Source organism: Channa argus, chromosome 9, assembly GCF_033026475.1.
Source record: "Channa argus isolate prfri chromosome 9, Channa argus male v1.0, whole genome shotgun sequence".
NCBI lineage: Eukaryota > Metazoa > Chordata > Actinopteri > Anabantiformes > Channidae > Channa > Channa argus.
Window position 1 is genome coordinate 17,383,774 of NC_090205.1, and position 288,358 is coordinate 17,672,131.

The 288,358-nt window shown below is 38.1% G+C and overlaps 10 protein-coding genes across 19 annotated transcripts; 5 read left to right on the plus strand and 5 right to left on the minus strand.

Moving 5' to 3' along the window:
* Positions 1–4,336: 4,336 nt before the first annotated feature.
* Positions 4,337–10,481, minus strand: LOC137132402 (desmin-like). Of its 2 annotated transcripts, XM_067514754.1 has the most exons (11): positions 9,791–10,481; positions 8,538–8,598; positions 8,250–8,345; positions 7,151–7,312; positions 6,941–7,066; positions 6,696–6,806; positions 6,415–6,524; positions 6,203–6,255; positions 5,641–5,732; positions 5,455–5,493; positions 4,337–5,054 (listed from the first exon to the last, which is right to left on the minus strand). In XM_067514754.1, the coding sequence occupies exons 1-11, from the start codon at positions 10,363–10,365 to the stop codon at positions 5,013–5,015; spliced, it is 1,467 nt and encodes a 488-aa protein (XP_067370855.1). In that variant the 5' UTR covers positions 10,366–10,481; the 3' UTR covers positions 4,337–5,012. The 2 variants fall into 2 exon arrangements, with proteins under 2 accessions (XP_067370855.1, XP_067370856.1); XM_067514755.1 differs by lacking the exon at positions 5,455–5,493 and having other exon boundaries at positions 9,791–10,476.
* A 4,907-nt stretch (positions 10,482–15,388) lies between these two features.
* On the plus strand, positions 15,389–33,090 carry ptprna (protein tyrosine phosphatase receptor type Na). 4 transcript variants are annotated; one of them, XM_067514751.1, is made up of 24 exons: positions 15,389–15,940; positions 18,333–18,383; positions 22,076–22,186; positions 23,927–24,044; positions 24,156–24,303; positions 24,498–24,693; positions 24,878–25,015; positions 25,186–25,311; positions 25,398–25,432; positions 25,522–25,787; positions 25,908–25,994; positions 26,121–26,200; positions 26,305–26,369; positions 27,593–27,847; positions 27,989–28,255; positions 28,405–28,552; positions 28,890–28,963; positions 29,054–29,131; positions 29,368–29,487; positions 29,905–30,071; positions 30,950–31,003; positions 31,113–31,177; positions 31,809–31,882; positions 32,040–33,090. In XM_067514751.1, the coding sequence occupies exons 1-24, from the start codon at positions 15,865–15,867 to the stop codon at positions 32,109–32,111; spliced, it is 2,871 nt and encodes a 956-aa protein (XP_067370852.1). In that variant the 5' UTR covers positions 15,389–15,864; the 3' UTR covers positions 32,112–33,090. The 4 variants fall into 4 exon arrangements, with proteins under 4 accessions (XP_067370852.1, XP_067370851.1, XP_067370854.1 ...); XM_067514750.1 differs by having other exon boundaries at positions 15,390–15,940; positions 25,186–25,320; XM_067514753.1 differs by having other exon boundaries at positions 15,390–15,940; positions 27,593–27,802.
* Positions 33,091–33,650: 560 nt separating this feature from the next.
* On the minus strand, positions 33,651–41,389 carry dnajb2 (DnaJ heat shock protein family (Hsp40) member B2). Of its 3 annotated transcripts, none has more exons than XR_010915113.1 (11): positions 40,915–41,389; positions 39,480–39,574; positions 38,993–39,102; positions 38,780–38,833; positions 38,482–38,598; positions 38,228–38,302; positions 37,673–37,805; positions 37,244–37,314; positions 34,876–35,900; positions 33,922–33,992; positions 33,651–33,742 (listed from the first exon to the last, which is right to left on the minus strand). XR_010915113.1 is itself a non-coding variant. In XM_067514759.1 (11 exons), the coding sequence occupies exons 2-10, from the start codon at positions 39,542–39,544 to the stop codon at positions 33,964–33,966; spliced, it is 945 nt and encodes a 314-aa protein (XP_067370860.1). In that variant the 5' UTR covers positions 39,545–39,574; positions 40,915–41,357; the 3' UTR covers positions 33,651–33,742; positions 33,922–33,963. The 3 variants fall into 3 exon arrangements, 2 of the variants coding, with proteins under 2 accessions (XP_067370860.1, XP_067370859.1); XM_067514759.1 differs by having other exon boundaries at positions 35,610–35,900; positions 40,915–41,357; XM_067514758.1 differs by lacking the exons at positions 33,651–33,742; positions 33,922–33,992 and having other exon boundaries at positions 34,353–35,900.
* A 918-nt stretch (positions 41,390–42,307) lies between these two features.
* Positions 42,308–45,799, minus strand: LOC137132403 (tubulin alpha chain). Its single transcript, XM_067514756.1, has 4 exons — positions 45,640–45,799; positions 44,098–44,320; positions 43,616–43,764; positions 42,308–43,411 (listed from the first exon to the last, which is right to left on the minus strand). Exons 1-4 carry the CDS (start codon positions 45,640–45,642, stop codon positions 42,434–42,436), a joined length of 1,353 nt encoding a protein of 450 aa, XP_067370857.1. The 5' UTR covers positions 45,643–45,799; the 3' UTR covers positions 42,308–42,433.
* Positions 45,800–46,303: 504 nt separating this feature from the next.
* LOC137132864 (tubulin alpha chain-like) lies at positions 46,304–51,739 on the minus strand. Its single transcript, XM_067515876.1, has 3 exons — positions 48,445–51,739; positions 47,929–48,077; positions 46,304–47,808 (listed from the first exon to the last, which is right to left on the minus strand). The coding sequence occupies exons 1-3, from the start codon at positions 48,722–48,724 to the stop codon at positions 46,837–46,839; spliced, it is 1,401 nt and encodes a 466-aa protein (XP_067371977.1). The 5' UTR covers positions 48,725–51,739; the 3' UTR covers positions 46,304–46,836.
* A 276-nt stretch (positions 51,740–52,015) lies between these two features.
* On the plus strand, positions 52,016–57,888 carry LOC137132865 (tubulin alpha chain). Its single transcript, XM_067515877.1, has 4 exons — positions 52,016–52,176; positions 55,835–56,057; positions 56,256–56,404; positions 56,682–57,888. The coding sequence occupies exons 1-4, from the start codon at positions 52,174–52,176 to the stop codon at positions 57,654–57,656; spliced, it is 1,350 nt and encodes a 449-aa protein (XP_067371978.1). The 5' UTR covers positions 52,016–52,173; the 3' UTR covers positions 57,657–57,888.
* Positions 57,889–59,294: 1,406 nt separating this feature from the next.
* pofut2 (protein O-fucosyltransferase 2) lies at positions 59,295–65,867 on the plus strand. The gene is made up of 9 exons (XM_067516975.1): positions 59,295–59,495; positions 59,997–60,250; positions 60,515–60,659; positions 61,315–61,425; positions 61,786–61,852; positions 62,016–62,141; positions 62,770–62,950; positions 63,265–63,388; positions 64,148–65,867. The coding sequence occupies exons 1-9, from the start codon at positions 59,332–59,334 to the stop codon at positions 64,299–64,301; spliced, it is 1,326 nt and encodes a 441-aa protein (XP_067373076.1). The 5' UTR covers positions 59,295–59,331; the 3' UTR covers positions 64,302–65,867.
* Positions 65,868–66,619: 752 nt separating this feature from the next.
* On the plus strand, positions 66,620–123,955 carry abca12 (ATP-binding cassette, sub-family A (ABC1), member 12). The gene is made up of 71 exons (XM_067515214.1): positions 66,620–66,894; positions 67,305–67,370; positions 67,558–67,651; positions 69,265–69,403; positions 70,658–70,785; positions 71,208–71,281; positions 71,894–72,064; positions 72,166–72,356; positions 72,680–72,798; positions 73,018–73,118; positions 73,863–74,006; positions 74,356–74,522; positions 75,013–75,146; positions 75,873–76,003; positions 76,474–76,635; positions 76,810–77,018; positions 77,293–77,426; positions 77,797–77,908; positions 78,378–80,993; positions 81,438–81,550; positions 81,769–81,836; positions 81,982–82,130; positions 82,340–82,470; positions 82,777–82,901; positions 84,470–84,637; positions 84,849–85,066; positions 85,991–88,570; positions 88,781–88,887; positions 90,017–90,123; positions 90,732–90,931; positions 91,330–91,409; positions 91,649–91,779; positions 92,454–92,624; positions 93,533–93,697; positions 94,357–94,549; positions 95,170–95,309; positions 95,722–95,841; positions 95,992–96,082; positions 96,461–96,640; positions 97,063–97,396; positions 98,109–98,223; positions 98,527–98,856; positions 99,298–99,367; positions 99,463–99,597; positions 100,098–100,259; positions 100,358–100,541; positions 101,161–101,379; positions 101,758–101,954; positions 103,503–103,660; positions 104,576–104,809; positions 104,999–105,140; positions 105,353–105,599; positions 106,957–107,046; positions 108,019–108,106; positions 108,247–108,374; positions 108,863–108,950; positions 109,314–109,422; positions 111,015–111,069; positions 112,766–112,943; positions 113,074–113,189; positions 114,985–115,147; positions 115,450–115,703; positions 116,035–116,239; positions 116,790–116,899; positions 117,617–117,767; positions 119,918–120,052; positions 120,663–120,766; positions 121,050–121,142; positions 121,348–121,453; positions 122,514–122,651; positions 123,103–123,955. The coding sequence occupies exons 2-71, from the start codon at positions 67,305–67,307 to the stop codon at positions 123,205–123,207; spliced, it is 15,072 nt and encodes a 5,023-aa protein (XP_067371315.1). The 5' UTR covers positions 66,620–66,894; the 3' UTR covers positions 123,208–123,955.
* Positions 123,956–124,103: 148 nt separating this feature from the next.
* On the plus strand, positions 124,104–146,231 carry bard1 (BRCA1 associated RING domain 1). Of its 2 annotated transcripts, XM_067515215.1 has the most exons (11): positions 124,104–124,853; positions 126,002–126,058; positions 126,593–126,741; positions 126,837–127,867; positions 128,740–128,820; positions 129,871–130,043; positions 134,775–134,901; positions 135,035–135,167; positions 137,367–137,459; positions 142,720–142,817; positions 145,554–146,231. In XM_067515215.1, the coding sequence occupies exons 1-11, from the start codon at positions 124,762–124,764 to the stop codon at positions 145,899–145,901; spliced, it is 2,382 nt and encodes a 793-aa protein (XP_067371316.1). In that variant the 5' UTR covers positions 124,104–124,761; the 3' UTR covers positions 145,902–146,231. The 2 variants fall into 2 exon arrangements, with proteins under 2 accessions (XP_067371316.1, XP_067371317.1); XM_067515216.1 differs by lacking the exon at positions 142,720–142,817 and having other exon boundaries at positions 145,554–145,742.
* On the minus strand, positions 126,952–171,226 carry vwc2l (von Willebrand factor C domain containing 2 like). 3 transcript variants are annotated; one of them, XR_010915137.1, is made up of 6 exons: positions 169,883–171,226; positions 168,578–169,073; positions 157,397–157,526; positions 143,926–144,064; positions 128,520–128,733; positions 126,952–127,089 (listed from the first exon to the last, which is right to left on the minus strand). XR_010915137.1 is itself a non-coding variant. In XM_067515220.1 (4 exons), the coding sequence occupies exons 2-4, from the start codon at positions 168,983–168,985 to the stop codon at positions 143,988–143,990; spliced, it is 615 nt and encodes a 204-aa protein (XP_067371321.1). In that variant the 5' UTR covers positions 168,986–169,073; positions 169,883–171,226; the 3' UTR covers positions 143,781–143,987. The 3 variants fall into 3 exon arrangements, 2 of the variants coding, with proteins under 2 accessions (XP_067371321.1, XP_067371318.1); XM_067515220.1 differs by lacking the exons at positions 126,952–127,089; positions 128,520–128,733 and having other exon boundaries at positions 143,781–144,064; XM_067515217.1 differs by lacking the exons at positions 126,952–127,089; positions 128,520–128,733; positions 143,926–144,064 and adding an exon at positions 148,613–152,721 and having other exon boundaries at positions 169,883–171,103.
* Positions 171,227–288,358: the final 117,132 nt, after the last annotated feature.

Below are 288,358 nucleotides of genomic sequence, written 5' to 3' on the forward strand. Positions count from 1 at the left end.
AAAAATATATGACAGTGAAAATGTTAAATATAGCCTGTTTGTGTGTATGAGTGGATTGTACCAAATAGTGGCCAAGGTCAGGGGGGATTAATGTTAATGTATGTAGAACATGCTGCCCTCCTCCCCTTTTTTTGATTTTGCCAATATACTGTTCTGGTTGAATATAGTTTGGGCGAATGATGAGAGAAGACAGGAAGGTTGACAATAAAGATAAACTCCTGCTATCCTGAATAGAAAAAGATGAAAGATTTGCAAATAGTGCCCTCTCATGTTTACTACTGGACCTTTTTGTTTTGTAGTCCTGTGCACGTTTTTGTAAATGCATTGTGTTTTACTTTTAAATTCTAATGTGCTAACATTGCTATTGATGTAGTGATTTTTGAGAGATGTGAGGAAGTTAGATCTGTATAGGGAGTATTTTCAGTACAGCATTTATAATGCTGATAATGATTGAGATACTGCAGTTCCCCACAAGAAACACCATCTGACTGAGAACAAAGTTACAGTACTGTTAAAATCCACAAATAACCCAAAATGTAAATGGATATCCCAAACCAAAAAAAAAAAAAAAACTGAAAACATGAAGTTCAACCTAACAAATTATAGCCATTTCAATTTTGCCTGTTTAAATACCGAGGTGGTGTTTGAACTAAGCAGGATTTGCAGGTCTTCGTGTGCCCATTACTGCATGAAAAACCTTGTGTAACTGTTTCCAATGTCTCAGTGTTTAGTGTATCACTGTTTTAATGTAACAAAATAACTCAGTTTTTCATTTTAATTTGTTGGTTCCCGGTGGTCACAAAACACTTTTCCACATTGACTGAATCAAGTAAGAAAAAATAAATAAAAGTAACGGTGAAGGAAAGTCACAAATGTGACATGCTTCAATTTTAGCAGTACATAGAAGCAAAAATCATTTTTGTCTGTTAACAACTTCAGTCCATAGTTTCATATACATTTATAGTACGACATTTGTGAATCGATTCATTCTCAGTGTTTGGTACAATTGCTGAGATGCTAAAGAGAGTCCAGACTTATTTTTCTCTTCTCTTCTATTCATACTAACCAAGTAAAGGGCTTTGTAAAGTCATTTTCCTCCTCTTGACACGTATCATGCTGTCACCTTCTGTTCTGATGGATCAGTGTTAACCAATTGTTTTGCGGTTGTGGCTGGTCAAGTGTTATTTTTTTATATCTGGTCCTCTTGTGGTTTTACTGTAGTACAAATGTGACATCATCGCCGTCCTTAACGTGGGAACAAATGTTTTCTGGCTTGTAATTTGTGAAAAAAAAGTTTTCTTTTGATTTCCTTCTTTTTAAATTACTATTATTTTCTGTGTTCGCCTATCCTTTCTGAATACATGTATGTTTGGAAAAAGGTTTAATTGTAGATATCAAACTGTAAATAGCTTTTTTTATTTGTTGAATTTTCATGTTTACACAACAAATGGAGTAGACTTGTTTTAAATTGTGTTACTACTGTATGTCCGGTGGTTTTGACTTGGCTGGGTGGTGGATGGCTCATTCTCGTTCTGTGGTTCAACATGTGATGCTGAAAGTCAACAAACTGAGCCTTGAATCTGATTATCTGCAATTAATAGTAATTCAGTCATCGTTAGACATTTTGAGAAGAAAAAGCAATTCATTTCCCCACCACTCTGTTTACATTTGTATGAATCACCTGGATTATTATTATTATTATTATTATTATTATTATTATTATTATTATTATTATTATTATTATTATTATTATTATTATTATTATTATATTATTATTATTGCGCATGACTTTATATGGACCTAAAATATGATAAACATTGTGATTCTACAATCTAATTGTCTTCTTGTCTCTACTATGCTGCACTGTCATTTGTTAAGAGAGGCATTTATGTACACAACTACAAAACATTGACACTAACACACACACACAGTTGCATTATATTCATAGTTCAGAAGAAAGCAAATATGGTTTGTTTGAAGTGTTAAGTAACACTACAACTAGGTAGATAGTACAGTAATATCTCATACAGTTAATTCCATGTGATGTTACAGCTGGCAGCTGAATTTGGTGGTGCTTTAAACTAGCTTGATCCAATGTTGAGAAAGAATTTTAAATTTGAATTGTACACATCATGTTGTAATTACAGGTGTCCCAACAACACTCTTGCTAGACTGACTACAAATAAAAGTACTTACATTTGAGTACCTGCTGAGTTCTGATACAAGTTCTAAACAAGTTCTAAACTGTTTCGCCTCATCAGTCCACTGCACAGTTAAGCTGATGAGAGACACTGGCAGACACTGTTGATCCAAATATTAGTGTGTACTCACCTGAACACTTTCAAAGGCTGGAGAGGTCATTCCTGGTCTTTGACAGTCTGGAAGGAGCATGTATCTGACGAGTGAATGTTCTAATCCGCAAATCAATACAACCAGGAGCACTGGGAGCAAAGCCGCTATGAATGAGGTTTGTAATTAGTTCCTTTTTGTGCATGTTATGGCTCTGTGCACATTTGCTTCTGGCCAAAAATATGTGTGGGAATGATTATGCCTAATGTAACTTATCTATTTTAAAAAAAGCCACAGCTTCAGAGTGCTCAGATCTCTACAGCTTGAACTTTATAACTTGCTCTGTGCAAATACACTCATTAAATTCAAGGCAGGCTGTTTTCCATATGATAGACATTTTCTTTTATGTCTCCCAAACTACATCTGTCCCAAAACGTAATACTCGTTTATTATGTTAAGCATTGACATGAGCTTGCTGTAAGATAACAAGGTTAGCTCACAGGTCCTGTGCAGTTTAACATCCTGATGGTCACAGAAAGGTTGACACCGTTACCTGTACAGATGTGACTGTTGAGCTACTCACAGAAGACACAAACTCTGAGACAGCTGGGATTAGAAATATAGGTGCACTGAAATGTTTCTAGGCTGTGATAAAATCTTTAATTTTCTGTCCTTTTTTTTTTTTATTTATTTACAATTTAGCAATTTGCAAGCTAAATGCTAGATAAATCCTACACACTGCACCTTTAACTTTCCATTTTATCAGTAATTTTCTGCCATTCTCTACAAAACTAGAAACTGCAGTACGGATATGGCAAAGTAGCTTGAGCTAATTCAACACAGACTCAATGTCAGTATTTACTCTCTTCCGGTAGAATATTCTTAAGTTTTTCAAATCCCCTGGAACTAAAATCAGTATCAGGATCAGTATGTGTACTCTCTTTTCTTATTCATACAATCTCAAGTGGGGCCACTTTTGTACTGGTGAGTTAAAAATAATACATAGCAAAACAAAGTATCTGCTTTTTCTTTCACTAATTCACAAATTCAGTGATGTGACCTGACAGTAGTTTTAGGCTATGTTTTCTTTGCAGCTTGGCAAAAAAAACAAAAAACAACTCCAGTTATATAACATCTAAATATTTAGGAGTATGTAAAATACGAATGTAATCAGAATTGTACACAAAAACGCATTATTTACATGTAAATGCCCTTGGTGTGTTTTTACTAGCTGAAAGAAGTGCAGCCACAGAGGTAAGGGGACTTCTTTCTAAGAAAATGGAACATAGGAACATGCTGTCTTTTTTATTAATCTATAATGGCTGCAATGCGGTTACTTTTTCCATCAAGTGCAAAGAAGCAGAGAAAAGTTCTGACCAACTTTGCTCCTTAAATTACTGTAATACTTTCCTTTTGTGCTTCTTCCATTGTTCTGCTTAATTATCTGTTGCTGAATCTTCCTCGTGTTTCTTTCCGTCTCTGAATAACCTTTTCATTAAATTTGTCACCTCCTGTTTTTCTTGTTTTCTCCCTGTACCTCCTAGTCCCACTCTCTTTCTAGCATGCTCATTTATCGTCTGTATATTCCTTTTTACCTCTCCTCCTCCACCCCCACTTTTCATCTCCGATGACATTTTCAGTCCACTGACTTCAGAAACAAACAGCGCAGACTGTAACTCTGGTTGCTGTGCTAATCTTCTTTCTGCTGGAAAGAAAGACTAGGACCAGCTCATTAACCAACCATTGTTCACATTTCCTTGCAACAAGTCCAGCCCTGTTACTGATAATTTAAATAAAACAACCTATTTTGTCGATAGAGAATTGTTACACTTGGCTGGAAAATCTGGCATTATTTTAGAAACCTAACATCAAATGATTAATGCAGTGGGTAAAATAGTTTCATCTGGAAGCGATGAAAGACTTGTATGCCGTCTGAGAAATACTAATGAATAGGGCTTACACAACGTAAGGGCTTTGAACAGACACAAAAATCAAATATGTGCTTCACTAACATAATCTAAAAAGAAACTGAGTCTCAAGTGACAAATGTTAATAAGTGACATCTTTATTTGAGCTTTTCTGTCACAGTGAAAAAGCATACCATGGTAACCCCTACTCATACAAACACCCAGCACATGCTACTGATCTCAAACCTTAAACATGACTGAGTTACTTTTCATGACTAGTTCAAACCTTAGACCATCACATCACTTTCCTTAATTCAGTTACATTAATAAATGTCCTCCTTAATGGTTCCATTCCTTGCACATTTGCACAGAGAGACTTGGAATATGTGCAGTGAAAATTACTGTTGAAATCATAATGAATCACGTTCATCAATGTATCTTGTACCTTGCAAATTCACCAATAGGTACAATAGTACAGAAAACCTTGGTTATTTGAAACTGTTCTTGCCTTTGAATACTTTCAAAATAGATTCAGACAGAAAGTAACACAAATAAAGAAATTTCTGGAATGCCCTTTATTTAATACTAGGCTAAAGGCAGTGTATTGTACCTCCATACTTCATCCATTCTGTTACAGTAAAACGATACTGGTTGCATTCACTTTGTGTTTGTGTTTCTCTTTAAATCAACAGAAATGATCAGCCTTCTGTATCCACAAATGGGCTCAGCTTATAAATATATTATAGTGGTGGAAGGAGAATAGACATGTTCGCACTCTTTTTATCATCCTTTTTATCTAATGTTGCCCTTTCTTGTTTACATGATGTCTTGCTGGTGCTGTGTGGACTCACTGACAACCTGAGGGAAACAAAGAGAGGTACTGTAAATTGTTCTAAAAGAAGTGAAAAAAACATTCATTAGCTATGGTAAGGTCAGACAATATGTGAGCATATTTCCTATCATCAGTGGTGCTGATGTTATTGATGCATCTATTTTACCTGCACTATTTATGTGCAGGGAAAGTGAAGTGCTGTGCAACAATATTAACTGAGAGTGAAGCTGTCTGTTCATTGAAGCAAGTGCAGAGTGGTTCAGCTTACTGAGCAAATGCAAACTACGAGATTTCAGATATTAGAGACCACAAATGTTGCCACAACTAAGCTTTCAACTCAGCGATAGTGATTAGTTTAACATCTGGTAGTCTGCTGAATCCCGTAGTGATATTAAGATATGGGTGAAATACTGGAACCAGACTTACACACTGGGCACTAGCGCCCTGGCTCATAGAATACTTCATCTGGACAAGAATATACAGCAACAAATCAAACCAACTCAGAAGGGGAATTGTTTAATCAATGTATTTCTCTATCTCTTTTCGGCCAAAATACTTTGGTGAAACAATTTTATAAAATATGTATGTGTGTGTGTTTGCGTGTGTTCAAACCTCTCCATCCCGGGTCTCGATGGTCTTGATGAGAACAGTCTTCTTGGAGTGAACCTCTGGTGAGCGCTGATGCTGGGACTCAGGGCTGGTCTCTGCAAGAACACATTGATACAGTTCCTTAAACAATTCATAGACTCATATGCCATGTTACAGTTAGTATATGTATGGGCATCAAACTGTCTTTGAAGTTAAAAATGTTCTAAAAGTCATAAATATATGTACATTGACTTTATTACTGCTCACTGCTGCTAATTAAGTGCAGAAAGTAATTGCATGTTTAGGCTGTTACCACATTTAAGTGAAGAGTAAAAGTTATTTGTTTTTTGATGTGTGGCTTGCTGACGATCATGTCTGTGAATCAAAGGCCATTGGGGTTTTAAACGTGTTATGTATCACCACACAGTGGACAGAATGTGACACTGCAGATAAGCAACATGTAATACCCTCAAAATAGCGCCCCCAATATGCGGCCTGTAAAGCTGTAATTGGTCTGTTTGTCCTTGCATTGACTCGTGGAATGAACAGTGTATTTATGCATGAAGGAAAGAACTGTTTCTCCTACCTCTAAATCCAATGGAGGAATAAGCAGACTGGACAGGTACATTGGTAGTGATCCTGTAAAAGGGGTGAAAACAAATTGCATCATTACAAGTCACTACTAAGATATAAATTATGTAAATAAATACAATTTACAAATCATTTGTTTCTAAGCTTTAGAGCAGACTTTTACTGTTTGACTTTGGTCACATTTAAATGCAAACAATACACACACACCTGCTTTCTTCTCCCTCCAGCAGCTTACGGTAGGTGGCAATTTCAATATCAAGGGCCATCTTCACATTGAGGAGGTCCTGGTACTCCCTCAGGTGGCGAGCCATATCATCCTGTACATCAGAACATAACATATTTTACTGTCTGTTCAAACAAACAAAATGTCACCAGACAAATTGAATTAAAACCTGTCATTTGAAAAATCCTGCTTCAGTTTAATCCTACTTTCTGAACTGCAGTAGATTCAACAAGAAAATAGTTCATAAAATCTCTAGAATAATTGCCTTCATTTTAGCGATGTCTTCCTCCAGGCGTGAAATAGTATCCTGGTAACCAGCAGCCTCGCGCCCCATGCGATCCTCCATATCTCTCATCTGACGCAGCAGAGATTCGTTCTACAGAGAAACAGAGGCATGAAGTTAGAACTGAAAGAAATTGGTCCAAAATTATGCTTATTAAGAAAATATTTAAACACTAAGTGTACTAAATTTGTTTGTGTACAATATAAGAGGTTGAGGCCAACACTCACGGTGCCCTTGAGTGAGTCGATCTCACAGGTGAAGGACTGGATCTGGTGTCTGTACTCCATGCTTTCTTGTTTGACCTGACGGAGTGCATCATTGTTCTTAGTCACCGCCTGGTTCAGATCAGATACCTGAGGAAAAGGAGGATGAGGTTTAGCTGTGCAACTGCTGAAAAAAACGGTCTGTATGTGTTTGCTTAAGTATAGTAGGTTTACCTTGGACTTGTACCAGTCTTCTGCCTCTGCAATGTTCTTGGCAGCGATGGCCTCATACTGAACACGGATGTCTCTCAGAGCAGCAGTCAGATCGGGTTTGGACATGTCCATCTGGATCTGGATCTGAGTGTCCTGCATCTGGCTCTGCAGCTCACGAATCTCCTGAACAGGGACAAGAGATTAGAGAAGATAAGATTCAAATATACTTTATATATGACAAGTTGCTTATAAAGCAGCAAATAATTCACTTAACAAAATAGCAAGCGAAATTCTCATTATTCTCATTCTTTGTATGAATCAATAATATTAAGAGAATCTAAACACGTCATTAATTCCTCTAAACTCTTAATGAAGGAGAAGAGGTTTAACATAAAATCAGCATAACATACAGTAAATAATTCCATTTATGTGTAAATTTTGAAAAATGTACAAAATTTCAAATGATATTTACCCTGTGGTTTACTGTGGCACCATTTGCTAAAATATTAGTTTAAATCAAAAATAGCACAAGGCTGATGTAGCACTTTCAAACTGGTAACCTTTACTCTTATTGAGCTGTCTTCTGGCATAACCAAAAGATTAAAATAGCCGTGCATCTGTTCAGATGCACACACACACACACACACACACACACACACAAGCACACACAAAACAGCTGACATGCTCTCTTCAACCAATCAGCAGTTGAACATTTCTGAGAGGTCAAAGTTGAGGCAGAGAGGACAAATTGACAGGAGGGGACCTGAAGTGTGCCGACATGTGTCTGAGTGCGTGGCTGAGTATGTCCTTTGATGTCTAGAAGAGGTGCACAGACATTTTTAGTGCACTTGCTTTTTGCTCTGCATATGTGCTAAATGTACAATTTCTCACAGTTTTGTAGACACAAGAAGAGATTAGATTGGAAAAATGAAAGAGAACATGTCAATTTGATGTTTGATTTGATATGATATGTGTTAAAATATGTTTTACAATGAGGTTGTGTAATACTTGATCTCTTGCAGGGCGTTTTGCCTACAGAGGCTCAGATCTGATATTACAGTGTGTATTCAATTACAGCTGTTGTCACTGACAGACAAAATTTAAAGTTACATCAACAAACCTCTTCATGGATCTTCTTGAGGAAAGCAATCTCCTCTTGCAGAGTCTCAATGCGTCTTTCCAGGTCCAGCCTGGCCAGTGTGGCACTGTCAACATCCTACATGCAAATACCAAACAGAAATTTAGAGGGGAGGAAGTGGTTGATGATAAATGAAATGGAAAATTGTGCTTGCGTAAGTAATGCAACCAAAGCAGATTTAGCCTAAAGGGAATTGCTACTTTTCTACTGGAGGAAATGTCTGAAAATTGAGATTTAAAGACTTTATTTTTATGGTAATAAAAGACGCACAGCTCTGAAAGCAGACAGGTTGTTCTCAGCTTCTTCTTTTTGATGAATCTCCTCCTGCAGCCTGAAGAGTGCAAGAGAAGAGGAAAAGAGCAAAAAGAAAGATAAAAGTTACAGCACAACTGTGTCTGAGAGCATACTTCCCCAGGGACCAATTACTACATAGATAAAGTAGTTAGCACCCGTTATTCCTACAGCCCTCTGCTCTCTGCTTTTTCTGACAGCCAGCAAATTTACAGAAATAGAACTGGGTAGACAGTGACACATCATAGTCTTTAAACTTTTACTTGCATCCATACTCATGCACACAATTATGCACTTGCTCTTTGAGGCCTAAAGCTGTGGTGCAGCTGCTGTCACATTGTCAGAGTCAAAGGGTAAAAGTGAAAAATGAACAGAGAACCAGGTGCTTTGGCAAGCTTGAGTCAGTGCTGCAGGCAACAATTTTAAAAGGGCTGATGAAGAAAAAGTAAAGGGCAAGCATGTGTGGAAATTGTGTGTGTGTGTGTGTGTGTGTGTGCGTGTGTGTCATATAGACATTTACATTTAAGTGATATTGCTCGCTGCTGCAGTGACAGAAAATCTAAATTCATAGAGCTGACCTAGTAGCTACAAATAGACCATCTGAGATACACCCACATCACAGCACTGTTGCTCTCTCTGTGTCTGACAAATACACACACACGCAAGCACACACACACACAACAGGCTTTGTGTGTTCATCTGTTCATTTTCATCTTTTCTTTCTGTCTGGCTGAAACTTGATCTGTCTCAGTTTTCCCAGTCTTGCGTTATTAAAAAGTTGTTGTACTGTGACACTACATTGACACAGTAAAGCAAAAAACCTACAAATCTGTCCTTTTCCATTTTGTTATCTCTCTTTTTCCAAAAAAGAAGTGACACCTATTGAAATCAGTAGATTGTCATGGGAGTCAGAAGCTGGTCCTTTTATCACTCTTCCAATGCCATAATTTGGAGAACTACCTTTAATGCTCAACTTGAGGCTTCTTACATTTTCTATTTTTCCTCACGTTCTCGTGATGTACAGTCCAGCTATGTTTTAGGCTTTCTAATTCTGACCAAGGAGGTCATGCTTCTAAAAACTATTCATAAAAGAACAGTGTGTCAGGAGAAGAAGCAGCTATTATCACCTGTTGCTTACTCCTGGTAGGGGATTGAGAAGCTGAGGGGCTACGCCATTACTTCACTGTTTGAAGCCAATTTTTCACCCTCTTTCATCATTCATCCCAACTTACCTCAGTTTAAGTTTCTGCAGGTCATCGGCCATGTTGTCTCTCTCCACTTCCACTCGTGCACGCTGGTTGGAGAGGGCCTCTATCTGCCTCCTCAGCTCTCTCATTTCCTCCTCGTACATCTCAGCCACACGCCCAGGCCCCTCACGGCCCTTCAGCTTCTCAATCTCCACGGTCAGTGCTGCATTCTGCTGCTCCAAGAAACGCACTTTCTCAATGTAGCTAGCAAAGCGGTCATTGAGGTGCTGAAGCTCTGCTTTCTCATTGGTCCTTGTGTTGAGGAAGTCCTGGTTCATGGCATCAGCCAGGTTGAAGTCGAGTTTCTCACCAGAGTAGGTGCGCACAGCTGAAGAGGAACCGAGCCCAGCTCCTCCAGCACCAACTCTGTAGCTGGAAAAGGAGGGAATGCCAGTGCTCTTGACCTCATAGACCCTGCTAGACATGTGGCCTGAAGCAGAGCCGCGGCCTCCTCCTAGAGAGGAGTAGAGGGAAGACATTGGGGTTGAACTAACACCAGAGCCAAAGGTGCGACGGTAGGAGGAAGAACTCTGTGCGGAGGAGGAGTATGACTTGCTCATGGCTGGTTGACTGTTTGGTTGGCTTGTGTCTTGATGGAGCTGCTCACGGTGCTGAGACCCAACTGTCCCACTGGGCCACTGGGAAAGAAACTAAGTAAAGAAATGCCAGGCAATGGCTATTTGTAGACTTATCACACCCACTCTTACCCCACCCACCAACTCTTCTCTTCTCTCACCCGAGTCTGTACTCACACTTATTCCTACTCCACCCCTTCACTGTGCCCCAACCCTTATTTTCCCGTTATTAAATTATGAAATCAGCATTTTCGTATCCAAGCCCTAACCCGAATAAAGTTCACTTTGGACATATTTACGAAGAGTTTTGCATGGGTTTTCCAATCCCCCCACAGCTTACTTTTATTAAATTGTGTTCAATCTTAGAATAACCATTAATAACGAAGCACTTTAAACTAAATTAAATTAATTTGTTTCAGTCATGTTTACTTTATTGGATAGCTTTTAAAGAAAAAGCCATGATCTTGGACCTTTTGTTTTACAACAAACATACTGTAATTACTTTCATAGCATTTTTGTGATCATTTTCCAAGTCTTTCCACAATATCTCATCCCCCTCTTCAGCAACATTTTCTCCAGTCCATTTGTCTTCACATGCCCCACTTGTGTTGTGCCAGTTGCCAGCCCACAATGCAGCTGTCGAAGGGGTCTGGTTTCAACTGCTGGAAAGGGCAGTGGCCTTGTCTGTATGTGCCTTTTTGGATGAATGTATGACTAACACAGTCAAGTCAGTCTGTCTACTCTGCATTAGTGTGCAGGAACTATAAGGTGGGAAGCTGTTGTAGAAACTTTATAGGTGTTGGTCATAAACACTGTCTATACTGGGCGGAAGAAGTGGATCACAATGTAGTTTATCTCACCATAAGTAACCTTGAAACGGCTTCACGTGTTTGAAACAGTTGTCAGATTGTTACTGTAATTCATTTTCCAGCCAGTAAGCTACGGTAACTGTGTTGTACAAGCACACACATTTTGATGTGTTAGGATTACTGTGGGATGTGTTAATGTTAGAACATTAAGAGTCTGACAACTTTCAAACATATTAAATTATTTTGTTGAATACTGTCCTGATGCTGCACAATAGAATTTGTGACACACAACTGTGGATTTACTTCTTAGTAGCTAAAGCGTTACAGTAGAGTTTTTCTTTTAACCTTGGTTACATAAGCAGCTGTCCAGTGTGACTGATAGAGCAGCTGCCAGGAAGGTCACACACTCCATTCTGTTGCAAGGGCTCCACACTGCATGCACTCACACCATGAGAGTGTATACCTCTCCATATATTTGTCATGCGTTATTTGGTTAAATTTAGCATTTGAATGTTTGGTAATGGTGAATATGTAATAACCTTCCCTGTACATTCATCATGTTGAGGAACAAAAATCGGTCACATGGGGTCTCACCTCCAACCCACGAGGTGCAAAAAGGCTGCACCCACTGTACCTGACTAATTAACCTTGTTTTGTAAAAATGGCCTCCCACTGAAGAACACCGTGTTGACCCTGATAGGAAATGGGAGACATATCATCGAGCTGCAGGTAAAACCAAGCCCAGACTCATGAAGCATCTGCCCTCAACCTTGTGTCGCGCATCTGTGTAAATGTGTTGATTGTAATGACGGTGATGATAAGGACTCTAAATACTGCTTAGCAAAGCCGCAGTATACGCCGGACATCCTAAACAAGTTACATATTTCAAAAGCTTTGCACCCCCACACGAATGGTTTCAATTACACTGACTAGTCAAAATTCCAGTCAGTCAGGTAAAGGTACAGGTATGCTGGGGATTACGCAAAACTCTGTGGATCAATACAAATGCACACATGGCAAGTTGTCCTGCCCTAACAGGTGCATAAGGAAAAAGAGTGTTCAATCAACTCTAGCTTTTAAATTAATTACGTAACAATGACATAACACAAAGTGTTTTTATACTTTTCCCCGCTTCTCCAGTCTCCTATTATCTGAACTAACAGGTATAAACCACATGATAATAAATGTAAAATTGCCCCCCCTAAAACCATATATAATCATCTGAAAAACTGACTGAAAAACTAAAAATATATGTATGATTGTCCGTGTGTGTGTGTGTGTGTGTGCTGTAGGGGTCACTGTGTGTGGTCCTTTGTGTATTTGCATTTGACAGTGCAGTGTCTGTGTCAGCTGCCTGTGGTGTCAGCTCTATTTTTAACATTCCCAAATGAACTCTGTTGTTCAGCCACTTTCCCAAAGGATCATGGGACTAAAGGCAGACCCAGACACCCTCCATAAAAGAATTTTATTATGATGCCACTTTTACCGATAGGACAAATATAACTGCTGACAATTAAACTGTAATATCAAATATAAAATGAAAATATTTGATGCAGTCAGGTACATGACACAAACAACTCTATAACGGATCATAGAAAAGCCATTGTAAAAGATATTGTCATGTTCCTTCCACAGCTGAGATTTGTTCAGTTTTCTTCACATTTCAACATTTCTCTTGAAACTCCTGCAGGATACATTTACTTTTCCCTGATATACATACTAAAGTTTATTATACAATAAACATATAATAGTTACATTTATTTATGCATATTTGTGTTTATATAGTCTAATAAACACCAACAGGCCCCTTTTAGGACTGTGACTTTGTTTGTTCTAACACCAAGGGCTCACATAACTGAGGAAACATGCATAAATAGATTTAGATTTCAAATTCTGAAGTCAACATTAATAATTATTATTAATAATTATTTCGCAACTCTTTTTGTCTGGGTTGTAAAAAGTGAGATGCTGTCACTCCATAAAAAAAAACATTTTATTCAGGCTTCATGGGTAAGTTTCTTTGAGTTATTCTGTACGACATCCCATCTTACTGCACTCACGTACCAGAAATGATGAGGTGAGCTCAATCGTAACAGAGGATGTTATGTGACCCCGTATGACAAGGATGTAAACCGCTGTCTAGTCATCCTGGAGTTTCCCCGTTGAAAACCACATCATCAGTGCAGCTCAGAAAAATCCGACACCTACCAGTTGCCTACCAACCCCCGACACAGAAGCAATACCTGACTCATAGCCAAGTAAAAAAGACATGCTTTAAATGGGATCCAGATCCCATGATGACTGGGAAAACCGTTATCACACTGACACATGCACGCGACACGTCTAGAATATCAGCAACGCATAGCAGCCAAACCCTACTCAGCTATGGCATGATTCTGTTTTTGCAAGAGGATGCAATGACACAGTATATAAATGTCAGCATTTATTTGACATGCTTTGCATTAGGAAATGCTAATCATCCAAATTATGTCACACACTATAAATCTGTGAGCCATTGCTTTGACTTGATTCATAAAAGTGAACGAAGTCTGAATATTTTCACATATTAACTAGATTTTAAAGCCCATTTAAAGCTGCCCCATCTCACAGTGAGATGTTTTTGTGATCATTCTTTGTGTACGAACATAGTTTGAACTCATTTTGAAATAATCTTTTCTTAATTCCTTCCCCATGTTCCATTTGTGGGGTATTCTTGGTAGTGTTTTTGTTTTGTGCTCGGCTTTTGCAATGCTTGGGCAGGCAAGAGCCAAGATGTGTGGGTGACATGATGAGAAAATGGCACGATAAGAAATGGTTTGAGGATCCTTTATAGAGAGGATCCTCTTAGATCTTTAAACTGCAACATGTGATTACAGCAATAATACAGCAGTGACAGTGAGTGAAAGTGGGTAAAAAACATGTTCAAATAAGACCTAAATTGTGTGTCTAAGTGTCCAGCTGGTTTCATCCTTCAGAAACATGAATGCATGTTACCCAGCAACCAACAAACATGCATACACACATGCCAATGAGTCGAGCCGCTGCAAAGAGCGACACAAGAACAAATAGATGAGAGTAAAGATGTGTGTGTGTGTGTCTGCACGCACGCGTGTGTGTGCGTGTGTGTGTTTGCATGCATCTTTTACAAGCAAACATGTTCCAGGTTTATTTTAGTTGTATCTTAGAAGAGTTGCGATATCAAAAGCCAACAGCAGCTCACTGTGCCTGAAATAGAGGACAGTGCACATCAAATCAAACCATGTGTTTTATGAGTCACTCTAGATTGAAAGGCCACTTCCTGTTTTATCACAGTCCAATTGCTCCAGACTCCTGTCAGTAAAATGAGCATAGTTGTGTAAAAGGACAATGCAAAATGTAATATTTAGTAAACTCTCAGAAGTGCAAGCAACGCTAATCCATGACATTATCAGCCATTCACTGCCTGCTGTTTATGGTATGACAAGAACAGGATCACTGTGTGAACGGCAAAGCCAAAGCCAAGAACTCATCCATGAGTGTGCAGCGCATTACTTAAAATAAAATGAACTAATGCAAAGGTTTCCCAGCAGAAACACCAGGTGATGTTTTTTTAATTGAAAGTTTCTTTTTTAATTTTATATCCAAACAATCAAAGCAGTTTCCATTATTTCTGTGTAACTATTTATATTTGACTCTGACAAATAGTAGAAAAAGCAGTCACCAGGCCATCTTCACACACCACATGCACTGATGAGCACAAGAGGGAGCAAGAGGACAATGAAACAAGATTTAAAAAAAATGAAATAAAGATGAGTGCATCCACATTTGCAAGGGTAGTGGGGGTACATCGTAAATAAAAATAGACAATGGAAATGATTTTGCTGATTAAATGTATATGTGGTCTTACCTGGGCTGAGTCGAGCTTAAGAGGCATGTGTGGGACCCGTTGTGATAACTTCTTTTCTCACCATCCCCTGCCTCTTTCCTTAAGACATAATGAGGGGGGAAAGCACAGCTCAAACTTATATAAAATGTCAAATTGTGTAACACCTTTTTGTTTTATCAGCAGGTACCACACCGTCAGTCTTTATGTTAGATACATCTGAAACAGGCTAAAGAGCATTTAAATACAATATACATTTAGAAACCTGTGTGTTCACTTAGAACATCGTAAATGCATAAAGAGGTGAGCGTTTAACTGATCTACCTGAGCACACCTGCCGTTTGATGCGTTCGAAATGTTGCACATCCACCTTTTGAAGGCACGTTTTTTAATATTGAATGCATGCCATTTATGGTGGGTTGGAAAACTCTCTACGTCAGACTTTCGTTCGTCTCTCTGTCTGTTTTGATGCTGACGCAGTTGCAGGTTGACTTCTTCTCTCTAACTCCCTCCTCCTTCAGACTGAACCTTATATCCGCAGTTGAGCTGTCGTGGGTCCATACTACGTCGCCTCTTTACAGCCAGCCCCTCCTCCTCCTCCCCATCCCCACGCCCCGCCTTTTTACTGCGAGGGATTAGTTTTTTTTTCTACATGTATTTATATTTTTCCGTCACATGGGCTTTTTGGGTTCTGTGTGACCTGCAGCCCGTTTGATCATTATGTGGATTTAAAGGAGGGAGAGGGCACCGAATACAGGGACTCCGCATCTTTCTCTCTGCATCTCCTCCGCTGCTGTGAGACTCCAGAGGATCATGCAACACCTCAAGCCATGGCGAGCTCTACTCCTTTTAACCGTACTGTGGCAGCCAGGAATCTCAGACAAATACGGTAAGATGATGGTACTGATGATGGCACAGCCCTTATCAGACTTCAATATTCCCACAGGTAGCCACATGGTGTGTTTAAGTAGCAAGACTTCATGGTGAGCTCATACTCCTGCCTGTCACTTTATCTCCTGTGGCATCGTCATTCTGTAATATTCCAAAACAAAATTTAGTCTTTATGTATTGCAATTGTCTAATCTCTCGAAAATTAACTGTATTGTAACAAATCATTTGCCACAATATGAGGGGAAATACAGAGCGGGGCAGTATTATATGATTAAACAGGCGGGGAGAAATGGATGCAAAGAGAGATAAGGAAGAGGACAGAGTCTAGTCAGTATTTTGTTTCTGTTTTTTGGTGGAGCTAAGGATCATTATCCATACTGTGTCTCCCCAAAACTCCTGCTTCCAAATTCGGTTGTTTGAAATAAGTGACTAAAGCGCAGATATCAAGTGCACACACAACAGGATGAAAGGGAAACAGCAAAAACAGCAGAAATCACTAGATGATATATGATACCAAAAACCTAACATACTGCTTTGCTAAGACTAAACACCATTGAAGGTTGCATACATTCAAACAAGTTGTTTTTTGCATTATTAAAACATGATGCCTTCATCGTTTAAACCTTGCATGTAACTCTCAGCAGTGTAACTGCAGTGACATTTGCTGCACTATTTCATATTGATTCTTTCCAAAAATAGAATGAATGAGTTTTCTTTTAGTAAATTGGTTCACCCAACTGGAATAAATTGTACTTTATACAATGACGCAACAAGTTGTTACATCCATATACTGAATATTTTAACAGAAAGATTTTCTCAATTGTGTAGGTGGAGATTTGTGATGTAGGGACTGAAATCAATGAGCAATTCAGTGTGAGGTTAAAAAAACGACAGATGTTATTCTCTCCTTCGGGTTTTCTCTAATGTAAACAAGCCAGCGTGATTTTGTTGAAAAAGATTAGTTGCCATTTTACATCTGCCTCTGTATGTAGTCATTTCATTGTAACATGTATAAAAGAGCTGGATCCTGTTGATTTTTCTAAAGCACTTTAAAGCAAACGAAGTGAGCATCAATTTTGCAATAAAAAAAGCAGTAGAGAACCTAAAAACTTACAATAACATAAAAGCCAACAATGCACAGTGCAAACCATTCTGCGAGAACCGACTCTTCAGCACCATGGAGAGAACCATTGTTTTCCCTTTTCCCTTTATCCATTATGGCCTCTTTGCTTTCCGTCTCTGTCTGGTCTTTCACACATGCATCCATCCATCTGTTCATCTAATCAGCTATCTATCCGTATGTCCAGCAGTCCATCCTCACACAAGCTTTAGAGGATGTAAACTACAGCACACCTTAATCTTTTATACATGAACTTATCTCACTTGCTATTTAGTAATTTTACTCTGAGGTTATAAAATATAAACTCTGCTCATGCTTTGCAAAATATGTGTAGCTGCCTCTTATACATTCACACCAACACATGTGCTTGTAATATTTGCATAAAATAAAACATACAACATAAAACTGAAATTAATTCAAGTGGCTTTGTGAGTTGGTTTTTGTTTTCACCTCCAAAGTATCAGCGGATTAGCACTGGCAGAGAGAGAGAGAGAGAGAGAGAGAGAGGAGTTTTGTCTAAATATTCTAAATACATCCTCTCAGACATAGACATGCAGATTTCCTAGCATGTTTTAGTGAATCTAATTTTTTTCATACACAAAGACACAAAAATCGTTTTTTCTTTGTGTAGTAAAATGGACAGAAACAAAGCGTTGGTGTGAGAGAGAAAAGCACACGGGCAGGCGGAGGTATCAGTGCTTATTCTGCTGTTACGTTCCTATCTGCTACCTGCCACCTGCTGCTTCCCACATTACCTCCAAGGTCTTACCCACCAATCTAATTTAAGCGGTTGTAGAACAGTTAAAAAACAAATGCGTAACACTGTAAAAGAACACTGTATCTGTATCTACTATTTAGTCACAAATCTGAAAAGCTCAGCAGGCAACAAATAACATTTGCTCCCGTAAATGTAATCAATATTTTACTGTAACAAAGTGTATACATCATAACTAAGTGCACTTTGTTGTATTATAGACTCTGTTTATTTGTGAGTCAAATCAACTAAAGGTTTTCACTAGTTCCTGACTTTGGTCTTATAAACACTATATAATAATAATAAACTTAAACTGATGAGAGAATTCTAGGTGGGTTTTAACAAAGCTTTGACAGGGTGAAGGACAGCATGACTAAGCCCTGGTTACTGTACGCTCACTTTGTTGTGTTCCCATTTCAGCCCTATAAAAGTGAGTTAAAGCAAGATGTTGCCATGGAAAATGCTGCAAAAGATTTTCAAGTACCTGTTAGCAATCTCTTTGTCTTTCTAATTCAGGTTGCCTGTTTGAGAGAAAATTGTGCACCAGGGAACAGTTCTGCTCTGATGGTGAGTACAACACACACAAACAAAGGTGATCCCTTTTCTGAACTTTAACAGACTGCTTTTTTAGTCTTTTACCTCTAAAGCATTTTAAATTATTAATCCTGCAGCTGGCTACACACACATACACACACACACACACACACACACACGCACACACACACACACACACGCACACACGTACACACACACGCACGCACACACAGTATACAGTATGTAAATAGAAGCATGAAGTAATAAAAACTGTGTATAAAAATACACAAACACCATTCAAGGTTTTTTCAATCTCCGTCACCTGCCCCTCTCACTTCCTAATCTCTATCTAAGCCCCTCCCGCACTCCGCTGTCTCCATGGCAACACTGACATCACCGTGAGGTCGACACCCCCACAGTTGTTGTGCTATTACAGTGATGAGTCACTGACACACACTTACGCACTTCTCCATGGAAATTGCGCTTACGCACACATGCAGCCATTGGACAGAATATAAAATGGATCAGCATACTTGCAGCTCGGGAGCAGACACAGAATCAGATTTATGCACACCTGGGTGTCTGAGCACAGAACACTGGAAAAAAAGATTTGTTGGAATGACCACTCAGGCAGTTTTAGTCTCATCGTAACATCTCCTCCAAAACCTTAAATTCGAAATAACAGACTGTGTTTGCTGGGCATCAACAAAAATGTCACCGTTTAGTTTTCAGGATAAAATATAGACAACATAGAAAATAACCACCACCGTCCCCATGGACACAATACACAGAACAAATGTGAGGAATACAAAGCTACTATGCTTAGTTTAAGTGAAGAGGACAAGGAGGTGTTCAGCTTACTCTGAGCCGTAAACAGCCACAGTAAAATCAACACAGAGCAATCAATCGCTCTTTATTGGCTGAAGCATCACCATCGCCCCCGAAATATTAATAATTTCTGCTTGTCTGCCTGAATCAGGGATTTTGCTGTACAGATATGTTTGACATTCTAGACAGCAAAGATGTTATGCTATGTTTTAATACTGTATCTGCCGAGGTATGTTAAAAAATATTAAGAAAAATGGGTAAAATGTATCCTGTTGTACCTCCCATGGATAATGTAAAATGTGCTTCATTGGCTGTCTTAGATTTTTCTTTCGCCTTGTGTACTAGTTTTTACTTAATTCTCTTCCAGGCAGTAGCTCGTTCATCTTACCCTAAGATATCAGGGGACACATCCACCCTGCACAAATCTCAGAGACAGAGGGGATCCTCTTTTGTTTCAGACCTGTTTGTGGAGCTATCTAGGGTCAATTATGCTTTACTTGTTTAACATCGAAATTTGTGGAACGCAGTGCTAGTGGCCCACATTTATGCATAGACCATAGTCCTTGTTACTCCCATCTTAGTTTTTCTCCATATTCAGAGTAACAGAAATAAATTGCATCAGACCACTATTTTAATACAGATTCTCTGTAAACATATGCTATGCATTATTTCCAGTCCCTACATGATGTGATTTTAAACACAAATACAATTATGTGTAGAATTTTAATGACCTACATAAGCTGTGGAACTTAATAGTGGTGCTTGTCATTACAGTAATTTATTTGTGACATTTAAATTTACAGTATATAATAATGCAATATAAGCCATATATGGTATTTCTTTATCATAATTTTTCAAATTCTAATGGCTTTATTGCCAAATTGACAACAGTGATTATGCTACTGTGTTCCTGAAAAAAAAAGTCTACACATCTACACAAACAACTCTATCTAGATAAAGCCACAGTGCAATCAAGCCATTGTCTTCTCTCCATTCTTCTTGCATTCCTGGCATCAGTTAGCTCACCACCAGGCACAACGGTGCAGTACACTGCCAGGATGTAATATCCTATGTCACATCATCACCATCCACTGTATTAATTTGATTAGAGGTGAATATGAATAGAAGGCATTCTGTGTCTGTTTGCTGTGAAGGGGAAGCAGCAGATCTTCAGTTAGTATTCTGTATCTTCTGTATCTCTTGATAGATTGTCACTTTGATAATATAATACATATGTTAAGATTGGGTAACCTGAAGGGAATAACTAACTACAGAATCAAAATGAGCTAAAACATTTATGTTTTCACTATTAATTACATTAGTTTGCAAAATGTTTCACTGTTTCCGATACAATCTTGGGCTATAAAAATCCATTCAATTGACTCTAATCTGCTGTGTATCATAATTCACCACCTCACTGTGGCAGGTTGGGTTGTGTGAGGTTTAGCTGTAGGGAAAGACTGGTGACTCATCAGTGCACCAGATCTTTAGTCCGTTCACATATCAGTCTAACAATATTTCTCTCTTGAAATTCATTAATCTTACTGTGATTTGGCATTTCAGGGTGATATCGCTGTAATGAAGACAGAAATGTCACATTCTCAGTGTCAAGCTCACTTGAGTAACCTGTAGTTTGCGGTGGATAGTGTCTATTTTCCTGAACCCTCTCTGTCTGAAGCAGAAGCAGGGACCTCAATGGACCAATTGTTTTCTAGTACGAACAGTATGTTCCACCCTGTTTATAGAAAAACATTAACTTTATTTATTATTTGTACACTTGTGTACTTCAATACATTGCAACAGGGCCCACGAGTATTTTAAGCTTAGCAAGATGCATCAGCTTGACTCGGGCTGAAGAGTGAAGGCATGAAATTGTGTGTTTGGTACATTTGCTTCATTGAATTACAACATGTCTTTTTACAAGTGTTCAAACATGGATTCATTTATGATCACGAAGGAGATCAGTTCACAAAAAACAATTGTTATTGCTTTAGCCACAAGGCTGCCTGAAGGTTGGCAGCTAATTCTGAAAGCAGTGGACACAGTGGCATCGTCTTGTCAGGTGTTTGACACGCAGTATAACGTGTGTAGGCTGTACTTTAAAGGAATGACTCACTGCTGTTTTCCCCTGTGGTACAGGTAATTGTTAGAATTATTATTATTAAAAAAAAGTCCTTGACAGTGACTGCACTGAACAATTTTTGACTCAGAAGCAGTGAAGATAAAGTAGTTTTGTTTGTTCACTCTATTTAAAAAAGGGCTGTTCTGTAAATGGTCAGCACTTATACAGTGGTTACATATTGGCACTCAAAGCGCTTTACACTGCTTTGCATTTGCACACACAATCACACACACCAATGGGGGAGCTGCTATGCAACTGCTCAATACTCACCGGAAGGAACTAAGTTGGGGATCAGTGTCTTCAGTGTCAAGGACAACATGTGACTGGAGGAGCCAGGGATCGAACCAACAACAGGATTGGTGGACGACCGTTCTACCTTCCTGCACCACAGTCATCCACGTACTGTACTGTATCTTGTTAGGGCCTTGTTCATTTCTCACTCTAGGAAACACAGGTGGTACTGTATAGATGGTATATGATATAATAACAATATTACATTTACATTTGGCAGACTAAATTGACTTGTGGGGTACAAAGTCATGCAAGTGCAAGATAGGACAGGGAGGAAAGTTTTTTTTCAATATTGTGTACAACCACACATGCCAGGATCCCAAAACTGCAACAAAAAAGGAATTCAGCCATCATTCATTTGATTGTTCATACCACTTCTCTTTCAGTGACATGTTGTTTAAATCCTGCTGAAATCTTGGACCAGGAATCACTTTAAAAGAGTCTCATTATCCAATCTAAATAAAGATCTTTGTGTTTTTTCCAGATGGGCTTTTTGGGCAGTGTCGTACCTCTAAGCAAGAACAGGTCCAGTACCAGGTGACAGTTCCTGTTCTGAAGAGGATGCAGGAGGTCCTCAAACAGCTCATGTTGCAAGGTGGGACAGAACATGAAAATTATCAATACCAATCAATCAGCTTAATTATGTGTTAAATATTTCATTACTTCTCAGTAGCTGTAATAGAAAAACACACTGTCCCAGGTTTGAACTATTTTGTATGTGTGTAATTATTATTTTATGTGAATTACAGTTAGTTGTTACTTGGATTCTATTTTCAGTCTAATTAAAATGAAAAGATCAATACAGACAGTGTTTCTTTAAACAGCGTGTTAACATCAACATGTTAACATGCTGATAATAATGTTAACCTGCTTAGCAAGGTTAAAGGTTTCCATGTTCAACATCTTAGCTTTGTTTGCTGCGTGCAAACATTTACCAGTTTATAAATGATGTAATTAATTATGTAATATATAAATGAATTAATTAATTATTATGGTATTCCTGACCACCCAGAGTCTGTCTCACATTCTGTCAACATTCTTTCTTTTTCAACTTTCAGCACTTTGTTCTCTGCTCTGCCTTAGTTCTCTTCATCTTCCTCACCAACAGAGTCATTGTACACACCACCATCCTGTGTTGTCTGGCTACACTCTCCCCTACCAATACTTTGCAGTCACTGATCTCTTTCAGATTACAACGTCCTCCTGAGTGCTTCTACCTCCTCTCTTATATGTCATTCTATGTTCCTGCCTCTTCTGGAAGAAAGTGTTCGCTACAGCCATTTTCATCCTCTTTGCAAAGTCTACCACCATCTGTCCTTCTGTGTTCCTGTCCTGAAGACTAAATCTGCCCATCACATTCTCATCACCTCTGTTCCCTTCACCTACATGTCCATTGAAATCTGCACCAATCACCACTCTCTCACCTCTGGGGAAGCTCTGCATCACTTCATCTTACTCACTCCAGAATTTCTCATTCTCTTCTAACTCACATCTTACCTGTGGGACATCACCACTAACAACATTAAACATCACCTCTTCAATTTCCAGCTTCAGACTCATCAACCTGTCTGATACTCTTTTCAACTCCAGAATATTCTTCACAAACTCCTCTTTCAAGATAACTCCTGCTTCATTTTATCTTCTTATCTGACCCATGGTAGAAGAACTTGAACCCTGCTCCTAATCTTTGAGGTGTGCTACCTTTCCACCTGCCTTCTCTCCATGATCTCAACAAATTCTCATTCCTTCCCTGTCATAGTCCCAATATTCAAAGTCCTTACTGTCAGTCCTACTCTCTTGGCTTTCCTCTTCTCTCTCTGCCTATGAACACACCTTCCTCCTCTCCTTCTTTGACCAACAGTAGCCCAATTTCCACCCTGTAGGTCAACAGCACCGGTGGCGGTCGTTGTTAACCCGGGCCCAGATCTATCCGGTATTGAAGTCAGATACGGTGTGGAAGTGATGATTCGCATGTTTAATTTGGCATGTGTTTTACATCTGATGCCCTTTCTCGCACGACCCTCTGCATTTATCCAGACTTGGGACTGGCCCAAGAAGACACTGGCTTGTGCCCCCTTGTGGTTGCATTGTGTTCTATAACCATGACTAATTTTAACAAAGTGCAGCTGGTGAGGGTGGAAATGTTATTATTTTTAGTCAATGATCTATTGGTAAACTAATACCTTATTTTCTTACATGCATTCTCAAACCAATGGATGCTTTATGAAAACAGAGACATTAATAACACTTAAGTACAATTTTTCGCCACACATTCACACTTTCAGTCTCTGCCTCTGTACCTATTTTAATTGCTCTGTGTTTTGTGTGTGTGCAGGGCTTTCATGGCAGGATGACATCACCCAATATATTTTATCAAAGGAGCTGAAGAGAGTTCCTCATACCACCCACCCCTCTAAGCCAAACTCCTCTTCCTCATCTTCACATTCATCTCAGTAAGGACCAGCTGTGGCCTTTAATTTGACTCCAAACACATCCCTTCATCCTTCTCTCTCTCTCTTTTCTCCAAATCAATTTTATCCTTGTCTCTGTTTCCTGGTTGCCAGGTCTAAACAGTATATCCCCCACCACCACAGTTCAAAGTCAGGGTCCACACCTCCTGGTGGTAACTATGTGGACTACATGATTGTTGAGCCACCTCAGTCACAGCTGCGCATGCAGACAGCATCCATGGACCCATACACATACCACCAGGTACTAAACAACCCCCCCGACAATACAATATATAAAAGCAGGTGTGTCTTTGACAAAACTGTCTTATTCACACATGTAGTTATAACAGACAAACTTTTTAACATTAAGTCCTAACCCATGCAACAATCACAGCTGACCACAGTATGTCATAGACTAGACGTCAAGTAACAATATAATATCTTTCCCAATCAAAGCACAGGTACCAAGATGAAGTAGAGAGGTCGCTCATAGGGGCAGGAGGAGGTTATGCTCGCCCATCTTCAAGATCTCAGCCCAACCAGAGAGAGCGAGACCGCGATAGGCAGCTGCTACAGGAAGCCTTGTCTCTCTACTTGGCATCTGCACAGCCCTCATATCGCCACAGAGGGGCCACTTCCATGGTTCCTGCAGGTAAAGCGTTTACGCGAACCCTATTTAGGAAAGAGGAAAACTTTGAATGATAGCACAAATTAAAATGTGTTAATGTCCTGCTGTTTTTCTGTAATTCTTATATTGTTTTAGTTTACTTTTGGTAACTGTTAGGTAAAATTACTACTAAATTCTTTTTACATTTTTTTTATTATGCCATGAGCAGTTCTGCCTTACTATGGGGATTTGGAACTGGAGATACCAGTGGATTATGTAGAAGACTACACCTTAGAGGAGAGGCTTGGTACTTCAAGCAGACAACAACCATTGCAAAACAAGAAGGTTCCTCAAGACATAAGCACTGGTAAGAAAAATGAACACAGGACATACTGTAATTACAGTAAATATTATTATAAATAATATGATTAAATATTTTAATGTAAAATACAACATCAGATTCACTATGTGTGTGCATACCAAGCTGGGGAATGTAGTTAATGCACAAATAGAGCTAATGGTGCTATAATGTGTTAGATGGCTTGCTCCAGAGGATGTCAGGAGTCTTGCAGAGATATGGAGTTGACCCTAGAGAGCTCAATCAAGAGCAGCTCTACAAGTTGGCCCTTATACTGCAGCTGCTGCAGGCCCACGACAAAACAGGTCCAGTTGGTGAGAATTGGAAAAATAAATGTAATTTCATTGTATTTTAGTATTTGTTAAAAACAGTGGTTTGTCTGTCAACACAGATCCAGTTGACAAAGACCTTATTACTCTTAAGGAGGTATGTCAGCACTTTTTGTTACTAGGTCCAAAATGTAATCATGCCATCATCATTTTACACTAACAAGTTTTCTACCATGCACCCCATAGATGCACCTGTTAAAAACAGACAGCCTGTCAAATAAGCCACAGAAACCTGCTCCTGTTCCTGGCCCCCCCGATCCCCCTCCTGCCCCCTCCTCTGCCTCAGTGTCATCGACACCTCCAGCAAAGAGCTCCAGTCATCCCCCCTCTGCCACACAGCCTCCACAAGCTGCTCCTGCTGAAGAAGGGCATGGCTTTAAAGAGCAGGAACCACCACTGATTGTGGGTACGGGGGCCAAGGAGGAGTATGGGTACATTGTTACTAACCAGAGGTCAGCACAACTTTTTTGTGTTAAGGCTGTCATGAAATAGCAAAAGGGGAAAACACAACATCCTGTATTAACTAAATAGCAGCAGATTAATAAGATGGTGATGATGTTCTGAATTCACAGTCCTTTGAGCCTGTATGATGGAGTGAAGCTGCTGGGAAGGCTGGCTGACAAGATCCACCTGACAACCAGCAGCTTCATTAACATCAGGTAACAACCCCATTGCAGTATGTGTGTGTCAGTATGTCAGAGAGTTGTGAATATTACAGTTTCACTCAAGACAATAAGTTCTCAAGCATGAAATGTGTCACTGTGTGTGTGTGCTTGTGTTTCTAGTGTGGTGGGTCCTGCTCTGACGTTCCGTATCCGCCAGAATGAACAAAACATGACGGCTGCAGAGGTGGCTGGTAAAGCCGGTAAAAAACCTAACACTCACTCACAGACAGGCTCACACACAGCACATGGAGTGAAGTAAAGTAATCATAACCAATATTAAAATAGTTTTTTTTTCACCCAAAAGATTCCGTAAAGACCTTCCTGGAGTCTGAGACAGGCCTGAAGATTGTACAGACTGGTGTGGGAGAGGTACTCGTTACATCTCCAAACACACAAACACACTCGCACAGCCTTTGAGGTAAATCTGTAGCCCCTCCAATGGGGCAGTTGTCAAGCCAGCAGAGATATTAATTGTTCCTCTGTACTCAATACCTGGTCATTCATTGTCCCTGACTTGGCAAATTACAGTATCAGACTTGCTGATATTAAATGTGACCCTGGACATTCTCATTTTTACCTCATAGTCACCACATACAGGCAGCTAACCCATTTAGTTGTTTTTGTTGGGGACCACAAATAACTTCTACACAAAGAAAATAAAATAACATTTGTGCCACAAAATATACAACAAGTTTAATAATCATCAAATGTTGATGAAGGGGCTCAGCTCTTTGTCTGAAAATCGATGCACGAGTCCCCTTATGCACTGTACTGGACAGGAAGTGGTGCAGCACAGTCAAAAGCTGTTTTTTATCCACCACTACCCATGTGGATATGCCACCTGGAGGGCAAGTGGACAGAACAAATCACCAAGGCGACACCTTGTAGCAACAAGCATTATATTTGTTACAATAGCATTTAACCCCAACCCCCCAACCCGAACTGCTGCTTTCAGATCCCAGGTGCTATGGCAACAGTAACAGGTGACATTAACCTTATTGTTCCCTCCTGTTCGCACAAACAGGCCTCTTACTTATCACCTGCATCTCAATTTGGTGTGAAATGGATTATTGACATAATGCAGGCGTAGAATGAATAATTGCTAAAAAGATAATATTCTAATTGTCCAGCCACTACGTTAATAGTGTGTGTGTGTTTGTGTGTGTGTGTGTGTGTGTGAGCATGAGCATCCTTTAGGATTAACAGGAGTGTGGTCATTTATTGTGTGTGTGTGTGTTCAACTGAAAAAACAGGAGTGTGCATTTGTTTACTGATCTCCACACAGCCTGTGCTGTCTCTTTAATGGGTTTCTGGTGAATTCCACCTTGACCTTCTGGACCTCCGTCTCTAAAACTCAGCTTCAGCTGCTCAGTGAGCACACCTTCCTGTCAAGTACACTTACAGAAACATGTTGGTCAAATGAAATGAGTGACCTTTGGTTTCCGTTGGTGAGGGCAAATTCCCCGAGGTGCCTTAACTTAGGCTGATTGTTCTCAGAAGGCGAGACAGCACTTTGATATCTAAAAATCTCTTTTCTTTGTGTTCTTTCACCATGCTGATCACTGCTCTTTATTATTTCTTTTGTACCCCAGAGGACAGATGCACGGGGTCTCCCTCAGGTAACCAGGGTTTCTCAGAGCTCCAGTGGGACGGTCATTACCCTTGTTTCCATGGCAGTCGTTGGAGGAGTTCTGGTTTTGGCCATGGCTGTAGCTTGTCTCAGGCACTATGCTCAGCAGGTGGCCAATGAAAAGCTTGGCCTGGGGCCAGAGGCAGGAACAGAAACACACTTTGACTACCAGGTTAAGCAACATAAAGGGAACAGTTGTTGCTACCATTCATCAATGGTCTGATATTTACTGTAGTAGGAAAAGTTGTCTCATTATTGTCTTGATGTTTCAATTTCAGTAATATCAATCTTGACGCTTAGTTGCATTTGTGTTTCATATTAATATTTTTTTCCCCCCATCTCCCTATTCTCCATTCAGGAGCTATGTCGGCAGCATATGGCATCCAAGTCTTTGCTGTGCCGCCAGGACTGTCTGGTCGGTGTCAGTGGAAACATGGCTGGCTCAGCCATAGGGACAGGTGCTGGCGGACGAAGGGGTACAGACACATCCCGCGTCAGCAGCGTTTCCTCCCAGTTCAGTGATGGTCCCCAGCACAGCCCATCCTCCACCCATAGCTCTACACCGTCATGGAGCGAAGAGCCAGCCCAGTCTAATATGGATATCTCTACTGGCCACATGATACTGGTGAGTGAGGTTACAATCAGAGTGGACAGAGGATATACAGTCCCTGGCATAGCAACATAGTTTGGTGCTGTACAATCCTAGAGAGTCTAATACAAATCCTTGTTCTTGTTGAGCAAACATTAATGATTTATGTGCCATCTTTCCCTCAGGCATATATGGAGGATCACCTGCGTAATAAGGACCGTCTTCAGAAGGAGTGGGAGGCCCTGTGCTCCTATCAGGCAGAACCTAGTTCAGTAGCTGTGGCTCAAGTCCCAAGCAACAAGGACAAAAACAGACATGGCGAATCTCTCCCCTGTTAGTTCATCAACGTGTCATGCTTTCTAAATCGGTGTCATGTTTTTCCCTCCTCAATATTAAAAATAATTTTAATGAAAGTGAAGAAATTGCAATTTGTTTTTAATTATATATACATTTTGACTTTTCTTACTTCAGTGTGTGGACATTCACTTTCCTTTCTCCTTAAATGGATTGTATGTCCTGCACCTGTACCAACCTGTGCACACACTTAATCTTGTTTTTTGCTATGAATTATCATTGAAACAGAATAATAATGTAAACAGAATTATTAATTTCTTCGTTAATGATTTAATTAACTGACTAATTCTTGATTAACACATACTTCTTCTTCCAGATGACCACTCCCGGGTGAAGCTGAAAACTGAAGCAAACCCCAGTAAACAAGATTACATCAATGCCAGCTTCATTGTAAGAATTCCTCAAACAATCCCAACATTGATTATAAAAATGCGACAGATTCAGGGAGAGCTCACCTCTATTTTTCTAACCGTCTAACAGTTTGATCATGACCCTCGCCAGCCAGCTTATATTGCTACACAGGGACCTCTGCCCCACACCGTTGCTGATTTCTGGCAGGTGAGTTCTTTCTTTGTATCTTTCTATCCCTGTCTTCCAGTTTACGGAGTGTGGTTTATGTTCAGTGATAAACAGAAATAATAGAGCAATGTGTGACCACTGAGATCATCTGCACAGTATCTACCTTGTTATTGCAAGCTGTCACAGATTTACTGTAATATGAGAATTGAATGCGTGTGCGTATGTTTGTGTCTGTGTCTAAACCTCTGGGGCTGCTTACTCTATCAAACACACAGATGGTGTGGGAGAATGGCTGCACTGTGATAGTAATGATGACAGCCCTAGTGGAAGATGGAGAGAAGCAGTGCGAACGATACTGGCCCGATGAAGGCTCATCACTCTACCACATCTACGAGGTTCGTTTCACCATTTAGTTTGCACATAGCACAGCACTACAGAACTATGGTTTTTTTTTTTAATTAACACATATTGTTATGGTGATGTTGGAAGTGCAACAGGCACAAATATCATTTAATGTCTTTGCAAATGAAAACTTGAATCACAGCTTAGATTGCTTCTATTTATGTGATTGAGGCTGGATTATCTTTGTTTTCATATCTTCCCTGTCATTCTGTGTATAATCACATCTGTGCATTACTTTACCATAAGAACTGACAATGGAAACCCATAGTACCAAAATCCCCCCTCAATGATTTTATGTCTCCCTCTAGTGACAAACTAAGGCAGCTTGCAGGTTTGTTGTTTGTAGTGTAATCTATAATCACAACATTGTGCTCATTTTTAATTACAAAAAAATGTATTGTGTTTATCAGGTGAACCTAGTATCAGAGCACATCTGGTGTAAAGACTTCCTGGTGCGTAGCTTTTACCTGAAGAATGTCCAAACGCAGGAGACCAGAACTTTGACGCAGTTTCACCTTCTGAGCTGGCCTGCTGATGGCATCCCCACCTCCACACGACCATTGCTTGACTTCCGCAGGTAAAAAACTACACAATCAGAACTATATGTGGGCTTAATATAATGAGATGCCAGAGAATTCTTTTTTATTTTTTTCAGTAACTAAATACAAAATGCATTAAACTGGAGGTCAGGATGCTGTAGGTTATAATGATACAGCATTGTCCAAAAACATGAGTTGGTTAAAATCCTCCAGATCACTTTCACTACATCCCTTCATGATTCCATCTTCCATGTCGTTCTGCGTGCCGTGTATAATCAAATAAGACATCCATGCTACTCTTTTTATGAATTCATCGCTCTCTCTCTCTCTTTCTCTCTCCCTCTCTCTCAGTGTGCAGGTTGATACTGTAGGTTTGTATTTTAACATCTCCCAGTGTCATTTTTGTGGTTTGCAGCTAGTACTCTGGCTCCAGTTGCATAGTCACAAAAATGAGCATTGGCAGGTGTGACTGGCTACTGCAAGAGGGACAGTGAATCTGTGGCTTCCTCTCCACCTATTCTTTCCTGTTTTGCCATCTCACCGTTCTTCATATTCTCATGCTGATTCCATTTCCACTGTCTTTAGTCTTTGTCTATTTCTGATATTTTTGTGTTCATCTGTCATTACCACATCTATCAATCCTTTACTACATGCTAACTACTGTAACTGCTGCCATCTGATTTTATTTAACAACAATGCACAACTACCTAAAGCTGCAGAAGAGACCTTAAATCATGTGTTGTATAATAGCATGACTACTGACTATAGGTTATGTTCATAAAATTTGTGATCATGGTCTGTTATAATACCAAAGTTTGTAATAATAGATAATAGATTTTAATAAAGATTATAATAAAGCTCTTTTCATCCTTTGCTCCCTTCTCTTTCTCTGCTGTCCCTTGCTCCTGATTTACAGGAAGGTGAATAAATGCTACAGAGGTCGATCCTGTCCAATCATTGTTCACTGCAGGTAAAAAAATATTCTGTGTATGACAGATTTCAACAAAACACCGTAATTTGCATGAATGTTAAAATTGGAGGTCAGACTTATCTAAAATGTTTCTCTGTAACTCTGACAGTGATGGCACTGGCAGGACTGGCACTTACATCCTCATTGACATGGTCCTGAACCGCATGGCGAAGGGTGAGTGACTCATCACATGCACGTACTGTCCATAGTCCTTTTGGCAAGTCCCCAGATTATACAAGATGAACTCCCCCCAAAAATAAATCTTATTAAGTACATAAAATATCCACGAACATATGATAAACTGGATGTAATGTAATGTAATATCTATAGGACGCCATCATTCAATTTTTTTTCATCATGATCCTGTAATGATTTGGGTATAGAGATTTAAAGGTTAGCAGCTTCCCAGCCTCTCTCAAAGGCTTCTTTGTTTATTAGTCTCAATATAATAGAGACAGAAAAGCAGTGAAAATCTCTTTAAAAATAATTTTGGTAACTGTTGCTGTTAACTGGTCATTTTGGATGTTATTGGTTTATTGACTTCTTTAAGGTTTGAGTGGATTTAGATTAAAAGTTCTTTTATTCTGAAGCTAAAATCTTCTTCTTCTTCTTCTTTCTGCTGTCCTTTTAGTGGTCACCACAGCAAATCCTCCTTTTCCATGTCCCTCTGCCTTCTGTGTCTTCTTCTGTCAAAGCAACCTTTCACATGTCCTGTTTTACAGCATCAATCTGCAGCTAAAATATTGGTCCTATAAAATCCCAGAAACTGGGGTAGTAATGCTTTAACTGTTCTTGTTGTTATTAGGGGTGAAGGAAATAGACATTGCGGCCACCCTGGAGCACATCAGAGACCAGAGGCCTGGTCTGGTTCGCACCAAGGTATCAAATTTCGCAAGCGCTTGGGTGTGCATTCAATAATTTAGCATATTTTTCCAATACTGTCTCCGGGGTGCATGTCTTTCTCTTCGTGTCCTGCTATACTTATATAACCGTCTTTCTATTATTTTTCTTGTCCCTTCTCTCTATTCCTGACAAGGACCAGTTTGAGTTTGCGCTGACAGCTGTAGCTGAGGAGGTCAATGCCATCTTGAAAGCCCTGCCACAGTGAGCTTGCAGGGGCTGATCACACACATTCAAAGGACTCCAATGAACACACTTGTGTGAATGAGTCATGTCTGTCTGGCCATCACTGTAAATAAGACTTTGCTCTTGGAGCAATTACTGCCCTTAATTCCAGCATGCAGTATTTTACCATCTACTCATCCTCTGGGTTTTTAAAACTTTTGGAACTTAGTTTTATGAAATTTGCATTAAATGATTTTCAGCAGGATGTAAATATGTGATTTTCTTTTTTTTTAACAGTTTTGGCATAAGTACGATCTCTGTCCTTGCTACAGAATTAAACAGGCCATGTGAATTAATAACATTAGCACTGCTTGTGAATTCTGATGAAATTTCCATATCAGAAAAAAAACAATTCTATATGATAAAATATGGAATTGTATCACTGTTCACCCATGTGATTGAATCTTTGCCACCTTAGCCCTTTTCCTGTACATGTTTACCTCAAATAACAATCAACACCCAAGGATGATTCACCACAAACCCACTGGGGCTCTACTGAACAATTACAGTTTTTTGGACTAATTGTAAAACAATATTAAACCCCTTCGGATATTTTCAAATATCAAGACATCCATCTTAGATACATTTTAAGTTTTCTATCAATTTAAAATTGGGTGTGGTGTTTTGTGTCAACCACAATACTGTATACTGCTGTCCAGTGTTAAGAGTTTTTATTTGTTAGGCTTGTCTTTGCCTTAACATGATTGTTTGTTTGAAGCAGTGGCCCTTTTGTAAGAGTTCTTGAACATTGACCAAAAATTACACATCATTTCTTTATATCTGCACACAAAGTAACTTTGTTTGGGTTCTCTGGGAGTCTTACTCAGTGTACGAACTTAATGTATATAATTCACCCTGATGATTGTGTTTATTTCATGTAGCAAACAGATAGAAAACATCTATAAAAACATATTTTTGACTTGACCTGAATAAATTTGTGATGTGACGCAGCAGAAAAAAAAGTCTTGGGTGCTTATTCTGACATTAGCTTCTTACAACATATGGTGTCACATAGTATTGTGGGTGTGCTGAAAGTAGCTTATTAAATGTTAATTTCTCTGAATTTTTGGATCTATTGATTTGAAATAGCCATAACAACATATCATATTTTATCAACAAGGTCAGGCTCCTGCATTACAGCATAAAACAAGTGGATTACAAATTGAGAGATTTTTTCTTTTCATTTTATTCTTCGTTGTTTAATTTAACCCTGTAGTTCCTTTTTTCAGAATGTAGACTAGTTGCACTTATCAGTGTAATACTCAGGAAATGCTTTATTTTCTCTGCTCTGTTTACAAAAAAACCTGTTTGTAGTTATAGAGCTAAAATCGTCTACCCTGTGTACAATAATTACACAGTTCACCTCCTTTTCCATTCCATAGTTATTTAAAAAAACTCTTGAACATAGTTGTTTAATGCAAGGATTAGAACTATTTCCTTCAGTGTTTCAAAATAGTTTCCAGTTCTGAACACACACACAGACACACACACATTCACACACACTCACTAGGGAATATACATATACATTACATATTTGCGTCTTTTATTGTTTGTTATTGAGCAATTAGGAGCCATGGTGGGCAGAAAGAGACACGTGCATCACGGGGAATTCACCTGTAAGAATAGATGTACAAGGAAATGTTACACTTATTTGATCATGCAAACAAGCATCACTTATGTAGAAAAGGCCTGTAAAAAAGATGGAATTTTCATCATCTGATCTACAGAGGGGGGAGGAGAAGGAATAAATGAACAACTTTCAGTGTGGCTCTGATTTACACTGTTTTTTTTACCTCAAGGCAGGGCAAGGGCACAGAGCAGCATGGCCAATCAGGTTAGCTTGTGAAGGCCTCGAAGTCTGAGTCTGAAATAGCAAGTAGGAAGTGTTAAGACAAAACCACAAGCTCCTACTTAAGTCTCAATAATGTTTTACTAGATATGGACAACACTCAAAAATCATAAGGAAATACAAGAAGACCGGAGGAAAGAACTTCAGGTACATAGGTGAACAAAAAAGAAACACGTTCATTTAGCTCACATACTAAGTGAAAATAAAAGTAAGCATACTAAATACGTTCTGTGTATTCCTTTTTATAATTATATGCATTCTTTGGAAATTAGTCATCTATATTATTATATTAGTATATAGTTCATATTTTTTCTTTTTTATAGTAATACTACTGGCAGTAGTACTCTTCAAACAAAACATATATCCCCAATCCGCAAACTTTGGCAAAGTCTTTATTTATTTCTTTTTAAACAAACTAAAGACATTATTAAAGAAAAAACAAGAAAAAAACTTTATTTTAATAGGTTGATTTTCACAGCCATGTTTAATTTTTGCCAGGGTAATGATAATTTTCCTTTATAAAGTCAAGCAAAAATGTACATGTATGAAATATAAAATAACAAGCCAAGCACTCATGAAAGACATGCCACAGCTAAACACAGTGTTGAGTGAGCTCTAGAAGGAGTATAAAAGCTAAACAGGAAAGGGAAACTGTCTTCAATGAATACTCATTAAGACAGATATCTTTGCAGAGTGGTAAAAATATATTTTTTTTACATATTGGAGACCCTTAAAAGTACTTTCAGTATTCAACATTCAGCATACAACAATTACATATGAACCAGTTATTAGTGTTACACTTTTAATGTATGGTGTGTGTGTATGTCTGTCTGTGTGTTGATTTTACTGATATTCACAAAGTGTTTGTATTAGCAAAGTGTGTGAGTGAGGGTTTTACCTAACAACATTAAAATCATCACAGAAAGTTCTAGACCCTCTAAGTTCTAATGCCTTCCTGTTGCCAAAGGAGAAAATCTAAAGGAGAAAATTTTTTGGGAGGATCTCAAACAATGAGAGGCACGCACACACACACACACACACACACACACACACACACACACACACACACACACACACACACACAGATTAACTGGTGTTGCCATCATTGACAAATTGCCTAATCTTAATCCCCCTCATTCAAACCCACATCCTAATACTGCACATGCCAAATTTAAATACATTCAAAAACAGGTGTAAACATTCGGTTTAAAGGTTTAGAGGTGGTGTCTTGTGATTAGTTGAGCCATTGCCTTAAATTAAGTCTGGCTATCATAATTATATTTCAGAGTCTGGCTGTAGGCAAAACACGGGATTAGCACAAAGAGTAAGGCATCTCAAATGCACCGCATTAGCAAACAACACACCCACACTTATTCTTTTTCACATTGCGATTACTATCTTTTACGGCAGGTTTGGGTTCTTCCCTACACTGTGTTGGAAGTGTAGTGTTAGCAGTTGTGGGGGAAACAGCGGAGCTTTGTTCCCTGGTTCCCTTTTCTCCCATAACAAAGTGCTCCTGATCTTTTTCCTCTACAATAACCTCAACATTAGCACCAACATTTAAATGTTTTGTATTAACAACCCCAGCTCCTCTGGCTTTGTCACTCATTGCTCTTCCCCTACCCCCAGCACCTGATATGCAGTCGGAAGCAGTCGTTCTCCGATTTGCTTCCATTTCTGACAGGCTGCATGCCAAAGCCATCTGTAGGTCCTCATCTTCTTCTTCATCCTCCCTCCCCCTTAAACTCTCATCGTAGTTGTAGAAGGGTGCCGAACTAAATGACCGATGTGTGGCTGCAGAATAAGGGCTGCGTCGGGACTCTGCAGGTAGTCTACTTTGGATTTGTGGCTGCTGAGGCGTTTGATGGGACTGTCCCTCTCGTCGGCTCAGCTCCAGAGCTAGAGCCATTTCGTCCTCCACACCTGGGAACAACACCAACAACTGATGTGTTTGCACACAAGCAGCTTTGAGTAACATACAGACTTGCATGCAGAAATACATGACTGAGGGAAGTGACAAGAGTTACAGTGCATCTAGAAAGTATTCCCAGCACTTACCTTTTTTACATTTATTATGTTACAGCCTTAGTTTAAAATTGAATAAATTTATTGCTTTCCTCAAAGTTCTACAAACATTACCCCATAATGACAACATGAAAGAAGTTTGTTTGAAATCTTTGCAAATTTATTAAAAGTAAAAAAAAAAAAAAAAAATCACATGTACATAAGTATTCACTGCCTTGGCTCAATACTTTGTTGATGGACCTTTAGCACCAATTACAGCCTCAAGGCTTTTTGAGTATGATGCTACAAGCTTAGCACCTATTTTTGGACACTTTCTCCTATTCTTCTTTGCAGAACCTCTCAAGCTCCATCAGGTTGGATTGGGAGCCTCTGTGCACAGCCATTTTCAGAAGTCTACAGAGATGTTCAACCGTAACATGTGGAAAAAGTTAAGCACTGGGAAAACTTTCTTGATGCACTGAGAGGTCTATAGGCAAATTTAACTTCTAAAATTGCACTTTCTAAAATCTGTGCCATTCTAACCTGTGAATGCTTCTAGTAATGATAACCTAATCTTTATTATTATTACTATTATTATTATTATGACTTTTGTCATCCGTATGTTTTTTGGCGCCTAACTACTTCGACATACTTTCAGCTAGAAACACAATTTCAACTTCAAATTGTTCCGCTTATAAACGACAATATTGCATATATATGGCTTTTTAAATATGTTTTATACTTTTCAAGATTTGTATATTTTTTTAAATTATTGCTTTGATTATGTCGTTGATTCCACCATCAATGACATCACATAATTGTGATGGGCTAACTGGCTTTGAAGTACCTAACCAGTATGTAAGGAAGCAACATTTGATTGATTTGATTTAGCTAAACAAGTCCAACTTTTTTCAGCTTTGCTTGAAAAATTCTTTTAGTCCTGAAGCATTCACACTGCATTTTCTTTGTTTTTTTTAATGCTTTTCCTAGTTTGAAAAACAAAATAACTGCTTGGCTTTACATTATTTGATAACCAAAATAGCAAGTAGTTCATGTCAGTTACTTTTGCAAGTGATAGCAATTAAGGTAAACTTTCCAATTCAAGAATTGGGTATTTTTATGTGCGACAGCACCTAAATATTTGAAACTACAAATTTTTTGTTGACAAAACAAGGTTGAAGTGAAGAAATAGCTAAATTTACATAAGACTAAAGTTTGTCTTTAAACTTATCAATATCACTTTTTAGTGTATGCAGGCTTACCGTTAATTAGGACACTCTTCAATACCCCGTCCTCCTCAATCTCTATTCTTTCCTGGCCATTCTCCTTTATCCTGTAAAGAACGCATATATACAGATAAATGTTAGCATGAAGATAAACTTAAATGCATACTTCTGTAAATATGAACAGAACAAGAGAGAAAATGAAATAGTGCACCACATTGTTAAACTTGATTTGTAGATTCAGGTTTACAATATAATTTAATATTTACATGCAAAATCCCTTCAAACCCTAGACAGATAATATACTGTAACTGGAAATATAAGGATTCATAACGATTGATTTAATCTCACTAAAGTGAGGTTTGTCACAACAAAATCATTTAAAAGCACTTGAAAAGTAAAGTCCACAATTAGCACAATTAGTTGGCTGTGCTATTTCATGTGTTCGATTTAAAATACTATACATACTTCTTGGTGGTGGTACGTTTGCCATTTATGATGCGGGTGGAGGTAGAAACTGATTTGAAGCTGCCCATCCCTCCAGCCATGCTGCCCATCCCATCCAGCCCACCCATGGAAGAGGTGAAGGAGGTAAATTCAACTAAAGAAGAATGCATGACCAGGGAAGCAGAGGAGAAAGCAAAACACAAGACACAGAATTACAGTACCCATGCAAAGAAACGCACAGAGAGAGGTAAGCAGAAATACACAGTGTCCCACTATGCTAAAAAGGAGAATACATTGAGAAAAGATAAAACATTAGTCATCTGGTAATTGAATTAGGAGGTATAGACTCAGTCCATAGTCAGAAAATTTACAGAATTCTCTCATATTTCATTAAAAATTTATTTCATCTGCTTCTATTTACTACTGTGGTTAGGCTGTGCACCTTGTCCTAATAAGTCCAAAACTTGACCACACTGTAATATGATGCAACTGTTGTGGCCACAGTATGTCATCATTTCCAGTTAGAGGACAATTTATTCTGGATGCAACATTTTTCAACAACAGTTGTATGTTTACCTCCAGTTGATGGAAAAGAGAAAAATCGACTGGGGCCAAGTCGCGAGGACGATCCTCCAAATGATGAGAAGTCATCTATGTAAGAGGAAGAGATCTGACTGATACATACATTTTTATGTGTATTAATTAATACAGTATTCATTTCATGCATTTCATTCTTACATAAATTTAACATTTTTAACTTCCTTTCCTGGAAAAATGCATTAAAATGTAACAAAGCGTCACATGTTATTTTTTTACTGTTTGTGACTTACCAAAGAAATTAGCGAAAGGATCCTGTCCACCAAAAAACTCTCTAAACACTTCATCTGGACTACGGAATGTGAATGTGAATCCTGGGAAGTCTGATGAGAAGTCTGAGCTCGATGTACCTGGAAAATAAAGGCGTCATGGTCAAGTGAGGAAAGAGTAAAGAATAAAAAGAGTAAGTGTTGATATATAACATTTAGGGAAAAACTGGAAGAGTGAGAGAATAAGAAAAACGAGTAAGCAGGAAAAGGTGAAATGAGGTAGGAGAAAAATACGGAGAACCAGCAGAAAGTTTTTATTTACCTGTGTGTCGCATTCTTTCATTTCCATATCTGTCATATGCATCACGTTTACTCGCTGTAGTAAAATGAAAAGGAGCACAATTTAACAAATGTAATCAAAGCTCACATAATTAATTAATACATCTCTTCAACATACAGAGATTAAATTAACTATAAAGTTATAAATCCATTTGAAAGTCTTAGGACTGAGGTTCTCTTTTCATTCACAACTTACTGTCAGACAGGACTTCATAGGCCTCAGCAACTTCTTTGAACTTTCTCTCTGCTTCCTCTTTGTTATCTGGATTTTTGTCAGGGTGCCATTTTAGGGCCAGTTTCCTGTACCTAAACATAAAACCCAAAAACAGACATGTATACAGTACCAGTGTTGGCTCATAGACAGTGATACAAGTAAACAAATATTTAAACAGGTATGTGACAAAACTATAGTCTCTTCAACAAATCGCCCAATGCATTTCTCTTTTGTGACATCTATGTTGTTCATACCGGTGGTTCTGAAGACTCTATTTATAAACTGGTTAGGTTATAACGCATAATGAGATAGTATATGTTGGGTAGTTTCTCTTTTGCAAATAGTTTTGAAATAATGTTCTTCTTTGAAACTAAAAAACAGTGAATCCTAAAGTAGCCTCCATTTTTAAGGCCATTTCACTAAATAACCTGGAAATTAAAGTGAAAGGACAGAAACTCAGGATACTCACGCCTTCTTGATGTCATCCTGAGAGGCTGTTTTGGATACTCCCAGGACATTATAGTAATCCACCATGTTGTCTGCTGTAACTTCTCACTAAAATGTCTAGAATGAAAATACAAAAAAACTTTGTTAAGAAATGCATATTGCCAGCTCTGGTTAGACACACATACAGTATGTCTTTGGACCTATGTATTCTCTAAAAATACACAAAAACTCATTATTTTCTGTATTTTTCGTGCAAACAAGTGGTCATATAAAGCAAGATTTAGATGAATACCTATAGCAGGCAATGTATATTGTAAAACATTTTTATTTTTTACTGCAATGTGTCATTTTCTTTTTTTTAAATTAAAGGCTCTATACTATATTAGCCCAAAGGAATATACAGGTAAAAGTTGATCTGCATCACTATCCTGTTACTTTTTGCTGCAATGATCAGGAAAATGTACTATATACTATATAATATTCTATATGTGCCTGCATATGCACGAAAGCTTCAACCTGGGGAGAGAGCCAAAACACTGCTATGGCAAATGTTGCTAGTGACAATGTGGCAATATCATCCTCTTTATCTTCTTAGATTTTACCTAATCCAACAAGCCTGCCGACATAATTTCATTCAAATCAACATTACAATTCACGTTTATGTTTGTTGCTAAAAAGAGTTGCAACATTTGAGTAATAATTAGCTCTAAGAAGCAGTTAATTTGCATCCCACCAGCAGTGACTAATGAATAGCTGACTGCCCTGTTTATTTAGACTACAATTAATAAGGTATTCAAATTAAAAATGTTTCAACCTGAATATGATACCCACTGTCTTGCAATATACATTTGTTTCATAAACTTTTTTGATAAATTTATGATTTTTTTAAAATTGAATTTACAATGTTTTTTTGACTAACAGTGATGCAGGCTGATTACTTTATACAGTTAATCTCCCGTTGGGATGAATAAAGTATCTATCTATCTCTACTTCTATGGCTAAAACAGGCTTTTAAAGTTACGGACGACTTCTTGGAGCATTAAACGAGAGATGTGCTCTTGAAATAGTACGACCGCTTTGTCTCAGGACAGCTCCATTATCACCATGCCAGTCCCATTAGTGGCCCAGAACAGTTTTAGGGATCAGGGGGACTTCCAAACTGAGATGAAATAACCCAAGCTAACTTTCTCTTTCCCCCGGGGAACCGCCATGCGCTCACACATGTATTATTACCACGTTATTTCTAGTGTTGTGGCATGTGACAACTGCTGCAGACCCGACAGCGGGCCGACACGAACCACGCTCACATACACTTTCCCGCACATTCAAGTTACGTTATTTGGTCTTTGGGTGACACAATATTTCCTATTATGGCAAAGTTGCACATGTAAAATAAACAGCATTAGCCCGGGGCTATTGCCCCGACTTGTCACGACTAACCAAAGAGCTGGACCTACCGTTTAAGCCTCTTGGCTGTTATTATGAGCAGCTGGCCGTCTGTCCGCCGAGTTGAGGCAGTAATGAGTTGGCTGTGCTGGCGGTGCCACAGGAATGTGCTCCCCTTCTTTTCCTTTCGTGACAGCCGCACCCCCTTCTCCGACAGCCTGCTTATTCGCCGACCTAACACAAGTATTTCCAAACAACAGAGAACTACTGCGTCGAGCCGTTCAGGCCGCTGCGGTCCAAGTCTGCGGGTCCCACCTGGACAACAGTGGGAGCACTTTTCAGCGCGAGCTGCGTCACCGTATCAGCTGAGAGAGAAAATAGAGCGTCTAGAACATGCCAGTGTCGGGAAACGTCACCGGAGCCGCCCTGCCTCCGTTTCTGCCTGTTGCTCTGCGATAATGTGCTTCACCTGCTAAACCAACCAGCTCTCACGCTACTTCACTTACCGCGTCTACATGGAGTTAAGTCACCAGGTTACAGTTCACTGACATCTGTCCTTACGTCCTTACACATAGAAACCAGATCGTCCTTGGATACTGGTAAACATTCGATTTCACTCCGGATCAGCAGAATGTTCAGTAGTCAATTAAGTCTTTGTTGTGGTCAGGAACGTTTTTAAGTACAATTCTGAGATCACTGGATTTAAGTATTTCTAACGTGTCATGTCATAATGCAAGACAAAGAAACTGGCGTAGAACTTTTACATGTGGAGAAACGATTAGTGTTTAGGGCTAGCGTCATTCTTTTCTTTTCTTAAAATATATGAATACTTCCTCCCCCACGGAGTATAGGTACTAGTTATACTGATTACCAATCCCCTGTGTGACTTGTGAAATGTGTCACAGATCAGCATATACATGACAAACAGCACCGTTCAGACCGTGGACTGAACCAATTCAAACTCCTGGCTACATTGTTCCCATCTGCTGGTGGAGAGCAGCGACTGCAGAGAAAGGTCTACTAAGCCTATTCATCAACATGGGTCACAAGGCAGTGAACTGGCAAAGGCAGTGAAACTAGAATTTCCGTTGTAAAAGAATGGGATTTGCAAGTAAACAAATCCAGCAAAACACAGCTGACAAATCTCTACAAAAAGCAAATGCAAGAAGTTTTTACACGTCAATTTTGATTGTAATAGTAGTGACTTTATTCTCCCTAACTAATTAGTGTACATCTGTAATATAATAAGTCATGTACTCTCACCATAATCTCTCATTATCTTTATGATTATTATCTGAAAGGCAATTTTTGAATTTTATGTAACAGTTACAGGGGAAGTTGGCTTATTAGTCCTTACAGTGTTATTATGCCATTTGACCATTGTTTTTGTAAATAAATACTGTAAAATACATATTCACACTGATCAGTCTGTGCTAGAAATATTTAGGAATTATCACAAGGCAATTTGAAAGGTTCATGAGAACTTTTTATTTATAATACTGACATATCACCGCAGCAGGTCATCAGAAATGTGCTGGGAATGTGTAACATTCATGATAACTCGTGGAATGTGTGATGATGTTTAACCCTTCAATACTCCTCTCCCTCTTCATCCTCCTCTCCAACGCTGTCAGTGCCAACTTCTTCATAATCCTTCTCCAGGGCAGCCATATCTTCTCTGGCCTCTGAAAACTCTCCCTCCTCCATGCCTTCTCCAACATACCAGTGGACAAAGGCTCTCTTGGCATACATGAGGTCAAACTTGTGGTCCAGACGTGCCCAGGCCTCAGCGATGGCTGTGGTGTTGCTCAGCATGCACACGGCCCTCTGCACCTTGGCCAGGTCTCCTCCAGGAACCACAGTTGGAGGCTGGTAGTTGATGCCCACCTTGAAGCCTGTGGGGCACCAGTCCACAAACTGGATGGTGCGTTTGGTCTTGATAGCTGCGATGGCAGAGTTGACATCTTTGGGCACCACATCACCACGATACAGCAAACAGCAGGCCATGTATTTACCATGACGAGGATCACACTTCACCATCTGATTGGCCGGCTCAAAGCAGGCGTTGGTGATGTCAGCAACCGACAGCTGCTCATGGTAGGCTTTCTCAGCAGAGATAACAGGGGCGTAGGTGGCCAGAGGGAAGTGGATACGAGGGTAGGGCACCAAGTTGGTCTGGAACTCTGTCAGGTCAACATTCAAGGCTCCATCAAAGCGAAGTGAGGCTGTGATTGATGACACAATCTGGCCAATGAGCCTGTTCAAGTTGGTGTAGGTCGGCCTCTCAATATCAAGGTTCCTGCGGCAGATGTCGTAGATGGCTTCATTGTCCACCATGAAGGCACAATCAGAGTGTTCCAGGGTGGTGTGGGTGGTCAGGATGGAGTTGTAAGGCTCCACCACTGCTGTGGAAACCTGGGGGGCTGGGTAGACCGCAAACTCAAGTTTTGATTTCTTTCCATAATCAACGGAGAGTCTCTCCATCAGCAGGGAGGTGAAACCAGAACCAGTGCCTCCACCAAAGGAGTGAAAGATTAGAAATCCCTGCAGGCCAGTGCACTGATCAGCCTGAAAGGATAAATTGCTTTGATTAATCATATTCCAACCACAAAAATATGAATCTCACATAAAACACAACTTATCAAAGTTTTCCAAATCTGCATTTCCTATATTTTTTTAAAGAAAAACACCTTGAGCTAAAAATCAATTTTTAAGAGCTTAAACTCCTATTAAATGCTAAACCCAACCTGCCAAATCCCAGAAAGCTCTCACCAGTTTACGAGTCCTGTCCAGAACCAGATCAATGATCTCTTTGCCAATGGTGTAGTGTCCACGGGCGTAGTTATTAGCAGCATCCTCTTTTCCTGTAATGAGCTGCTCAGGGTGGAACAGCTGCCGGTAGGTTCCTGTACGCACCTCATCTTTAAAAGTAACATATTGATTGGGATTAACGACTGGCCCTATATGAAGGATACACTCAATATTTTGTTTGCTCTTAAAAACGAAGAAGCATTTAAGCTGTAATAGTTGCTGGGAATATATAGGCTATTATCAATCACTAAATGACTAAATGGGTACTCAGTTTTACAATGTTGTACATGCAAGTTAAAGTCAAACATTTGAAATGGAAGTAAGAGTAGAAAATACATTGAAAAAATCAAAAATTCTCTCACATTTTTATGTTATGACTGTTTTTTTTTTTTATGTCATAACAGTTTTTGAATCATTTTAAATATATGTTTCTGATTACTGACCAATCACTGTTGGTTCCAGATCGACAAAAATTGCTCTGGGAACATGTTTTCCTGCCCCTGTTTCACTAAAGAAGGTGTTGAAGGAGTCATCCCCTCCTCCAATAGTCTTGTCAGAGGGCATCTGTCCATCTGGCTGGATCCCATGCTCCAAGCAGTACAGCTCCCAGCATGCATTGCCCATCTGGGCTCCAGCTTGGCCAACATGCATAGAAATACACTCACGCTGGAGAAAAGAAGACGGAGAGGTTGGTTAACAAAAGCTCTTGACTAATACCGTATGTAATCTGACATATATTTCATAACCAAATCAAGTGTTACTGTATTTGCTAGGGAATTACTAGCTGTCTGGTACTACCTGTTACCAGCAGATATTGCATACAAATAATTATCAGCACTGAACAGCCACTACGGAGAATCACACACTATAAGGAAACATGCATCCAAATGTATATGTTATTTACTTATTACTTTATGGTGCCCATGTTCTCCCATGCCTAATGACAATCTTTGTTGTGTTGTGTGATCTCAGATCCCAGAGGAAAAACCCTAATTGGCCACAAAACTCTGACTGCAGAGCACTGTAAGCCAAAGCAGTAATCAGCTGCTTAAAGAGCGAGTTTTTAAAACAGGGATAAGATGGTCCACAGGCTGCACTGTGGGTTGCTGCACTAGAATGCAGTAGAACTTGGTAGAAAATGTACCCAAGATAGTATGTAGATTTAAAAAGCACATTTCTATCCAATAGTTAGTTTTATGAGTTAAATAATAATGGGTACAGACAAAACAAGACAGTGTATGGCAGACAAAAAAGCCATTCCTCAAGAGGATGGGAAAAATGTGCCCCATTTCTGTATCCCCACCCTTTCCTCATTCCCTCCCCCTTTTGTTCCTCTCTCCTCCCCCATCCTGCCCAGCTGCATAGAGCTGTGTAACAGTCAGGGATGTCGCTCTCTCTTTTTCCTCTCTCCACATCTCCCTCATACTAAAAACGTAACAGCTGCAAAATGGCTGCCACCTAACTCATACTGCCTTGGTCAGACCACTCCTCTTTTGTCTGCCCTTTCTATCCATCCCCCCACTGCCACGATTACCCTGATCACTCCTTTCTACTCAACAAAAATGAATTTCTGCAAAAAACACATGATATGACTCCAATTATCTTTTTCCTTTTTGTTTCTTGATCTATAACTATCTGTGATAAATCAAGCAGTCAAACTTCTAAAGTTTGTGTTATCTGTTTCAGCAGTACAGAAATATCTTATCAAGTCTTGCAGTCATTTGTAACTATCACAGAGTACAATTTTCATTGAATTCACAGCCTGCCTCAACGCTTCAATACATAAACTTAGCTCAATACTACTGTCACCTAAAACAGTAAAGCTGCTTTTGTATCAGTGTAGAACCTTAAACTTTACGATAGAGGCTTTAGGATTATCAAAGAAGCCCAGCTGTGTAATCCGTTTAAGAAACAGAGAATAGAAGAGAGAACAATAGAATGGCTGGAAATTTCAATCCTGCGTCATCAGCCAAGCAGTTACTCACCATTTTGTCTGCTTGTCCTTCGACTGACGTTAAGGATTCAGACACAAGGCAGAAGTGGGGAGGAGAGGAAGAGCCAGGGTTTATATAGGCAAGGATGTGGAGGGGGCAGGCAGAAAACAGCCACAGCCAGCAGCTGCATAGCTCATTGGCAGGAGGGGACAGAAGTTTAAAAAAAAAAGAGGGAAGTCTCTAGTCCTTAACACTTTGTCTTACTATCCACTCAGCATTCATCTCCTTTGTCCTATAGTTTGAGATTATGTATGTAAATATAACCATCTGTCCAATGTAAGGGAATTTTTCATTTCTCTAACTATTTATATTAACAGGAATTGTTAACATAAAAGCATTTATTATGCAACAGAGATGCTTTGCCATACCCTGTGACCTAATAACACATGAGCCTAGCAAGTTCTTATATATATATATATATATATATATATATATATATATATATATATATATATATATATATATAGTCACACCAGTTTTCGAGTATATATATATATATATGTTTTAATGGTGGGAAAAGAAAACAACAAGCACTGAGCATTTTTACTAATAATGTGCTAAGATGACAGAGATGACACAGCATTGTGCATAGAAGAATGACATTAGCAAAAAACATACGACTGAAAAGGAGTCAAACACAAAGGAAACTTCCAAGAATGTTTAATGCGAGCTTTCTGCTTTTCATTGGTACATCTTTACCACAGCCCTCTCTGGATCACACAGCTGTGATTCACACACAGAGTAAATGGGATCCAATTGTGGCTGCAGGCCACTGTCCGAGCATGAGCTACACAAACAACACCAGTGAGTGACTTAGTTATTTTCTCCCTCTACTGTTCTCACAGGCACAGCTGAATGGTATAAAGAAGCTGACACAGGAGCCCTTTCATAACTTGCATTCCACATGGGAGAGGACAGTGGGGGGAGGTGCACAAAAGAGATAAGAGTTTGGTCAAAGTTTCTCAGTCAAATACTGTGAAAGAGATAATATTCTAGGACCATAACATAATATGCTGTCTTGGCCACATTGTTATTTATTTTTGTTGTTTTGTTTTGCTGCTATAAATGGAAACATTTTGTTGATTTATTCATACACCATACATGATCATTTGACTACATGCCCCATTTTAAAACATAAGGAGAAATATCAGTTTGATTTTGCTTAAGTGGAGCCCTCAAAATATTCTACTATTCTTCTCCTTCATCCTCCTCTCCCATGTTGTCAGTGCCAACTTCTTCATAATCCTTCTCCAGGGCAGCCATATCTTCTCTAGCCTCCGAGAACTCTCCCTCCTCCATGCCCTCTCCAACATACCAGTGGACAAAAGCTCTCTTGGCATACATAAGGTCAAACTTGTGGTCCAAACGTGCCCAGGCCTCAGCGATGGCTGTGGTGTTGCTCAGCATGCACACGGCCCTCTGCACCTTGGCCAGGTCTCCTCCAGGAACCACAGTTGGGGGCTGGTAGTTGATGCCCACCTTGAAGCCTGTGGGGCACCAGTCCACAAACTGGATGCTGCGTTTGGTCTTGATAGCTGCGATGGCCACATTGACATCTTTGGGCACCACATCACCACGATACAGCAAACAGCAGGCCATGTATTTACCATGACGAGGATCACACTTCACCATCTGATTGGCCGGCTCAAAGCAGGTGTTGGTGATGTCAGCTACTGACAGCTGCTCGTGGTAGGCTTTCTCAGCAGAGATAACAGGGGCGTAGGTGGCCAGAGGGAAGTGGATACGAGGGTAGGGCACCAAGTTGGTCTGGAACTCTGTCAGGTCAACATTCAGGGCTCCATCAAAGCGAAGCGAGGCTGTGATTGATGACACAATCTGGCCAATGAGCCTGTTCAAGTTGGTGTAGGTCGGCCTTTCAATATCAAGGTTCCTGCGGCAGATGTCGTAGATGGCTTCATTGTCCACCATGAAGGCACAGTCAGAGTGTTCCAGGGTGGTGTGGGTGGTCAGGATGGAGTTGTAAGGCTCCACCACTGCTGTGGAAACCTGGGGGGCTGGGTAGATGGCAAACTCAAGCTTAGACTTTTTGCCATAATCAACAGAAAGTCTCTCCATCAGCAGGGAGGTGAAACCGGAGCCAGTGCCTCCACCAAAGGAGTGAAAGATTAGAAATCCCTGCAGGCCAGTGCACTGATCAGCCTGAAAGGAAAATAGCTTTGATTAATTAAATGATTCAGGAATGTAAAGATAATTGTTATTTTGAGCAAAACAAATTGAATCTACTGCAAAGATGGACAAAGCACTGTCAGACAGTCACACCAGTTTTCGAGTCCTGTCCAAAACCAAATCGATTATCTCTTTGCCAATGGTGTAATGCCCACGGGCGTAATTATTGGCAGCGTCCTCCTTCCCTGTAATCAGCTGCTCGGGGTGGAACAGCTGCCGGTAGGTTCCTGTACGCACCTCATCTGGGAAATAAAACAATGGTAAATCATCAGATTTAATTCTACTCTTTAATTCTAAAGTTAAACTGTTTTAAACAACTTTATAATAAGCTGTGCTTATTGATGCATTGCTTGTGTTTTATTTTTATTTATTTGAAACTGGAGTGTGTATGTGTTTGTTAAAAATAACACATTGACAGTTGGGATAGGCTTCAGCCCCCTTGGGACCCTGAACAGCACAAGCTGTTACAGATAATGTATGGGTGGAGTTTATGTAACACTCCCAACCTAATATACAAATTTGATACAGTTACATATTTGTTTGTAATAAAACTACATAAATGAAACATGAACACATCCAACCCAATATATCATCAGATATGTAACTGACCAATAACAGTGGGTTCCAGGTCAATGAAGATGGCTCTTGGAACGTGCTTTCCTGCCCCTGTCTCACTGAAGAAGGTATTGAACGAGTCATCTCCTCCTCCGATAGTTTTGTCATTGGGCACCTGTCCATCTGGCTGGATCCCATGTTCCAGACAATACAACTCCCAGCAGGCATTTCCAATCTGAGCGCCAGCTTGGCCCACATGAATGGAGATACATTCACGCTGTAGGAAGCAAGCAGCGATCTTTAGTTGCAATATGAATATGGCTACTTTCCACATTTCTGCCAACAAGATATTAATTTAATTACGTCCAGTCCAGCTATCATTATATTCCAATAACATGTTTGTCATGGACTGAAGGAGATAAAAATACTTTGATCAAACAATCAACTTAATTTTGACCAATTAGAGTACATTTCATAGTGCTATGAAAATAGTTGTAGGGACTTAAGTTTCACACTAGAAAATCCTAACTTACCATATTTTTATCTTTCTTCTCCGATGTCCAGGTATCGATAAGAAGATGTAGTATTAAAGGGAGCAGTGTTACTCTGCTCTTATATACCTGCAGCTTGGGGTGAACAATGATTTGATCTGCATTGTAATTGGAGACCTTACTGATGAAACCAGGATAAGATCATCCACTTGAGAGATACAAACACAATGCAGAACGAGGTCACCACCCTGTTCATTGTGTAAGCCAAGAGTGTTTTGTACTGGTGTTTAGGCAAACCTCAAATTTCAGAAAGGAGAAGCATAACCACAGATGAGGGGAAAGTAACCTGGAATACTTTGGTCTAGTTTGCAACACTGGACATTATATTGTATCTTAATATAGGATAGCAAACTGTTTTGAAGTTGCTGTTTAGAAGCAACACATAATGAGCAGCACTGTCAAAAAAGAATACTGTTGTTTAAATATGTCATTGTCCAGAGCAGTAAACCCGACTCTGCAAAAAGAAATGTGAAATAAACAGAGATCTTTAAGAGGTGCTGCAGAAAATATTCTTAACAGGATTTCTGTGGATGTTAACATGCAAAATAAATAGAATGTTTGATTTTTTTTAATGTTCTCATAAGGAAAGGTCTAAAATATGGTCTTAATCCTAAACTTTGGATGAACAAAAAAACTGTTATTAAATTGTAATATATTGTTTGGCAAGCATTCCAGTTTCACACAAAGGAAGCATCAGTGTTAGGTTTTCACCCCCTTGGGAGAGCAGAGAAACTGAATACATGTGAATCACGTCCTTATGCCTGTCAGATGGGTTTCACAGAACACGCCAACCACAGAAACACCCTATAAATAATGTAAAAATGGTAAAAAATCGTGTTTAATCTCTAAAGTTATTTGAAGCTTGTAACATGTAAACTATAAAGCTGTATAGTTTACATGTTACAATTCAATTCAACGTCATTAATTTGGGTAGCAGTGGATACAATAGCTGACAGGCATAACCTAAACTGTTGATACAATACCATGGCTCAAAGGCAAAATGTCCAGCTCTGTGATATTTAAAACATGTCAAACAACGTTCAGCACTAGCAGGCATTTAAGCAACGCTGGAGTTCAAACCTTGACTTCTTCACTCAGATATGATGCTGTTCATGAGCCATATGTGGACTATATCAGTAATGTATTGGCTTTTATAACATTCAGAGTTCAATTCATTAAAAAAGCAAGGAATGACAATCAAAGGTGCAAACTACCATTAAACAGCACTAGGATAAACCTAACAAAGAGACACAGTGAGAGAAGTCTTGTGCTAACAGTGACACACTTCCACTAAAACAGACTTTATGCCTGTGGCAACCAGGAAGCGATAGTGATACCAGTGCCAACTGCATAAGGTCAATTTGTCTCCTCAGGCTGTGAGACTCAGCTGTAACAAATATGGTAAGTGAACTCAGTATCACATCCCTTTAACACCTCCCACAATGGTTTAGGAGTATACAATGCTATGTTTTATTTTTGGTATTTTTGGTTGCATGTCAGTATTTAAAACAAGGTGAGGGTGATTGTATAATGTCAGACATCATGTGTTACTTTCAAACAGTGAACAATACACAATATAACAAATGTGAGCACTTTTTAAATCACATCATATATAAGATCTCATGTTCTATAAGGTTTTGGTAGATCTCAGTGGCACATCAAAGGTGTTGCCTGATTCAAAAAGCCATGGCCCACTTCCATTGCTACTGAATATAGGTACTCACTGCCCCCAAATTATTATTGTTTTCAATAATGGGTCATATTAAGACTTGTGCTGGCAGGAAAAGAAAAGAAAGAAAGAAATTAAAAAAGAAAAAGGGAGAAAGAAAGAAGACACATGATTAAATTTACAAACTCATAACAATTATATATGATAATAAATGCAACTGATTAGGCACTTACAATCCCAGTTTACACAGAAAACAGGTTATTACAAAAACACTGTCGTGGTGATAAAAAAAGACTCAGTGACTCATACAGCATACTACGACCTCTAGCGGTCACAAAGTTACAATGACATAATATCCAGTGAAATGGCAGTTTATGTCCACCACACCCTTACATGAAACATACAGACATGTAAACTTAACAAAATGAAACGGACGGAATTTTATGCCCAGAAAAACACAGCTTGGTCCAACTCAGAGCACAATATGAACATTAAAACATACAGTAAAAAAGAAGCATCATGTTTTTTATAGGCATTCGACACTGATGCCTGTAAACAATATTTTTTTTTAAATAATTGTATTAATGCGTTTATTTGTAATGTGTAATCTTATGTATAGGACATACATAAAATAAATTAAAGGGTGACTTCACTTCTAACTTGCTGATTGATTACAAACTAAGCGCCAGCTTGCCCCACACGAATGGAGATATATTCACGCTGTTGGAAGCAAGCAACACTCTGGCTGTCATATATGCATCTGGCAAATTTCAACATTTCTGGCAACAAGATATTTGTTTAATTACTTAAATCCAGCTATCTTATTATATTCTATGATAGTGTGAGCCAAAAGAAAACATCATCTAAACTGACGGTTTCTTTAAAGTGAGGTCATGTGGAGGCATTTCTCAGCTAAAAGTAGAGAGATATTTTTATATAGGGAAGGAAGTCAAAAGGAAGTTTAATAGCATTTACTTACATCTACTACTCAGACTAGAACCAAAAGAAGAAAGTTTATAATCAGTGAAGACGTCTTTTAAATGAGGAAACAATAAAAATAAAAACCAGAATCAACTAGAATCCGCCATTTTTTCTATTACTGTTCCTGGTTACTATCGAATAACCTTCGTTCAGCAGAAAACCTTTCTGCAAAAGTGCTCACTTGAGTCATGGTTGACAAACACACCGGCCTTCAACACGTGGCTCAACTATCGCGCAGTTTCAGAAAGAGGTTTCTCCTCCTATGCGCCTTAAATCTACTGCGGCGTTTTGGTGCAGTGAAGACCAACCTCCTCTCCCCTCTAGAATTACAATAATACCACGGCTGCAGTATTTAGAAGCGCAGAGCAACGTGCGCGCTCACCGTGCGCGTTCCCATCCAACAGACAGGTGGGAGTGGCTTGCAGTGGAATATAGCGTGACCGAACCTCGCCCACCTGGCATTTGCTGACTCACTCGGACCACATTGAGGGCTGCTGTGAGAGGTTATACATAGACTATAAATAACCTAAATTCTAGTACAAGTCGTTTGTCTCGCAAAGGTCTTTCTACCAAGAAGCTACAATGGTAAGTAGAATGTTTGCTTCTGACAGAGTAGAAACGTTCTTTCCAAAGATTATCAGTTATTTGTCTTCCAACACAGATTTACTCTGCAATTCCGTTTATATAACCGAGGTTAATCAATATTCAGCGTTTAAATGCACGTTTAAAAAGGCTCAGTATAATGGCGCAATGCATGCAGCAACCCAGGAAATCTGTGTCAGAAATAGCTCTGACTCAGTGACTGGCAGTAAAGCTGAGCCGGCTGCTGACCTGGGTGAGCAGGTGGTGATGATCAGTCTACATTTTCAGCACATGAAGAGGGAACGTTATAAATAAAAACCTTTAGCACCATAGAAACTTGCAGCCAGTTATTTATTTGTTGTTTATTACCTTTTTGAGTTGCCCAATATGTTTTAGTTTAGATATAATAATATGTTTGTTTTCTCCTTCAGACACATAGGATAGAGACATGGAAATGGTACCTTTAATCCATGTCATGCAGTCATAAAAACAGCACAGATTGCATCATGCAGACTGCATCATTGCAGCTTTAACACACAGATTCTAAAGCCAAATTAAACTGAGATGACCTTTAGACTGTCTAAATGGAATAGCCTCTAGTGAATATGGATTTAAATGCCTTTCCTATTGAATTTGGTCAGTCTCATGTTTTAGCTTAAGAAGGTTCAACTAGCGCACACACACACACACCCTCTGTGCTCTGTTTGCACAGTGTAGTATAAACACAGCTTGTTAGCTTGCTGCATAGACCTCCCTACCACAGTGAACCCACCCTGATCAAATAGTCCTGATCCAGCTGTCCTAGTTCCTGCGTTGTTGAAGTGTAGAGCGTTTTTAAATTGATTAGTGGCCTTAAATAAAAGGGAAAGAAATTGGACCGTCTAACTGAAAATTATTACTGAATATTTTCCTTTTCTCGATGGTTATCTATTAATGTAGCATAGAGGGTTGCGTGGCCAATGCTAACATTGGCACACATTTAGAATACAGGCTTATCTTAGGAGCCTGAACGTAATGAAGGCCATTTTATGTATATTGTGCAGAATTGTGGTTCGAGACTTGTTTTCCCTGAACTAAAGGTGCCTGTTGCACAACTGAACCTTTATCTAAAGTTTCCATACTAATCGTGATAGGAGACTGTAGTTCAATAGACAGTTAGCAAGGGACTTATAATGTTGGGCGGTGGCCACAGAGGCAGACTGGAGTAGTGGCACAAAATGTTTTGAAAAACTGCAGTGTTAATCTTTGACCATGAATGCCCACATTGTATTTTATGGCATCCCATTTGTTGATGCTGGAGCAAAGATCGTTCATTGTGCCCGCATAAATCGCATATGATTCCTTTCAGAAATTTGAGAATTTTGTATTTTGTGGTTATCTCGTACTTAAATTTTGACAAATACTTTAGATAAGAGATTTGTCCTGATGGTGGCAAGGGGGAAAAAAAGGAGAGGTTAAAGGGTCCTCACAGCAGCCTTTGACTTTGACACATGAATGCTCACAGTAAATTAATTCAGGCCAATTTACATGTTGGACACAAAGTTGGGACTCTGATCTGTGGGCAGATTTTTTTTACCATTATTGAATCAACATCAACAGGCCAGGAATATCCAGACCCAATTTAAAGTCATTTAATCTTGTTCTAGGCTAAGGCCTGTGCAGAACTGACCAATATAAATTAAATAAAGAATAGGCCTAATGACAAAGTACACATGCAAACCACATTTACACACCATAAATAACTTTTTATTGGAAGCCAACACAGCCAGCACACAACCAACAAGGATTAAATGAGTATGGTCGGGATTCCATTAAATCATGATCCATCTCCATTTGTTATTAAGGTACATGGTTGTTTTCTGTTGAGTGAAGTTGGATTATTGAGGGATCTCTGTTTTAGTGTTTGTCACTTTTAGTCCTTAACAAAACTGGAATCTCAAGTTCATGTCAAGACTCACTCCAGCTCTCATTCCTAGTAATATACAGACACACCTCAACAGGGTGTGTGTACCATTCTTGTGTTTTTGAGTTGTGTCCGGAACAGATGTGTTGTAATAAAAAAACATCAACAGATTATTTCCATTTTAAAAATTGCATTATAGGCAAAGCTATTTTTTTAATGGAACAAATCTGTTACTACTTCAATGATTCAGTAGAAAACATTTCCAGCTAGCAGTGTTCACTTCCTTGGGGACTCACTTCGAATCAGCCTTTACTGCTAGGTGTCAGGTTAGCTGAAGGAAACTAAAATAGCTGCACATAGTTCTACTATCCTGGAAGCAGGACAGCCTGGAGAGGGCCACCTTTGCATCAGATATTGAAGCCATTTAAAAACTCTTGATGATCAGTACAGATTTAGTGAGACCTAACAGACTGAAAAGATATTAGTTCTTCTGAACATTTCCCCCTGCTGCCCCCCTCCATCCCCTAACAGCACCTCCCCTCTGATCCCTGAGTAAGGGAAAGTTGACAGAGGGAGGATAAAAATAACAGTCTGACAGGAATCATGGTGTAAATACACAGGTCAGAACCAATAATAAAACCACCAGGTGGACAGGTCAACATGGGCATTCTGATCAGTCACAGACAGCTGCAATGCACTGTGTTTCCTGACACCTGTGATTCACGGCCAGTATTATACCGCCTTCTCTGCTGACCACTGCCCAAAACAACATAAAAAAAACACCAGGTGACATTCATGTTGTGGGTGATGGGGTTTCTCCACTGTACATCATGACAGACTGGTATTTTCTATCATCACCCACCCTAACATTTACCAACTTTAATCTTCAGTGTTTCATTTCAGTGGTCAACATTGCCCTATGCAGTGGGATAAAAGGATGTAAAGTTAACTGTGCTCACTAGTTTAAAGGCATGAGCCACCCTACTTGTAGAATGAAAACATGTGTTTGCATTCTTTTCAATGGTTCCTGTCCATGTAAAATGAACAGTTTAAATATTATCCGTTAAAATATTGTGTTTTTTGGATATAAGAAAACCAAATCCTTGACAAATCACACTAATGCAAACATTACAAAACAATTAAGGTACTGTCATAAATCAAGCTTTCTCATTTGCCATGCTGTCAACAATGGTCCAGTACTACTACCTAATAATAATATAAAGCAATAGCTACTAAGCTTGTTCTTGAACTTCAGTTCTAGGGCAACTGTAGCTCATTTGGTAAGGAAGTCATTCACAGACTACATGGTCAGTGGTTTGTCTCCTGGCCCCTCCAGGCTGTGTCGAAATGTCCTTGGTCAAGATATCGAACCCCATTATGCTCCTGGTGGCTTAGATGAGCACTTTGCAGGGCAGCTGTGAATTGGTAAATGACAAGCAACATAGTAAAATGCCTTGAATAAGAGTGCTATATAAGCAAGCCCTTAAACATTAATTATTTTACCTTACAATATTTCTGCCTTTGCTTCCACGTGGTTGAGTTTCTATATTATCCATTTTTATTCCCACAACTTATGTATATTTGAATACAGTAAAAATTTTGCAATTCTTACCAAACTGCAGAGCAAAAGTTAACACCCCTTTTTAAATGAACAAATCTCTTATGTCACTGCAGAATAACAAACTTGTTTTCCTGCCTCTTTATATTTGTCGCCTTTTCCCTCCCCCTTATTCCTTCTTCTCTTTTTTTCTTTTTCAGCGTGAATGCATTTCTGTCCACGTAGGTCAGGCTGGTGTCCAGATGGGGAACACCTGTTGGGAGCTCTACTGTCTGGAGCATGGTATCCAGCCGGATGGCCAGATGCCCAGCAACAAGCCCATAGGAGGTCATGATGACTCCTTCACCACCTTCTTCAGTGACACTGGGGCTGGGAAGTATGTTCCCAGAGCAATTTTTGTTGACCTGGAGCCCACCGTCATTGGTCAGTAATGTTAAGGAATGTTTTTTTTTTTTTAATTAGCTGTCAGGAATGAGTATTTGTAGAAAGTGGTCATGCTTTCCTTTCCAAGATGCATGTTTCTCATCAATTGCCATTGCAATAAAAAGACAACTGAAAATTCAAATTAATTACTCTCATTGTCCTAAGAACTCAGAGACATCTTTTTTCTGTCAAATTTAGATGAGGTGCGGACAGGAAAGTACCGCCAGCTCTTTCACCCTGAGCAGATGATCTCCGGAAAGGAAGATGCAGCAAACAACTACGCTCGTGGACACTACACCATCGGCAAGGAGATCATTGACTCTGTGCTGGACAGGATCCGTAAACTGGTAAGCCAGAATCATTTAGTTCAAGCTTCCTTTGCTTTTAACTATGTTCCATACTTTTAACCCCTATTTTCATGGATACACATGGTGGGTTTGACTACAGAGTACTTCTTTTAAAACAAATATAGTCCTCTTACTTTAACAAAATATTATTGTACATGTTAGTGTAGGTAATTGCTGTCATTATTTAAGGAATTTGCACATGTATAAAAACTATTCAAAGCAATATTTTTCTGTCCTAGTGCCTAATGCACTTGTTTGAAATTGTCTGTAACTGTAGGCTGATCAGTGCACTGGTCTTCAAGGCTTCCTGGTTTTCCACTCCTTTGGTGGAGGCACTGGCTCAGGTTTCACCTCCCTACTCATGGAGAGACTCTCTGTTGACTTTGGCAAAAAGTCTAAGCTTGAGTTTGCCATCTACCCAGCCCCCCAGGTTTCCACAGCAGTGGTGGAGCCTTACAACTCTATCCTGACCACCCACACCACCCTGGAACACTCTGACTGTGCCTTCATGGTGGACAATGAAGCCATCTACGACATTTGCCGCAGGAACCTTGATATTGAACGTCCATCGTACACCAACCTGAACAGGCTCATCAGCCAGATTGTGTCATCAATCACAGCCTCGCTTCGCTTTGATGGAGCCTTGAATGTTGACCTGACAGAGTTCCAGACCAACTTGGTGCCCTACCCTCGTATCCACTTCCCTCTGGCCACCTACGCCCCTGTTATCTCTGCTGAGAGAGCCTATCATGAGCAGCTGTCAGTTGCTGAGATCACCAACTCCTGCTTTGAGCCGGCCAATCAGATGGTGAAGTGTGATCCTCGTCATGGTAAATACATGGCCTGCTGTTTGCTGTATCGTGGTGATGTGGTGCCCAAAGATGTCAATGTGGCCATCGCAGCTATCAAGACCAAACGCAGCATCCAGTTTGTGGACTGGTGCCCCACAGGCTTCAAGGTGGGCATCAACTACCAGCCCCCAACTGTGGTTCCTGGAGGAGACCTGGCCAAGGTGCAGAGGGCCGTGTGCATGCTGAGCAACACCACAGCCATCGCTGAGGCCTGGGCACGTTTGGACCACAAGTTTGACCTCATGTATGCCAAGAGAGCTTTTGTCCACTGGTATGTTGGAGAGGGCATGGAGGAGGGAGAGTTCTCGGAGGCCAGAGAAGATATGGCTGCCCTGGAGAAGGATTATGAAGAAGTGGGGATTGACTCCTTTGAAGGGGATGAAGAGGGAGAAGAATATTAGGACTTGTCATTTGCCAGTTGGTTGCACAAAAAAAATAATACAATAACTTATGAAACAAAACAAACAGAAACATGTGTTGTATGTTGGCTTTAAATTCAGAAATACGGTGGACCTAATTTTGTTTTTAAATTTAAAATCTATGTTCAACATAAAAATCTGAAGTTATTTCTGTTTTTATGCATTTAAGGTAGAAGTCTATGTTGTGGGTAAATAAACCTTATCCCAAAATATATTTAGTCTTTTTTTGTGTGTGTTTTTTTTTTTTTTGTTTTTTTTTGTTTTTCCAAAAGATGGATTTTTTTTTTCATCATAAAGCCCTAAGTTTGCAATACATGATTCCATGAACCCTATATCAAACCACAACCAACAAAATAAATAAGCCAAAATATAATGCCAAAATCATACCTCTTTGATCACTTACAAACACCTGAAAACTTAATTTAAAAAAAATACAGAGATATATATATATATATATATATATATAAAAATATAATTTTTTTTTTTTTTTTTTGATAGATATAGTGTTCCTTGTGTTGCTCTCTTCTATGTTTCGCTAGAATCTAGTCCTACGTAGTTCTACGTTCACACACGTAAACATGTGTTGGGTTGTTTTTGTGAGGCGTTTGCACAGCCCTGGGTTTCCTATTTTCAGAAGTAATTTTGTAGGACAGCCAGTAGAGGCCGGTCAAGTACAGCTTGTGGAACCCCTTTTACTACCGTAGCAGTTGAGACTTTTTATACGTACTCTAAAATTTGTCCTAATTGTCTTTAAACAATAATCAAATTGTACAATAAAACAAATCGTTCCTTCTGAAATTCTCTTTTTCACACTGGCCTTAAAGTGACCATTGAACTTTAGAGGTGAGGGGGAACACAAACCGTACTTGTTCAGTTGATGTACAGAGGTTAAGCTTCAGACATCCGAAAGAAAAAGAGTAGCATTACATATCCTAAAGCTTTCAGAGAATTTAACAATAATTTTTCTTTCTGAATGATCCCCGCTCTGCAGCCCAGCAAAAAACTCTAACATAATAGCCTACCAGTGTTTTTGTGTTTTGTTTTCGGCTTATCCCGTGAGTTCAGGGTCGCCACAGCGGATCATTGTACGCATGTTGATTTGGCACAGTTTTTACACCGGATGCCTTTCCTGACGCAACCCTACCCAGTTTCTACCGGGTTTGGACCGACACCACTGCACAGCTGGGGAGGGGAATGGGCTGTTGGGGATTCTGTGTCTTGCCCAGAGACTCTTAGAGCCGGGACCGGGGATCGAACCATAATTAAAAATTTAAAAAGGAATAGCATTAAAATAAATATAATTTGTGAATATAAATTTTAATTGTGTTGAACACAACACCAACTACTCATATTAGTATCAACTAACTTTTTATAGTTAGAGAGAGAGAAACCCATCAAACAAGTCTTTATTGTCTTAAAAATGGATTTAAGAACCTATTTCATAACTTTCAATTCTAATGCAAAATAAATTTAAATTTATGAATTAATTTTATAATGAAGCAGGCAGCGGAAGCAGATACATTGCAGTAATATGTACAGACAGAAAAAGTAAAAAAAAAAAAAAACTAAATGTTGCGTTGGATGCGTCGTACTTTGGTTGCTCGGCAACAGTACAGACGCTTTTTACTCTTCCGGACGTGCGTGGCGTAAAGGAAATATGGCGTACAGAGTCGTGCATGTACCAGCTACATTCATTGCTTTTGTTGTTTTGTTTTTGTCTTTTTTTGTCGCATTTGCGGAATGTGAAACGGCGAACGGTGAAAATGTGTTCAGTGCGAGTCAAACGTCTACTTTACAAATCGCTACCGCCAAAGATTTACGGTGAATTCATTGACATGCTAAATTATTGTTAGCGTTAGCTAGCCATGCTAACGCAAAATTGCACTTATTGTAGTCTTTAACTGTGGCAACGGTGTTTGTTTGTCAAGAAACGACAGCTTCAGGTTACACTCAGGTTGTTCTTTCAAGATTGAATTTCTGTTTGCGAAACATTACCGCTTGTGGGTTCTTGCTCACTTTTGAAGAGACCGAGGAGGCTCTATTCTGAAAGTTGTCAATGTAATATTTTTTGCTTTTAAGAACCACACTACCACTGTGAGTTTTGAAACTTAAATTACGATAAAGACGTCAAACTGCTCTTTTTCAGCTTTTGCTAAAGAGACAGGTTTTATACTTGATTTAGTAATGGGTCAGGGTTCCTTTGGTGTATTGAGAAGACAGCTAGCCTTTGCTCTTAGTTCATTTACCAAGGGGCAGCTGTTGCTTCTGTCCATCAAGAACTTTTTCAAATCTTAAGCTGTGGTGTTCTCTCTCTCATATCAGGTACCTTTTGTATGATGTGAACCCCCCAGAGGGTTTTAACTTGCGGAGAGATGTGTATATCCGCATGGCCTCCCTTGTCAAAACTCTGAGGACGAACGGGGATGACTGGGTCCTTGTGCTTCCACCATGGGGTCGCCTATATCACTGGCAAAGCCCCAACATCCACCAGATTCGCATTCCATGGGGAGAGTTCTTCAGTCTCACCAGCTTGCAGGCCAATGTGCCCGTAATTGAGTATGAGGAATTCATTGCTGGTGAGATTTTAACTTCCATGACCCAGAAAGGGGTAAAAGTTTCTCAAAATGTTTGGATTTATCTGACACGTAAAGTACATTATTTGTGTTTTATAAACCCACTGAATTGTTTTTAAGTTTATGTATGTTCTAATTTTTTATTCTAATTTATTCATATTTATTTTATTTAACCCAGTGACCACTTTTAAAATGACAAAAAAAGAGTGTATGTTAAAGCTAAAAACATTTAATCAGTGTGTGTTATTTATGCTTTTTTTGGTCTAGAGAATGGAGGCCCATTCATAGATCAGGTTCTAGTACTGCAAAACTACGCAGAGGGATGGACTGATGGTAAATGGGAGGAAAAGGTTGATGAGCGGCCATGCATTGAGAAGTTGATGTACTCCAAAGACAAGCAGGGCTACTATAGGTAACAGTCACTCCAATTTGCAAAGCCACAATTGTCTTTTAAAGCAAATATAAAAAGATAATTTTGTGTGTAGAGGTCAGTATGCTGAATTAGGTATACAGCATATTGTTTGACCAGAGACCAAGTCTTCATCCTATTTCACGTTAGAAGTCTATTTTGAAAATTGTTACCAATAGTTGCCATGTTTTTTTTTTCCACATGGGAATATTCTGGATTCAACATTTATTGAGAGTAAACCTGGTTGGCTAATACATCTATGGTTAATTTCTGTTGGGTGCTGATGTAGCACAACTAACCTTTTTTATATATTTAAGAATTTAGCCAAGACTTTTTAAAAATGTCCTAAGCATAGTACACATTGCTTCAATAGATTTTAATAGAGGAACTGTGTAGAGTTTTCTTCAAGTAAATCGTTTCTTAGCTCAAATAGAAGACGTGTTTTTTGTTAAGACTTCTGTTCTAAGTTGTTTCTGCAAAAAAGAGATTCATTAAACTTTAATGAGCTGTAAATATAGTTGAATAACTCAGTAGGCCTTCTTTAGACAGTGATGGATCACGTTCATATTTATTCTCTATCGACAATATCTACCCTTGCACATCACTTTCCTCTCCATTCATCATCTGCAGACACATTTATCTTGTTTGTGTTTTCAAGGGGCTGGTTTTGGGGCTATGAACAAACCAGAGCTCGAAATGTGACATGTATATCAGCCCAAGGCCATGCCTCCATTATGGCCCCAGTTCTTCAGAAAAACATCACAGTCACGTGAGTCTACAGAGCAACATGTTGACATAATATATAGTGCACATATTTTTTTTAACACACAGACACGGTGTCACCTGCCGGCACCTTGGTTATCAAACCATCCCTTTTTTAACTAGTGTTTTATTCAATGTGCTACACAATTCCACACATAAAACAACACTTACAATTTAATTGTATTGGCTAATATGGCTATTTTGAAAATATTTTTAGATTTAAGTGGCTTTTAATAAGGCTAAGAAAGAAAAGAATCTCAAACAAAGAAACAGACAAATCTTTGAGTTACCATTATCAAGTGTGCTAAAACTCAGTTTGTTCTCTTAGATCTTGATGAAATTTACAGGAATAAACTTGTGTTTCCAGATCTGTAATGCTTGACAGAGCAGAGACACTTCTCCATGATCACTATGCTGGGAAGGATTATTGGGATGTAAGTCTGTGAATAGCTAACATCATACGTATTATAAATGTTAGTGTCAGTTGTTTGTTTTAATATTAGGCTTTCTGTTTGCTTAGCAATAATCATGTTTTAAGCCTCAAGTTTAAAGCATGTGATTTTTGTCTGTAAATGTGGGAAAATTGTTTCTTTCTAGACCCGCCGCAGCATGGTTTTTGCCAAGCACCTGCGACTAATAGGGGATAACTTCAGAACAAAATATCTGAACTCTACAGATGACAGAGACCATACAATATACAATGAGGACTGGACTCGCATGAAAGTGAGTCACTGGTATCTGATTGTGGAATTATTCACATATCCAAACTAGATCATCACTGGATACACATCGTTGAAATACTATATGCCTCTTATATTGGAGCCATATTTGTGATTTTGTGCAGGATCTGTTTTTGCTGCTATGTGATAGACCTGTTGCTATGTAACATATCCTTTATGCAGAACACTAATTTAAACATATTATATTTTTTAATGTTGTTTTATATTTTATTAGTTCACTGTTTCTGGAGCCACTGAAACAAAACTGACAATAAATACAGTCAAAGTCTAATTATGTAGTTGTGGTGATGTAGATTATTCAGTAGTGCCCATGTGTTTCCATTTTGGTACTGTATTATATGGAGCGGCTCAGTGACCACTGGTCAGGTGGTGGTTGTACTGAGCAGCTTGCAGGTGTAAAAGTGTGTAACTGGGTGAATATGATCAGGGTATTCCTGCAAAAGAGAGGTGACTGGGTAAAACTTTCCTGAATGCAGTAAATGAATCTCAAAATAATAATTCCCACTTGTCAGCGAATGTACCTGCTGCTTATTGTTCCAATTTTTAGACTGACATTGAAGTCCCTTCATTCTGAAAACTAAATTTCAACAGTTGATTTATTTCCTCCTCAGGCTAAGCTGGGCTCAGCTAAAGGTGGTCCATATCTGGGAGTTCACATGCGCAGGAAGGACTTCATCTGGGGTCACAGAGAGGATGTACCAAGCCTTAAAGGCGCAGTTAAAAAAATGCGCAGCTTGATGAAGAAACACAAACTTGATAAAGTTTTTGTTGCAACTGATGCAGATGAAGAAGGTAATGATATGCCAACCCACTGAGACACTGTTTTTGCGTTTTCATCACCCAAGGGCATGTATAAATATACTGTAATTCATAGCACTGCCATCAGTGCTATGAATTACAGTACATTTGTAGATGCATTAGTGTTGGATTACACTGCTCTTTCTAAATATATTTAGCGATTGATAGTAAAAAAACAAACCAAAAAAAAAAACATTTACTGGCCTAAACTGTTTCAACCAATTTACATAATAAGGTCTGTAGTTCTGACAATTGTCAATACATATGAAATGCTTCTGTAATCCTGTGCAATTCATGTACTGTTGTAGAGCTGAAGGAGCTCAAAAAGTTGTTGCCAGATATGGTGCGGTTTGAACCATCCACGGAGGACCTGGAGCTCCTTAAAGATGGAGGCGTGGCTATCATTGACCAGTGGATATGTGCTCATGCAAGGTAAATTAGTTTTTAAGGTTTTGTCAGATAATTAGTCAGATAAGTAGATGATATTGTCGGCTATGCTAATGAAGTGTTTGTTAATTTGATTACCACTGCTATTTTTAGTAGCAGCTTTTCTTGCTTTTCTTTTCTTGCACAACAGGGTGTATACTAACCCGAGCCTGAAGGGATTTGCTGATACCCAAATGTCACTGTCAGGTTTTGATAAAAATGTAAAAATTAGCTCCAGGTTTAGCTGGGGTTTGTTCAGGCTCAAGCCATATTGTCATCTCTTAAACAGTTTGGCCATTTAAAAATATGACTACACTAAAAATCAAATAGAAAGCATGCACACTCAAACTGCCGGGTTTAATAGTCAGGGGAGACTGACGTTTCGACACATCGATCTTCCTCAGATTTATACTCCAATTTATACTCCAGACCAAATGCTTACAAGCGTAGACTGAACTGAGGAGCATGCTAAACACCAGCTAATCTTCAGAGTGTTAGCGTGTTGGCAGTAGCATTTAGCCCCACTAAGCTGCTGTCGACTCTTGGTGTTTTGCAATGATGTTTTGATAGGCTGCGTAGGATGTAAAAAATGTTGTTGCATTGTTTTTACTTAGGTACCTGCCCATGGAATATATTTCACATGAAAAACAAGAATGGTGGCTGGACATGCTACTTAGCAACGTGACTCATGCTCATATAACTTTCCATGGTTCATGCAAGTATGTTGCATCATATGTATTTACTGATTGATTAATTCATTTACAGATTCTTCATAGGAACATCGGTTTCCACTTTCTCTTTCCGAATCCACGAAGAGAGGGAGATCCTGGGTTTTGACCCCAAAACAACCTACAATCGTTTCTGTGGGGACGCTGAGAAAGAATGCGAACAACCAACACACTGGAAAATTGTTTACTGACGTTACCTCTGACTTTCCTGACACACACAAGTGCCAAAAAGCAGTGTTAAAAGCAACATTTATTTATATGGACTAGGAATATACTTAAGGAGTTTTGTTTCGGGTGTATTTTCATGATTTCTTAGTTGTGCAATCAGGTTTGGATTGATGACTGAACCTTATGCTCAAAAGGCCTAGACCTTGCTGCCAAACATGTATTACTGTGATACTCAACAGTTAAATCTGCGTATGTTTTTTAGGTTGTATGTTAAATGTGAATTTGTTGAAACAGCCGGGCATGTAAATTATTAATTTTTATTACTAACACCAGCACAGTTAGTGAGGAAACAATGTTGTATGGAAGTATTATGAATTCCAGTATTGACAGTAAACTGTATGGCTAAATTCTGTTCAGTGCTGATGTAGCACAATTAACTAAATTAATTGAGCTTAACTCAGCTCAATTATTTGTTATACTTTTAAGAATTTAGCTTAGGCTCCCCCCCCCTTTAATTATAAAGCAACATTTAAAATACCATGCGGATAGTACACACTGCTTCAAGACTTTTAGTAGAAAAAACCTGGGAAGTTAATTAATTTTTCTTAGATTAAAGTGCGAAAACTTTATAATTATCAGCTCATAATCTGTTGAAAAGAGAAACATTTCCTGTCAGCTACCTCCAAATTCAGCGTTTGTTTGGAGTAACTTTGTTACCCTGTTTCATTTGTTTATACACAACTAGTATTTTATTTTATTTTTTTGAGATTGCAGTACAGTATTAGAGATTTTTAAAGAAGTAGGATCTGTAACTGCACATGCACAAAACGTTCTTACTGCCTTTTCAATTCACAGACCATATGTTTACAGTATTAATTAATACAGTACTAATGATGCTACAAGTGAAAAGAATTGAAATGACAAAAGGGAGCCACTGTGTCTATGTAGATATCAATCTGCGATCTTACAACACCCCCTTGTTCCATTTCTGAAAATGCACACATTTTGATTAATGATTTCCTAATGATTATGTTTATTTAAGTGGGATTTTATGCTGTATATATGTTTTAAGGAGTGCCCACTCCATCACCAACACTTTTACAGACACATACTTGACATTCACATTTTTAACCAGATTAAAAAAACAGATTACGTTTTTAAAAAGTTGTGAAATATGTGATGCTTGTAAGATGGAGTCTTGGCTGAGTCTAATTCTTTTATCTTTTGAAACTTTGGCACACAGGATGATTTTCAGAGCCATTTCCTTAATTCAGTGCTTTTCTCAGTATCAGTCCCGTAAACGTGACACAATGACTCAATAGCAGTGGATATATTCATGATATCTAGATGCAAAAACCAGTATGACGGCATTGGTGGAATGCCTTTTAATCTTTCTCTCTAAACAATACGATAAGTATCACATGAAGCCTACTGTATGTGGTTTTTGACCCAACCCTGTGGCATCTTGCCCATTTTGCTCTTTTTATTGTGTTAATAGAACCGATCTACTGTACAATTACAGGCATTTAAAGGATTCCAGACGTGTTTGTGAAAGCTCATGCATTGAAATAAAAAATTCTGTAATTATGGTCTGAAATTGTTTTTCCAGAGTTTATTTTTATGCATTCACACAGTATAAATTGAGATACAAGTTTTCAGCTCCGGCCACAGCAGTCTGATATCACAAAAAAAGATTGTTTTCTCAGTCTCTTGCAAACTTAATGTTTTGCCTATAGTGCTTTTGTGTTAGGTGTAAGACGTGAGAGTATTATTTTAAAATAGTGTTCTTTATTCGTTTAAAAACTGATTGTTACACCCTGTTTCCCTTCTTGTTTTTCTTCGTCTGTGCCCTTGCAACATACTCATAAGGTGCGAAGCGTCTAGAGAATCCATTGCATTGTTTTTATTATTTCCCTGTGGAGACCTCTACTTGAACAACACCTTACAGCCTTGTGTGACTTAATACATGATGTTATCCTATCACCTGTTTTTTAACCTGAAATCTTAATCGCAGATTTATCTCCAGCTCCATTCATTGTTTTAGCCAAGTTATCAAGAAAATCACCCTGATATACTATAGCTGTATTTTTTAAACATAAATAAAAGCCACCAAAGTGTTTTAGAAGAATACATTTTCAAAAGTGTAAACTTGGGTGGTAAAGGATCCCATAACATAACACTAAAAGTGTTAAGGAATAAGTATAACTTACCTAAAATGTACCTAATGAGGCTTCCTTTTCTTTTACTTCATAACCTGTGTACCTGTCCTTGGCTTCCCACACGCTACACGCCCCTTTGCCCGCATTTACAGTCTCACACAGGTGGAGCTGCCCACATTAGCAGGAGACTAGGGACAGCTGAAGGTGCCTGTTGACTCTCCGTTTTGCAGTTACTGCGACATCTTTGCAGAGGACGGTTTCAGATTTATTTGATATTTTTAAACTTTCAGGTTATTTTTTATTTGTATTCTGCTGAGCGTGAATGTACACTTTTACAGCCACAGACGACTGATGGAGAGAGCTAGGATCCACCTAGCGACATGTCTTTCATAACAGAGCTGCGAGCTGTAGTCAGATAACAAATCTTTTGACCGGTGTAGAGGACAAACGTAGACAGGTAGGTCCGGTGGTCTGATACAACATGATTTACGTAGTGGGGCTGACGCTACTCATGGTTAAACTTTCAGTGACTTTCACCATATAATCCTCTGTCAGTCAAACTCCTGCTGTAGCTCATCATGTGCCACAATTAGTGTCGATGACAGCGAGTGAGACTAATTGCGATTAATCACTGATCCATCAGGTGGTTTTAATGTTGTGGCAGACAGAGGTCATTTCGTCACTGAGGGCTGTGATGCTCTGTGTGGGCTGACACCTGCCAATAATGGCCAGCATTTGAATTTACTGACCTCTGTCGATAACAACAATCAACTGTATGTTTAGGTTTCTATTCCTCTGATAACAATATGTCAGTGAACTGGTTGTTTTTAATTTAATGGGTCACTTTCTGTGTTGCCTCATCTACAGATGGCCTTCTTCCGACAGCTGCGGCTTCTTCTCTGGAAGAATGGACTGGCAGCCATCAGACAACCAGTGAGTGACTTTCACACCACAGACCAGTATTTGTTTTTGTGTTTGTATATTTGTACTTTATTTAACTAAGCAAAATAAAAGACAAAGTTGTAGGGTATATGATATATTACATATTAAATTGCTTATATACAGATACAGGTAGCTATATTTTTTAAATTTTAATTATTTTATTTACCTTGTGTTGCAGGTATGGTCCCTGACTCTGCTGGTCTGGCCTCTCATCATCTTTATCATCATTGCTGTGACCCGCCACCAGTTTCCCCCAATAGTGAAAGACGCATGTAAGTGTAAAGCTGCATAATAGTGCATTTTAGTAATATTAAATTATATATTCATCATAAAATCACAAATCCTTTCCATACTGAGGCTAGCTACTTGCAAAAGGTAAGGTGTGTTGCTGTAAATCTAAAATCCAAGGAAACCACAAGCAACCGCTTATAAGCTGTCCTTTTATTAGGACACGTTTACCACAAACAAAGGTAAAGCAAGAAACAAAAGAGGAAGAGCCAGTTTTGCCTCAACACAATGCTGGCCACTTAGGTTTGTATAGCATCTTAAGGGTAGCACCTTGGCACTTGGAAGAATTCCCATGTCACCATCAGAATAAACAAACGTTAATTTCAACTCAAACACTGATAGTTCCTCAGATTAAAGTCTATCCCTGCATAGTTTTATCCTTTGTCTGTTCTCCATTGTTCTGTTTAAACCCAGCACATTTTTAAAATGTGCAATAGGTGCAGATAAAGGTGCTTAGAGTTAAATAGAGGGAGGAGCAGAACTGGAAACCTGTTGGTTTGAAAAAACACTCTTACAGGCTTAACTTTGAGTTATTGTCAGATACCAGTAAATTCACTTCTCAACATCAGTAAAAATATATAAATAGGACGACAATACTGTACATTTTTTTTTGTTTGTTTTTTGTTTTTTTACTAATTATTCACCTCACTTTTTTTCACTACTTTTTGATGAATCTGGTTCAAGGGATGCTAAGACTTGTGTAATTTAATAACCCTTGTGTAACCTCATAGAAACTGCTCTGTGAGTCTGAACAATAGGACCTTCCCTCCCCTGTTATCTGCTTTTTGGTGAGTTGTCTGTAGATCCAGTGGAAAGGAGCACAGCTTTCGACCACACCTAAAACAGGCTACAAAACCTTTTTCAGTGTACGGGTATTAGCGGTGTGCCGAAAAACACTTTTGTGATGATGATAAAATTAAGCAGTTTTGTGTTAAGTAACATGATCCTACATGAATAAGGTGGTAGATACAGTTTCCCTTCAGCAACGTGTGTGTGATGAGAACAGATGGAGGTAAAACAGGGGGACCCTGTGGGATCACTGTGACATACCCATTTTTTCTCCAGAGTAGTGTTATATCTCATTAATGAAATACTTTACCTAAAAATTTTAACCCTAATCAACTATATATTGAATATAATCTCCCCCAGCCATCATCGCAAGCTTGGTCGTTCAGTCTCGTTACAGTGCCGTGACTGCCTGTTCTTCTTCTCTGCACATTTGTCTTCTTTGGAATTCAATTAATAGCTGTGATTGTTTAAATTGTTCTGTAACCTCTCCTAACCTGTTATGGGCTCTGCAGTCCTGCCGGGTAAGCAGATTCTAGGTTACTTGTTGGCCCACATGTATGTACTAAAGATGGTGAAGATGCCTTTAGCTTTAGCTAAAATATGCAACGTATTGCTGCCAGAGCTCAGACTTAAGATAGTACTCATTCATTGCATTTGATTAAAATTTGACTGTAATTGCATGTGTTTGATCTACAGTTTTTTATATAGTTGCACAGCTACTTATAGTCAAACTTTTTTTCCTTTAAAATGTTATATTCATGTGTTGTGAATCCTCACCACAGTAATCACATTGTCATGTCTCCTCCAGGTTATGTGAGTCCCCGAAACCTACCCAGCGCAGGGTTTTTCCCTTTCCTGCAGACCCTGATGTGCAACACAGACAGTACGTGTAGTAATGTGTCAAAACTGGTGGACCCAACTGAATCGAAGTCTTCTCAGAGTAAAAGGTATTCCTGTTCATCAAAATAGCCTTTGTACGCTTTTACACATGTGGAATTTAATTTCTTTCAGTATTATTGCATCAGTAGTGTCTTGTGAAACATCTACCTCTTAGATAAAATGTTTGCTTTTTTGTATTGGCCTAATGTCCACTTAATTAAAAAAACATTGCATTTAAGTTAGGCAGAAAACCCTTGAGCCACCAGGAGGGACTCTCCTCAGAGCTGAAGCATCACATAACATGATGAGTCAGTGTGTGAATGAAAACAACAGTTGTTCCGCAGGGGAAGGGAAGTCTCCCTAAACCTAAGCACCTACAGTTTTATGAGTTTTATGACTTCAACCATTTTTAAGTCATGAAGTGGGACAAAATCCATCTTTAAATATAGTTTCTTTCTCTTTTGTTACTAGTTAAAAGTTGAAAATCATAGTTGTCCTTTTTAAAAAAACTGTGCTAGCTTTGAAACGACTCATTTCCAATAAATGAAAGTTACGAAACTTTTATGACACGCACACACACACACACACACACACACACACACACACACACACACACACACACACACACACACACACACACACACGCACACCTTTAATATTGGCAACCTGTCTACTTTGTTGTAATTTGTGTCATAGCAACATGAGTTTTTTTCAAAACCTTTGTTACCTGTACTTTTATGTCCAATCAGAGGAAGGTAGCTAATAGAAAAACCTGTTTGTCTAACCTTTAACATGCTGATGGAAGAGTTTGTTTAAATCTCCTGCCCACTTCATTTTTGTCAAGCTTTTGTTAGCAGTCTATGGGTTTTTGCAAATCAAAGCCTCCTCCCCCTTTCTATTGGCTTCACCTGGTTTTCTCTTTACTCTGTGTGTTTGTTTTCATTGGTCTTACTGTACAAAATGAGTGGTGTTCTTTGAGTGTCCTGTCTTCATTGTAGATCTTTTTTATCTATAATTGTAGTAAATAGCAATTAAAGCATTTTGGCATTTTGGCAACTTACTGCTGTAGCACACACACAAATGCTCACATGCAACGTTGGCTATATACCTTTTTCAAACTGATGACATGTTCAAATTATACTATTCACTATATTCTATTACATTGGTACCTATTGAACTGAAATGAGCCAGTTTCCCTGAAACATGTTGGTTTTTCATAAAGAAGTATTTAACACCTTATCACTCAGGATGGATTGACTTCTTTTGTTTAAATCACATACATTGGGTCTTTTGGTCTTAAGCCTTTTGACTCTGTGTGACAGGTCGAGTCCCCAGGAGAATTCCCTGCTGGCAGACCTGATAAAAGGCAGAGATTTCTTCAACTTTTCCTTTGCCAGTGACTCCAGCGTTGACCCTGATCAACTGACGGTGTTCTTGAAAAACGTTTACAGTATGTTATCACCTTCACAGAGCTTTTTTTTTGTATTGTATTTGAGCTGACTGAGTTTAAGCTACAATGTTTTTATTCCAGTAGATTAAACATTAGAAAGCAAGTATAAAATGTAATAAATTATGAAGTGGTTAGTTTGACATTTTGGACATTATGAACATTTTTGCTGAGAGTTTGATAAGAAAATTTCAATCTGGAGCCAAGAGACAAATAGGTTAGCTAATAGATTTAGGTGGATTTTGTTGTCTTTTTACTTATTCTTTGAAAAACATTTCCTAAAAAAATTCAACTATTACGCTATGAACAACGATATATGGATTCTTTTGTCGCCAAAATCTGGGTTTGTGTTTCTCATAAATTATGAGGTGAATTTGATATTGGGTATTACCGTGACACCAACAATGTGTTCTTTGTGTTTTAAGGTTCACCTTTTCAAGAAAGGCTTAATAATGTCTCTCTTGGGAGTCCCAGTACAACTTTACTTCAGGAAGATCAGGTGCGTATTGTTAAACTACTGTATAATAGGTGAAGAAATGCTGAGAGTAAGGAAGAACCTGTTTTTTTAATCTTGTATCGCAGTAATAAACCCTTGTTTGGTTTTATGTATGGGTCATTGTTAAAAGTATATGAACCCTTTTTGTCTGATGTAAAAGGCTGTAGAAAGGCCTCAAAGGTTTACGTAGAACAAAAATGTCTCTTTATTCTTATTTCTCATGGGTGATATTATTGTATAGGACATTTATTGTCAGCTGCGACTATACTGACTTCATAATAATATTATAAATATATTTAAACTAAATAAATATTTCAAAGTCTTATACAATAAAGGTATAATATTTATTATTAACCATTTGTTAAAGTTAACATGTTAATGTAATATTCCTTAATACCAGTTTCCTTAATAACAATAAATAATTATATGGTAGATTATGAATCTAAATACGCTTGGTTCTTCTAATAATACAATATTAGAATTGTAATCATCATTCAAACATGAAACATTGTATACATTAATATTTTGCAATAAATACAGTATACTTTCTGTAAAATTCACTTACTGAATATAGTTATAATACGCTTAATCCATATATTTTATGTTCATTTCCAGGCGGCTTTGAACGATATGCTGCAGTCAGTGAACCTGGTGAAGAGGGCTGTATGCACCTTGACTCTGCCCATAATAAATGCTACCTCACCCAACCATCTCAGCTACGCTGTGGTCACTTTCTGCCACTCTAACAACACTGTGTTTGAAACTTCGCTCCTCACACTCAACCAGGTGTGTGTGTGCGTTTGTGTGTGTGTGTACACACCAACTCATGCTCTTACAATTTTTTAATTGACTCCAATGTCAAATGTTTGTTTGTGCTCGGTTGTCAGATCCTGACGGAGCTGATGTTGACAAAACCACATGAGATCATGATGGCAGCTGGGAAAACTTTGTTGATGTTTGAACAACTTCAAAATCAGACCTCGCTGTGGGAAAGCCTTCTCACAATTCCCCAGCTCTTCTCTTCCAGTTCTGACCAAGTGTTGAACAGCACGAAGGCACTTCTCACAGACCTACAGGGGTAATGTACTTTTATTGATAGAGCATGAACCCCCACGCTCTAAAGAGCGTTTCAGATTTTTTTTTTCTATAAATATGGTGCTAATTATGTAGACCTGAGATTACATAAAATATCTCTTAGGCCTATTCAGTGTAGAAATACTATATTACCATTGGGTTTAAACACTCAAAGTAATAATTTTTGCACAGAATATCCCTGACCTAAGAGTTTAGAGCGGCACCAAGGCAGTACACGTGTTTAATCATTGTTAGTTCTGCCGAGTGTTTTCTGGGGATTCTATATTGTTCTGATCATTACCTATTTTGCCCTTGTTCTCCCTCTAGCGTTATGCATGTCATCCAGAGCGATTTCCCTGCAGCTAATACCTTACTTTCCAACGTACATCCACTGCTTGTTGGAGCCATCAACACGATTCAATATGTTCAAAATTGGCCCGGCAAAGGTATAGACCATTATTCGTTTTTGTTTTCTTTTTCTTTTTAGATATGATGGTAAATGCTAATTACTTTTGGTTCCTTTAAATTCTGAGCCATGTTGAAGGCAAGAGATCCTGTTTTATGACAACTACAATGCCAACAAGACTAACCCTGTATATAAAAACACTGATAAAATGTTGTCAGTCAAGATTCTGTGCTAATACATATGGATTGTTTCTGTTTAGATGTGTCTATCCCCCTCGGAGAGATTGTCACATTACAGAATGACTCACTAAGTGATACAATGAAATGGGTTTTGCAAGAGGTACAGATACCACTGGACAAGGTATGTGTAATTATATGTCCACAGACTGTGTATTTTAAAAACAAACGATGCGGCATATGTTACTTTACTACGGGAAGGTGACAAGCAATATAGTGGTACCCATCTGAATTACTGTACATGTCTTTTCCTATCTATGTTTTACCCCCAGTGGAAATCCTTGTAGTTTTTCATGACCTATCATAAATTTGAAGATTAAGATCATAATGACAGCAGCTCTGTCTCCCATGTTGCCAAACTGGTTCCATTCAAATCTACTCTCAAGCAAAGAGAAAGTATAGAAGCATGTATTGTTAATTTAATCCTTAAAACACATTAATGATAAAAACACCATTGTCACTTTGTAATTTGAAGGCTTATGGGCTGGAACATTTCTCAGCCACCAACTAGATGAGAATTTGGAAAGTTACTGGTCATGACTGAGAAATGGAATTAAATATTTTTTTATGGTTTATATGAATCAGATTTAACATAAGCTATGGAGGTGCTTTTTGGTGGGTTTTTTTTTTTTAAATAATTTGACAGAGTCTGGTTTCCCCCATTTTAGTCTGTAATTAAGAGACACGTGAGGATGGTGGTGAAAAGAGAACAAACTCTATTTTCTAAAACATAATTTGAAGCAATACTCTTTTAGTACTGCTTTAGTGTTTTGCATGATAGTTATTGTATTTCCTTAATGAGGCACTACTTTAATATGAGTTTCAGCACAGTTCTATTATAAATACTGTAACCTCTTCTCTGTCTTAGGCCATCGGCCTGACACTGGACAAGAACATCGTACATTCCTACTTGTGTAACAACAGCAACTCGTTTCTGCTAACAGCAGCATGTAGCACAGGCACTGTAGAGATGCTTCTGGGTTGGATCAGCCCTGAAAAGGTGGCAAAGCAGGTAGGCTATGAAGATCTTTTATTATTACAGAGACAGTCACAGATGTCAGAAAAAACCCACATATGCGTAGGTGGATGGCATTTTTAAATGTAGTTTTGTTTTTGTTTCTAAATTACATTCCAGTTGCATCTCTACGAGTAATTAGATTAGGAATGAATTAATTTATTAGTCTGTAGCCACAAAAAAGGCGTTGCCCATAGTAGCAATCAACTGTAGCTTTTGGGTCACATCTTTGGAACAGAAAGCTAAGGGATAACCATTTGTTCCATTGTTTGTTTTTAATTGGGATGCATTTGTCTTATTTAAATTTTGTAACTATTCATCTCTTTTTGAATCATTTCATTTTTAGACTCTCCTGGCATGGAGCAAGAATGTTGCTTCCCATGATTTGTCCTTCATCAAAGGGATCGTGAATAGTTTCCCAGGAGCTTCATCCCCAGGAGAACAGACAGGTTCCCAAAATGCAAGGAGACGGCGTAGTGTAGACGTACAACCACAAAGCATTGAAGAGGAGCTGTAAGTGCAATATGATATCTTGTCTACATATTTTATACGTAGCAATGAGATTGTATATATACTCTATACATATGTATATTGGCAAATAGCTGAAAAGCAAATCTCTTAGAAGCTAATAACCAAATATCTAATTAAGCATCTGCCAAAGTTGGTCAAAGAAAATGCATTTTGTTGTATTATTTTAGTGTTCAAAGTGGGGGTGGACAGGGGTCAGCATGGGCATTCTAGTCTGTCTGCATCTATGAAGCTGTGATGCACTGTGTTCTGACACCTTGTTAGTCATGGTCAGCCCACAGTCATTGACAAGCAAGTTTTTTCATGCTGACTTCCTGTGCATAACAACAAAAATAAAATAACCACGTGGTATTAATGTTGTGGCTGATTGGTTGGAACACAAATCAGTAGAATATATCACCCCGATGTCTTGTGTTCACAGCAATATGAACAACTTGTATGTTAATTTGAGTCTCCTGGACTTATGCTTTGACAGATTTCTGGCTGTTGGTGAAGTAGTAATGGAGATTATAGAAATTGTCCCTGGGGTAAATCTATTCTTCCAGAACATCCTCAGAACTGGCTTCCAGACAATGAAATCAACGTCACTGGCCCTCAGCACTACAATGGGTAAGTCTTTTGTTTTAAAATATAATGCTGTCAGGATGCTGAATTACAAAATGCACCATATTTTACTTCATCAAACATCAAAAACATCAAACATACAAAAATCAAAAGAGCTTATCATTTCTCATCTGATGTCTACAAGCAAAGACATGATCTGTCAAGATAAAATTTGTTTCAATATTTAGATTAATTACATACAAACAAAATACATAAATTACATACTACAAACAGCAAACACATTCTGCTATTACAAATAAATAAACAAAATGAATATGTATGCGTTAATGTGCTCAAAGAATATATTTTATTCAGTAGATGAAGCATGACTTACTTGGGTCACCTACTGCTTCAGTCAGTATTATTATCTCGAGCACACGCTGTGTGCTGTGCAACCTAGAGGTGATGGAATCAGTTCACACCCTTTCCCGGGAGACTGATGTTGAATGTGAAAGGAAAGTAGGGCTAGAGGAGTTGCCGAGAAATGGACTCAGACACATACTCACAAACAAAGAGACACACACGCACACACACACACACACACACACACACACACACAGAGAGAGACAGAGACACACATTCAACTAAACACCTGCCATGTCCTTGACAACAGAAATGTACAGTAAGTTTGTTTTTAGTCTAAATCATATTTTTGTTTTATCACTGCATGTAACTGTAGTTGACTCGTCGGGCTTTGTCACTACTATATTTCCACTCCACATTTCTTTGCAGAAATCATGGTCAGTGCCCTGAAAGATGCAGATCAACTCCAACAAAAGTATCTAACATTGCTGACAAACCAGACTGAGGCAAGCATTTGGATCGATCGAGTCCTGGGCAGCGGGGTGGAATTGGCTTTGAAGGTGAATGACCATCCCAGTCCTCTTTATTAGTCCCTTATTTTCATAACCATGAAATTTTATTGTAATGTTTTCATGCAATTCAGTTTCAGGACATTGGTTTACAGGCTTTCTAGCTGTAAACCAATCTGGCAGGTGTCACAGTCCTCAGCAATGGTAGTAATGTGTAGACTGTAAATAAGACAAGTTAACAGAATCTTTAATATTAACTTTAATTTATTTCTACTTTTTGGTTGTAAAAAGAAATTATTTAACTCGTAACTGTCTTCACAGTGGACAATGAGGAATTAAACATTGTTTAAAGACAATACATAATTAAAGTCTTTTAAGAAAAATCACAATATGACATGAATAACTGATCCCCTGAAATCCTGTCCAGTCAAAATTTATATTAGTGCTAATCTACTGACAGCCATTTGAAATACCATGACTTTGAAATAACATCCCTATTTTGCCTGTGGATGTTATATTAGGTTCTGGTGTCTGGATCTTTACCATGTGAGGATATCCTGGGTCCATTTGAGTGGCTTTTGGACACTGAAAGCATAACAATTGAGGTGTGGCGATCAGTGATCTGCCAAAACAATTCTCTACTGCAAGTTCTACCAACGCAATGGCAGTCATTGATTCAGACGGTACAAGCTGTTTCATTCAAGTAACATATACATCTTAATGAAAAATGTTGCCTACAATTCACTTACTATGTGAAAAAACTTTTATTTAGTTTTGTTTACATTTCAGTCCATAATATTCAACTCAACTCAAATGTCAGGGTGTCCGTTATCTTATTTCACATCGTGTTTTCACAGACACAGGATTTGTACAGCACCCTCACAGGCAAAGCAGACTACAACGCAACACTTCCCATGATTCTCGCAGAGTGGCAAAAATTGTTCAATAGCAGTCTGCAGTTTCAAGTGCTTTTGGACAAAGTGACCACAGAACTTGATGGAGAATATTGGATGAACTGGATGCCAGACACCAGCACTCTTAATGTTACTGGGACTCTTGAACAAAGGTCTTGAGAATGTTGGTTATACTGTATAAATTACTTGTGCAGTTTTACTCACAGGGCCACTGTGCTCTGTGCAACTTTTTGTGGTGCAATGATAAATTAGATTTTCTAGATCCTCTAGAATACTGATATTGTTTTGTTCAGCAAATGAAAGATTTAATATTCACGCTAAACATTTTTCTAGTAAAGCCTCGTCATTTCTCAAGGCTGTGAAATTGACCATTTTATGTAGTTTAACGTGACCTCATTTTAATGTTTTGTTTTGCTTTGGTTGTAGTGTTTCCTTGTTTGTGGAAACGTTTGGAGGAAACATTGAGAAAAGTGAACTGTGGCCAGAAGTGGAGAACTATTTTCACATAGTTTACTGGATTTTGAACTACAGACCTGGTGTCACAACTCAACCAGCAAACTGTGAGTCTTTCCTCTACTCTACTCTAATTATGATTTAATAAGAGGCAATATATAAAAAGCTTGAATGCAACCTGTCTATTTTGTAGTTCATTTAATGAACTCTAAAATAAAAAATAAAAAACTCTTAAAAAAAAGTGAGTTTCCAGCAAACCATGACCAAAACCATAAATTGGTAAATTTCAGTTCTATGGGTGGTTTTATTCCTCATGTGGTGATGAGTAATGGGCCACTACAGTAAAGCTCAATAAAATACATGGTTTAAATAGCTGTAAATAATGTCCTATTATTCCTTACGTGGTGAAGCATTTACTCAACATGACTTTTTTTTTCATTTCATGAATGTATGTGTCATGTTTACCTTCACGTTTAGGTTCCGTGAACAACATCACCTTAGCCATTCGTTGTGATACTGGTTTGAATTGGCCGCAGTTTGTTCAAGCTATGACTCAGGCTCTGATGACACCAAACGAAGCTCTGGTGAAGTAAGTGATAAAGATTTTTAGTTTTAATGAGCGTCCCCCGTCCCCGCCGTCCTGTATGTGGGGATGATGTATGCACTGTGTATGGAGTTGAATTTTGTTCCCTCTATCAGCTTTTAACAGTTTATAGGATGTTGTTGTAAAGAGTTTGCTAGCACTAATTTGTCCCGTAGTAAACAAACAAACAAACAAAAAACCTATTAGAAGCTTCTAAACTAACAATTCCTTCGTTGTCTTGCTGTGATGCAAGATACTAGGAAAGTTGTAGCACATAAATAACCTCTGTAAAACCTGTTTCCAGCCTACATGCTAAGTATAGTTTGACTAGCTTACACTAAATAGACAGACATGAGTGTGCAATTCCTGTTCCTTAATAACATTAAATGAACTAAATGCTATTCGTTTTTTTGTTCAACATTTGTTTTTGTTTTTGTTTGTTTGTCTTTTTTCTCTTCCGTTCTTTTCTCTGTAGTTGTCTCGAGGGAACTGTGAATTTGCTGCAGCATATGTACGGTGACATCTGTAAGAATCTGACGGCATTATATTTGAAACAAGGAATCAAAGGTGGAGATGCACTCGCTGCCTACCTGATTAACCAGACAGCTAACTTGGACGGCCTTTTCCACAACGTCTCCGTCCTTCCCAACAGCAACATCTCTAACCCTAACTTTGTGCTTCCGCTACTCAGTAGCCTGCTACAGCACACAGGTCTGACACAGCTGCTTCCTCTGTTCCTAGGTGATGCCCCCATTAATGTTTCCACAGTGCTCGACATTGCCTTAAAGCTTGGCAAGATACACCAGCCAATTTTAACCTTCAACACAACAGACCCAACAATGCTTGAACTTGAGCAGCTGATAATGCAGGTGCTCTCCATGGAAGGTAACCTTACAATGCCTCTGTCCCACATCATGGCGTATAGTCTGCTAAACTATACAGAGTATTTCACCTCTAATGATGTGGCCCTTCTCAAAGAAGCCATCCAGTCTTTCACCAACCAGACCTTAGCAGGAACTACAGAGGCTATCCTCAGTGCTATAGAGCTACTGAAGAACGTTATGGATTCCACAACTCAAGACCCAGCTGACATCATTCTTCAGTATATACGCCAGCTTCAGGAATTGGTGATGTCTCTATTGAGACTGCAAAAAATCGAGCATGCCATGTTACCAAGTGGGCAACTGAACACAACACAAGTTAACCTGGTTGTCAAGGACATCATCAACTTCCTTAAGCCCGAGAGCCTTCAGAACCTTACTTTGGCTGGACCAGAGGCTGTCCAGAACTTTGTTTTCCAGGAATTTGTAGCACTCCTTCCACCTAGTTTTCAACAGGATGCTCCTGGCTTTCTTCAGAATTTCAAAGCCCTGGAATATCAAATGGCTCAATGTGCACGAGGCAATAATTGTTCAACTGGCATCTCAGAAATCTTCACATTCCTCAATCAAATAGTAGACATGATGGTATCAGACAACAGTAATATCACCATCACAATAGCTGCAAACAACTCTGTTCTGGATGGATTCGAATTTGAAGAAATTGCATCCACTGTCTTCTCACTCTTCCTGTGTCCACACAATGCTTCCAATGTGCAAAAATTCAATCAGGCTCTGCATTTTATCAAATTGATCATGGCCACACCAAATATTTCCATGTCTGACATCCAAAGGGCTCTGGAACAGTCAAACCTGACACTCGAGGAGCTGAATAACATTGCTGCACTAGTTGGAGCTGTCAATGTAGGGGACCTGTTAGATGAAATAATGGAGATTATCAGTGCTCTCCAGTGTTTAGAACCACAGCAGGACCCAAGGGTGACAGCTCAGTGTGTTGTAAAATTGGTAGATGGGATCAGCAGCATCATGATGCAAATACCAGATCTACGTAATGAGACGGCCATCATCTCCATCATTCCGGTAATCATCAGTAGAATTAAAGATGACATCGCTCATCCAAACAGCTCCAATCCAAACATGGTTTTCATAACCACCTTGTACAGCACCCTAGACAATATCAGGATGAACCTCCAGCAAAACCAGCTGTATACTCCAGAGATCATGAATGAAATCAAAATGGTGGAAGGTCTGATACAACTGTTTGGAAACAAGGAAGGATTTAATGAAAAGTTGAACACCACCTTGATGATGGACTCTGTGTATGCCCAGAAAATGTATCTGGACATTGTGGACTGGTACTTGAAAAGGCTAGAAAATATTACCAGCAACAGCTCAGTCACAGAGCTACTTCATCCATTTTTCTACCTCACACAAATGCAAGTGACATTACAGTTGGCACAAACAGATTTCTCTTCTTTTGTCAGGAGCCAGGTGGAGTTTTTGATAAACAACCTCCAGTACCCAATAGATGGTGCAGGGCTGAGACAAATTGGTGACACAGTTACTGAGATTCTCCAGCATCTATTTGACCTAGTCAATTTAAACTTAAAGGTTGACAATACCATCTCAGGATCTGAGTTCAACACAACCATTCTAAATGCCACTGAGCTCCAAATTAAGCAATACCTCGATCTCATACAGCAGTGGATGATACAACCGAATGTCTCGTTGGCCCTAACTAATTTGCTCCAATGGGGAAACTCCTCTACGAACACCTCCACCCATGTTAAAGAGATCCAACAATTGCTGCAGTCTTTGAATACATTTTTCAGTGAGGATCAGCTGGCCTACCTCTCTGTCATTGACAATATCACCCAGTCCCTAAGCAAGGCCCTAATGTTGGCACAGCAGCCACGTGGCCTACAGAGTGATGACTTCATAGCCGCCATCTTGGATGCAGTACAAAGTGTAATGCAGATCCTGCCTGAGGCAACAGATCCCCTGCCAGTCTCCACTCAGCAGGACATCCTGGACATTTTCGAAAATTCATTAGAACTCCTTGTGCAACCAGGCATGAGTTTTGCCTCTTCACATAACATTTCCCTCTTTATCCTCAAGACAGCTGAGAGTGTCATCGAACATACAGACATACCAGACATGTGCAAGGAATACCTCAAATATGTATTCGAAGTTGCAAGCACATTTTTTGAGAACATCTTCACAAATGGTGAACCGGACAGGTGGAATCAGATGTGAGTAATGCAGCTATTTTGTCTATATTGGTTTCGTTGGACCAATGGACACAAATGCTATTACTGTATGTTATATTTTGCTTTAAATAAAAAAACTAACTTTGAACAAATTTTTATTAACGATGAAATGCAACAAAGAAACAATATTTTAGTAATAATATTAATTATCATCTTACTTATAAAGTATTTGTAGTATAAAAAATTTATTTAAGAAGTCAGTCTCATAACTACATTAAAAAAAGCAGGTCCTTGAATTCCAGCCATCCTTAGAAACAACCCCTGGACCAGATGAATCCTTTAAACCAAACAAAAAGAGTGACTCCATGCAATTAAGTCATCTGCCAAACTGTTGATAACATTTTAAAAGACATAATGTGCTGAGACATGTTCAAATGTGCTGAGACATGTTCAAATGTGAAATGCTGATGTGTCTTGTTTCTGAAGGATTTTGAATGAGATGAAGACAGTCCAGAGTTTCCTGCCACCAAACAGCACGGCCCAGCCATACGTTTCTCTGCTCATTAACATCACTCACTTTATCTTGGAGTCTGGCCAAGGCAAGTTAACCTGTCAGTGTCACTGTAGGTGTACAGCATGTTGAATCCCGATGGAGTGTAGGCCGCATTTTGCGCTCCATTATTCAAGTGTTGATGCCAGACAGCGTAAGAGCTGTGGGTCAAAGTAAAACTATTTTTAAAGTTTCACATGGAGGACTTTGTATGTTTAACACTGTGGTTGAAACTTACTTTGTAAATAATGTTTCTTTTAATTTCAGGCAACACGAGTCTCTGGTCAATTTTTGAGAATGCATCAGTAGAAAATATGTCCTTAATCACTGACACGGTATGAGAAATTACTACTACTACTAATACTACTACTATTGTACAAGAAGCTGATCATTTTTGTTTATTTTATCCACTTTTAATTATGTAATTTAAATGAACCAGTGAGCAAAGTTTTTTTTTATTTCCCCCCTTTTTTCTGTTAGATTGACAAATCCCTGAACATACTTTGGCAACTTGCTATGGGAGGTTCGAGCTCACTAACAACTGCACTATCTCTGGAGAGCTTTGTTCATCTTGCTCCTGTCCTGGAGCAGGTGATGACAGGAAAGGCAGACCAAGACACATGGGACAGGTACATGTAATTGGCACTGGCAGTGAAAGCAGGACAAACATGTAATTAGTTGGCTCTGGTTAGATTGTTAATTTGAAATAACATGATTTTTCTATGTGTAATTGTGAGTACTTGTGTGTATTTATTTATTTATTTATTTCATAAAAGAGACTGCTGTTCAGTTACTTATGCAATTGTCCTAAATCCAAACACCCTGTGTTTCATCACAGCCTTGAAAAGATGCTAGAAACCCTACTGTCAACCCTTGAAGGAACAGAGCTATGGGACAATGTCTCATCTGTTATTCCACAGTTTCAAACCATCATAGGAAACCTGGTGAACGTTGTTGAAGCAGAGAATGGTGAGAACGCTACCAAAGAGCATGGCTGTGGTCTTACATTTGTGCAACCAGGATTAGGATAAACTCTTCAAACGATCACTTTTACATAATAATCCTATACCGTTTATGACATACAAGGCAAATTAAAAAACATGTATAACACTAGTCTTGGTAAGCACACCTTTTTATACCATGACATGCCTGAAACAATGTAGATTATATTTGGTTTATTTTACTAATTAAATGTAGTTGTTTTTTCCCTCCTGTAGGTATTCAAGTAAAGTAATTCATATGTTAGTCAGACCTTCTGTCTTTTTTCGTTCTCAGAGATGTTACTAAGTCTTCAGATGCCCTTGTTTACCCTGATGGGAGAAATTGCACAGTCCATAAACACCAGTCATTTTAACCTGTCGGAAGTCTCAGAAAGAATGCAGCTGGCCATCGAACGCACGGTACATATCTTGTCACTTTTTCCTCACGTTACAGGACATGTGTATGTGAGCGACTGAGAAGGATATGAAAGCTACTGTATCATTGCATGAATCGTCTTGCACGATTGCAATTAATCATACCCTTATTATCTTCCTGTCACAGCTCATTTATCAGTGCTTATCAAACATTTAACTGATGTAAGAGCAGGTTGAGGGCATTCCAGTCTTTGTTTCACCCATGTACATAAGTATGTGTAGGTTCATATTTACTTCAAAAGACTTTTGAAAGACAGCATCTTCATACCAGGATGGAAATCAGATGCACGTGTCAAACATTTGAGTGACATTATCAGAAAAAAGCTGTCAATAAGATGTTGGCTAGGATTAGTTACATAACATTTTTAATGCGCTACTCATAGATAAGAGAATGTGCATCAGTCAGTGCAATGCAAAAAAGAAAAAAACAAGACGGTATGTTAACAAGTGTTTTTGTAATGTTTTGATCTCTCCTACACAAAATTGAGCCATAACATTATGAGTAATTTGTGTTAAATTTCTATAAAATAAGATCATCACATCTGACAGTGTCAATGAAAACTATTACCTTTATAAATATGATTTACTGTAGTATTGTATTGAATCACATTTACTTGTATTCTTGTACATTGCTTGCACATTGTAATGGATAACTTTGATATGTGTAGTTTTTAAATGGGTAGCTGAACATTTAAAAAAATATTTCTTTCTTGCTGATAACTGATAGGCATCTATGAAAACATAGATAGCACTCTTATATCTGTACAGTAAATGTGAAGCTACAGATTCCACAGAAAACCCTTAGCTTGGTGTAACACAAATACTGGAAACATTGAAATGTACATTGTGTGTGCAAATGCAGAATTTGTGGGGTTTTACCTACAATTTTAGTTTGTAGGAAATGATAGTACCTGTGTGAGATGTCTGTACTTTTCTTTGTCATGCTGTCACTCAGAGGAACAAAGGGATTATTGTCATTTCGGTTATGCCACTGCCCTCTTTTCCTAGAAACTTTTTTATATTTCCCTTTTGGTCTTGCCTCCTGAAAAGAACATATTTATGGTGGCCGGTCTCTGTGTAATACAATGACATCTCACAAAACACATTTCACAATAAAAGAGAAAACATGGCAACATTTTACAAAACACAATTACATTTCAGATTATGGAAGATAGGAACAACACAGCTTGCCCCTTATTGGACAGTACCAAACCCTCAACATGGATCATTGGTTTGACATTATGTCTGTAATATTAGAATATATTTGAAACCTTCTCAGCTGATAACATATAAAAATTCAGTCCCATAATTGCAGGCCTAGAAGGGAATCCATCAAACCAATGAGTGTTTCTGAGGGATCTTGATGAACTGTCCAGTCAGGAGGAAACAATGTTTGCCCTATTTTCAATGCTGTTGTGTTTTGTAAAATGTCAGTGTTTTGTCAGTGTGTAATACTATTGTCTTTTCTGATATATCTTGCACTGATGTGCCACCGTACCATACAAAGCATGTTAAAAACAATAAGACATGTTTGTTGTTATTTTTCACTTTAGACTAATGGCACATTGGAGTGCAGTGAAGTTCTTGAGGAATGGGAGCCAGTAAGACAGGCAGCAGGGTTAACCAATGCCACTATGTCTATGTGGTGCAACATAAGCCTGCAGCCTGTTTTGAGGGCTTATGCTGCAGCTCAGACTGTTTATTCCCACCTGAACATCAATGTGAGTACATGCACGCTATATTAAACAAGAAATTGCAAAGAAACTAATTGGTTAGGAGCTTTTAAGATTGTAAATTTGTTTCATAGGACTATATATTAAAATTGTAACACTCAAGCCCGATTCATATGTTCACCACTTGATGGCAGTGTTGACACACAGAGAAAGCAGACAATTGCTAACAGTCCATCTATGCTGTATATTATCTCTGTAGCACATGGACATGGGACCAGTGACTGTGAAGGCCGCAGCTGTAAGGATTGTCAACACTTTACAGTCTCTCTACCAAGTCAGTGTTAACCAAACACTTGTGACAGAGATGCTAATCGGGGCTTTTGCAAACCAACTCTCTATGCTGGCAAACCAGTCTCTGAGTCCTGAGGCACAACTTTACTGGAAGAAACAGCTCCAGGACATGCAGTTGCAAAACAGGTGACTTTTTTTACAGCTACAGTCACATTATGTTACTGCTAGCAGAACATTTATAAACTTTATCTTTTGTTCGTGTTTTTTTACCCACCAACCAAGGCTTCAGTAGATCAGACAGATCAGGCTACACTGCAGTCATTAGAATATGAGGAAAGTGTGATGCAGTCATATCAAAATATAGTGCAGTCACAAAAAAAAAGCTGCATTCATCTGATCATTTTTTGGTAGTATTTCATTTAACTGTTGAACTGTTGTGTATTCTTTTATTATTTTCACTTGCATTTGAATGTAGAATCACAGACTCCTGTATATGAACTTATCACTCAATTTAATGTTAAGTTATCCATTATGCATCAGGCCAATTTAATTTAAGCATAATTACAGAGAGAATTGGAGTGATCATATTTGTATTCAACTTGACTAATTTATTGTGAGTCTGCCTGAAAATAGGCAGGCCCTTGCAGATAGTGGCTTAACCATGATTCAGCTAACCGAGACAACTTATTAAAATTGATTTTCCTTTATATGCCAGCTGCAATAATGAGTCAGGCATGCTGATAAAAATCACATCCTGCATATCACATGAAATCAGTCAGGTCTGACTACATGAATGGTCATTGTGGAAAACTCCAGTCTATTATCAAGGATGAGATGGGGAAACCTATGTGAACAAGTATAAAGGATTATGATAAAAGAAATATTACTCCTGGCCAAATCTGAGAAGCTCCATGGAATCATTCTATTGTAGAAATGAATAAAAATGGTTTGCATTTGCCTGACTGTGGTTAATAATTAGATTAGTTTTTAGTCTACTGCCCAGAGAATGGCTTTACAGTAGGCCTTACAAGCATCTCAGCTTTGTAATTCATATTAATATTTTCAAAATGAGACTCAATGAGACTGAATCTGTTATTCTCTCCTCTACAGCTTGTCTTCCATCAAAGAGCTCTCAGATGAATTGGTTAAAGAGGCACCATTCCTCCAGCCGTATATTAAAGCTATGGGGAATGCACTGCATTACACCCTAAACAACTACCATCTTGTTCAAGCCAACAGCTCACTCCAGGACCTCTTTGACAAGGTTGCAGTGATGTTAACCTCTGCAAACACCACCTTGGACAACATCTTTTCCATGATGTGGAAAAACCTGTCTGTTCTGAATGAGACATCTGTTACGGAAATGATTAGGCAAGCCGTGAAACTCCTGAGGGACCAGCACAAACTTGGGGATGAACCTATGGCTTACCAAGCCTTGGAACAACTTCTGACATACAATGAATCGAGTGCCGTTGTGCAAAAGGTGGCTGAGATTATTACATGGCTGATCTCCAATCACGTAAACATCACCTCAGACCAGATCTTCTCTATGATGGGGGGAAATTTTTCTGGACTCAATGAGACATCGTTTGCTGGTATGATGAGGGAAGCTGTCAAATTGCTGCAGGACCGGCAGATATTTGGTGATGAACCAATGACTTACCACATCTTGGAGCAGTTTCTGGCAAACAACAACACATGTTTGGTTTTGCAAAAGTTGGTCGAGATCAATGCCTGGATGGTCTCAACTCAAGGGAACATCACCTTAGACACCATCTATTCAATGTTGAGGGGAAACGTTTCTGGACTTAATAACACATCTATTACTGAAATGGTTAGGGATACAGTGAAACTCCTGAGTGACCTGCATAAATTTAAGGATGAACCTATGGTTTACCAAGCTTTGGAACAACTTCTGACATACAATGAATCGAGCGCCGTTGTGCAAAAGGTGGCTGAGATTACTACATGGCTGATCTCCAGTCACTTAAACATCACCTCAGACCAGATCTTCTCTATGATGGGGGGAAATTCTTCTGGACTCAATGAGACATCGTTTGCTGGTATGATGAGGGAAGCTGTCAAATTGCTGCAGGACCGGCATATATTTGGTGATGAACCAATGACTTACCACATCTTGGAGCAGTTTCTGGCAAACAACAACACATGCTTGGTTTTGAAAAAGTTGGCCGAGATCAATGCCTGGATGGTCTCAACTCAAGGGAACATCACCTTAGACACCATGTATTCAATGTTGAGGGGAAACCTTTCTGGACTTAATAACACATCTGATACTGAAATGGTTAGGGATACAGTGAAACTCCTGAGTGACTTGCATATATTTAAGGATGAACCTATGGTTTCCCAAGCCGTGGAGCAACTCCTGACATGCAATGACACAAAGTGTTTTGTGCAAAAGGTGGCTGACATTACTACATGGTTGATTTCCAATCAAATGAACATCACCTCAGACAACATCTATTCCATGTTGTGGGGAAATGTGTCTAGGGTTAATGAGACATCTTTTACTGACATGATGAGGGAAGCTGTCAAACTGCTGATTACCTTTCACATATTTGGGGATGAACCTATGGTTTACCAAGCCTTAGAGAAATTCCTGGCATCCAACGAAACAAGTTTGATTTTGCAGAAAGGGCTAGTGACGTCTGCATGGTTGACCACCATTGACACAAACATCACCCCAGATAACATAGTTTCCATAATGTGGGAAGATTTGTCTGGTTTGAATGAGACATCTTTTACTAAGAAAATGGGGGAGGCTGTCAAAATGATGAGTTATCTGCAGATATTTGGGAATAAACCTGAGGTTTACAGAGTCTTGGAGCAAGTCATGGCATCCAATGACACAGGCTTGACTGTGCAGACGGTGGCTGAAATTACTGCATGGTTTGTCTCCAATGATGCAAACATCACTTCAGACAACATTATTTCTATGATGTGGGAAAAACTGTCCAAACTCAATGAGACAGTGTTTACTGAAATGATGAGGGAAACTGTGAAACTGCTGAGTGACCTGCAGATTTTGGGGGATGAACCTATTATTTATCAAGGCTTGGAGGAATTTCTGGCATCCAGTAACACAAGCTCGATTGTGCAAAAGGTGGTCGACATTACTGCATGGTTGGACTCCACTGAAGCGGTGGGGCTAGATCTCCTGGCCCAGGTTCTGCCCAAGATATATGACATTGTCAATCCTCTCGTTTATGTTTCAACTCCGATGGGTATGGACATGCTAGTTGACATGGGGCTGTTTGAAGAACTGGTTGGAAACATAATTGCCTTAGTGAGGGAGCTGATAAGCACTGGCAGTCCTCTGCCACCTATAGTCCAACAACTGGGCAATATTCAACAAGAAATGACAGGTTTTAACTACACAGTGGTCCCTCATAGAAGCAGTTTACCATTGATGCTGATGAGTAACCCCATGAACGACTTTATGGACCTGTTCTACATCAACTACCCTGCCATGTTCAAAGCTATGTCTGTTCCTCCTTCGACCGAAGAAATTATGGAGACTGTCCACATGTTCATTGGCAATCCTGATCTGAGTGTTGTGGTGAAGGGAGTTTCGAATGACATGCCATGGGGCTTAAATGCCTCTCAGGAAGATGCCATTAATGCTGCCCTTGGAGTGCTTTCCTCCCTCACTCAACCAGATGCATTTCAGATGTAAGTGTCATTTACTTGGGTCAAATATTGCTTTATGAATCAGGAAACAAATCTATGAAAAGATCACGAAAACATGTTTGGCCTTTTCTTTATTGTAAATTCAGCATCTAAAAATTATTTCTTAATTTGCCTTATTGCCTAAATCGTCATTATGTTAACCTTGCCTTCCCGTTCCGGTTTCATAAACGGACCATGTTTATTCTTTCACAGACCACCACTGGATCTTCTGTCCAATGCTGCCAATATGCTTCCTGATGGCTTTCCATTCTCCTCAGTGCTCAGAAATATCACAAAAGCACTGGCCAATGAGTCTCAAGGTAACTACTGTTCGGATGCACCATTTCTGTGGCTCAGTCTGGACATTTACAGGCACCTTGCACAAAGGAGTATTTTATAATAAGAAGAGACCAATTATTAGTAACATAGAGAATCACAGAATGAATGGTTCTTTATCCTTTTAGTTTCTTCCAAGTAACTTTATCTACTGACTCCACAGTCTGGAATCTAATTGTTGCTTTAATGTAGAGCTCAATAGAGCTGCAGCTTGTGTTTTATACCAGCTGTGCCAGTATGCACATATTCTATAACCCGTCACACAGCTTGGGGATGTGCCACCCTTTTTTCTGACCTTCGTAGCTATTGCAAGAAGGAGGAAAGGCCATAAAGCATTTTGTTAATACTGTTGTTAATGTATACAAGATTGTAGTGCAGCATAATTTATTCTGGAGATATGAGGAATAAGACTTCACACCAGCTTAGCTTGAGCTCCCAAAGAGCCCTGGGCCATATGGCCCTTCTCCAGCAGAAAGCCACTCAGCACCTTTTTAAATCTCATTAGCAAAGTAGAATTCAATCACTTATCCTGTCCGCCCTCGCTAAACGTCTCCCCTTGCACTCACACAAGTGGACATCTATGACCTCCTTTTAATTGGCGTCTGTGCTTGTGTGATAATGTTTTTAGTGCATAGAATTACTTTGTAAGCATCCGTACCTTGACGTCTACACAACCTGCTCACACACAGAGAACTGTTGTAATTGCAAAGGCCTCTAGCTGTTGAGCACCCTGAGATTAAACATTACCATTGTCTAATTTTGGTTTAATTAAATATTCTGTCATCACATCTTGCTGCCAGAAGTTGCGCCTTTTCTCATGGCTTGTCAGATGTGTTTTAATGCACGACGGCATCTCGTACTGCTGGCCCTTCTGGCCCCATTGCTCCTGTACAGGGCTTCACTTTAAGCACATCATTTGCTGCCTGCTGCTTGATGACGCTGCCCTGTAATGGTGCGAGTTGTAATGAAGCCCAGTGGGATGTCATGTTATTCTGTCACCTTACAGACCTTACTGCCCTTGTTTCACTTTCCAATCCCATCTTCCTGTCTACTGTAACTCTAACAACCCCAACTCTTATTTTCTTTCTTCTTTCCTTTTACCTCCCTTTACAGAGATCCTGATCCTCCTGCAGAATACCATCCAAACAGCCACTGAGCTCCCCCAGATCAACCTGACAGACCCAGAATTCACAAATCAACTTAACCAACTGAGATCCCAGGTGTCTGCATTACCCTGCCACTTTCACTTATCCATCATGCTTTGAAATTAGAAAAAGTATTACTTCACAATGTCTGAAAGCACTGTTAGAAGTGTGTTGATTGGCAGATATTTAATTGTAAGTACTTATATTGTATGTAATTGTTGTAAAGCTGCAACATATATTAAATAATAGAAAGAACAACAAGACCAATTGGATTTTGGTTGCATTTGGAACAAAATTTTGACAGTGATGCTGATGTGTTTTTTGATTATTTGCCATAAGCCATGAGTTTGTGCCACTGCAGAGTATTCTGTGATTAGTTTTAAATGGAAATCCTGAAAGACAAAATGATCAAGAGTAAAACATTTGAGAAAAATCCAGCTTAATCAAATGCTTTAGAGATTCTCTGATGATTCTGTGGACAACCTAAAGCACAGTGAGACAAAAAATTTACAGGCTTTAATCATAACCCCAAAATCCCAAAACTAACTATCAAGTGTAATAATCCTCACACCACAGTGGGTGGTCAGAGTCTAAATAACTGTGCAATTTTGTTGCATGTATTATATACTTCTGAGACACATCCAGAAATTCCTAATTGTGCTTATGTGGATGATTTGTTGTAGATATGTGTCTTGGAGAATATGGAGTCTGTGCGTCTGCTGATGTGGTCCCTCTCTATGGAACCTGGTCAGCTGTGTTACACTTTTCTGCCCAGCCTGCAGGTCCTGGTTGAGGGTTTTTTGATGAACGTGACGTCTCTGAACGACGCCATCTTCCAGGCCATCTTCGGAGACCCTAGCACTTACACTTTCCAAGCGACCTGGTATGGAATTGTTTCAATCCTTAATTTTTTTTTCTTTCAAGGACTTTCACTATCATGTTGATCTTTAGTTCTCATTTCTTAGGAATAAATTGCTAAAGACTGGTCTGGGTCCTTGCACATTTTAAATCTTACCCCACAGGATTTTAATTGTTTTGGAGTCTGTAAAATCAAACCGGCATCACTTTGCTGTCATTTTGGGAGAGTGGGCAAAGTTTCCTTGTGTGGATTTAACTAGATATTTACCTTAGCTAGTCCAGCCTGCAGGATGCCTGGCAGCATTTTTGTTTTATTAAAATGAAGGCAAATGTTCTTCTAAAGAAATTGTATAATAGATGTATATTTTGTCTAATTGTGATGTGTGTGTGTGTCTTTGCCTGCATGTGCGTATGTGGCTACAGGACCTCTGTGTTGACTCAACAGTTGAACTTTAACATCAGCAGCATCTCAAATTCTCTCAACATTAGCATCAACTCTTCAGGTGAGTCATTTTCCTACATCAAAGCGGTTGCTGTATTTGAAACTATAATAAATACTACTTTATATTTCAATGTGAAATCTATGGGGTGCAACACAGCACAACAGTAAGGATTTTGCAATCCTTACTGTTGTTTGTTTTGTGTATGATCACATTTAATTGCTTCCATGAAGGTTGTATAAAGGTACTTTATACAGGTTGTGTATAAAGTAAAATAAATCAGAACATTGCTATTTTTTCAGGAGTGGTGACGATTGGTGAGTTGCTGAAGAATAAAACAGCATTTGTTCTGGATGTTCAGCAAAGAATGGGTTTTGATTCAGCTTTTCTCAACTTGCTGATGGAAAGCACTCTACCAAAGAACAATTCCGAGGTGAGTCAGGGGCCTCCTAAGTATCTATACACAAACTTTACACTACATATCCTGCATATTAAAAGAGTAGGGGGCCTTGTGCTTCAGTGGGGGAGAAAGCCGTGGCATCAAATCCCACCCTATCATGTGTGGCCCTGAATAGCCACCAAGGGCAACCTTGTTAAAAATGTGAGGGTTGTGGCAGGAAGGGCATTCGGCGTAAAATACTCATGCCAAATCAAAATGCGTAACGTTGTGGCGACTTCTGAAGGGACAAGCTGAATGCCACTGATCTTTGACCCTGCATATTAAAAGTGTGTAAGCAAACATTTAATCAGTGTTTTGACGAGTGGTAGAGCATTGGGTTTGGTTGCAGAAGACTGTGGGTAGTTGACCTATGTAACATTCAATGTTTTACTATTCAAAATGTTCATGTTTGATTTTCCACTATTCTTCTGCTCTGAGAGTTAAAACTGACCAGTCTCTAAACCTATTAGTTTTTTTTTTCCTAAATGGGGGAGAAATGAAACCCACCAGGTTCCAAACTGTCACCTTAAAAGCTCGTTTACTGCACTGAGATTAACTTCTTGTCTCAGTTGTATATAGCAGTATAAGAACATGGTTTATGTCTGTGATGTGTCCCTGTTGCCAGTATTAACTTTTTCCATTACTCTCTTAAATGCTTTTGTAAACAGATCCTCACCTGGTTTATCAACCTGCAGCACTGCAACCCTGCAGCACTTGTAAACAGGAAAGAGTCAGATGTGGTCATCTTTGAGACCTTCTGCTCTATGTCTATTGAACAGTGGTACACCTTCTCATTACTGATGGTTCAACATGTCAACATGAAAGAAGTCATCTACAATGTAAGGCTAAATTTAAACGGGCTCTTTTTTCAAAAGGAAAAATAACAGTTTGACTTTCTTTACTAGCTTTTTCTTCATTTTGTTAAAAATACTGGAGAACATGTGAATTTGATGATTGCACATTCTGCTGTAATGGCTATTTTTCTTTTTATTCTATTTTTCAGTCAAAAGCACTTTATGTTTGTTTGAGGAACATGTGAGTGAGGGAAAAAGGCTTTTCTAGCAGAAGATGTTTCACTAAACAAAGCTCTCTCTCTCACACACACACATTTAAATAACTGATGTTTTTTTCCATTTGATCTAAGAAAACAAACAATCAAATCTCAAACACAGCTTTCTTATTTGAAAATGAGACTCGCCAAGTTACAGCACTAGTTATCCAGATGGAGAAATTTTTTGAAAAAGGTATGAAAGTTATCCTGGGTAATACATTTCTATAATTTGTGGTTTATGTGATTCAGTTGAGACAAACAAATGCCTTTCTCATATTAAGGACTCCAAAGAAAATGAATTGCCTTTAGCTCTGTGCATCTTCTTGGCAGTGTTTTAAATATATGGTCCGCACTTTTACTGTTTAGTTAATGTTAACACTGTAATGAGGAGAGCTACTGACTTAGCAGGCAGTTTTATGCAAATAAAAACAATTAAAATGTTTAAACAAATAAAATTGGCCACTTAATTTGAAAATAAGTAAAAATAATTAAAACATTTTTGAAAGAGTACTTTGCTGCTGTAGTCCATAATACATATCCCACCTCATAAAAAGATCAAAATGATAAAGCATCACATCACAAAAGAATTACTATTTAGGAAACATGAAACATGTCAAAGCATTGTTGAATCTAAAGCATACAGAAAGAAAAAAACATGTCTAAAAACATGTTTAAACATTGCTCCCTTTCTTTCAGATGGTGTTGTCTGAAGAATTGCAGACCATGGTGGAATTTTTGCTTCAGATGGCAAAGAGTATAACAGAAATGATGAACAGGATTCTTCCTGCTATTGATCAACTGCAAAACTACTTGCTCAAAATCCAAGACCTCAGCGTGGTGACTGACAGTGAATTTCTACAAGTGTGTTCTCTTTACTACATTAACCGTTGCTTACCATCAGAGCATTCAGCTAGTGGCACTGTTTGCAATTTGCAGCAAGTTTTTTACAACAATTGGTCATGAAATGTGATCTGATCCCACTCACAAATATTAACAAACACAATATTACTGAAAAAACTGAAAACTGAAAAAAACAGTCATGATCTTCCATGTCTTTATGAAATGCACCCATTAAACAGGCAAAGTAATGGTGAAAAAAGTGATGGCAACACTAGGCTTCATCAGGCCACAGTTAGACATGTTGTGGAGACAATTTGGTACTGTGGCTACTCTCCACAGAAGGGCACAATGCAGAATGCATCTCTAGACTAAAAACTAAAGACTTGAAGGATTCATATGAGTGAATTAACATCTGTCTTCATGAGTCAACCACATGCAGGCATAGTTTTTATGGTAGGACACCATTAGCGGGTGGGTTCAATAAAGACTAAAATCGTGACTGTTTGTGTTTTATTAGCTTATTAGTTTTGTGTTTGTTGATATTACTTTTTCTTTCTGTAGCTGTATGTTCGTGTGATCTCAACTTACTACTACCCATTTCTCATTGATGTGACAAATGAATTAGTCTGACAAAAAACTAGATTATATTCTCTCATTATACTTTCTTCTTTTTCCCCCAGTTGACAAGAAGACGGAGATCTGTTTCTAGCCAAAATTCATTTGACACCCTCTCTCGAGCGATGTGCAGTAACGGTATTAAGGGTCTGTTTGGAATTTCCAAACTTCCCATGTCATCGGAATCAGATCCCTCCACTTCTGACACTCAACAGATGGATAAGCTCATTGCTAGATTCAACATTCCACAAAATGCCAGTATGTAGAGAAGAGGAGAGATTTGGGGCTTTTGGATTTTCTGTTTTAATTTTATTTATTTTTTTTAAATGCACGTGAGAGAGAAGCTTCTTCTTCTTGTCTTCTTAGCCTAATATGCAAAGTCGGCAGTAACAGCATCGAGTATCCTAATCCTCTGTTTGCCCTAAATTGAATTCTGATGTGTCACACCTTTGCCAACAAAAAGTCTTTTTGACTTTTGAATCTCAGAACAGAAATTCTGTTTGCTAGTTAGCTAGTTACTCCAAGCAAATCTGAAGTTACCAATGATGGTTAAATACTTTTAGCACCTTTCACCAACTTAATTAAGCTTCTATTTTCTATTATCTTACCATTACCAAGCAAAAAGGCCAAAAATGAACACGCTAATTGATCCTAAAGTCAGGCATTGTTAAAACTGTATCTTGTTTCCCTTATCAGTAATCAAATAGTGCCTTAAAAATAAATGAACTAAGTTCTGCAGACACTGTAGGAAAGTTGGAAAACATTATGTGATTTATGTGCTGTTGGTTTTCATATTTTGAGGTTTATCGACTGTAGGAAAATGTCAAAGAACATCTTAACTTAAAAAAATGATTCTCTTCTCCTTTTCCTTTGTGTAGCTCCCTTCTGTAAAAATATGTATCTGGACATGGTCAGTACCACAGGAGGAGCCATTGCCTGGGCTTTCCTTAAACCATTGCTGATGGGAAAAATCCTGTTCAGCCCTGACACACCCGTGACCAGGGCCATAATGGAGAAGGTAAACAGTACATAGTGTAAATTCAATTAAGAGGTACTTAATCTTACAGTTACAGGTAATACATTTTTAAATAGTTGTTTTCCATAATCCAAAAATGGTATTTTATTATCGGAATCCTCCAAAATCCCTCAGCTGATTTTTTTTTTTTAGCTTTTTACAAAATTCTTTTGTCACTGCTGTTACAAGCTTTTTTATCAGTAACAAATTTGAATTTCCGTGCACCCCCTACTCCCATTTATTAAGCAAAAAATACAAAGTTGCAGGCAGTATACACCCATCAGTATGCACAACTATCTTCTAGCTTAGTTCTATTTTGTGCAGGTTTGACTTTTAGTACACAAAAACAGATGATGAAATCTTGCTGATACACAACTATTTCACATGCTCCCATCCTTGTTCTGTCCTTTCTCAGGCCAATGACACCTTGCAGGAGTTTGCAAACCTGCGGAAGAACTCAGAAGACTGGATTCAAACCTCCAACTACATCATAAAATCTGCTGAAATACTTAGCTACACTTTGCCAATGCTGCAGGTAACTGTCTTCTGTGTATCTGATTATTATAGCTGGCTTGCTATAGTCTGAAAGTCTGAAGATAAACTTTGGAGTGGTCTTCAATGACTTCCAACAGCTGAATCTTGATGTTGTGCATCGTATCCTTCACTCTCTTTCCCCTCTCGTCAGAATTCCCTCGGCAATACCTTTGTGAAGAATTTCATTGAGACAGAGACAGACATCAATGTCGACGCAATGAAGGAGACGCTCAGCAGCTTCTGTGAGTGAGCATTTGAAGGTCTTACTTTTATAAACTGGAGATACCAGACTTACGTTTATATTCCTCCCTCACTTATTTGCCTTTGAAATATCCACGCTATCAGAACAGGGGTTGTGCAAACATAATACTCATTCCAACATGATTTTCTTAAGGTGTCTCTCCATGATATGATTATGCAGTCCTTTTTTTTCAAGGTCTGACTTTGACACACAGGTATTCAAATAGATAACCTCACCTAAGCTATGACACAGCAGGGCATGACATAAAAAAAGGCTCAACAAATGTTTTTTTTTATTTATTTATTTTTATTAACTACAATTAAAGCTGTTTACATGAAAGTACTTTAAAACTATTCATTTCTTTCTTTCGGTTTTAAAGCCAACATGACAGTGATGCTACAGCAGAACAGACACTTAATGGATCAGATCACCACCTTGTCCAATCTGATGGTAGAACTGTCTTCCTGTGTCACATTTGATCGTTACCGTGGCTACAACTCGGTCAATGAGCTCAACATTGTTGCTCAGGAACTTGCCAAAAAACGTGATCTCTTTGCAAGTGAGTAAATATTGGGTATATTGGACAAGCTTTATAAGATGGTTGCAACTATTTGAAAATTTGTATGGTATTCATTAATCTTCCTTTTTATAATGGGGGTTACCCATTAGGTTTCACAGTGTTACAAACACCCAGGTTAAATTGCTTTCTAGATTAGTGTGGGTTGTGGGTAAGATAACGTGAAGGCCAACAACTTTGAATGGATATTAAGAATACAATCAACTATTATACATAGAGTACCTATATACATAATATACTGTATAGTTGTTCTCCTAAACTGGTCTTTTCTTTCGGCAGTGAGTTAAGGACAATTTTGTAACAACATAAATGATACGCAGTGTAGGGGAAGATTTAGTCTGAGTTTTAAAGGTTTTATTTCAGTACGGACAGTATGTAGTGATATAGTGCAATCTGTCTTTAAGGTGTCATCTTCAAGTTTTCCCAAGATCAGGGCTCATCCACAAATCGACCTGCCAGGTCCCCTTCCACATCCTCCATGTCTTCCCTGCCTCCCAAAGTCAGCTACACCATCCGCATGCATATGGACAATGCCAGGCGCACCGACCGCATCCGGGACCCCCTTTTTGTAAAGGACAGCCACATCAACATCAAGAACAGTATGCGCTACGACAGGGGCTTCATCTTCATCCAGGAGACCATCGATCGGGCTATCATTGAGACCCAAGCTGGACAGAAAGTCACAGATCCGGCTGTCCAGATGCAGGCCTTCTCCTATCCATGCTATCTCCGGGATGAGTGAGTCACCTGCATAAATACATAGAAGCACACTAGCATACACACATGCACATGTAAGTGAGCACACACAGATGCAGTGTTATGCTTTCATATGAAAGTGTGTATAGAAACGTAAAGAGACAGTGTCTCTGACAGGATGGACATCTTTGTTTTGGAATAATGCATTCTCTCTCATTATTTCTTTGCCACTTGCAAATGATCCACTCATCTTTAGGCTATTTATTCAATCCAACATTGGTTTGGCATTAGCTTTTGCATCAATACACAACATTGTGTTCACAAAATCATGCTTGAAGGTAATGCCTGTGTTTGTGCTTGTCCCCAAGTGTGGATTCCTAAGAGAGTCCAGCAGTCTGCTGTATTTGGCTGGCTGCATTCTGACCAACTATAAGATACTTAAATGATAGCTTTGAATTATGGAAGTGTGATATTAAAATTCTCAAGCACTAATTATCTGTGTATCAGGCTACAGCTATTATTAGGTCAAATACAAAAAAAATAAAACAGAGAGGTGTGATAAAAATACAAGGATCAGAACAAGGCTGTCAAATCTCCAAACCTTTCATCACTATTACTCTTCTGCTCTGCATTTCTATCTCTCCATGAAACCATTGACAAGATGATAGCCCCTTTCATCTGCCATTGTTGACAGTGATCGAGTGTTGGGTTTTCTCGAAATATGACTGACAATTGTCAACTCTGGGTTCCCCAGGTTCCTGCAGGGCATCTCTTTTGTCTTCCCACTTATGCTGATGATCGCCTGGGTGCTGTTTGTGGCTGAGTTCGTGAAGAAACTAGTGTATGAGAGAGAACTGAGGCTGCATGAGGTAAGGTTCAAAATTAGCCATCCTGCCACAATGTTATGGTTTCCATGGAGTCCTGTTGTGATGGTGTCCCCTTTTTTTTTTTTTTACTTTTTGTTCCTTAAAAGTAGTCACATCACAGTGTCGGTTGTTTTAATGATAGATGCAAACTATTTTGTCTTTAAAAGTTGAACAATTACAAATACAATCTCAGACCCTGTTTTATTTCTTTTGACCCTGCTATAAACATTAAGACTAACTAGTAAGTAAAGCAGAGCAAGTGTCTTTCTTTGTATTGCCATTTCAGTGTTTTCCCCTTGTCCACAGTACATGAAGATGATGGGAGTCAATCCGCTCAGTCATTTCTTCGCCTGGTTCCTGGAGTGTGCTGCCTACCTGGTGTTGACCATTTTTATGCTCACTCTGGTGCTGAAGTATGGGAAAATCATGCCAAACAGTGACGGGTTCATCCTGTTTTTGTACCTCTGTGACTATGGTTTGAGCGTCATAGCCTTCAGTTTTCTGGTCAGCTCCTTCTTCGACAGGACCTACATCGCTGGCTTGAGTGGCAGCCTCCTTTATATCTTCTGCTTCTTTCCTTTCATTGTGGTCATGGCCCTGGAGACCACCCTTACCTTTTCCCAGAAGTCTGCCCTGGTAAATTATCTTTTGAACCTCCTTTATCATCAGTTATATATGTCAAACTACAGTGACATGCATAATGACTTAAAACACTAAATAATGTTATTTCCTATTGAAGATGCTGACATATAAATGAGGAACAAACCAAGTAACTGCAGTGTCATTTCATTTCGAAATACGATTTAAAAATGTATCCATCTTATGAAATCATTTTCCTGGTATTTTCAGAGTATTGTGAGGTTTTCTTATTTTTCAACACTGCACACTTGCTTTGTTGGTTTCTCGTATCAACTTGAGAGGCTTTTGAAATAGATCACTTCATACTACACAGACTTGTCGAGAGCCAAGAAGAGCAGATTTACAGAAAAGACATTGTGGGGAGAAAAGAATGTTATATTCTTTTGTTTTTCCTGCTCTTTCTTTACCCTGTCTAATTTGTCTGTAATTTTCCCTCAGAGTGTGTTTGCCCCGACCTGTTTCAGTTATGCCAGTCAATATGTCTCTCGCTATGAAACCCAAGGAGAAGGTATGAGCATATACATATTTGAACACTATCAGACCAGCAAGCTAAGTGAGTCCATGGAAAGTGGCATGAAACTTTTAAACTCTTTGTTTCTTTAGGAATTAATTGGAGTAACACGTACACCTCACCCATCCCTGGCGACACAGCCTCGTTTGGTTGGCTCTGCTGGCTGATGGTCATCGACTCCATCCTTTACTTCATCATTGGGGCTTATATCCGCATGGTTTTCCCAGGTAAACTAACATTTTAAATCACAGGTCTATGTAAAGTATATGTGAGTGTTTTACTGTCTTGACATTCATACAAATAGTCGAGATCAAAAGTTAATCTGAGCTTTTTAAACAGTTATTGTTGTTGCATGATTTCGTTGCTCTGCAAATGAATGTGTAAGGAGAGCAGTTGCCCTCATTCATGAATCCAGCACTGTTCAGCTTTATCCATGGCCACTTTGGAACATCAGTCACAGCTTGTCAGGCTTAGTCTGTCTTTGTTGATTTCTGCTTTTTCTAGGCTTTAGGCATCTTTTAAGTTTTAAGTTAAATGATGTTATTGTTAGTATTTGTTAGTATTTGTAGTGGTTTTCTTTGTACACGTTCAGTGGTAACATTTGCTTAATATCTCAAGTGTATATTGCTAGACCCCTAGCAAATAGTTTTATGCATCTCTAATAGTGTCTAATAGGTCTCTCTAATAGTTTTATGTATTATTGAAAAGTTTCCTTTTCACCCATCAGGAAAATATGGCATTCCTGCTCCGTGGTACTTCCCCTTCAAAGCCTCCTTCTGGACTGACCTGTGCTGTTGTGTTAGGTCGAAGAGCAAAGTGGGCAAAGGACTCCTCTTCACCAATATCATGCAGAAAAATCAGCCTGTCTTTTCTGACAACAAGGGTAAAGGTAGGAAAGTATAGCAATAAGCAAGGCTGTCTCCTTAGGTGTTGTTTTGAAGCAAGAACATGATAACCCTGACACCCTATTACATTCTTTGTTTTTAGGACAGAGTACTCTTTCCTCCCAGGCTGGTGAGGATTTCTCAGACCTCCCATTGGGCGTTGCCCTCCATGGTCTCACCAAAATCTATGGCAACCGTGTAGGGATCGAAAATCTTAATGTTTCATTCTATGAGGGCCATGTCACCACATTGCTCGGTCACAATGGAGCTGGCAAGACAACCACCATGTATGTGTGTTTTCACTCTATCAGTATGTCCTAAGAGGAATACAAATGCATTCTGGTCATTCAAAAATTATATGTGGAAGTCTTCAAAATTCAATTTGTGCCTCTCTTTAATCATCTCAATGGTCTGCTGCTGACAGGAAGACTGTTTTGTCCAAATCTGGAACAGCAAATGCACCGTGTCACAGATTAATCTTAGTCTTTATCAACTGAAGCACTTACATTTACATTTTAAATGTGAGTCAATTTGCTGATGCTGTTGATGCACAAGAAGTGCATCAACAGAATAGAAATGAACAATGTTGAAAGCAACTACACTATAACAGAGGAGGAAGTTCCTTGGTCTGTAATAATCCTGTAAAAAAAGTTATCATTAGAAAGAAAAATGCTAGTGCAATGTTAAACAAAATAGTAAATTGGACAAGAAGACATTTCAAGGCATTTCAACCATTTTATGGAGCAAATTTGTTAAAACTAATTGAAAAAAGTGACATTATTTATATGTTTTTTCTTATAAGAAAACATAAATAACCATTAAGCCAATAAGAGTGCTGGCATTTTATAAGTCTATTAATCCATTATTGTCACCTGTGGCATAAATAACTCTGTGCTCCGTACTTAGGTCTCTCCTGACTGGCCTTTACCCCCCATCATCTGGCACAGTAGAGGTGTATGGCAGGGACATGCAGACCAACATCGATGATATTCGCAAAGAGCTGGGCGTCTGCATGCAATATGATGTCCTCTTTGACCACATGACCACCAGGGAACACCTGCTGCTGTACGGTCAGATCAAAGCTCCACACTGGACACCTGGGGAACTGCGTGAGCAAGTGCGAACGTAAGTGATCCGTCATCTAGTGCAGAAAGTATGATCCATATTGAGCAATAAAAGTTGCTGTGACTACAAAATGTTGTTGTTGTTGTTATGTTTTGGTGAAAGCAATTAAATGTATTATCTCTAAAATGTGTCGGATACCTATACAGCCATTGTAGTTTGAAAACACTGTTTCTGTGCATTCTCAAGAACATTTAGAATAAATTCTGTGTCTTATACAGCTGATGGTTGGTCCCCTGGTTGCATCATGAGATCTCTTAAACTGTTTTGAATTACAAGAGTAGTTTAGAAGACTGAACCTAAAGGCACAAAATGTAATCCATACAAATGGATGTTAACACAAGCTCCATGCTCAGTGATTTTCATTGAATCCCCTTCCAGGATCCTTGAGGAGACTGGCATGCATGCTCACAGACACAAGCTGGTGGGCACCCTGTCGGGCGGCATGAAACGCAAGCTGTCAATCTCTATCGCATTTATAGGGGGCTCTCGATTGGTGATTCTGGATGAACCCACCACAGGAGTCGATCCTTGCTCAAGGCGCAGCATCTGGGACATGGTTATTCAGCACAAGAAACGTGAGTGTCTCAGACAGTCTCACACAGACACACAGACACACACACACACACATAGTCTCCTCAAATTCTCAACTGAACCCAAACGGCAGCTACTTAACAGCTATTATTGCTACATTACCAAATGTAATTACTGCTACTACTACTACTAATAATGATGCTGATTATAATAGAAGAGGAACATGAAGAAATATCAGCTGAAGAAAAAAGAACAAAACAACTAAAGTCTTTACTTTTTATGACATGTGGGCAAGGTTCAATACTGTCATTCATTTTTAATCTCCTATCCCATGGCTGTAATATTCCTCACTTCAGTTCAAATAATGTGGAACAAAACACTTTTGCCTATTTTTATGCCACTGACACCAAGTCATATTTCTCATTTATTCCCAAAAATTGTAACAGTGTATATCTCTTGCTCTACTGCCCTGCTGCCATCAGACTATATTGCAACATCTTGTATCTGAGTACTGGTAAAACTGTTCAGTTAAAAAGTTCTCTTCCTATTTCTAAAAATGTCACTGCCCATCTTGGACAACTGAAGGCTCACACAAAACATCCAGTTACAAATCAAGAAATGTAGAAATATTATTATAAGATATTGCCATTCAACCCAGCACCTTCCCTCACTTCTGTTGATGCAGCAGTTTCCTGATGATCCAGAAAGCATCTGACAAATTAAATTTTTTACTCCTTTGGCTGGCATTTTTATTATTGATTATTATTATTTTTAATTTGACTATTTTCTGAAATTCCTGTTTTGTTTTAAGGTAGTAGGAATGTAGTATTTTATGTGCATCTATAGACTACCGAGTGTCAGTGTGCACCTTTGAAGCACCTTGACATTTTGTTTTGTTTGAAGGTACTGTAAAAGTAAAGTCTACTAAAAAAGTATGTAACACTGACATATTTTCATTCTTATCAGCCAAATCCCTGTCGAATAAAAGGGAAACATGCAATCAAGAGCAGGAAAGAACCATGATCCTGGAGCCAGCTTTTTAGAGCTTCCTCCTGCTCAGGCTTCTAACTTTACGTTTAGCATATAATTAATCTAAAATAACTCTAGGAGCACTTTTTCTTCAGGCTCTCTTAGGGGAGTAGCAATAATGGCAGGGGGTCTGCTAAATGTCATATAATTATAGATGTAGAAGATATCTGTTGTAATTGACCCTGTCTCAGATGTTATGGAGAGTTTGGTGCCAGGGGAATCTATTCCAAAATAAACTGTCTGCATCACTTGGTGTTTGTGTACTTGTTTTGAGGGCTTGAGGACTCTTAGAGGATTTGTGTTTGCATGACACAACTTATGTGCAGCTGGGACTAAAATGTGTGGATTTGTTTTTTTATGAATGTAGTGTGCACATGTGTATATTACGCTTTTAAGTAGTTTGCAGTTATATTTAAAAGCAGAATATACCCAAAATTGGGAAAAGTAAAAAAAAATACTTTATAAATAAAGCTTCTGTGTTATTTCATTCTTCTTAAATTGATGAATAATAAACTTTGTCTTTTCTGAATTTAACTTATGTGTGCACGTGTGTGCCCTTCCAGAGCGTACCGTCATCATGTCCACCCACCACCTGGATGAGGCTGAAGTACTGAGTGACCGGATCGCCTTCCTGGAGAGAGGAGGATTAAAATGCTGTGGATCTCCCTTCTACCTCAAAGACAAACTGGGTCAAGGCTACAAACTCACTCTCACCAAGAAGGTATTCATCCTCACAGACGACCAGTCACCTTGTTCGGATAAAGCACTCTAGACTCGATTTACAGACCTCTGTTGACTTTGTCTTGACTTATTGTTTGACTTTGTCACAACTTTTTTTGTTTTGAGAATTTTTTTTTTTGTCAAATATCAATATTTTCACAGCACACAAGCGCTTCCAGTGTTCTGCAGTGATGTCTTAGCTAGGGCAAATGTGATAATGTTTAATACACTATCTCAAGAGGGAAGACGTACCAGCATATCTCTGATGTGTTTCTTGTACAGAACAATGCACAATGCGTAACAATGGCAGAGCTGGCTTGCTCGTGGATAAATGAATGCTAGGTTAAATTAAGTGAAATGCATTGAAAAGCTGCTATGTGGACCAAAGTTCTGCACAAGTCATGCTCTGCTGACAGCTGCAAACTGACTTGTACTTTTTGTTCAGCTGTTTTCCTAATGGGGAAACAGAAAAGGCTGTTTTGATCCGGCCTGTTTAGTAGCTTCTGAATAAAGTGTAGAGTGTCATATTTTTGTAAGATAGATGTGGGAGCCCCTTTTCAAACTGCTAGCCCCATAGTATTTGGTCTATTTTATAACATCTGTTACAGGGTGTATCAGAAGTCTTTTCAATATTTGTGACTCAGTCAGGGAGAAGAAACCCTTGGGCAAACAAAATGTGTTGCCAGTGCCCTGGGTTTAGCTCCCCCTTAACAGCTTGCTCTAATTACTTGGGAACATATCTGCACTGAACACTGAACAAAACATTTTATAACCAAATGTCACTCTTAAAAATGTACTTGTCAATTGCTATTAGTCAATGTAAAATATAAGTCAAGAAAGGGAGGACACTGGAGCTTACATATATAAAAAAATTATGTTTGATTTATTTTTTTCCCCTCCTCTATTTTATCTGCAGACGAGGAACCTAGAAACTGAGCAGACTGACAACGCTGAACTGAAGGCCTTTATCCAAACCCATGTACCTGAAGCGCGACTGAAGGAGGCCCAGGGGGGTGATATGGTCTATTCCCTGCCCCCCTTCACCTCATCAAACGCCTCCTCTTATCGCTCCCTCCTCACTGCACTGGACTCCAGCCTGGATGCTCTGCAGCTTGGGGGCTATGGCATCACTGATACCACCCTAGAGGAGGTACACTCACGCGCACCCACACACAAAAAAACACAGGTTTAAACTGCAGTCACATAGGAGAAAATAAAACATGTTCAGGTACTTCAATACGTGCTGGTGCCTTTTAAACTTTAACTTAGTGACATATCGGATGCAACCAAATATGTCACAGGCATTTTTTACCGTGTGTTTTATTTTTTATGTTTGCAGGTTTTCCTCCAGTTGACTCATGGCGGTTCAGACGCTGAGGACAGTCCCCTGTCTGTCTCAGGGACGGTTTCTGACACAATTTCTCTCGACAGCTTCCCTTCAGACCTGAGTGACTGCATCTCCAGCTATGGTGACAGAATCAGTAAGTTCAACTCACCTGTTCCCTGTCTTTTCTCCTTTTTATTTTCCTTGTCTCCCATTTTTTCCTTTTCTTTTCTCATCTGCAATCATGTTATTTATCTGCATCTTGATAGATTGCCCAAGTCATAAGACAAAATGAAAGTAAGTCTATTAGTTTATCAATGTTAAAATCTTCTTTCATTACTTTTCCTTTTCCTCACCCATGTGCTTTAGAACTTACCAGTTCCTCGATGGTACGCGGCATGGCACTGGCCTGGCAGCAGACGACAGCCATACTAATCAAAAGATTCCACCACAGCCGCCGAGACTGGAAGGGCCTGATCGCACAGATCTTGCTTCCTGTTCTGTTTGTGGTGTTTGCAATGGGCCTGGGCTCTCTCAAGAATGACCTGCAGACCTATCCTGAGCTGGAGCTGAGCCCTGCGCTCTACAACATTGGACCAAGTTACTCTTTCTTCAGGTCAGTTCACATTATGGAGACAAATGTTGGGTTAGGTTTTATTCGTTTGGCATAGCACCTCCAAGATGTGAATGCGGTAAATTCTAGCAAGTGTTTGCTACGTGTTAACTCATGCACAACTGACATTGTTTCCGAAGGAGTTTGGAAGATGTTGATTTGTGGTGTCATGTCCTTGCTTTACAAAAATTACACAGCTTTGTCTATAGGGAGACATTACAATAATAGAACAGAATTTTAAACTGTGGCAAAGCCAAATGCAACACAGTGATGAATCTCAATACTCAGTTGGCCTGTTAAGTAGCTGCATCATTTCCAGGGGGGAACAACATGCCTCACTTGTTAGATAATGAATGTGAAGGCTTAGTTTTTTGAAGGCCAGACAGACCTTAAGGAGAGAGCACAAAAGCAGGAGACAATTGTGATGGAGACAGCTGAGATGCAAGATCAAAGAGAGTGAGATTGAGGGTGTCAGGAGCTTGTGTGATGTCTTCATTCCCAAAAAGTGGTGTTTGTTTGATCAAGGAGATATGTAGCAAGGAAGAAAATTCCTAGGTGCCAACCCATAGCAAGACTTTCTCGACGCTCCACACAGTCCTCTTTAGGTCTATATACATTACAGACAGAAAGCTTCTCTAACAAGTGGTTTTGTGGTGCTCTGCTTGGCAGCGATCTCTTCCTAGGGTTTTTAAATCAGTGGTAGTACGACCTGGTTTAGCAGTCTGTCTGGGAAACATAAAACTAAACTCTAAACTTTGAAAACCTCCTTTTTGCATATGTTTGGTATTATTATTATGATGTATTTTGTAAGTTTGTTTCACATAAGCTGAAAATAATGTGGTATTGTTTTGTATTGCATCACACAGCATCATATTTATTTTTATTGATTGGTAGAGATACTGGGTGAGTGCTTAGAGAGGTTCTAAATAGTTAAAGGTCAAATGTGGCACATTCTTCATTCAGATGAACTTTCTGACTGCAAATGTGATGATTCGGATTTTAATTTATGAGCGCACTTCTGTCTTTATTGAAATATGGGGGAGGTTTGGGATAGAATAAATCCAATGTAAAATGGCCAATCCTTACGTCTTATCTGTACAGCTTCTCGGGTCCCCATAAACGTTGACAATGTTATGAGGTAGTAAATTGCTCTTAAGCCAGATTTCTATAATGAAAGCTTTGATAAATACCAGTGCTAACCCGCAGCCCACAAGACTGATTAAATTAAATAAATAATTTAAGCTCAATGTGTTGCCTGTTTTTTTGATGCCATGTTAGAACATTATAAAACAACCTTTTCCCTGCATTGCTCTAGGTAACCTTTAAATCAAGGCTGACTTATTGTTTTCTGGTTCCATAGAAATCAAAATCCTAACTCCAGCCAGCTCATGAATGCCATGACATCATTTCCTGGGATCGATAACACATGCCTTGACAACTCGGATAACCCGTACGTAATCACACCTTAAATACCCACTGTTTTTTTTTTTCCGAAAATGATCAATCTGTCTATGAGTCACTGGGTGACTGTTCTCAATTTGTCTAAGTATTCCACGATTTTACAGATGCCACCATTTTCATACTTCAATCATTGTCATCCTTTTCATGATACCTCTGCCCCCCTGTTTCGTGTTACCAGCCCTTCTCCCTCGAATTCCTGCCACACTCATTCTGGTCTGTCTGTCACATCCCCCCTGTCTATTTTTCTGCCACTCAGCTCAATGTATGTGGCTGAAAGCCTGCAGCGGGACTCTGTGATGTGAGAGCATCATTTGTATTCCATAAACACCCTGTGTTTATAGGGGGGGATTTTCCCCTTAGAGGCACTCAAATCAATGTTGGCACTCATGAACCAGACCTCGGAGGCATTTCAAAATTCTGCCAGAAAATGGAGCAAAAAAGCCTGCATTTCTTTCTCATGATGTCCTGTCACCCTAACATAACAAAGCCGCATATAGATTAACTGGAATATACAGTAAAGGCTAGTAATTATCCTTTCTGTGGCTTTTTTGCTCACTAATTTATATTTACAGAGTTTTATTTTTGATCATGCAAAGACAAACAGTATATTGATGAAATCTCCCTTTGATCTGAACAAAGTGTCCATGAAAACCTTCGGCAGAAAACAAAAAGTGTGGGAGTTGAACATCAAACCACACAAGCAAAATTTCTCATACTGTAATATGATATTACAGCACACATTAAACTGTTTTACAAACTATTTTGAACAGATATCAGTGAAATTTGGGTCTTGGAATCTTGCAGCTCCTCTCTTCTTTTTGCACTGATGATGTATTGGTACAGGTCATCATATCGAATCAGTTTCATGATGTGTTCGAGAGTGTGTCTAGGGAAAGGCTTGTGGCATTATCACATACTGTTAGACTCTCACCATTTTGCTTTGTGAATGTTTCTTTTTAAGGGTCTGTAAAATAAGTGGTAACAACTGGACTTCTAGCGGGAAGAGCTCCAAACCATTTAGTATCTGTAAATGCACCCGTCAGGAACAGGTGAGACTGGGTCACTGAGCACTTGTGTGTGTCTGTGTGTGTGTGTGTGTGTGAGAGAGAGAGAGTTTTTGTGTTCTTGTGCACGATTGTTTGTTTGAAATAAGCAAGTGTAATAACATAGACACTTCTACATCATGCAGATTTGTGACAAGAACAACTACCAGCCACCGCATAAGCAGATTCCTTCATCTCAAATTGTTTATAACCTCACTGGCATCAATGTGGAGAACTACCTGATAGCCACAGCCAATGACTTCATCAGAAACAGGTGAATGCAAACAATGTTTACATCTGATTTTACCCTGAGAATTCAGGTAATTCCCACTTTGTACAGTATCTGTGAATCAGTGTGTCTAGGACATCCAGGTAATTATATTTTATATGCATGGGGCTCCTGTTTGTTTTGTTTTTTATTACTTCTTAGTCAATAATTTTCCTTTTAGTCAATAAAATATTATATGTCAGTGAACTGGGAAACTTTATGTTGCAATGGCAAAAAATGACTATTGTTTGTCCAAGCAAGGATGTCTATTTGCTCAGTTTGATTCTAAAGGGTTTCCAGTATATTGTTGAATATGTTCACCATATTTTTAATGATGGTTTGTTACTCCATAATTCTTGTCATCCACAGGTGCAAATCTGCTTTTATTAAAACAGAAACAAACAAGCGAAAAACACAGCGTGTCACATTTAATTCCCCAGCAGCACTTGGAGCTCTTTGTGTTTGATCGATATATGTCCAATTTGTTTTTTCAGATATGGTGGGTTTGATTTTGGCTTGCCGCTCCCTTCTGACTTACAAATGGACCTACAAACAGTACCCCTAAACCGCACACTATCTAAGGTAATGCTTTCTCCTGCATCCCTACTGCTTGTCTCATTAGCACTTCAATTGCTGCACCAATGAGCTGTTGAAAGTTAAAAGATGACATCCTTACTAAAGTTGTTAGACTACAAGATCGAGGCTTGCAGATGGAGCTGCATTGTTACACCATTAGTGTCATCATAAATATGCTTTACTGCTGCAATTTTGCCACTGTTATAGTGTTTAAACTTCCTCAGATGATGACATCTGCATTTATTCTACCTTTAATGCCCTGGTTTTAAAACATTTGAAAGTATGTTGTAGAGATGTAGCAAAATAGCATTTCCCAATCTGTATCAGTGCAGATTAAAAGTTTGTACACATGTCTGTGTGCCTGCGTAGGTCTGGTTCAACCCTGAGGGCCACCACACAATGCCAGCATACCTGAACAGCCTCAACAACTTCATCCTACGCTCTAATCTTCCAGCAGACAAGGATCCAAGTAAATATGGTAAGCTGGAGTTGGAGCAGAAAACAAATGTTACAAGTAAAATGTGCAACTACAGTGACAGACTCTACAAAACCATAACATGATAAAATTGTAGTAAGAATAAGGATTAATGTGATTCTTTATGAATTTGTTAGTATTTAATCTTATGTTTTAGTATAACAGGGATTTTAGAAAAGGTCTATGGTTTTCTTAAAGCTGAGAAAAAGGTTTGAAAAAGACATAACTGGGGTCGTGCAAAAAGGGATACACTTCAGTATTAGGAAGGTGCTACTGACTGAACAACGACTGAATATAGTGAATAAATGTGAGCCGTACACAGCATGTTTACTCATGGTTGATTTCTCTGGATTAAAGCCAGGGGGTGCTGTGTGTCCTTAGACTCACATCACTATGCATGGTGAATACTGATGAATGCCTCTCACTGGGGAGTTATGCTAAAGAGAATGAGGCAGGCCCAGGTTTTCAGCACTGTTTCATCTATCAGTATCACCCTGACCATCTGCCTGCGGGCAAGAGTACGCAAACATACACACAGACATGCACATAGAGAAATGCTCATAAAAACAAAGTGCACGCACATTTCATCCCCAGGAGATGATCAAAGTGCTTGAGGGTAGAGTGTAATCATTTAAATATTACCTGCAAACTTACAGCAGTCGAGGAGGGTGTCAGGGGTGCAGATCCAGGGAGATTACTTTTCAAGGTGGTCATTTAACTGTCAAATGTGAAGCCCTAAACGTCACATTGTATTCCACATTATCAGCTCTGGATTGGAACCTTCTAAAAGTCTGCATCAAACAGTTTAAAACCACCTTCGCAGGATTTTCGACCATAGTCGCCCGCTAATGCAGATATGCTATTACACACTTGTCGACAAAAGCCATTCAAGTTACCTTCTCCTGAGGCAATGTCGTGACAATCTGCTCCATTCCACAGGGAAATAATACAGATTTTACCAACTATAAAAACGGTCTCACCTTGTGGCAGTGAAAAGGCTGATTAAAAAACAGCAGAAATTCACCAGGTCCATTTTCTCAAAAGTGAATATTTAGTTGTAGCGATCTTACTTTTTAGGTTTGGGTTACAAGACTAAACAATCTCACAATTCATCAGACAATAGACATCAAAACAAAAACTGAAAATGAATAGATAGTAAACGTTAGTTGTCACTTCATTTGTTTTCTATAGAAAAAAGATACAAACCCAATATGGGAACATCGGACTACAGAGTGATCTACGATTAGTTGCTAGAACTCATCAATTCCACCAACGTACCCTTGAGCAACACACTGAACCTCCTATCTGCTGTGGGGCTGATGTTCATGTTCTCCTATCTCAGGAAATATAAGCAGGAACATGTAGTGATGCAGTTCATGTCTGCGAGCATCTAGAGGACCCTGAAAAAGGGATAAAGAAAATTCAATTTCTTTTGTGTTCACTGGCAAATGAAATCATCTCGTACTATATTTTTCAATTGGCTGTGTCCCAGGCTTAGAGAATATCATTGCTCATTTGGGTCCTGTGCTGAAAAATAGCCTGTGTGCTGTTGTTTTTCTATTGCTAACGTAATACTCTGCTTCTTTCTATTAAAGCCATTTCTGTTTCCAGTCAACCCTACTTTGCTCGGGCGGAAGATGAAGACGTAATGTAAGTACCACACTTAAAATTCTTCCCTTTGCTGAAGTGATATCAATGCTCTCAGAAGAAATTGGTATTAGTATTCAAAGTGGTGAAAATATTCCAAAATGAGGCGCGTCATTGTGAATATTATTGGCTGTTGTTTGGCTGAGACCGACATAAATTATGAAAGCATCCTCCTTTTCAATTCGCAACATCAAAGTTGGTGTGAATTCAGAGCAGGTACATGACAGCTGTATTTACCCATATTAGATTTTCTAAATGGATTTCCCTGAGCTTGCACTATTGATCTGAGTTCCAATATAATGAGTGTTTACCCTGAAGGTGGCACAGAGGTGGACTGATTCTGCCCCGCTTTCCAAAATGTGTGTATTTAAAATACTCTTTTGCTATAGAGACCCAGACTGTATGAGTGCTTGTTTGGGAATGATTCATTTGATTTGATTCATCTGGAACACTTTGCTTGTTTTTATGCATGCATGACAGAGTGGATTGAGCCAAAAGCTGTGGCCTCACAAAGGTCTGTCCACGCCAGAGCCATATTAGCACTGTCCATTTCAGTGTTTATTGGCCTCCAGTTTCTGCGCAGTTATTTTTCTGCATAGAATTTACAGGCTGTCGGGCTGCTAAGGTACTGTAGCAGCTGCAAGTGTGCAATTATCCCTCCATCGAGGGTGATATTCTGCTTTCCAGCTTTATGTATTGATTTGGGCCGAGCCATATTAAAGATACAGCAAGCTCGTTACATCAGATGTCTTGATTCTCACAGTGTGATAGCTTTGCTCATGGGAGAAATTCTGAGGCTTTCTTGGCCATACTGTTAACAAGCCTGTTCAGAAGCAGCCACTGCTGCCTTTCCTCTGTAGTTAATCCTGCCCTGAACCGCCCACAACATGTCCCTCTCTGCTATTCTCTGTCCTTCCCACTTGGTCACTCTGCCAGCTTCATCCTCTTTTTCAGCCTTATGCAGCTTTTTTGGTGGTGGCTTTGTGCCCTGGCACGGGTGAGGTAAAAGTACTACAGCCGCATGTAGCATAGGTAAGAGAGCATGGCAGAGGGAGAAATGGCAGCATCAAGACAGTGTAAATGAGAGCACTGGGTTGAGGAGTACCTGAGAGATCAAAGCCTCAGCTGGTTGTCTTGAGTCTAGTCTGGACAATGGGCTCTGCAGCCCCACAGCACCACCATTGTGCATCCTTACTGTACAGCAACACCAGTGGGAAGATGTTCTCTACAAAAAGTCATCTGTTTCTTTTTCGGTTTATGGTCAGATGAACAAGCATGTCTTTTAACACAACTGTTTATTATTAATGGAATTCATTTTATTGTGAACCTCTTCAATAGTTTAAATGAGTCAGGTCGCAGCAGGCAACAATGTGAGAGTTTGTAGGAGGACTTTCAAATAGCCCATTGTTTTCTGAAAGAATTACACCAGTTTGCCTCATTCAGAGTGACTCAGCACAGCAGTGAATATTGATTTGTTTGCACACTTTGTTGTCCTTGTAGCCACTGTAGCCTTAAACTGTACATAGTGAGTACAGAAACAAAGTACAGAAAACAAACTAAAACAACTAACCACAGTACATGTATATGGATTTAGTGTGGATGAAAGGAAATTGTTGATTTTGTAAATTATAGATATGTCTGGTAATTAATGACCTCAGCATTGTCACTGACATATGAATATTCTCTTTTTTCCTTACAGCATTCAGGGAATGTTACAGATTATTGTGGCTATGTGTGTGCTGACGGGCTACTCAATCACAACAGCTAGCTTCGCAATCTATGAAGTCAACGAGCACCACAGCGGCTCCAAGAGGCTGCAGCACATCTCTGGCATAAGCGAGCCCCTCTACTGGGCTGTGAACTACTTATATGACATGGTAACATCCTCCAATCCCCTAACAGCAAATCCAAATGAACAGCCCACTAAGTTGATCCACTAGGAATGTTTTGATAAACCTAAAAAATATGCCTTTGGATTGTTACAGCATGATTCTTCTTTGTCCACAGGCCATCTATATGATCCCTGTGACTCTGACTGTCTGCGTGATCGCAGCCTTCCAGAATCCAGCATACACAGACCATGACAACTTGGGTGCCGTTGCTCTCCTTCTAGTGCTGTTTGGGTCAGTACACTATGACGAGTTTGAAATTGCTGTCGGTTTGTTCCATTGTTGGTCTTTTCATTAAAACTGTCATCACTGACCAAAAATCATTTGATGATGAGTCTGGCCATCATGTTTAAAATGTTTGTGCTGTAAATTCAAGTGTTTGTTTTGTCTTGTAAATAAGAGTGAAGTGGAGCTTTGTTTTCATCTTGTACACTGGGAAGTAGAGAAGCTAAAGTTTAATATGTTTTATTTAATAAGTAGTTTAGTTAGTAGATTTCTTTTAAGAGGGACATTCATGACAAAATGCAAGCCCTGAGAAAGCAAATGTCAATCTGAGCTCCAGTGACTGAATGAAGTGCATGTGAAGAACATGGTTTAACCTTCTTTTCATTGATAACACGATAAACACAAACTACCCAGAAGCATCTGGACTTCTATATCCATGTAAAATGAATGAATGGGGTTTTATTCTGCCGCTTGATACTCGATCTCAATGTGCAGGCAAAGCAAATTATTTTTATATTATTAATTAAAAATGACCAGATAAAGTATTTTTCCAAGGTTGCTACTTTCTCAAATGAAGTTTACTGTCTAGCCTCTACAACATGTTACTCTGTGTGCCACCAGGTTGGATTTACAGTGCACAGCATAAGGGGGTTGCTGTTGTTCAAACACAGCTCTTTTTTTCAGAATTACTTGCAAAGACAGATGGTCGTAGGACTGAAAAGCTGATAGAAAAATCACTGCCAACATGTTTATCCCATTCAAGCCAGAGATGCTGGAGTGAGGGTGGAAGGCAGGGGATAAGGAATCTACAGGGCTTGTGACAATAACAATATGACTTGGTGTGAGATAGAGGCTAGCTGTCATCTCAACATAGCAAGGTATTAAAATCATCTGACAGGGACATATAGATTTTGGAAAGGTGTCTAACCAATGATGTTTCCTGTATCTGGATTATTGGGATTATTTACATAATTTCCCAGCTGTAGTTGAGGTGTTAGGGCGCTGTGTTTGCCATTGCTGTCTCAGGCCTCATCCTAAGCCCTAGATCTTAGAAGGCCAAGTCAGCACTCTGTTTCTCATTTATCAGACAGATGCCTCCCTCCCAAGCAATGAGTAATCACAGAGCTCCATCTGTCAGGCTGCACCCACCTGGTCTGCAGCCTTCTTGCTTCTGTTCCATGTCATGGTTTGGCACCCACAGTCTGCCTACCAAGCACCTTTTTTTTGGGGGGGGGGCGGCATGGCACACGGATGCTTTGTCTCTGTCTGGCTCAGTGTGCGTCTGTCTCTATCTTTTCCCACCACGCCTCTTTTTTTGTCCCTTTTACCTCTTTCTCTTCCTTTCTGTCTTGCTGACCCAGACACCCCAATCAAATGAACAAGCAGATTATGTGAAAGTAAAGAGAGAACAAAAAAAGGAAAAGGATGTTCAGCCACCAGGGGAATAAAGGGAGAAGTAATTTATCTTCCTCTCTTTTGGCGTCATGACTGGATGTTTACCTTTCTCATGGTTTAGTATTTTTCCAGCTTGCCTTTTCAGTATTCTTTGTGCCAGTGTTCATCAGACTCATGGCTCCACTGCTTTGTCTATTAAAAGGCCTGAACCTTTAGTTCAGTTCAATTTTTAACTTGATTTAAATTTGCAAGGTCATGTCATTTTAGGAGGTCCACTTGCGGTTTGTGTGTTTGTCATTGTAAGCTTTGTATATGAAACTAGCCCGGCAGTGCTATTTAAAGGTGTATATGCAGACTTATTTTTACTTTATCCCGTATTTAATGTATTTTGCCTTTGTCAATTCCTCAGGTTTGCTACTTTCCCCTGGATGTATCTGTTAGCAGGCGTCTTCAAGGATGCAGAAATGGCCTTCATCACATATGTTTGCATCAACCTGTGCATCAGTGTCAACACAATAACAGCCACTTCCGTCCCCTACTTTCTCAGTCAAATTGCAACACAACGCGCTGAGGTAAGCATGAACTGCTTAAGTCAAGATGCCTTTTGAACTAAAAAAGTAGAATTTAAATGCACTGTTAAATGTGTCCGTTTAGTAATTAATATTGAAAGCTTGTCAGTATCTCTGTATCTTCTGTGGTAATAGTAAGTTTCAGAGGAGTCAAACGGGCAAACATACCTCACATATCAATGACAGGAAAGTGGAGATCACAATTCAGGATGCGACATTAGATTAGTTAAGAATCCATTTTATTTCTTTGCTTCTTTCCCAGCCCCTTTTTACATCGTTTTCTGTTTTGTCCTGTCTTCCTGTAGGTCTTCAAGGACATCTTTGACAAGCTAAGCAAAGCCTTCCTAATCTTCCCCCAGTTCAACTTTGGGAATGGGCTGATGCTCCTGGCTAGGATAAACATGGAGGTCCAGATCCTCAGTGGATATGGAGTTGATGCCTATAAGAACCCATTCTCCACAGATGCCCTTGGTTGGATGTTCATTTCCTCCTTCATTCAAGGCCTGGTCTTTTTTACCCTCCGCCTCCTACTCAACAAGTTTCTTTTACGCAAAATCAGGTTAGGAAAACCAAACCCAGAGATATTATGTTATTATTGTAAATGATGATGAATGTGGAATTGGGATACTTTGTGATTGGTTTTCTTTTACATTTCAAGTGTAGCACATCTAAAATTAGCCCAGAATATGAAAGTGAGGTAAAAATGCAGTGGTTATGCAAATTAGTGGTTGAATATGGATTTTTTTTTTAAAACAACGAAAATTTAACTTTCACTTGTTTTAAAGTGAAAAAAAATGAACAGAAACCTTTGTGCTCACATTTTATGGCGCCTTGTTCACATTAACCTCATAACCGAGTAGATATAAAATACAAATATTTTTCTTTTGAAGGCATCGGATTTGTGGCAGAAAGACAGTGCCCCATGTGCCTTATGAGGACGAGGATGCGGATGTGGCAGCTGAGCACCTGCGGGTCTCCAGTGGAGCAGCCAGCTCAAACATACTGCAGATCAACCAGCTCACTAAGGTCTATCAACACTTTAAAAAGAAGGACTACGCTGTTAATAGGATGTCTCTGGGCATCCCTGCAGGAGAGGTAAGCCCAAGCCTTACTTGCCCGTACTAGAAATATAAATTACAAATTAAATCAGTCTTAGTCATTATGATAATAAAGGGGAACTTGAGTACTTAATGACTTACAGCATGAATTTAATCACTATGGCACTGGTATTGGTAGTAGTGAAGAACAGCCCACTGTTGGTGCTTTGAAACTCGGTTCACAGTTTAAAATTCATGGAACACACAGAATAATTTGAAGCATCCATTGGCTGCTATAACACAATCAGTGTGTAACAGTGAACGTACAAACCTTTCTGCTTTTACTGTCAGTAAAATTGTGTTCTGTTCAGTTTTGGCTCCACAGCACTGGCTGCAAAATGCAGCTGTTAAGCCAGGAATAAAATATATAGTTTAAGAACAAAAAATGAGATCCAGTGTTTCTTAAAATCAAATCCCTCTGTGTGATAACTGGCACAAGAACAATACTCACAAAGTGCTACTGACATGAACAGGTACTTTATCTCTGAAAAAAGCTGTAAAATGGTCAGATGCTCCAGGGTTTCTAAGAAATAAGTAATTGTTTACAGTGCTTTGGTCTGTTGGGAGTAAATGGAGCAGGAAAAACAACCACCTTCAAGATGCTGACTGGGGATGTTAGCCCCACTGATGGCACAGCACAGATCAAAGACCGGGAGGGGTAAGCTCTGCGTTAATTTATCTGTTCACACAACATGCAAACATTGATTTTCATCAGGCTTGCATGTGATATTTTATGTTTTTTGTTTTTTTTGTAGCTCTCAAACTTAAATTTGTAGTTATATTGGCATGTGTTTTTACTACGGGATTTATCTTTTAGATATTGTTTATATCTTTTAGTCACACTTAGCTTTTATCTGCGCTCTGGTGGACACAGGCACAGGCTTATGGACAATATTTTATAGTCTGAAAAAACACTGACACTTAAAACAAATTGCTGCAAAACTAAGATGATTTGTGAGAGTCACTGTAGAGGAAAAAACAGAAGCAAATTCATCACAGGACAAAACTTTTTTTTTAAAAAGGTGTCTAAACTTTACTGTCTAATGAATGTGAGATTTAAGACTAGACTAAATTTGCATAAGACAAATATCTACAAACGAAGGATGATATAGCTTTGCATCAAACAAATTTGAATGCAAATGGTTTGGGATTTAGCAAGTGGTAGATGTATTTTTTTACCTGTATCGGAAGCTTTCCAACAAAAGTAAAAAGCACCTCTGTACTCAAGAGCCTGACTCCCAAATTCTGCCCTGTTGTAAAGTTATATGGTGGTGATTCCCAACAGAGCACACTTCATACAGAAGCACATCTGTCTGCCCTAAATTATGTGGTAGATGCCATTCAAAAGAATCTGTTTGTGTTTTTTTTCCCCTAGGCATTTGGTCGACATCATGGAGTGTCGTAGCAGGGGAATCAACATTGGTTACTGTCCCCAGGTGGATGCACTGGACAACCTGCTCACAGGAGAAGAGCACTTGTACTTCTACGCTCGCATTCGCGGCATCTCAAAGAGGGAGATAGACGGGGTAAGGAGGAGCTGCAGACTATGTGCTGCTTTTAAAGGCTTCGGGTAGCAACAACACCCCCCATAAAATGACAAAGGATCTGATATAAATTAAAGGTGCACTCCCACTGCAGGACTAGTAACTGTTAATGCTTCTATGGACACTGAATCAGAGGGTGCGAAGTGCTGAGTGATGTGCTGAAAGCTATACTATCTGGGGCAAAATGGAAAAGGTTTTGTTGTCAGCTTGAGCATTACGGTCTTTGAAATTAAGGTGATGCTGTATGCTTCAGTGAAGCCAAATTTACATTTAAACGATACTTTGTTGATGAGAGAATCTCATTTGACATGTCACTTTAGCCCCATTCTTCCCATTTATCTTTCTGAGAACCAATCAATATTGCTTCTGTAGTGATTACCGAGTGTGCCTGTCTTTCGTTGCTGACATGGGAGGAATCTGCAGAGCAACCAGTTAACAAGTGATGTGATTTCTGGTTTTCCATCTTGATTTTTACTTTTCAAAAAGAAACAAAATACATAACACTGAGGTGTGTGGTTGTAGAAAAACACCTACATGTAAGTATGTGTTTCTCACTACACCGTTTTCGACCTTAGGATGGAAAAGCACAAAAACACTGATTGTATCTGACAACCTCAGCACTGTTCGCAACAGAATTGAAAACACACATTAGCAGGTATACACAGAATCTCAAGCACTTAGAGCTAAACGGATCAATTTCTCTGCCCCACTATCTGCCTAATTGTCATCATTGCTATTGTTACAGCTCCTTTTCTCTGGTCAGGGAATTGACAACAATAGTTATAATGGCCATAGCATAGATGTTAGACTAATTCAGGAAGATTAGGTTATATATAGACTTCCTCTTATGTTGTCTCCCACTAGTCCCCTAGCATAGGATAATGAGACAAGCCTTAATGGGGTCATTTTGCACTGACATTGTTTTGTCAACCTTAATGAACTTACATCAACGTGATAGAAAGGGGCTTCTATGAGAGAACATAAAAAAACAACACAGTTTGATCCAATTCAATAAGGGATAAGCTATGATGCTTTTGCAAATCATTAAAACTTAGTTGATAGTGTGTATTTAAGAATCTACACAGTGTGCTGATGACCTGAATCAGTGAACTCAGAGTCATAGGGAAAAATCAACACCACGGGCAAATCCAAGAAGCAAAGAATCTAATAGAACAAAGTTATTCATTGGACTGGCTTGTTTCATTGATCTGGTTTGCCAGCTGATGGGGGAAATAGGCTAAAGCTTACTGATGGGGAAACCACTTCAAGCTATTTAAAAATGAACGGATATTTATAGCACATGACATTAGTTCATGTGATTAATAGGCAACCATAGAGATTTTTTTAAGCCGCTGAAAATGGTTATGGGTCATTAAGAGTATTCCATTCTGCTTTCAATGTGATTTAACACACAGGGTAAACTTACAGGCAGCAAATAGATTATGCTGTGTCAGTTCCTGCTCTCTAAAGTTGCAGCCGTGGGACAAGATGGAGTTTAGATAGAGTAAAGTTGCCAAGTAGAGTCATCACTGTTGAACAAACCAAATTAATTATGCATGACAATGGGACAGCTACACACCTCAGTTATTTGCTGTGTGACTGCTCAACAGAACTGGGGGAGACATAACAGAATTGAGCATGAATATCAAGTAGCCAATAAGGAAGAGGGTGACTCTTTGTACTCAGGTTCTGAATATTGGGTGTAGTGGAATATTAGACTTTTCCTGCAGAGGACTTCCCTCTGCAGGAAAAGGAATTAAAGAGATGGATAATTAACTTCAAGTAAAGGTCCCTTGTTGTTTAGAGCTGCTGGACTGCAGCATGTGGAGGTTTGACATCATCCTCGTGTTCATGACACTCAAAAACAGCATCGGTTTGTGAAATTGTCTCATATTCACTGATGCCCATGCAAAGCAATCATTAAACCTACTGATGTGCAGTAGATGACTGCTAATTCACTGCGCAACTGCTGTATTGATTAGCAGTTTGCAGCAGAAACCATTACCCTTCTTACACCAGAGAATATGTGCCTGCATATTAGTCTTGCACACAAGTAGGTTTAAAATGGCAGTAGTCCCGTTTCACATTTTTCCTGTATCCTATGTATAATCCCTTTGATGTTTTCCTTGAAGATGGTGAACTACCTACTGAAGAGGCTGCAGCTGAACTACCACAGAAAAATTGTTACTGATAGTTACAGTTGCGGCACCCGCAGGAAGCTCTCTACAGCGCTGGCTCTCATTGGGAATCCACAAATCCTGCTCCTGGTGAGGACACACCTGTTCACACCACTATGTGGCTGCCTGTTTCTTTTGTCACCAGACAACAAATATTAAACTAACTGTACACTGCTGTTCCTTCTGAAAGGATCTTTTAAGTAAAGTAGATATTGATCCCTAGACTTGACTGATTTTAAATAGTTAATTAGTGTGCGGCCTCAGGGCTAACTAAGGCTGGTCTGCCACTTAGCTTTCAACATTTCTACCTTATTTCTCTATCAATCTCTCCCTCTTCTTTTCTCTCATTCTCCCTGTCTTCAACTCTTTGTACTGTATATTTTTTCCTAATGTATGCCATGTATGTCTTATCTTCCTATCCTGTCTTCAACTTTGTTTTCTCCTTGTGTTTGTCCTTTTTTCCCCCAAGTTTTCCACTACTAAAACATTTTACCAGTCCTCCCATCTTCCTCTCTATTGTACAGTTATGTGTTTGTGTTTACGTTTCTTCTTTATCCTGCCCTTGTGTTTTCCTTTACTTTTTACGTGAAATGCACACACTTGGCAACACAATGACTTCTTCTGTTAATCCTTTGCTTCTTCTTTTTCTCTGTACTGTATACATTTTATTTTCTTCGTCTTATTCTGCCTCTCTCCACAGGATGAGCCAAGCTCTGGCATGGACCCTCGCACCAAGCGTCACCTATGGAAAATCATCTCTGAAGAAGTGAAAGGAAAATGTGCTGTGGTCCTGACTTCTCACAGGTTAGATGAGCATTTCATAACTATCTATACTGATTATACAAAATGCTTGTCCATCAATAAAAGGGAAATGTTCACTAAACACAATGCTAAATTCCAGTATTACACAAATTGCCCTGGTACTAAAGTTGCAGGAAGAAATTAGGATGACTTTTTTCCACTGTATATTGTACGATTGACTGCTAATTTGTAATTTCTATTTATGGGTGACAGCAAGCATTGCTAATTGCTATATGCTCAGGGATCCTAGTATGACCTTTTATCTTTCGTTTTCTCTGTTTCTCAGTATGGAGGAGTGTGAGGCTCTGTGCAGCCGTCTTGCCATCATGGTGAAAGGTCAGTTCCAATGCCTGGGCTCCCTGCAGCACATTAAGAACAGGTTAGTGACCTCTGCTCATCCTCCAATCCAGCCATTACTGATCTCCCCACCCTGTCTCCACACTCTCCTATTCTTTTCCCCTGTGTCCTTTGTGCAACTGACTGCTCAATTTTACTTGTAAGAACAGTGCATCCTCACTGCCGCTCCCTTACCCCTCAGACATGTAATAATACTGCCCTTTGTTCACGAAATCTCCTTTTTGCAGGTTTGGCAGCGGGTTCACAGTGAAGATGTACTTGGCCAAGGCTTCATGTGATGCAGAGGAAATCACTGCCTTCATGCAGTGCCGATTCCCCAGCACTTATCTCAAGGTGAGGTTTGCTAACTATCCAAACTATTTAAGAGTACTTGCTACAGATGGGAGAAAAGACTGTATAAATTGCAGTGGGATCTTAGAGTACATTTTGTGGAAGTAGTTGAGTGTAGGAGGTAATATGTCATAATATCTTAATTCTAAAATAAGGTTTAGTTAGGCGTTAATTAATTCTCACTTACAGTGGACCTGATTAATTTGTGTAAAACATGTATCTCTTCACATGAGCATCATGAATTGACTTTTTAGTCACTGGCAACCAGTTAAACAAACTGGAAATACAATGACATCCTTTATTATCATTAATTTATTAAATTGTCAGGGCATATGTTTTGGTATCAAGTTGCCTATTTACATGTCCAGCAGACTTTGCATTGAGTTATAAACTTTCCCTTTATAAAAGGAAAGTCCAATATTCAGTAGTCTTTAGCTCTGTTCTGGACTCCATCAACTCCTGGGGGAAATATCTGGTTCTTAGGCTGTTTATTTGCTCCACCATGTTTAAAAGTTAGTTGTTAAATTTGTCTTTCAGTCATTGAGCAGGTTGTGCACAGTGGGTTTGAAAGCAGCTGCCTGCTGCAGCTAAAAACATGAGAGGATGTTGAGAGTGAACCAAACCAGTGAAGGCGTGCTAAAAATAAAAACGCTGTAGAGCTGCAGAATTGCAGGAATTATAATTGTTAACTTTCACATTACACATAGTCAATTTATCCACTATTAATATGATAATATTGATTAGTGCAGAGTTAAAGATTGCATATAAATTAAACCATACATACCTGCTGTACTCTAAGTATTGGTCTGGCTCAACATTTAAACTCAGTGTACAGTATATATGTACAATGAAGTATATCTTGACAAACAGTGAGTGTAGATTCCCTCCTAGCAAAAAAAAGTTTATACTGTAAGACGGAACAAGCTGGGATTTTTTTATTTTTTTTTTAACAAGTGCAATGTTTCCACAGTTAGATAAAAATTTTCATGGTATTTTGCTTACATGGTGAGCATATTTAATTTTTTTTACCCCACTATTGTGCATTTTATTACCTCACACACAGGACCAGCACTCCAATATGGTGGAGTACCACGTAGCAATTGCTCCAGGAGGGGTGGCTGAAATCTTTGACCAGCTGGAGTCCAACAAGAATGCTCTACAGATCAAACACTTCTCTGTGAGCCAGACCACACTGGATGAGGTGAGAAAAAACGAGACAGGACATAAACAGAGAGAGAGAGAACTAGTGTGAGGATTTGTAGGGGTGGGTAGATGTCAGTGAGCGACCAAAAAAAGGGGACAGGAGATGAGAGAAGAAGAGAGAAAGCAGGAGGGGAAGCAGGGACAGAGGAAACCTGAGTGGGAGTAAAAGACTGAGTAGAAAAGTTTAAAAGAGGTAGTGGGAAACTGACAGAGGGTATGCCTGAGGGAAAATAAATGGAATATGAGTTTGTGAGAGAATCCATGAGCTTTATTTGCAGCCAGTGCTGATATTCTTCAACCACTCTTCCCATCTGGGGCTCTTGGATTAGAAGATACTATAGACAACAGCTATACAGAGGATGTCAGGGCAAACAAACCAGCATATTAGCTAAAATTTGGTTCATAAAAAATATTGTGCATGACAATTACATTATTATGAATCTTCACAGGTCTTCATCAACTTTGCTATGGGAAACGCTGGCATGGAGACCATCCCAATCCATGGTGAAGATGAATGTGAACACCTGGGCTCTGTTCAGGCAATGGAAACATAGAGCCGTGGTTTTACTGGCATGTTATGTGTCTACAGCAAAAGAAAACATAGTATCTTTATATAAGGCATTTTTCTTTAATATATTTGAAAGAAACAGTTAAACTAATTGTGTTTTCAAAAAGTGTGATTATTTGTAAAAAGTCTCCCAACTAGTCATTTGAAGGATAATTTACATCTCTACTCTCAACTAATTAAACTATGAATAAAAAAAGCAGATAGCCATTTGCACATACATGCACAGATGAAAAAGGTTAATAAATAAATACATTTCTGTTCATTTACTTAGCGGTCAATCAACTGCACAACAGTATGCATGTTTACTTTTAATTCTTCTCATCATATTATGTATGAAGGATGATTTTGTGTAGACTATTCATTTCTCTGCTTGGGACTGTTAAATATCATACCAATATCATACCATAGCATTTTCTTCTATTTTTATAAAAATCATTTAGCCTTAATGTGATCAAAACAGGTTTTTTCATCATAAAGAATAACACAGTTTGAAAATATTATTTATAAAGAAGCACTTTTTTATTCTGAAGTATACGTCCCTACTGGATGAAATTTGTCAAAAGAAAATACTCAGAATAGCATCCTCAATATGCACTTTCCATACTTGTTAACAATTCCTGTAAGTGCATGTGCAATATATTATATGAACTCTTTCCTTTATATGGCCAACTTCCAAATGGTCATTAATGTATCAAACCTGTAATAATTATAATAAATCTATTTTTCAAATGCAACTGCTGTTCATTTGCCTATTGTAGGCCTTATGATTGAGCGTCAGATCAGATTCAAGAGCTTAGACTTTGGTAATAGAGCTAAACCTCTAACAAGTCATATTACATTTAAATTGAGTATAAAAACATTATCTTGCCCAATATTTGTAAAAATTAAGTGTCCAGATGAAGTGGAAACTGTAGGCTACTGGCATAATAACCTCAGACGATCATAATTTAGGCCAGAGTTAATGCAAAACTTATAAGAATAACAAAAATGAACATGTATTCAGTAAGCTTCCCAATTATCTTTTGCTGCTGAATTGTATGTTTGCATTTAGAATCAAAATAACATCCCCCAGGGCTTTTATAATGTGTATTTAGAATCTAATTATGTGGGCATTGTATGTTAATAATTAATACCTAACTTATTGTACAGCACAACTTACAAGTTTTTACAGTTTTCTTATTAAAGAAAGTTATTAATACTTTTAATACTACTACTAATACTATTACTACTTATAGGTGAAAATGTTTACGTCATCACTGTTTGTCAATGAAGATACTCAGTCATCCAGGTTTGGTTATCCAAAGACTGAATCCTGTCAACTGGACTTTTTGGTTACAAACGTTTGCTGCGTATCCAGGCAGCTTCTTCCGTCCGCACTGTAGTCACGCAACCGTCGCAGGTCACTTCCGTAAACCCTTGGCGGGAGATGCAAGTAACCAGGAAGCAAGTTCTGCTCGTTTTGTGATCACAATTAATGCAAGCAGCGAGAGAATAGCCACGAAAAAAATAAAATAAAATACGAACAATATTGCTTCTTATTATGGATTATGATGCCGCCGTGCAAAATAAGGAGTGGAAAAACACTAAGGATGCCGTCGCAAACTTTCGACGACTGCTTCTTTGCTCTAAATGGTAAAATTAAGTTATTGTTCAGTAACACTATTGTTAGGACTTGTACCCTGAGTCCTAACAATGAAAATACTTCAGTCAGTCAGTGTTGGTGACAAGTTGTTTAAACTAAGCTGGCTATATCAGTTTAGGTTATTTTGAAATGCTGTAAGAAGACACGGCAAACGCTAATGTTAGTCTTAGTTCAATAAAGTTAATGCTAATTTCAGTAAGAAAACTAGCGCTAGTTAGCCTTGTTGAACGTGACTAATACTTTTTAGTTTAAGGTTAGTGTTTACTTGCCTAAACCACATTTGCTTAACTGTTGTGATCGTTCAGACTGGCTTAGCAAAAAGGTATATTTACATGAATATGTAAACAATTTTACACAATGGCATCTGAATAAATTACATCATATCGCCAATGCTTTCATGATAACATAGCACTGATCAGAAACCAGTGACACTCGATCTTAAGTGGTTTGAACAATGTGAGCCCATTCTGAATAACCGAGGCACACGGTACGGACTTGACTGCATGATAGTGTAGAACAAGAGAAACGACACAAAACAGACAGCATGTTAACGAAAAGACATAAATACAGCAGTACAATTCTGTCTAAACAACAACAACACAAAACACAATACATAAGAGTACACACGTCACATATCAGCTGCAGTAGCCTGAGGATGGACAAGCTGGCATGCTGTGCGAGTTCAACAGCCAACAGAAGCCCTGCCGTTTAAATATCATTGCACATATTGAATGCACATATTTCCTTTGAAGAAAAAGCATACATTTCTATGAGAAGTCCTGTCCTATACTGTGCTGTGTGTCTGAGTGAGAGAGAGAGAGAGATGGAATATTAGGTGGATTGATTTAGTGCATGTGAGTGCTTGGATCAAAGAGGCTCCTAAGCTAACAGCACACAATAATAAGCTGTTACATTTCAAGAATTCCTGAGATAGACAGGCAAGCTGTCCAGGTTGTACCCTGCCATTGGCCGAGTAACACCTGGGATTGGCTCTAGCACTCCAGCGAACCTTAACAGGATAAGCAGGATGGATGGGTGCATGTGCATGCTCATATCTTTCTGTACCTCGAGCCAGAGTGCGCACAACATTAAAACATTCAGATGTGGTTTGAATGTTTTTTTTTTTTTTTTTCCCCAGCTCAAGTTTAATGAAGGAACCAGTGTGTCTAGGAATGTGCGAGCACATGCTGTGCAGGTAATGTAACCACAGCTAAACGTATTCAACCCTGACATGCTCATTAACAAGAGATACAGTATGTACCATGGTGGTCATAATGTCAGTGATGGATCCATTGCAGGTGTGTTACTGTCAGGATCCTGTTACTATGTAAGCTGATTCACAGGAGCAAGGGTTTAATTTAGCAGGATTTTATCCCTAAAGAGGCGTATTAAAAAAGTACATTACATAGTTATAGGCATTTGGATTCCATTTACAGATTGATATTTCATTGCAGGTACAAGATGTAGAAAATAAAACAATTTAAATGGGTATTCAAATGAACATGTTTTTGTTTAGTCATGAGGCTGATTTCTTTGATAAATAAAAGTCTACATGTGTTTTTTTCTTTGTTTGTTTTAGCAATTCATAGTTTACATTGTCGGAACTGTTTCTAATGTTGAAAGCATTTCATTAATTTCTTCCCTTTTTGATTGAACTGTTCCTAAGGTAAAATAAAAAGGATTATTGTATGTCTGTCTACTGCTAATCCAACATTTGTTTATTGTTCAGGTCCTGTGTTGGTCCTCGGGCAGGAGATGGCTGCGTAGTGTGTCACAGTCCTGCATGGGTGAAGGACATCCAAATAAACCGGCAGCTCAGCAGCATCATACAGCTTTTCAGTGGATTGGAGTCTCTGCTGAATCCCGTAAAACAACCAGGTAGATGTTTGATTGTGTAGATTGTGTGTGTGTTGATTGCTCATCTAGTATTGTGGGAAACATTCTAAGCCCTAGATTTTTTTCCCTCACCACAGACTCCTCTGTCACTGAGATTGAAACACAACCTGTCCTTAAACAAAAGAAGAACTTTAAGATCTGGTTCAGCCCTCGCAGCCGCAAAGTGCGCTGCATGGTGGAGAAGCCTTTGGAGGGTAATGTGACTTACAGTAGGTCTGCTGGAGAAACGGCTGCATCACAGCCAGACATTGTTACTGTTCACCAGCGGGACGTGTCAGTTTTTAATTTCACGTCATCCTCCCAAGACTCCAGCTCTTCTCCTTCTCAAAGCTGCAACAATGAAAACAGAAAAACCAGGTCAACTAAGAAAACCGCTACCAGAAGCAAGAGGTTAGTGCATGGTGCCACTAGGACCACACGAAAACAGACCAAGGAGAACATAAAGAAGAAGAGACTGGAAGACATAAATCAGCAATGGGGGATCGCTGAGGAATTGGAGCAGCCCTGTGCTGAAGAGGAAAAAAGATCCAGTAAGAGGGTTTCCTTCATAAGCCCTGATGTCACCTCTGAGGAGCCTCAGTCTCAAGTTCCACAAAGGTGTACTAATGAACTCAGCTCTGGCAGAAGCACAACGACGGGAATCCGTTCAGGAGGCTGCACCACTGAATTGTATTACCAAGCCTCACCTGCTCAGAACATGCAGGTCGGTGCTGTCCAGAAAGACGTGCAGTCTGCAAATGACCTCAGCCCAACCGACAATCCCAACAAACAGGACAATGTCTCTCCTGGAAAGCATTCCTCAAAAAGAACTCGTGTGGAGGGGAAAGTCTGCACCTTAGAGATCACACCAAAAAGGCCAAGGAATTCTCCAGGAGGGAGAAGAAAATCCCTTCTTCAGATGTCTCCAGCTGTCCTTAACCTTCCATCTGTGACTACCCCGAGTTGCACTGAGAGCAACAAAAGCTCTAGAGAAGAGCAGGGAGCCGGTCGTGGTAGAAAATCTCCCTGCATTCACAGTGCATCTGTTGGACGGCCCTGCTCAGGAAGCCCTGCAGTAATAAAGAGGAACCACAAGGGAGAGACCCTGCTGCATCTAGCTGCTATAAAGGTCATTTTTATTTAATAAATCACCTTGTGTAATTTATTCCATTTTCTTTTGCATTCTAAATCAGAAAATGATAATGACGATAAAATGATGTTTTAAACAGTTTCAGCAGTTAAATGGCAGCATTACAAACTGAAATAGTTTTTTTCTTAATCAAACACACGAGTTGCAGGTTTGTTTGATTTATTTTATTTTTTTATAATTGTTTTAATTAATTATGCCAGTGGATAATAGACAGGAAACATGAGGGAAGAGATGGGGTATGATATGTGGCAAAGGTCCCCAGCCAGACTCAAATCCAGAATGCTGCAGTTACGTTGCAACAGCTCCCACCATTTGGCTACGCAGGTGCTCTGCTGCAGTGTACTTTTAATCACCCGCTAATTGAAAATCATTTAAATGTAAGCAAACATAATTTGTATATAACTTAATTTAATCAATTAATTTATTCAAAAGTTGAAAAAAAAATTGAGTTCCAACTATTTAAAGTTAATGCTCCTGCTGTTGTGTTATTTACAAGACAAAATAATTTGTAAGAGTAATGAAATAACAAAGTGCAAACTTCAAATCTGTTATTCTTCTTTAGCTTTTTTCAAAACACAAATCTTCCCAGTCAAACATACAATTATTTGTATTCAGATGATCAGACACTCACGTTTTGCTCTGTTGAGAATAAACAGGCTTGCAGTAATCCTTGTAAACACAGCTGTAATCCCCCTTTGGATCCAAGACAAGGTAATCAATGACCCACCGTGGAGAGTGATTGATAAACAGTGGAGCTTTGGTACACTGGGATCAGCTGCTGTGTTTGAAGGGTTTCCTTTACAGGTCTACAGTTCTGACCGCAGGTTTGTTGTTCTCTCTGTGTCCTGCAGGGAGATGTAGAGGCTGTCAAGGAATTGCTGGACCAGGGGGCTGACCCTAACCTCAAGGATAATGCTGGGTGGACACCTCTGGTAAGACTAATATACCAAGTGGCGCATCTGAAAGCTTTATCTGTTGTGTGGGAAAACTCTGTGACAAATAGCTTTATCAACAGTATGGCAGTTGTTAAATTGCAAAAAACATTTCTATATTTTGGTATTATTTACATTTTCTCTGTCAACATTGTAATCTAGTGTCGTTTTAATCACACTACCTCGTGGTTTGTCACTGAAAGGCATGTTCACAAACATTTTGCTTCTCTGACCAGCGCTTATGGCACTTACAGCTGACTAATTACTGTTTGTGTTCTCCGGTAAACATGTACAGCAACATCTACTGTCCATGTGCATGTGCAAAGTAAGTCAATTACTATAAGTGCGACCACATTGTATAAATTTGGAAAGGCTAGGATCATCGAGACCTTGCTACCTGTCTTGATTTGTTGCCCAGCTAGTGTTATCATTATAGTTTTTTTTTTTTTTTTGTGAGCTCATCGTGGTTGACAAGCCTAAAGCTGTTACAACCAATTAAAACAAAAGCCAGATTTAATATTTACTTTAGAGATCTATGGATTTTGTTCCTAATTATAAACCGAAAAAATGTTCTGCTACAGATGGTCAGGACTAAAGAAAGATCGAAGAATCCCAGCATTACATGAAACAGTTGTGACAAAGCCTCACTCTTAGGCTGTGATCCCACATTCGTGTTCATTTTAGATAAGTGAGACACTAATGTGTTCTACAGAGCTATGGAAATGTGATCAAGCTATAGTATCTGTTTGGCTGTTGTGAAGTTATTTGACTACCTCATACTGTACATTATTTAAGAGAAGGAAGCACACAGTGAATGTCAAAGGTTACTACAATGATAATCAAATAGATTTGCAATCTCTTCAAGGAAGGATCCTCTTCATTAAAATTGCATGATGTGGATAAAATGATAATCATTACAGGGATTTGAAAACAATGAAAGTTCACAATCCGTACTGAAGATTAGAGTGTATTCTGAAGAAAACAATTAAAACATGTATCAACATATTAAGGGACAACTTATGAAAGTTGGTTCATTGCTTTTTGTTTTAGCATGAAGCATGTAACCTAGGTCACCTGGAGGTTGTGCAGCTACTGGTCTCAGAAGGAGCCCTTCTGAACACACCTGGCTATGAGAATGATTCTCCACTCCATGATGCTGTGAGGAATGGACATGTAGCCATCGTCAAACTGCTGCTTCAGCTTGGAGCCTCACAGAATGTACTGTAAGTTGCTTCTCCACCCCCAAAATGTTATTGTTTTTTCCATGTAAAATGCTTAATTCTGCAGTGTTTTTAGCTTTTGACTGTCTATTGTATACTGCACTGTACTGCAGCCACAGTCTTGCTTTTATAAGGGTTGCTCCAGTTCACATGAATCACACAGTGACCCACCACAAGATCAGGCTTGTCCATGTAATGTGGGTCATTCTGTGAAAAAGGTCTGGTGCAGGACACGTGATTCACTGCAAAGATGTTTTTCTTGCTACTGATCTTATGTGAAAGTCAATAAGTTTTAACCTGTTGTTCAAAAACATTTCGGTCCTTTCTGCATAAAAACTCATTACATTACAAAAATAGTATGATAGTTATAGTTGTGGCGCTAAGGGTCCAGTCTCTTCCTTCTGTCTGTCAGTGGGGCGTGGCAAAGTGCAACTCTTAAGCAGGCAGGGAGGCAGCCCAGCAGAGTCTCTCTCTCTATCTCTCTCTCTGTCTCTGTCTCTGACTCTGTCTCTCTGTCTCTCTCTCTCTGTCTCTCTCTCTCTCTCTCTCTCTGTCTCTCTCTCTCTGTCTCTCTCTGTCTGTCTCTGTCTGTCTCTCTCTCTCTCTCTCTCTCTCTCTGTGTGTGTCTCTCTCTCTGTCTGTGTCTCTCTCTGTCTCTGTCTCTCTCTCTCTCTCTCTCTCTCTCTGTCTCTCTCTCTGTGTCTCTCTCTGTCTGCTGTACCTGTCCGGCTGTGTGTCATATCAGTAGAAGCAGTAAAGACGAGGACATGATCAGTAATTGATCAGTGATGGTGACGCATTTCTTGGAATCATTTTGGGTTTGTGTTGCAGTGTACCTACAAAATCAGAAAGGTGTAGCAACTGATGAGCTAATAGGCACAGTTTAATATGTATTTATTTATTACAAGTTCTATCATCATTGCAGTATTGGATCAGAGTTACTTCATATTGTGTCTCAGGTTTTTATAAAAAGAAAAACTTGAGATATTATCTTCTTAAGGATGCTGCATTGTTCTCCTAAATGTTACAATTGTGACTATTTATAGATATTTGTATTTATTAAAATCAAATGTCACCATATGTATTTCATGGCATTACATCATAGAGATGCTTCTGTTATTTCAGATTACTGCCTATTTTCAACTTCGTCAATGAATCATCAAGTCTTTACCAGTTATTATACCAGACATTCAGCCCTTTATAATTAATAGCAGGGAGTGCAATAGTGCAGTACATAGGAGAGTAGATAAAAATCGACTGATGCTTATTACATGCTAGTTAATCAGTTGATGCCGCATCTGCATTCCTGGCCTGTTGAGGCATAGTGGACGCATAGCACAGCATCCATATTGAGGTAGAGCATGCTGGTCATTTTATACACAGCCTTTGTCTTCATTTTATTTTATTTTCCTCTTTACTTTGATGGGTCCCGATTGCTAGGTCTTACATTTTCTTCTCCTTACTTTTATTACTTGTCTTCATGGCAAAGCAGAGGTAGTAGTGGGGACAGTCTGTCAGGGCTTTGCAAGATGAATGAAATCCTTGGCCTGGCCTCCTTTTTACCACACACTCACAGACACCAGGCTTAGTTAGAGATCTGCCAATGCAATTCTTAATGGCAAGATTGGCACCCAATTCTGGGTTTAGAAGTTCTGGTTTTGCAGACCTTGATTAATCCCTGTGTGTATGTTTTTGTGTGCTTGTAAAAATCAATTGTCTGTACTGCATTTGTTTTCTCTGTAATAGTCCAGTCATCTAAATCAGTGACTGTGAGTCAACTTTTTATCCAACTCAGGGTTTTAACTTTCTGGGAAAGTATCAGAAAAACCAAAGGACGTCTTAGAAGAGGCAAACGCTTAGTGAACACCAATATGTATTAGACTGTATAGTCCAACATTTTCTTTGGATTAAGCATTTTTTTGAGAAGCTATGCAGCATGCACAGCTGCTGATTTTCAGTCTCAGTCTTGTAAGCATAAATATCTACCAGTGCAGCATATTTGTACTTGTTAAGATGTGGCCTGCAAGGTGCAGGTTGATAGCATATGTTATTTTTACAGCTTTATTTGTGATATACAGTATTCATACCTTGAATACTAACAGTATACTTAATTGAAAAACAGTATTCTAATCATAAACCAAACTAAACTTTTAGACGTCTGCATTGGTGGTCATGTCCATGCTGTGTGAATTTGTTTTTATGAGATGTGGTAAAAGACATCCAGTATGTTTTAATTGGCTGTTGGCTCTGTCCTAATGACCACTGTTAGCCCGAAGCACTGAATCTACACATGTTAATAATCATCTTATGTGTCTCATAGTTAATCAATTACAGGTTTAAAAGTTGAAGTTTTAAAAATCAGCTTAGCAAGTGATTTATGGAAAAGAATGTTTATTACACAGCAGTGGCACAAACGGTGAACATGAATGAGAAACTCTGTCTTTTGTTTGTTTACGAGACAAACAAGGCATCTTTTAAATAATCTCTCACCTTCCAATGAATTGTCATTTTCTCATTTCGTCCAGTCATTACATGTTTGAAACTCAGGCTTGAAGAAGACTATTTTTAGGGGCATCAAGTTGTTATTTGTGATTTATGCAGTTTGGCATCAGAGAAGAGCATCCGCATAATGATTACCGAAAAATACTCAGTACTTGTACACAGTCAAACAGAGGCTGTAGTTGATTTCTTATAAAGTATCATCAGTATAAGCTGGAACACCCAGTTGATCCAAATAACAAGACAAATTGACAGTGGATTGTTTAAGAAGGAAATGTAACTAATGAACCTTTTGATTAAAAATGCATCCAGGCTTCACCCACTGCCTCATCAGTTGCTTCCCATGTGTTTCTATCATTAGACTCATGAATCTTTTTAAGCCTTACTGCTGAGTAAACACACTGTAGTTCAAAATCTCTGTCAGCAGTTCATGAACTTGGTTTGGGTTTTGAACTCAGCTCACAGAATCTTAGAATATTAGTACTCTTTGAACACAACAAAGATCCGGAATATAGAACTTTCCATAGCTAAATACATATTTTGTTGCATTAAAGTCTACAAAGCGGGTACGGGTAAATGTGGTTCTTGTGTTAAATAATACATTTTTTATTATTGGTAATGAAGCAATGGTGTGAGCTTATGGTAACATGCAGCGTTTCATCTGTTTTTGTGTTCAGCTTGAAATTAATATTTGAATGTCCTCCCCGTGGTTAGAGTAAGTCATAGTTACAGTGGGTACCCACTAGAACCACCACCGCCTTCCTCCCACTTATGTACTTCAGCAGAGGCTTGTAGGAGAGTGTTTGTGATTTTTATTTAATTTTTTTCCCTGTACAATTTTCCACTATTTTATTATTATTTTTCAGGTATTCAGCTCACGCGCAACTGCGTATACCAGCAGGTGTGTGCGAATATGTATAAGTGTCAGGGACATTTTATGTTTGTTTATATTTGTGTGTGGCGGGTGGGAGCTGGGGGTATGAATCCAAATGAAATATTTTATGGACCAGTGGACCTATTAATTGTCCCCCAGGTGTTATCTTTGCTGACGCCTAATCTTTTTGAGACAACCCTGCTGGGTTTGGTTCTTCTTTCTCTCTCTTTTCCTCCCTCTGCTCTTTTTTTCATACTTTTCTCCCCTCCCTCTTTCCTCAAAGTGACCTTGGTTTTCTTTCACAAAACTCTCCCAAAGTTAGAGATACATACTTTAAAGTTGTTTCTTCTGTCCTCACTATTGTCACTAAGGGATTGCCACAGTTTCATCTCTGTCTGTGTGCTGCTTTTGAAATTATGCTTCTCTTCCATATAGTGTGCACTATGGCATGGCGGTTTCACAGTTAGAAACTATGCTGAATCTGTGAAAGGAATGTGGTTTCTTCACCCAACAATTATATTTAAATGTGTGTTGTCTGACCCCAAGGATGAAAATTATTTATGAATAAAGTAGAGCAAAGATTTCTGCTCAAGGTCACTTAAAAAATTATGCTCTAACTAGTGAAGATACACATGGTGGGTGCACAATTTCACAGAACAACTAGGATCTGACATAGACAGATTGTTTTCTACGAGCGCTGAACTGTGAAATGTTTTTTTTTTTTTTTATCTTTTTCATCATCATAAAAAAAACCCCCACAAAAACTGCTTTAGAAAGCTTTGTCAGAAACAGTTCTTTTGTACAAAATTAGTTTGATCAAGTGGTCTGATTTAGAATTATAAGAATTTTATAGGAATTTTCCTAGTTGCTAAGAGACAACAACAAGAGTATACAATATGAAAAGATTGCTCAAGGGCTCAGTGGCCTGAATAGTGGATGCTATGCACAGATGTAGCTGTAAGTATTGGAGTCTTAAAACTCATTAAAATGAAACCTGTTGAAATTAAAAACTCTTTTCTCGTGCATGCATGCTTTTACTTTGAAATATTAGAAGCAAACTATTATCTACAATTGTGCTGTACAGTTATAGAGCACAACACCTTGTTGCATATTTGCATATAATTGTTAGTTTTGCTGCCATGTTCAATTTACTATTTTTTTTACTAATTGTTAAACCCATCTAAAATAATATATATATTTTTTGTCAGTTTGCTTTTAGATTTTTCGCTTATAGTTTCAACATATCTGTGTCTCTTTGTTTACCAGATGGTCTGGCTATTGCCATAGATTCATCAGTAAAAAAGTGAATGCATACTGTGAGATACTGACACACTTTATCTTTTGAATATGTTCCTTCACAGTAATCAGTATGGAAAGCAACCTGCAGACTACGCATTGAGTGTGGAGATGCTGGAGATTTTCCAGGAAGCCTCAGATGGACACCAATATGCTAATAAATCTTTTAGCCCTTCAGCCAATCTCTCTGTGGTATGGCTACATATGGATGTGGAAACTATTTGTTTGTTACTTTCTCCTTTCAAAATTCAAAAGACTAGAGTGCTGATATTCTTGCATTACAGACCTACACATTTCTAAACTGCGTTCTCTTTTCATTTCTGAGGTGGGTGACTGTGTGAGGAGGGATGTTATGGTGGTGTTTCTGGCAAGCAAGTTGTCTCAGCCAGAACAGCGTCAACTGGCCAAACTGGGACAACTACTCGGAGGGAGGGTGGCGGACACTTTTTCTGGCTCAGGTACTGTTTGTGGAACTTACACAGAATCTCCTGAGGGGGGCTTAAACTTCATTAATGTTCCAGGCGCAGCCTCCTACAATACTGGTTGCATATGATTGCTTTTTAATGTTGTTATTTGTGACACACGGCCTCTCAGCAACATTGCAAATTACTGTAAGCAGCAGCTACCAAGCTTTTGCTGGTACACTGGGACCATGGCTGGTAATCAACCATCATTTGGATGTCCTCTTCAAATGGGGTATTTATTAAATAGGTACATTTCCAACTCAACCACCCAGTGGGGTTTGTTGTCAACAGGTAGTCTCCTGGCCCTGCTGGTTATCATAGAGATCATATACTGTACAGTACGTCTACTGCTTGACTGGATTTTTATCTGAAGTTATAATACATAGCAAAGGTTTACTATGTCACAGACCCTTTCATATTTTAAAAGCCAACAGTAGGTGCATGACCATTATCACTCAGGAACGCTCAACAGTAACTAACAAGTGCTTTTAGAGCTGTATACATCATTGTGATACAGCAGCTCCTTCACTGTTGCATAGTAATGGCTAGGAGAACACCAGAGAGCCAAAGTAATTGAAATCATTCCTCATAAAATGTTTGGAGGTACTGTTAGGGTGATGAATAAGCCCTAATGAAAAACAGAAGTGTTTCTCACAACTCTCCCTACTCTGACTGGAGGGGTGAAAGTTGGTGCTTTCAGAGAATGGTTTTTACATTTTGAATTCAAAGCTACAAATCCACTGTCAATGCACAATGTAAGAAGGTTTAGCCCTGGAGATATAATTATGTTCATTTTGCACTTGTCAACCGCACTCACTTGTTGAATGAAGAGGCAATAAGCTTGTATTTAAATTTTAATTAAGCTATAATTATGCATCCTTGTCTAAAGCATTTTATGGAATAAGCTGTTGCGTTGCTTTGTTTTGTTGCCATGAGCTGTTTGACAGGTTTGCAATAAGCTTACCTGTTTTTCCAGGAATAGATAAATAAATATTAGCCGTCTTTTGCAGTTAAGTTTGAGTTAGGCTTAGCCAAACCATTCTCATCAATCATTATCTACTTTTGAGAAGCACTGTGGTGGAGTGGTTAAGATGTTAAGTTTATTGTCTGTCCCAAACAGTGACAGAAATTCATCTTTGACAGGCTCCACAAATCACATTTACTACATACAATAAACAATACAGTTGACAGTTAAAAGCAACAGCAACAGCATAATAAAAAATTCTATTTTTTTGACTCCACTGGCCTGTCGGTGTGGAATTTGCATGTTTTCACAGTGCTTGTGTGGGTTTCCTCCAGGTACCCAGGTTTCCTCCGACAGTCCAAAGATGTGAGTGTTAGGTTAGTTGGTGACTCTTTGCCAATGGGTGTGAATGTGGACGTGAATCGTGGTCTCTGTATTTGTCTCTGTGTTGGCCTTGAAATAAACTAGGACCCGTCCAGGCTGTACCCTGCCTCCCACCCACTGAGAGCTGGGATAGGCTCCAGCCCCCCCATGTCCTTGAATAGAATAAGTGGCTATAGATAATGTATGAAACAGTGGACGTATGTGCCAAACAACGGCCTGTTACCATGCTATTAGCCATTTACCTAAAAGCTCCACTTTTCCTACTCAGAGTAAGAATTTTACTCCTCTAAGCTTGCTCTTCTAGTGCTCTAAGACAAATCTGTGATTCTCGTTTTAGACTGATTTTTGTTTCTATTTTGACTGCTCTATATTGCTCTTTTTATTCTCCAAAATAAAAAAGGAGTTATGTTCCAGTCACTAATGAATTTTGGAGAAAAAAATCAAAAACAGAAACATTTCAGACAAAATACAATATAAAACGTAGCAGGAATGAGAATCACAACTTTCTCTCAGCATCAGAAGAACATCAGAAGAAAATTTTCCCCTGGGTAGTTACGCCTTAAATTTGAATCTTAGGTTTTCTGATGTTTCAGAATGTTTTATATTTTAGTATTAAAGTTAGACAAATTGCCCATCACATGCTTTGATTGTATCAATAACAACTCAGCAAACATGCCTTTAGTTAAAATGCTCAAATGCCTAGCTATGTAGATATTTGACTGTGTAGCTAAGTAGTAGCGGTCTAACAGACCGACACACTAGGAAACAGCATGCATGTGTAGCACAACTCATTTGTGCCTTTTTTCAGTTTGGCTTTTGTGTATGTTTATGTCTTCTCCTTTCAGTGAGCCATGTAGTGGTGCCAGAAGGACACATGCCCACCACCTACTCCACCCTCCTGGGTCTTCTTTCTGGCTGCTGGATTGTCAGATACAGCTGTAAGTATAGAGTAAGCCGTTAGCTGGAGCCATTGTCTGTAGATGCTATTTTTGGATGTCATGTTCGACAGACTTAGTGTTGCTGTTGGAACCAGGGTAACTTCTTACTGCACTTTTTTCCACATTTTTTCCAAAATATTCTGCTGTTGATACTTTGTTCTAACTAAGGGACTCAAATCTGCCATGGCGATAAATCACTATAAATTAACTTTAACACTCTCTTCCATAAAATGACAATTTGAGGAAAATGTGTAAATATAATAATTTTACACTAATTATGTGTGGAATTGAATTTTTCCCAATCTCACCCTTTTGTTATATCACAGATTATCACACTGTCAGAATATCCATTATTCTAACTCTGGCATCAGAAACTTTTACTTTGGTTACTTCGAATCCAATAGTCATTAGTTGATTATCATTTGGTAAAAGAGCACAAAACTCACCGATTTACTTTAACAAACACACATTAAGTGAGTTTTTGTTGTGTTTATTTCTGTAATGAAAAAGTTGAGCATTTTGAGAAAATGCATATTTGGTTTCTTCGAGAGAGATCATTAATACCACCTTCATATGTGCCTCATAAATATGAAGTGGTTGCCAGCAGCTGCTTCTACATTACGCTGGAACATTGTATATTTAATTCATCATGAATGTAATTACTTTTTAGTGAGAAATAATCTAGTTATGCTTTTGGTGCCTATTTACAATATCAAATGGTAGAGAAATGCTGCAGTGAAAAAAGTAACAATGTGTAGCAGTATTTTAAACTGTTACACATCTATTTACAGTAGTTGTTTATATGTACCTACCTGGTTACATTTATATTTGAATGACTCTTTCAAATACAAATTTGGGGCTCCGTCTACAGAATGCGTATTTCCATCTGCTTTTGAAGTGATGTTTCCTTCTGTTAGGTGACTCTTGGCATTGAATGTTTGAAGAATAAGAATAGAAAATAGCTCAATATTGGACATCTCCAACCGTATTTTAGACCAGTTGAATGTATTGCAGAGGTTTTTGGAGTAGTTGGGTTTTTGCAAAAGTATAAAGGATGGACCAAACAAGATTACACTTGACCTGTTTCAGAAAAGGCCATGTGGGGCTGTATTAGGTAGTATAGTGGTTGTTACATCGAAGTCTAAACATAAGTTGAAACATTGAGAACATTTTTATTAATTATGTATTTTTGTAGCTGCAATAGGAGAATTAGAAAAAATGTCTATTTGGTGCTGCCCTGTAGTAAAGTTCTACTGAGGCTCTGTTGTTTGTTCCTCCTTACAACCAAACTAGACCGAGACATGTACTGTCCATCTTGTGCTCTCCACTGCAACCTCTCAGATGAAATCACACACTGTTTACAGTAGAAACTTCAAAATACTATACTTTTTGTTCTGCAACACATAGAATGTTGTGTAAAACATTAACAGAACCTTTTGCAGCAGCATATTGTAATTGAAAATTGTCTTTGGCCTCTGCTGTATGTGTACACACCTGGTTACATGTCTGACAGCCAAATTGCATTGGTGGGTAACTGGGGGAGGGAATCTGGGAATTTGTGCGCTGCAATATCTCTGGCGATGAAAGGATGGCTAACTTTTTTTCCTCTTTTATTCAAGCCAAGATGAATACTTAGCAAAAATGTAGCTATTCTCAGCCAGTCTCTCTGGCATCCTTGAACCAAGTCAACAAGAACGTATTCAGAGTAAGTCTGCTTCAGGGGAAGTAAAAACAGACTTGCTGTCAAAGAGTTTTCTAGTACCTTGGTGTGCCCTTGACTGGTGTATCCGTCAGTAGCATCTCTTCACTGTGTGTGCGTCTGCGTGCATAGACTAAAATGCCACACACACTAGTCTCTGTCACTGGCAGTATGCCATTTCAACTTTGGATCTGTGTGTTTAGCTGTGTGGTTGTCACTGTATAAAATTTAGTTTGTTTGGACCATATTCTGCCCCTCCCCTTCTCTTTTCTCCACGCAGGCTGAGCACTTGACACAACTTGTCTCCCTCATGACAATCACTGTGCCATCCTATCTGTCTCTGTCCTTGTGTATGCGTGAGTACACACACGCAGCCCAGTTCTCACTGTCACCTACCTTAGTGCATCGTTTCTGTCAGCTTAGTCTAACCTGGCTCACCTATTTATCAGTCTTTGGTTCCATGGCAACACATTTTCCTCTGAAAAGCATTTTCCATGTTATCACTAAAACCCATCCTGAGAACCAACTCATCCTTCCAAACGGGCCCTATTCCAGCCATTTTTTGAAGATCAAATGATGGTTCAAATCAGTTTGTCCATTAAGCAACATTTTTGGAAATGCAGTTATTTGAACTCATTCTCAGTGGATACCAATCTTAATATCCAAGCTGGATTCAGGAGATTTTTAGTTTAGCTCAGCATAAAGACTAGAGGCATGGGGCCAATATGGGAATATAGTAATCTCAAGTTTCATCTCATTTGTTTAACCTTTAAATTTTTTTTCTTTAAATCATTTTATTTATTTTTTTTGAAGAGTTTTGTGCTGTATTTATCAGTGAACAACAGTAACTTTTTGTAGTCTTTTCAGATTTGGCACTAGGCTTGTGGATGTGCAGAGAGAAAAAAAATGTTTTCTACATTTATGTTCTATGTATTAAGCTGGAAAGACACACTGTAAATAAGGTGTCTTTACAGGTGTTTGCAAACATATTGTATTCAGGACGTCTTGACTACACTTAATTCAGACATGTAGTGCAAAGTAAAAAGCAGAAAAGCATGTCTCAGTTCCTTTTAATATAGTTTTCACCCTTTTTTCTCTGCCTATTTGTAATGGCTAATTTCCCTGCACTTTAGTTCTTGTCACTGCTACTCCCACTGTTGGCCCAGGGAGGGCGTGTGCACCCATGTGTTTCCTCCCGATACACCGGTTCTAACTGCTTCTCTTTTGCTGACAGCAAGGAGCTTCGTTGGGACCCTGTCTTACTGGAACACACACAGCCCTGTCAGAGATATTACTACCAAGGGTTGAACCAAGACTCATCTGCTTTCTGGTGTTTTACTGCTTGGTTACTTAAATAAATTCTCATAAAGCACGGCAGTGGTCGGTTTTGGGAAACCAGCTACTAATACAGAAATATTGCACTCTGTCTTGATCCTAAAGTGTTGGAGTAAAGTAAAGCCTTCACAATGCATATCTTTCAACCATAGTCTCCAGTGGCTTTCCCTTTAATTAGATCACAGTTCCAGTTGGTGTCATGGTTAATCAAGGAAGTGAGTTCATCTATCTGCTCACTCATTTACTGGCTCAGGAAGAAAGGGGTTTGATGTTTTCTGCATTCCGTCTATGTGAATGTTAAATATGCTAATGACTGCTCAGTACTAAGCACCATCATCCAGAGTGATTAACCCCAGTACCTATCCTCTTCTTTGCCCAAGTCTCTGCCTTATTCCCCATAAATAAAAGCTGCAATTAAAGGTGATGAAGGAATGTAATCACACTTCACCCCATATTCTGGAGACTTTTTCATTGTTTTGGTTTTCTGTCTCATGACAGGAGCTCTGTTGGGACAGGGTGGACACAATTAAACATCATGAAAAACAAAATAGCAGCTGAAGTTGAAATAGGTCACAAGATTTTGTGTGTGTAGTGAAATGTAGATGACTTGCAGATGAGCATTTTTCACAGTTGGAAAAAGTTAATTCTGCAATTCAAGCTTCAATTTAGGCCATGCTCTGGCCTATTAGACATTCTTTATACTTTTTAGAAAATGTAAAAATAAATTCATGGCTAAAAATATCGGCACCCTTGCCAATTCTGTCAGAAAATGCAACCCCTCTCTCAGAAAATTGTTGCAGTTGCAAATGTTTTGGTTTTCACTTGCTTATTGTTTATGTTTGCACTGGAACAACACATTTAAAAAAAAAAAGAAAGAAAAAAATTAACACAGGAAAAAATTATTGGCACCTTGTCAAAGTTGTAAGAAATAATTGCTTTGCAAGCATGTGATGCTCCTGTAATTTGTATTTAGATACACCTGTGGCAAGTAACAGCTGTGGGCAATATAGTAATCACACTTGCAACTAGTTAAAATGGAGAAGTGTAAAAATTGTGTAAAAACGTCCACTGTGCGCAATATCATCAAGCGGTTTACAGCCTTTAACTGTAGCTAACCTCACTGGATGTGGATGAAGGAGCAAAATTAATGAAAAATTACAACAAAGGATTTTTTGAATGATGGATAAAGAAGCCGATTGACTTCCAAACGAATTCAAGCTGATCTGCAGACACAGGGTACAACAGTGTCAGCTCGCACTATCCGTCGTCATCTGTTTGAAAAGGGACGCTAAGGAGACCCAGGAAGACACCACTGCTGACACAAAGGCATAAACAAGCAAAACAGGAATTTGCAAAAACTTATTTGACAAAACCACAATCCTGGGAGAATGTACTGTGGACAGATGAGACAAAAGTAGAGCTTTTTGGTAAAAGACATCATGGCACTGTTTACAGAAAAAGAAATTAAGCCTTCAAAGAAAAGAACACAGTTCCTACAGTCAAACATGGTGGAGGTTCAAAGATGTTCTGGAGTTGCTTTGCTGCTTCTAGCAGTGGATGCCTTAAATGTGTGAACGGTATCATTAAATCTGATGATTACCAAAGAATTTATGGTGCAATGTAGTGGCCGAAACACACTTCAAAAACGAATGAGAAATGGTTACAAACAAACCGGTGGCGAGTTCTGAAATGACCAGCAATGAGTCCAGATCTGAATCCCATCTAACATAGAGAGAGGCGGTTGATTTTGGTTATTTTTTTTTACAAAAGGGGTGCTAGCAAATATTAAGTTAAGGGTGCCACACATGACACGTGAGTAATAAAATGCTAAACATTTGTGGGTTTATCCCCTCCATTTCCACCCATACTTTTTTGAAAACCATTCTATCTCTAGAGATGCTTGTCCTAAGGATTTAGAACAAAAGGCTCTTTTCTATTAAAATTGCGTTATTTGACTCTGTTAAAGCTCAACAGACAGAGAGAAGGATATGATGCTCGAATTCTGCTTAAGCTAAACAAGGGTTGCATCATTAACTCGATCATGCTGTGGGCATCTTTCTGTGTCAACAACTGCAGCTTTGCCAATACTTGAAATCTTCCAACTCAGTGTGATAAAACCGACATGAGTTTTGTCATCCATCCGTTCACAATTGTCTTGTCACATTCTTTCAAGTGAACATAATTAGTTATAGCTTAGTTTCTTTCTCTCTTTCTCTTTGATGCCAGGGGTGGAGGCATGTCTGCAGGCAGGCAAGCGGATGCCTGAAACTGAGCATGAAGCAGGCGAAGGCCCCCAACGCAGTCGCATCAATAGATGTAGCTTGGTAAGTGAGGCACAAACAAAAAAAAAAAGATTGTGTATAGATTGTGTAGACCCCCTGTCCTTGGGAAAAATTGTTTTTCCAGGCAGTGGCGCATAGTTGTTATTCAGCAGCTGTGCTCAGCTGTGAACTTCACAGCTCACCAGAGCTTTATTCTGACAAGGATATTGAAGCCAAGCTGATTTTAAGAAAGACATACACTATTTATTCTATTGAATGATTCGCAGATAAAATATGTTTTGCTCTTGTCCAGTGTACTACATGTTACAATGTTATTTTGTTCATTGAACAAGATGGAAGCAGGACTTGTCATTTTGATCTGTAATCTTTGATGCATATAAATGAGGTCAGGGGTTAATAATATTAATGTTATTATATTGCTGCTCTGATTGTTAAATTATTTTATTAATTGAAGGAGCATCAGGCTGCCAATTAGAGCAGACAGCAGTTATGTCAAGGCTATGTTTAGTGTTATTTACAGTAAATGCAGTGCATCAGCAAAAACACACCACCCCTACTATGAAGCCTGGTGTTAGCTGCCTCATATTGTTTTGATGATTATCTATGGCATGTCCAAGCTTATGAGGGTAGAGCGTAAAATGAATGCAGCAATATCCTATTGGGAAACATGTTCCAGTCTTACGAGAGCTGCATCCAAGGAGAAAAATTATTTTGTCCATAAACACAACAAAGCCATAGCTTCAAAACGACCAAATTTATTGCTGGACAGTATCTAAGTCAGTGTCATGACCTCAGTCTAGACATGTGGTAGGACTCACTCACCAATTTGACAGGTTTTATATTTACCTTTTTTGTATATGGGCAAACTGTGTTGTATAAGAGCTGATAGAAAGTCTGTCTTTGCTGCTAAATTGTGCTTCAATATTGACTTTGAGGAGGTAAATACCTATGTTTTCAATAACTTTTTATGCAAAATGTCCCTATTTACACTTTGAGTTGGATACATTATGTAGAGCTCTGGTCACTAATAGGCAAATAGTGATCTGGGTCTGGACCCAGACTCTATCATATTGTCACTGAGTTTATATTCAGTTTTGACAGAGATTACATATTGTTTCTACTTCACTTCTCAGCAACAGGGATGTCCTACCTGTCTCTCATTGGCCAGTACTTGTTGCCATCATTTAGGCATGAAGACTGAGCTGAGATTGGTCAAGGTGAGAATGTCAGCCGATCACAGGCAGAGTAGGGCGGGTCTTCATTGAATAGAGGCCCGAAAAACTTGCATTCTGAGTGAAAACAGTGACAAGGAGAGAAAAATAAAGTAAGAAGTGAAAGAAAAGCAGCAAAATTGTAAGTCAGTGCATGTTTATCCCTCCCGTAGGAAGCTTGAAACCACTGTGCCTCATCTGCTCTTGGACGGTGGCAATGATTAAAAGTGAGAATGTGAAGTGGCACTAGAAAACGCAGTCACTAAATTTTTCCATGAAATGTTAAAACGTATTATATTTATTATTATTATTGATATTATTAGGATATTAAGTACTTTTTAATTCTCAGTTGAATGTAAAATTAACTTTTATTATTTATTTTTTATTGTATTTATTAATTAGAAATTGGGGAGGGTTGCATCAGGAAGGGCATCCGGAATAAAAACTGTGCCAAATCAAAATGTGGATAATGATCCGTTATGGTGACCCTGAACTCACGGGATAAGCAGAAAGGACAATAAATAAATAAATAAATTCTATTTATTAATTATTGTATGTGGCCCTGCAGAGTCCAGAGTTTCACAGAAAATAAATATAATTGAAATGACATTGAATTATAGTTTCTTCGTTCTTTCTTCGAGTCATTTCACACCCTGCATATGTTGATACAATGAAAATGCTACTTAAATATTTATTAATTCATTGTATTGTTTAACTAAACCATAATACATCTTATACATAATGCATGAGATTTTTTCTAGCCGGACCTTCTTAAATCATGATTGACTACCCTGTTGTAGACATTTGATCACAGTTCACAATAAATTCAATCATATGTAACCTTATTTGGTTTAAAAAAAAAAGGGGGGGGGGGGGTGTTGTGCAGTATGTATACGTAATTTTGAAAGTGCCTCCGAAGGGTTACAGCACTTAGAGATACAGTGAACAGGCAAACATGTTAATAAACATCTGTTCTTTGGTAGATTTAAGTCCTTATTGTTGGTCTCTATCAGTTTTCCTTCCTAATGAGCTGAATAAAATACCCATGCTATAAAAACAATGATATCAATCATAATCACAAATGAAGGACACACACATACACAAGCAAAAGTGAAATTCAAAACACAATGCAGTCAAGGATCCTACTTTCTAGAAAGTGTTGAAGAGCCAATTTACACCCCAAACAGTTAAGTTCATTGATGCTGTAAATAGAACACTCCCCAGTGGCCTAATTCACTGCTGCGTTTAAACAGCAATACGAAGTGTTTCAGAGTTAGTGTGGAGAATGCTGCTGATAAAAATGTCTACTGCCTCTTCATCAGAAACAGCCGGACTGCCACTGTTCTAACTAGGACTGTGGTTGTGTTCTGGCGCTGGCACTCTTTGAGTACCTTGTTTTAGTTCATAATAGGTAGCAGATATTGTTCTTGTCTTTTGATGCATACGAAATGATTATTTCAGACCAAGATTGAGCAAATCCAATCTCATTAATAGTCAAACTATTTTGTATATTTTGTTTATTTTTTTTGTATTTTTTTAAATGTTTTTGATCTTTAATTATTTTTAGCTTCCGCCACTTTTCGACGGCTGCTTCTTCTTCCTCCTGGGCTCCTTTAAGGCACCTACCAAAGATGAGCTCACCAAGCTGCTCCGTGAGGGAGGGGGTCAGCTCTTGAGGCGGCAGCCCAAGCCCGACAGCGATGTGACACAAACCCTGAGTGCCGCTGCCTACCATGCTCAGCCAGGCTCCGACCAGGCTCTCAGCACTCAGTACATCATCTTTGAGCCCCAGAGCCCGCATAAACCTAAAGTGGTTAGACGAGGCAAGGTATGGTCAGCTCCATCCACCTGGCTCATCGACTGTATCGCAGCCTTCCAGCTCCTCCCTGTACCTGAGCCACAAATCTTGGTCTAAATGGCTTTTTATGTAACATGTTTTTCTTTTTTCTAATATGTGGTTTAATCACACTAAGAATATCAAAATAATGTAGCACAAACCTTTATGCTTTTTCGCCTAAAATGTATTTGTTTGTTTTTTGTTATTGTTGTTGTTTCTCAGAATGTGTCCTTGAACCACTGGTTTTTAGGTCCAAGGGCTCATAAACAATCATACCACTGGTTTAACTGGAATGGAAAGAACAAAATAATGTTTGGCTACACAGATCAATATTTTTAAGGGGAGGCTTGGATATTTTTCCTTCCCTACCTCGAACAATATTTTCCTCAATAAAAAATAATTTTACTAGATTTGTAGTTCGTTTTGTACTTATAGAAATATGCAGTGTGTGACAGGGACATACAAGTAAACTGAAGAATGTTAGGGATTCACAGGCTAAAGCAATGGGTATTACCCGAACACATAATTAGCTAAAATAATGTTTGGATTTAGCACTTTATGTAATAACGTGAAAGATTGCAAGATACCCAAGATATCTCTTTCTGCAGCAATTCCTTCCAACTTATACTGGGGAATCTCAATTCCAACCTGTTCTGTGTTTGCTTGGGTGGTCTTCCAGTTGGACTGCTCCAGGAAAGATCCTAATCACATGTCCTAAACCACCTTGACTGACTAATTTTACGTGAGGGAGCAGCAGTTTTCCTCACACTTTATTCCCTATCGCTAAAGGTGAGCTCAGCCACCCGGGAAGAGTGTTCATGGCCGTAGAAGGTGGATTAAAATGACATTGGCTTGTGAAATTGCTCCTCCTTCAGTACAACATTCCAGTAAAGCATCACATCACTGCCAATTCACCAACTGCCAGTTGATCAACACATTTAAAGCACTTTTCTATTTTGCACACATTTTTTGTTTGTGTTGTGTGTCTGTGTGTGGTTTTAGATTAGAAATACATTTCATAAGCTGTAAAGGTTTACCAGGCAGATAAAACTATCTTATCTAATTAAAAGGGCCTATTTGATAAAAATGGAAAAGTGTCCCCCCCAAAAAACATCAATGAACATTCAATATAAAGTGCAGAATGGGGGGAAAAGCAATTAATTGTTATGTCATGGTGCTTGTAAGGAAAAAGCAAAACTTTTCATGTCCACAAGGTGTCTTCATTCCCTCCACCACTACTGGACTGCAGGTGTGTGTGTTTTGAGATGTCTTCTACTGGCCATCTCCCAAGATGGGATTCAGTGGGATTAGTCAGGGATGCACCTAATTGCTATTGATTGCTATGTGCAGCATAAAATTGCTTCCCTTTTCTTGTCCATGGTGGGAGGTGGGAGAAGGCAATTAGCAGTTTGGACAAGATAGAAGCCCAGACTGACTAATGAAAGAAACTGGAGGAATGACCCTGTGAATAATGCCCTTGAACTGAGCATCACAAAACCATTAACCATTAATATCTTTGTATTTTCTCTCTCAGGCAGCCAGGAAACTACTGTACTTTGTATTTATTCTGAAATTGTTTGCTTACATGGAGTCGTGCCATGTCCTGGGTCAGCTGTGTAGTCAGCTATGAGTTTTGTTTTTTTTGGGGTCATTTATTTTGGAAGAAAATGTGGCTCAGCTGAAGATTTGCTCTCCAGCGTCCTCTAACTCCAATTGAATTTCACCTCACATTCTGCCCTAACCACACATTCAGGTACCAAGACATGGTGTGCTTTACACTGTAAGACCTGCACATTTTTCACAACAAAATCGTGTGCTTTCACGTGATCTTGTGTGAATCGTGTGTGTGTGCACAATCTCGAATGAGTGAAGGACATAAAAAAAAAGAAACCCACAGCCGCTTTTGCCGAATCATACTTTTTTTAAGTCTATTTAACAAAATAGTGTTTGTCTCGATGAATAATACACATTTTCTTATTTTTAAGTCTTTTTGTTTGTTTGTTTTTTACTCCACCTCAGATTTCAGAATACACATATGTTTGAAGATATTTACATATGAACAACAAAAGGAGCACCAAGGGTTGTCTGACCTTTTAAAATGTGGACCCTTTGTTTTTTTTTGTACAGTTTAGAGTGAAGCTGTGTGAGCATGTATTCACATACAATCAAATATACTCATAATTTTAAACATAAAATTCAAATTTTATATTGGAGCACATTTGTCTGCTGTATGAACAGACCCTTGGTGCCCCAACACCTAATACAATTCTTTGTATAATAAGTGTTTCTCTCCTCCTATTCCAAATAGTACTCTGTTGGTTTTCAGGCACACTTTATGTAACAGTTTTGTTGCTGAAAAAAAACAAAAGAGAAAAAAATCTTTCATAGTTTCCAGCTACAGTAAATCGGTGTCTCGTGGAAAGGACGAATGGTTTACCTTTACAAAATGCCCATGTACAAGCCTGCGGTTTGAATGATGGGAGGACAGATCAGGTCATTTAAATCGACTATCACAGACAGACATGAAGACTCAAGTTTCTTGGCAGAAAATGAACAGACTGTGCTGCTGATTTGTCCTTGAAACTGTGCAGCTTTATGTATTTGCAAGGAGAAATGTAATTGCCCCTGGTTTGCCCAGACAGAGGCTCCCGCTGAGTTGCGTGTAGTGGAAGCATGCTGCATAAATGCCTCTTCTGCTTTTAAAATACAGCCCATTGTCTCAAGTGTATCTTAAGCCATGTGGACCCAAACTCATTATGTCTAGTTCTTAAAGGGAATAGTAAAAGTAGTTTTCATGACAGCTGTTTAAAGAGTCTACCTATTTTTAATGACGTTTATTAATGAATTTAGGCTCTGAATATTTAATTTCCTTTTTTTTTTTGTTGTTGTTTTTTTGTCTTATTTCATTCTATTAGCATCCTGGTTCACAACTCTTGTGGAGGTATAGTTGATCATGATCTTGCCCCCACGCCACCTCCAAACGGGAAAATTAGTTGCAGTGTCACAAGGATGGTGTTGCCTGGATATTTCTACATTATGTCTGCTGCCTATCTATTACTTTCTATGAGAAACGCTAATTTTACTCCCATCTGTGCATTTAAATCTGCATTTTTAGCTGTGACTGAACTGCCCTTTCCATGTCGTCCTACTATTTCAGCCTGCTGATTGTTTATGGGATATTAGGGGAGAGCAATAATTAGTTTTTGGGCAATGCCTACCAGTAAACGATTGCACAGAGGAGTCCGAACAAAGAAGCACTTAAAGCAGTCTGGGCCGTTCGTACAGCATGAAAGCTAAAGGCCATGCTTTGTGAATCTTATCTGGAACATTAGCACTAAGGCATCAGTGGTGGCGGCAGTGCCTCTGAGCCCTGTCAACTGGCACGCTTACTTCAGTTTCCCACTGTTGCTACCCAATAAAGTTATTTTAATAAGTTTTTTGGGATACATGTAGAGGTTGAATAATCAAATGACATTTAGAATAATAAAGATGAATGGAGCCCCTTTATTAATCCTGAAAAGACTTGTGCACCACGTCTGTGATTGATAAACCATAGATGTCAGTTTTGTTTTATGAGTCTGCAGACTTCAGGCCAGATAGATGAGGTATGTCGTTTCACACTGAAAGACACTAAATCACTGTAGCTTAATGATGAAATGGATCCAATCTCCATTGTTGCACCTAAGATTGAGCTCCACCCACTTACTTTTAGTTCTGCGATTCCTCCACCACCCATGTGCTGCAGCTTAAAAATATGTAGCAGACTTTGCAGACTGTAAGATTCTTTTAGAAATTAGTTTGTGTGCCTTTTAAGGTAATATACTGTATCCCTTTAGCCATTGGTCTTTATCCTATGTTCATTTCTTTCTCATTACAAAGTGCTGGGAGATGCTATTAAGCAACCCATCCATCATCGCTCAGGAATGGGGTATAAAAGGTTAACAGGAACTGATTTTGTGGAAATGGAAAAAATTCTAGTGATAAATGGCACAGGCTTACTGGAATTCACCTTTGAATTAATGACTAGTATTTATCATCTGGCAAACATCATGTTTTGGGCTCTGGTTCAGTATTTTTTTCCTCTCGTATTGGGCCACTCGAGGACCACTCTGGTCTGGGAAAATATCAAGGCAATACATTAGCTTGTCTCTGTGTTAAAGTCCTGGCTGTAGCCACACCATATTGGGTAAGCTTTTCAAACATTGGGGAGGGGTGGAACTGAAAATCTGTTGCATAATCTAATGGGAAAGTGGGAGCAGTGGGATAATGTAACCAATTTGTCTCTTAACAAGCCTTATAGTTTTAAGTGCTTCACTGGGTGCAGATCAACACACTGTGCCTATGAGATTGTGTACAAGTAGCGTGCTTCTGTAGACGATGTGTATGCTGCCTAAAAGCATTTAGACATATGCAGATTTCCCCTTTTTGTCTGCTGGTTCTTGTTTAATGTACCCAGCATGCAAGCTGCAGCAGCGCCAAGCACCCAGCTGGATGATTTATCACGGAATACTCCTTGATTAAGGAAAATTAAAGCAGGCTGCTCTTGGCTCGCTAATTGCTTTGATAACAAGTTCAAGCAGTTAGTGGGAATATTTTGGAGGATATGGACCTCTGAGAGAAAACAATAACAACAATTAAGCCAGAAGGGGATGTCCAAAGTTGTTGTTATGATACAGTACTGCAGAATTTTGAAGACTTTTAAAAATGACTTTGTTGCTACCACGTCTTTCCGTTCATTTTACAGTACTGTCTCTACTGCTACTATATGGAGACATGTCTCAAACCAGTATGATGGTCAATTAAATCAGCCTTTTAGGGTTTTATAGTAGTTTATAAAACTGAGAGTAGCATCCTCTAAGTGTTAATGGTGAGTTCCTGCCATAGCAATAAAACATTTTATGACGACCAAACACACAAACATTTATGTGTGATGTGCATTTTGTAAACAAGCTCTTAGAGTGAAAGTTTAAAACTCAAACACATTTGCAGTGCTTTCACTGGCGTCAGTCTTCGTATGACAACAAAAGCGCAGGTTAGTGTGCTTACTCGTTTTCCCACTGTTGGAATTTTACAACACCTGCGTGATTGTGACAGACGTACGACAAGCAGATGACATACAGCGGCAAGAAAGTAGGTGGACCCCAGGAAGAGTAATTGCTACCTTGGTAGTGGCTAGTAGGATCCAAATAAATACATTTCTTTTAAGATATGGTCAGAACATAAAGTTAAAACTATGATTCAATACAATTTGTTTTAACTAATAACAGAAATTGTATTGTTCTCCTATATATTAAATACATCATCCCATCATTCACAGTGCGGTCAGGAAGAAGTATGTGAACCCTTAGACTAATGTAACCATAATCTAACTGAAGTCAAGATTTAGGAAAACCACAGTCCAATAAATGTAAGCAGATTGGAGGGTAGAGCGACTTTGACTTATAAAAACAATCAAACATTTTGAGTTTACAGTCTACAAGAAGCATCTGCCGAAGTGAATCATGCCTTGGTAAAAGAGATCTCAGAAGACTTAACGTCAAGAATTGTTGCTTTGCATAATGCTGGAAAGGGTTTCGAAGTCAGGGTTTAGGTATGGAGATCAGGCTCCAGAATCCCTGGAGCCTGATCTCTGTACGCAAATCATAGTGCATGGTCCAGGGCAGGACATAAAAGATGCTGCTGCTATAAAAAAAAGTAAACCGTAAGCTAATGCCTGTAGTCAAGGAGCACCTTAACACTCTATAACATTAAGGGGAAAATGTTTTGTGAGCTGTTTGAATAGTATGAGATAATGTTCAGCACTAGTCTGCTTATGAAATGAAAACATCTTCTTAAAGGTCACTAATGGACGAGGAAGCATCGTGATCTACGGCTGCTTTGTTGCCTCTAGCGCCTGGCCAGCTCGTCATCACTGAGGGTTTATCAGGTTTATTATGATAACTTACAGCATGATGTGAAGGTGGTTGTGCGCCAGATGAAACGTAGTAGAAGTCGGGTGAGGCATCGGGACAATGACACTAAACAGGTAACTAAATATAGTAAAGAATGAAACAAAGAACAAGCACTTTTTTTGGGCGGGGGGGGGCAACAGAGCTTTTTTGAAATGACCTTAAGAGAATGGATGAGTTAAAAAGAATTCTTAAAGTATGGATTGTCCAGATTTCCTCAGCTATGAAAGTGCTCTGAGTTTGAGTTTATTGCTGCTAAAGGAGGTTGAGCAGTTATTAACCCTAATGGATCACCTTCATCCTTCCACCAGCACTGTGATTCTTAAATGGGCAGGTTCAGTAAAAGTCTTTAAAGCTATAATTGTGATTAACCTGTTTGTAATGACAATTTAAAGAAACATTTTATAAGGATTTCATGCAGTGAACCAAGGAATTCCAAAGGTTTCACATACTTTTTATGCCACCGTGGATACAGAAATCAACATGAGCAATTCAACACCGCCAATGGTTAGGAAAGAGTTTAGGGAGCTTAGAAACTTTGTGTGAGAGCAGCAAGTCAAGCAAGTCAACTTCAGAAAATAGATGATTAAAACTGGAGGGTGAAAACAGCCACGAGACCAGTTCTGTCCCCTTCTCACTGGCTTCATTTCTATTTGTGTGAAGCTTGTAAGAGCATCTCCACAACACTATGCTGTCTCACGTTGCTTGGGAATTGTGCTCCTGCCCTGTCAATCATACAAAATGGTGCAGTAGGCAGGGCCTCGCCTGAGCTTTTCCACCATCCCTGATGGAGTCTCTCTATGACAACGACTGGCCATTGAGGCACTCCCGCCGCAAGCACTGCGCCGGCTTCCACCAGTCTCCGTTGTGGCAGCGGCAGATGGTGCAGTCGTCCACCTTCACTTCGATTCCGGCTGGGATGATCGTTGTTCCAGCAAAGCAATTTGGACCTGCCGCATGGGAAGAGAGGAAAGGAATAGAAAGACAGGAAACAAGGAATGAGAACGACAAGAAATGGATGTGACTCTCCTGAGAGCTTCTCTTTTCTGAGGGGTGGTGGAGTGATGCAGAGAGCTGCAGGGAGTTCGGGGAGTCAGAGCAGACGTACAGATCTTTTCACGGGCATGCACCGATGGGCTTGTTTTTGCAACACTAAAGCGCTTTTGTTAGTCTCCCCTTCTCCCTTGACATGGAGCGCTTTGCATCCTAATGCGCCGCGAGCACAGAAGCCTGCCAGCCACTGGCTTGGCAGTACAGAGAGGCTGAAGTACAGAGAGAGACAGAGGGAGAGAGAGAGGAAGCTGCTTTGAGAAGGGCAGTGGGGAGGATGGTGTTAATCACTTCAGTCTGTATGAAAAGGCCAGAGAACTCTTTAGCAATTCCTTACACACACACACGCACACACACTTCCAAAACAATAAAGAACTTGGATTAATTTTGATGTCTGGTTTATCCTTAAAACACAGTAGGATTTACTTGCATGGATCGCCTGTTCTTGATAAGATTGCTTTAATTCTAAAATATGTTTGATTGTGTACCGCTGGAACACCTCATGCCCACGTATTTGATCTCAGCATATAGAAAGACAGATTAGCCTGGGTACATTTAAGGATCTGTGCTTGAGCAAGCCAGAAATGCTGAATCCTTTGGTACCTTTGTAGGAATGCAGTGTATTCACTATTGGTAAACACCACCTGAAATAATTTTATCTAATTTGTTTCTCCCTACCTCAGGGTGATGTGGGGCTGTATATCTTTTCCTCTAGACTGAAGAGACTGAAGGTGCCAGGAATTCGCCCCAGTTTTAATCATTTAAATGAAGCAATCAGCAGCTCAATTGGTGTGACGGTGACTTTGGATGGCTCTCAGCATTCAGCTCTGTAAAACCTGCCAGATTCAAGACTCCTCTATGAGTAGTCGTAAAAATCTCATATGTCTCGTAACTCTTGAAGACACAGTAGCTTTCACAGCTAATATTCATGGACATTTTAGTGCCCCGCTGAGTTTGATTTAGCACAGGCCAACTCAATGCTAGCAGTGTAAATCTGAAACAGCATTGTAAGTTGACAGAGAGGTCATTTACACAGGTACTACTGGAGACACCGGTGACTACATGCACATCTGCACAATCACCAGACTAACTGCCAATAATTTGATATTTTACAAAAGAAAATGCTCAAGTGTGAACTGGCTTCACTTTCAGAAAAAATGTTTTGTTTCTCCTTAACTGCCCAGAGACAAAGTTGTGGTTCTCGTTTCTGCCTCATTTTAGTTTTCTGTCTGATTCTTTTCTGTTTCTGATGAATCTCACCTAAAATCATGGACTCATCACTGGACTCATCCTTTGAGATATAAGGGAGATGGCTCCTTTTGAGGAAAACACTCAAACAGTGCGACTCTATATACAGCAGCCCTGCAATAAATCCTTCCATTTATGAGGACTACAATGCCCAGTTGCAGTTTCTCTTTTACTTTATAGAAGAAAATTGCTATTTTGTTTTCTCAAAAGGAGAAAAAAATGAGCCATCTGCTTTGTCTCGCCTATTTCTCCCATTGGATTTTATGGGAAACAACAGAAACATATCATAAAACAGAAACTATAATGAGGCTAAAATGAAAATCAGAGTGTCATGGTTTACGAGAACACTTGCTGTACACAGAACAGAGTTTGTGTTGATGTCCTAAGTATCACGAGTTCTTTTATTACTAATACACTACTATCAAACTCTCTTGTGTTGTGAAACAGAACTGTTCATGTGATTCTACAACTACTACTCCTCTTACTTAACCTTACCCAAGGGTTTTAGCAGAAAGGTTAATTTGATTAGCAACTTTTGCATCAGTTGTTCAAATGCTTTCATTTCCTCGAGTAAATATAAGGTGCACAAGGCCATAAATATCCCTGTGACAGTGCCCACGGAATCTGATGAGTACCTACTATTCCCATCCTTTGCCTCAGCCTAGATGAGTCCCAGGCTTTATACGGACCTGATAAAAGCCCTTTGATCTAAGCTTAGAGGAGACACTGAGGGAGCCTGCCAAGCCTTAACTTTCATTGATCTGCCTCTGGACAGCTGGCACAGGTTGCAGGACAAACTCAGTAGAGGTTGATGAGGGAAGAGGGTCACTGGTGCTTCTGCCAAGTGTGATTGTTTATAGCTAGATAGACTGGGAGCCAGAAGGACACTGTTACAGCTACCTGTCATCACTCGAAGGACACACGGTTACCTGTCTGAGCCTGTGATCAATATTTAGTCGATAAAATTAAAAGAAGTCAGAAAATGTTTGTCCTCTGTCAAAACTGTCTCAGCACATCATACTTTCCCCGACTACAGATTAAGGAGCGAATGCATATTAAGATTCATTACAGTCTACTTGGCTCGAGTATGATCTTTGCCTAAAGGTAAGAAATGCTTTCATTTAAATCCACCTGTCAAAACCCTGTTATTTAGAAACTACAGCCTATCCACAGAACACGTCAATCTGGATATCTTGCCCAAATATAGTCAGCTCAATGGCAGTGCTACTCAATGATATGTCTGTCAAAAAAATCACAATGACAGCCTCCTGACTGATAAGATGTGGCAGATCTATAAATGGTTTAATCCTATTTTATGGAGAAGACACCACCCATTTTTAGACTACATGTTATTATCATTTTCCTCAAGATAATTATATAATTACATACAACCCCTGATGCATTTACAGTATGAAATCCACGATAACGATGAGCTGAATCAGTCGGATTCAGAGAATGTGGAGCTCAGAGATAAGCACTCCCACTGGCTGACTATTCCATTGTGCTGCCTTCTGCTCGGTGCTGCTGTTTTCAGGGAGGAACACCAAGAACCGCGTCTGATACAAAGCTGCAAAACTGACAGCTGTGACAAAAGGTTGGCAGCTACAAACACTGATTTGGCGATTCGCAGGTTACAAGACACACGAGGGTTATAACTTTGCTTATTTAGTTGAAGTTACTGTAGGACCTGCCTTAATTCAAACACTGTATTTATTTCCCAACTTTAATTGGCCCTATTTTGACCCAAATATCCAGACATAGTTGAACCTCCTCATTAGCACAACAGTGATTATTTAGCATGTGCAAAACGTTCATCTCCTAGCAGTGAGGCCTATTGCATGTCATTGGCTTTGAAGTGTAAAAAAGCCCAAATACTTTCTTTTACCTATCTCAGAACGAGTGGGTACGGTCAGACCTTTTACCTGTGCTGGAACAGTGAAAACAAGGTGCAGAGTGTACTGATGAACGTCCTACACAGCAAAGCGACTCTGCTGATGCAACAGACCTTTCAACTGTGAGTCAGATGTGAGTGTAACATAAGCTGCATTCATATTACACACTGGGGTCGCCCAAATTTTTTTGCCTCAAAGTGAATCAGACACTTTCAGCTCCTAAGTAAAAAAATAAAATGTATTGTTCTTTTCCCACTCATTGCATATCAGACTCCAGCATGTACGTATTTACTGCCACCTTTGTCCTTTGGCCAGAAATTTGAGCTAATAGCATTTCTTCTTCTTGTCCTCCCCTCACAGCCCTCAGCCATCCACTCCCACGGAGACCCTGACCAGGCACCCTTGGGGAGCCCAGAAACAGCAGGCCTACCCTGAAATGCCAAGGGTGTCACTGTGTCCTGTCAGCCTGGATTAGTGCTCTTCTAGCAGCTTCTACAGCCTTGTTAGTGTGGGTGTGTTTTGTGTGTATGTGTTGAAATCAAAGAAAGAAAGAAAATTCGACTAAGTGTGAATGAAAATGTGGCTAGTTGCAGTGAAATTGCCAAACAGCATCTGTCTCAAATAAAATTCCTTCTCTTCACATTTATAGGTCAACTGCTGCTTGACAGAAAAGGATATTTCAGGAAACTACAATACCCATAAATAGTCTCTCCATTTTTAGAGTGGGGTGCTACATAATCAGAAGACTAAATGCAATAACAATCAGTTCCAATCACGAGCGCAACCTTGTTGTTCTCATTTGAGTAGAGAAAAACTTTTTTTGCAGGCTCTTTAAGCTCACTAATTAAATGTGAGTTTTTTTAAAACAACACAATTAAAAGTCAGACAAAGCAACATTCTTTTGTCTGTGCTCTTAATTTTGTCCCACGGGCGCCATTTGCTGTGGATCATTCCAGCAAAGATCACATTGCGGACCACCAACAGTTACTGTACTTTAGTCATAAAGCTCGATCTGTCCCTCAGGATTGGTGCTGGCAAAGGGAACTCTCCCACCTTGCCCTGTAAATAGCCAATGAACCATTGAAATCCTATAATTCTAATTTAGGGATTGGCTCTGTGTGACAAGGGCATCAGGGCAGTGGGAGATAAAAGGCTCTCTGAGGACACATTTGTCCCTCATACCATGCCTTTAATCAATGGGCTAATGTTTACTCTGCTTCGTGTGTCATTTATAATTAAAACTAGTACTGCTCATTAGTGTCCAATGGGCCCAAGGTAATAATTTTAATTCATAAAACATCAATTACATCCTCATCCTCTAAAGGCGCAGCCATCAAATGGCAATGCCACAGATAAACTTGCCGTCACCGGTTTAATGAAAATTTAATGACTTCTGAGGAGTGTGTGTTGCATTCCAGAGGAGATGAGTATTTACCATTTTTACAGATGGGGCAGCATTGCTCCGGCTCGTACACTGGGTTGACACACTCTGGGACGGCGCAGTCGGACACCACACAGTGTACCTCGTTATTTGGTTCACAGCGGCACCATTCACAGGGTGACGGCTGGGGACAGAAGGGTGAAGAAAAACAGGGAACACGTTAGATGATTCATTCGGTTTCACCTTTATGAGTGTGTGTGTGTGCTCTGATGACTAATACTGGTCACTTGAAGAGACAACATGATTCTTTTGGCGTATTTGCTGAAAATTTCTGATTAAAAATGTTACATGCATCTCAGGCCATCTTGAAAAACAAAGAAAAGTTATTAAATTATTCACAAACCGTGCTTCATTAGGCTTTTTTTCTTTCTCGCTTATTAAAACAGCGCATGTAGCTGATGTTGAATAAAATTACTAGAAATAACTAATAAGGGCGTCTGTAAAATGATGTTTGTGATATTTAGCATTTTGCTGCATTCTGCTGCGGCCTGCCTCAGGAAACAGTTCAGAGGCTCATCTTACCACCTCTGCAACATGTAAATCAGCGCTATGCAGTTCTCTTTGCTACTGCCTCTTACTTGACTCTATCTTTACAGTCCCTTGACCGGAAAATAAACTGTAATGCAATTACATGGAGTGGAAAAATACAAACTGTTTCCAAATAACAAAAGGTCAGCTGCTCATCATATTAGATTTTCTTCATGGTCATCACTGTGAAAAGTCCTTTAAGGGCCTCTCTGCACTGGAGCTGCTCTCCCTAAAAACCAGTAATCTGCACTAGCCTTGGAGGGTATACATTTATTTAAAGTATACAATTTTAATAAATAATGTTTTGTGTAGATACTGTAGGGCAATGTATGTGGACATCTGCAACTACAACCACATTTTTCAGATGGACCACAATAAATGTGGATATTGATCTGAAGAATTAGAAGTCTAAAACTTCACAAATTGATACAACTGGCATTTTAATGCATATCAGCTTCATATCAGAATCAACTACTTTGTGAGTGAGTAGCAATGAGGTGTCACAAAGTGTCCTTTATTTGTGGCTATAGAATGTTGGTATCTACGGCAGAGCCCTACATCTTTTAGTTCAGTGGGCTTGTTTGCTTTTTGCTGACAGCTAAATGAGATGAGTGATGCCACTCTCATCAAATATCTTATATATAAATATCAAATATCTTAGCTTATCATAAAGACTGGAAACACAGGAGAAACAGCTAACCTGACTCTACCCGCATTATAGGCTCAGTAATTAACACTTTGTTCCTTGTTTGTTTAGTTGCTAGGTAACAAGAAGGAGTTACTGGCCCTATCCAAAAAAATTAAACATCTCCAACGTCTAACCATTAAAAGGAAATCGCTATTTTGCACTTTGGTTTTTCTGTAATCCAGCACACAAAATACTGTATACTGTAATGTTCTGGTGCTAAGAGGCAGACTTTGTTACCTGTGGGTAGAGGCAGACTAACAGTCTTTATGTTAAATGAAGCTAACTTGCTGCTGGCTGCAGCTTCAAATTTGTCAAATTTTGCAATGTCAACTATTCCTTTAAATGTTAAACATGATTTTTTTTTCTTCATGCCATCTACTTTTCCATCTGTATTAGTTCCAGTAGGAGTATTGCTGCTGCAACAACAACATTTCCACAGTTCATAATCCAGTTCTGTGTAGAGGTAAGTGAAAGGGCTGTGGTAATACTGTATGCTTCAATGTGACTTTTATCAACCTGTTTTGCCGGGATGCATAAAGTGACACAAAATTGGAATTGGACGGGCTTGTATATTTATTGGAATTTATGGGAGTCTGGAAGCACTGCAGCCACAAATGGAGTATGAGCAACATTAGAGATGAGGATGGGTAAACAGCACAGAGGATAGTAAATGCACATCCCATTTTCGGATTGTAATCCTGAACTTAAATCAGACTTTATGTAGAAAAAGATGTTAAAATGAAATGTTTCACCCCACTATTGGTGTTTCTGTCCTTGATTTAAAAAAAAAAAAAAAGTTTACGCTTTTTTAAAAGTTGTCCTTTGATAAAGAAAACTGTGTGGTGGGATTAAAATTTGAACGTGAAGCAGATGCTACATCTATAAAGTATTAGTGTCGGTTGGGAAAGAGCCACGAGTTTGTTACAGGAAATACATAAATGCAGCAGCTGCAGGGTCAGCAGTGAAGCATTGGGGCTCTGTATGTTGCATGCAGTACAATCTGGTTTGTGGTGTTTTTGCAACAAGATTATGATTCAGGTTTATCCAATATTGGTCTTGGGAAAAGTAGATATGACTCTTTTAGTTTTACCTTGGCCCATATACAAAGAAAGTACACCTTACCTAACATGACAGAACCAGCAGCAGGAAACCAGGTTCAGTCAACACAGAAAACACAGTATTAATGATAGTGTTAGGTTTCCCCTATGTATTACAGAAGGAATGACAGTATTTCTAAAACATCTTATTGAAGAGCACCACAGATTATTTACTTTTCTATATCCTCAAAATTATTAAATTCCAAAGCATCATTTTATGATTCGATATCCTGAATGCATTTGTCAAATTGGGCCTTCAGTACATGATTGGAGTAAGAGGTAGTAAGAGTAAGAGTAAGTAGTAAGAAGCATTAAAAAGCTTTAAGAATATAACTAAGAAAGACCAAACAGCTGTGGTCTACCACTGGGAATCAGTGACTGCCATTAGTATTGAGTCTGGGCCTGTCAAATCCAAAATACTGTCTGATGTTGAAAATGGTGAAGTGATTTCAAAACATTTTCAAATTGATATGTTAAGTGAAATAAGTGTCACGACTTGGGTTAAACATAATGCCTTGAATATCACACAGATCTTCTTGTTTACACAGATTTTGTCCATGAGTTGACAGTGTTTGGTAACATTGTTTCCATCTTTCTTGGAAATGATGTGGGGTTTTTTTTGCTACATTTGTAGAGCATTTTCATGCTTTTCATTTACATGGCCAAGTGAATATTGTCTCAGTGTTGTCATTAAATACGGGTTATGTCTGCCCAACATTGTCAAAATTAATGGGAGGCCTTTGCTAAAGGAAAATATATTCTTTTTCCATTGCAGTAAAAAAAAAAAGAATGTGAATGTGTCTCATTTGAGGAAGTGAGGCGACAGTAGTTTGCAATAATGAGCTGCATACTGTGTGTTTATCACAGCGTTTGAATGGAGATCCAAACTCAATCTGTGTGTTTTTATGCACATTAGCACCCTGAAGCCTCTTTCATGAAGGTGACTACAAAAGCAAAACTTATTGTAAATATATATATATATATATATATATATATATATATATATATATATATATATATATATATATATATATGTGTGTGTGTGTGTGTGTGTGTGTGTGTGTGTGTGTGTGTGTGTGTGTGTGTGTGTGTGTGTGTGTCTGTAGATGAACCTTACTGAGCTGAATTAAAATAAAGCTGTTTTACCAACCTGATGAGCTAATAAGATCAGACTCAAGTCTGGTCTACGAACTGCTCATTCATGGCTCTGAAGCAAATATCCAGGACATCAAGCACAGATCAAATCAAATCAAACAGATGCTGAAAACTGCTGTTGAATGTTTGTGAGTACAGAGCCGCACATACTAAATATATAATATACAGAGTGGAAGATCAAAGAAAAAACAAACAGATGAAGCAAAAAGGAACTTTGGGAGTGTTCTGTAGACAAGCAGTAGACACAAAGACTCACTAGCTCCTTTGCAAGCTAAGTTCGATGCATTGTTCTCTACCAGGTTCAGGTCCTGTGTGAGTATATTTCTGTGTGTCATTCAGTGTTGAATATTCATGTAACTTAAATCTGTACATGATCCAAAATACACTAAACATCTTTGACATCAAACATCATTTAAGCCCTCTGCTGTTTAATAGAATGTGTTTTAATTATATTTACATGACATTTAAAGGGAGAAAGAATGATGGAAATGCCATATACTTCCATAGTAAGTAGCTGTGGGCATGGTTCAAAGTTTTCTTTTGTAAATGTCCACAAATGGTCACATGTTACGTGCAACACTAATGGAGCCACCTTAGGGAAGGAATGGTATTAAATTCCCTCTTCATTCCCTATGAGAAAATGTCTCCGTGGTTTTAGTTGACAAACTCCGTCAGACAACATTATCAGGAGGCATTTGTCATTTCATGCAGGTTGACCAAACCTGCTACCTCTGTATTGTGATCAAGCAAGCAGCACCAAGCAACATCATCTCCTCCAGATGATCATCTGAAGGAGTTTTTTTTATTTTTTCAGCTAGAAGCCAGAGCATATTTGAATCGGGGGAAGGCAGAGGGAAGCCTGGTACCCTTCATTTACAGGAAATGGTATATACAGGAATGGTATGAAATTCAGTGAAGTCGCCCTTTAAAGGCAGAATGAGCTCAGTGGCTGGATTTGGCCAGACCTGCACTCATGTGAAAAATCTGAAAACCCTAAATTTTGTTGAAATGCTGTAATATGGAAAAGGTCATGCATTGGCATGCTTCTCATATTTATCACATATACAAAGATTCTGACTCTGTAGCATCTTTCAAGTGAATCCCAAAAGGACTAAGAAAAGACTCACTTTAAAAATGTGCATCCAACGTTTTGTGAGGGCAATGGTGCTACTGCTTCTTTTGGCAATGAAAAAAAAGCAACATTCCTCTCTTTCTCAGAGCCTTTACTTGGCAATGGATGGTTGAATAAATACCAGTTTGAAGTATCTAATTATGGGTAAAAGCACAGCACAAACATGAATTCACTGCAGAAGAAGGACAATTAGTTGAATAGACGGTAAGGATCCAGCTAACACCATTTCTGATTAATATTTGAACAGCTGCCAACTGTACATCTAGGAAATTATTTTTACAACATCACAATAGGAGCAATTACAGTTTCACAAGAATCTGCATCTGGCAAAAATACAGACACTGTTTCCCTTTTTCCCCCATAAGGCATATTACTATCTTTAGAGGATGGAGAGGGAGACAATTAGACATCATATAGTGGTCCTTAAAGTACACATTAGTCATGCATGACTAAATCTGCAAAACCTTTTATTTATATTTTCTCACAGATAGTGACTGCTGACAAATTGCAGAAATAAAATGAAGTTGAAAACAACATAAGAATAAACATATATTATTCATTTGGTTTGAAGCAATGCAGCCAATACTAAAATGTGAGCCAAACTGTGTTTGTTGTTTCTTCCTCACATTATTTTTCTTCTGTTCTATGTTTCTTGACAACCTCAATACAATGATAGTTTTTTTATGTGGATACATTTATTTATTTTACACGTACCACTTCATTCATGTGGTAATAATGTACAAACTAGAAGACTGGTTTATTTATTTTCCTACCATAAGGTAATAAAGCTCTTTCAAACTAAATCATTTTAAACCTGAAGTGTTGTTTTAACTATAGGTCAATCTGACAAATTGACTTTGAGGCTGCTCTAGTAGACATCTTCCAGTGCAGGTGCTTTACATGTAGATGTATATTAAAAATGTAATTTACAAAGAAAACTAGTCCTTGTATTTGGCTGTGACTGGAGTTTACAATGCATCCTCTTGTATGAGATCTACCATCAAGACGATCAGTCCTGCCTTAGCCCAGACTTACAAAAGGAAATGGAGCCCCCACACCAAATTTAGATATGAGGCAGATGTTTCAGCAGAGAAAGGTCTTCTGTTGCCCCTGTCTCATTGGTTGGGTATTATAGTGAAGTGGTCATTATGCTTTTCAGCCCGACTCCGAGAAAAAAGAAGATGGGGCAAGAACGCAATGAACAGTCAAGTAACCTTCAGGGGCAAATGGTTATGTAAAATACTTTGAGTCTGGACAACAGGGTCACTAAAAACTCACCCATGCAGATAATAGGCTTGATGGAATGGATTGACCATCTGCTGCAATCCATTTAAAACAATATTTTACCGCTGGTCAGGGAAAAAAGCAACATCAACATTGTTGATATTTGCACAGGGCGGCTTTAAGTGCACTTTCAAAGCCCAAAGGGACTGGTTGAAAAATTCTTATTGGCCTAATTGTTAGCACTTAATAATTTCTTCTAATAACTAGGACCCTTGATGCTGGCAAATTGGATATGAAAATCAATTTGAACAATCATTTTTATAGCTTTTATGGCTGTTTTGTCTCTAAGGTGTCAGTGCTGAAAAGCGGAGTTACTAATTACTGTTATGTGTGATGAGTAATGTGTGTGTGTGTGTGTGTTTTAGATTCACTGTTGTGATTGTCTGCACATGTGGTTTCACATTACATTTCTATAATGATTTTAATCTGATTTTTGCAAAGATTTTTGTTGTATTAAGAGAACAATCGAAAGTTACAACAACAGCCAGATTTTAAAAATAGTCTATCATTTATACTTTTTATAACTGCAGAATGGTCAAAAGCAATGTGTTCTCTGTGGGGAAACTGCCTCATCAGTTAAACCCTACTCAGTAGTAGGCCCTAACTGCACCGCTGTGGATAGATTAGCAATGGCCTTGTGGTGATTTGAGGAAAGGTAAATAGAATTGAAGTATTAATGCTGCATTTTTAGCAGTAATATTTCTTGCAAATTGATCATTCAGAATTACCTGTTGCAAATAGGAAATAATTTCAAGGTAGCCTGGCGGCTGGAATTTACTGTAAGTATCCTTCCCCTTCATAAACTTTACATCCCTTCCCTTAAAGGGAATCGGGGGAGCCACGAACACAATGGGTCACATTCAAGTTCACATCTTATCCCTAGCCTGAAGATCTGGGACCTGAATTCACCTTGATTGTAGCTGCACTGAGGCCAGAGGCATCCCGGCAGCCATAATGGGCAGACTGCTAAATTCTGGTTAAGTGGAATAACTCTCTTATATGGCAATAAAACTAAGGAATCACAAATTCAACCAATATCATCAGTAATAACACCTATCGTCAGTATTAAATACTACGTTACTTAAAGTTAATACATAAGTGTGCATACGATGGTTCAGGGAAATGCACCTTTGACTTTGTCAGGATGCTGATGCACAAGCTTTACAAGCATTAGATTCCACAAATGACAGGCATTGGACTGCAGTCAGTTGTTTTGTGTTGAATGGATGACATTTCCCATTTGCCTGACAACAACTGTATACTCTGTTCACATGGGACTTAATGACTGGGCTTTGCATGATGGGAATTTTTGGCATAATGAAAATGGGCAATTATTCAATTTGCCATTCATACTCAAACATCTGAGATGTAGTGACTTGTGTTATCGTTCTGTCCATCATCTGCTACTGAATATACTGTAAATGCAAATGTCTTCAGCATGCTGCATGATTACTGCAAAGGAAAGGCCAGTGAGGCCCACACCAAAGGTTAGCTGTCGGCATCTCTAAACAGCAGTCTGTATCCCTGGTCCTGATGGCCTTTGATTTCCTTGCACACTGCAGGGTTCACAGGCTTTCGTGGCCTCACTGAAGAGATCCAACCTTCATACTGAATGTGGAATACAACATTAAAGTTACTTGTGTGGTCTTACAAATGAGTGGGGGATTTTGCGGTACAAATGATTTTGTCTCTCCCTACTTCTGTCATGTCATTTTTTACCAAGATAATCAAAAGAACAAATGCATTATATTGTCTCTCCCTCGAGTAGGAACAAATGTCCTTTCCATTCCATGGCCTCCAGTCAAGGTTAGCATGACACTCAGCTGCACTACTGATGGACCTGATCTCACATCAAACTCAGATGCTTCCACGCAGCGGCCATTATAAAGTCTGAACTTGATGCTGTCTGACGTGCAAACGCACCAATCAGTACAGATTAAGTGCATAGGTCTTGATTGGTCTGATCGCCCACACCCCTTATTAACAGCAGCACTATGCCACTTTAATGCTGATGTGCAAAATTCAGGACTGCTACTAATAATTGTTTTATATTAGTCCCTAATTATTAGATTATTATTGAAAAAAGCATTGTTTGACATTTTTTCTATATTGATAACCTAAATTATTGAATAAATATCCCAAAAGTGTAATTAACTGATTCAAGCTAACATAAGGTCCTCTACTAGAGGCATACTAAAAAAACGAAATCATTAAGAGTATGGCTTTCTGTTCATCGAGCTGAAAATGCCTCAGGCAGATACTATATGCTAGTAAAATGTGCATGACCAAATAAACTATGTATCTATATCATAGTTCTATGGTTCTATAGATAGATAGAGAGATATTTGTTATACTTCTTTCCTCTGATTTCTCAAAAAATAAAAATGCTAGTCCCCCAGATAAACTGTGGCAGAATGGTTAATGGTGATGCTTGTCTACATCTTGTTTGGCTTAACGCACTGTGTGCCCCCCTGCCGGCTCCAATTTGGTTAAGTGACATGACATGCTAATATTCACAGCTGTGACATGTTCTAACATTTCCCAGCAGATGTTTCTTTGCCTTGCCTTGAAATCCCTATGAATCCAAACTGAAACAAGCATACTCCAAATATGTTTTTTTTTCTTTTAGAGCCTTGTATAGTGGATAAACAGATCATCAAGATACATACAGCATCTTTGTCTACTGTTTTGATGTAAAGCAGAAATTACATGTTATTCATTTAATTGGAATGTGGTTTTCAGGCAGGAGGAGCTGGGGTGAGGGGGACTCTTGTCTATTTGTTTTGTTTTTGTTTTTTTCAAATGTAAGTGATTCTCAGCATTTGCCTACAACAGGCAACCCGGGTTCTTGTTCCTAATATTATTTATAGTCAGTGTTTTGTTTAATATCCATACTAATTATCTTTTCAATAATTATTTTGAAATAATTATCTTCCCCTAACTTTAAAGCTTCACTAATCAATATTTCATATGAATAATCTGTTGGGTACAGTAAATGAAAGGGGCTGCTTGCAACACAACATTTATCACTGCAGGTACCCAAAGGCTCTGCAGAACATTTTAGCATCTTTCAGCTGTTTTAATTTTACAATGCACAATTTAATAATTTAACCTTTATTTATTGAGGTAGGATTCTCTGAAAGGGCACATCTGTTTTGCAGAAACACCCTGATCACATTCACACTGGAAAGTTGCCCAGTACAACCGCAAAACTGGCCTGTGGCCATTGAGTAGCTCCATTGGAGCAGTTGGGGTAAAGGAATCCACTGTAGTGGAGGAGACAATTCCTGCTTTTGGCTTTTCCATATTCCAGATTTTACCCTGTTGGTCCAAGGCAAGATTAAGAGATCACCAAGAAGTGGCTAACAATTTCTGCAGCATGGGGAGGATGGAATTGATGAGCTTCTGGTCACAAGGTAACCTCTTTAACTACCATACCAGCACTGCCCCAAGATCTCATCATCCTCTAAAGCTCCATCAGTCACATGGCCACGACCTGTGCAAAACCGAACAAAATGCCAGACAAATTAACAACTAGCTGGTGAACATGTGAATTTATTTAACAGCTGAAGATCAAAATATTTCCCCGCAGATCAAAACAAAGCTGAAAGAAAAGCTACAGTATGTTATTTTAGGTCTGATGCTTTGAGGAAATGTGTGAATACATACATGTATGTGAATCGTGTCAAAGTTTCATCTCCTGAAAATATGTAATATTTTATGTGAATAGTTTATATTTGGGTCAAACATGTTAAGATGTGCAAAAACCTGTTACTTAATGTGTATTCGGTCCATGATCCAGCAGGTTATGGACCTTTGTGGCAAAAGAAGACAGCAAGATTGCATGGAAGTCTTTGTACACCTACAGCAGAGTTTTGAAATTGTAGAGGAAACTGGTCATGCAATAACTGTATATAGAGGGTTTGTTTACTTATTCCCCCTTGCAAATAATAGCCACAATAGATATACATTTTCTACCTGTAACCTTACATTTACTACGTTATTGTTAAATCCCGAACAAGATGCATTTCGTATCAGTGAAAAACAAATAAGTGAGCCCACCATCACTCCTAAATGCTCTATATTCAAATCATGGGAGCACTCAAAAAACGTAATCATCCTTTCCACTCAGGGTTTGCAGCATTTGACCAAATAATAATAGATGTACTAACCCTGAATTCCTCAGACATGAACAAACGCCACAATGAACCATGAGCTATGCTGTTGTTGTGACTGCATTGTGTCTTATTACATTTGAATCACTTGCAGCCCCAATCCACTTGTGAGGAATTTGAATGAGGAGGTTTCCTCATGGGCAGCAACAGTTTAAACACAGACTGTAGTTGTCATGCTCATAGTGTCATTTCTAATCAGGCAGCACTGCCATACTCCATAACATCCATGGAGACACTGGTCTGAAACAGTGCTCCCTTTTCAGGAGACACAGGGAACCCTAATCTGCCAGCAATGAATCAGTGTCTTCAAATCAAAGCATTAAATCCTGTTATAAGCATCTGTCACTTTGGTAATGCTGGCTGAGTTTTCAGTTGATGGTGCAGGAAAGAAGGGGCGTTGACTTCATTCTGTGAAGTAGCTATCTTTATGCCTTTGAGCAATAAACACATTTTATTGCATTCTAAGAACAGATATAAACTCGGGCTAACTGAAATCCCGAAAAGCCTCACCACGGTTCACTGCAATGACTGGGTCATATTTTGCCATTTTAGAACCATAAATATAAAAAGAACATTCCTATCAACAAGTTTCAAAAGCAAAGTATAAGTATGGATGTTTGATGCAATCCCTGGTCTTTGTTCCTTATCGGACATAAAATGACATCACCATGACATGAGAAGCTGCTTTGTATTATTATTGCAGTATTCATCACTTGACATAAACATACAAGTCCAGTTAGGAGTGTGCTTGTGACTGTGCAGCAACAGCCATTTAAGAAGCATGTTTCAGTAGGATACATACTGGTTGGTTGTACACTGAGTGAATCTACCTGGATTAATAAAACGGACTATTCTGAGCATCGGTTTGGAAATTTTAGTCCACAACAAAAATGTGATGAGTTTTAATTTGTGTTAATTATCTTAAATAGCAGCAATTAGACTGGAGATTGTTACATAAATTCTATGTGCGGAAAAAGAAGTAGCATTCATAGTGGAAATGTGGATGGCATATCTTATGCCACAACTTAGGTTCCTCTTAGTTGACGCACCCTGACCCGAGACAAAAGAATTAAACTAAAGTTCTATAAACACTGGTTACAACAAGTCAGCTCTTACCTTGAATTCTTCCAGAATTTTATATGTTTTTCCTCGGTACTCGCAAAAATTTTTAACCTCCTTGCACTCGGGGCAACATCCATTGTGTTCCACTTTGGTGCACTTGGGATGAAGTTTTGGGCACTCGGGCTGGTCGCACACTGGCCCGTCCTCTGTGCACTCGCACGGACAGTTCGAGTGTCCCGGAAAGAACCGCTCTCCGAGTTTGTAGACGAAACCACTGTCATCCACGCATCCTTTACCCCGGTAGTCATCGAAGACGATGTTTTCAGCGGCGGTCCGCTCCGCCTCGTCTGCGGCGTAATCCTCGGGGTTACCCACCGTGGCCGGAGACACGGCGCTCAGGGCCAGGAGGAGGATGAAGGCGAGCGAGAGGAGAGGGCCCATCCTTCGCCTCAAAATCCACATTCAGCAAGATTGTGTGAATGTCATCTCTAAGCTCCTGGTATCCTCTCAGGATCCGTCCGTCCACTTCATCATCACTTATGGAAATAGGCTGCAGTGGAAAAAAATGAGAGATGATATGATGGAGGATAATTGTGCTGTTGTGGTTTTCCACATTCTGATAACCCAGTGAATACCATCTTCCTCATACTTTTTCATTTTTGCTTATAGGCCTATCTAGACTATTAATGGTCTAGCACCTGTTATTGGGATAATTTAAAATTCGGAGATATATTCTTAGAATTTATGCTTCTAACACAGCTCACTCAGCAGACTGATGTTACTCCTAAAAGCAAACATTTTTGATGTTGCTGTGTGTGTGTGTGTGTACGTGTGTGTGATTGGGGGGGGGGGAACACAGCAACAGCCAAGCGTCCAACAACAGGAGGAAAAGGTTAAAACATTCATTATCTGAAGTGGGTGGAGTGGGCTTCTTACCATATTCTTCCCCATTCAATAAAACCAAACCTATTACAGCCCATTAGCTACAATTGTACAATGTCAAACTCGAGAGCGACCAAAGACAACAGGTAGCTGTAATCTTTTTCAAATTCTCTCGAAGCCAATAATTATGCAAATCACAGTCTAACCACTGGATTTACAGCGACCTGTTCCTCCTTAATCAGCCATGTAACATGCAAATGTCCGTAGCCATTATTAAATGCGCAATGATTTAAGCCAAATACATAACCCCTTCGCAAGGGGAAAGCAGAGAACAAATCCGGGCACTTAAGCAAAATATAGCTGAAGGTAAGTCGTTCCTCTTGGCTTGGAAGCGTTTCAAAGTGCTACGTGTCTTGACAGATCAATTGACATGCCGGTGACAACAGGGATGTGAATGAAACGATAGGGCAAACTCACCGCGTCGAAATTGCTTGATATCCACTTAGTGGAAGCCAAGAAAAGCCCGACGCATAGAGGGCTACAGCAGATCACAGATAGTCGCTGAGCCTTTTGGAAACTTCACTTTATCCACACGGTAAAATTCACCAGGCTCAACAAAATAGAATAATCCTTCCCTGCAGTCGTGATGATGGGTTTAAAAGCAATTAAACACCAGCCGTTTGGAGATATGTTTCCCCCCTTCCAGTGCAAATGAAATGAAATCCACGTAAAAGTAGGTCTTCCTCATGATTATCCTCACCGGACTCTCCTTTCTGAGGCAATATGACAGTTCATGTCCAAAGACATGTGACGCGGAGAGAGAAAGAGAAATCGAAAAAAAAAACAGCTAGAAGAATCCTCTGTAGCGTTCCCTGAGTTAGGAGTCAATTCAATATTTCCCAGCGATGCAGGTGAATATGAAGCAGCCAGTCTTGTTGCACTAGATGGGCTTATGCAGCGTATACATCCAGCGGTTATTGGGAAAATAAAAAATCCAGATGGGCAGAAGTTTAGTATAGCAAATCAAAGCATTCGAGATTGAAGCCAATCAATATTTGATTTTCGTTTTCGGCAGAGGTTGCATTCATTCGTCAGCCTGCAAGACCGAGGAGGGTGCGCTCCGACTTTTAGCACCTTGGACAGCGACTATCTCCTGCGTCCTGCACTGAGCAGAGCAAAGTGGAGCGGAGCAGAGCAGAGCGGAGCGGAGCAGAGCGCCCCCCCGCCCCCCTCTGTAACCCACAGACAAAACACGGCTCACAGCCCACCACCATTCCGGTTGCTTCTCTGAAACCGGTGCTGCAAGAGTTCAAGGCTGGACATGAAGTCAAACGACGAAATAAGGGGTCAGTAGTCAGAGAGGTTCCCAGAGGAGCCGCGGGTAAATTAAGGAGGTAGGTTCGCTGTGTCAGGGGTGTGTGAGTGCCTTCTTGTGTTTGTCACCGGCTTCGCTTGTGTGCATGTGTGTGCGTGTGTGTGTTTGTCATCATCCGTCCGTGCGTGTGTTTGCATACGCGCACGCACGCGTGTCTGTTCGTGCCAGAGTGCCTTCACACATGACCTGCAGCGTCTTTCCCTGAGTCACTCATTATTTGCAGCACAGCTTTCAGAAGCCCATTTGTATTCTATGGTGCAACGCAAGAGAGGAGTCTGACTTCTCAGCCCCTACACCAACAGAAAAATACAGTATGGCTTTGCAGAGCAGCATCAGCTTTGTTTTACAGATGGTAGCCCGTAGGGGCCACTGCCTGACTACATTCAGCATGAGCACAGATGACTGAGACCCAAAAGACCTTCATTTAATTAATTATTCCCATGACGAATCATGCTCATCTTATCACGTCAACCTTATAGCCTGTCTTGTTCAACTACTATGTGTTCACAGTCTTAATCTGAGTAATGATTAAAACCAGCTATTTTAAAGAAGCTCTTTTGCTGCACCTGCCAGTCCCCAGGGTGACTCCGTCCAAAGCTAACTTGCATGAATTAATAAAAAATGCTTTTAAAATATGTTAACTGTATACATATGCATTTTTATATATTCTCGACCCTGCGTGCAAAAGGCAAAGCCACATGCGATTTCACTGCACTATTTTCTGCCTGGCTGAAAAACAGCCTAAAATATATTGATGTCGATTATAGTGTCATATACACTCAGATCTATATTCAGAGCATCCTTACATAACGCATATAGGCCATGAACATATAGGGGAAAACATTTGAGGGACATTTTATCCTCTGATGAAGTGAACTGAGATAAAAATCCCTTTATTCCACACATCCCACGAGATGGACATTAAGAGAAAATGTCAAATTAGAGAAAGACTTTAACGGCTTGAGCCAGCGAGGAAGTAGTTCAAAAAGGCCTGCAGCTTAACATCAAGAAAATGTCCTAAATATATCAAGTCTATATGCTCATTAATGCATGGGGACATTCTGGGACTCATTTGCTATGGATATGATTCTGGGCTGCAAACAGCCAGTCTCTTCTCTGTAACATTTCACAAGTAAATTTAGCATCAAGCTCACGCTTCGTGACATTCAACCTCCATAGCCAACACTCGATCTAAACAGCGGCTACTTCCCGTCAGCTACACTCCACTAGTTATATTCCCAATCCCAAAAGAACCTAAAGTCTCAGACATTTGACACATAATATGGACGTCATGCGTATTATTAGACTGAATAATATCTCATCTGAGAGCAGTGCCAAGTTGCTCAAGTTGTGAGACAGTACAGTCAGTGCCTCTGACAGGGATCATGCAGGGGTTAGTTATCTCTAAAAGATGGCAGGTGTTTGAAATGCAGATGCTGGCAAAGCTGCAATCACAACAAACCTGTGGCAATCAGGGGTTTGTCAGACTCCTGGTAGCATGTGCAGAGTGCCTAATTACTGTGTCAGCTGAAACACGGAGCAGGCAAACACACGGGGGCAAAGCTGAGGTTACACTGTTAACTTCTCGACTAAATACAGCATAAAGGAGGGCACAGCTGAATGACATGTTCATATGGTCTTTGCATTTCTCTTAATCAACTCTAACACCGACTGCTCTGCTATTACTGTTTCAAATCTACATTGGTCTTCATCAAGCTCCCTGCGTGGGCTGCACTTCCCACGTCACTAACAAGACTTAGTTTCTCTTTCTGACTTTGTTTCTCTGTCGGTTCGCACCACCTCCTCAAACAGACATGTTGTGTATCATATATTAGAAATTGGTTAATAAAACCAAACAATTATTTGTGGATTCTGAATACAGCGTGCACTACACTTGATCCTGAGCTATACACCACAACCCCACAACCCTCCCCAGTCTCTGTATAGAAACATCTTGGCTGTTGACCTAAATTCAAAGAAAAGTAACACTTGTGGTTTGTAAAGTCTCATCTTCCTCCTGTGCCTCACACCACCCTCCCCTATAGAGCCAGAACAAGTACATCGTTTATTAAATCTGACATTGCACTTGAGTAACGTTGGAGCCTAATGTGAGGTGTGTTGTCTAAGATGGTGGGCCAGCTACTCGAGTGCGCCATGGTCCATTAGGCCTTCGCTCTGGGTCACGAAAAACACGGAGTGGATGATATGAAACAACACCGGTTCTAAGAAAACGTACTAGAACAGCCACTTCTATTAACAGATTAGTCCTGTCCTACTTCTGTGCGCTGAAGTAGTCATGTTGCACGGACAACGCTCTCACACGCACTCATATGACAGTTTCCTGTGCCTACTAATAGAGATGTTTCCATTTGTGTTGTGATTGATGTGAGGCAAACAATTCCCAGCCCACAGGACTGGGTTCCAATTCAATCAGCTAATGGAAAGGGAGCTCTCCCCCCCCCCCCCCCCCCCCCCCTCCCGCCTACTCCTGCCTTTAACCACCTCCTTTTTCCTGCAACAATACATTACTAAGGCAGAGCCTGTACCAAATGTTATAATGGTTTAGCCATTAGGGCCACATTTATAGCCTGCTAGCAGGTCTGAGGCATTATATTTGGTCACAGCTATTCATGCTAGCTGAATAACAGAGAGGGAGAGCAGACTGAGCTAAAGCTAGTATTGAAAAGAGAAAGACTAGTTGGCGGTGGTGGGAGGGGTCAGGTGTAAAAAGAGTTTTGTGCAGGTGAAGCATTCATTTTCTCTCTTCCATGGCAATAGGGGTTGTGCTTAATAAAGTAAAAGGCTCGTGTTGATGTCTTTAGCCAGGAATCTCACATTTAACAGTGCAGCACTCACTAAATATTCCGTTCATGCCTTTAAATTAACACCAGAGTACTAGTACAATTTTACTGTGACAAATTTAATCCTTGGCTTGAGCTCCTACAATCCCCCCCTGATTTAACTGCGTAACAATGTGAATTCATGTCTTTCTGGCTGATCCACACACACTACTCTAAGAGAAAGTCCTGCTGATTCAGTTTTGAGCCAGTGAAGTTATTTAGTCTTCGTATCGGCACGTCATCTTGATTTTATAGATATTTTCACTGTAACTTTCCACATTGTTTTCCACATAGTAGGTGAAGTATTGTATCAATATAGAAAGAGACTGAACAATAAATAATTACATTAGTTGTGTCTTAATATAGTTTGATTTCTTGATCCCCAAGTGGCTAAATAAACAAAATATATCAGACATAATTTGTCAAAAAAATGATGCACAAAAAAGAGAATATTGCATTTTAGGATTTTATTGCTACATAATCATTCATTCATTAATTTAATCATGACTCTCTTATTGGGTCTTTATGATGTAAATATTCTTTACATGTGTTTGCATTTTTGGAAAATCGGTGCTCCAATATATGATGACTGGTGTCCTTGCAAGTAAGAGGAGTAGGCTTAAGCATAAATGCTGCTTTTTTTAATAACCATAACCTTAAAGCTACATAGCGGGAAACAAAGAGGGCAAACAGTGTGTGCTAAATGGTTACGGAAAGCAGGAAACAGTGTATTAACATCCAACTAGAAGCTCTTTTTTTAGTCTCTGCCCTGTGTGGATTCTGTGCCTATAAGCCTGCCTTCCAGAGAGTGCGTCTTATGGCCCCACACTGTTTCACTCCATCCAGTTTCCCCTATGGTCCTATAAACCACATTCTGCATTACATGGGACACTGACTCAGACATTCAGATAGACCTTCTAAAGCAAGGGGAAGGAGATTCATTGGCTTTTGGGGATGAGTCAGCTTGGTGGCAACAGTGAATAGGGAAGAAATCTGTGCACTGGTCTCAGTTTGCTGGTGGATCGTGGGTCTCCCTGTGATACTTATTATCCCAGCTGTGTGTAACGGTGCCCCTGTGGGTGCTGGCATTTTCCACCGAGTTAGAATAAGAGCTCTCTTCTCCTCCCATAGGGGACCTGTAGAGACTCTCTGATTCGCTTTCTCTAAGGGCTGATGATGCTTCAGCAGCTCCGGGGAGGTACTGAGCATTGAGACTGTGTCGCTGTGGTTGGATGCTTCTTAATGACTTTGCTGCTTTAGACATGCAAATGGAGCTGAAGTGGAAAGGAGGCCTGGAGGGACAATTTGGCATATTAATCAAATGCAATATACTGGATTTTACTGTGTAATATGTCACGATGTTGCACGAATGAATGAACTGAATACTCAACAACACCAGTGTGCATCATGAGTAATATGATTATGAGAGGTTTTCAACCTATGAAGCATTTCCATCACCTTAAACGTAAATAAATATTGTCCACAAAGGAAAATGTTACTGCAAACTTCTCAGATCTGCTCATTGATTCATTTAAACCTGACAGGACTTAAAGATATAGATCAACATTTTGGCATAAGCACTAGCCATGCAGTCCAATACAGCAGGCCTGCACTGAGTGAGGGAAGCGCTTTTCTTCTCTTACAAATTCAGACAAAAGAATAATGACAAAATGACAGGGGAAGGAGATTCTTGCCAGTGATTGCTAATAAACGTATTATTTGATTTCATTAAACAGGTCTTAGAATTCTGAGAATTTCACTGTGTAATATTCTAAACGTTTGACAGCTACTTTCACTTTGCAGACCTGTTCTTTATGATCTTTACATTTTTTTCTATCAATTGCATTCATTTGCACACAGGAGACCAATATCCTCCTACTGCACAGTATGAGCACCATTAATTACTCATTACATTAATTATCAGCACTGACAGCTGTGAGTTTTACACATTGTAACAAACTTTCTCCGAACAGCACATGCAGTTCTCCTGCAGACAGCATCAGGTTTTCCTCCAGGGTTTCAGTTTAATGTTTTCTGAGCCTGCTGCAGAGATGCATCAGCTTAGCATGATGCTGTGCACTTTATGTTGGGGATGGTGTGTTTGTGATAATGTGCAGTGCTTGTTTCATGCCAAACATAGCAGCAAGTCTGATGACCAAAATGGCTATATCTTTCTCCCATCAGATGTTCTTTCTGTTGACTTCAGAGTCTCCCACATGCCTTCTGGCAAACCCTAGTTGAGATTTATATGAACTTTTTTCTCTTTGCCACTCTCCCATAGAACTTTGAGTGCTGAAGCCTGTAACTCCTTCAGAGGAGTCATAGGTGTCTTTGTGGCCTCCCTCACTTACTTAGTTCTCATTTATTTTCCCTTTTGGTATCTGTGAAAACTTTCAGACATCGGCAACACAGGATGCTACAATTACAGACATATATCAAACAACACAGCTCTCCTGCGATACTCATGAAGGATTGAAGAGTGGCAACTATCACATCACAAGGGAGTGTTCTTTTTGATAACAAACAGTCAAAATGCACAAAACCCTCTGTTTGTCTCTTTCTCCCACTGTCACTCAGTTGTTGAGGATGGCCTGCTCTAGGCAGATGTGTTATGTTTCTTATTATAGGCAGTATTTTTTTTCCTTTTTTTTATTTTATTTTTTTTAAGTTTCACTCATGAATTCCAGCTTTCTTAAAAATCTCATTTTATATGACCTGCTTAGAACTAACGTTAAAGAATCTGTCATTAAAATCTGACACCTCCAATCTCAGAGTATTATGATTGCTGAGGTTGAAAAAAACTTGCCCAGATAAAAGCTTATAGGGATTTTAAAATTATCATACATACATCTTCTGAAATAATTTTAGGTCTGAGGAAAAGGTTCTGTTGCAGATAATTGTGTCCATATGTTGTACTAATAAAAATATATCTTGGTCAATTGAAATTCTGTTGTGTGTTCAAGTTTTTAGTCTGCTTAAGCTATAAACACAAAGATATGATTTATTATAGTTAGCAGGCTACAGTGAATTTATACTCCTAACCATAATAGACAACATTGATTAGTGACTGCCATGTCCGTAATTCTCCCTTTTACAGCAACATTTGTTGATGCACGGTTTATACTGGGACAGATATGCTGTATGATAACATTAGAGGGAGAAAACTGAAAAGATGAAAATGGTTTATTTATACTAAGGGTTGTGTTTTTACCTCAGCAGTAGCTGCTGCCGTGGATACAGAGCAGTAGTCAAAACAGATTCTAAACAAAACTCATTAACATAATATGTAAAATAACTGAAAACATTCAACAATATAAATTTGAAGTTTCTACTTTTCTGCCCGATGAATTTTGACTTCATTTTGTTTGAATTTTTAATGGAGCCCTTAAAGACATTATTATCTTTGTTAACAAACTAAACAATTAATAGTTCCCTTGTTTAAAGCCATAAATATAATGCATATATAATCAGGAATAAAAAGATTTAACACATTTTACTTCAGTCCTCGATAAAAAAACAGTTAGTTTTTGACAGCTATATTTCAATTGGTAGCGCAGGCTGTCTGAAGTGACTTTGGGCGAGATAATAAGCCCTTAGGTAGTGGCATTTCTCCATGCAATCAATAAAGTATTTTTCAAGTCTAAATCAATTACTTATATACCTCATGGGACTGTTAATAGTGTACCAGTGAACTGAGCCCTCTAAAAAAGATGACAGCATAGTATATTCTGTTAGTTGAGCAATACTTTACAAACAACAGCCAGTGGTTGGCGGCACAAAGATATTTCTTAGCAATGTACAATAAATACAAAATCCATCTATTCTGATGGATTTCATCGTTAGCGATTTGTATTCATTAAAAAAAATACATGGACCCATGTATTTGATGAATGTTGCATTAAAAATGAGTTTGTGCATAAACAACATAAAATTTCACTGGTCGAGTTTTGTTCAAATTTTCATTCAAAAAAGTTTTAAAATTCAGGTCATCACATCTACAAGCTCCCCTTACAGCATGTGTGAATGTTTATCTGGTAAATTCTAGCAGTGAATGAGAGCTGACAGCATTGACCACATTGTAAATAAACTATTTTTATAGCTGAGCCAAAAAGCTCCACTCAAAGGCAGAATGTAAACCTGGCTGTTTATACAGAGGGAAGAGATGCAATATTGTTTATTTATGAGGTTAATGGAGCACAGTTTTAGCCGGTCTCTCCCGGGAGATACTCAAAGTATTCCACTCGGATGTCCACATGAATAGTGACAGAATGAGTTGTGTAACAAATGATTAAAGAGCCCTCGAAAACCCTGACCAGTCACTGTATTAAGTGGGTGGGATTACATGTCAGATCATCAGTTTTGGATAAATAATGGTTGGTTGAAGAAGTGGTTGTAGACTTGGTTGTGTGTAGGGGAAAGGTCTTTTTAAACCTATTCAGATTGGGTGTGATCATGACACAAGCTATAGCTATATGTAGCAAACCTAAATGTCACGTTGAAAGAAATTAGCATTTGCAGATCACAGTGTTTACCCCAGCTCCAATGATTTATGAAAATATCAAATATCCATCCACAGGTGTTATTAGGCTCATGTTTTTGGACTATAATTCCCAGATGATCAAATAGATGCACTGTTGACCATTCTGACTAGAACTGGATAACACACCTGAAAACTGTAATGATGGGTATCTGGCAACACTAGTCATCATGTGTGAATCGCAAATAAGTACTGTCTGTTCAGGAGAGCACTTTCATTTGTTTTGTTAAAGCAAGACTGAAAATATCTTTCCACAGCCTCACTTCAACACCCTGTATGTATTATCAGTTTACCCAGTTTCTGTTTTCTGTTGGCACACATTCCTCATGTTAATGTGTGATTTTAGTCTAATGGTGTGTTGTGGATGTGAGCAGCTGGTTGTTCCTCGTTGGGCTGATAATTAGCCAGTAGCATAAAGAAGAGTTACTGCACATGGCCCCTCTGCATAGTCCCCATTTCTGCTGCTCAGTGACAGTTCCTCATGGGAGTGCTGGCTTCCAGGAGAATCAAACTCCTCTCACTGCAGGGATTTTTACCGGCTCTATTTCTCATTCTGCTTATACCCTTTTTCATCAGGTCTCTTTATTCCATATAAAATCACTGATTCTGAGAGATGTAGATGTGGGAATAGTTACCCACTGAGGAGCTGACATCACTGTTGCAGATGGCAGAATGTGGATTTGTGCACTATACTAATAAGACCAGGTGTTCCACCACATGAGACGTTGCATTTTAAATAGACCTGCAAATGAAATGCAAACCCATTTAACTGGTAAGTGCATGTAACATAGGCAGCAAGCCCAGCATCTGGCATCCTTTTAATATTCACACATTTATCCATTTATGAAAGCATTTTCCAAACGTACACACCCACTGATTCCTGATGTGTTGACTAATTGTTCAGCGAGTAGAGTGATGACAAGAACTAGAGAGCAAACTGTGACAAATACATTTTCCCCAGGGGCAGCGTAGTCTATCTACATAATGGATAGGGCAACAGACATCTTGATTTATAAGCCGAGTCAACGGCGGACTGGTCTCCACTGCTACATGTTATCACAAAATATAAATAGAATGATCTGCTGCTGTTACTGTGACACAGTGTCAATATACATTATCTGTCAGCAGTGTCAGTAAATTATTAGTGTTGCTTTTCATAGTGTGTACATTCTTTTCTGTTTTAACCTACTGTACTCAACCCTACATGGAGCACCAGTCAAGCTTTAGATGCTTCCTCCACTGAGCTCCATTCCACAGTATATGGCTGTGTTTTTTCTAGTAATGGATATACTCCAACATGCGTGCTAGAATACACTACAGTTATTTTTATATCGCTTACTTTAAATGTCAAAGCTTCCACATTATTACCTAACACATTAACCTGCAATAAACCTGATAATACCCTTACACCCACTTATCATGGACTTGACAACTGAAGGTACTGTGAAGCACATTAAAGTCATGGGGACACAAAGAAAGAATAAAAATACTCATTAAATCAAAATGAAAATGTATGTTGTTTAGGAGGAGAAAATAGATTCCACCACTACATGTACAGAAGTGACTCTGTTAGAAGTGAGTCTTTTAATGTTGACATAGCCTTGACTCATAGTACAACCTAGTGCAGAACTAAAAATAATCTTCAATGTAAAATACGCTTTCGCAATGTGCTTTTAATCCATCTGTGTCTCTCCAGATAAAAAATGAGAACTGACACTACTTCTAAGAGTTCGGTCTCATTCAGTCCACCGCACAGGACGCACATTCGTTGGTGCATTCACTTTTACATTCAACTATTACTGAATGTAAAAGTAGCAAACTTTTACCAAGTGGAAGATTTCTTATAGGCTGGAATGTTTGTTGTTGCTATAATATGTCAATGACAAACTCTGTCCATTTTTGTGTCAAAACTAATGCTGTATGTTTTTGAATTTTTGATGCTGCATTGATAGTTATGTAAAAATATATAACATCAAATCAGATTAAGAATTGTTTCTACATTTTTCTAACTGAAATTTACGTTTCTTTTTTGTTGTTTCTTGTAATTGTCAGACATTCTTTTAGAACATTTTAAACATCAAGTTAATCATATGGTGAATTTATTATGTCAGTTGTTATGTTATTGCATGGAGAGAAATGTATCGAAAACATTGACATCTTTAAGTGACTTTAAAATGATAAGGAAATTAAAAAAACATGTTTTGCCTTTTCACTTTGCAATTCCTGAGAACTGTTCAAGGACAAGGTACTATCTGCATTGTTAGGCATTTTGTATGCATGTACGTCTATGTATATATGTATTTTTAAAGAAAAATATTTTGCATGTACTAGCAAACAATAAAGACAATTTATATTGTGCAGACATTAACTTACTAGACACTACAGCCCTGTTGTTGTATTCTTGTATTTTTGACATTTTGGAGAGTATAGAGTTGTATCTTTCAGTTGTATATTTTTTTTAATTGTTGATATATACATTTATATTCAATAAAATGTCTAGTTTCAGACATCGAGTTTTGTTCATTCAACAGAGAGCAGTCCTAACCCTTTATATAGAGATTACAAAATATTGTTCCAGTCATCTTGTCAGACAAAACTGAAAGATACAATTGACTGATGTTGTTTGTTTAGTGAATGTGCACCCATTAATATAAGAGCTAATAGAGTGGATATGTAATTCCATTTTTTACTTGGCTGTACAGTATGCTCCTAATGCTGTCGCCTGTGGGGTATATTTTACGCATGACATGAATACTAATACCATGTGAGAAAGACCTCTCAAATGAAGTTTTATAATGGGGGAGTCCACCTCAAAATGGGTTTTATCTTTCTCTATGGTTATCTGAGTGCTGAGGAATCTCTGAGACAGTTTCTCTACACCCTCTAGTCTGGAGCCGATCCATTCCAAAAAATGTTCACAAATACCCCCAATAATAACCACTAGTACTGCCAGAAAGGCTCTCATGTTGCTTTCACTTATACAATTAAATACTCTTAGCAACTGGGATACTGCCCCAAGATCATAAGAATAGCAAATGTGAATTTCATTTTAGGGTAGACTTCTGCCTTAATTTGCATCACAATTACCCAACAAATGAATTCTTAATTCCTATTTTGGCATTCCACAGCTCTTGTGTTTGTTCTGAATAATTTGATGCTGAACATTAACAGGTTTCTAATATGAGGCCTGCCTCTGAATAAGGCCAGTCTAATGTTTTGAAGTCAACTGAAATGAGCCTGCATGTTATAAAGGCCAGACTGGGTTCTTAATTATTCACAACCTTATCACCTTAATGAAAGGGCTCAGTTCCCCTTCTATGGTAATGAAATGAAATCAATCAATTTTTGTCTTAAGAAACAGGAGGAGGAGGAATATCAATATAAATATAAGTAAACTCTATGTAAAACTGCTGTAAAATGCACATGCGGGGGCATGAATTAAACTAAATGCAATGAATATTTACTTTTAAAAAACTTGATGGAAAGACCTGCATAGTTCCTTAATATTTGCAATATGGATGAGGCTATCTGCACCCATAAGAAAATCATGGTGCTGCTAGTTGAATAAGTAAGTTCTTAAAAATGGTGTAAATGTTAAGGTTCATGTGTCATGTTTCCAGCATGCAAAAATGTTCGAGAAATGTATGGGATCTTTTTGGTTTAATATTTGTTTGTAAGACAGGCAGAGCTACAAATACTTACAAAAAACAAAGGATTTAAGATAATTTTGTAATTCAGGGACCTCTGTGTCCATGGCAACTGACAGATTAAAGGTGATGTGATTGCCTCCTGGACAGAATGACTTATCACCTGAGTAGGATTTTAGGTATGCCATTTTAGATCCCAGTGGAACAGCTTTTCACTGTTTATGTTGAAACAGATAAAAGATGAAGATGAAACAGCAGATGATAACAAAAATGAGAGCGTAGTTTAACAGAAGCTGATCTGTAGTCACGGAACAGAGTGAGCCCAAAATGCAAGCAACAGGCTCATCAAAACAACAAACAGAAAGAGAAGATTGGCTTCTCTTCTGAACAATCCCTTAATGACAGGCTGGCTGTTTTATTGTTGCTTTTATTCTCAACAACCTATTGGGACTTGGCCCATTGTGCAAGTAAAAGCAGTTCAGTTGAAAGGCTATTTATTATATAAATGTGATGACCAGCCAAGTCTTCATGCAGAACAGTCACAACAGTGGACTGACTGGCTGACCGCAAGAGCTCCTCTAATTCATTTAAGGGAAAACCTGCTGAGTGTGTAGCCTTTCCACTTTACACATTGCAAAGGTGCCCAGTTGGAAAGATTTCAGAAATTGTTTATTGATGGAAGCCGACCAAGAGCATGCACAGACAAGTGAGAAGAATGCAGATTTTTTACATTAATATGTAAATGCTCTTACAAGTAATAATGTTGTCAATGAAATTGGCTTTATTGTAGCGTCTTTGATGGCAGTGTCAGGGTGGTAAAAGAAGGAGCCAGTGTAAAGACAGCTACATTGGGGGAAAGAGGGTTAAACATGCTTAAGATGAGGTGACCACTGGTTGACCAAAAGCCCTGCGAACACATAGATATTGCAAAATAACTGGGATAAAGGCTTAGGATAAGGAGGAAATATAGTAACTAAAAATTAACTGGAAGCAACAAGCAGGGTATCTAGTATTCTACATAAAGCCTTTTTGAGTGTTTATCAATATGTGTACTGGCCTCAGGTTGTTATCTTCCCTCTGTAGATATTTTGTGTAATCATGTACAGTATTTCGACCAAACACTGATAAAAAAACAAGCTGCAAATACACAGATAAGATAAGATAAGACAAGACTTTATTGATCCCCAATGGAGAAATTCAAACATCATGAGTTGATACAAAATCTTTGTGAAGCTGAGACATGTTCCTTGCGGTGTTGTGTGAATCAACACTGTTACCTACAGGAGTCCAGTCTATATTTGTGAAGAGAGACAGGCCAGTGTGTTTCCCTCTGAAAGTCACTTGGCTTGTTAGAGTAGATGCCTGACTCCCCTGCATTCACATGCATAATACATCTCAGACCTATCTTTCATTCCCTTGTCTAAATAGGAGGCTTGCCCTCGTGACACACAGAACACCATGGAAACAGATGGAGCTGGCAGGACTTGGCAGTAGACACCTTGGACCTATCTCATATCTGCCTGAACTGTGATCCTGTCAACTTTGTTAAGTCTCTTGGGTAGGGGATACAATATATCAAGAAACTGACAATGACTGCGGTATGCCAAAACTCTATGTGAAGAAATTATAGGATAAAATTACTACAATTTTTTCAAATTGTTCACAAATCACTAAACCAAACACCAACATCATGATTATAATGAGCAACTTCTTAACATAGCTGTGACACTAAGGGTTTTAAAATATTATGTCAGAATATCATGTCAGGCTGACAACAGAAAAGCACACAGTGGATTTTACCCAGGCTACATACTTATGAAATAACTCAACTTAAGCATTGAGCTATTAAGGCAGCAATGCCCTTAATTAGATGAAGACATAAACTCTTTAGATGAGTCGATAAGAAGTAGCTGCCTAATGTGATCTCCAGCAGATTGAAAAGCATTTAAGGCAAAGTAGTAGTGACTGCTCAGATGGGACCGTAGACACTGCTTTGGTCCCATCAGCATTTAACTGCTCTACCTCCAGAAATATGGCTGACCCAAGACAAAAAGAGTGATTACTGATGCACAATAACCAGGCATGTATCCTTCGCATACTTTTATCAGCAAAGAAGGAGGAAGGTAGCTTGCTCAACCCATTTGAAAGTTTCAAACACAGTCTGTTTCTTAAAATTATCAGAATGATACCTCATTAAAAAACTGCAGCTGTGACATGTTTTAGCACAGTGTGGCTCACACACACACACACACACACACACACACACACAGTTTCACAGTTTCTGTCTCTCTTATATATATTTATATATAGTTAACACAGGGGTTAATTTATGCTATTGAAAATAGTTCTAAGAAGCTGTATGGCATGTTGAATTATTGTAGTCACTGTGAAGTGTTACTTAATCTGCCAGTATGGAAAACAAGAGTCTCCAGCCATTGCGTCTGTGAAGCTGTACTTAGATGTAAAAAGCTTATTCTGTAATGTTTATAGTATTCACCATCCACCCAAGTCCACTGGCCTTACTGCCAGTAACCGGTAGGTTATCCGTACCTTCTCATGTGACCAGGTCCCCAGGATCAGTACTGGCCAGTGGCAGATTTGCAAATTCTGATGATGCACACATGATGCACACTGGCTGAAAAGGAGTTTTCTCTCAGTGAATCATTGGAAAAACAGCGGCTATAAAATGGTGAACAGGTTTTGCTGAGTATCACAAACCAATTTACAAATTGATCCAAATATACAGTTGTAACCTAATGTACTAATACTTCCAGCCACAATATTGTACACAGTAATAAAAACACACATATCAGACAAATGTTTCATCAACAAGTATTACCTTATCTTATATGCAGTTTTTTCCAGAATTAAAATATGAGTCAACTTCTATTTAGAAATTTACCAGCAACAAAAATAACAACAAGAACAACATAATAATAATAATATTAATAATATTTTTTAATTTTTGTGTGTTTAATATTTAACAAGAGGTACACAGTTTTAGCTCATTTGGCAAGTATAGGAAAGCTGTAAAATAGTTTTATATCAGCCTCATTCATTGTGCTTTATTGAGCCATTCAACCACCGCAGCATCGCTCTTGCAAACATTTCTATCTAAATATCACGTGAAAGAGTTATTTTTGCTACAGGTGCTACATGTCAGTAATACGTCTACTGTGTGTTGGTCATTTGTTTCCTGCTTGTACAAAGAGCAAACAGTCATATTTTACAGAAGGACAGTCTCCAATTTAACATGCCAGTTTTTGCCTATTATCCCAGCCATAGCACGGCTGAAACTGACGGGTCATAAACCAAAGCCTGATAAATTAAAACTTTGATTTGATGGGGGTGTTAGATGATCAGCAAAGTCATTGCAATTCATCCACGGGCTGACATGAATGTCTGCACTGTGATTAGTAATCCATCCTCCTCTAATCCTACAGTTGCGGTGACTTTAGAAGAAAAGTCACCGCAAGTCATTGGTATTGATCTTTCTGGAGACTGGGAAATGCCTCCACAAACTTTCATTACAATCCATCCTGTTGGTGAGGTTTTCAATCTGAACTGAGATCTGTGAGCAGTGGCAGAGTGCCTGACAGTCCAGCATTGGCATCCCTAAAACCACAATACAACTGTGGCTAAAAGATGCAACAGGGCGCCCTGGCAACTGTCAAAACAAGTTTACAGCTGAGCATAAAATTAAGTATTCAACACATAAATCATCAGACATTACAAAGACTATTTGTTACACAGCCAACTGACTGTCAGTACATTGTGTGTGAAATATGTCAAGAATGTTTCAGTACAATGAAATGACAAATCCAGGAGCGAAATCTCATCAGTGATATTATCAGCATGACAAATGATTGATTTGCACGCCTGTTCATCCATTTACAGAAAACCACATAGGTTCCCTGAGTGCCTCTGTCTGACGGTTTTGTGGCCTGTCACATGGACTGTGCAACTGTGACCCTCAGCAAATATACAGATGTGGCCTAATATACTAATACTTCCAGCCACAATATTGTACAAAGTAATAAAAACACACAAATCAGACAAATGTTTCATCAACAACAAGTATTACCTTATCTTATGTGCAGTTTCTTCCAGAATTAAAATATGAGTCAACTTCTATTTAGGAATTTACCATCAACAAAAATAAAGACAAGAACAAAATAATCATAATAATATTAATAATATTTTTTAATTTTTGTGTGTTTAATATTTAACAAAAGGTACACAGTTTTAGCTCATTCGAAACCAAGTCATACTCTGTCTACATCAGTGTAGTAGCAGTTTTAAAACTACTTCATAAAATATAGAATGGAAGGACTGAGCGTAGTGATAGAAGGACATTTTAGAGACTGACATTTTATTCATGAGGCATGCAGCTTATGGTGTTCTTCTGAGTTAAGAGAAGCACTTACTGTATTTCTTAAGTATAATGCAATGGGCTATGTAAGAGTCACTTTTCAGATTCGTTTCTTGTGCATTTCTTACAACCATTCATTCTTATTTTCATCCCTTCCAGGTGTTTTTTTTTTGGGGGGAGCATTTTTAGTGGCAAAATCTGAACTAATTTTTTACTATCCCAGCCAGTACACAATATGAACTTGTCCATGGTCACTCAATTATTATTTTGTGTTGCCCTACAGTTTAGGAGGCCCTTTTGCAATTTAAATTTCAGTTTGTTACTCAGCAGGCAGAAAAGTGGCCATAATTCTTGCAGTGCCTATTAGTTTATTTCCCCTATAGCTGGCATCTATTATTAATCGACATCTATTATTAATGCAGTTCTTGAATCTATAGATTATCATCAGGCACATTCCTAAGCATGTAAGACTTTATGGAAAGTGTGACAGTGTTGTTATAATATTTATGTGTTCAAAAAGTAATGTAAAACCATCTAAGTTGGTGGGATAGTGTGAGTCACTTTAAATTACATTATTGTTCGGCTGATGCTTTTTCATTGGTATGAGTGATGGAGAGTGCTATGGCTATTGTTGGATATGTGGTTCTGGTCAAACAACTTCTCACCACTTGGAACTGTGTGGTAATATTTTCTCCTCCTGGATCAGGGATGGTACATTGGTCCATGCTATGCTGCCTTCCCTGCCGGAGCTCAATAATAAGCCTGTCAGCTTGATTTAAAAAGCCTGTGGCAGTATTATGAGAGACACCATCAGATTTACAATAATTCATAAATCTCAAGCAATAAAGGATAAATCAATAGAGGTGTGAGTTTAAACTGTTTTCACTCTCCTTTCTCTTTATGTCATAGCTCAAAGGGGAGACACAATTCAATTGTGGAGGCACTGCTGCACATTGCCCAGTAAACTTATATTGCTGGCAGTGCAATGAGATCCAGTATATCTTTGTGCATAAATTGGCAGCATAAATTTTTCAAAACTCTGTGATGTGATTGGAAAAGTGTGCAATATTATTAGGTGGATTGCAATCAGCTGAATTATATTGTAAGCTATGCAAATCACATGCATTACTCTCCAATTAAAGAAAAGGAGTGCATATTAATTTCTTCTTTATCTTCTTCTTATTATTATTATGTTGGAATTACAATAGTTGGATCATTACAAAAACTAAAGTACATTGTAAATTTGAACACGTTGATCTTTTTTGAATAGGGAATCAAATTGCCTCACGTTTACCAAGCAAACTTAAAACCCAAATTTAAGTTGCAAATCCACTCGGTTATTATAACATACTGTTTTAGTGTAAACTACATTTACAAATCTAAGTAAGGTTACCTTACAAATGCAAGTAGCTTTACTAAATCTTTAGTTAACATAATGAACTCTTTAAGTAGAACTGTTATTTAAAGTTAATTGACTTTACTAAAACTGGAAACCCATTGCTATGAAGTAATTTTTTTTTTAGTAAAGTCATTTCTCAAAATCAGCAGTTTTTTCTGTTTTATTTTTACCAGTTTAAGCTGTCAGTTCTATAATTCACATAAATAGCCTTAAGCTCAAGCTCTTGAAACTATTTTTTTCAAGAAAGACAGGTACCAATAAAGTAGCCAATGTAGGGGGTAGGCAATAAATCCAACACTACCCTTTATCATGGTTAGCATTTTTATTATTATTGTAAAAATTGCCAATTTATTATACAATAAAAACACACAGGAAGGTTTCATCATGAATGCTTTTTCAAACAACAAAAAAAAAAAATCTCCGAAGTGTTTCATATCTCAAAGAGTGCATGCTGGGAAGTCTGCTGGTTTTGTTTCTTGAAAACAAAATTTACACGGCATTTTGTTTATTCAATTAATTATTTCAAGTTAAAAGCAAAAAAAAAAAAAAAAAAACCAACAACAAAAAAACAACAACATATTTATAAGTTCTGACAATACAAACTAGTCCCTAATTTGAAAAGGCTTGAAAATATAAAATTTTAAAAAAGAACATTAGGTCCCTTTAGTTAGATGCAGTCCGACAAAATAAAAAAGTAGTAGGAACTTGGCAGCTGTCTTTACTCATATGCAGACAAGTTGAGTGAATCTGACCATTAGCCTGCAATGTGCTGCAAGTGAACTCAAGTTAACTTTAAATATGTTTAGGTCTCATCAGTATTGTATACTATAACTGGTTAAGTAATGAAATTAAATAACACTTTTGTGCAATAGTTACTGTGATTGTTTAAGAAGCGTATACCTGTGTATTATACTAATCCCCATATAGTAAACTCAACTTTTTGTTAAAACCTAGTAAATTAGCTTAGTTATTTCTATTAAGGTTTACTATTTGCATTGACACTGTATATGGTTAATTTGTAACTATAGGCTTTTGCTGGCTCACTAAATTTATTACAGTAATCAATCATTTCAATAATCCATGACGATGTCTACACTGGATGTAGAAAACTGCAAAGGTTTAACCAAACTCAAGTTACACTCAGTCGGCTTTAAACATATCTTACAAGGAAAAATGTTGTAGCCAATGGTGCCAAGTCAAATTTTCACTAGTAATAGGTACTATAGGGGTATATTTTTGACCCATTAATACTTTACATGAACATGTACTATGTTGTACTATGTACAAAATTATCCTTACTAATTAGTATCTAAGTCTGTTTTTATGCAGATGATACCCTCCACTTTAGACTCTAACTCATATTCAATCTGACAATGATGCCTTTAAATCATCATCATTTGTAAATGATAGACTTGATCTAAATGCAGAAAACATCAATCATGTGCTATTTCTCACATCCTCCACTGGCTGTGGCTATCATAACATTAATACTTTAAATGGTAAACAGACTGAAACAAATACTTAATATAAATCTGACGTGACAACCAATGCACATTCAAATTCATATTTCATATTCTGTGGAATTTACGCTTTTAGTTCAAGGAAAAGAAAAGGTTGAGCATAGGGTTATGGTTGTCTATACCTCACTGAAAAAAATAAAGGAAAAAAATATTATATAATATAATATTAATATATATTTTTTAAGTGAATGACGATGCATTTAGAAAATGCAGTATTAATACAGTAATATATGAAATGTTTACAGACACCACAGTAAATAAAGCTGAACAGAAAATTTCTGTCATCGCCTGATTGCAGTCCTCACTTCTCAGTCATCTTAGATTCCTGTCAAGCTGTAGGAAGGTTAGCAATATGTGTTTGCATCTATGTGACTATTAATTCTACATTTAATTGCCTGGTAATTGCTAGGAAAGGGAAGCTACGCCGCAGTCTGTCTTTTGTTTATTTCATGCATCAGTTGATTTTTTAATTCCAGAGGTGCCATAAATGCACTTACTCATTCTGATAAACAACCCAAACTGAAGCCAGAGGCACAGAAATAAAACAACCAACTTTTTTACCTTATACTCTTGGAATCATGTTCTCATAACATGTTCAGCATCATTACTTTTAAGTTGTGGCCAAACCATGGCAATGCCTAAATATCTCAGTCCATTTCAGTCAATCCATGCAATCCTTTTCAGTGTTGAACTTTCCTATAAACGTATCCAGTTATTCCACAGGAAAATGTACATCCCTTAATTGCCCCGTTTGCAATAAAATGATACCACAAAATTATAATTTTGCATTTTGTTGTTGATGATAATGGAGTTGTTGCTGCTCTGATGATGCTAGTGTTGGTAATGATGATGTTTTAATTATGTTTTACTGGTTTAATGCAGGTTTTGAGCACAATGTTGATCTTCAATTTTAAAAAATTTATTATTTTTTATTCATTTGTAGTGTAATTAGTTTTTATTATAATTTTAAAATAATTGTTTTCATCTTATTTTTATTTAATTTACACAATGATCTATTTTATTATCATTTTGTAAGCATTTCTTTCAAGCATGTTTGTTTGTTTTATTAATATTTCATATTGCACCACAGTTATTAATGAACACTGTGCAATCATGTGATTTTCCTGGTATCATATCAGTGACGATAGAAAAGTATAATAAAGAAATGGTATTGTATCGAAAGGAAAAACGTTGGTATCACCAATCCATCATCAATGGCAACATAGAGTGGGTATGCAATTGTTTTTAACCCAAAATGTTTTGATATTATTGTTGTGATTTGAGGCTGCTGGCTATGTTGACCAATAATTTAAAGAATTGTACAACCTTTGTAGATGTGTATGCTATTTTTTTAACAGCTTTTTTTTTTAAAAAAGATGTTGGTCGGTGGTCTGGGCCTAGCAAGAACCACAATGTTCCAGGTTAATGTATGCTTGAGAAACTTTACTATCCCGCCCACATTTTCTTTTATGTGGCTTCTACTACTATCAAAAAAGGAAATAAAAGACATAAAATTTTGTGATTGTTATTGTAATGATTCTTATAAGAGGGTGGCTGTAGCTCAGTTGGTAAGGCAGTCACCCACATACCACAGGCTCAGTGGTTCGATTAGATCCCAGGTCCCAACTATATGTCGAAGTGTCTCTGGGCAAGACACTGAACCCCACTGCCGGTCCAATCCCCGCAGTAATTTGGGAGGGTTGCGTAAGGAAGGCCATCCGGCATACAAACTGTGCCAATACTAATGAAACCAAACAGCCTTTACACAAGAGGATAGCCCAGCACAAGAGACACCTCAGGACCAATCAGCAGTGTACCTACACCTGAGGACAAAGGAAATTAATTTGAGGATGACAATGTACACATTTTTGACAGAGAAGACAGATGGTATGGGTTACATGCAGAATCCTTCCATTTAACAGAGGAGGAGTCCTCAGGCACAACCTGTCTCCCCATTTATATGCTGCCCTTTAGTCCATCCCCAGGAATATTAAGACCACGTCACACATCCACCCAGAGGGCCACACCCAACAACCTCCCTATCTTAGGGGTTTAGGTAGTTAGGGTTGTAGTCGTTACATCTTTGTGACTTCACCCTGTTCCCACCTCCCACCTTAACAAGACTATTCAGGCCAGAGAGGATATAACTGGGTTCCCCAGCCACTTTAGTCAGACTGGAGAAGCTGCTTGGATAAGGAGTGAATATATTAAATTAATTACCCATAGCATTCAAAAAAGAGGCACTGCAATCGACCCAATTTATGTTAACCAGCAGTTTTGGTCTAAAAAAATAATAATGTGATAATACTTGTGCCAGCTGACTAACCCTAACATATTTTTCTTTTATTAAGCAGCTTGCATTGTTAAACAGCTTACAGGAACATCAGTTATAATTGGCTACCTGGCAGGCTACCTTGCAAACCATTCATTCATTGTTTTGCTTGAGGCTGCTGCTGCTAAATACCTGGTCCTCTGTTCCTCAAACTCTTTTTTAAAACAAAAACAAACATCAATAAAAGTTGGGGAAAATCTAAAGATTTTTTCCAAGAGATTATTAACGTTGGAATATTTAACATGAATACTTACCTTTTTTACTTACCTTTTAAGTAAAAAACCCAGTGGACATTCAATCTAAAACCTTGAATTACAGTGTGGATAATGTTGATCAACTTCAAATGAAATCTTTGTTGATTCTTGTCGCCTTGATAACCACAGTAAACACGGCCATCTTCCTAACTGACCATCAGCCAGTAAAAGAAAAAAAAAGATTAGTTGTTCTTGTAATGAAGACTGTGAAAAAAATAACCATTCTGTGTTTTATCACAAAGGAAAGGTACTTTGAATTCACATCTCCTATCCATTTTCTTTGTCAATCGGTTACCAACTAGGAACAAAAATGTAGCCTTTGTTATGTGTGTGTGTGTGTGTGTGTGTGTGTGTGTATTGTGTTAAATGATGGGATGTCTTCATATGCTTGGAGTGTGAATAAATTATGATCCACTGTTGATTGGATTTCTGTCAAGAGAATGAACAGGAAATGAAAGCCTTTTGTATGGGAATGGGTTACACTAGAAGAGAAAATTGTATACCGTGATTAATAGTTTTGTGCTATTTATGCATCTATTTTCTGTCTTACCAATACAGGAAGTAAACAAGGCAATGGCAGAGACAGCTAATCCCCTGCATCATTCAGTCGTTGGTGTCCGTCTGAAAGGGTCAGTGATTGACTCTGATTTAGCCTGTTCCCAGTTCAGAGGAAATGAATAGATGCCAATCACACTCCTGCAATTCTGTCAGCTGGACTGCCCGGCTATGAATAGAGGGTGCACAATGCTTTCTTTGTACCAGTCCCAAGTTATAATAACATGGTACATGACATGTCTTTGTAGCAGATGCAAACCACATGATGTGCTGTACTGTATATTATAGAATTAATGTATACTGCTATAATGTATACTTAAAATTGATCAAATATTTTATTTTTGCTTCTTGAATCACGTCATTGTGAGCTGTCCTCAGTGTATTTGCTGGGTCATTGCTTTAGGTGTGTGGATTATGGTTTTTATAAAAGACAGTGCCACTTACACATTTTCTGATTCTTTTAGTTACAGCAAAACTAAGCTTCATCAACATTTTGGTATTTTAAATGGTTCATTTTACGAACTAAACATAGAATATCCATCCATCCATTATCTTAACTGCTTATCCTGTTCAAGGTCGCGGGCGGCTGGAGTCTATCCATTGGTGGAAAGGCAGAGTACAACCTGGATGGGTCACCAGTGTATCTCAGGGCCAACACAAAGATAGATAAACAGACAGACAACCATTCATACTCACATTAATTAACCTAACATCCATGCCTTTGAACTGTGGGAGGAAACTGGACAACCCAGAGGAAAGCCACGCAAGCACAGGAAGAACATGCAAACTCCACACAGAAACGACACAGCTGGCACTTGGATTTGAACAAGAGGACTTCTAGTTGTGAGTCTGCAGTGCTAACCACCTCACCACCATGCTGCTCCCTGAGTCCTTACATTGAATCCAAAATAGTGGACAGTTTTTGCACTAAACATTTAAAAACCAAACACAAATGTTAACTCTGCAAGCACAGTGGTTTGGCGACAATTGGGCACAAAAACATCAGGTACGACTAGGCTTTACGTAACGCGCTTCATGTCACTGTTGCAACAACAACAATAAGGGTTGTTTTACACTGAACTCAACTCCAGTTTCCTGTGAGAAAGTCTTGTGATTTGTGTGACCCATCCACCATCCACCTCCTGACAAAGTTTGTTGGGTCTAAATACAGCTACTAGATATTGCCAGGAGGTATAAATCTCTTGGTTGTTTTGGCATCCGGGACAACCTACTCTGTTGTATTTCACAAAAGTATCTTGTTAATACAGGTTTTTGAGACCTTTTACTCCTGTTTTCTGAAATCATGTAATATAATGAAAAGTCCAGATCTCAGCTTGTAAATGTAGAAATGTCACACTATGGTTGCTTTACCTCACAACACATTCATGCTACATAGCTTCCACCTCTGCATTCCTCCTCAGTACTCTGCTTTTCTGTTCATATTCTGTTTTAGGGATTTATCTGTGAAAACTGTCATTGTTATGAGCTGTGTGCTGAAGCCTAATCCTGTGCAGGAGCAACAGTGAAATCACTAGGTGAATTCCCAGCAGGTGTGTTTGGCACTTTTTTAAAGAATTGGATTGACATAATGCGTCCAGACTCATACTGCCAAGTGTAATAATTGCCACAGCTAAGCTCCAATGATCCAATGTCATCAGGTCTTCCACCCTTAAATATAGATTGTTTATGACCTACTGTCTCATGCCACTTTAAATGGTGCCCATACAGTGGGAGTCACAAATCGCTTGAAATTGCACGCCTTTGGGCACCAGGCACTAACATACCCGATGGTGCCAAAGTGGTGGTTATAAACTTTCTTTCCCCCAAAATCTCAAAAACGCTGGACTAGATCTGTGCACCCAGCAGTTTAATTAGTCTTAGGCCCATATCCCTAGATGGATTGATTTAAATTTTCAGCTAGCTTAATTCTCAAACCTTGCATATTGTAGCTTTAAAGATAAACATTAACAAATAAATATAAATATGAAAAAGACGGAAAATCCCTGTTTCTATATTGTGATGAATGTGCTTTGTCTTATCATGTGACATCTTAGCAGAGACAGATGAGCTGATCCCATACAGCTCTTATTAGATGAATCATCTCTTGATATCTGCAACTGCTTTATCCCACTGAGATTTTTACTGAAGATCCCTGTGTTCCACGTATTTCAATATTTTGTATTCTGGTCCTGCCAGAGAACCTCATGCATACATTACTGCATGCCCAGACAATGGCAGGCATACATATTTGAATGAATAAAATATTTAGCCTAAAGTTATTCAAAATGTTCTTTTCAGTCCTATCATTTTATAAACTACTGTAAATGCATCATCAGGAAATGTTGTCAGATTTATGAATATATAATTTTACAGATATGTGCATTTATATTACCCTGAACCAAAATCTGAAACGAAAATGAAAAAGGGCCAACGAATGAAAACATTCTTCATACCTTAACATCATTCACAAGCTTCTAGAGAACTGTCTGTACTTCTGAGAGGTAAGTTTTAAATTTCAAAACGATATAATTTGCATAAACTCCAAAGTTTTATTCCTTCAGTACAGATTTGCTAAGTCACAATGTAGAGAAAAAAGGCAAATTTAGTGCTAAAAGGCCACACACTGCCACAGTGCTGGTTACTAAAATAAATTACTTATTTTCTCTTTTTCATAAGGCTAAATTGTGATCATCTAAGCCTATAACACCTGTTCCCAAAATTATGGTTTTAGACAAGACAAACAAAAGAATACTACTGTTTGGAGTTCCCTAAATTATTTCCGTGAATCTCTTGTCTACTCCCTTCATGATCACATTCTGATTAAAACACTATAGGGAGAAAAAGAATGAGAGAGAAAGAGCATGGTAAGGGTGAAATTGCCGCCATTTATATATTTTTTAAAAACATACATACAAAAATACAAAGTGCTAATATCTAACTCATTCATTGTTGAGGAAATTGAAATCTTAAATTTTAAAGCTTAAGAAAAACAAAAACAAACAACAACCAGTACCTTAAACAACAATGCAGAGAAAATAATGATAATCCAAAGAAAGAAAATGCTTCAGCAACTTTCCATTATGGCAAGATTGAAACAAATATCAAAGCAAAGACATGAGATTTTATCTTTTGATACGGTTTTCTTTACTATAGCCTATTTGATAGCTTTATTTTCTACATCACTTTCAAATGTACATTTTTAATATGAAATAATATACAACCAAAACTAACTTAGTTGGGGTCTTCCTGCCACCTCCGTTTACATGGTAGAAATGAATGTTGGAGAAGTGGCTGAAAACTCCTCTGTTAAACCAGTCCTTGAACCTACCGTGGGCTAATTCTTTTTTAACCCAGGTGCCACTCATGTTATTAGCCAATAAGTATTCCGCATTCGCTGAGGGGCGGGTATCATGGGGAAGAGGGAGCAGAACGAGGGAAATACGGAGTGAGTCATCTGTCATGAGTCATCTGTCAAGTGTCATCTGTCAAGCGTCATCTGTCAAGCTTTGATTAGTTTATCAAGTTACCATCTGATAATTCATCTCCAACTTGGACGTTTGGCATTGCTTTATAACAGTGCAAGGTAAAAAGTAAACACAATTCAGAGCTGTTTATGTTGGTATTTTAATTTAATTGGTGTGAACTAAGCCACTCATCATTGCTAGCTAGCGTTAGCTGCTCTCGCTAGCTGAGATGATAGAAGTGCGTGACAGACATGTTTTGCACCACGTTCTTGTGGGAGTTTGACATCATGACACCTAGTATGTTACACTAAAGTCACAGGGATGTTTTTAGTTGAAAACAAACTGTATTGTTGTTTTCAACCGTTTGTTGAAATTGTTAAGACTTTTTAATAATATAGAAATATACCATGTTAGTATTTCATCGATTAAAATCAGTTCAATTGAGCAGTGTTTAAGGTTCTGCTTGCATATTCACTGTTACATCAACTATCCAAGCATCCTAAGCCATCTGATAATGGAGCCAGAGTGTGTAGATGCTGTAGGACTTTATTTTCTTAAGTTCTGAAATCTTTTAAATCCTTTACAACAGCCATGTGTACAGTGCAAGTGCAATGCAAAGTGAGATACAAAGGCTAAGGTAAAGGTCCCTACAAGAAGTACTGAGTGATGCACACACCCTTTGTTTACTTGTTGTGTTCAGATCTCTATTAGAAATACATTATTGGCAGCTGATTTCCACATGATTTGGTTAATGGAGTTTAGGATAGAAAAATGAATAAATTACACAGATCAGCCACATACATTATTGCTGGTGCTCCTAATATTTTCATGTAGGACAAGGATCAACAATGACACTCAGCTATAAAACCCCATATGTGGCAAAATTTGATACACTGTGTGCTGAGTAGGTGTAAGTACACTAACTCACTACTCAAGTAAAAATGCAAATATTGTCCTAGAAAATGTAAAAATATTAAGCAGATTGTCTACATTTTAATCAAAGTACAAATCTAAAATTTAAATGTTAAGAAACTAAAAGTTCCGCTAACATAATAATGTATTTTCACCAATCCAAATTATTGTAATTGTGGCAAACATACAGTAATAATCCAAAAATATTGCTCAAAATCAGCCTTAAATCAGCTCACTGCAGAATTTAACCACTTTATCGATTTTATGTGCTGACAGCTGGTTACCCTGTACTGATACATTAGCATTTATTAGTTCATAATATTTCTATAAAAAACATTTTCATATTAAACCCACCTAGTGGCATTGATGTGGTGGGTGATGGGTGTATGTTAAAATGAAACTGTTCTGTAGCAATTTGCAGTAGATGGCTTTAAAAGCATTGGACACCAGATCCACAGGTTTTTACTCAAATGTCTCTAAAATCAGAGAGAGGTTTTCATTTTTCAGTCATTGCTATGCTATTTATACTTTTTTGTGTCTGCTCTGAGTGAGCGTGAACTGTGTTATAAGGATTAGTGATACAGCAATAGGTACCATATAGTGGTTTATTGATTTTTATTTCATCCATATTTCTCATAAACATGGGGGCATTTTGCTGACAGAGCATGGAGTTAATGGAGGAACCATCTAAAATGTTTTGATTGATTTTTAAATTCTCTAAGATATGTAATTTTGGTGATGATATATAATAGGTAATCCTTATAGGTGTAAAAATGTTTTTTACTTTATTAAGTCTCTTTAAAACTAGAGAAAACCCCTGTAAGCAACAGCTGTACTTTTTTTTCCATCCATTTACTCATTGACCCAGCTCAAAGAATGTCTTTATTTATTTTATTTTTTTAAGCTTTGGAGAGCAGCATATCCAATTCATAAGGGTCACTGGCCTTGCATTTCAGGACAGCACAGGAATATCACAGCTTTTTGCCCTCTCTTTGGCCTGCTGTGTTTGTGCAATTTTCCTCATATGGTGGCCTCCATGTTTGTCACCGTTATCTGCTTTGGCCAGGCCACTACTTACAGTCAAACCTCTAGGGAAGCCTATGTTTGACCTAAGCTGTGAACACTCCTGAGAGACCTGTGGATCCTGTCAGGACCCTGAAGCCACAATCTACCTCATGACTTTGCCAAAGGCACTGACTATTTAATGCTATTGCAGTACTGTTGTATATTAAGAAATAGAGTGACATTAATATTTCTCTAAATCTCTAGCAGACAATGAATCTTGTTCATAAAACATCATACTCTTATTTTTAAGTTCTTCTTGTCCTTTATATGTTGACTGATGGGCAGGGTGTTGGGGGTTGTGCATAACAAGGCACTGACCTCATTCCAAACCATTGCCTGAGCTCAATGATGAGCCACACATCAGCTCTACTTGGATATTTTAAGATTTATTTATTTATTTATTTATTTTTACTGCAGGGTTTGACATTAGATTTCTCTGGGATTCTAATTTCTATGCAAATGGAATACTGTAAATGTTTTATACCAAAGCATTGTAGCTGCATGGAGTTTAATGACAGCTTGGCAGTGCATTGGCTGGTGAATTTGTATTCCCCCTCTTCTAGGCTCTGTCCGGCTCCTGTCTGCCACAGAGATGATAGGCCCAGCTCTGGAGACAGGGGCATTCCTGCAAATCCGTCAGAGAAATCTCAGGCTTAAAGCCTCAGTTTGGACTTATATCTGCATTGCATTTAATTGTCAGTGGAGCACTTAGCAGCATATGCTGATGTTATAAATCGTTTGTTGATATTAATACACAAAATATATTAGTGATATTGCTCTTAACCAGCGACAAACCAATATTGGATTTTAATAGAGTACAATTTTAATATCTCAAAAGCTGTAATTTAAGCTGCAGTTAAATCATGATGTTGTTTTTAAATGATGAAATTAAACCTTGTGAATAATAAGACAAGCATCCCCGCAGGTCAGGGATGCCAGATGTCTGAATGTAAGGCAAGTGAGAGTGAATTGGAGATACAAACAACTTGACTTATGTGCTGCTAAATGTATTACAAATAGCCTTGATACTGACAAGCAAGAGATGTCACTAGTGCCAAACCATAATGTTAATGTTTTATCAGTTGTTTAGACATAATCGTGTGTTTTATGCTGAACTTGTTTTGGTAAAGTAATGACCACGTTTCATGAATTAATGATTAAAAACACCTCCACCAGTGCAACCAGCCAGGTATTGGCTGATGGGCATCAGTGGTCAGTTGTTTTAGCCTCGCTTCAAACAGAGTTGAGCTAAAGCGCAGTTAATTTATTGGGATTCATTTTCCTAGTAGCTGTATGTGTTTTAGAAAACATTACTAACAATGTAAGAAAGGGGCTAGTTGAATAAAACCACGAGGACAGTTTTCACAGAATGAAGGTTGGTAGAAAGAGATAAGGAGAGATAGAAATGGAAAAAGTTTGCAGAATAAAAGTAAAGGAAGTTTTGGCGAAATCCTGTATCAAATTACTGTCCCAATTTTGTTTTGAACAATCACAGTCACAATCAGCTACTTTCCTAGGTTGTTCAGTGCTGTAACTGAACGATTGCTGATATTCTGCAATGCAGAAATGAATTTGTGCATATATTAAGGCCTGGTTAAATACAGAATTAATGACATTGACTTCAAACTTAATTATGGACATATTTGACTTTTTAAATTAAAGAAATAATGTTAGAAAATCAATGGCTATCTAATATAACATGTTTCCCAGACAAGTGAAATAAGAATGCTGACCATACTAGTCAGAGTTTTTTTTGTTCAACAGATTACTTCTCTTTTAATACATTGTAAGCAAATCATGTCAACATATTGAAATCTGCAATGTGTAAATTTGTGTAAATATACTTGGGTGGGCCACCCAAGTATATTTACTGCCACCCACAAAATGTACATATTGAAATTTGCTATATGTACATTTTGTGGGTGGGGGTAAATATACTTTGTTCACATAAAATCAATATTGTAACCTCCATAAAGTGAGGATTTCTCAGACTGGATTAGTTTCAGGTAAGTGTTTCCTGAGTGTTTGTCTTATGATTTAAAAATACAATACTATATAATAGTTTTAGTTTAGTTTTATCAGACATTCTCGCTGCTGCTCTACAAATTTTATAATATAAAAGAGTTATTCTAATCCAATTCTTAATTAATTCTTTTATCAATGCTAATACTTAGCATGTTATTACAAACAATTAGGGGAGAAACACTGGAAGTACTGCTACAATTTTTGCTATTATGATTACCACTCGTAGCTCACATAGTAATGGACAAAGATGGTATGGCACTGTGGAGCTGTAGTATTTGCAGTCCTTATACAATCTGACCAGAGGAAACAAACGTGGGCAGTCCATCTTGGCATCATAATTCAGATTTCATTACCCTAATTCTAAGCTAGGTTTGGCATTGAGACTGCAGAAAGCATGCAAATGACTACTGATTTTTGCCTTAAAGGATTTGCAGTCTTGAGGTATTCGTTGATGAAAACACTACTATGCATTTCCAAAACATAGAATGGCTAACATTAGATATTGATATAGGGCAACGAATATGTAATAATTTCTTCTGACGATCTTTTTTATATAAAAATTAGGGCAATCAGAAGGAAGCGAAACAAGAATTACAACACGATTGCTGTGACTTAAGTTAACTCTTGATGTTAGGATAGCGTTTCTGAAGGACTGACTGAATGTGTATTGTCTTCTCTGGAAGAGAACCTGCCGTGTACCCTAGCTCACTCAAACAATTTAAAGAAACCAATATTTTGTAAATAAGCTATACTCCTCAATTACGTATGTTTTCTCTTTCAATGAGGACCCTAATAGCCTCCTACTTGAGACAGGTGCTGTGCAATTTGCCCCCCCATGTGATTAATCAGGGAAGCTCTGTTCATGTTGTGTGATTAAAAGTAAGACATTGAATTTGTGCATGAAACTGATTAAAGGAGATTCAGGAGCAGATTCTAATTATTTTAATTTATTATGAGCTTAAAACATTGTCAAATGTTCATAAAGCCAACTTTGTTCCAACCACAGCTTACTGACTCAACTGCCTCATTTCTAGTTCAACCTGCACCCTATAGGACACAGGCCTGTTGTTGACATTAAAGTTGCCATTTAATACAGGGGTGGAAAAATGTATCCTTTTTGTACATGTAAAATAAAACAGTCCAGTATGATGTTAAAACAGATGTTTGTTTGTTTGTTTTTTATATATTTTTTTTAATCACTTCCAGTGTTCCCCCAAAGATTTTTTTTCAGCAGGAGAGCTCTTGTATTCACATCAATGAGTGTGTGCCACTAGAGAAGTCCATAGAAATATTAGATAATGGGTAGATTTGCAATTAGATAAAACAAATTTGATGTTCTTTTCCATCAACATAATATTTAACGCACAGTGAACTGGTTTAAATGTTCCTTTATCGGTAGAGAAAGGTTTACATCCCCCTGACAAACCCTCTAGGTAATTAACTTTAACATGTAAAATCAGGTGTCTGATCTATGAAGGGGGAAAAAAAGTCAAAACTTTATGCTTGAGTGGAACCAGGTGTTTTATTTGCAAGAGGGAAATAAAAAAGGAAGGAGTGGATGACCTATATGTACTGAGACATGATTGAAAGTGAAATCGTGTGTCTGGGCGGACACAGAGAGAGACCAATCAATAGGGTGGAGCCAGGTATGAGTGAGTGTGCGTGGCTGATTAGTTGGGGGGGGGAGGGACATTAAAGAAACACATTCTAAGGCGAGAATTGTGACATGATGTCAATTTGATGCATTTCTGTGTGGCATTTCTATTTAAGCAACAGCTGTAAAACTGCTCCTTCGTTCTGACATCGTCAGATCACCATCCAGCCTGACAGCCCAGCATCTCTCTGCAGCTGCCATCAAGTAACTGATGTTTGTTTTTAGACCTCACAAATGAGTGCAGTTTGATTTTATAGTTGCTCGAAGTATCTGAAATAAACTGGTCTGACGGTTTTGTTGCTGTGTCCTAATGTAAACTCACTTTAACACCATAAAAAAATAAAAAGGTTAATTTTAATTTTAGATTTTAATTTTTACATTTCCTGTTTTTGTTTGTTTAACTTTTTTAATTTATCCATGCTTATGAGGCGTCCTGCCTTTCTCCTCCTGTTTCATCCTCTTGCCACTCATTCACTCACTCATTGAAATATGAAATGCCACTCTTATGAAAATTTGACAGTGCAGCAAGCAGCACTCAACTTAAACATTTCTATTTGACTTGTGCTTAAAGTATATATTTCTAACATATTTCAGAGTACTTTAAGTGCTGGCAAGTAAAATACATACATGGTTATACTTTATATTCTTTTAATGCCGTTCCAGATCAACCTGTGTGACCTAAAGTGTGTGTGTGTACATTATTTATTTAACCCAAAGAATTCATGTTTTTACTGTAAATCGATGAGTTATAAATTCTTATCTATCTTTTTTTGTCATTAATCTATAGTCAGTACTTTATAATTACAAAATGAAAACAGGATTTTAGAATGTGAATTTTCTGCTATTTAAAAAACAAAAACTGAAATGTTGCATGTTCAGACTCTGCAAAAACACTTTGAGATTTAGCTCGAAGTGCCTGCCATTTCTCTTGATTGGTGCTGAGATGTTTCTGCAACTTAATATTTCTTTACCAGAAAACTTTTGGAGGAGGCTTTTAAAGGCTTTTTTTTTTAGAGGCTTTTTCCAGACTTAACCAAATTGTGTCTATGCCTACATTTTACTTAACCCCTTTCTATAGACGGCACATGCAAACAGTGTAATTCTGCTTGGTCCCTAGATCAAAAGACACTTTAATTTTAGCCGTTCAATTCAAGAACAACTTTTCTTGGCTGGATTACTTTTTCGTCAAAATGCTGGATGCTGGCAAAAATTTGTGCAGTTTTTCTTAAAACTTCTATGTACTGTAGATCCATGGGTATGTTGTATTTGTATTTTGCCATATCTCAGTAGTTGAGGTTATGTCTCCCATCAAGAAACTGTCACCCCCTGCTATCCTCAGTGTCTCAATTTCTGCAGGAACAAAAGGGCAGACTTTGTTCATTAAGCCCTTTTTTATGTGTGTTAGTGCTCAAATGTGAGAGATTTGTTAATTCTCCCATTCCTCTTGGGGTTTTATCTCAGACACAAGCCGTTGGCACAGTGTGTTCTGGTCACACCAATGTTCTCCACAGCACAGCGGTGGCCAGTTGTATTTATTTTTTCTGATTATAATATATTGACATTATTATTTGTACAAGTATGCCCTATAGTTTTTTCCCCTGAAGCCCATTACACGTACCGTAAACATTAAATCATGATGATCCACTGTTTTCAAAACAATATAGGAAATATAATGTAAAATTCAACAGAGGCTTGTCTTGTAAAAGACTGGGCACTGTTCCTATGGAAATTTTACCTTTTTTCAGACCTACATAAAAACCTTATAAGATTTAGGTTTTGCAAATATAAAGGTGTTCGTGAGAATGTTTTGTCAGGCAGTCAATATGCTTGTATTTATCTATTGACTTGCTCTAATAGTTCTCAGCTTTTGTGGTAGGTTTAAGGCAGACAGAATAAAGCTTTCTTGGAGCAGTGAAGGCATTTCTCAACAAAAAGGGACAAAACTCTCCAGAATGTCACAAAAACCTTCAGGGCCCTCAGGGAAATGCTGTCAGAAACATGAGTTGAAGTATATTTTATAGGAAATAGCCCTCAAAAAATTACTTGTCAAACCAGGTAAATCATCTCCATTATGCTCAAGGACTCAAACTGCCTACAGTACCTGCAATGAGGCTCCGCAGACCAGTGACCCTTCCTTGTTGGGGAATGTCATTCTCCAGATATACCATGTCTGAGATAGGTCTATGCTATAAAGATGTCTTGAGTGGTCTGACAAAATCCCTAAAATGGCAAATGCCCACTTTAATAGACAACTTTATTTTTTTTAACAATGCATATTGCCTAGTCTACTGGAAATGCTGGTGCTTAGGGAAGCAGTGTTTTGTTTGTTCATTAATTTTCTCTCTGTGCATATGCTATTAAGCACAAGCTGTGTGGTGTGAAGAATCTTTGCTGGGTAGCAGCCACATTAAGTCAAATACAACTCAGCAGAGCAGGAAAACCACTGTGCACCATACCCCAACTGTACATCATGTAATCACTTTCAAATTGAATTTACGATTAGTGAAATTTACAGATGAAACCACAAAAACTCATCACTGTCATCATTATTGTCTCAATCATGATCTCAGTTGATGTTGTTATATCATCATCATCATCATCATCATCTTCCCCTGGATACCGAAACTAATGAAATATTCACATTGACTCATTATTATACTGGAACTCATCCCATCATCAACTAAGAGAATTCACAAATGATGAAAGTTTACTTGGTACATATATAGGCAGTCAAATTGTCGTACGTTGTCAGTGCGTTATTTTTGCGACACCCTGTTGGTGGCTTTTTGTTAGGACTGCTTAGTTTTTAACAGTGAAGCATAAATCATAAAATCCCACCTGCAATACTCCTATCAGCCACCAGGCAAAGTCGCTTATTTGTCCCCAATTTGGCTGGGCGACCAGCTCTTGGAAGACTCCCGGTTGTGCCAAACTTCTAAGTACTGTCTCTGAGCTTTGCAGGAAGTTCCTTTGACCTGATTGCGTTTCCTCTGAAACAGTATGTACTGTCAGTTGTGAGGCCTTCTATATAGAGGGGCGTTCCTTTTTAAATAATCCATCCATCCATTTTCTGTCACTGCTTATCCTATGTGGGTTACGGGCCACGGCCGGCCCTTCTGTGTGGACTAAAAGCAAATGTGCTGCTTTAATTACATGAGAACTTATACAATTAATAGTGAAAATAAAATGAGCTTAAGTGAGTGAAAACATTACAAAAAAATCAATGCTTTAGCTGAGGTTGTGGCCGTCACATGCTATTGGGATTATCGCATCAGTTACAGTCCACATGATTGTGATCTATGGACCACTAGGCCTGCTGGGTAAATTTTGCTTGAAATGCTGCTTTCCATCCACCTGGATAAACCTCAGCCTGCTGACATCCTTCTGAGACTGTTCCCCACTCCCCCAGCACACACAAAGCTGGCTGGCAACCACCTGGACCTCAATCTCCCCTGTAACTGCACCATGGACATCATCCCACTCACCCCTCTACATGCATCAGATCACTTGTTCATTCAGCTCACCGTCTCTCTCTTTAGACCTTCACATACTTCCAACCCATTTGAAACATTTAGATGCTATCTCAGGTCAGGCCTCCCTGCTCTCTGCAACCCTACCCCTATTTTAAGTCCTCTCCAGTCTTGACACAGACACAGCCACTGGCAGGTTCTGCACCACACTTTCAACCTGTCTGGATAGTCTCTACCCCCTGTCGTCCAGGCCTGCTTCTCCTTTCTATTTTCTGACCTGACCCTTGAACAATGGACTCAGGAGTGCTGAGAGAAAGTTTTGCAAGTCCAAGACTCCATCTGCTCCTGCTTAACATTAGAGCCTGCTTGGTCTTTTTCTCTACGGCAAAAAACTGAATACTACTGTGACAAACTACTACACTACTGATTCCAGGAAGCTTTTCTACACTTTAAAATCACTTGTCTAGCTCCCTCCACCTTCCCTATCCACCTCTCTCACTGCTGACAACTTTGCAAACTTTTTTACTAATGAGACGGAGACATTCTGCTAACTCTAACACTGCATCACTCCTCATGTTCCATTCTGACAAAGGACAATGCATCCACTCTTTCAATCCATCCTAACACCAGTTCACTAGATCTCATTTCCTCCACTCTCCTTAAAGCAATTGCAACCACACTCATTTCAGCCATCTCTCACAACAGGCAACTTTCCCACCTTAATTAAACAGGCCCAGGCTCAGGTCTTAGTTAATTGGATCAACCTTCAAGGTATCTTGACAGGGGTAAGTTTCTAACTCTCACAGCCTCACCCAGTATGCTGCATCAATCTATGCTACATCCTTGGGCTCCATCATCCACTCGCATGGCTTTTCCTAACATTGCTATGCTGATCCACAGCTCTTCCTGTCCTCCACTGTCTCATCATGCATTTCTGCCTGTCTCTCTGACATCTCTACATGCATGAGAGAAAAACATCTTCAACTCAACCTCACCAAAACAGAAGTGTTCTGGCCCTTTAAATTCATTTCCTGTTGGACTTCTATTTTGTACCCCTTTTCCCCACTTCCTTTTTCACAGTTGACTCATCCAGCTTCACTACTCATCACTGAACATTATTGTTTACACCCGTTCCCCGACCTATTTAGACTCTCCCCTCAGTTTCCTGTCATCACTCTGCCTTCTGGTTTGCCTGTCTCGTATTATGTGGACTCCTAACTCTGGTTATTTGTACTCTGTTTTCTGTTTATCTTGGTCTGAGGTTTGGTTGCTGTGTTCTTTAATTGTCCCTGTTTGTGCACATGTTTTAGTTTCCTGTCTGTCCTTTTGCACGTTTTAGATTATTCATTTGTCGTTTGTATTATATTCACTCAGTCGGTGCCCACCTTTTTATTTTAATTTATTTTATTTATTTATTTATTTTTATTGGTTTACATTGGTTTGGGTTCTGCCTCCCTTTCCTAATGTTAAATCCTTAGTTGTCCCAGCCCTAGCCCTGGTCCACTGTCATGTGTTGTGTTTAGGTTCCTTTATCACTGATCCCAGATCCTTTGTATACTCTCTGATACTTTTGTCCCTCAGTCCTAGTTTTTGTTTAGTTCCTTGGTTCATGTATCACGTTTGTGTACTGAGTCTACTGTCGGTCAGTTCAATTATATTCTACATCCCTTTCACTGTTTTACTTTTGGATCCATACACAAAACCATGACAAGAAGTTATAGTCTTTACAGCCAGACCTTTTAATACAGCACATCAGCATCAACATAAGGTCTTCAGTGAGTGTTGCCACTAAGTCTCCCGTAAATCTGGGGGTTATCAAGAACGACCAACTGAGCTTTACCGACCATATCTCCTCTGTCTTTAGGGCATGCAGATCTGACTTTCACAACATCACACAGATGAGATCCTATCTTTGTAAATCTGCAAACCAACTCATTTTGCAGGCACTGCTCATATGTCACCTGGACTATTCGATGCCCTGCTGATGGGGATACCAGAATGCAATCAAACCCCTCCAGATGATCTAAAATTGAGTACACCGAAAAGTCATGAACCCTGTCACCTGAGGATCTCTAGTGTGTAAAAGTCTAGTTTAACAACCTCATGAAAAGCTTTCCCTCTGTAATACATTAGTCTGTTCACCCTGATCTGGCTATGGTGTTATGCAACATGCAGCCTTGGGGAAGAGATCTGTGTTGGGGAAGTTGCAATACAAATGTAAGTATCATTCTTACTTAGTAGACACATCAATGTACAACACTATAGTTTTGTCTTCTGATTATGAAAAAGATGTTGTACAGTATTATTATTATTATTATTACTATACTGTATTGTTCCAGCAACCTGTGCTATTGTATATATTGTGGCTCACACCTTCCAAACCCCCCCACCCACCCTTTTTTTTGTAAGACCTGACTAAAAATAACTACCTCCACATAAAACTCTAACAAGACTCAAACTGATCATTATCCCCTACAATTAGATCGCCTTAATCAAAAACGTTGGTTTACTGGGCTCTTTTGTCCAGTCAAGCATCAGAAATCCAGGTGTTGTGTTTGACCAGTCTATGTTTATTGTTATTATTATTCTCTTTATTGTCACTCAAGACAGTTAGTCAGGAACTGTTTTTATCACTTGAGGAACATCTCTAAACTGAGGAAAACAAAAGCCAATCTGAAAATGATTATTCATGCTTTTATCTCATGTCTTGATTAATGTAATTTTGGTTTTACTTGTTGAAATAATTGAATTTTAAATGGACTAAAGATTTTTCTAAATGCCACACGAGGCTTTTAACAGGAACCTCTAGAACAGCCCATATTACTCTGGTTCTATTTTCACTTCACAGGCTAACATTTAAAGCACTACATGGACAGGCTCCTCAATATATTGCAGACCTCTTGACTTCATACTCTTCAAAGTGGACTCTCTGTTCCTGAAGTCAAACCATCCTGATGGTTTCCAAAACCTGTTTGAAGATTCAGGGGCACCAGTCTTTTCAGGCTGTAGCCCCCAGACTCTGAAAAGCCTTGCCCCTGTCACTGCGTGTGGTTGAATCTCTTTGTTTCAAAAAGCAGCTGAAGACATTGTTATTTAGACAGGCTTTTAGTTGTCTGAGCTTTTAGGTTTCAACTATTTTATTTTGTTTCTGTGTTATTTTTTGTAAAGCACTTTGGGATTTAATCTGTGAAACGTGCTATATAAATAAAGGTTACTTACTTACTTGCTTGATTGTTGCTACTTGAATAAATTACATTTATTGCCTATTATTACTTTATTATTTTAAAGATAGTAAAATATTACTACACTTCTACTCAGGAATGCACCGCTTATTGCTCAGACTGCATTACGTGCCCTTCTCAAAAATGAAGCATATGTTTTTTTTGTTGTTGTTTGTTTTTCATAGCATGCCAGCTGTGGGCTGACTGTCACCTTCATAACCCTGTGGCATTTGCAGTATATGACACAGAGATTCCTTATTGGTAATGAAACGGCAATGATTAGAACATCTCTTTCTCTCTTGTAGTAAATATCTACCACCACTCTTCGTTGTACCTTGGTTGAGTGTTCTGCGAGTAGCCACAATACCCATTTTCACCATTTGTAGACAACATGTCTGACTGTGGACTGATTAATCTTAAAGACGTTAAACATTCCTCCTACAATCAAACAACCTTTGATTGTAGGTCTTCTATTTCTTTTTTGTGAGACATGGCTGACTTCAGCTGGTTTTGCTTAGCACTTTTTTTAAATGTTTGATCCATATCAGGTTAACTAATACTAAAAATTAGATAAAGATACTGATCAAGCATTTAGGTTAAATTATAAGGTATTTTTAACATTTCCAGTTAGACTTAATAAAAAAAAAAGGTAGTTTACTGGGAAGAAAAGTTGGGATCAGTGATTGGCACATTTGTAGCTCATTCATGCTTTTAAAAAAATTATAATTTATTGCTGATTGGTCACCTTATAGTGCTGCTGCTCTCATACACACATAGTAAAAGACACAGCAACTTGAGACCTTAACTCTGAAAAATATTATCACCTAACTACTCCCTGTTGATTGGCAGGCCTATATGTATATGTTAGTGAGTTCCAACATCAACTTGTATGGGAGACTGGGGTGGGGAAGCTCACATTACTGTTTTTCTATAAATGCTATTTAAGGAGGGTTTTCATAAGCTACTTGTAATATAGTTGTTACCAACATTTATTGCACATTTATCGAGTGTAGACACCAACAACGTCTCATCTTAGTTGTGCTGCCTCTCTGCTTGATGTCTAGGGGAGCTGTGCTGCGCCCCACCCTGCCCAAACACAGACAAAGACAGAAGCAAAGTTTCACATTGTCTAATCTTATTCGCCCTTAAAATGATGATTCCTACCTTGAGACACTGACACCAGTGCTTCCCAAAAAAGGTTTACATTTGTATGCTCTAATTTTCATTTGCTTATGCACTGACCTGATTGATCAAATGTTGTCACGAGGAGTGTAAATGTATGCTGCATGAAAACGTTATCGAAGAATTTTGGTTTATCGCAATTCAGGCACTCTCTGGCTTATGTTTATCGCTCCTCTTCAAATTGTGTTGATTAAAAAAAAAAAAGACTTCGCTGTGAGCACTAACATGTAGTTGCTTTGTAGCTTAACAGCTATCATGAAAACGTGGTTTTAAAAAATAGTATTAGAATCCAAACCCATTTCCATATTAAACCACAGTAAAAAAATCCAGAGAACCATGAAAATCAGACCTTATTAACAGATCGAGTATCTAATATAGTTCTCAAATATTTAAACAATGTGCTATGCCAGCCAAGCGTAAAGTCTGCAGGGCTTCGAGATACCACAGAGATAATCCTGACCAGATGGAATTGTTGTCCACTGAAATTATTGATTTTTTTCTGTCTCTGCATGGACTACCACCGTATTTTGATTAAAAAAACCAAAAACAAATTATGATTTATTACCTCATGCTGTTGCACATCCTGACAGTATCCTGTTCTTTCATATTGAGGTTTGTCAGTCTGTGAGGGGACATGCAAACTGGGGTAGATAACAACATTGTTCTTGGTGGATAACACGGGGAAACTCTTCTATCTATAGGGCTTTGAGTTACAGAGACATCATTTGCATGCGTCTATGACAGACGGAAGTGGGAGTACTTTCTATGAATACAGTTGCATTAAGACTATTGAGCATAATTATTGTATCTCCTTTTGATGATAACATACACATTTACGCCAAGTTACTGAGTTTATCTTTTAATATGAGAATCAATCATAGATCTGAAAACAATGAGATTGGAAGTATAATAATTTAAGTATTGAGCTGCACATCACTGAAATAAAGTGAATAAAACATTTTGTTATGTTGCAGCGTTATTTCAAAATGGATTAAATTCATTATATTCCTAAAAAATCTACAAACGATTCCCCATAATGACAGTGTGACAGAATTTAGTTTGAAATCTTGTAAATGTATTAAAAATGAAAAAACAAATAAATCACATGTACATAAGTATTAACTGCCTTTGCTCAATGCAAGCACCTTTAGCAACAGCATCAGGTTGGATGGGGAGCTTCTGTGCACAGCCATTTTCAAAACTCTACAGAGATGTTCATTTGGGTTCAAGTCTATGCTCAAGGACATTCAAAGAGTTTTCCAATTGCCACTCGTTTGTTATCTTGGCTGTGTACTTAGGGTTGTTGTCCTGTTGAAAGATGTACCGTAGCCCCAGTCTGAGGTCCAGAGAGCTCTGGAACAGGTTTTCATCAAGGACGTCTCTGTACATTGCTGCATTGCATTGATTAGTTTCGCAGTTCCTGCCACTGAAAAACATCCCCACAGCATGATGCTGCCACCACCGTGCTTTACTGTAGGGATGGTATTGGCCAGGTGGTGAGCAGGGCCTGGTTTCTTCCATACATGACACTTGGCATTCAGGCCAAAGGGTTCAATCTTTGTTTCATCAGACCAGAGAATTTAGTCTGGCCACTCTATCATACAGGCCTGATTGGTGGAGTGCTGCAAAGATGGTTGTTCTTCTGGAAGGTTCTTCTTTCTCCACATAGAAGCGATAGCTCTTTAAGAATGACCAGGTTCTTGGTCACCTCCCTGACTAAGGCCCTTCTCTCACGATCGCCCAATTTGGGCATGCAGCGCGCTCTAGGAAGAGTCCTGGTGGTTCCAAACTTCTTCCATTTACCGATGATGGAGGCCACTGTGGTCATTGTGACCTTCAATGCTGCAGAAATGTTTCTTTACCCATCCCCAGATCTGTGCCTCGATACAATCCTGTCTCAGAGGTCTACAGACAATTCCTTGGACTTCATGGCTTTGTTTGTGCTCTGACATGCACTGTTAGCTGTGGGACCTTTTATATAGACACGTGTATGCTTTTCCAAATCATGTCCTATCAGCTGAATTTCCCACATGTTGGACTCCAGTCAAGTTGTAGAAATATCTCAAGGATGATCATTGGAAACAGGATGCACCAGATCTCAATTTTCTGAATCATGGCAAAGGCTGTGAATATTTATATAATTTTATTTTGTTGTTGTTGTTTTTCTTAATAAATTTGCAAAGATTTCAAAGAAACTTCTTTCACTTTGTAATTATGGGGTATTGTTTGTAGATTTTTGAGGAAAATAATGAATTTAATCCATTTTGGAACATTTCCACATAAAATGTGGAAATATAAATAATGTAGTACGAGTGTTCCTTGGGGTGCTGCTCATCACCACATTAGAAACACCATCGCTACGCTTTTTACATAGAAGATAAATTTACTCTACTAAAATTGAGGAAAATTAAAGTAGAAATTCACATGAATAGAAAGTGACACATCTCACATTTGGGAACGGTTGTCTTTTGACAGATTCTAGGGTCTTCAGACACGTTTGATCCTTCGTTTCTGCTGTGGGTGGTTGCTCACAATCTAAATGCTTGTGTGTGAATGGGGGGGAGGGGACTTTGAACTACATTGCACATGGAATGACAAGTCCACTTTCTCTACTTTTTCTATGAAAGCTTTATTTGTTTTTCGGAGTCTCTGGACATCATAAGGGCTTTCCTAAGATTTCCCTTAGATATATTTAATGAATCTCATAGCAAAGTTAACCTGAAAAAAATCTAAGCATGCAGCAGCTTAACATTTCCCAAGTGACTTTTAGCCTAATTAAATAGATGCTATTGAGAGGCACTTTGGATACAAGGCATCCAAAAATGAATTGGACTATTTGAGCTCTAAAAATAAATATGTATTTCTGTTGGCTCAGAAACTGTTCCTTAAAGTGATAATGGCCCTCTGTGAATGTTACCTTCAAATGTCTTTGAGAGAGATCCTACTTATTTAATTAAATATTAAGAAATGCGTTAAATGTAAGTACAGTTTAAGCATGAACATGTGCTTATTGTTAGCAGAGACATGAAAAATTACTCTAGTGATGGCAATGTAGCAAATGTGCCTAATTGGACTAGCAACCTTGTACTCAGCAGGACTCAACTAATAAACTAAACAGCTATGTCTGAAACGTGTGCCATGTACTGACCTCCATGGATAATAGTTTTCAAAACGACCAGACACGCAGTATCAAACAGTGCTGCATCATACACCCGCAAACATTTTAATGTTCTAATTGGGTTAAAATTAATGTATGAAGTTATTTAAAAAAAAATCTACATTATATACACACAGGATGTTCTCAAGGATGCCACAAAAGTGCCTTATAATATAGATGGTGGCTCCCTTCTTTGCATGTGCAGGAGTCAAAACAGAACAGTAGGGAAAGGAAACCTTAAGAAAGGTATAGTATATGGTATCCAGGATAATATTGAGACTAAACTACCAGCAGCCACTTACTGGCATGAAAGTAGTTTTCTGTTTCATAATAAATGATTTTACAAAAAGGAAAATAAAATAAACTGTTTACTGTGCATTCTGTGTATTTATATTTATATATTTAATATCTAAACCATATCTGCACTTGAAGTTCTCAGTGTTAAGATCCTGGCAATGAAAATGGCAAGAGAATAATGTGTAGCAAATAATATCAGACAATGTGCACAAGTAAAGCTCCGTTATTCTGTGTTGCCATACACAACATTAAAACCCTGTGTATCTAAGGCCTTACAAAACGATTGGTTTGCATTTTTCATGTAGTTGTAATATGTCACTGCATTGTGGTGGTTATATGGTTTATTATTTATTATTTAGCATAAGCAGACATTTTCCTCTGCATAAATGTATTAACTACTTTTTTAAGAAGTTTATTTAAAATTCTCAAGCAGCAGCGACTCAAGCAGACAAACAAACTGCAAAAACAGATTTACTCTGAATTATTGTTTCATCAGAAAAAATGCAGCAGAATTTTTCCAAAGCTTCTTTATAAATTTGCTGTCCACAATTAACAGTAGTTGTGTATATATAATATTTAAATGATTATGGTTTCTAACTCCTGAAATGAATGTTGATTATTCTCACTCAATGTCGCTTGCATATATTAATTAAAAAGTGCTAAGTTATTTTATTTGTTTCCATTGCTTGAATTTATAAATATATAAACAATACTCTAATAAATAGCCTGCCACACTGTATATAATGCCAGATGTTAAAGATCAGTGTTGAGACTGCACTGTTATCTAAAACTCCATAATGTAGTCTAATTCCACCTGCAACTCCCTGGCAGCTGTTCTCAGCTCATGCAGGCAGTTGGCAGCACTCATGTGATTCTGAGCAACAGTAGTTGTTTTGCTTGGAGCAGCCGGCACAGAAATGAGAGTGCACATCCTTAATTCAGAGCAGATGGAATCTAAATGGATGTGCCATGGACTGTACGAGGTCACATTGAAAGACTCAATTGGAGTGTTTTGCTCATTCAATTATGTGACCCCTCTGAGCCCCTCAACAGCCAGGTGAGACAGCAAACCATGCTGCATGCCGCTACAATGGAAAAACTAGTAGTTATTACGACACTTTAAATTTACTATTTATGACAGCACTTTGTAACTGATAACTATTGATGATTATAGTTGCAATATGAGTAATGTAAAAGGCTTTGATTTTAAAGCTAATTAGTGATATTTACGATTCATCATTTGCATGTGCAAATAATGTGCATTAAATTGTGTTCTTTTATTAGAGGCTTATTCATCAATCTATCTATATATTATTTTAACCTCTTATCTTGTCAAAGGTTGTAGGGATTTTGGACCCTGTTCTGATTGAAGTCACAGGATAAGTCACAGGACCACAGTTTTAATTCAAATAAAATTCTGTAGGATTCTGAATTTTTTATGTATTTTTTTTTTTTTTTGCAATAAAAAGCAGTGGAGCATGACAAGCTTTCCTTGTGAATTCACTGGTTATGTGGACTTCAGATTGCTCCAAGAATTTATTAATTGACAGAAGCAACTGTAGCTAGTAAGATGTGTTGAAACTTTTATGATAGAACTCACAGCTTTTGATATATAAAAAAGAATAAAACAAGCTCATGAAAAAGCCAAAAATAATATACTGTTTTTAAACATTTCCAAATAAATCTGGGGTTCTAAATATCTACTGTACCTATTATTTTTTTCCTAATAGTTTTAATTTGATTCAACTTATGATAGCATTGTGGCTAGGAATCAGTTTTGTATGCTTTGACATGGGAACTTTACAAACAAATATTTTATTTGCTGTAAAAAATGACTGTAATCTCAAGTTTTTTCAGATGGATACCTTGTCACTTTCGGAGCTCATTAGTATCAAAGCACATTTCTTTGCTGCTCATTTCATCTGACCTGATTCTAGGCTTAATGATAAAACAGTGCTGTCTTGCTTCTCCAAACATTTTCTTCCCATAAATCTAATTAGAACAAACATCCACCATCGCTAAATTTATGCACCAACCCTAGAGCTAGTTGCTGCAAATACAAAGCTATGTCTGGGCTACTAATGGGGAAGGTTAGCGAGCTGAGGCCAGCAGCTTTGGCTGAACTTAACTCTACATTATGCTATAAAATATTACTGGAAACTGGACTGTAGCCTTTAGGGACTGTCACAAAGTGCTTAGAGAAGTGGTCACAAAGGTATTGACCTTATTACAGAATGAAGAACGAGGGCCTCAGGGATGCTTCTGCTTTTTATGCAAAAGGAAAAAAAAGGATGCAAAGCCTTTATATGACTTCAAGTCATTCATTCAAAAACTCTTAATGTTGAATTCCCATTCATACGTTACATGTATATTTCCTGCTGTGTAAGCAATGATGAATCTGCATTGTTGATACATCAAACACTCATTATTAGTTTACACACAGCACACTAGTGTGAATAAATGTAAATACTACAAATTATGTATGGAATACATGCTAGAGTAAACGTGAAAGCTAACACAACCCCTGCAAGTTGGTGAAAGTTCACCAGTAGAGAATTTATACTGCTAATAACATAATTGATAATAGATAATGAAATAAAATATGAATCACATATTTGTTTTACATATAAGAAACTCGCTATGAGTCATAATGTGTCCAGCTTCAAATCTACAGCATATTTAATATTCATGTACTTTTTGTATTCTTCTCATTGTTCTGTTGTTTCTTTTGACTCAGTCTAGTGTAAAATTCTATTCTATCTATTCGTCGCTGGGAGGTCTAAGTGACTTTGACAAGAATACATAAACGAGCAGAATCTGAATGCCCCCTGGACATCTACATGCACAGCTGCCCACGAACAAAATCTCAGCAAGTGCCTGTTCTGGAAATCATAGACTTACAAGTGATTAGTCCTATATTATGCTACACTCAGCCAAAGGTAGGAAGACAAAACAATCTCTAATCTCAAACTACCAATAACTACCAAAATTTGTGTGTCGCCATTCAAAGAAGGACCCATTCTTTTTCTGCTTACTAAATAAACCCATAGGCTGTACATAAAGATGGACAAAGCATCTCACCCCCTGCCCACTGAGCCAAAGTTGTGGAAGCTGGAATTTAGCTTTTTTGCAACCATATTTTGTGCAACAGTGTCAAGGTGTGACGTGTTTCCGCTGGACGACAGCGGAACAGAGAGCAGAGGAGCTGAAGTTAGAAGATAAACAAACTGATAAATAACTATCACCATAACATGGAGCCCGGGAGAAGAAAGTTGAGTCAGTGAGGAAAAGAAAAAGTAATCTGTGGGTATAAACAGATTACTAATCTGTAAAAATCTCTCTCTTGCAGCTCATACAGGGCTTCTACTTAAATAACACATAGTAATAGTTAGTTAACTGCTGCATCAACACACAGTACAGAGCAACATCTGAACATCAGGGTTTTCCCTCATCTCCAAATCCAACTATAAGCATTAGCTTACTGTGAGCTTAAAAGTCAGGTGGCGGAGGTGCGCACACACACAGATATAATAATAATAATAATAATAATAATGATAATAATCCACATTTATGTATGCAGCCTATTTTGCATAGCTGATTGTGTGTATGCCTAATGTAACATCCATTAACATAGTTAATGAAAGACATTCTGCTTTATGTGGTCATTTACAGCAAAGTTGTAGTATTTATTTATGAATAGTTACACATTTAATCTAGAGAGTGTAGTAATATTTAAAGACCGATTTTTAAATTATATGTATTATTTATCTTAAAAGCAGACAGACATCCCACAACAGTAGCTGATGTTCTTGTCCTTTGTCCTGCCATAGATACTGACTGTGTTTATATCCACTAAAGTAATCAGGTTACTCTGAGAAATCAGTTTCCCCAAGTAATCAGGGTTTACATGTACTTAAGAAACCTGGTTACAAGAAATCCACATTACATCCACACTACAAACGAAGTGTAAACCATCTGTGTTGTAGTAAATATTTATGGCCTAGCTTCACATTTTGCTGATGCTGTAGTGCTGATCATTGCTATCTCTGGTTAAAACAGAACTTAAAGGTGCATCAGCAAACACAGGACAGTCTGTCAACGTCTCCACAGACCAAACTCTGCCACAGTTTAAAGATGCTGCTTGAACATGTCAAAATGCCTGAACCTTTTAAAATGAGTGACACTGAGACCATATTCACGCATTAGTTTCATGTTGTCTTTATGACAAGTGGCTAACTGATGTTTCACACAGCAAACTGTGGAGTTATGGTGCATTTCATTTGATTTATTATTTGAATGCTTATATAAAACTACGTTTTAGTTTGGTGAATACCATCTGGCCAGCTCAAAACTAAATCCTGTAAAAAACTCATGTAGGCTAACATTAAGTTTTTCTGTGGGCTAAAGTTAACCTACTAGCTATTCAAAGTTGGCAGAGAAAAATGACGAGTATGAAGCAGACTGCTGAGATCTCAGTAAGGACAATTGAAAGAAGACGTAGGTCAGTTTATTCCAAATAGGCAAAGTAAAAAAATAAATAAGTATACACTACATTATCTCCTCTGTCCAATCCAATTGTCCCTGTCCCACTGCCTGTCGGAGCAGAGCTTTGACATCAAGTGGACTTTTAATCAAAGGCTTCCATCATACTGAGATAACCCTGTTTTATATCAGATAACTTCCTAAACTTATATTTCGTTTAATACTTACACACGTACAGTACACCAAGTAGCATAATAATATTATTTACTTTTCAAAATAACTTTTTCAAAATAAATATAATACTAAAGTTGGAACACCTGCGGCTTATTTTTAGTTTAGAATTAACTACTGAATTTGTCCTCAGTTTTGTATTAAAACTTAAAAATAACTAATAAAGGATTCAATCTTGTATCTACTTTGTGTTGATTGAGAAGACAGAAATAGTCTTATGAAGCACACTGTAAATACTGATCACAGGCCAAATGAAAAGCAGAGAATGAAATGAACAGCAAAACAAAACCAAACCACACTCGTTAGGCCTTCTGTTAATTGTGCTGTCATGGACTTTAACATTTAACATGCTGATTGAGGCCTCTAGGGTTTGAGATGTAGTTCTTCTTATTTGTATATCTTTGTACAGTCTGACCTGGGGTGTAAGCCAGAAAAGAACTTGGCTGCAACTTACCCACTTAAATTCTATGGAAGCAGTAAGGGGGTTTCTTAACAATTCCCACATATTTTTTCTTACTTTCACAGTTTTTAAGTTTGATAGAGTTGACATGGATCATGTTTTGGACAGTCAATGTGTTTTGGACATCAATTCTCATCACATTAAGGCAAAATTTACTACTTAGTCTATTGGTCACATTTAGGATAATTTTATAGTAGTAATTTGTTTACTTTACTGATAGCAAGAGAACGTGCTTACTACTCATTTGTTAATATCAGCACAGCCATAAAGCCCTAATATTTACTTGTAGTTTTAACTTTTTTTTTTTTTGCTGTCCCGTTCATTAATATTGCAGATTTGGGGTTTATGGCTGCTAGTGGCAATTGAGATCAGATGCCTTCACTTTGGACGAGCTGTTTTGACTGCCACTCATTTCATCCATCAGTGGGTCAATGATTAAAATAAATAATTCATAATGAATGTACATTATTTACTTGTAGCTCATGTTTATCCAAAGGTTTTTTCCAACTCTCTTTGGCTACTTTTTTAGCTGCCTGCATGAAGCGTGACAAACAGTGACATTTTGCATGCAGAAACATTTTGCATGCTGCTTTTGTGTGCAGCCTATGTCACCAGTGTTTTTGTTGTTGTTTTTGAATTAGATTAATTCTGATATAATTAACAGCAGATTATTTCAGGGTCGCCACAGCAAATCATTGTCCGCATGTTGATTTGGCACAGTTTTTACACCGGATGCCCTTCCTGATGCAAGCCTCCTAAATTTCTTCCAGGCTTGGACCAGCACTGCACACCTGGTGAGGGGCTGTCAGGGGTTCAGTTTCTTTCCCAGCGACACTTCGACATATAGCCGGGAACGGGGATCAAACCACTGACCCTGTGGTCCTTGGTGACTGCCTTTATCGACTGTGACTGCCTTTATCGACCTACCAGACTGTAATCCTAAAATAAGGCAGGAAGTAACCATCATCCCAGCATGTATCCACACGTCTGTTTCTGTGTTCAGCATATTGGAGAGAAGCCTCTTACTTTTATCCAGAGCCAGAGCAGAGCAGTTACACCTGTTGATTTTGAAGATGTTTGGAGGAATGATGAATGTCAATATAAATGTTTAGAGATGCTCAGCTAATCAGCAGCCTTTAGCGGCTAGGCTAAGGACAGTCATTTTGTGGTTGCCTAGTAATGGTAAAACAAAGATGCAGTAAGCTGCTAAAAAACAACTTCTGATTGATTAGGACCTTGAAACATAAAAAAAGTCAGTGCAGTTTCTAAAGTTAAAGCCAGAGCTGATTGCTGCTATTCTATTAAATGTTTGTGTGGGAAGAGAAGGGTTTTCCTCCTGCTAATAGACACTGTATGAAATAAATATGAGGATGAATTTTTAAAGAACTAAAATTAAGCCACAGATCCGATCCATGTCCTCTATGAGTGTAGGTTATAGCACAATGAAGATAATAAGCCAAAAAACAATATGCATAAGCTACTTGGTTATTCTCTAAAAACAAAGACACAGAGAAGGGCAGTCAGCACCACAACGAGCCACTTTGCTGGGCCTTGTTTTTTGTTTTTTGTTGATGATTAGTCATGATCCCAGATTTGTTGGTTTTTCCAAAATCATGTTGAGCTTGTTTTCCCACCAACAGATCCACAATGTCAAATCTACTTAGAAGTAGGCTTATACTGCAGACACCGAGATATCCTTTAAAATTGGAATAGTGTCGGAGCTAGAGGTTCATACAACTCTAAATGCGCTCGTCTTAATGTTGAAATAGGGGAGATTTGCGTTTATAATTTGTATGTTAATAACATGCTCCTTTGTTAGCATTAGCAGCGGTCTTATATCATTTCTGGCAACTATTAACACAAAAACCTAAACATATTCATTCATCAATAAACATATAAGTGTATAAGAGCAGCTCTCCAAAATGGGATCTGTCAACTCCACCAAAACACTGAAACTCCTAACATTTACAAACAAAATCATAAAGTCTGGAATTCTAACATTTTGACCAGATGGCTGAAATTCTTGGATACTGTTATCTCTTTTAGCACCATTATCTTGTGATAACAGGATGCTGTAATTATCTTGAAATCATAATCTTGGGATAACAACTTTGTTGTCTCATGATAACAAGATGCTTTTTCTTGTTATCTGGGGATAAAAACTTAGGTTGCTCAAAAGGAGATAAGTTAACAAACTAAATAATTGTCACTGCATTCGTTTATCACGCCTCATAGTTCTACAATGATAATGGGGTTTTTGATGTTTCACATGTGTAATCTTTTACCATAGTGTTTAAGTTTTATGATAACTTGGATAAACAACACTCCCATGACTGCCATATATCACTGTAGTGCTGAAAAAGCAACAGGTGTCAGCCAACAACCAACTTTAGAGCATTTTTTTTATCTGACTTATTCTGAACTCCTGCAACAACCCATCCAATAGACAGCTTATGTCTATTAGACATTTAGGATTTGATACATGTAAAAGGGGCCGTGGTCAGCGTCAGTATCATGCTCTCTGAGGATGTGTAGCTGTGCCAAAGTGCACCAAAATGACAGGTTTACAGTTTTGTATTTTGTATATGACCATTTCTAATAATTTAACCACTCTAGTAAAACATGAACAAAGTCATATTGAACATCAAATGGCCTATATTCACTGTTGATCCATAATGAATCACAACTGCAGCTTTTGTAATGCAGATACTTTAATGTAATATAATGTACCTGTGCACAAAGTGAAATGATCCAGTTACAGTTCTGTTACAATAAGAACAGAGGACATCTCCACTTTGACTACCATCACAAGTTGATGAGGAATATTCAGCTATTTGATTAGATTGCAGATTAACAACTTTCACAAACTATTCACTTTATGCATGCTGCAAAATATTATAGAGGTCAAGTGATACCTTTCAAACATACTGTAGTTACTGTATTGGATTAGGATAGTAGCTTAATTATTTGTATATGTACAGGGATTTGTCTGTGCTGAGATTTGTATTTCAGTCTGTTTGTGTGTCTGTACTCGGATTTGTGTGTCTGCACACTCATCTGTAATTGTAAATAATATTTGTGTGTAAGTAAAATACTGTGCAAATGTATTCATTTTAAAAAAACTAAATGTAAACTATCTGACAAAACACAACAAGCCTCACAGTTGTCTTTTTAGACGTGGAGTTTTGCTACTGTCCTGCCGTCTGCAAGATTTGTCTGCACTCGTATGTTTTCTTTGCCCTCACCTCAGGCTCCCAGGGTCACCCGTATGGGCTGAGTACAGTTCAGCTCACAGTGTGCCTTATAGTCTGCAGAGGCACACAGGCTGCAGAGATCAGGCCCCAGCTCACGGGGTTTGAACTCATACAGTGTCATGTCCAGTCTCTATATCTGTGTTTAGTCAACCTAGTAATGGCAGTTTTTATGGCCGTTAACTCATTACAGAGGGCAATGTCGCTCCGCACAATTTACAGCCTTTTGGATATAAGGTTATCAAAAAACGTCGTATTCCATCATCAAGTTGTTAACCACAACACAGACATTTCTCTTCCAAGAAAACGCAGACTTCACTGACTCAAAACTATTAACAAATGTGACTTTATTTCCTTTTATTTGGCATGAACCAAGTTATCATTATGATGAAAGGAGGGACACTTGGTTACTGTGTGGATTGTATCACATTAGTTTCTCCACAGAAATAATCAGAAATTAAGTATTATGATTACATTGGCTTTTTAGCTATTGCTACGTAGAGTAACATTTTCATTTTCACAGTTTTTGTATCCAATAGGTACAGATAAAATACACCAATGCTAACCTTTCTGCATGTCAGAACTGCCTTAATGACTGTAGCTCCTCTCTTCCACCTGGAAACAGGTTTTTTATGTGTAAAGACATGTATCATTCATTGTGTCGAGGACATGATGAAGGAGAGACTCATGATGAAATGACTTTTGTAACTGAATGTTGCCCAGCTAAAAAAACTCTACAATCATTTATGTTTTGAAGTTCTAAAAATTGTGGGTTATCGTGCAAAATTTGTTTTTGTTTTTTTTTATTTAGTAAGCTTCAGTTTAGTCTTTGGGTTCACTTTGTGTACGATACCAAAATTCTGTTTGTACACCAAAATAAATGTTGACTTAACGTAACAAGTAATTTGTGTCCTGTTTGTAGGCAGTTCCTTCGTGGGAAAGCTGATGCAGAAACTTGCTCACCCTGACATCGTCATCATGGAGGACGCATTATTGAGGCTGCGCACAACTGCACCTCATAAACTGGTGATAACCAACCAGGATAAAACTGGCAACAGGTTAGAAGACACACCGTACAGTACGGCCTATGACTTGTCTGGTCAAACATTTTTATTGTTTTGCCAGTGTACTTTATCATATTTAACATGAAGGGAGATTAAATCACTGCTATTTTATTGACTTTACTTCCACACTGGTTAATACAAACAGCTAATGCTTCCAGGGAGATTGTTATGGCCCACCAGTGGGATGACCTTCACTTCCAGGGTCACCTGACCTCGGTCCAGCTGTACAGGTGTATACAGGCCGATGACTAAAGTTACCAAGCATCTTCTGAGCTATATGGCTCAGACGGTCCATGAATGAGGGAACTTTGGTCCCAAAGTTTAAATATCATGGCTTAATTGTATTAAAAATGGTGAAATGTTTCATCACAACTAAAATCTATAGCTACAATCCCTACACTGTTCATATGTGAATTCAAACCTTTAATCTAGACAGATAAGATTAACCTTAGAGCTGTGGGTGTGGACCATTTTTACCCATTAGTCTGGCCTTAATAAAGCTTTACTCATGAAAAATTATTTCTTGTTTAGTAGAGCCTTCATTGCAATATGACTGCTGGAGCAGATGATGTGGAGTTCAGGGAATGTTGCTTTAGTTTAAAATGTGGGTTGAAGAGATTAGCAAATCATTGCAGTGTGTTTTTATTTATATATTACACATTGTGCCAACTTTTTGAAATGTGGTTGTAAACTTGTCTACAATAATGGTGTCATTTTCCCTACTGAGAAGAAGTAGCTGGAGAGAGATAAAGGTATGAGTCTTCACAATTGATTATTTAGATTTTCTTTTAGCATTCAATGTTTTCTTAGCTGTTCAAATGTATTTGACCTTTGAGTTGCTAGAGCCAATCTAATATAGGTCACTAAGAGACTCTCCTAATAACATGCCCCCATTCAAGTGTGGCGTTTTATCAAATAAAGCTGTCTTGATGTCCCGCTGGCTCTTGTAAAAAATGATATTGTCTATTACAAGATACATGAATTTCCACTGCACACATTGTCAGGCTTTAAACTATATACTGATACTGTAGCACTATCGTTTGCTATTCTTCCCCAGAGAATGTCAGTAGAAAACGTAAATTATGGTTTAAACCTTGGCAGGATAATACATAATAATAAGTTGTGCAATTTGTTTTCTTCCATTACTGCTGAGTCAATGTATATATGCAACACATTCTGCATTAGAAATATGGCACCAGCAAAACAATTGGTGCCACTGCAGTAGCCAGAGTAAAACATGAGTGTGCAGGTCTAAGATGGACATACAAGAGCTTGTATCTAGTGTGTTTGTGCTTGGTGGGGTAATTAATTTTGCTACCAAAAAAAAATTAGGACGATTGGTTTGAGTAGCCTCGTGAATGTGAAAGCTTACCAGATGGCAAGAACCTTTGAACAGTTAAGAATAATAACTGTAGCATTATTTCGATGGCTTCTCATTACAGACAAAAGGGAAACAGAATATTGTTCACATGAAAAATGAATACTATCATGTGTGTGCATTGATTGTCCAGTGCTTGTAACAAAAGTTTAACCTATTTTTTTTCCTACACAACTTTGTTTTTTTTATTCCTTCGGCATCTGCAGCCCTCCCTTGCCAATAGAGTGGCTTCATAGTAAATATAAAATTAATTAAATGTGTTTCCTTTCCATACAGTGCAAATGTCTTACTGAAAACTGCCTTGGATGCGAAAGGCAGTGACAGAGAGGGGTGAGTAGAGCTCACTTGACAGCGATGGAGGATTAATTATGTAATTATCTTCAAGCGTACTGGAATCTCCCGGCATAATTACAAAGCCCCTTCATTTTTCCTTCTGCCACTGTTTCCAGTCATTTATAGCCCCTTGTTTTCCAAAAGATAGGATGACATATGGCTGGAGTTGAACCGAATTTCATTACTGGAAAAACACAAGAATTCGGTCTTGTGCAGAATGCCATGAAAATAGCATAGGTTTGTTCAAGGCTGAACTCAGAATATGTAGTGCAGCTTTATTATTAATTTAAACAGTGATGTTTGAAGTGTACATTGTGCATTTTTTCCATGTTCAAACATTCTTAAAACATTCAGTTTTACATGTACACCTCGAAGCGCTTTGCAAATCAACCACTACTCCTCCTCAGTCAATCTTAGATGTCTTTATTTAGGGCAGTGAGGTTTGGGGTACACAGACCAAACTCACAACTTGTGCGAGCTCCGTATTTGCAGTAAAGCCAGCTACCTGCTCATTAACTCCTATTCTCTTTCATCTCTCAAGCTCTGGGGCTTGTTTTTCTTGTCAGGTTGTGCCCCCTGGCAGTCCCTACCTACTGTGCTGATGCTGATGTTTCTTTAGAGTGAGAAATTCCAGTCATCTCTCTGATTTCTCTAAGGGTTGAAGCGGTGCAGAGAAAATGAAAACTGAAAATGGAAATCTAGTTAAGGAAAACATGTCTCAAATATTTATTCTAATGTTGACAAAGGTACATGATACAACAATTAAAATGACTAAGGTGTCTTCAGAGTTTAGTAACAGTGTATTTTCCTGTATTGTATATTTCATTTTATATGCATTAAAATACTACATTTGATTTAATGTACATTCAGTAACCGATAATGACACATTTTCAGAAATGTATGTATATTTATTAATAATCTTAAACTGAAATCTTACATTTACAAAATTATTCATATCAGAATTTGTCGGCCACAGTTCAGAGCAAAGGTATAAAAACATTTGTAAAATTATGAGAGCACTTTCTGCGGAAAGAGAGAATGCGGAAAAAAGATTCTATATTCTGATGGGACAAACTTGACCTATTTGGGCAGTATTCCAAGCACTGCTGTATGTCTGGCAAACATTACAATCTGCTCATCATCTGCTTATGATGCTAATGAGGCATGGCAGTGGCAGCATCATGCTGTGTCTAAAAATGTGAGAAAAATAGATTGGGTATTAATACTTTCTGAAGCTGGGGTCAAAGGGCAGGGCAGAAAATACCTTGATCCGACCTTCAGAAGGTAGCAACTATAATACCAAATATTCTGTCCATTTATCCACCGATGTGACCTCTCCTTCAGAGTTGTCATCTGCCCTTCACTAATTAGGCCCTTGATGGACATTCTCATTCTGAGTGGTGTTTCACTTGTCTCTGTCGTGGCAAGGTCACTGTCATTCATCCACTGATTATGACACTAAAGACCCGTGTAGCATTACAACACAGGGAAAGTGCTTCTTATTTCCATCTATTTGATTGACTGATTGAATATCACATCTTGATAAGAAAGGAGCAATATAATTCTTATAATTCTGTGACAGTGGGAAGAGAGGGATATATCAGGAAAGGTCACACAAGTTTTCCCTAAAATAACACCTCCGTTCTGCACATCAGCCAGGCTTCATTTTAGCACACTAGATCAGAATAAGCACACTGTATCTTGTGAAGGGCAGAAAATAACTTTAATGTTATGTCTCTCCTAACTTAAGTGACTCATGAGTTGTTCACTGAAACAGTCTTAGTCCAGCTGCTGGAAACACCTGCACAAATGGGGCACATCCTAGAAATCACTTAATTCACCTCTCAAAAGAGTCAAGCTGGCTTAATAATGTACTAAACGTACACTGAGCTCCTCCTGCCTCTTCATGGTAATTACAGGTCAACGCTTTGGGCACAGCTCAGGAATGGGTCACAGCTCAGGAAAAATTGCAGCATCACTTATTGTGAATGTAAATTCTTTTGCTGTTTGATTGTTAAACTGACACAAGCACACAAGTCTTTGCACCGGAGCACGCGTTGTGTGTTGTGCTTATCAGAGAAAAATATAAAGGAACTTTTTAAAACATTTTAGAAACACTTACTTGCTGCATAGTGTTAGAGAGTATATAAATTGTTTATTTACATTTTGCACATAATTCTCTTATATCTATGCATTTATTGCTTTATGGTTTTCCTCTATCTGAATAAACATCCCAGTCCATCCGTGTAACTTCTGCACAGATGGGCAGGCTTGGGTAAGGGTTGGAGCTGCTCTGATGGTTATCATGAAGAGCCTGCATTTTCCATGGTTCCCTTTCATCCATCCCCAAGAAGACTAATACCATGTCACAGATCCAGCAGGAAGATAACACACAGGATTTCCTTGCATAGTTTATTAGACTATAGCTGTCACAGATGATTAGCTACAAAACACACAATCTAAACAACTGACACTAGAAATGATTTTAACAGTTCAAAGAGCAAAATGGGGGCGAGTGAATATGCAACTGATGTTTGAGCTACATACATGTTTCACTATGAAAGACTATGCTTCTGTGTGGCAAATTGGGTCTCTCCTGAGGTTATGCGGGGCTATTCTGGAAATAAAGGAGTAATTTTGTGACCAAACTGACAAAATTTTGTGGACAAGTAACACTGTACTGCCAATGAGCAAGACCTCAAAACCCTACTGCTTAGTGGACACAGGTCAGACTGTGGTTTCACTGGACATCTTCCAGGTGTGAATGTGTGTAAATGTGGCGAATCCTGATTATTTCAGCGAGATCTTCCTGAATAAATAAAAGTTAAAAGTAAAATAAAATATGCATGAAAATAATATCACAATAATCTAATCTCACATTAGCTCTCTTCCAAACTATTGTGGAAAAAAAAGAGGTGATTTTATAGTTGGGCTTGTCAACATCTGTGGAATAACTTGTTGCTGTGCAAAGCTAAAGAAGTTGTCTTTGAAAAGTTTTTAATCTCACGCTCCTATACATCCTCCCTTGGCATTATTCAAATTTGAGGTGAAACTTGTCATGCTGCAAGCCAGAAACAGAGTGATTTAGACAGTGTTGGAAAACCATCAAATCCCTTCATTGTCAAACAAAAAGAGCTCTGTAATTGCCACTAAGTGAGGCACCAACAGCAATGCTACCACAGTCGATGCCAAGACTTTTTCTCAACTCTAAAAAATACAAACTCAAGCCAAAGGCACTTATGTTAGACCCAAGGGGTCATAAACAATAACATTATGAAAATGTGCTGTTATGTATGTATATAGGCAGGCAGTGCATTTTTGTGCAGCATCTATTATTTCAACTGATATTTTTCATTTTTCATAGGTTACACTTTGATCTGTTTAAACAGCACTTTAGTCTTTGTTGATAAGGTTGTAGTTTGGCTTCATACCCCCACATCACACCCCCAGTTTTCAGAAAACATCTCAATAAACCTCTTTAAAGCTATAACATGAGACTGGAAATTAGCCACTCTGCTGGACCCAGCTTTCCCTCTCTTTGTCTTCTCTGCTGTGCTCTCTGCTACTCTCTACATGGCTCTGTCTGGTGCTTCAGGTAATAGTCATTATGAAATTACGCCAAATGAGAGTTTTTCAAAACTTACTAACTAAGCAGAAATAATTGTCTGATTGGTTATATTGTCAAGCCTTGTTCAAAAAAAAGTTGCTGATGCAGTTCAATAAGTCTGAGTTACAGGAGGTTTGGACACAGCAGCTCTTCATAAAAAGTGAGCAGTGCTATAATTTACACACTAGAGATCATTTATAATTATATCGTGGATCTGATAGCTTGAGATTAAACCACAACAGTAAATCCAGCTGCAAAAAGGATCAGTGTCCTACGTTGAAATGCTTGACAAATATGGCATTTAATCGGAGCAGTGCTATGTATTTTGTCTGTAATATCAGCATTCACCCAGGATGTTGTGATGTTTTTATAATGGTGTCCATTTCAGGGTTTTGCTACTGTTATTTAAAAACAGAAGCTCTGGGGCAACTAACTTAAATGTCAGGAGAAACACACTCAGATTGAAGCCATTTCATTGATAAGGAGAAGCCTTCCCTAAAAAAATCACCCAATAAATTGAAGTGCTTTGAATAATCCTCTACAGAGCTGTCCCCTAGAGGTTCTTTATGATCCTTTAAATATCATAACTCTTCCCACAACCTCCAGTTCACTCTGTCTTTTGGCTTGCAATGATCCCTCAGTCAAACAAGAAAAGATATATTTGTCATTGGGTAATGAAAGGAGACGTGCAAAAGTACACATCATTTTCTATGTTCTGTGTTGTGATTTGCAAGTTGTGTCAGACACCTGAACCAACAAACACATCAAATGTGCCAAATTTGTTTCACCACCTGAAACCCAAACTCAATCGTTATAAGAAAAATTACGCAGATGCAAGACCAACAACATTAACAAACTCATTTGATTCAGAAAGGTTTGTCAGCATCTTTAAGTAAAGAATAATGACTTGAACTAAATTGGGATAATTATTGATCGTAGCCAATATGAAAAAGCTGTACTTTTTTTTTATCCAATAAAGAGATAAGGGGTCTGATGCAGCTTTGATACTCACCACAAGCATGTTGACACCTGTCGAGAAAGGCACTAGTCACTAGTGTGCATGTCAGAGTTACTTGATCGGCTTTGATTAGGTGTGTGTGTGTGTGTGTGTGTGTGTGTGTGTGTGTGTGTGTGTGTGTTTGGCATATCAGTACGAAGCCTTAGCACTACTATTTATCGCAGTAAACAATAATGTTTGCCAGGTCTAAATATCTTGTTAAGCTCTAAATATTCATGAGTCAGTGTGCTGTATTTACTTTTACTGCCAAGGAATAAATCTCTCTCAATTACATATTTTTTGACTATTATCAGGCTTGATAATGCTAATGGTCAAAGATGATTGGGATCTTGCCTATATGCTTATATTTGTACTAGGGTGTCAGAACAATTCTCCAAATCCATGGTTTAGATTAGACCTTCATTTCTAAACCACGGTTTGTTTTTTTATGTGATGGGCAGTGGGGAGTGAGGACAAAAAAAAACAAGGACACTGGAAGATTATAGTTTTGGTTTTAGTCACCCATAATAAGTGAAGTTAGAGGTTTAGGATTTAGGTGCACCTAATTTAATATTCATACAGACAAAGCACAAAGGAACAGTTTACATATAAACATTATGGGTTTAGCAGTAAAAAGATGAATTACGATGTGCAAAAGTGCACAAATGAAAACAAGATGGACAGTAGTTGTAAATTTGTATTAGTTTAACACAATCCAAAGGCAGTCCTAAAAAACGTCTCATTTCCATAAAGAAATATGACGTTTTTAGTTGAGACATACAGGCGAATGTGTTTACGGGTTTGCCTGGCTCTATGCACCGTATGCTGAATTTACCTTAGTGGCATGTGCCTAAAGGTTAGAGAATGCATGTTCCAATAGTACAAACACAACTGTTTTCTAACAATAACTGGCCAAGTCTCCGGTCATCCAGCTACAGTCTCTGTGGTCCATAGTGCAGACATATACTTTGGACTTGCTGCTGTTCAGCAGGCATGCAGGTTGGCGAGCTTCTGACTGCGATTCACTCAGATATCCCTTCAACAGTGCAGTCCTCCTCATCAGTCATATTAATCACGATTCCTCTCGAGAAGCCCTTTCGCTCTACAGCTGCTAAACCCCATCTTGCTTCCAGCAGCTGTAAACACAATCAATAGAGACAATCAGTACTGTGCAATGCACTTCTTGCTGGCAAATCTTCTAATCAACTGAAAAATAATGTCAACACTGAGCAGCTGAAAACAAATAGGTGTGTTATAAACATACGTGTAAGCGTACTACTGCTGCTGGAAGACACTGAAATGACCTTGGTCTTTCTACATTATCCTAACATTTGTTTTGTGAAGCTGTTTGATGATTCAGTACCTTTCAAACTTAATTCTACTCTTTAATGTTATAACATCAAATCACTACACCAATATTTGCAATGTCAGACATTAAAAAAATAAAATCTGTATTGCTGAAAGACAGTTGGAAAGAAATTTCTATGCGCACGACATTCATGAGCCCTGGTAATCTAACTACTGCTGTATAACAGGAAGCATATCAAGTCCTAACCGACGTGTCCAAGGTGTGTGTGTGTGGTTTTTTGTAGCAACCCACTGCCATTTGCACATGATTTAATAAAGGTAAACATGGTGGGTCGTCATGCATAATGAATTTTGAATATAAAGGCTGTAGCCGTTTATTCGACAGGTATCCTGCTGCAGTGAACTGGAGAAACTTTTTATACAGCATAAAATAGCTGTGGGCAAAAGATTGTGGCAGAATCGGATTAATTTAAATTTTACAAACCATTGTGGGTGCGTTTGCATTTTGTCAAGAAAACACAGAGAACATAGTTGGTTCACAGTTTAGTGACATCCTGAAAAGAAAAGCGACCGAACAAAACACTGATCAATCTCCAGACTGTTAAACTGAGAAACCAGCAAGATGAAAGAGAGACACTAACTATGTGCCATGTACCTTAACAATGAAATTAAAAAACAAAAGAAAACATGAAATGTTACTTGCATAGAACTGCGTCATTGACCACATGGTGCAAATCCAGGCAACATCAACCTCTGTAATAAAGTGTACAAAATCAGAGAACTTTGTTTATTTTAAACAGCATAATGAGACAATGTTTTTTAATCTTACGTTTGCTTCAGTTTGTAGCATTTCGAGTTTTCTTCAAAGTTGTGAAGACAACATGCTACTTCAATAAAACAAGCAAACGGAACAATCTGTGTAAACCAACCTAGTTGTTTTGCTATTCATAGCCCTCCTTGCAACTTCCTTACTAATCTCGGTTGAAGAAGAAGAAGCACATGTGCTTTAAGAGCTAGTAAAAACTTCTCACCGACTGGTTTGTCTTGCTCTGCATGTTTGTCTGTTCGTCTACATCTTTTACTGATAATACAAATGTTGTCCCAAAATAGATTCTCACTGTTATTTTGGGATAGTGCCCCTTTCATAAAATTAGCCTTATATTTTGACATCTTGATATCAAATTAACAACTGAAATTCTCTCTCCTTTACTTCTCTGAACAGCTTTGGATGTCTGTCTGTGAGATGCTTTGCTAAGTTTGAGGTGTTTTCTCCTTTCGTTCCCAGACACCGTTTGTATAGTGGCGTTTGACAGGGAATAACATCATCTGACTCAAATCCCAAAACATTTCCTTACACAAGTTTTGTCATTTTATTTATTTTCTCTCTATATAGTTGCAGCAGACATGCTGCTGCTCCTATATTGTTGTAGCATTACTTTTTCTACTCTTTGTGTCTAATGTTAGAGAAAATTTGTAAGGTTATTATGCTGCTTTAAGTCCAGAAAGATCCCATTCTCCAGCCCCTAAGACTGCTCCTATAGTACTTCCAGCACTATTGGTACAGAAATCAAGTAAAGTTGAGTTTTCAGAATTGTTTTTAAAAATCAATTTGGTATCAAAGTATTGGCTCTTGCAACATCCCTTCTCTGGACATTTTCTGAGAGACCTCTGCATTCGGAACAGAAAAGCTGTTGGCTTGTACTACAGCAAATTTAAACAGAAATATTACATTTACAGCTAATTTGGAAATCCAGCACAATGACAATGAAAATAATTTTGTAAAACCGAACAAATGGTATTTCCAAAAGAGAGTATTAATGCAGGAAATCAACTAGTGTTCGAAGTGCAACAGGAGTGTTTGGAAGATTGAATAAATCTTGCTTGCTATGCCTGCTATGGTAATTCTCAGTGTGGGAGGGTGGCAGCTGTGAAGATGGTTGGCAAATATGTTGTTCATTTATTTTCTCATTGTCAAGCAACCGGCATACAGCTCCCATTGCTTTGTTTAGATTTATAGTCTTGCAGATGGAAGGGAGAGTATAAATTTCAGCTGGTGCAGTAGAAATCAGAAAAAAAAAAAAAAACATTTGTTGAAAATTATGCTCTAATGTATACACCATTTTCATATGTACATGTGTCTGTGCACAGCCTAGATATGAATATTCCTTTTATTTTTAATATGTTTTGGATTTGTCCTACCAAGCTATATTTGTGAACACAAGAAATGTTTGGACATCACAAAACTACTGTGCAGTAAATCTCATCCAACCCATACATGGCACTTAGTTCTGGAATATAAATGGTTCACTTAAGTGTTAGATATTTCCAGCCTGATGCCCAATTCCCTCACCACCATTCCCGAGCACAAAAGTGAAACACACAGAAATACAGGCTTTTAGCTTTTTAAAACAGGAATTATGAGAACTTTTCTTTACTTAGAAGGGCTTTTTTATTCTTCTCAGTGGCCCTGTGGCTTGATTATTGTCAGATTTCAGTCCTTCTTGGAGGATTGTATGCATAAATGTGATGTTTCAGAACAGTAGACTTCTCTGTGTACCAAGAGGTCCCCAGAGTTTTACTAATTGGTTTGAAGTCTCTTTTATATTTCTCAATTTTATTTTTTAAGACTTTTATTTTTGAGTCAAGTTTTAAGTTAAGTTAATTTTGAGGAAGATTTTTTTATAGAAACTTAAGAGAGATGTTTAGAAACAACAATGTTTTGTTTCCCGTTCTTTTCAGCGTCTTATATTTAAACTAGTTCATAATTACTTTACGTACACGTAAAAGGTTTGGTGATGTGTAACACTGAGGAATTCATAAGTGTGCTTTAAACTTAGCAATAACAAAACATTTTAAGAACTGCAAGTGCTGAAAATAAGCATTAATAAAAGACATTCTAAACTAAGGGGAACAGGGCAAATTTTTCAAACACATTTTTGGAGATGCATTAATTTCATAGGGTAATATAACAGTCTGATCAACACCATAGAGACAATTACACATTCACACTGAGAAATACAGTAAACTGTGTGCTGATAGTAGGTGAAGGGCTGCACCTTAGACCGAGTCCCCAGGCTTGTTCACCGAAGCCATTTGTCTTCCGATAAAACAGCCACACTATAGCAGAATCAATAGGGGCTATCAAATGCATTCAATCAGGCCTTTGTGCTACTGAAGGCAACCATATGTCAGCATTACCTTACTTTGAATTTAGTTGCTTTCTCTCAGTATTGTATGTTGGTGGACCACCTGTTTTATACTTGTTGTATTTGTAATACTTACATTATATTAGTATCTTGTATCAGGGTACTATGGACAGGCTTATATGAAAGAGAAAAAAATAACAGAAATGTCTATGTATTTATTGTTAATAGTTTTTCCTGTTGCAATTTAACGCTCAGAGTAGAGTCCCTTTCTTTCCTCTTTAGCAAATTTTTAAACAATTTAAACAACTTTTTAGTCAAACAAAAGATATGCTGTGCCAGCAACCCTTCAACAGTTAGCAAAGCGTGACGTAATTTTACCCTCTCTATTGTTACCTGTGTATCTTTGTTGTTAAAGTTGAGTTTTCTTACTTCTTGTGTGCATCCATAAGGTTCTAATGCATTTCCCTTCTAATAAAACATTTTAAAGCAAAATTTGTTGTTGTGTGTATGAAGTATTTTGTGTATTGTGAACATCTACATTCAGTCTTCACTGCTTCTGTTGGTGCTTTGGTTCTTGTTTAAATTATATAAATCTGTGTGTCGCAATACCTATTCTTGTGTGCATACACAAGACTAACAGAACGAGGGCCCACTCATAAAACATATCTCCAGTGGTCCAAATTTAAACAGGGTATTCATTTTATGACATGTCTGTCCAGACCTGCTTGACAAATGCTAGTTTCACCTGCGCTTTGTGATGGCTGACAGAGACAGGGGGCAGAGATGGGGAGAACGGAGAAAACTGCATCATTATTCATGCAAATTGGGAGCCATGAGTGCTCTGCATGTTGGAAACCCATGCTGTTTATTGGTGTTGCTACAGTACCTGATCACCAAGCAATTTTAAGGTTTTGTTGGCCAAGGTACACACTTGCTCCTCTCAAAATGTCCAAGAAAATAATATTGTCACACATGTAAGGCTCAGTTCAGTTGGTTTGGTGAAATACCTTCAGCATCTTTAGTTCATTTTGTGACGCCCAGCATAAATTATGACTTGCACCATGTTCTATTCAAATTATATAAATAAAATGTAAAATATCTTCTTCTAAAAACTTTTGGAGACATATTAGCTTTTACACCCACAGATTCAAGTATGTTTGTATGTATATGTATATAAGTATGCATATCTCCACTGGCTATTTCCTAATCAGAATATATTCTCCGGTTTCAGCAATATTATTATATTTATGCAAATGACTGGATTGTCTTTTTGAAGTAATTACAGATGCATTATTATGCTTTTAAATTCAACCTGAGATAAAAATGATATTTATAAATATTTTCATTGGACAATCAGGAAATGTGTTATTTTAGCCTTGATGCATTATTACACATGAGGCACTACCATGGAAAGAGCAGCATTGTTTCTGTTGATCCTGGATGGAAATGTGCCTTTCTATCAGCAGTAGAAATCAATACTGTAGGTAATCACAGGAGAGTTCAACTGGTCAGAATCTATACACAATTTGTTTTAATGTACATGCATCTGTGGATATTCTTTAATTGTCCCTTTTTCATTAGATCAATAAAGCTATATTTGTGAACACAACCAAAGTTTGGACATTGCAGACCTACTGCACATCTGTTGAGTGGCTTCACACTGAACATACCACTTACTTCTGGATCAGAAAATGAACTCTGTCTTTCTTTCCTTCATTCTGTAGTTCTTCTTTTTTCTTTCTTTCTTTCATAATGGCAGCATTTGCACCAGCATAACCACTGCCTATTCTTCCTGGGTCCAACACATTTAAGAACGTATGTACACTTACACTGTATACTTATTTTATGTGTTTCCATACAATCACTGCGAAACATAACATGCAGCTTTTTCTCGGCAACTTAGGAAACCCGCAGGTGAACAGGTAAAACTTGCCAAGTGACGTGGTGGAATAATTTTTAAGCTGGTGGCACAACCCGTTCCCATTTAGTTCAAATTTTCTTACATTTGTTTGGACCATGGTAATGCATCATTGAAAGATAAACCAGTTTTTTTTATTTACATTTACACAATGATTGTTTTTTAATAGACTTTATTAACATTAAAAGCTGAATAATACATTGTTACTGGTTAAACCAATAACTTTAGCTGTCCATGTTACTTTTTTGTTGGTGCAGCTGTATGTAAAGTTGAGTCGGCATACATTGCTGTTTTTTTTTTTTTTTTTTTACTAGTGTCAAATCATTTAAGAACATAAAAAATAATATTGACCCCAAACAGCTAAAATTACATCCATAAATATTTGATCTTTGACAAACTTCTTGTCCATAATTGAAAAAACAATCTGCCTCTCTTTTATCAAATAGCTTGCCATCTACTTTAATGGAGTAAAAGTAAAGCGATAATATGTGAATTAATCTAACAACAAAGAATTATCCATAATGGCAGAAGTTTATCTGATATTTATTAAAACTTCACCAATCATTTGTTCAGATCAGTGCATGTAGAATGACCTGCCCAGTTAGCATATTAAAAACATTCTGTATTGTTTAACATTGTCTTTAAAATTTGTCCCTATTTGTAACAGTCTGAAATGCGACTAGCACCCTGACTTGGAGCAATTCCTCAGGTGTGTGGAGGTGAGAAAGTAGGTGGAGTTTGAACCTCATTCTCAAGCTTTCTTAGTCAATTTTTTACACAACTACTTTCGCTACATATGCATATTCACATTGAGGAAACCTCGTCCAAATGTGTGTTTGTTACCATTTAAATTGTCACATCACGCTTATGGGTTTGTTTAAAATCACTCTCCCATTCACCTATCCACTACTCTATGTACTGTAATAGGCATTTAACATTTTACTCTGTGGCAAGTAAACAGTGAAGCATTAAATTGATATTTCAGGCACTTATTAATCATCATCATGTTGTGTCATCACAGACATATGTAAAGTTGCTACTGGTAAGACTGGCTTTCAGAATGCCATACTAATACTAATACTAATAATCTTTTGTAGAAAAACAGCTGCCTTCTGTTCTCATTTCAAGGTTCATCAGTGATGGTATTTGTCTTCACTGGCTGGCAGTGACAGGAGGATTCACAAGATATTTTTCAGAAATGGACTGGTGATGTGATGGGGTGGCACAGTGAATTGGTGAGACACTTCCCTCAATCTAAAAGGAGTCTAATGGGTTTTTGACAGCTAAAAAAAGTCCTACTGGACTCTTGGTGATTAGAGGCAGATTAATGACTTGGCAACTGGAAAGAGAGAGAAGGTATGGTCTTGTGTGGTCACCTGATTTGATTCTTACTTCATTGGAAATTGATTGGACATAATTGATTAATCATAAAACTGCCATCCACTAGGGAAGGCATCTGAAGATGCAGTAGGTCAATTTGTCTCTAGCCATTAATTGGATTCTATATAAAGCTATATAAAGCTCTATAAACCAAAAAATAGATCTTTCTGTTAGTTTGCTGACCCCGTTTACCTTACTGAAGCTGAGCTAAATATAAATATATTTTATTCATTTGAAATAACCGGTATGTATAACACAAAGTCTGCAATAAGTGAAGGGGTGTGAATACTTTTGACAGCAACTTAAAATTGTTATGTCAAGTTTTCTAACAATATTAGAGAGAAATAAGAGAAAAACACACTATGATTTAGTCCCATTCAAAAGGTTTGAAATATGAAATATGAAAATGACTCCTTCCATTTTCAGCAGCCTTATGTTTGCAGTTCTGAGGCAGAAACTCTGTATTGCTGACAGATGTCAGATAACAAAGCATTATCTCTCTGCAATATGGCTGCAATTATCTTGACCTAGTGTCCTCGTGCTCCGTCAGTTCTTTGGCACAGCGACATGGGGCCACAGTAATGGCTCCCAAATCGTTTTCACCTTCACCACTGCCATGCTGAGAATTCAGATCACACAAAGAAAGCCGAGGCACAGATTAGCTCCCAGACTAGCTGCTTATCCTGAATATCTTTCCTGCAGCCTCCATGGGGACCAATCAGAAGGAAAAATGATTTTATTTTCACTCTTTTCTCTACCCAGCTCTGTAAACGGCCACAATTTTTTGGCATATCAATTCTGAAGAACATGGATAAATAAAAGATACATGTACTTTTGGTAATACAAGTATTTTTGGTCATGTACAGCATTTATTGGTTTGCAAAGCAGTAAAACTATTTTTGACTCTGCTTTTGCTGATGTCACAATATTTTATTATTATGTTGGCACTATAGAGTCTCTTGGCTCTTGACTAGCTACAGGCTCACAATTTTTTCAGTCGATTCATACATACACTTAACTTTTAAGTGTAGAACATATTTTTTTATTATTTTAAATGTCTCAGAAATTAAAAGAAAAGGAAACCTGTTAAGACAGTAAAGTGAAAATCCCAGAACATGTGCTACACTGCTGTTTTGTCTGTAAAGGGTGACCTACAAGCCCTGAAACACATAATTTAACGCACACACCTTGCAGGAATTATTTTTGGTCTGAAGAAAGTCAGATGTGTATTAATATTGTTATTAGTGAAAGAGATGACACCCCCTCTTATATGAGGGGCTAAATGTTTGCGATACAAATGTGGCATAACTTCAGGACACATAAGTGATGGGATCTTATTTAATGCTATGCTACTTATAACATTTCACTTGATTTATTTGAATTGGTAATAAGCTATGAATAAACAGTTTGGGGATGAAATTAGAATTTGTTTAGGAGCCATGTGGTGCACTAACTATACAGTTATTGCTCTGTGGAGTAATCACCGGAGGCTTGTTAGAATTATTGCAAAAATGTACAAGACACGTGGGCTCTCACAGTTGGCTTTTGACACTGTGGATAAGGTTCTTCTCCGACACACATCCCCCTAAACTGAACGGAGACAATTTTTTAGATTGTCAGTTTTGTGCTTGCATACTATATGTGTGCAGTAAATGGCTGTTTTAACGACCTCTAAACCTGGTAGAAAGGTCTTCTCAGCTTCATATTTGTCTTATTTCTTTTGTCCAGGCTGTCCATGTTAAACATTTATCAGTTTAGATAGGAGTGTCAGTAAAGCTTCATTTTACAGGAGGGAACTATGAAACTTTTAAAATAAAGTGGTTCCAAGGACTATTAATATGAAACAAGGCAATATGTAACATGCTTTGAATATGAATCAACAAGAAGAGATTTTGTCAAAAAGTCTCCTAACTTATCAGGCTGTTCTACATTCTTGTCAGGCAGTAACACATTCATGTGTACACAAACCCGCCTCACACAGAGTCTGCACAGTTTGGCTGCCCCACCTAAATCTTCACTCATTAATCATTTAGAGGAAGCAATTTGTGGAGCACCTGTCCCAAGCAGAAGGCCATTAGGGTTTTCGATGGAAGGAGCACTGTGGGTCTAATGGCTTTTCAGTGGAACTTATTGGAAGACATATTGTATTAGGTGATACACATAGCCACTAACTTTAAGACAATGGGTGCGGAAGCAGAGCTCACATTTTAATGCTGCATTAGATGCCGAGAAAACTTGTCTTTAGTCAGCATGTTTGCCTATGTATTACTGATTCAGTAGGATAATTGTTGAATTGTTGAGAAATGTAAAGGGGTTTTTCCAAAATCAAGTCAAATCCTTTCGTCAGTCTCTCTACACTCTTTAACAGACAGTCCCCCTTTACTCCCAGAGGGCTTGTGAATAATATTGCAGCATTGATTGAGCAAAAGGTGGGACACCTTAAACAGGTTGCCAGTTTATTGCAGACCCAGTGTAAATGTAATGTGCAGTAGTAAACAGATATTCAAGCTCAAGCTGAGCCTTACTTTACTCTCACATTTGTCTTCTTTACAAAGACAAAACCAACATTTACACAGAGATTTGAATTTTAAATATATGCCATTCAATCTGCCAGTAATTCCAGCAAACATGATCACTGCAGGCACCTGTTCAGTAACGTTTGATGAATGCTGTGTTTTGTCACCACAAACCTTGCGCCGTTTCTGGACCTCATCAGACGAAGAGCAATTTGTCAATAACTAAGAAAAAAAAAAGTGCTTACTTTTCACTCTTTCCAATACAACAGCCACATTCCTTGCTCAGGATTTGATTACAAATTCAGGTCTTCTCCTCTGAGGATTATCTAGCTGGAGCAGTTGGCTGTCACTCTGGCTACTCTGCAAAGCCAATGGGATGCCCTGGGGAATGCTGTGGCCCTGCATCTCTGTACACCATACAGTATCAGCTTGAGCAAGGACAAGACCCATCAATATTAGTCTGTCATCTTATCTGATAGAGACAAGCCCAATGCTGAATAACCAAGCTCAGAGCGGGCTCCATGTTTTGTAATGCACTTCACTTCACTCTCATCTGTGAGTATGATTGGCCAATCTTCTCCCTAACTGCTAAAACTTTTCTTCTATTTTGCAATATGTTAAAATTGTATCCATAGCAGCAGACAAGAGCAAGAACACCCTAAACCTTAAGTGATATATAGAAACAGGGTGGGTTTAGCGTGTAAGCAAGTTAAGTATGCAGCACTTAATATTATTCTTTTTTGATATTTAATAGTAAATATTAATAGTTGTATTTATTTGAAACAGTAGGCAAGAAGCGCAGGAAGGTAGAGCCGTCGTCCACCAATCCCACAGTTTGATCCCCGGCTTCTCCGGTCACATGTCGAAGTGTCCATGAGCAAGACACTGAACACCAACTTAGTTGCTCCCAGTGAGTGTTGGACAGATGCATAGCAGCTCCCCCATCAGTGTGTGTGTGATTGTGAGTGCGAATAGGTGAATAAGAAGCAGTGTAAAGCGCTTTGACTGCCAATAGGTAGAAAGAGGCTATGTAAGTGCAGACCACTTACCATTTAATTATGGTAAATTAGAAAATACTACTATGAGGCTGCTTACACTACATTTTTTAATATTTAGGTAGAGTGTTGTATTACAGTTTTTAAGTAGCCAGTACAGGAAATCCAGTATAAGCCTAATACATTCACCCTTGACCTTTATTATCTTTGCTTTTGAGAGATAACAAGCATTAAAATGCCACCATGATACTTGGTAAAACCTATAATAGTAATGAGCTGTATTTTTCTTTGAGCTAGTTCCCCTAGTGCCTGCCTTCCATCATTAAAACCCTACCTAAGCATCTCACCGTCTTTAAGTTATGTCTCTCTTCTAGCAGGCCTGTAGAGAAGTTGCCTTGAACACCCAACTTTGTTAAACTAAGGCCCATCACCAGCCACCTGGTCATCCGTCTTCTTACTCGTTAAGCCCTATTAATTGTCCACACATGTACCATGGGGCATTGTTTATTAATTCACATCTTGTGCCCATTAGGTGCCATCAAGCAATGCTAGACAAATGACCACCCATTAGACAGTTCAGTCTTCTAATGAGGGACGGTCACGTGTGTGGCTCCCTTTACACACTCTGTCTACACTGGGAGTTAATCTGGTGATTTGCCATATGCTGCTTAGTACAATTGTTAATAAACATTCATATAAACCTTTCATACACAAAATGCAGCTCTAATCAGAGGTAACGGACAACATGTGTTATACTGTCTGCAGATTTTGTAACTGAAGAATAAAATAACATCCAATAACTTCGTCTTTTCTATGCTACAGTATATTCTAGTCCTTTAATTTATAATCCAATCCAGTGCAAATGTTCCATAAATCCTGTCTTAATACTATTATTCCACTTACCAATAGGTACAAAATATTATTGCAATACCATGATATACTGCTTATCATTTTGTAGAATAAAAATATATTTTCTTCTTCTTATTATTACCCTGTATCTACACTGTTGCCCACAAAGTTGTAATAAAATATAATTTTACCTCATGAAATTATTGTAACACTGTGATTTATTCTTGATAGATAAAGTGTATATGGTCTCATAACTTTATTTAGCAATGTCTTCCAACAATTATTAGAAACAATGTGGATTTAAAGTCCACAATTAGCAGTGTACTCTCCACTACCATGTAAGATGCTGTACACACATTTAAAAACAACTTTGTTTTGTCATATGTTCTTATGGCCTCCTCAAATGACAATCCATATCCCAGGCCCTACATTCAAGTTAACGCTAGTAAAATAATATAATGAAATAATATAACTGGCATAGTGAGAACATTTAAAGTCTAATATTGGATGTATTCATACATATTTATATTTCTTTAATACGTATTCTACATGTCATAATTATGCGATAATTAATGCATCTGTTCTTCTGTACATCTCTGTACATCTGTTCATTCATTTATAAATGTATTTCTTAAAGCTGATTCAATTAAAAGTAATTTTAAGACATCGGTAAATCCTGAACAAGTCACCATAATGTTGGGCCTTGGTGAACTGCAGGTCATTTTAGCCCACTTGTAACAATGTTTTTGCCATCAATAAATTACAGTTTTATAATAAATAAAAGTTACTATATGGGTGAGTCTCTTAGAAACATGTTTCTACAAAGTGAAAGTGAATTGAATGTGTTGATATTGTGAAATAACTGTAATTATAGCTTAGTTGATTTTCATAGCTTGTAATGAGTCATATGGGTTAGAGAGAGTAGAGACTTCATTCAAGACAGACCTAATTTCATGATGGTTCCTATTCTGCTGATCAAAAAAAGCACTTACTCCTTTTATAGTTGTCCATTACTTGGTCCTTTCATGTGACTGACTCTGGTGATAATATCATGAGAGTTAAAGCCTTCTTTTTCCAAGAGAACTGATAATAAATAGGTCCAGCATATCTCCAGTGAAACAGTTTCATATTAGCTCTTTTTTGGTAATATACAGTACATAATTTGGCAGGGCTGGTATTTAATTGTATTATGGCAAATGAAAACACATGTTCCTTCTGCACTGCAGCCTGGACATCCATTTTTACAGAACCATCATTTTAAAAATTGCAAAAAGTGCTACTTTATAACTGTTGCTGCAGGAGCAATTTCACTTGTAATGATGGTTGGGTAATTCAACCGTGGATCCACTCTGTGAGAGAATGTAAACATAGACTGTCAAAAGTTACATTTCTTTCAAGAGTAGTCCAGCATGTTCATATTCCTAGTTGCCGTGGTTTTTACTGGTTCTTTGTTATTTGCTATTCTTGGGTAATAATATGTGCTTGATAATTTGTGTTAGTTAGTGGGCAATAATAAAACACAAACAGTGGACTAAAAGTTACATTTTTATACAATATACAGTACATCAATAATTCAAATTTGGTCCATCGTAAATTGAACTTGACGTCTTGCATTCTGGTTAGGCACAGACCTTTTTGGGTAAGTTAAGATAAACAGTTAAGAAAATGTTTGCCACATTGTTAGAGTTTACATCATACTTAGGCTCGAAATGATGATAATGTCCAGCATATTCAGCATTGATTGTAATACATTTCCAAGTGTTTTTCTTTTTTATACTCAAGTAATACAGTACACTCCCCAGCTAAGAGAAATCAATCAAATGTTTTAAAAGGTTTTATTCCAGCAAGTTATTAAAAGAAACTCAGACATTTGAAAAAAATAAAAAATACTGTGATTCAACAAAATGTCACTGGACCAGAATTCTATCAACAGAGGAGAAAGAAAAATGAAGAAACAGAAATATCATAAATTCTGTTTCTTCGCGGAGAAGGAGGCCATCAGTCTAAGAATATTTGTCTGAGCGTGATTATTTTTATGACCTACAAAAAGCTATTGAGAGTGCCTACTTCAGAGACAGTTGCGCGGTCTAAGGATCAACCGTCCAGTTACTCATCAACTTTCCAGTATATGAAAATATAACTGTGGCCATAAATAATTGCAGTAATTTTATTCTCATCCAGAGCTCTTCATTTTCCTAACTAGAGAGTGTGCTGTTGTGGACTGTTGTAGTCTCTCATTCTCAGGATGGTGCGACCTATATTTTTCTCCAAAAATATATCTGGGTTGACACTGTAGCAAACATATAAGCATGTCAGTATGAAGAAAGTTTACTTCATAGAAGTGCAAATAACTTATAACCCTAATAAATGCACATTTTACAATTGAAAAGAGACACACATTTGAGTGTCACCAGATGGACCAACTGATAATTTTACCTACACATGACTGCAGTCCCTGCTAAGGGTGGAACTTTCAAACCAGCCTTAAAGGGGAAAAAATGAAACTTGTGTTATATCTTCAACATTAGGTAAATCTGTTGTTCAGATATGAAGAGATGCAATGGGAAAATGTAATTGGCTCTATTCTAGAGGACGACAAAAAGGACGACATTGACCAAAAATTGTTACTTTCTCAACATTAGTTTCACAGGTAATTAACAAATACCTTAAACTGCTTTGATTCTAAAATCACTTCAGAAGCGCTGTCCCAGTGCTTACCTGCTCATGTGATGCGCTGAAATCAGTTGCATAGTCAGTGTTATGTGTGGACGCGCTACAAAAGCGCTGGTCTTTGAATGGGCCGGTCAATTGAATGTATGTATTTGCAACTGAAGAAAGTGACCATGATTGTAGGTAATACACAGAACAAACATAAGCGGCAATTTTGTTTTTTATTCAATATGTGTCTCTACGTTCTCCAGTCAGCCACTTCCTCTCTCTCAGCCTACTTCCTTACTGAGGTGATTTTGACAAGCTTAATCATTCTAGAACATCAGTTATTTCCAAGTTGAACTAATTACAGAATTTAGTTAAATTGTTTGTAATTTTATATGGCAATATATATTGCAGAAGGAATAAATAAGGTAATACATTTTAGTTTTTTTCAATATCACGCAGCCCTAGTTTTAAATGCAGCTCACTGGTTTGGCACACAGCATAATAGAGTAAATGCCAAAATATCATGTTCTTCTTTTTTTTTTTTTTTTTGATCCAATTTACCTAGTATCTAGTGAGTGAGTATCTAGTTTACCTAGTATCAGTGAGAATATCATAAATCAGTTTTGGGGACAAAAATCAGAATCAGATTCAATTGTGAGTTTTTCCAAAGATTCCTACTCCTATTGGATAAACTGAACCTTCTAAAATTGTAAATCTTGCCTGCCAAACTAACGTAGGAGCAAAATAAATCAAAAGGCTTTCTTGCTAAGAACATGTTTGAAGTCTTTGGCTCCTTAAAGAATTAAAGATAATAGTGAAATAGTCCCTAATAATTGTTCTAATTTAAATTAGCAAGGCCTAAACACTATACTGGTCTTAAGTCTACAATAATATGTAAAACATATAATCTTATTCATTTTATTAAACTGATGAAGCTGTTCAACTTCTGCATTTTGTTAGTGTTGTATTTACACTGTTATATTTGAAATTTCTATCGTTTAGCTTCTTAAACCACACATTAAAGACAAAAAGTTGTGGGTGAGGATGTGAGATGTCTGCATTAATGTGGCTTTGAAAATGACCCCTTCATTATAAACTTAAGTCAAGAGCTGATTAAGATTAATTGTGGACATTATGGAAAGGGAAGGTGAATGTTCATTTGCTGACCAACATCCTGCCCTTAGCTCATTCATTACAAAGACATTTAGACTGCTGACTTTAATTATGATAAACAACCAATAATTGAGCCTAGTTTGTTATTACCAGTAAACCATATTGTCTCCGTTGATATATTTAATTATACGACACAACAAAACGTGGTTTAAACACTGAAGGAAATGCTGCTTGTCCAGACTTTCTGCGTAGTCAAAAAATTGAAATATGAAAGTGTGGAATTCAGTATCCAGTTATTACTGCACTTTGACATACATGTTGACGGACACATTGTACTTGGGAAGAGCCGATGGTTCTCCACCTCTGTGGCCATGCTGAGAAATCTATTTTATGAAGAGCAGTAAACGCACCACAGTGCTCTTTTACATTTTACAGCTTCCATTATACTACAAGGAAACTTCACTTATCCTGCTGCCCTTTGCCTCTGACATGGTCGATCAGTCACAGGCAACCCTCGGTAACCTCACTGTGGGGTAGACAAATTAAAGTTGATCTCTGAAAATAAAGTAAAACTCTACTTTTTGAAAGAGAGGAGTAAAATATATATCCATACAGCCATATTAAGAAATAAAAAAATCAAATTTAAACAAACCCCTTAAACTTTAATCCTTTTAAGCACTACAGTATATAGACAACAGCAACAGATTGCATCCTGAAGCTGCCACAGAGGATAAAGCTGTGGCAGCTGTTTTAGTCAGAGGAGCTTGGCACCTACAGTAGATAGTGTATTATATGGTCAGTAGGACTCATTCAACCCTGCAGGGAAGAAGAGGTCCCACAGTACTATACTAAAAATGCAGCTAGAGTGGAAGAAGATGTTACTCACAGCAGGGTCCTGCACTGGCTGACAACTCAGGACAAGTCTGTTCATGAAAACACTTCACAAGGAAACATCATGCTCCAGCTACAGACTGACCTGCCTTTCCACAGAATAGAATGCTTACATCGATCAGGCACAACATTAATAATGGGGGGCGACTGTGGTGCAGGAGGTAGAGTTTTCATCCACCAATTCCACAGTTGTTGGTTCGATCCCCTTTTCTTCCAGCCAAATGTCCAAGTCTCCTTGAGCAAGACACTGAACCCCACCATAGTTTCTCCTGGTGACTGTAGGCCAGCTGCACAGCAGCTCCCCCATTGGTGTGTGAGTTTGATTATGAGTGTGAATGGGTGAATGAGAGGCTGTGTAAAGTGCTTTGAGTACCAATAGGTAGAAAAGTGCTATAGTGCAGACCATTTAATACCAACTGTTGGTTTTAAAATAAAACATTTTATATTAAACAAGGTACTGTGAACCTTGTCTTCCATTAAATTATAAAGATCACCACATTGTTAATGTTGTGGCTGATTGGTGTATATTGTATATTCAGTAGTGGGTTCTGCTCAGATACAGCACAGTGGGCTAAGGGCCTAATCAGAAAGACTGGGGCGGCTTTTTAAAATTTGTTTTTAATGAGAGTGAATTGTTCTGTATGCTGCTTTTGCTTTTTGGCTTACTTTGCGTTTCTCTCACGTTAGTGCAAACCACCCGACGTCAATTTCCTTTTTGTGCATGGACTTAAAAAAAGCTTTCAAGCTATTGGTCACTGTGTACTTGTACTGTTCCATGATCCCTGGTCACCAAGTACTCAATCTCCTGTGTCTGGGTTTAATGTAAAAACTAAAAACATGTTTAAATTAGCCCCAGTACATTAGAGAAGTTCCTTTCTGTACATCGACCGTAGAGCCAAAATTACAGTTAAAGCTGACCCTTTGTTGTTACCTGCATTCCTGTGGTCTTGAACTTCCAAACAATTTCAATTATTGTTTAATAAGGATCTGACATAATTTCCCATTCTGTTTTAAACATTACAGTAATACTCCTGCAGCAGCTGATTTGAGGCGAGGGAATCAATTGAACACAGGACTTGGTTTTTGTGTCAGGGAAAGACAACAAAAAAACATGTTTTTGTAACTGAAGAAAGTTGTAGGGATAGAGTGAAGCATACTGAATTGCAATTACAGCATGATCCTGAAAGGTGAGGAGCTGTCCCATTGTATTGATTTGTAGCGATGCCTCTTCCCTTTTTAATGTGCTGTCACAAGCAAGAAAGTCAGGTTGAGAGATGCGGATTACAAAAGGTTTGATTTTGCTGTGACAAAGCATGATGCACAACACAGATGTGGTTGAATGCCCCACTGTGTTACACAATCCAATTTTTGTGGCAGTGTACTGTCCTTTGAAAGGATGCTTCTAGAGCTCTAGCCACTTCAAATTTTCTTATATGTTTAAGCACTGAGAAGTTTCAACCAAACACATCAGGGAGAAAGTGCCAGATGTGATTGTGTACACTCATGTGGTTATCTGCTCTGTAACATTTACTGCTGCATGATATTGCAGAAAATGCTGCCATTCATTGTATTAATTCATTAATCAAACTTAGTAGTTTGTTTGTGAAATGTGTTTTTTTTTTTCTTAATGAAATAAATGCTACTCCATTCCCATGCCGTTCAGAACGAAGTCCGTGAATACATTTTAGTTTAGTCATTTTCCAGGAACCATTCTCCTGTTTGATAATGCTGTTTACCATGAGATATGAAAGTGGTTCGATTGGCTCTGCGTAACATTCTAGTCCATTTGGAAAGTTTTTATTTAATTGACCGTTTGAAAGTGGAGAAACTCTTGCTGTTTGTAACCGTATGTTAAATACGTGGGCCACACAAACTAAAATAAAATGGGTTAAAGCCTTTCAATTAGAATTAGGTGAAAATATTCACAGCATATTTCACTAATCACAACAAATAAATTTTTTAAGAAATCTATTTCCATTTGATGTAAAATATAAAAAACATAGATTTATTGTTAAGCTTCTTTTAGTAAGTGTAACCACGTAGGAACACACTTCCTATGCAGGGAATATCTTCACCTTTAGTTACTTTTCTGTTGGTGTGTTTGTTTATGTGATTTTTGTGAGAGTATATGAGTGATAGATAGACCTATTGTCATTTTTGTTTCAAAGCACAAAGCTAATTAATTTAGTTTTTTTTAGTATAGTTTGATAGATAATAGCCTTTATCCTTTGACACTGGATTTCAGTGAGCTTTCAAACTGTCAGTGATATCTTTTTAATGTCACTTTGTTTCCTTTGATGCTAAAGAAGAAAGAGGAAACACTTTTACTCTGGAAAGGGTTAAAATCTAATTTTATGCAGTTATGATATCTTATCTGGCAGGTGTGTCAGTTCTTCCAGGCACCAAATCAGTTTCTTGGCTTTGTGGAGCAATTTCAGGTTCTGCAGATATAAATTTATCCATCTGAGAAATTGTTGAGTAGAGCAGTGTCCCTGGCTGCAAACACCATTGGGAAATCACAGAATTGTCCTCGGCAATGACATGAATGACGGCTCTGGCAGACACAGTGAGAGTTTTAATCAGGCATGATGACAGAGGAGAGACAGTGTTGTATGGAGCAGAATACACAAGTAACACAGTGGGGAAAAATAATCATGACAGTGATATAATGTTTATTCTAGCCTATCAGTGATTTGAGGATAGCAGGTCGTTTGCAAACCATTACAGTGCATGCATCTCAACAAGGAAGGAAAACTGTGTATGCTGGTGCTCTGTATGTTGTGAGTAAGATATAATTACTTACTTGTTCACAGAGGAAAATAATTAGAAAAAGAAAAATCCTCCTTTACAAAGTATGTGAATATTTTCTGTGGCAGTCTTTGGTCACTGCAGGCATTAAAACCTATTGCTATGTAAGACTCTGACATCATCAGAGCCTACAATTGTAATCACGGCCTAATATTTACAGCCTATTTAGGTTGTAATTTTTTTTTGTGTACATTTTTTTGTGTTAACCACAAGAGTAATAGATTGATGTTAATTCAATTAAAGGTGGTGCCTGTGATGAATATCAATAACCAGATGTATGTAGGATCAGACAGGCATACTTCAAGTTACTGATGAGCAACATTAGGAAAATCGAAGGTACTTCTGTCTTGTCATAATATTTAATATTTATTATATCGACATGATAATAGCTTGTGTTATTTGGATCTTTTATGTAGCACATAGAAGCCCAGCAAATGTAATAGGTTGTAGTGGTCTATGAGATCAACTTTTAAAACCAGGATATGAACAAGAGGATTTTTTTTTTTTAAAGAAATACAAATGAACATGGATTTTTTTTCCCCATCAGTTTTAACGATTCACTCATAAAGTTAATTTCAGGGAAAACTCTTGTGCAGGTAAATCCTCAGTAAACCAAAGGTTGTTATTTTTAAAAATGCAAACTCGATGGGTGAATCATCATGACGAGTATGAGACAATCCACTTATCACAACTGTAAAATTGACCCTCTTGTATAAGTGGTTTCGATTATGACAATGAAGGTCAATAATTTATATGTATATATAATAAGCAGAGTTTTCAGATAGGACTCGTCCACTAAAACCAACAGTTTAGAAAGTTTTTTTTAAATTGTGGTAAAAATTGTAAAAAAAAAAAGGTAATATATGTAAAAATTAACATTGACTTAAGATCATAGAGGAAGTTTGGGTACTTGAGGTTTGTTACTGGAGACATTTAGTGAATGTGAATAACACAACCAGAAGGCTTAGCGGTAACTTAATACTATTTCATTACATATGCAGGAGATAAAACTTCAAGACAAAATCTCAACTTGACAAAATCTAAACTAACATTCTTACTCGGTTTGTAAAGTCTTGATTTAATGTAGTAATGAAAGTACGGGCTAGCATGCAGCGAAACATTCTATTGAACCTTTACCTCGGCTATTGTGAGATGTTCATCTGATTTTTAGGGTCACACTGGTCTGGTTTGTTCATGTTAGTGTGTCTAACTTTATTACTTGAACATGTCATTTTGCAGATTGTAGCTTTAGGTGCACAGTTCATAACGTGTGACAGAGTGCTATAAGATTTAGATGTCACAGCAAAGACAACCATGACAGCAAATAGCTTAGCCCTCCTAAGTCTCTAAGGGGACAAAGAGAGGTGAGATAAAAGAGGCTAAAGGAAATCCCTTTGTAAAGCTTAAGTCTTAGTCTGATGTCCTTATAAGTGTTTGTCCCACACAGTCAGACTGAATCAGACACCATGGAAAGTGGCTTACAGCTATTGTTGCGCTCTCAGCTGTTAAAGGTCGTAAAGCCTGTCACGAAGAAGTCAGAAATGATGTTATGCCGCTTGTATCTGTTTCATTGAATAACCCTTAAGTGTACCACATAAAGCTATCTGATTTTGACATTTAAGAAAAGAGCAGAGATGGAATATTAAATGTCTCAACACGTGTTTCTGGTACAAAAACAATTGTTTGCAAAGGTTCCTTTTCCCCGTGCAAGATGTTTTCACTTTTTAGTCAGAGCCCTTATATACTCACATCCAGTGCAATCAAACTGTTTGACACCTTGGCAGTGCTTTAGCAGTTGTTTGTTTTTGGTCCTGTCATGTTTCTGCTTCAAATAAATGTCTAGTCTGCTCTATTAAAAACAAAGTGTATTGATAAGCATTAAGCTCAGCTGCTGGCTTAAAGGATCACACAGTGAACAGAATAATGCCTTTATCTATGTACTTAAACTGCATAAATGCCCACCACTACATGGATGCATTTACAAAGCCAAAGCTGGACTGGAAGAGCAGAAAGCGCTTTTGCAACAGCCTTGCAATAGTTAAATAGACTCACAGGGACATCTTTGTGTGACATTAACCATTACTCTACCTTTTATATATATTTATATATATATATATATATATATATATATATATATATATATATATATATATATATATATATATATATATATATATATATATATATATATATATATATATATATATATATATATATATATATATACACACACACACACACACACACACCCTGGTAATTGATTTTTATGTGATGGATCAATATACATTTTTTTGTTATATAGTTATAGTGTTATATTCAAGATGCGTTGTCGATGTCATAAACACTTTTCTGTGTTGAAGTAATATTTGGCCCAGGCAGCTTCTTTTGTGGATAGCGTGTTAATGACTTGGCTCCATGGATTTCTCTCTGGAATATAGTTTATTTCTTGTAATTATTGAGACTTCTCAATGTCTACTTTAAAGAGTGTGCCCGCAAAGAAAGAAGTTCTTTATGGCTTGAAAGAGACAATGAAATTTAGAAAGTTAGAGAATAAAGACATTGGACAGATCTATACCATCATGTGAGCACAGACATTACTAAAAATTGCTTCCTGATAACGTAAGTCAGATCAAAAAGCAAAGTAACACTGTGAGCCCATGTGATTGTTGTACTGTAGCCACACAAAATCATGCGTGAGAAACAACATTTTGCACTTTGTAAATCAAAATGATTCCACACAATAAACTACTGTGGACTAGTTGCAAGAAATTTGTTGTTGCTACATTAATTGGCATAATTGAGAACATTACATTGATGGCTCATACAGTATGGGCACGACCAGCCCTTTGTTTTTGTAATTTTATGATCAGGGTTGTTGGTTCACTTGAGACACACCTCCACTACAGATGTACCAGAGCTTGTGTTTGGAGGGAATACATTACCCGTGTTAGGTGCTGCCATAAATCATCCACATTCAAATGAGTTCTTCTCGTTTGCTGTAAAAGTACGGTATCTTCCATCATTGTAATGGAGGAGGACTTCTTCATTGTAATGAAGAAGTTCTTGTCCTGGAGGTATAAAAAAGAAATATGAAACAACACAATGAAATTCCTTTATGTTTTGTGCACATTACTACCTAATAGAACAGTTAGTAGTGTCTCTGTTTTTTTTTTTAAACTAAAAGATACAAAGGATGTCATCTTCACATCACAATCCACAATTTATAATTCAGGGAAAAGAAACATTAAGATTAGGCTCCTTTTAATTTTTCATACCTTATAGCGTATTATTCTTAGTGTCAAATTTAAACATGCAAAATAATATTTCAACCAGGAATTGTAAGTGTAGTATATGGCTCAAATACTATCAAGCCTTTCTATTTACATTTCTTTTTTACTAAATAATCTAATATGTTTTGACTCAATAATAATGATAATTCTATATTAAATAGGTAAGTAGTGACTTTAATGCAGACATTTAACCCAGCTCGGACAATACTGGCAATAACACTGGCAGCCTTGGCACACATATACTGAAACATTAGATGAATGACTTTGTGTCTTATGTCTTTGTGCCAAAACATCTGTACAAAAATTATTTTATCTATTTTTTTACATTCATGTTGAAGGCAATCTTCAGAAAGATCACCTGCATTGGTCTGGGAAACAAGCAAAGCATTAGTCTGAGGTAAAAAAAACAAAAACAAATTCCACTCCTCTTGCAAAGGAATAATAATAGTTATAATAATAGTAAGTACAAAAACCATATACAAAAATTATCCAAGAACTACAGAAAGCTTGTTTTCAACCCTACACAGGAAATAGAAAAACACTGAAATATTGGTTCCGGAAACAAAAAACAAACAACAGAGGAAATAAACGATTTCCTGTCATCAAGATGATATAATAGCAGGTTGAGAATTTGGTAACAGTGCTAAGCTAATCTCCCATTCACTGTTTTTGTTTTTCAATTCAGAACATGCTTTTACTTTTATTACAATGTGTTTTTGTGGACTTTGCCCCTCTGCTTATGAATGCATGCATTCAAATCTTTTAGTTCTTATCCACAATAATTGATACAGCTTTCAAAATGTAACTGTAGAGCCTATTTTAAATAGTCTCTCAGTTTGTGTGGCTTGTGTCTGTCTGTTTGAATTGAATTTTGTAATTCTGTAAATCCTGGCATGATACAATTTAAAATACAAGTCATTAAATAACGTCACCCAGTATTGTGCACAGACATACACGCAAACATCAAACATACATGCCTTCAATGCTGCATCACAAAAAAAAAAAATTGAGCTTTGCAGCCAAAGGGACTAACTGTCAGAGGAGTCTCCTACATGCATCAATGAAACCTGATGGTCCAGAACCTACATTTCTTTATGTGGTCCCAGCTGGGAGGAAACACTCTCAGATCAGCTTCAAACTGTCCTTCTCAGTTAGCAAGCACTGTTCTTGCTAGACAAGAAGGAGAGTGACAAGTTAATTTGATCACTGAGGTCCAGCAGAGATTGGTATAATACTATGATCAAATCAACAGAACACAGCATCTTTAACCACACTCTCCGTCAAATGAGCAAATGCACTGAGGCATTTATAAATGCACACACCAACCCATGTGGCGTATCAAAATATTTAGGCATATCAAATTTGTTCTCTATTCCTTTTTTCTTTTTATTCATATGGCACCTGACTCCTCCAGATTCCCATCTGATTTGCCACACATAGAGCAAGATTAAATGAAGTATTAGTGTGTTTACAAGGTACGTGCTTTAAAAAGTATGTGCCAGTGTAAGTCATCTATGGTCTGATGGATGCCACAGCCCCAGGCTTCATTCCTACGAGACCACACTGTATTTGAGGCACGCTCAACCTGCTTGTCACCATCTTCTCAGTACACTGTATTTTTCCACACTCTTGTGGCGTGTGTGTGCGTGTGTGTGTGCCAGAAATAGGAGCAAGAATCAATTATTGATGTCAGATTCTATTATGTATTTTGTTAGCAACCAAGCTTAATAATGTTCTTTCCCATTCAGCTTTACCAGAAGCCTAAATTGCTGCGACTTGGTACATAAAGTAGCAAAAATAGCTGTGAAAATAGGTAATTCACCACAAAGTGCTTTTGTGTGGTGGAGCCAGTTTGAAAGAAACATTGTGGCCTTCAGTGAGATGTCAGAAATAGCTACAAATGTTTTAAGCAAAAAATGTGGATTTTTTTTTAATGCTGCATACATAATATCGCTGACAGTACAAAAAACTGTAGCATGAAAAACATGGATTCCTTTTTTTTAACCGAGCCACAAGGAGTCTGAAATGAAAAGCTTTTTGAGAGTGCCAGAGTGCTACTAACAATTTGCATATTTATAATGCTTGTTATGAGAATAGCAAAGATTAGACCCACTCTAGCAGATGGATCTCTTCAGTTGCTAAAATTTGAAATGCAATTGCAGCTAGCAGAACATAGAAAGATTCTTGAAACAAAACTACAGTGCCAAAGTCAACCATCTTAACCACATAGATTTCACATAAAGTAACAGGTATAAACGCTGTTTAAAGGATGTGGTTGCATTCATTATGGTGAAAGAATTTACCTATAATAAAATGGCAAATTGGTTTAGTATGGCATTCGTTTATATTTCTTCTGACCTCGTGGACTATTACAGGTGTAGCTCTTGGTGTGATCTTTGTTGGTCGACCACTTTTTCGAGGGTCATGTCTCTTATCCATTTTTACACAATCTGCCCTACAAAAAGGCTTTTGTAACTCTTTTGAGCCTGATGATTAAGATCAACAGCTGTTTTTCTCAGCTCTACAGAAATCTCAGAAATCAGCCATGACACACTTTCAAACACATGTTGTCATGGTCAGACTTTGAATAAGGCAGGGCCTCCCAGAAACTTCGCTTATTGTCATTCCATTGTCATCTCCACCTGATTTTATTTTTCCCAAATAAATAAGTTATAAATAAATAAATATATATAAATAGTAATAATTCATTTTGTTTATAAAGCACTTTACAAATAAAATTAATGATTATTATAATTCATTTTAGATAGAAAATATATAGTGTATTTGCTAAACACAAATATTCAGGATTGGATCCATTTCCGTAATTCCTTTTAATTTTAGAACTTGCAGAATCTGATAGTTAGATCATATGTGTTTATGTAGACAAAAAAAAATGAACAGCTAATACCATGGCCCTTGTTGTGTTTGGTTTAATCGTGGTCTGTCTGAGAGCAGGATTAATTGAGAGAATATTGATTTGTGCTTCCCCAGGAGGATGCACATGTATATGCAACACTGTGTAGCCATTTTATATATACAAAAATAACTGTACTGAGAAGCAATGTGCATTTTAAATACCTATTCTGTGGAGTGAACGGAGCAAAGAAGGCCATTCAAAGTCAATGCTAATTCAGCAGTGTGTGAAGAGGCTGGACAAACAACTTTCTATCACCACCTTTACATAGCTACACAAAGTCAATGGTTATTTCCATAATCATCAGAATTGTCACTGGCTATTGCCTTTTCAAATTATGATGGATTTGCATCTGGGAATGAGTAATTGACTCAGAGTAACTGTTTTAGGGCCAATGACTTTAAAATATGACTGCACAAAAGGATTATTGAATATATCTCCACCCCAAAGCTTTGCTTTACGTTACCACTGAAGATTATGAGATGCGACAAGATGTCCCTTTACTCACTGCCATTTAAAAATAAGATCACGTTTTTGGCACAAACTTCTTTGGAAGAAGGAACCTGAACCGCAATATTCTGGCTGAATGAAGTGAAAAAAGACAAATAAGAACACTATGAGATACATTTCCGTTTCTTGTCCTCCCAGGGCAAGAAAACTTGCAACACTTGGCATCTTTTTGAGGGGATCATGCTTAATAGTGAGCATTCCCTTGCCGTGGAAATATCAATTGTTTTGGTCCTATTTCAGGTGTATCTGTTGTCCCCTCAAGACAGAACCTGAAGTAATAGGAAGCAGTGAGGAAGCAGCAGGGGTAGATAGTGGGTCACTGTCCAGAGTGTTGGTGTAGGGCATTAATTGCAGAATCAGAGTGCTTAGCTGGGTCCTCTGCAGTGGCAGTAATTGGTAGTGGAAGCGTGCTGACAAGGCAGTAGAAACTTTCTAGAATGGCTAATGGTTGGAAAACTCAACCAAACATCAGTAGAAATAACCACTTTCAGGAACTGCTATACGCAGGTAAAACTGAAGTCAGGATTTATGCTGACTAATGACATTAAACATAGGAGAATGCAGACTTGCTGAGATTCTGCTTCTTGTAGTTGAATTTGTATGGTTTCAACCAAATTAGGATTTTGATAAATATTGAAATGAGCAGGGCAGTAACCTGTTGGAACGGGGCGTTTCTTATAGGAAACATTATATTGTTATTATTACCAATGTTTTAATTGAAATTTCACATCCTAAAAGTTATGGTGTTCTGAGTGTTTCATACTGTAGTGATATAATGTTTGACCTGTTATGCTGGATTAACAGACAACACAAGTGCCTTTTAGAACCAGGATTAATATTGACTCAGTCAGTAACACCCATACGCAAAAGCAATTTTCATTTACAACTACTCCATTCATTTTTTATTAGGCACAATTATTTCTTCCACAAAAGCTGATGTCAGTCACTATAATATGGCTGAAATCTGAAAACAAGTTAGTCGGATGGAACAGAAGATCAAAGGTTCGTTTGAAAAATAAAAACCAATCAATTTGTCCAAATGTGTATATTTTGTTTTACCCATATTTCATTTTCAGGATGTGATGCAATGCATTCTGACTTTTTCTCTATGGACAAATAAACAATAATACCACTGTAATTATTTTATTTTACTTTTTAATATGCTTATATGCTTATAGTTAATCTAAGATATGTCAAGCGTTTTAGACGTGCAATTTGCCATATTTTTCTTAGAATAGCAACAGTATTTATGCGCTGTTGTTTAAAATAAAGTATTTGGGGAGGAAGTATCCTTTGGTGGGATGTTCCATGGCTGTATTCTACATATTGTCATATTTGCTGGACACAATCTCTATATAAAATATTAAATTCCATTACAACATTTTGTGACCTACAAGTTCATGCGAATTCTGGTTTTATATTAAAATTAAATCTTATTTTGCTTAAACATGTATATATGGGCTTTGCCATTTGCACCTATGAATGGATATGTCTAGGCCTATTCCGAATGACCCTACAGTCAAGTAAGGAAATTGTTTTATTTATTTCTTATTTTTTTCCTAAATGTGATGTCTTTTCTGGAGATTTCACAATTATCATATAGCCATTTAGAAATGTAAAATATCAGTCTAGCTGAGAATGGCCTTGTGTGCACCTTGTGCTTGGTGTTGAAATAAAAATGTGGCACCTACTAGTTTATCAAATTAAAATGTGGAAAATGGAAAATTTACCATCGCAAGATGTTTAGGGCAAATACAGTTGAAGATGGAAGATGTGCATAAAACAAGTAAATCAAATTGAAGAGACTTTTGTTAATTTGTTATTTTAATCTTCATAAATTCCTGGCTGGTGATGCGTGTTTTATACGCTGAAGATGCTGCTTTTACATTTTTTATTGTATATTGCTAAAGGCAAGTGTTTATATATTAGGTTAGCGGATGAAGGACTCAAGCATTTCTATAGAATTATGCTTTAATGTGATTTTGCTGCTGAATTAATACAGCTTAAAAGGAAATAAAATGTGAAAGATTGTTTACAGTATTAATTCATCTGACAAACAGCTTGAGCTTCATCCAGTTGCAGAACATTTACCGTAGGTTCCAAGATATTGGATTGTTAGTGGGTCTATTATGCAGCCAGTGTCTCAGAAGCTGTAGACTGACACAGCTTTTGGCATTGGCTGCCTCATGTACTGTAAGTGAATTAAATTAATGCACCTGTCTCCTTGCTGCGTTGGACAGTATTTATTAGTCTGGCCAATGTGCATAAGTCTTATTCTTTGTCACAATTCCATCTTTTGTGCTGCTGGCTAAGTGAAAAATGCAAGCACTGTGCAAAGTTTGCTACTTGTCTGAACAGATAGATAAGATAGAGTATGCCTAACATTTATGTTTACTGTAAGTGCAGGTAAATGTTTTCCTAGCATTTGTGTCTTGACCCTGTTTTTTTTCCCTATTTATTTTTCCCACTTTATTTTTAAAAGGAGCATGCCAGAAAAAAAGGATCCTCCTCCAGACTGCTACGCACATTACAACAATTATAAATACACTGGTTCTAAATTACTTATTCATTCAAAGAGGTAAAGCTGGAGTAAGGTAAAGGTAAATATCATAACATACATGTGAGGAATGCAAACAAAGCAAACCAAGTAGTGGCCTGGCAGTCTAAAGTCCCGTTATCTCTGCTCGGTAAGGATCACATAGGCTCAAATCAAGAGAATATCCCTTTGGGCAAGTGCACAGATACAGACGCCAATGAATATTCAACACTTGCATTTATACTCGGAACATTTTAGCACCAACCGCTGCCTCATGTTTCTTTAAAAACTGTGTGTCACCAGTCTGGGAAGAGACTAAAGCATTAAAAAGGATTGATAAAAAATAGTTTTAGTTTTTACACAAGAACAATTGTTCACAGGGTAGGAATGACACAGTTATTAATTCTAGTAGGTTGCTTTCTCATAATGATACAAGTAATATGTTATGCCTATCCCCTCCAAAATTGCATAGCCCCTCTATTGACAAATACATGTATTTAAACACTTGGTTTGACAGTGAAATGGATGGACAACATCAGCACACCCAGTCTACTGTTTGTTCAATGCATTACAACTGTAACATGTTTAGCAATTTAAACTGACCCTTTTAAATGAGAAAATAGCAGCAAAAGGCCTTACTTCATCGTCTAATGGATTTCTGTGTGCAGTGTGCGCAGTCTTGTGTTGGGGTGACCATGAATGTGTCTCATAGGTGTACTTGCCAGGAAAAAAAAAACAGTATCTCCCATCCATCTTTGCGAGTGTCAAGTGGCAGTCTGGGATCCACTCTTCATTCTTTTATAATGTTTCCTGTCATGTTCTTTTGAAGGACATACTGTAGGTAGCAAAGCCTCTGGTCCTGCTGCATACATGGCATTTTAACAATCTTCACCTCTGAAATGCAAGGTTAATACTACCTGGCAGTTTCACAATGACAGGTTCTCTGATTATGATTGATCAGCTTCTTATCAAGTGCTGTTGTGTGACAAGAGACATTTGTGGCAGGGCTGCTGAGTTATAGAGATCACAAAATACTCCTATTGCTAGGAAATCAACAACAGCAAAACAATAGTTACACATTGTCATCTACATGCCAGTGAAGCTGGGGAAAACTGTAGTTAGAGTAATTTAAAACCACAGTGTCACTTCTTTTTGATTGGCACTTTGACCTGGCAGGTTTGGTATTTGTCACAAATGCTTTGCGATTACAATCAGTCATTTGTACCTCCTGCTGTTGTGATAGCAGATTTATGGAAATTAGGGCATCATAATCCTGATCAGGTTGTGTTGGCTTAATGCGTGCATAGAGCTCTAAGACCTAGCAGTAATTGCCTCTTGCAATCTTTCAAATCTTGCTTGACATACTCACAAATCTGTGGGTCCCTGTTAGTCTTTTACTTGTGACCTTGGCTTGATGGCAGAGCTTCTGTGCAGGCTTGTTCTGAACGTGAAAGGAATTGGGTGTTTGACTTAAGGGTCTAGGTGGATTTCACTTGCATTTTTGAAAGCACAGTACATACAAAACAAGGCAGTGCTGTGCTGGAACAAAACCAAAAGACTTCTCATCAAGAACAACATTTCAGGTGGACAGATGTGACCCTGAAACCTGTCAAGCCCTGACTCTGAGATGAATGGACTGAACAGGAGGAGCTGAAATCTGAGTCCTCAAAAGCAGACTAATTACCCTAAAACACTGATAACACTCAAATCCTCCATTTGCTGGAGGCTATGCATAATGGTTTATTAACTCTACATAATTGACCATAATTAGAAAAGGGTGTTAGATCTTTTGTGTAAGAAACCGAAGCATTTTGCCATGATGTTGCCTTTTAATTTAAAATTTGTAGTATACACTTATTAGCTTTTTTCCATGTAGCATGGTCTCAGTCTGATAATACATTCACTTTTTTGCAGCTCCTAAAACTATCATTTATCATCAATCATTTGACAATTCAAATAAATATAAAAATAACAGAAATATAACATTTATCCTGAATAACATGTCAGATTCCAAGTCAATATTATGCACACCCACACAGCCACTTTCAGGTATAGTAATTCAACCACTGTTATTCAGCCACTGCTCAGGGTGTAATTGGGTGATGTTAAATTAGGATGTTTCCAATGTACAGAGTTAAAGTCCATGTACCACTCTGATATTTTCTTTCTATTTTGTGAAAAAAAAGTGTGCGAGCATAAACTTACACACATATATAAGCAACAAAGGGCATAATATAAAGAGTATTCACTGCATTACAAACCTGTCCCACACTGCTCTTAAATTATCTGGGCATTGCAAACAAATTGTGCTCTTCAGGTGAACGGCATCAGTTTGGTTGTTGAATATGTCTTCTAGATATACTTTCTGGGAGTCACGTATTTTGAAGCCTGAGATCATCTACTCAAGTAATGTAAAGCAAAGGTGGGCAAACATCTGATATCTTAAAGCGTTCCTAAATAAACATGCTATTACATTTAAGATACACGTCTTTGGGAGGCAGAAATTGTAAAACTAAACAACAAAATCATGCCGGGTAGACAATAGAAAAAACTGTGTGTGTGATGCACATAATTTTCCTTATGCTTTTATCCATTACATGTTGAAGGTAGTGTGTTGAATACTGTCAAACAGTTTTAGACTCAATTATTCCCTTAGACTTGATGTAGACGTTGATGGCGTGTGTGCACGATTTTATGTGTTGGTATAGAAAGCCAAAAGGCACAAGATTACGGTAAATACGTACCACTACACAATAGACCCAGTTGCTGCCCTTCTTCCCAAGGTTTTGCCACATGTCGGCAATTGGTGTGTGTATCCGTGTGTGCTTGTGCTGTATGTGGTTGATTCCATGCTTGCAGTCAGGTACCCGAAGGAGCTCATAAGAACACCTCTCTTCCCTCACATGTGTGAGGTTGGGTTGAGATAGGCTGATGAGACCCAAGTAGCTCATGTGTATCTTTATTGCATGTGTGGGGAGGACATTTATTCATATGTTACAATAAGACAACAAAAGGGGGGTATGATCAGTTTTTTCTGGAATCCACATAGCAATCATATTTGCTGCTTGTAAATTGAATTAGAGGACAGGAGGAGGTAAAAGCCAGGCACAAGAGGGCTTTGCTCGTCAAGACTACTTGTGTCTCTGAGTGTCACAATTGCTTGAATAGAGAGAGCACTGCTGTAATCAGAGGGCTGTGTGCTCGTTTATCAGCCCAGAACCTCTTTGCACCATTGGCTTCTCTCACTGAGCCCACGACAACAACAATTTACTGAATGTAGAATCAATCCTATAGCAATGGAATGAAGTATTGTATGATTACGTAATGATCAGACAAATGTACTACATAGAAAGTCATATGGGGTGACCTGCAGGGTGGTTGATAGTCATGGTCAGTGTTCTGACACTGGCACCTTCAAATATACAAGAAATATGGAGGTAGTTTAATTACCGTTTGTCATTTAGCAGATGCTTCCAAAGTGACTTCAAAGTGAGTGAAAACTCTAAACTCTAAGCCAGCAAGGCAGCCAGCAAGATATTGAAAGCAAAGTGATATGAGAAGAAATGGTTCGGTTTTGTGAGATGCAAGTGCTTTATATACACATTTACAATGAGACTGAAAGGAAACTGATTTTTACCACAAAGTGCAACAAAATATCACTTGTGTTTTTATCTGGAGGCTTTAGACATGATTCACTGAGCTTCAATCCATTGACTGGCTTTATTTTTAGAAGTTCTATTTATGTAGCACTTTCTGCTTCCTTGGATCGTGAAGAGTCAAAAATGAACTCTCCACAAGGCTACATACTGTAGAATTTGTGTAAACCCACTGGACCATGGAGCGCCCCAACTGAGTGCAAGGCTGAAAAGGACAAAATCATCTGAAAACTATTTTTGTCCCAAGCCTATGTTGGCTTCTGTGTTCGTGATATTGGCTTTCTGACCTATTTTATAGTATGTATATGAATCCTTTTGAAAAGCAAACACAAGGCCAATGATCAGATCTTCACAGTTTCTGACCTTTCCTCATTTTAGGTATGTTAGGGCATGCATGAGTGCAGAGGGTACAAATAAATCAGAAATATATCCAGAGTTATGTACATCTGTGTAAAACAGTGTTGCTGCACAATACCCACAGCACAATAGTCAAACAGTCTTCAGGATTTCACAGTGCCATCTGTATTTACTCGTGCATGCACTATACAGCAGTTTCACAATGTACTGCAGAGGTAGTATCTGCAGCAATTTTTCATGTTGAAAGTCTATTTAATTAGAAATAAATCCATATACTAACTAGGGAGCTCAGTGCATCATTGTGCTAACAATTCTTCTGGCAACTCCGGTGACCAAGATGGTGGCAGAAATCACATTAGAACCACTGGATAGTCAAATATGGGCTACATTTGTCAAAATTTTAACTTCATCAGAATAAATTCCTTATATTCTTCTGACAATAAAATATAAGTAATAAACTGTGATTTAAAAAAACAAACTAAACTGAAATACAATACCTTGGAGTCCAGTTCAACCGCACATATTTGTAGGATAGTAGCATTCTGCTCATCGGTTTTGGCTCTTATTGAGTCCTTTAGATGTCATGGGTGGCCAGGACTGAGCAGTTTTTACTTGGTTCTAATTTTGAACTGGGGTTCAATTCCCATTTCTACTGCCAAATGGCAAAGCATGTGTTAAGAAGCACATAACACTGGAGAATCAAAATCAAAGATTCTGGTCATAGTTTTTAGGGATTTTTACTGTTTCACTCCTAGAAGGCAAACTGTCGGTCAAATAATCTGTGCAATCTTAGGCTCTGGCCGCTTGTTTTTCATCCAGTTGTTCATAAATCCAATCTCAGCGGCCATGTTTCCCAATCACCTCCTTGCATCTAGCTTTACCTTAATAAATAAACTATATCGGGACGTAATCATCCGCTGATTACGTTCCAAACAAAAACATAATTGCATTTGCAGTTATATTGTTGTAATCAAATTTTCCATAGTAATACAAAAACTGATCTTCCTCACCATCTTTTATCTCTAGATTAACACATTACAGCATGACGTTATTATCTGAGGTAATCACAGATGAGTGAAAACCAAAAAGAACCTGCCCTCTCAGTTCCTGTCTTAAATCCTGTTGTATTTTACTAAAATTACTGCAGTGCTTTTCTCGTAAAATATTTTCCCCATTACCAAACTCAGTACAGTTCATCATCCGTTAGTAGCTTAACATGTACAAGTGTATGAATCAATACATGCATATAAAATTTAAAAATAAAAATAAAATAAAAACTAATGGAAATATTGTAGTATTTCTCTCTCTGGGATTTGATTCAAAGTGGGAACAGTGCTGTGGTGAAAACAAACAGACTCTGTGACCTCGACTGAGAATAACAGTGTATCCAGAGGGAGTGTTGTTTCTGGTCTGCCTCTGTGTGCTTCACAGTGTGAAAAGCCTTTTATGATTTTCCCCATTCAATATCTGTGTAAATTAAGTTGAGCTTTCCCATACTATACTCAATCAACATTTTTCCCACAGTATGTTCCAGCTAGATAATCCAATCACATCTTTGAGTAAAAAAACAAACAAATACAATATGTTCCTCCCTCTTTGACGCAACCAACTCAAACCTCATCGTCTCTACATTGACCGCCTGTGAATGCTTTTGTTCTCCTCAATGTTTTGCAAGGCTGTGAGCTGCCACTGCTAAATGATAATGATTATGTTCAAGTGCAGAGAAGTGAGACATTAAAAAAAGAAATGGCTTCCAATCTGACTATGTTGACAGCAGTCACATAGCCAGGCATGGGAAATGATACAATAAAAAATCTTGGAGAAAAAAAATATTGGTTCCAGTTCAGCATTTAATGTGTTATGAGGTGTGAATGTAGCCTGAATGTAGCCTAAATTTTTGTTTATAGTCATACTTTTCCTATTGGATATTGCTAGCCCTGAATTTATGTCTCTTCTTTTGGCATCCGCCCTGATTTCTGATAGAAAAACAGTACTTTACTGACAGGCACTATGCGACATTAGCTGAAGGTTATTAGAAAACACAAAGCAGGACCACAAAACAGTCTCGTTTTCAGACATCCAATCATATTTCAGTAAAAAAAAAAAAAAAAATGGATTTTTCCCCAAAACTCCATCATCTTGCCTCATTTGTATGCAGTATCTATGTAGGCCTTCTATTTTTGAAACATGCACATTGGCCAGAGATTGGAAATACCAGGCAATCACTCCCCAGTTGTTGGTGTGCAACCAAAGGATTCAGTAAAAGTTTAGTAAAGATTGTTCCATACCTGAGTGGTAGGTGGTCACATTAGTACATTTCAATTGCATTTCTTCATTCATAACTTTAAACATGGTCCAACAGTTTTACTATTAACCGAGACAATTGGATTTCTGAGACAAAGGTATTGCTTTAAAAGATTAAGGTAATCGATATTGGTAAAACAAATGTGTTTAAGTGAAATTTACTGAAGCACTAAGAAATGTAGTAACGCATGTATTGGCAGACTACAGTAAGACATAACCAAAATAAGTACACATTTTGCCATTTGTTTTACAGCCTACACAGCCAAACAACCACAGAGGAGAAGGTCAGATGAACAGAAAATAAAAAGGTGTTTTAGGCAAATGCAACATCCATGTAAAAATCATTGGCGCTTTCCAATGGCTGAAAGACCTCAGAGGGTTTTATAAGAGCCAACTTAGAGCCAAGGCTACATAGAAATACCAGAGGTTCGTATTAAACAGGTGGGTTATTTGTAACCTGCGGACATTCATCTAACTTTCTAGTTTGCAAATATATCCTGCCTTGTAATGTCAGATATAGCAGCTGGAGGTTTGACTAAGAGCAGCTCAGCAGTGGTGTGAGCTAACCCTCATTTGATCCCATTTAATTATAACCAACTTTCTTTACTTTGTGTTCTTTTGTGTTTTCTCCAAATGTGTTTTACCTGCTTATGTCATTTGATGTCCGTTGTATCAAATCTTGTCCCTGCGTGTGCATTTAGTTAAGTCCAACATTTGCATTAAGATTTAAAAATGCATCCAATTCAGTATTAAACACAAAAAACATTTGTTTTGAAATGACAAAAGTATAAAAATTTGTTACATTATTCAAGGTGAGTTAAAGAGTTGCAATAAAGAGATATAGAGTCACTGGTCACTATTAGGTACACCTGTAGAATCTGATGCAATCCGATGCAGTGGCTTCTTTTCTCATGTTTTGACCAACAGAGGTGGTCAAAACATGAGAAACGCTTCTTCTTATAATGCACTTTAGTACGACTCCACTACCCTCTATGACCTCAATAATAAGCAGAGAGACAATGTGACAATTTCAACTTAAAAACTAAGAAATTATAACATTGTAAAAGTACCATTCATGGCAGAGTGGCTTTATTTGATTGCATTAGATTGGACAGCTGTGCAAATGCTCAGCTAACAGCGTACTTGGTGTGGGCTAGGTAAAACAATCTCCAAAGCCAGTGATTTAAGTGTGTTTTCTTATATTGACCCTGATCTGCAAAGACATGAGAAGTGATAGTGAATAATTATATAGAAAAGAGCAGAGTAAAGACCAAAAATATTAACCTTGAAGTTCAATTAGAGAGTATGATATTGATAGATGGATGACAAGTGAATTGAATTTTCCTCCACCTCACAAATCAGAAGAGACTGGCTTGTGTGATGAATGATGACATTTATTTGATTTGGGAGATATTACAGTAGGCACTGTCAAGAAATACAAATGGATATAGTTTTTACAATCATATTTTACTTGAAGACCAATACTCTTGTGGATGTGTAGCAACAATTGAAAAGGCAGGAGGAAAGGAGAGAAGCAAAGGGATGCTTAGGGGGGAAAAAAGGTCTTTTTTGCCAGTTAAACATTGCTCAAACAATAATTGTATTGACAATACAATATGTTTTATCCAATTTAATTTTCCAAAACCAACAGGAAGACATATAACAAAAATAAAGCTAAGCCTAGAAGACGGGACAGCATTATTGGTCCCCATCTTTTCTGACGGACATTAGTTTATAGTGTAGTCCTTGCCAAGAATCTGGATAAGATACCATGACAAAACAAAATCTAGACTTTAAAGACATGGATTATGCACACAATTTAAGTACATTAAAATTACTTTATTTTGCTATTTCTTCTAAAACGTGGCCTGCAGTACACTATAGCAATTCCATTCACCTCATTAAAAACATTCACTCAGTAGCAAAATGTTTAATGCTTAAAGACGTTTAAAGACTCAGTTTTAGACAAAGGAAATTCATGTGCATGCAGTACACTGAAGGTCTCAGACAGCCCGTTAGCCTCCATATAAAGGATATTCCATTGTGTGTTTTCCTTCTAGTGATGGCTTGGTGCCAGATAGCACAGCACAACTTTAGTGTTCTGGTGGAGCCCATGCTTCAGCAGGTCAGGGCTGTTTTTGTAGTAAAAGAGGGACCTACTTAATGTTAGGTGAGTGCTCATGATGCTATGGTTGAACTGTATATGTTTGTAAAAAGGTTATTAAGCGGTATGTATTTTAGAGTTTTGCACAATAGTGTAGTCCTAAAATGTCTGTAAAAAAAAAACTACTACTGTTCACTGTCTGTAGAAAACACTGGGATCTACATTCTGACAGGTGTAAGAAACAAAAGGCGTTGTACTGTTTAGATAAAAGAGTAAAAGGTATTTTTCTTTCAGCATTTAGACCCACATAAAATTGTTGCAGAAAGGGGCCATGAAATACATTAAGAAAAAAATAACCCTTTTGGCCTCAATAGGCCATCCAACGGAGGCCGAATTACAATTCCTAATTCTTAATTTCTAATTCCTAATTCCAGCTTTGAGTCTAATCTCATCAAGACTCCAGTTTGCACTTAAATAATCCACTCTTCATTTGTCCTCCTGTGGTTTTAAAAAATCTGCCCGCCTGTTCTGCTACAAAGATATTCAATGTGTAATAGTGAGTCAGACTCAAAAGCTCCCAAATCCTCTCAAGTGAAAGCATGACGCAGCTCACTGAGATTACTGCTCGTAACTGACAGATTGTTATATATTGTTGTCATGTTAATGTTGCATGGTTGCATTACTGCAGGGAATGTGTGTGTGTTGTGTGTCTGTATCGGCATACCAGTGTATGTGGGTACGGTTATAGCAAACCAAGTTATACCAACTTGGCATTTTAATATTTGACAAGTGAACATGTGGTTTATGTTTGTCCACTGTAAGTTTATTTATGAATTCAATTGTATTTATGTAGTATGGTTTAAAGACAAATCCCATGAATTGGGATCCATCATGTAAAGTGTATGACTTTAATCTTAAAGACCACCGTTGTCTCCTGTTGTTAAATAGTAATAAAACACGCAGATCTATAGAATCACATGTCTTCCAGTGTCTTACATTTGTAATGTTGCCAATTCAATGCCTTGACCTCCCTGGACTTACAGTCCAAACCATTCTCTTGTCAGGACCAACATACCTTTGTGTTGTGTATTTTGTGTTAATTTAACCCTCACAAGAGACTGAATAATTCATCAGGACACAAGACCGAGAGTACCTGTCATGAAAGGAACTGCACTGGTTATGGCAGTCTTAAAGCTAAAAGAAAAAGTCACAAATTTTTTGCCCCTTTTTGGTTGTCTGCTTGATTATTATTGTATTATTGTAGTGACCCATACGTTATTGTGTTTTAGTTTTTTTGTATCTTGTATTGATTTTGGTGTATTTTAACAGCAGTAGCTTTATAAATGTATTACCACAGTACATTTAATATTTAAAAATATGTTGTTGGGTGAACATAATTAGTGAACAAAATAGCTAAATGGAAGTAGCTAAAAACTTGAATTTGAATTTGAATGGAATATGTCTTTCGCAGCAGTATCTGTGGTCCAGTTTTTTAAATCATCCACCTGAATCCCTCCTCAAAATAGTGATACTGATGTAATACTGATATAATGTTGATCATCGGAATGAATTATCACAGTATATTATGAAAGGTCAAATAAGGCACGGCCCTAGCACAGGTTGAGCAAGACCCTTCCAAGATGAGATCAGATAGTACTGGGCTCCAAACAGTAATGGGCTCCAAACACCATTCAGTCACATTTTGTGACCATTTATTGTTCAACTAATTTATAAGTACACGCACCAATGAGACTCAAATATATCTTCCATATTTTAATCACCTATAAGCATTAAGTGATCTAATAGAGGGAAGCAAGAATAGGTGTGTTTGTGTGTGCGAGTGAATACAGGTGACACAGATAAAATCTTTAAGCAAACAAGTCACATAATGTTTCTAACCTGAGGTCATTTGTAAAACAGTGGCTGCAGAGCAATTTACAACAAGAATGTCAAAACAATGGCCATAAGCTTTTCCTCTATCTATCGCTCATTTTACAGGGCAACCAGAAAGTATTCACATAAGTATTCACAGCCATGACCCTCAAAATCGAGCTCTGGTGCGTCCTTTTTCCACTGATCATCCTTCAGATATTTCTACAACTTGATTGCAGTCCACCTGTGGGAAATTCAATTGATTGGACAGAATTTGGAAAAGCATACATCTGTCAATATAAGGTCCCACAGTTAACAAGGAATTGTCTGTGGACCTCTGAGACAGGATTGTATCGAGTCACAGATCTGGGGATAAGTACATAAAAAGTTCTTCAGCACTGAAGGTCCCAATGAGCACAGTGGCCCCCATCATCGGTAAATGAAATAAGTTTGAAACCACCTGGACTCTTCCTAGAGCAGGCCAGCTCAGAAAGTCTTGTCTACATCCTGTTTTGAAAGCTGTAACCACACTTGAGACAGCTTTTGGCCTGCCACTGCTCTGTGTTGTGCTTGAACACATTACAGGGTGATGTCACATGGTCTCACTTTTCCTGGCTTTTTACCCTACAATAGGTAGGGTAAAAAGAGAATAACCAAACTTAGAGAATAACCATAATTAAACATCAACTAAAGAGGATATGAAAAGTGAGGGTCATTTATCATAGAGATGCACTTCTGCCTAAATTATTTTCCTTATTACATTTCTTGTATTATTTGTAACTGTACATGCTTTTTTATTAAAGCATGGAGGTCATACTACTTGGGATTTGATTAACACCAAATATGTGTTATCACATTCCCCCTTGCCTTTCATTGATGAGTTAGAGCCTGTGTCCTAATATTCTGTGGTGACTCTGACAAGCATTGTCCCAGTAGGTCAGTGTTGCTGCCATAATAGGTCAGTAGAGGAGTGCTGACCAGTTTGTCCCTTCCTCCCCCGATATGGCTAATTAAAGTTAGGGCCAAGGACAATTTCTCCCCCAAAAATTGTTACCTTTTGAGAATTTTACATGTAAAAATGTATTGAAGTAGCACAAAAAGATCTTTGACATGTTAAGATCTTATATGAATTATTAAACTAAATACAACAAATACAATAACAACAATGCAAGACACACAAACACTAAGCTACTACTAACATAAAACAACAAACATGGGTGATAAACAAAACCAAGAAGTACTGAGAAAAATAGTAAAGTGACCATTACCTGAGAAGCACTGATAAGATGTTTAAAGTCAGAATTACTGGTGAATGCCAATTACAATGAATGTGCTGAGTTAGCAGTAAAGGAAGCTGTACCTGCAATACACTGTAACTGATCAGACTGATGCAAGAGTTATGGATCTCTCTAAAGGCCGACATACACTTAACGACTGTACGGCCAATTCTGAATTTTATTCACTGGTGAACTATAGTCAGACCTAGTTGGTCCTGGTCAGTGTCAGTTCGGCTCAGTCGGCGCTGACAGTCAGCAGAGACAGTCGTTAAGTGTGCTGCTGCCAGTTTACCCAGTCGTCAAGTGTGTGCCACTTCCAGACTGTCAGAGACGAGAAATCTGTGGTGGTTGGTGAAAACAGTCTTTATGTGTGCACTGTCCAGGTTTGACAGTCTTTGCTAGTCTTCAGGTGTGTCCCCAATTTTAGGTTGTGCAGATTAAATGAAGACCAAGAGTAAGTTATTTGGGTCCTAAGGAAAATATGTTTTTTAAAACTTACATGCACATTCATGATTAAGGATTATGATTATTTTGTGGCATGCTATGTAAATTGAGAAGCCTTAAATATCATATACAAAAAATATATATTTTTAAATTATGTTTATAAGATTACATGTATCAATAAAAGCACTGAGCTTTATACACCGTGTGATGTATGTTTTTCTCTTCAGTAGATGGGGATAAAGCACAATGGGCTCCAGAGGTGCTTGATTATGACAAAAATCATAATCGCAATTATTTTCTTCAATATTGGGATTACAGTTATTTGACTCGACTATTTTTTCTTGAGCTTTAAATCAATATGTTTTCACAGAAATAGTTGTAATAAATAGGTAAATAATACAGCATAAGGCAGATGGTACAGGACCCATTCATGTTTTTGTTGGTTTTTGTGATGCACCACCACGCTTTCACGAGCAGACATTTGATCTGATATAACATTTTTGTTTGTTGTGGGCCTTTCAGTGGGGAAATATTAAAGAAAAAAAACTAAACAGACCATTGCTTATGTAAAAGCGATGCAGAAATTGGAAGTTTGGCTTTCCAAACTGAAAATGAAACTGCTGTTGTGTGACACTGATAGCCTACTTTGTTTTTCACACAGAAAATTGATGAGGGTGACCATTAGCGAATCGGAAAAGCAGAATAAATAATGACATTGGTATCACCCATCCATCCATTATCTGTAACTACTTATCCATGTAGGGTCGAGGGGGGCTGGAACCTATCCCAGCTGTCATAGGGCGAGAGGCTGGGTAGACCTTGGACAGTTTGCAAGTCTAACTTAGGGCCAAGGGGCATTGGTATCAATAAAGTTATATTATTTTCCATTCCTACAGCAGTGGTAGGCAGCAACACTATTTTGTTTTATTGGCCAGCAGTGTACAAGAATGTAAGCGTAGTTTCACATGATACGTGCAAAGTCAAACTGGCAACTAACAACTGCTGTCACTGTATAATAAGTGGGTCATTCATTTTCAGATTCATTTTTTAACAAAAATCATTGCCAAAAAAAAAACGCATGTGATGATTTCTCCATCATATTGCTTCTGTTTATCTGCACAGCAGTTGTTTACAGTGTCATAAAGTGTGAATGACTTTTCTTGAGCACTGTTGTGGCAGAAAGAATGCGGCAATTGGAAAATAAACCTTGTCTATATTATAGTAAAATATTATGTCTTAGTTCAAGTGTCATGAATAAACTCAGAGGAGTGTGTCGAAGTCCTCAACGTCCAGTGTACGTGCACATGTACATTCACACGTATACACACGGCTCTCAGTGAATGAGGCAAAGCCATGAGTGAGTCAGATGAACTTAGAGGGTCTCTAAGAGAGAGGCTTTCAGTAACAGGGCTTTATCACCTACATTCTGTTCTTCACAACAAGGCACTCAGCCAATTCAGAAAGCAGTTACTGTGGCCTCATTACTATCAGCCTAGTATGACATTTAAGGAGGGTGACTTTGAAAGGGTTATAGCTGGTTTGAAGCCTTAAAAGTCTACATCTGGGGTCTTGATTTGGAAACATCCATACAGTACTATAGTTGCTTAGTTTTTCTAAAGGTTTGTGAAAACACAGTGCCCATGCCCATTCATTTTGATTTTTTATTTTAACCTTTATTTATTTCAGAGGTTGGGTTCTGGCTGCTGAGTAACAGTGTGCTCATTTACATTTATGGAATCATTGTATGGTGCTGTTTTTATATTAGTAACATTGAACCATTAATGCGATTTACAGAACTTAAGAGAACAGCTTTGAGTCAGCAGAGTACCTGAAGATATTTAAATGTGTAATGGCAGCGGTCAGCATTACATTAATTCATGTCAAATGTGTTACCAAGTCTCCATATCATTAAAAGAGATTTTAGTATCCTAAAATGACTAATAATAATAGACTTATACTAATAATAATAACTTGTCTACTGTATTTCACTGACTTTAATGCTTTCAACGAGGACCAAAATTGCTGTACTGTATTTTATATTCATACAGTTTAGACACTTTCAAAGTGATCCAGGTAAAATTGATCTTAACAAGCTCTTTATTAAAAATACTAATGTATTAAGTACATTTGAGCTCAGACTGTTCAACATAAGATGAAACCTAAACATGTATGATTTTTCTGAATGTTCAGACTATTTTCCATCAAGAATTGACATCTGAAGGGACAAAGAATCCCCTGTCAATGCGGGAGAGGTCCCAGCCTGATTCTGTAATGGCACAAACACACCAGTTTGAGCTCAGGTTAAAAATGTGTGAATGGTAAAATAATGTAGGAAACAACTGTTATCTATCCAGGTGGAGGTAAGGCTTTTAGCTTTTAGCTGTGCTACGTCACAGTGTGAATGTGAGTAAATGGTTGTCTATCTCTGTATGTTTCTCTGTGATGCACCTGACATGGACTGTCCAGGGTGTGCACCTCACACACGACGACAGCTGGGGTAGGCTCCAGCCCTCCCATGATGGGAGTGACTAAATTATCACAATTCTGTCTGGTTAGCTGAGAGTTTACACAGCAGTCTGTGGACTTATGGTGTGTTTCATTTACAGTGTTTGAATGTTTTTTCACATGCATTTGCATTTGTGTGGTTTTTTCAGCAGCCCACTGGCTGATTATTTCAGTGTCGATATGAAGGTACATTAAGCCTCTGTACAAGACTGTTTCCCATGACTGCTCTGAAGCATCTGTTGCTGTTCTTATGAATGATGAGTGGGCATGCTGATATATTATTCAAAATTACAAACAAAAGTTTTAATAGATTATACATTAATTTTCTGCTTCTATTAAATATGACTGTATTGCTGCAAACTTTTTACTTTATCATTTATGACATGTTGTAATAGGTGAATTCTGTTTATAGTAATAACTATTAGCTTTCCTCCTATCATCCTTGACCAACCAGAGCTAAGTGTAACAAACTGTGTGAAACTAATATCAGAAAAGACTGAAATTTCTTGAGTCCTTTTCCGTTTGTAACTCATTGAAGTTTGGGAAATAAAACCAATAGGCTTTATAGATGTTGCACCTGTCTGTGTGGCATATAATCAACTGAAGAAAAAAAGCCAAGATTTGAGCTTGTCTATGGTCAGGTCACCCATCAGTTCACTGCAAATGAAAAAATGTTCCTTCAATAACTTGACTCCCAAAGGTCTCAGAGGATGAGGAGTGAGTGCCTTTTGTGTAGGCAGAGGGAATGGGCAGCTGGGAGGATTTCAATGAACACCCAGAATGGGGTCCATCTGGGGCATCCTGAGGCCAGAGTGGCTGGTGGAAGCAAATGGCCCCCAGGCCCTTAGCGATTAGCTGGAGCAATTCCCAGGAATAAAGGCAGAGAAGAAATGAGAGAGGGAGTCAGTGAGAATCAGGCTAATACTTATCCATTGCCCCTATTAATAAAATCTACCATCAGCCTAGAAAAGAAACCTGGGGGAATATTCATCTGTTTCTAGTTTCTTTAAGCTTCACTAGCTCATTGTTTATTAGTATCGTACATACATGTAAACTTTTGTTCCATATTAATTAACGCTGAAAATTAACAGAATTGTCATTTTTTAAGCAACTTTGCAATTGCAGGATGCTTTTTGTTCTGTGTTATTCACTGAAATCAAACTTTATGTGACAGTAAGAAAATTAAACAACACACTATATAAACTGCTCTTGTAGGCCACACACTTTCAAGTGCACACAAGCAAACCCTAGAAAATACCAGTAAACATATTAAACATATACATTCAATAGTTTGGCACACATAACTGCATGGTGTATTTCCAGATAGCAAGTTGAGGGGAGGTGATTTTCCCAACGTGCTGAATGAAGTAAGTGCATTAAATGTATCTGCAGCCGACAGGGAAACAGTTCTGTCATTATGGTGTCTATGTAGAATAGTGCTGTCTGATTAAAAGAGACTCGTATAATAACTGTGAAAAATGTCGTCAACAGAGGAGTAGCTGTTGATGTGATGAGCCCTGATCTCTTGCTCTCTCCCTCCAGCTCCTTCTCTACATTGGAAAGGAAATGGATCATTAGACATGGTGTGGGGAACTGGTGCTAGAGTTGTTGAATTGGATTTCATTACATTTTCTTAAGCCTTAATTAGATCGGGGTCTAAGAGATTAATGCCAATTTGAATAATAGAGAGATCATGACAGGAAATTAGTTAGTGTTAATTTGATAAGACTAAGATATGGGAAATGTATAAAGTATTCATTATTGGCCACACATTTAGGGAGGGAGATTTTTTAGTTGGTAACTCAAAAAGCACTGTTGTAATATAGTAGATGACAGCTGCCACAAGGACCTAGCTTTTTATACAGTTGTCTATATGAAATTAAAACCAAATCAAAACTGTCATAATCTTCAATCAAGTTTTCACCAGAATTAATTCACTAGAGAAACGTAATGTATGTGTCATTTGACTGTCATGCCTTAATTGCAACATGTTGAATAGGTTTAAATGTCATTTTGAGACTGTTGGTGGTGGAAAATCTGTTTTACAATGCACAGTATGGCGCCTTGCTTTGACAACATACAGTCCATGTTGCAGCAGGGGAGCAAGCAGGGGAACAGGCAGTCTGCAAATCAGCAACTGAAATTCTTTCATGGACAATTAAGCAGCTTTTTTATGACGTGAAGTGACTGAAATGAAGTGACTGATGCTGGTTTGGAGTCTGCTCGCAGGGCAGGGGTCCATGTAGGATGAAATGCCTCCCTTGGAACACACGTACCGGAGGATGGACATATAACCTGGTGAACAGAAGATTAAAAATCACTCCAGGATGAATTTTTACATGCATTTTCTCTTGAGGATGAACTACTCATGAGACAGTGAGAATAAAAAAAGCTTTCAGCAGGAGCTGAATGGTGACAGGATTCTTAATAAACTAGATGAGCTCATCAGTCTCTTGATATGCAATTCCTGCAAAGATAGTATGTGAAGGCTGTTGTGACCATGTAGTTATACAGAAATATTCAGGTAATGTCAGTGAGCGCACATTCAGAACAGAGGGACTGCAGCACTCAGTTCCCTTATTTAATAACAAATCTGAAGGTTGTCCTCAAATGACAAACATTCTGTAAAGGCCATTTTACAAAGTGAAACACTATATATTTATGTACAGCAGACAAATCAATCACACATGGACTCGAACATTGCACTGACAGTTATTTGTGTTCACAGAGTGCATCACTGCTACAACAAATTGTGCTCAGAGGTCAGCTTGTCTCTTGATTTTTGGTTTTGTGTGCAATACCAGACTGTGTCAAAAGATGATACTGGGATGTCAGGAGGCTATGCTTCTTTGGTCAGGTAGAAATATAAATTCAAACATCACCAAAAAACAGCAATCTGTCACAGTGGCTTGTTGTGAATCATGCAGGTTTTATACTGTTACTGTTACTGTATTTGTATCAGGGAATGTATTTATATTCCATTCTGTTAAATATCCAATGTTTTTCATTCTGGAAAATGACTCAGAGGGAAGATTAAAGGACCTGTGGTGAAGAGATATTGTGGTTTGCCTGTCCAGTCTTTTTTTCAATTGTCCAATCTTCCCCGAATTGTTTTTCCAACCTTTCATTTATAGAGAGAACAGAACTGAAAACAATATTAGAAAATCTGTGAGTATAATGCAATTCAGTACAACATCACTTAAGCTACAAGTAAGCAAAAGAGCAAGTGAGCGACTGCAAGGGTGGACAGTGAGACAGAGGCTTGATCCCTGCCTACTGATATTGGAATGCAATTGATGACAAACAGGAAGAGCATGTTAATGAAAGCCACGGTGTCAAATGTAAAAGACAACAGCAGATACTGTACAGACCATCTCATTCAATATCTGCTTTCTTTTCAGTAAAAGTAACTGCTGTTCAAACTTGGCACGGTGGAACACAAACACTTTTGGGATGAAACCAACTGAACCAACAGAAACGATACCGCTTAGCTTACCAAAAATGGATAATCAAGCACTGTTAAAGCAATAAGTAACCAAAAATCAATGCATCTGAATTCAGTGTGGGCTTATTATGAACAATATTAAAACTGAAGACATCATCAAACCAGCACAGTAAACTATTTAAAACCCCCAACAACTGGCAATACTGAAAATGTAAATATTTTAGAAACTGAATTAAATGAACATAAATCAGATGGCCATCAGACATTTAAAAACTTTGCATTTCTGCCAAATCAATTTGATATCCTATAACACTTTTAGTGCCCTGTACAACTAAACAAAACTATAAAAATCAAACCAAATCTAAACACAAATCAGCTCACTGTGATATTGCTGAACATGGTAACAGTAACAGTACATGAACATAGGTTTTGTTTTGTCTTCTGGTCTGCAAATCGCGATTTTCAGGTTAAAGTCATGCTCAGTCACTCTCCGTTCAACCAACAACATGGCCAATGTACTCAGTCCATCCTGGTTCCTGGTGTTTTCTCAAAAAAGTTTAAATTATTTCCTAGGTTGAGAAGCATCTCTCAGCATCAGCTGTGGTCATAGTGAGGAGATGAAGATCTTATGCCGATCTTGTACTGATCAAACCTGTCCTCCTGCAGCAGGGTGGCTTTGATAGTGGTTTGTGAAGAAGTGCTTTCTGGTGTGTCCCAGACTGAAGAATCAGCAGAATAACATCATGTACTTACATCACAGATAAGTAGTATTGTAAAATGTTGATTAGCAAGTTATGTTTACAGCCCCAGTTCCAGTCTATAAAGTCATAACTATGAAATTAAATTTGAATATTAGCTAACTACATCTGTCTGCTGTACACCGTGTTAATGTTACAGCAGTTAGCTAACTCTGTTTTCAGTTTTTACAACACATTGTAAAAACTGTTTTTTGAGGGTAAACTGGACTTCTCATTGTTTGCGGTGGGTCCATGTCACATCTTCCTCTCCTGCAGTAACATCACTGTCGGACAGTAATCGTTCTAGAGGGGGGTCAGAGACAGAGGCAGAGCAGACAGAGGCAGACAGAGTCTAAGAGGTAGTGCGGCTTAACAAACTATCAAAAGTTGTGCAATATTATCCCAGCATAATTTCTGAAGGAGCACTGAAAGGAGCTCTGTATTTGTTTGGCTTTGTTTGAACTGGGAAATCTGCACTACCGAGACTCTTTGTGTTCATTAGTAAAAAGTTCAAGCAGAAAATGCTTGAATGAAAAAGAAAAAAAACATGTCTTACATTAAATGAAGCGCATTGGGAGAACGAAAATGGCTTGCACACATCAAATACCTTACCTGCCTTTCTTCTTTCATGTGACTTTATAAGGGGGACCCATGTATTAACAATCCAATATCACCATGCATCATTTGCAAGAGCCATACTTATGGAGTTTTACTTGGATGACTTTGTTTAGAGTTTGAATGCATGACATGCACTTCTGTAACCACTGTAAGTTCATACCAATTTGGTTATGCGGTTTAGGCTATGCTGACAGCTCGCACCAGGAGGAGGGAACACCATCTTTAGTGACTCTTGGTATTGCTTTGTTCTGACAAGAGTACAACCAAAATAATCATAAATATAACAATCACTGTCAAGCTACAATTTCTACATGTTTCATAACAACTAAATGCGACAAAACATTTTGTTTGAAGTAAATTGCCTGATTGAAGATGTTTAATATTTAGTCAGATCGTATTTTCTTCTGAAACCAACTCCCTTTTGTGCCTGTGCTAATCATCTGGATAATTGTAGCAGAATTTACAACTTTATATTAGTCTAAAGAATCAAATAAATAAGCTTGTGTGTCTCCATTTAAATATATAACATAAATTCTATTATATTTTCATAATGTCAAAATATTCTGTAGTGTGACATGAATGTGTCTATGTGTGTGTATGACTGTAGACACTTGTGCTTCTCCTGTTAACAAAGCTCGGAGCTAAAACTAGCTGATTTTAACTGTTGGCTGCCACTGATCATCATTGCTGTAAGTTAATGTCATTGGATTCAATCAGCTGTCACTAGTTAATGTTAATTTACACAATTAAAATGATCCAGGGCCACAATGTAATTTGCTGTTGCTCGTGTGACTGTGTGTGTGTGTGTGTGTGTGTGTATACGTGCGCTCTGTGAGAAAACAGATTTCAATTTAAAAACTATACTGCAGTACATATTCTCCAGTACATGGATACATTAATGTACCATTAAGTACCGTTGATAAATACTTTAGAATCTTCTCTATTTCTAGATGAATATAACTCAATTCTTGCTTCCAAAAGTAGATAAAAGGGTCCAAATAAACAAATTAAAACATTTATTTATTGTAGCAAATTATGTAATCTGGTTTGATCTATTTATGTTATGTGTGGCAAAACCATGTGAACCAGTGCAGTAACTTTAGTAACTTTAATAAGTCCGACCCCCTTTGCATTATATATTTAACTAAACATTTTTAAGTGTATATCATTTGCCCATTAGCTTAGGGGGAATTTATCCCGTTCCTCTTCCTAGAACAGCTTTAATTCAAGGGAGGTGGATTGAGTTCCTTGTATGAACTGTGTGATTAAGGTCAGGAATTTGATTCAGCCATTCTAAAACATTTTTTTTTGTGTGCTTTAAATGACTTGCACGTTTAGGGTCATTAACTAGCTGCATAATCCACTTTTTTTAAGCTTCATTTCAGGGATCATATTTATTTGATTCCACCTTAATATTTTCTTATAGAATGTGGTTGTTTAACTCAGATTTCATAGCTCAGTCAGTAATGGCAAGCTATTGTGGTCCATGTAGGTCCAGATTATGCTCGTATGCAGTGGCAATTCTGTACCAAACTGTGTGAATGCATTAAACATTACATTTTTTTAAAACATTTTAAACAAACATTTATAAAAAATGTTGGACTCAATTCAATTCAGCTTTATTTATATAGCGCCAATTCACAACAAATTCATCTCAAGGTATTTGCATAATAAAGTCCAGACTACACAAATATGTGTAGAGGCAAACATTCAAGTCTCCTTTGAGCAAGCCCTATGGCAACAGTGGAGGGAAAAAACTCTTGAACAAAAGAAACCTCCAGTAGAACCAGGCTCAGGGTGGTCAGCAATCTGCCTTGACCAGTTGGGGTGAGTGTAAAATGTAGAGAGAAACAAATGAGCAACAACACAACAAAACATCAGGCAGGTTGGCAGAACCAGTAGCTTTGCACTGGAAGACACACAGCTCCAAAGCCGAAGACAGCTGCAGAAAGGGAAAGAGAGAGGCAGAAAGAGAAGGAGAAGCACAAATACGGCAAGCAGTGGTGACAAATGTCCAAAGAGAAAAGCGGAGGAGCTCATTGCACATGGAGGGGGGCCTCCCCAACAGTGTAAACCTATAGCATCATAACTAAGAGCTAGTACAGGTTGACTGAGCAGCTTTAACTATACGCTTTATTAAAAAGGAAGGTTTTAAGCCTAGTCTTAAAAGTAGAGGTGGTGTCTGTCCCCCCGAATCTGAACTGAGAGCTGGTTCCACAGGAGAGGGGTTGATAGCTAAAGGCTCTGCCTCCCATTCTACTTGTGGAACCCTAAGTAGACCTGTATTCTGAAACTAAAGTGGAAGTCTTTTTAAATATGATGGTTGGTCCTAACACAGAACCCTGTGGATCTCATCATTAACATGAACAAATTGGAATCTCTCTGACAGATATGATTTAAACCAATGCAGTGCGGTTCCTTTAATCCCAAATCCATGTTCCACTTTTTGCAATAAAATGTTGTGGTCTATGGTGTCAAATGCATCAGTAAGGTCTAGTAGGACGTGTATAGACACAAGTCCATCATCTGAATCCTAAATGGAAATCTTCAGACAGGTTATTTCAGTAAAAGTGGTCACATAATTGCAAGATCTATGGGTAAAAAGCAGTCTAAGAGGGATTAATAATGATCATGGAGCTGTTGTACATGAAGATCTATCTGTAATATTTGTGGGGAGGATCTGGTGATTTGTTTTCCCGAATGGCTACAATTTTATTCCTAAAGAAAGTCATGAAGTCATTGCTGCTTAGATTTAATGGAATAACAGAACTATGGCTCTTAGTCATTTCCCCTGATTCACTGCTTTCTTTTTTAGAGAGGCAACAGTATCTACCATACGCAGTGAGGCTGCGGAATCATCAACTAGATAATCAACTTGTACAGGAGTAAGATGGCTACTCACCATTGTATTGACACATGGGGGTGAAAACAGTGAAGAAATCATTGTTTTTAATTTGTTCACTGCATTTTCAGATAAACATCTGTTGTAGTGGAATTGTTTTCTAACTGCTGTCGATTATTGTAAATTCAAATGTTATTAGAAAACGGTCAGACAAGGTCTAGGGTGTGACTCAAACATTGAGTGGGTTTATTTACAATCTAATGTTGAATTAATTGCAGTCGAGGGACTTTATCTGTACTAAGCACTAAATCAGATAGAACATCTGAAAATTCAGTCAAAAACTCTGAATAAGTACTGGAGGATGGTACACAATAACAAATAAAAGTGGTTTTTGAGTTTTCCAGTTTAGGTGTGAAAGGCTAAGAGTAAGACTCTAAAATGAGTTCTCTGCCAAGTTTTTCGTGAGACAAAATAACAAAATAACCAACATGGATTTAGACGAGAGAGCTCTGATAATTAATTATCCACATTTAATTGTTTTGGGTTTCGGTTCTGTATGAGTAGTAGTCTTAACTTTTAATAGGTTCTTATTATTATATAATTTGTGGTTCAAATAGTTTAGGTGATCGTGGAACAGACATAGTCTCTATTGGGCAAAGAGCAGTATAGTTAAGATCATAAAATGCATTAAAAATAAAAAAATCCCTGGGTAAACAATTTGAATACATAAGAGCAGCATTTTGTCTGTTGGTAACGTCAGATTCTATACAGATCTCAGACTGTTCATACCTGTGGATGTTGTCGAGGGGTTGAGGTATACATGAACACAGACATACATAAACTACCCCCACTTTAGAAAACCTTATTTCCCTAGAGGTAGATTTATCCGGGAGAACACCGATTTCTCTGCCATGTATGCACATAACCAGGTTTCCAGTCAGCTACCTCCAACTGCGCATGTGCACAACATACATGTTTCTCCCTGCACTGTCTCTCTGCTTCTCAATTCTGTAAACAATGTTCACAATTTATATATAGCCACATGTAAAATCCTTCTCTCGACACAAGGAGACTTGAATGTTTGCCTCTACACATATTTGTGTAGTCTGGACTTTATTATGCAAAATACCTTGAGATGAATTTGTTGTGAATTGGCGCTATATAAATAAAGTTGAATTGAATTGAGTCCAACATTTTTTATAAATGTTTGTTTAAAATGTTTTAAAAAAATTTAATGTTTAATGCATTCACTAAGTTTGGTACAGAATTGCCACTGCATATGAGGTGGTCTCAGACACAATGAGTTACAAAAATCATTTTTTGCTGATTTGAAGATGAACCACAATAATTGTGATATTGATACCCACATGCACATAATCGGTTTAAGTTCTGTGTGTACATGTAATGACAGCAGGAGGAAGCTTTCCTTTCATTTTGAACCTTAGTGAGTATTAATTTTAGTGCTACACAAGTCTCTAGTAAAAACCAAATAGATATATTAGTTAAATAAGTGAGCTTTCCCAGAGTCAGAACAAAAGCCAATTACACCTTGGCCCTGGTAATGAATGAACATGTCACTGCGAAAGGTCACTCTCTGAAATCAATCAGTCTTTCAGATAAATGCTGACATCGTTTTCTGTAAGTATATTATAATGATTCATTCCCAAGCCAACAGTACAGTATATCGGTTCCGCTCTGGCAAAATGCAGTGTTTAGTGTAACACTGAACATACAAGCACACACAGATTACAACAAGCATATACATTTTACTGTGCATCCTCCTCTCCATCACTGCATCCAAGCCAACCTTCACTGATTCTATGTAGAGCATTAAGCTTGTTTATTGTCTGTGAATGGAACTGTGGTCATCATTCATTTACTTTTTTTAAGCACTGTGGACTTCATTTTAATTAGCGATACAGCGGGGGGCTTCTTTTTCCACTGCAGTCTTTGATATTCTCTCTTAGTGCAGTTATTTCATTGTGCCATGACAATCCATTGCCCTCACAGCAGGAATTAATAGATTTTGTTGCATGTTGATGTTGGGATTCGGTTCAATACTAAAGGGAAAAGGGGTGAAGTACATAGATAACGATACCCTGTATCTCTGTTCTCGTCTCCTGTATTTCTTTCTCCAGCATTTCCTGATGTCGTCCTGATCTGATATTACACAGTTGACTGTGCAGCTTTTCTAAGACTGACAGGCTACCAACAAATATACTATACAGTATGTCATGCTGTTCAAATATCTAGAATAGAGGTTACCAATCTACAGACCATGGACCAGTTAAGGGTCAACTATCAGTTGCTACCAGTCTGCAAAAACCAGTAAGGGGGACTTCAATTGACTTCAGCATTCTTTATTATTTATTTAAATCTTTCCCCATGTGTTATTGAATACCACAGGGAAAATTCATTTATAATGTTCGGAAGGTTCTTCTTTTTTTTCAATACAATAATGTTATCAAATTAAAATTAGAAATATGCCATTATAAAACAAAGGGCTTAGTTTCCTGGGGCTGCTGAAGAAAGCCTAGTTGAAGATGAAGGCAATAAAGACATGAAAAGGAATAAAAGAATCTTCACCCAAAAATATGACACCTACATAAAGTATGGCTTTAAAATCTATGTGTGATTAAAAATAGTACAAAGAAACCATAATAAATGTAATTGTCTTTTGAAAAATATATTCTCATTTTGAATTTAATGCCAGCAAGGCCTTCCAAAAAATACAAAGGGCTGGAAATGTTGTGTTATTCCTAAAAACAACCATCTGCTTAAAAATCTCTAACTATCTTGTGACTAAGTAGGTTAACTTGCAGTGGGTCCATATCATAACCATACTGTGTATGAAAAGAGCAGCTCAGAGAGACTAAGACTTGCTGAGGTAAGGATGGGACAAAGTCCTGTCCTCTGTAAAAGTCTTTGTGGGCAAATTGTTCGAGCAATTCAAGACAAACAATTCTCAATGTAAATAATTTGGGAATATTATAATCTATGGTACATAACAACATTTTAAAATTCAGAGTATCTAGAGAAACCTGTGTATGCAAAGGACAAGGCCAAAAGCCAGTATTAAATGGCAGAGATGTTTGGGTCCTCATGCAGCGCAACAATAAAACAGACATAAGTCTAGAGAAAACCACCGCATGAACTGAGGCACCTGCAGAAACCACTGTCAATGAAAATAATTTGTCGCTACATTCACAAATACAAATTAAATATACCATTCAAAGAAAACAATCCTGAAAAATAATTTAAATTCTTTTTGAAATCATGGTCAGTGTGTACTCCAGGTTAAAGAGGTGAGGGACTTTCCCACTTATGATCAACACACAGTTCAAAAGCCAGGACCTGTATAAGGGTGCATTACTGTAAATAACGTAGGTAAGCTGCAGATCTGCAGGCATTGTTGTTGCTGAACTTTCACTGATCATCCACACACAATCTGAAAGTCTAAATGTCATGTTGGATAGTTGTGAACTTGGGCATTCCTACTATGCATTAAGAATCTGGGTGCTAAAGTGGCCTGGCTTCAGTCCAGACCAGTCACCTACTGAAAATAATTGGTGTATTATGAATTGAAAAATATGAAAAAATATGGTACAAACTGCTGAACAGCTCAAATTCTATATCAAGCAAAATAGGAAAACAAAGTTGCAACATCTCAAGCAACATTGCTGCTATCTAATTCAAAATGATCATATACTGCATATTACATTTTTCAGTTTTAATATTTCATATGTTATCATTGACCTGTATTTAATCAAAAGATACAGTAGGTTTTAAATAAGTCCCAACTTTTCTGGAAATGTGCTTGTAGTCAGAAAGCATTCTGAAGTTATTTATCAGTGACAGAGTACAAACATTCAGCTGCCAGCTTCTTGTGTTTTTCTAATGATGGATTGCTGCTGCATTTACCAATTGAAATGACAAATGTTGCTGATGCCTGGTTGTATAAGTTGTCACTAATGTGCATTAACTCTGTGAGATGCTCCACTCTGTAACTCCACTCCACATCTAGAAGTAAACAGAGGTTTTGTGGGACCAGAAAATCCAATAGTAAAACTGATCTTCTCTTTAGAAGATTCAGTCATAACAAATTCAGGAGACTATATATATTTTATACTTACAATAGGTAAATGAGACTATCCTATTAGAATCTGTATGTATTAGTATTAAAACAATAAAATGATTGAATGATCACAAAAAAAAAGATTGGGACAGCCCTATTCAGTGGTACACAATTCTGCATATTACATATGTAATAAAAAATGTACAAGTATTCATTCTTGAGGTCTTACAAACATGTTGAATGTGTCCCCTTCCTTGTTATTGGTTAAATGTACTCGCGGTCAGAAACATTATTAACACCGGTCTTATGTTAATGTTATGGATGGCAAGACCCTCCATTCTGTCAAGCAGTCTGCTGCTTTACAGCCCCATAAGCAGCAAAATGTGTACAGCAGTGGTAGAAGTACTCAAACTCAATACTCAAGTAAAAATGCCAGTATTGTACACTATAAGTACTACTTTATATCTTTTACTCATGTAAAAGTACCAAGCAGATTATGCACATTTTATGTTTTCAGTACAAATGTAAAAGTATTCCACTAAGAAATTAAGGTATTTTAAGCAGTCTGGATACTGATTATGATATTTATGGCAAAACATGTGATTAATAAAAATAAGGGTCAAAGGTCACTGTTGGAGAAGATGGAGATAATTTTAACCACTTTATGTGCTGACAGGTGGTTAACCCATAAGGATATGTCAGAATTATGAGTTCATAATATATTTATGAGAAACAAGTCATATTTTTTTTTCAAAATGACCTGGTGGTATTAATATTGTGGCTGATCTTTGTATTGATAATTATCAATATTACTATAAAAAGATCACCCAGCTGTAATGGCCAATATATTGTTGAGTTTTGTAGGTAAAAGTAGTGGGACGTATCATCTTAATATGATAGATTTTTATTTCCAAGCTAAATCAAAAATAAAGGAAGTTTTATATAGTATAGCTAATTTAGTTTTCTCTGTAGTCGGAACTCATGGCATTCAGATATTGGAACATCAGGATAAACATCATTTTAGATAAGTAAAGTTTGGGTTCAACATGAAAAGCAAAATTCAGATTATTTTACCTGAGTTCCTGGTCATGTGAGGGTAAATCTGCCGTCAGAATCGGATTAGTTTGTGGTTTTACAGTGATCGTGACATTTCAAACTTAATAATCTGATTCAGTCTATATGAAAGTTATACAAATACAGTGTAGCATTATTCATTGATTTTGTTAGGTGAAGTGAGATATCTCCAATGGTTGTGTTAAGTGTTAAATGTTGTGAATAGTTTCCCTGCCTTTCCCCCAGCCATTTCATGTAATACACTACAGGAAAGATTGAAAGCTTTGATATTTGTCTCGCTTCATAAAGGTCATTGAGTCAGGTACAAATATTTAATAGTCATGAATAGATGAAACATTTGTTTAGATCTTACACTGTTTTTTTTTCTACTGAATGCAAAAATGTAATCAACAGTTAAAAAATAGTGGCACAGAGAAATAGTACTCCCCGTTTAATAGTACTTAAATGGGGAGTGACAAAGGTATAAACAGACATTAGAATGATCAAGCAGCATTGACAGGATATTTTAACCAATATATCAATGAAAAAAGGGCAAGAAATCAAGAAGTCCTGTTAGAATTCTTCTCCTGTCCAGTTGTGCAGTTCTCTCAGCTGCAAAGCTGTAGTTTCTGTGACACACAACTTCCATCGGTCTCCAGCGGAATGGAAAAGGGGCCACATGTTGATAAAGAAATGAATTACGACGGGGCTGTCAGGCATCCTGTGGAGGGAGTCACTCTTCATATTACCCAGGTAGGGGGTTCAGCCCTTCTGGCAGGAGACCTGACTTTTAGCCACCACAGCTTTTTCACGTCCTTTCTGTGTTCTGTATCACAACAACTGCTCTGTGTCTTTGCCAGTCTCATTTCCCGCCTCTGTCTTTTTCCATATCTCCCATGGCAATTGGTCTCCTTCTCTTGTCTCTATTCCCTGCAGCTGCCACTGCTTCACTCTGAGGGTACGTTTAATTAGAATGGGTGATGAATGGTGGCCTGTCCTAACTCAGAAAAGAAGCATACAGTTGAAAGGGAGAGGAAGATCGCAGAACATTCAGTAGAAAGGAAATAATTTGGATAAAGTGGAACATTATGTTCAGGCTGCAGCCTGCTTGAACTTTTTAAAATCTCAAAATACAACAGAACTGAAGGGCTGTTGGAGCACAAATGTAAAATGAGTGTTCATCTTTAATTTGGAAGTCGTCATTGTTGAAACTTTTGAAGGCCTCCCATACATTATAATCTCTGTGTGTTATTCACATCTCAAAGACTCCACACAGCGTGACAGAATCGGGACGGATCTACTGTTAAATGGCTGTTTTTTCTAAACATGAGACTGGAAGGCTTTTATTGACAGGACTCAAATTTTACAATAAATCCTCCAGAGTAATGCAGCTGTCCTAACAAGGAGCCTTGAGTTCAGTCAGTTCTTTGAGGTCATTTTTCATTAAATGCAAAATTGAAACTAAACTAAACTTTTTAATATCATGTTTAAAAAAAAAAAGATTAGAAAAGTAAGTTTTCTGTGTTGCTCTTTCCTGTCATGTTTAAAAATATTTGTATTTAGGGAAAATATTTAGAAAATGTATATAGAAGCAGAATCCTGTCTAAGTCTAGTTTGCAAATCATCAGTGACTGACAAACATTCACTTGAACTGATCCAGTAGCCACATTTAACTCTAAATCAATCAAACCCCTGACTCCACCTCCTCATAACACAAGCCTCCCAATAAAAATGTGTTCTACTTGTTTTCCACAATGCACTTTGCTGTACCCTGTATGCTGAAGCCATGTACAAGGCGTTCGCTCAGAAGGTTTGGACTTATATTACGCCTTGTTCAAGGAAAATAGGGCCCTTGTACATTTAGATAACTTGCAGAATGATAACAAAATAACTGAAATTTCATACACAAAAGCACATGATTCTTATTCTTATCTCCTTGCACAAACTAAGCAACTAAGAGTAGTAGTGACATAATGGCAAGACTAAGCCTTTATGTTGTGCACATATTACATTTATCGATGGTAATTCATTAGTGTGCATACTAACTCTAAGCCAGAGATTTAGTCAAATGTGACTTAAACTAATTTGGATTGTGGTTTTTACTACAGTATTTTTCGAAATGTATGTCACATTTTAAACTTTTCTGACCTGAAGAAAATCCCAATCAATTTGTCATTTTTGAATAACTAGCCACCTGACGACCACTCTCTTATTTTTAAAACCCCTTGAAGCAAACCTTGAGGGAGGCAAGTCAGAGAAGCAGTAAATCTGAGTAGCCTAATGTGAGTGGACTGATCTTGCAGAATTTATTCTTTTTTATTTTACATATTATTTTTGAGCTTTTTATGCCTTTATCTGACAGCAGAGAGAGACAGAAAACCTGGCCAGAAAGAGCGGGGTATGACATGCAAAACAAGTCCACTGCAGTTACATGATATGCATCTTAACCAGTCGACTAGCAGACTTATCTCTTATCTTGCACAATTTCTAAATTTGGTTGGCAAGGCTGTGTTTCACTCCTCATTGACCTGCATGGTACAAAAACTTAAAATTATAGGCTGTTTTGAAGAATGCTTACATGTTGTAAGAATGCTGTAGATATTGTAGCTCTGAATATAAACTACTTGTGAAACTCTACACTTGTAAGAGCATCAGCCTTTCCATTAACTCAACAAGTAAAAAACACAAAGTGAAGGTCATGCCTTCTTTGAAATAATCGATTCTTCATATTCTCTAAACTTTTCCTGCATTCATATTGAAATGTTGTTATTATGAGACATACAGTAGGTTTTTCACTGCATTAATGGCTTCCCAAGAGTATTTGTGTTTGCCACAATTCATATTTTAATATGTGGCTTTTGAGTCACATGGAAATTCCATTTCACTCCCCATTTAAACACACTCACAGGGAAGCTGAGTTGATAACCACATTCCCCCACTAGTGACTGGTGAGCAATTAAGTGCAGGGTTACATTAAAGGAGCTGGGAGCCATGCTCAAGATTGAGTGAATTGCATTGTTAGTGGTAAGTGGTACTCAAACTCTTTTCTACCCACATTTTTCAGGCAACTTAAGGCAACGACGGAACAACCTTTACACAACACTGCTACCTTCTTAGTTTTCTTACATTTGGACCTCGGTCATCCACTTGGGGAATGTCCTGCTGAACAATTACCAGGTGATTTTTTTGTAGTAACAAATAGATTATATTACTACATATTTGCTAACTGTTCAAATATTAACAAGAGGTGGTTAGAAACAAAATAGTAGACAGTTCACTTGAAGTTTCCAATGCTAAGGACACAGATAAAGCCATGCTCATTCTACCTTATAAATAGTAACAAACTTAAATTGCTGCCTGGTCTTATGAGACTTTCCAATGATGTAGTTAATGGAGCTCTGTTTTGTTAATGCCCTCTAAACACCATGTGCAGAAGCCTGTTGCAGTGCTGTAATTATTTGCCAGAGGGAGCAGCGATTTGTTTCATTATTATGTGGCAATAGAAGAACACCTATATATTGTTGTGTTGCCGAACAGTCTGTTTTGGCAGTATTTCACATGGTGCAGATACATCAGAGCAGCAACACAAACCTAGCTGGAGGAGAGTGAAGGTGACATGACATGATGGCGTTTCTTACTTGTGGTGGGGAAAATTAAGCAGCATTAGAAACATCCATTAAGACGAGTGGCGGCTATAGCTCAGTTGGTAAAGACCACAGGGTGAGTGGTTCGATCCCCGGCCCTGGCTATA

Excerpts from the sequence above, each read along its gene's own strand:
- abca12 (XM_067515214.1), top strand. The coding sequence starts at position 67,305 with ATGGCCTTCTTCCGACAGCTGCGGCTTCTTCTCTGGAAGAATGGACTG. Across the intron at positions 108,107-108,246 it reads AATGCACCCGTCAGGAACAG|ATTTGTGACAAGAACAACTA; the intron begins GTGAGACTGGGT and ends TACATCATGCAG. Across the intron at positions 121,454-122,513 it reads TCCCCAGCACTTATCTCAAG|GACCAGCACTCCAATATGGT; the intron begins GTGAGGTTTGCT and ends CCTCACACACAG.
- LOC137132864 (XM_067515876.1), bottom strand. The coding sequence starts at position 48,724 with ATGTGGAAAGTAGCCATATTCATATTGCAACTAAAGATCGCTGCTTGC. Across the intron at positions 48,078-48,444 it reads CCTGGAACCCACTGTTATTG|ATGAGGTGCGTACAGGAACC; the intron begins GTCAGTTACATA and ends TTTATTTCCCAG. Across the intron at positions 47,809-47,928 it reads TGGACAGGACTCGAAAACTG|GCTGATCAGTGCACTGGCCT; the intron begins GTGTGACTGTCT and ends TTTTCCTTTCAG.
- dnajb2 (XM_067514758.1), bottom strand. The coding sequence starts at position 39,544 with ATGGTGGATTACTATAATGTCCTGGGAGTATCCAAAACAGCCTCTCAG. Across the intron at positions 38,834-38,992 it reads CTATGAAGTCCTGTCTGACA|CGAGTAAACGTGATGCATAT; the intron begins GTAAGTTGTGAA and ends ATTTTACTACAG. Across the intron at positions 37,315-37,672 it reads AAACGTACCACCACCAAGAA|GATAAAGGAGAATGGCCAGG; the intron begins GTATGTATAGTA and ends CGTTCTTTACAG.
- LOC137132402 (XM_067514754.1), bottom strand. The coding sequence starts at position 10,365 with ATGAGCAAGTCATACTCCTCCTCCGCACAGAGTTCTTCCTCCTACCGT. Across the intron at positions 6,525-6,695 it reads AAGACATCGCTAAAATGAAG|GATGATATGGCTCGCCACCT; the intron begins GCAATTATTCTA and ends TCTGATGTACAG. Across the intron at positions 5,055-5,454 it reads AGGGCGCTAGTGCCCAGTGT|GTTGTCAGTGAGTCCACACA; the intron begins GTAAGTCTGGTT and ends TGTTTCCCTCAG.
- ptprna (XM_067514750.1), top strand. The coding sequence starts at position 15,865 with ATGCAACACCTCAAGCCATGGCGAGCTCTACTCCTTTTAACCGTACTG. Across the intron at positions 25,016-25,185 it reads TCCTCAAGACATAAGCACTG|ATGGCTTGCTCCAGAGGATG; the intron begins GTAAGAAAAATG and ends ATAATGTGTTAG. Across the intron at positions 28,964-29,053 it reads ACATCAATGCCAGCTTCATT|TTTGATCATGACCCTCGCCA; the intron begins GTAAGAATTCCT and ends ACCGTCTAACAG.
- bard1 (XM_067515215.1), top strand. The coding sequence starts at position 124,762 with ATGGATTATGATGCCGCCGTGCAAAATAAGGAGTGGAAAAACACTAAG. Across the intron at positions 128,821-129,870 it reads ATGCTGGGTGGACACCTCTG|CATGAAGCATGTAACCTAGG; the intron begins GTAAGACTAATA and ends TTTTTGTTTTAG. Across the intron at positions 130,044-134,774 it reads GGAGCCTCACAGAATGTACT|TAATCAGTATGGAAAGCAAC; the intron begins GTAAGTTGCTTC and ends GTTCCTTCACAG.
- LOC137132403 (XM_067514756.1), bottom strand. Across the intron at positions 43,765-44,097 it reads TCTGGAACCAACAGTGATTG|ATGAGGTGCGTACAGGAACC; the intron begins GTCAGTAATCAG and ends TTACTTTTAAAG. Across the intron at positions 43,412-43,615 it reads TGGACAGGACTCGTAAACTG|GCTGATCAGTGCACTGGCCT; the intron begins GTGAGAGCTTTC and ends TTATCCTTTCAG.
- pofut2 (XM_067516975.1), top strand. The coding sequence starts at position 59,332 with ATGGCGTACAGAGTCGTGCATGTACCAGCTACATTCATTGCTTTTGTT. Across the intron at positions 60,251-60,514 it reads GTATGAGGAATTCATTGCTG|AGAATGGAGGCCCATTCATA; the intron begins GTGAGATTTTAA and ends TTTTTGGTCTAG. Across the intron at positions 62,142-62,769 it reads AGGACTGGACTCGCATGAAA|GCTAAGCTGGGCTCAGCTAA; the intron begins GTGAGTCACTGG and ends TTTCCTCCTCAG.
- LOC137132865 (XM_067515877.1), top strand. Across the intron at positions 56,058-56,255 it reads CCTGGAGCCCACCGTCATTG|ATGAGGTGCGGACAGGAAAG; the intron begins GTCAGTAATGTT and ends TGTCAAATTTAG. Across the intron at positions 56,405-56,681 it reads TGGACAGGATCCGTAAACTG|GCTGATCAGTGCACTGGTCT; the intron begins GTAAGCCAGAAT and ends CTGTAACTGTAG.
- vwc2l (XM_067515217.1), bottom strand. The coding sequence starts at position 168,985 with ATGTGGATTTTGAGGCGAAGGATGGGCCCTCTCCTCTCGCTCGCCTTC. Across the intron at positions 157,527-168,577 it reads AAATTCTGGAAGAATTCAAG|CCGTCACCCTGTGAATGGTG; the intron begins GTAAGAGCTGAC and ends TTCTGTCCCCAG. Across the intron at positions 152,722-157,396 it reads CTGCCCCATCTGTAAAAATG|GTCCAAATTGCTTTGCTGGA; the intron begins GTAAATACTCAT and ends CCCATGCGGCAG.